This window comes from Ahaetulla prasina, chromosome 2 (assembly GCF_028640845.1).
Source record: "Ahaetulla prasina isolate Xishuangbanna chromosome 2, ASM2864084v1, whole genome shotgun sequence".
Classification (NCBI taxonomy): domain Eukaryota; kingdom Metazoa; phylum Chordata; class Lepidosauria; order Squamata; family Colubridae; genus Ahaetulla; species Ahaetulla prasina.
Window position 1 is genome coordinate 244,643,821 of NC_080540.1, and position 287,968 is coordinate 244,931,788.

Here is a 287,968-nt window from a genome sequence, read left to right on the forward strand (position 1 = left end):
AGGCAATCTACTATGTAGCACCATTGGAAAGTTAAATAGATGTATTTTATACAAGGATCTATTTTAACATTTTGGCTGACATGTTCACAGAATAATTTAGAAGCTGAGATGCAACACTAGCTGTTGAATCCAATTGGATACAAGATTCGAGGTCAGCTGGCAGTGATTTCAAAGAGTCATAGGAGACACACTAGCATAAAGATTATTTTAAGGAATCTCACTGGCACTTTTGTGAGTCCATTTGAATTCTAAGTCATGGGCAGCTGCAACACATTTTATTAAGGATACATTATGTTCAGCAACACCACCAATTTTTTCTCTTAGTTCATACTGTGAGGCTTTCCCTAGCTGGTTTGTGCAGTTTTCAGGATTCTTTTCAGGGTTTAACACAATAATACTATCTGATGGTGTTGACATCAGACTGATGATTCATATCACAAAACTTTAATTCCTTTAAAATATCTTTTTCCAGGAGAGTGCAGAGACCATTTACATAGTTATGAAGTCAGAGATAAATACTAACAGGTACCACTGAATTATTACTCACTCTGAACTGTGATCCTGTCCATTTGGGGGCAAAAGTAAATCATGATCTAAATTCAGTAACAGATCCCCTCCCAGAGAATGGCTACACTGACATGATGTAAGACCTCAATAGTTTCCATGAACCTGAGATTGATGTTGGCATGAATTTTTGATAAGGTCACCATGCCAGCATGAATGAAAGGGGAAGGGGATAATACATAACGGGCAGTGAGGATAAGTTGAGCTCCTCAGACATGAGAAAAGCTAGCCCACCTAGGAAAAGAATCCAAAATCCAAGAAGACAACAGCAAACTATTATAGGATTGTCAAGAAAACTGTATAGACTTGGCTAAAATATTTGGACACAATCTGGATGCCAGGTGATGAAGATCAAAGGAACTGATTACTGGGAAAGACTTTGAACTTCAGAAATAGTACAAAACTAAATTAATTCCCACAGTGATGGTGTTATTGCAAATGTCAGGTCTTAATCTGGAGTTGAGAAATTCTAGGTTAATTGGGATTTATCTGAATAAAAGAGCAGGGATGAAGAGTATGTAAACAAGCATTCCATCATCAATGGATACCATGAAGTAAGCGATAAGATAAATTCAAATTGCTTCTTCAAAAAAGGCAACAGTTTAACAAGGCACAAGATGTTTGAAAGCCAATCAGATATAAGTTCTGCACAATTATTCCGTCCTGCAGATAAAACAAATCATCCATTTTGCCTACTGTTTCCTGCAGTATAATAAAGGTATAGTTTATAGTCCTATTTTCCTGTTTTTTTGTGGAAGGTCTACAACTTACACCCCCAATTAGGGCACAGATATGCCCTGGTAATGATTTTTTATGGCATGTTGTACCTCAACCCTAGCCTATATCTCAAGTACTTTAAAGTTGTTTTAGCTCTTCCTGTTTTAGAGTTTTATTTTCTTTTTTTTCCTAACACAAGTTTTTCTGGAGACACACTCTATAAGTTTTGGTTTCATCAACTCCAGAGGCAATTTCTGGGTATTGCCAGTCACCCCCCAGTCACCCCCCTCTGCTGCCAAATTTGTTACACCCCTGCAGTGCTAACTGAGGATGGGATTCTCCTGTATTAATAGTTTTCTCTACAACTTTCCTTAATATTTGTGACTTTCAGCTGGGCTTTTTTTTTGTGGGGGCCGGGAAGCACTAGACCTATATAGCAGGCACAAAGCAGCACTGCATGTGTGACTTGTTAGTCAGACAAAAATTTTAAATATCAACTCATATTTACTCATCCCTGTTTCTCCACAGACTATGAAGAATGAATGATAATTGTCTTTCCCATTAACAGATGAAGTTCAGGGAGCCATGAAAAGAAACTAAGTGAATCTATCAATTATTGGCTTTAATTTGTCCCAATTTGAAAAAGTAAGGAGTATCATTCACTGGCCTACTGAGATAGAAGCGGGACCAGTGATTATGGCAACTGCATGTATGCCGCTCACTACCAATTCAGAAATGTCGTACTGGTACTTTGGTTGACACTGGAATGGTAGTGGAGAATAATCCAGATCATGTATTAATTTGTGCCTTTTATAAATAATCAATGAATTAATGACAACAATTCTTTTGGAATCTATGGAGAATTCTTATTGTCAATGGTTGGCTGCTGCTAGTTCAGACGGGTTCACCTGAACTAGTAGTTACGAGCACTGGCTGGCCCCCCTCACCCACCCTGGCACTATCCGGTCCTAGATATGTCACTTTCTGGCTCACCTGCCCTGCCCAGCTGATTTGCATGCCTGTCCCATTCTACTAACGGTGGCTGACCTAGCAGTACAAGAAGCCCCCTCCCATTGAAAAAGCTTTGCATGCAAGTGAAGAAGTGAGCGTGCGCACGCACTCACATTTTCAGCGAACCAGATGTTAAACTATGTGCAGCCCATCTCTGATTATTATCTTCCTACATAGACACAAACACATCCAACCCCAACTGAAGGTCAGGGGCCAAGATCAACAAAGGAGGAAAAATCCCAGCTTAAAGATTTAGAATACAAAATACACTTTATTAATCTTTATGTCCTTAACCAAGGCACTCAGAAGCTGGGAAAGGAAAACCTGACAGAGCACCTGACAGGTCTTTGCAAAACCAACTCTAAGATGAGAAAAGGAGGAGGAAGATGACAAAAATATTTTCAGTTGCGGAGAAATTTTTCCCCTATTTTGAATTTCATTCCCCAACAGCTCTCCACTTTTTATTCGTTCAAATGAGTATAAAAACTGTTTGGGTAGGAATACATACGATTGCCTTGAAATTAAGTTACATATTTGGTATAATCCTTTCTTCTGATTTTAAGTTTAAGTTGTATAAAATTCCATTCATTTGTTTTGACCCTTTTTTGGCACTTGTTCCTTCTTTGCCCACTAAAAAGGTTATGCCCACTGTATTCACAAAGATATATTTGAATCAATGGTGGGTTTCAAAAATTTTTACTACCAGTTCTGTGGCTTGGTGGGCGTGACATGGTTTGGTGGGTGTGCCGGGGAAGGATACTGCAAAATCTTCATTCCCTCCCCAATCCAGGGGAAGGTTACTTTTGCTTCAGCCAATCAGGGCTCAGTGGCTTCTGTGTCAGGTGCGGACCAGAGTGTAGCCTGGACGTAGCTGTTACAGCAAAATCCCCATTTCCTCCCAATCAGCTGGGACTTGGGAGGCAGAGAATATACTGGTTCTCCGAACTACTCAAAATTTCTGCTACCGGTTCTCCAGAACTGGTTAGAACTTGCTGAAACCCACCTCTGATTTGAATGCATTTTACATGATAATATGTGCAATATTCATCTAACTGAGTTGTTGATTAATATTTTGTAACGCAGTTGTTCAATAATAAAAATTTGCAAAACCTGATGGGTGTAAGGGAAATAAACCCCTTTTCTTCAGTCAACTTGAAATGGGACACTGAAAAAGAACATAATATATTTCTTCATTTAATCTTAAAACAGCCTTTCTTGATCCTAAATCTTTCAAACATATTGACAATAACTCCCAGAGTTCCCAGTATAACCAAAGGTGGAGGTTTATGAAAATTGCAGTCATAAAAAAATCTGGAGAGTGCTAGTTGAGGACTGCTTTAGGTTTAAGATATGTTTGTGATTAAAAAATGAAAAGAAGGCTCCTTGGTTTGCTTTTTACCCATTTCCAGCACAAAATATGAGTGACTTTCAGTAAATATTATGTACCCTTGTAGCTAAACATTTGGAATAATATTTGAAAACTAAACTGTGGGATCTGGGATCACAAGCTTCCATAAACAGTATTGAAATAAGGAACATTAACCGGTGTTGCTATTGGATCTAATTCCATTGGGCTTTACGAAGAGAAGTTTAAATATGGCAGCTTTTGGAACTTGTGTGCATTCTTTAACTTATGTAATCAAGAGACTTTTTAAAAATGGAAACATTTATGCCGCAGATGATAATCCAACGCTGTAAAACAATTCTGAGCATGAATATAAATTTCTTTTATTCGATGGGTGGAGGTGGGGTTGGAGGGGTAGAATCTCCCTAACAAAAAGATCTACTGATTTCTATACATATTTTAGGCTGCAATGATTGTTTGTACAAAGACTTCCAAGTGCAGCCCATATGACCATTTAAGTGTGGCTTCTCTTTCCTTTAAAAATTGCACTAAGGGGGCAATGGAGTATAAATAACAGATGAAAAGGAACCTTTTTTCTTAGTAGACATTCTAGTTCAAGATTAGCACATCTCAGGACAAGTACAGAGTTGAACGGAGATTGAGTTGTCTGGTGCCTGTTTATCATCTGGACATTCTATCAATTCTTTGCTGCAATTCAAAAAGCACAGATAGTTCATGAAAGATGTTTGCAAATTTCATGCTTTTATTCTAAAGAGATGAAAGAAATGTGCCCCAGTTTTAATATGATATATGACTGTATTTGAATCACCCCCAAGAAAAGCATGAAATTTGTAAACATATTATTTGTAAACATATTATTTGTAAACATACTATGCCGCCTTCGGTATGACTGAGCATAGCTCATAAAATCATCTGCTACAATGTCCTTTCTGTCAATGACTACTTCAGCTTCAACCACAACAATACACGAGAACACAAGATACAAACTTAAAGTAAACCACTCCAATCTCAATTGCAGAAAATATGACTTCAGTAACAGAGTTGTTAATACCTGGAATGCACTACCAGACTGCATGGTCTCATCCCAAAATCCCCAAAACTTTAATCTAAGACTGTCTACTGTTGACCATTCCTAAGAAGTCTGTAAGGAGCGTGCATAAGAGCACCAGCATGACTACCATCCCTGTCCTAATGTTCCCTTTTAATTCTATTCATTTTATGTATTCAATTCATGCTTATATATATTATTTTATATGTATTTAATATGTATATTATTTAATATTTAATATGTATTTGACAAAATAAATAAATAAATAAATAAATAAATAAATAAATAAATAAATAAATAAATGAAACCAGCTCATCATGGAACAGTAATGTGATTTCTTCTTGAGCTTGACCAAATTGTACTAGCCTGCTGTGAAAATTACCGGTGATGTGCTTTATTTTTATTAGATTTATATCTTATATTAGATTTATTTTAACAAGTCAAGGCAGATACATTCCTCTTCTGTTTGAGGTGGTTGAGCTGAAGCGAACGACTGTCTCAAAATCAACCAGACATTTCCGGTGCCTAAGTGAGACTAGAATTCACAATCTCCCACTTTGTAGACCACTACCAAGTTAACCACTACACAAGATTGACTCAGTGTTATGCAAAGAATAAATACATTTCATCAGAGTACTTTCATATATATGAAATTGTGGCTCAGTGCTTCCGTATATATGATAAGAATTGCACAATGATGTTCTAAAATTTGTGATTATATTGTAAGCTTTCCAGAGTCATTTAGCAGTTTGGAAGCTCCTAAATCCAGGAAAGAAGTAACACAGAAATGATAAGAGATCATTATTATCATCTGCCCAATCCCTGATCTCGATGTATGGATCCAATAATTTAGCTGAGTTGGAGTTATGATGTTAATTAGGAATTGTAGTGCAATGCTACAGGTTTATAATATAATTCTTTTCTGATAATAGTTGTAAGAATGTAATTTTTTGGGATGAAAATAGAAAGTTACTTCAGTAAACTGACCTAATAAAAAAGACTAAATAAGGTGGAATATCATTAAAGTCATGAGAGACCCTTGACTTTTTACCACCCTTAGGCAGGGGTGAAATCCGGTAGTTCTGGAGAACCAGTAGCAAAAATTTTGAATAGTTTGGAGAACCGGTAGTGGAAATTTTGAGTAGTTTGGAGAACTGGCAAATACCACCTCTGGCTGGTCCCAGAGTGAGGTGGGAATGGAGATTTTGCAATATACTTCCCCTGCCATGCTGACCAAGCCATGCCCACCAAGCCACAACATGCCGACCAAGCCACGCCCACAGAACTGGTAGTAAAAAAAATGGATTTCACCACTGCCCATAGGCAACCTTGATCTTCTGTCTATGAAATATGCTATTTGAGGTCCTATAAGTGAGTATATAACATTCCTGGGGACTCAAAGCATTAGCTGCTTCCTCTTTTCCTGTCTCCTTCAGGTAACTCTAAAGCAGGGCTGTCAAATTCATGGCCCACGGGCCACATGCATCATGCGCCGGCCACGCCCACACCTGATTTAGCAAAGAGGAAAAAAGTTGTGATACTTCTTGTGACGATGTGAGTTTGACACCCCTGCTCTAAAGTAAGAGAAGAGAGATGCAAAACTGATGTTCATTTTTAAATGGAACATTTACTTTCTGATAAGGATGGACTAGAAGTAAGTCAAACATTCCTTATACATAATACTATTCAGATACGTAAAGGGAAACTGAAGCACAAAACATCACTTCATTCCAGAGGTACTAGGACTTGAAGACCGACTCTAGTTTCTCCTTGACAGGGAAGGACTCCCCTGGCAGAGGAAAAAAGTAAAGGAACACTTGATGATTAAACTATTTTGTTTGCTACCTGAAAATTATATAGACCCTGTTTTTCACTCTACCCATTGAAAACTGTTTTTGATCCACAAGCTATTCATACTGCTTGCTGTTACAAGCACATTATATTTCTTTTGTGGGTACTGTCATCCTGCTACCATTTTCATCTCTCATATTCTCAGAAACAATCTGAAGGCAATTTTTCTCTTAACTTGTAATGCTGAAAAAGAGGTGAAAATTATTGTTCTTCCTTGAACTTCTAAAGGTCCTACACTGACAAAGTTTGGAGAAGGGTGAGTGGGAGGGAGCGACGGAGGAAGGAAAAGAAACCCAATGGATTGGATTTTGTAGCCAGTTATTCTGAGCATATTTTATACATACTTGCTTGGATTGAGCTACTAAAGGAAAAACTGAAAAGCCATCAAGCTAGAATTCCACTTCCAGGACCTGAAGCTCAAAATGCAGGAGGGGGGGGAGGGGATAAGGAAAGAATTCCCTCTAATGTAAACTTCAAGCATCCTCTCTCTCCAGTGACAAAAATCTTGTTTGGCAGTAGTTTCAATTATCCTCAAGACAAATCAACTCTTCAACAGTGTTGTCATGGAAATGCAAAGTTTTGGAAGGCATTTCAAACTAGCTCAGAATCCTTAGGTAGAAGGGTCCATAGTTCTTCCTGAGATCATAGCTTTGTAATTCATTTACTTAAAAACTTTTTTTGTCCACAGAGAATTCTAATATCAGGAGATCAAATTCCAATTTTTCAATTTTCTTTGTAATTAAACAAAATATGATGCTTCTACCTAATATTAATTCTTCAGCATGCAAACACTTTTCCTAGAGAGATTCTGCCCTAAGAGGTCCCACCTGCAGTTTCCCTTACAATTCAGACAGTGGCCTAATACGGCTGAGTTTATACAATACACTATTTCAAAATGAGGTTGGCTTGTGTAGTATGATGACTACTTTATGGTTCAGTGTACTTCATGAACCCAGACAATTGAGTTAATTTGACAAATAATGGTTAAAAAACATGATTTACCATATTTGGGACAATATAGTTCATGTCATTCACATAAAGCAGTATTAGTGACTGGGTTGAATCTAATATGGTTGCTTTCATAACAAAGGACGGTGTCCAGTGATACCAGAATCCCTGACCTGCACTTGTTTTAACAGCTGCTGCAAGCAATGATATCCAGGACCTTCTCTTTCCTTAATTAGGAATACAAATTAAGAGAGACCCACTATTACCCTCCAGGCATTTCTGGAGGATGGGGACTTTCCTTTCTTTGCTCATAAAGGAATTAGTACCTCTGATGGTCTAACATCTGAGTATCAGCGATTGCACTTGGGGGCAACTAGAAGTCAAAATACAGAGAAAAGCCACTGATTTACACAAGAAAGAAAAGGAAAGGGACCCAGTCCAGACAGAGATTATCTTCTGTTTTCTTCTTACAGTGATAGGCACTGTTATGACTTGGCATCAGAGACTCTTTTCTTTGTTGATTCAGATAATCCTGACTGGTTTTCTGGCTATTGGCACCCGTTTGTCTATTTTGCCTTCATGTCAACAGACCTGCCAGACAAGATTGTTCTTGGAGGATTGTTCTTTCCAGTTTGCCCTTGGGCATAACTCTCTCTAAGAGCAATGGGCCTCATTAGCCCAGAAGGCCTCATCTAAACCGCAGCAACCTCTGAGCTGCTTTGCTTCAGGGTCATGATTTAATGAGAGCTTTGTTCATCCAAGAAGTCTCTCAAACTTCAAGGCTAATTGTTGAAAGAAAAGCTTTGATATCTAGTTGCATTGTAGAATTCGCCCCACAGCCTAAGACTAGATGACCATGCTCTCTCATATATAGCTATACTGACCCCTAGGGGCTTAACTGATCAGTAGATCTCTTTGGGATCCAGAATGTATATATATATATAGCCTGTGACTGGCTAAAACCAGACAAAATATGTCCTTTCTCATTTCTGAAAGACTTTCTTTGTGTAAAAGACCAAAGGGGTTCCTATATATCTGCAGAATAGTTTCCTTCCCAAAGGAAGAAGAGTTATTGTATCTACAAAGTGATAAAGCTATTCCAGTAGTTCTGTAATATGTAATCTAATTTCATTGAATTTCTGAAGTTACAGAGTTCACATGATGTTTAGAAATGAAAAGAAAAAGCTTTAGAAAGATTGATCCATTCTAGTTTAACACGATCTGATAAGCTCCTTAAGGTCTTTCCCACCTATTTCCTTGTTCAACAATGCAACCAATTGAACAAGGATGTTTTCTGTCCTTTTGACAACCTAAAATATTTAATCTCTTTGTCTGCCTTAGTTTGCATCCCAAATGCAATGTCTCTTCATAGAAACATAGTTTATCTGAGTGGGGAAGTTGCTCCGTTCCATAATGGTTCTTCACAATTGCCCCTCCAAAGGTTGCATATTAAAAAAACCCAACCATTAATTTATTACATGGCCATGTACACCTGACAAAGGAATAAAAAGCAAATATTTGGTTCTGTTGCCCCCTTATAAGCAGGCCTTCTGCAGCTTAACTCGTCTCCTATGGAGGTAATCCATGGTTAATAGCCACTTGTTTAGCAGTTGTTCAGATTTAAAACAGGGCTAAACAAGTGGGATGCGGTAGCTCAGTGGCTAAGATGCTGAGCTTGTCGATCAAAAGGTCAGCAGTTCAGTGGTTCGAATCCCGAGTACCGCGGAACAGGGTGAGCTCCTGTTACTTGTCCCAGCTTCTGCCAACCTAGCAGTTCGAAAGCACGTAAAAAATGCAAGTAGAAAAATAGGGACCATCTTTGGTGGGAAAGTAACAGCGTTCCGTGCACCTTGGCATTTAGTCATGCCAGCCACATGACCATGGAGACGTCTTCGGACAGCGCTGGCTCTTCAGCTTTGGAACGGAGATGAGCACCACACCCTAGAGTCAGGAATGACTATGACATATGTGCGAGGGGAACCTTTACCTTTAAAGAAGTGGTAGTTATCACTAGTCCTTGTACTCCCAATGGTTGCAGTATCCCCACAATCACATGATTGTGATTTGGGTGTTTGATGCCTGGTTCACAGTTATAATGTCCCAACATCCTGCAGTCACATGATCACCATTTAAGAACTTCACTGCTCACTTCCAACAAGTAAAGTCAATGGTAAAATCAGAAAAGGTCACAAATGTGATGTTATGTTTAATGATGGCATCATAGTTGCTTAACTACGGGAACCAGATGTGCAGAACTGTTGTCACCAATTGGTGCACTCATGTGGCATCATGCTTTATGAGCACATCACTTAGTGATAGGAATTCCAAACCGAATTATTATTATTAAGCAAGAACTACCTGTATGTGTAAAGTAGTGCAGAAAATAAAACAGAATGCATTCCAATGGGAGAATGGAAGCTCTTGATTAATTTTCAATTAGAAATGATTAAACCATCCTGTTGCTTTTACTTTCTACTATCAATTATAACCCATTGATAGTAGACATTGGCTACTTTCTTCCACATGAGAGCAGCTAATCTCAGAGGGACCAGATATATTCAACACTTAAAATGTTAACCACGTGGATTTTTTTCTTTCCTCCATTTAGCAAGAGAAGCCTTCCTGGTTCCCTCCACCCCAGATTTTTATTTTTATTTTTTTACAAACATATCAATATATGAACAGTGTGGCACTGGAGTGTCTTACATTTTAGTACAAATAAAATAATATTCTTCATATTATCTACAGTTGACAATCTTATATACTTTGATAATAGTACACATACTTTGTTGATTATTTAATTATTCAATATTTCAATATGTTATTTTTATGCCAATCACCATATTCTAAATGTCACTCCTTTTACTAGAAATAAAATATATGCGAGGGGAATATGTGCGAGGGGAACCTTTACCTTTTTATAATGTAATGAATATAGAAGTTAGCTAGCAATATATAAAATGTATATGTATATAGTTTGCTTAAAAGATTAAATGGATGTTATCACATATGCCAGTATCGGAAAGCTGCAAAAATGTAACAGTGATTTTAACAATGTAAATGCTAAATAAAAACTATTTTTTTTAAAATGTATTTTCCACTAACCTCCCTCTTTCTAATATCCATCCCCACTCTAATTTTTAAATTATACCACTGTTATATTTAAAAATATTCCCTTTCTATCCACATTTTAATACAAATAAAATAATATTCATCATATTTACTATGTTTGACAAGCTTATAGAGTTCTGACAATAATACACATATTTTTGCTATAATCTTATTTAATTATTCAATATTTCAATATGTTATTTTCATGCCCATCACCATATTATTCAAACATATTCAATACTACCATCACTGAAATTCTAAGTTCCCTTCTTGTTACTACTTCACCTTGTTATGTAAAAATGTGTATTCCTGGAAGCCTTCCTGGTTGAACTTCACCCTAGCATGCTGGAGTTAAAATATTGGCAGCTCTGGAAAAATGTCTTTTCAAAGAAGAAAATGTATAGAGGGTGTGAGAAAGAGAAGAAAGGAACTCATAGCTGTGAAGATTTAATAACACATAGTGGAAAAAAATAGCACTAAGCTCCATTTCCTTTGGACCACACCTGAACAAGACAAAGTTTACTGCCCTTCATCTAAGTCTATTTACACACACGGTAAACACTGGAGTCAAGATGGTTAAAAGCTGCATACCGCATTTAACTCCTAAACGCAGCCATCCCTATTCCTGCATTTATGGCTACAATAGAATTACCAGACAATCAGGAAATCCTTAGGTGGAGAATGGGAAATCCTATTGTTCTGAATTAATTTAGTAGAGAACTCCATTGTGGAAAATTAGTGTCAACTGCGAATTTCAGAAAAGCCCACATGCTAAGTTGAAATGGATATTGTACTATTAGGAAGCTTCTATTGTTGCTGTTTGATATAATTTTTGTCCTGCAGAGACTTTTTTCCCCTTACATTTCCATCTAACGTTTCTAAAAATACAACTTTCTGTCCTTTCATAAAGATGCTTATTTACATTTTAGTATTAAAAATTGTTGTTCTACAGCAATTATTGCTGGAATAAACAGACCCAATTTTTTTCTTTTCCCAAAATAGTGATTGCTCATAGTCTACCACTAGGCTTGAAGTCCTTGAAACACGCATATCAGTGATGAAATCCAAATTTTTTTACCACCAGTTCTGTGGGTAGACATGGCAGGGAAGGATACTGCAAAATCTCCATTCCCACCCCACTCCAGGAGAAAGTTACTGGAAAATCTCCATTCCCACCCCACTCTCGGGCCAGTCAGAGGTGGTATTTGCCAGTTCTCCAAACTACTCAAAATTTCGGCTACCGGTTCTCTGAATTGCTCAAAACGTCTGCTACTGGTTTTCCAGAACCTGTCAGAACCTGCTGGATTTCACCCCTGATGCACATGCAATAATGAAATGAGTATCAGTAGAATTAAAGCAAAGTATGGCATACTAGGCAACAAGATAATAAGTATTTATCAAATGTTTCTCACATTAAAGTAGTATTAGTAATTGTGGTTCTCATTTTGAGCTCCTTAAGACTGGACAGTATAAAATAAAAAAGATCCTCATAAATGACGTTCATGATATTCCCAAGATACTCAGGATAGTACTACACTGAAACAGAAACGAAAGGAAAGATTTAGGAGTTGGGGGAGAGGCACCAAAATAAAATAAAAAACAAACAAACAATGAGGTGCTATGTCTCTAAAAGTTATGCAGTAAAAAGTTCTTAGTTACAACTTAAATCTGGAATCTTTCTTAAGAATCTTGTAAGAAATAATACAATACCCAAGAGTTCTTCTTCTCATTGTGAATAAACTACAAACTTTAATAAAAGAAGGATTGCTATTTAACAGAATTGCATTGCAGCACTTTGATGAGACTAAACTAAAACTGTACCACTATATCCCAAAATCAATTGATGTCCATTTAACTCAGCTAATTTTTACCATAATTTTTTTTAAAAAGATCTTGTGGTTTGCAATTCTTGAGTTGCAACATTGTAGCACTTTCAGATAATCTGACTTTCATCTTGGTATGTCTGAGTTATGAAGCATAGCATAATATTCTTATTGTACTTTTCTTTGATGCATGACCAAGCAATTACAATGGTTACAGTAAGTGATAAGTGCCATATATGAATGGAAACAATCCACTCAAATCGAGCGACCCAGAGGGGGATTTTATGTCAGCTGACATCTCTGCAAACAATTTTTTTCCCCCATTAGATCATGTCTTGAGCTATAGTTAGTTGAGATCAATCAATCAGAATAGAGCTGGAAGGGTCTTCTTAAAAAGCTTCAGTGATGAAGCACCTACAACTTCTGACAGCAAGTTGTTCCACTGCTTAATTGTCCTTACTGTTAGGAAGTTATTTTATTTTATTTATTTTTTATTTTTATTTATTTATTTGTCATAACAGCATACATAAGCATAAGCATGAAGCAACAGTAGGATAGGAATGATAGGCACGTTTGTGCTCTTATGCACACCCCTTATGCACACCCCTCTTAGGAAAGGGGTGAGGTCAATAGTAGACAGTTTTTGGTTGAAGCTTTGGGGACTCTGAGAAGAGACCACAGAGTCAGGTAGTGTATTCCAAGCATTAACAACTCTGTTACTGAAGTCATATTTTCTGCAATCAAGACTGGAGCGGTTAACATTAAGTTTAAATCTATTGTTTGCTCTTGTATTGTTGTGATTGAAGCTGAAGTAGTCTTCAACAGGAAGGACATTGCAATAGGTGATTCTGTGAGTTAAACACAGGTCCTGTCGGAGGTGTCAGAGTTCTAAGTTTTCTAAACCCAGGATTTCAAGTCTGGTGGCATAAGGTATTTTGTTGTATTCAGAGGAGTGGAGAACTCTTCTTGTAAAATATTTCTGGACACGTTCAATTATGTTGATGTCTGAAATGTGGTATGGGTTCCAGACAGGCGAGCTGTATTCAAGAATTGGTCTAGCAAATGTTTTGTAAGGTCTGGTTAGTAGTATAGTGTTTCTGGAGAAGAAGCTACTTCAGATTAGGTTTACAACTCTTAATGCCTTTTTTGTGATGTAGTTGCAGTGGGATTTGGCACTTAGGTCATTGTATATGAAGACTCTTATAAGTTATATAAGTTATAAGTCATTTAAGATATGAAGACTCATATTAAGTTGCACAGACTTAACCCCAATTACACCATAAATTGTCTCATACGCCGCCTTCTAAATGTTGTCGAGTTCTAGATTTTCACTGATTTTTTGTCTGCAATAAATTCCATGAAATAATGTACTAAAAGTAGGGCAAAATACTAAACGCTACTTATTAGAATAGAATAGAATAGAATAGAATAGAATAGAATAGAATAGAATAGAATAGTATTCTTTATTGGCCAACACAAGGAATTTGTCTTGGTTTATACGGTCTTGGCGTACATAAAAGAAAAGATACATTCATTATGAGTCATAAGGTACAACACTTAATAATAGTCATAGGGAAACAGTCAATATAAAATTTAAGGATACCAGCAACAAAGTTACAATCATACAGTCATAAGTGGAGAAGATGGGTGATAGGAACAATGAGAAGATTAATAGTAATGCAGACTTAGTGAATAGTTTGACAGTGTTGAGGGAATTATTTGTTTAGCAGACTGATGGCATTCAGGAAAAAACTATCCTTGTGTCTAGTTGTTCTGGTGTGCAGTGCTCTATAGCATCGTTTTGAGGGTAGGAGTTGAAACAGTTTATGTCCAAGATGTGAGGGGTCTTTAGATATGCCCCCCTATCCCCCAAATCTATATCTTCCTTTTGATTAGAAGAGGAAAGAATGCTATCAATAACCTTTATTTTGAAATGCAAAAACACATTTTACCATGCACAGAATAGAGACACCACAGCTGCATGGTAAGACATTTCTTACCAAAAGATGATGCCTACTTCCACATCATTTTCCCTTAAAGGGTCAACTGTTGAAAGAAGTTCACTTTTCATTTCACCCAATGTCATTAAGAATTGAAGGCATATAATATCTCCCTAAAAGAAAGTGGAATTGGCAAAATTAGATCTTTGGGTTTAACTCCAATCAACAATCATTGAAGTCAGAATGCCAGTTTAAAATGGCCTTTTCTAATGGGAAGAGTGATTGCCAAAGCCATTTCTGGAGCAAATATATACGTGAGCCTAAACTTTGCCATTATAATGACCCAAATATTCTGCATATTGTTTTAATATCCATTTATCCAAGGACATCACTCTTTTTATTTCCAATTGTTAAATTCCCCTCTCATTTTGGATAATAATAATAATAATAATAATAATAATAATAATAATAATAATAATAATAATAATAATAATAATAATAATAATAATAATAATAATTTAATTTGTATACCGCCCTTCTCCCGAAGGACTCAGGGCGGTGAACAGGCAGATAAAATACAAATACACACAATAATTAAAAAACATCCCGTAAAAAACTAATTTAAATGCCCAAATGTTAAAAAACCCATAAAATCACAAAATTTTAAAAACCCATCCAATAAAGATAAAAATCAGGCTAGTCCAGCCATACGAAATAAATAAGTTTTAAGTTCGCGGCAAAAGGTCCTAAGGTCAGGTAATTGTCGAAGTCCGAGGGGAAGTTCGTTCCACAGGGTCGGAGCCCCCACAGAGAAGGCCCTCCCCCTGTTTGGCTGACGGCACCCTGAGGAGTCCCTCTCTGTGGGAACGTACCGGACGATGGGAGATAGAGGCCAGCAGTAGACGGTCCCGTAGATAGCCCGGTCCTAAGCCATGGAGCGCTTTAAAGGTGGTAACCAATACCTTGAAGCGTACCTGGAAAACAACAGGTAGCCAGTGCAGTCTGCGCAGGATAGGTGTTATGTGGGAGCTCCGAGCCGCTCCCTCAATAACCCACACAGCCGCATTCTGAACTAGCTGAAGTCTCCGGGTGCTCTTCAAGGGGAGCCCCATGTAGAGAGCATTGCAGTAGTAGAGGTTATGATCCCTCTATCCCAGGAGAAGATACCCTATTGAGGTCAGAAGAACTTAATTTTGGAGAATAGTTGCAGTGAGCAAGACAAAGGGGAACTGGCGATTTTCATGCATTTATTTATTAACTTAATTTATACACTGCAGTAATGAAAAACAGACTCCTTGAATTTTCATCCCCCCCCCCCCATGGAAGACATGGTAGCATGTAACTATATTTACAGTTTCATTATCTTTTAATGATGATGAGCTTGTAGTTTTGCTGGAGTGAAATATTATAAAAATTATATTTTTAACAATTAAAAATAATACCTTTATCAGTGAGATTTACTCTTCAGACTCCCAGGTGAACATACCTTCTCTCTAAACTTTGCTGAGATAATAAAAAAGGCTTTTAAAAAATATGTAGCTTCAGAGACAAATATTACCTACTTTTCTTTATTCAGGCCTGGGAAACACATATTCAACCAGAGTAAGAAGTGGCTCTTAAGGCCATATAATCCTATGAAACTGTCATATTTCAGATAAAGTCAATGACTCACACAGTCCAATGTTTTCTTGGTAGTATTGCTTTCTGTCAAGACTCTTACTTATTACTGCTACTTGATCCTTTTACCAGCATAAAACATCTGGCATCAATTGTAATAGTTTCTATTCTCAGTAGACAAACCTGTTTTATTGCTATCACTTTGTTATTACAGATTACAATTCAGGAATTTTGGAGAACCGTCTGCCTTGCTCAGTTCAGGCAGCTTTTTTTCAGTTGCATCAATTAATGCAACTGATCTTGGAATTAGTAAGTCCTATCCTTAGGTTCTACCTAAGTTAGGCAGGGTCAGAAGTGGGTAGGTTGGACAATAAAGTTAAAAAAAAATCACGACAAAGGCAAACTTTATCCATTCTAGTGACAGAAAATCATGTCACCAGAAGTCAAGCTTGACTTGAAGGAAGTCAAATCAATTTTTAATAATGCTTTTTATTACATCAGTTATGTTTTATAATGACATATATTATATATAATTATTATATTATTATATAATGGTGGACCCAGAAGCTTTATATGGTGCTACGTGCCGGCCATATTACCTGCCACGGAGATGCACACACTTCGTTGATTGTTAGGGCTTTCCCTCCTTGACCATGTCAGCTATGACACACTTCATAAGCAAATGGGCACCATGTCAATATCAGAGAAAATGTGGGATAAATGCCTACAGTGATACATGTTCTGTGAGCGGCACCCACCTCATTGTCTACATCGTCTTCCACTTCAATATAGATAGAGAGCGCCCATGTGGAAGCCAAAGCAAAGATGGCAAGCTACAATAAACACGGACATGAAAAATGGCCAGCTGGACCCGGATGATGCATTTGATTGCACAAGATGGCAGTTGGACATCTGAAAAGTGGACCCCACAGCCACAGGAAAAACACTAGGATGATGATGATGATGATTAGATGATGATTTATAATTTATAATGAAGTGGGCTATCATCACATAAATTATCTGGCAGGACCGAAATAATTCAGGCTTTTGGTCTCCTTTGAATGTCCAACTGCCTTTCACAAGCAGGCTAAGTAGAGTCACCAATCTCATCACATGAAATTGCATCTCATTATTTCTCTCATCTCCCTCCCGGGATATGATAGAGAATGAATGTCCCCTTCTGAACTGAAACTCATTGTTCATATCTGCTATAATACTGCCCTGCAGCATAGAAGAGTTGGCTGAATGCAACAGACCCAACGCAGCAATCCTAGAAGAAAAATAGAGAAGAAAACAACTACAAAGAAGTAGTTTCAGTCTTATGTACAATTACAACTTTACCTTTTATTCTATGGTTGTAACACAACTCTCTTTTTTTCTATAACCTATCCTGTTGAATCATCGAAACCATAAATCCTAAGGTCAATTTTTCTGTTTTATGCAAAAAGTCCATAAGGAATTTCCAGTCAGCCATGTATGCAGCTATTGTCTTTCCTCTGATCAAAGAAGTAAATTTAGCCGTCTCAGCAAGTTCCATCATCTTCACCAATCAGTCTCCATTGTGAGCAAGGCCAAATTTTTCCATCTGTGTGCATACAATATTAATTTTGCTGCAGTTATCATGCACAAAAACAAAGCTTTATGATTTTTAAAATGTTTGTCCTTCTGTCCTAAAAGAAAATAATTATATTAATTAGTCTCAATTTTAGATTAATCTTAAAAATCACCTGAATTATTGTGTGTGTTTGAGACAAAGATCTTCTAGGTTTTTTCCATGAGCCCCAAGCATGATAAAATGTCCTTTCTTCTTGTTCATATTTCCAACATAAATTTGAAGTTATAATTTCAATATTCTTTTCTTTTTCTTTCTGAAATGCATATGCTAGCCACTTCTTTGGTTGATTTGCAAACTCATTATTTTTTCCACAAAATTCAACTTCATTTGCATTTCTCTTACTTTTAAAGGTGACTTGTTATAAAAGTTTAATTTGTTGAGAAATACTTACCTTCTCTGGACATTGTTTAAATTCTTCTTCTTTTCTCTTTATTTTATTCAAAATAGCATCAACTGTGGTTTCATTAGGCCTGAAATAACAATAATATTAATAATACCTGAAGGAGGGTGCAAAGTTTGCATGAATCACCCCTCAAAAGCTTCTTCAGGAAACAACACAGTCCGCTGACATCTAAGAATAGAGAAGCAATCAACCTTTTACAGTGCTTTGCTTCTCTGTGCTCTGCTCCCCCACACTCTGCTCATATTCCTTTGGCAATTCTAAGGGTGAAAAAAGGTCTCCATTTTGGATTTTGCCAATGCTGTAGGACCATCATGGTGAACCTATAGTACGCGTGCCACAACTGACATGTGGAGCCCTTTCTACAGGCACGCAAACCGTCACCCAGGTCAGCTCCACCACGCATGCACATGTGCCTCCCACTGGTCAGCTGATTTTTGGGATGTGCGGGAGGGTGGGGCACATATGGGAGATGCGTAAACATGCATGGGGGTCATGCATGCATGCATGGGGCATGGGGGAGCATGGGGGAGTGTGGCACGCCCCCCTGCAGCCCATTTTTGGGCCCAGGAGGCTTCAGGGAGGTTTACTAGGCCCAAAACGGGGGGCAGAGGGTGTCATGTGTGCATGTTTGGGGGTAGGAGAGTGTGGGAGGTCACGTGCACATGCATGGGGGGGCAGGGGGAACAGGGGGTGTGCACACATGCAGGGCTGCATTGCATGTGCCAAAAATGTGCATGCTTTCGGCACATGATGAGAAAAAGATTAGCCATCACTGCTATAGGATGCTTGAAGGAGACTATAGAGCAACACTCATTTTAGAATTCTCTGGAAATCCCTTCCACTTTCTAGATACTGAAGATGCTATACACTTAAAAAAGCTTCCATCATGCTGCATTTTGGAGCTTTCCTTAGAATCTTTGTCCAACTTTTGCAAATGAAGGAAGGAGCCCAGAGGATATTCGGTAGAAGATGATGGGGTGCCTAGAAGACAGCATGCAATGTTACATTAAGGCAAATCACATCTCCTCTTTGTCTTGATTAAAAGAACTAGGATCATTTTCCCAATGAAAAAATCTTCCCTGTGATAAATTTAAGCTGCCTCACATATGCATAACTGCAACTTAGAGGATATATTGTAAAAAAAATGTTTCAATGGTGATATATTCTCTGTTTAGGCTCCCTAGCTGCTTTAAACATCAATTATACAGGATTTCTAAACCTTTAAAGCTGCTACCCAGAACTGATTCATTACCTTTTACAAAATAATGTAATAGATGTTATCATAAAACACTCAACTTCCCCGTGATCAGCTGTAGCAAGCAGACAATAAAATACTTTTATTCCCCTGGTTAGAAGTGGCTTACCATTATCAATTACTGCTACTTGTGCTTAACCTTTGTCTTAGCTGTTGAAATATTCTGTGCAATTGTAGCCAAAACAAACAAATCGACTAGAGGACAATCTTTTCCATAGTAGCTTAATCTCTTTTTATTATATCCAACTTATTTCCTTTTGCCTGACAAGCACACCATCAAAGAAACTATAAAATGTAATGACCATCTTTAAAATAGAATAAACTTGATACTGAGCAAGAATTTCCCAACACAAATGGATTTAAAAAAATCAATTCTACTGTGTTTCTGTATTTTAATTTCAGCTAACTAGACCCAAGAAGTCTGGGATTATATAACTGGGCTTGCTATGGAGATTTTTGTTTCCATGCCAGTGAGATACATAGTCATAATTTATGATTTATATTGATATATTGATCATCAATTGTGTTGTAAATGTTGTACCTTGACGAACGTATCTTTTCTTTTATGTACACTGAGAGCATATGCACCAAGACAAATTCCTTGTGTGTCCAATCACACTTGGCCAATAAAATTCTATTCTATTCTATTCTATTCTATAACACCATCTTCAGTGCCAATAATGTGATTAATGTAGTAATTGTGGGAGCTGAAGAGAATCAAGAAAGATTATTTGAAATATACGATGTCTAGAGTGGTATGACTTTGAAGAATGTACTCAACAGCTGTTGTGGAAACACCAGCTTAGCCCTGAAAGATATGAGGGAGTGAGAAAGAAACTCAAGATTGCCCACCTTGATGCTCTTTTGGTATAAGAAATTGTGGTGAGAGAAACATTACTTTCAAGATTCTGCTAATATATCCGGCAATAAGAGAGTTCCATTAGTCCCCACTTGGCTTATCTCAAAGGGCTGATACCATGTATTGTGCCCTATCAATGCTCAACTTTTTATTTGGTTCCTGACAATAGCTTCACTTCAATTCCTAATATATGAATAAAACAGCCAAAGTCATCACTATAGCTTTTTCCAATATAGCTACCCATGAATCATTGAACTGACAGAAAACTCTACTGATATTATATCTGATAAGCCCACTGGCAAACTCAATTCTGCCAAAAGAATGTGTGTGTTGAGTACCAGGATTGTCGATTTTCTCCAGTTCTGTTGCTCTTCCTTCCCATCAAACATCACTAATTGTCAAGAACTATCAATAATTCTTCTTAATGTGCCCTAGGGCTGGGATTGAGGAAGAAGGCAAGTTTTAGTAGATGACTAGACCAGAGGGTTTAGCCATCTTTCAAAATTCACTATAATTTGGCACAAATATTTTGAAAAAGAAAACAACAGCCAATGACTTAATAATCAGTCATCAACACCCCAATCAACATCTAAAAAGCCACATGAAACAGATATCATATAAATCCAGAATAGCCCAAATCACACACTCAGTTAGAGAGAAGTTCCTTTAGGATGGGCTCCAGCATGAGTCCAAAAGCTCGGAAGACTTCTGATCCCGATGACCAATCTAGATTGGATCTTGCAACATTATCCTGGGACACATATATTCGCCTTCATTCATCACCTATTTTGAGTTGGTATTTTCAAAATGATCAGCTGACATCAGCTGGTGATCAGGCTCCTCTTGGACAGAGGTTTAACAGTATAGTATTTTAGAAGAGGGATATCTCCTTGACCACATCAATTGTACTATAACCAAACAGACATGTGGATAATAGCAGAACTGCACTATGAAAGAACTCTTTCCAGTCCCACAGGTCAGTTACTATTCAGATTGAATCAGATCCCCAAGTGAAGGTTCAGCTCATAGAGACAATGGGAGAACTGGTTTTAAAACTGGACTCTACTACCCAAACAGAATTGCCCTTAGAGACAATGCTCTGGGATTTAAGATCAAGGGTGTGCTAGTGTAAAATGTTCAAAATGTGCCAGGTTGAACCCAGCCCCAGGAAACACCTGACCACAATGCTAACCAAATGGTTGATGAAGCACATCTTGTACTCACTATGAAAATGTTTCAGTTAGTTGTCAACTTCAAAGTGAAAGTCCTGGAGCTGCCGAGGAAAGCTTTAAATGTTCTGGCATAAAAGTAGTCTTTCTGCTTTGAGTCAACTCTGTCCCATCCTCGGTTCAGGGTGTATAAAATTGCCAACAATTCTCATCTAACACTTTAGAGACACTTTAGATGACCTGCTGGATGTGGCCAGCTGTGTTTCAGCATTGGGAGTTGTAAACATATTCACACTTCTCTAGTCACTAGTCACTCTCTGCTGCAGCCATTTCTCTTTCAGCATTTAACTTCTCGATAAGCACTTGGTTTCCCAATTTCTTTTCCTATTTTTGATACTAATTTCTCTCCAAATTTCTGTTAAGGGAAAGGAAAGCAGAACAGACCTCCAATGTGTGTAAGAAGCAAGGTCACTGTTTACTTTAGCTCAAAGACCCCAGTAGATAGCTTTAAATAAATATTAATAACTTTAGATAAATATTAATATTTACTTGATTATTTACTGTTTTTTTAAAACATACCATCAGAGTTACCAGGCCTATTTTATATTGCAATACCCAGAAAATAGTAAAAGTTAGCAATGTGGGCTTTTGTTGTTTATTTGTTAGTTGCAGACACTTTAATCAGAGGGACCCAATTTAAATCCTCATTCACCATATGGTGACATTATATGAGATAACTGATGCTCAGTCAAATCCACTGCGTAGCATTCTCGTGAAGATCAAAAATATGTTTGGCAGCATCGTATTCATAATCATTCAGTTATTTCAGAAAAAGTTGAAATGCTGCCATCCCTTTCACATCCCACTGCAGTGGTAAAATGTAAAATTTGTTACTACCGGTTATGTGGGCGTGGTGTGGTGGGGAGTGGTAAAGTGACTGGGTGGGTGTGGCCACCTTTTTTTTTTTACTTTTAAAAGTATTTTTTCTACAACCTCTTCAGCCGAAGAGGTTGTAAAAAAATGCTTTTAAAAGGTTCTGATGATCCCAGCTGAGTTGCCTGATTGTCAGAGGCTTTTGTTTTCTTTTAAAAGCATTTTTTTTGCCTTTAAAAAGACAAAAAACCTCTGAAGATCAGGCAACTCAGCCGAGATCGTCAGAACTTTTTAAAAGCATTTTTTACAACCTCTTCAGCCAAAGAGGTTGTAGAAAAAATGCTTTTAAAAGGCTCTAATGATCCCAGCTGAGCCGCATGATCATCAGAAGCTTTTTTTTTACCTTTAGAAGCATTTTTTCAGCCGAAGAAAAAATGTTTTTAAAAGTAAAAAGAAAACCCTCTGATGATAGCCGTGGATAGCTCAGGCTGTTAGGAGCCTGTTATTAGAACACAATAGCCTGCAATTACTGCAGGTTCAAGCCCGGCCCAAGGTTGACTCAGCCTTCCATCCTTTATAAGGTAGGTAAAATGAGGACCCAGATTGTTGGGGGGGCAATAAGTTGACTTTGTAAATATACAAATAGAATGAGACTATTGCCTGTAAGCCGCCCTGAGTCTTCAGAAAAGGGCGGGATATAAATGTAAATAAATTTAAAAAAATGATCGCGCGGCTCAGCTGGGCATGGGGGGGGGCAGGGATTTTTCCTACCGGTTCTCTGAGCCATGCACTGCCACCACTACCGGATCAGGCGATCCAGTCTGAACCGGGACCATTTCACCCCTGCCCCACTGGCACAGAAATTAAAGATTTTTGGAATTTTTTGGGAGGTCCTCCTTGACTATGAAGCATCAGACATGTGTGCTCTGGATCTGGACTTAGGGCACTTATATCTTTAAGAGATGCTCCTACCTTTCCCCAGAGCCAAATGGTTAGTCTCTCTCGTGTAGAATCCTCTCACTACTTTACTGCCTCACTATGTGGGAATGGAGAAAATCAGAAAAGAGAGACAGAAAGAAACGGCCTTATGTGATGAGGTATAAATAAACTACATAAATCTTTAAGTGATAGTCAACTTCACTGAGAAAACTCTATATTCCAGGGTAAAAAAAAATACATTGTAAGCCCTGTTTTATGATGAGTTTACTAATTTCATAAACCTTTCTAGATAAATGCTTGTCATTCACCAACTAAAGGTCTCAGGCCTTGACCCCCTCCTGTTTTCAAATGATTTTACATCATTTTGTATGTCTCATAAATTCTTTAGAAGAAAAGTTTGCTTTCTGCTAAATTTCTGTGTGAGAGAATGGATTGTTTTCATCAAACTACCAATGCAATTGAATTCCCATTTAATTTAATGCATTCACTTCTCTGATAGCAGGAAGAAGAAATTCCACTAACTGCAATAATGCTATCAGATCTGAACCATAAAGTCCAGACAATCATTAAATAGCATTGATATACTTTTTCTGCCTTTCTTTGCTACTGTCTACTGATTATCTGGATTGCAGCCCAGATCTAATACTAAACTATGAAACTATAGATCTGCCTACTGGAAAGTAAGAGCCTTACTTACATAAGTATAAACAGGACCTTAGCATAAGTCTGAATGGATTGTACAAAAATGAAGAATTTTTCTTTCTTTCTTTTCCTTCCTTCCTTCCTTTTCACATTGTTTGGGAATCAAAGGGGGGTGGACACAATGATTTCTGTGTGAAAAGCCTTTGAATAAGAACATTGAGTTTTTTGTACTTTAGATATTGCCTAATTGCTGCTTTCCTTAAAGAAAGCACTTTTTAGTTGTATCATTTAGTTATATCAGTTGTGTTATGTGCTGGGAAAGCATAGATAACTTTCTTGGATTCATGCTGGCTCCCAATGCTTGCCTTGGATTTAGGTTGGCTTCCTATGCTTACCATCCTGTAAGGATTCCTTTGAGTAAGAAACTCCACCTGCTTACTTAAACCCTTGTCATTACCCCTTTCAGTGTTAGCCGTAAAATTACTAGGGGGAACAGACAAGATTCAGAGCACATTGTCATGCAATTACAATGGGACTAAGAGGAATTTTAATATAAAGTAAGGGTAGATCATCAGAATGACTTTCTGCATATATTTTCCATTGCATGAGTGAGTTATGGATGAACACAGATGGCAAATGCTACATTAATATTCTCAGCTGGCCATTGGGATATGATTCTATAATGGAATGAATAGAAATTGCTGAATAGAAAAAGGATGGAAATCATAATGTCGGCTGAAATGCACTGAGAGGGCTAGGAAAGAATAAACAGAGACAAGAATGGTATTTTTGGAGTAAACTGGAAGACCTGAATCATTTTTACAGTATATGTAACTGATAACTGATATGTATGTAATACATTAAAAGGGAGTATAAATGCATATTATAACTGCCCAAATGAATATCACAATCTAATTGACTGGGTGTTGACTATAATGATTCAGGTTGCAATCAAGGACCTAAGAGTTTTGATGGTAATGCTATATAATGTAAGCTGTTCCAAATAGGATTTTTTTTTTCAAAATTAGGGGAGTTTAGTGCATTAAATTTAAAATATGACAATATACCAAGATTAAAATTTCAATAGGTATTAGTACTGTTTCCCCTCCCTCATAATTTGTAAATCTCAATATTTTGTTATTTTCTCTTGTTTTTTCATTAAACTGACTAATTCCAGGTATTGCCACATAAATGAACAGACTTCCTTTTTTTCTATACCTTTAGGAGTAGTCTGATCTCATAGGTTCCAATTACTTTTCAGTTTGAATTTTGAAATTTCAGAAAATTTTGATCTCTTCATTTTGCAAAACTTCAGACAATAAGTAAGTAAGTAAGTAAGTAAGTAAGTAAATCTATATATATAAAAGCGAAGCAGACTTGAAATTTGCCACGTATGTTCCTCTTGGGTTCTAGGTGCTCACTAAGAAAGGATTTTTCGAAATGACCATCAGAGCATTAGCATTTCCTATATTATTATTAACATGCTCTAATGCTAAGGAGTTCTACTCCCCCTCCTCACCTGAAAAGAAATATGTTCCAAATGCAAAACACAAGCAGAGGAGAGGAGTTTCACTTTCAGTTTTACTTTCACAGCAGGAAGCAGCTTTAATACAGAACACTTGAGCTAAGCCATGGCCAGGCTCCTTCCTGTCTCCTTCTGGCTCACACAGCAAATACTGTTTCACTTTCCAAACAGCCCTCTGATGCTAAGGAGTTCTACTCCCCCTCCCCACCTGAAAATAAATCTGTTCCACACTCTGATGCTAAGAGTTCTACTCCTCCTCCCCACCTGAAAATAAATCTGTTCAAAATGCAAAACATAAGCAGAGGAAAGGAGTTTCACTTTCAGCTTTACTTTCACAGTAGCAAGCAGCTTTACTACAGAACAGTTGAGCCAAGCCATGCCCAGCATCCTTCCTGTCCCCTTCTTGCTCACACAGCAAATACTGTTTGAGTTTCCAAACACCCCTCAACTCTCCCACACACTGACAGGATGCTAGCTAGATGAATACCGATGGATGCTGCGGACTGGGACATTCTACTCCCCCTCCCCCTCTGTTCCAACTGCCAGTTGCATTATATTAACACACTCACATGCTACGGAGTTACACATTCTATATTAAGTTTCAGGCTGTAAGTGTCCATTTATCAAGCCCAAGCACATAGTTTCATAGCATGGGCATCCAGCTAGTAAATAAATAAATCCACATCATTTGGTCATATTAAATATACTAATCCAGCAAGACGCTCAGTTCTTTACTTTCTAGTAATTCCTCTATTTCTATAGAAATACATGAAATCTATAAACACGATTACAAATATATGAGATGGTTATGCATAAAGGAGGAAACAAAATAAAATAAAATATTTTATAAAATAAAAAATAAAATATGAGGAAGTTCCACATAAAGTAACCAGAATATCTAACCACTTTCCTTAGGAGCTTTGAGTGCATTTTGCCTGTCCCATATGAATATTCTCCTGAAAAGAAAAGGCAGAGAAAGGGAACAATTTTGCATCTGTTTAGCTTCACCTTCCAAATTGTAAAAAAAGAGAAACAGCTTTTCTGTTGCCAAAATCCTGAACTTTTCTTTGTTCCCTCTCACAGCTATTCTGTAATTTGTGGCAGTTGCTGACTCAGTCAGCCACCGGTATCAACAACCGGCACCATGCCTTACTAAGCAATAAATAAAACAAATGCCCTGGACTGTTGGCCTGGCTGGTGACAGGCTGGCTGCTTGGCTGACTGACTGACATATCAAACAAACAAAGACCAGTGTTACTGTCTAGAATCTGCCTCTTACGTGTCTGGAGTAAAATCTCTGTATCTTCCTGACCTATTTTTAAAAAGTACTGGAAAAGAGAGCTGGAAAAGGAAAACATTTAGAATAAAAATATGTATGTTCCAGATGATATTTATGCTAGACATTGCAGTTCTTCCAAATGCTATACACTTTCTGATCTCAGGGCTGTAGTCACCACTTTGGTCAATTTTAGAACCTAGAAAGATGAATTCCTGTACTGTTTTGATGGTCTCATTGTCCATCAGAGCATGAATAATGGGACATGGTGACATCTGGGCCTGGACATCTATCCGAACCGGATAGAACTGGCTGAATATCAGCAATGATCTGCACTCTAACCTGTGTGTTCTCTGCAATTGTCATGCTTCTGTTTATTCATTAATCTCTATGAACTGTCATAATTTGTGGGGGCTCCCACCCTCTGGAATGAACTCCCCCCAGGACTTCGTCAACTTCCTGACCTTCGAACCTTCCACCGCGAGCTTAAAACACATCTATTTATTTGTGCAGGACTGGATTAGAATTTTAATCTTAAATTTAATTTTAATGAGGTTTTATTATTTTAATTGTAATTTTAAATATTGGCCTATTTAAATAAGTTTTTTAATTAGTGTTTTATCTTGTATTATATTTGTATTTTTATCGGGCTGTGAACCGCCCTGAGTCCTTCGGGAGATAGGGCGGTATAAAAATTTGATTAAATAAAATAAATAAATAAAAATAATTTATATTAAAAGGATTCCTTATAATATTTCAATTCTTTTTAACCCTATTGGGAGAAAACACTTTTTTCTAGATGTTAAAACAGTAATTTTTTTCTTTAAAAGCATTCATTATTTAAGAAAGAAATATTTCCCCAAAAATAAGACATGCCCTGATAATAAACCCAATCGGGCTTTTGAGTGCATGGCAATAAGGCCAAGCGCTTATTTCATGGTTCAAAAAAAAAAAAAAAAAAAAAAGACAGGGTCTTATTTTCAGGGAAACACGGTAATAAAAAAATAAATATACGATACCAACTTGTCTGTTTGCTTTCCTGCTTTCCTGGAATTTTCAGCCTTCTTCCAAAAGCATTTATTATTCTTTGGGAGGCGAAGGAAAGAATTATGTGCTATTTCAGACTGTTCTGTTAGATTGTGCTGTTCCTTTACACTTCATTAAGAACATTAGTGTTGTGTCTTATTTCTTGGCAAGACACATATTTAGCAAGCTTCGTTTACTTTTGCCTGCAAGAAACCAACTTGTTTTTTTTGTGTGTGTGTGCATATTTTGTCCCTGTTCATGCCAAAACATGACCAGAAAATTATCGTTATTAAGGCTGTGCACACTCCAAAAATGATCCAGAAAACATGCTTTGGAACTTGCAGGAATAAAAATAGTATCTGTGATGAATCTTAAATTATACAGAACTACACAATTCCAAGTCCTGTAGGATAAAGTTCAAAGCAAAGGGGAGTTCATTCAAGAAATTACTTTTTGATTATGCTTTAAAGCAGGGGTGTCCAAACTTGGCAACTTTAAGACTTGTGGACTTCAACTCCCAGAATTCCTCAGCCAGCTCTGCTTTGCTGGCTGAGGAATTCTGGGAGTTGAAGTCCACAAGTCTTAAAGTTGCCAAGTTTGGACACCTCTGCTTTAAAGAAACTGGTGGAAATCACTTAAATGTTGGGTTTGGAGATCACTGAAGTAATAAGCCAACTTGTAACAACAGACCCATCTTTACACGAAGGACATTTTCTTTCCTTGGGGTAATTTATTCAAAATAGACAAACAAGCGTGACAGCTGAAAATGCAGGGATGTTTACCTTTATTTAGAAGACTGTGGATAAAATAAACTCAAATAAGAATTGGATTTTGCAACCACAAAATATTTAAAATGTCTTGTGTTGTCTTGGCTAAAATCGAGCTTTTAAAATCCCTTCATGTATAAGTAAAAAAGTTGATTAAAAATACACATGCTTCATTTTTAATTAAAATATTTTTTTACTCTTGTCGAGCAATGCTAGAACAATTAATTTAAGCAAATAGCCATAATGATAAACATTTTCACACAAAAAAACCCATTACTAAAGGATGCACTTTTCTCAAAATATTTCTGTTGGAGTGAAATGGCTGCTCTGATGAATATGACATATAGTTGTGGTGATTTGGTGTTTGCAGACACTTAACCCTGATTTATGATCGGGTTCAAATTATCATATTTAGAACACATTATTGTGGCAATGCTGAGACGAATGGGAGGAAAGAGGAAAAAAAGATGACCTACAGCAGTGATGGCTAAACTTTTTGCCATTGTGTGCCAGAAGGGGGGGATCGCGCATGTGTGTGCCCACACCCATAATTCTATGCATCCCGCCCCCATGCATGCACGCGTGAGTTCCCCGGTTCCCCTGCTCCTGGCACGTGATGTCCTGGTAGGCCCATTTTTCTCTCTCACCTGGCTCACCTGGCCTTTCTAGGAGTCTGGGGAGGGTGAAAATGGCCTTCCCCACCGGGGATCCTCCGGAGGCCAAAAACAGCCTGCTTGCCAACTTCCGGTGGGACCGGAAAGCCCATTTTTCTATCTCACTTGGCTCCAGAGCCTCTCAAGGAGTCTGGGGAGGGAGAAAATGGCCTTCCTCACCACCCTGGATGTCCTCCGGATGCCAGAAACGACCTGTTTGCCAACTTCCGGTGGGCCCAGAAGGCCTGAAAATCAACTGGCTGGCAAGTGCATGCACGCTGGAGCTGAGCTCGCATGCCCACTGATATGGCTACGTGTGCAACCTGTGACATGCATGCCATAGGTTCACTATCATGGACCTACAGCATGATGGATGGGTGTTGGCAGGTACTTTATGGCACATAATCAAATATAACTACATCAATACCTCAATACTATACTCTCAGGTGAACTATCGCTGCAAATTAGCTTGTCCTGGTGCTCTGAGCATAGTGACAGCCTGAAGAATAGAAGAGCTGAATAGTATATCCAAAAATTTACCAAAAGCTTTTCAGATTGCTCTCACATGCCTAATGCTGCAGTCTGAAACAGCCTTACCTGGAAAAAGGCCAACTGCCTTTGGTAGTTTTCATCTGAGATTGGGTACACAGAGATTATTATACTCTCCCTGTTAAATCTCAGCAGGATCATAGGCTTGAAGGGTATTTGATTAGATAAATACAAGCTGCATGAGTGGCTTGATATTTTTCAAAACAGATTTATGAGCAAGGCAAAGATTCTGACTGTGTTATCCAGAGTCAACTAATGTTTATTTTATTTATTTATTTATTTATTTTATTTTATTAGATTTTTATACCGCCCTTCTCCCGAAGGACTCAGGGCGGTTAACAGCCATATAAAACCATAATAATAAATATAATAAAACAATAATTAAAAAACCTATCAAATACGGCCCTATATTAAAATACATATAAAACAATAAAACCAATTGAATTAAAACCCCAATAACAAGAATTAAAATTCTAAAATCCTATGCCAGTCCTGCTTGACGAAATAAATATGTCTTCAGCTCACGGCGAAAGGTCCGAAGGTCGGGAAGTTGACGGAGTCCCGGGGGGAGTTCGTTCCAGAGGGTAGGAGCCCCCACAGAAAAGGCCCTTCCCCTGTGGGTCGCCAGCCGGCATTGCTTGGCCGATGGGACCCTGAGGAGTCCCTCCCTGTGAGAGCGCACGGGACGATGGGAGGCAAACGGCGGCAGAAGGCGGTCCCGTAGATATCCCGGTCCTAAGCCATGTCAATGTGTGACTTTTGTCAGCAGTGCCTGTTTAAAGACAGAAATATTGACTATCCTTTTTCAAAGCAAGGCTGGGGATTGTTTGGAGTGGCACTATTTCTTAGTGTGCTAAGCAAATTGTTGATTTTAGCTATCTTCCCTTCCAATTATGCAACATATCCATTAATATGGGCTTTGTGGCTTTAAAAGTCCACTTAGAATGTCTTATTTTAAGAAATATGTCCTGTTGATTCTTAAATGTATACAGCATAGGAGTAGGGAATCTGAAGTCCTCCAAATGTTGCTCAATTCAACATTGGAGGCAGTGGTGGGTTTCAAATTTTTTTTACTACCAGTTCTGTGGGTGTGGCAGGGGAAGGATACTGTAAAATCTCCATTCCCACCCTACTCCAGGGGAAAGATTCTGCAAAATCTCCATTTCCACCCCACTCCAGGGGAAGGATACTGTAAAATCCCCATTTCCTCCTGATCAGCTGGGACTTGGGAGCCAGAGAATAGATGGGAGTGGGGCCAGTCAGAATTTTTACTACCGGTTCTTCGTACTACTCAAAATTTCTGCTACTGGTTCTCCAGAACTGATCAGAACTTTCTAAAACCCACCTCTGATTGGAGGGCTCCACTATCCCCCAGCATTAGACTAATTAACTGAGATTAAAGTTAAAATGATAAAAGACCACAGGTTCCTCATTTTTACTTTATAGAATTATAGGCACTATCTTTCTTTCAAATGAGTATGAAAAGGTACCTGGGATCTCAACTGCCTCTTGAAAACTGACGTCCCAAAAATTCCTGATATCTGTAGCAGATTCTATAAACCTGCTGCATTTCAGCTAAGATTTAGCAAAATCTTCCTATTTGTGAAGAAAGAGATATATTTGCTGCCTTGACAGCTTTATAAAAAAAATAATAAAAGCAGGATATAAATAAATATGGGGAATATGGGGAAATCAATGGAATTATCCAGAAATATGAATCAAACAAACACCGCAAGGTGGCAAACATATCCAACACATCTTCTCCTCCTATTTTCCCCACAACAACAACAACCCTCTGAGGTGGATTGGGCTGAGAGAATGATCTAAAGTCATTCAACCTGTTATCCTGAGCAGCCTTAATTTCATGCACATGTTTGATTAAACTTGCAAAATTTATAAATCCTGTCAAATTATAAATGTCAGTACATTAAATCAAATATCCAAGGCATGAAATTACATAAATCATTCACCTTTAATGAAATGTACAAGTAGATTGGTCAGAGACATGAAATATTTTTGATCCTGGATTGTAGGAACTGAAATCCAAAATATTTCTATGTTGTCAAAATAAAGAAAGGAAACTCAGCAAGGCACTATCAACAATATTGTTCTGCTATTACATTTTATAATAAGTGTGCTCTTCAAAGCAGATATATGATAGATAGTATATTAACTCTATTTAATAGTGCTAAACATTACAAACCAAACTTTAAAAGTACCTAGGAATTCTCCATATTTTTAACAGGCAAAATCAATTGTGAAATCTCACTTGATTGTGAGATCAACAAAAGATGTTAAAAAGATGTTTTAAAAAATGGTAGCTGATTTTTCTGCAGAAAATCCCAAACTGTACCTATATAATACCTTTATTGAGCTCAACCAAAATGAACAAAATGATAAGTTTTCAAGTTCTTCAAACGATTTCATGAGGGGGCATATTACCAATCCAAGAATTGGGAAAGGTAGAATCAAAGAAAAATGTCTGATTTTTGTGTTGTAAGTCTGAGACCAGGAGTTTCATGAGCTATAGTTCAACATTATTCACTCTTGTGCTAGCTCTTGTTCAATGCCCCTTTGTCCTTACAAAATAAACAGTGCTTGGGAAGAATCAGCAAAACACTAGTTTCAATTGGAGGTTCACACATAAAAATAGGCTCAATGGCAAGAGATAAACAAATATCAGAATGAAATGAAAGGTATAAAGTAATGCTTTGTAAACAGTAATGTAATTTTAAGGAAATTAATGCCAATAGGATCCAATCTGATGCCAGAAAAAAGCTCAGTCATTTCTAGATAAATACATTGAATGCAAATATTACAGCAAGTTCAAACAAAGAACTTAATTTATCTAGCAGATTGTCATTCAATTTATTATAAAGTTTGCTTGGAATGGCTGCCACAACTTGATGGACTAATGAGGAACAGTGGCCAACTTGGCATTTACAAGATGCAGAAGAATTCACAAGAAGCACGAAAACCCATAGTAAATCTTGGTTAACAGTTTAAAATTAGCTTTAGATAGGGAACGTTCTTTCCATAAATATGGGGAGAGAGGGGGAGGCAAAACCAAATGTAAGGATCACTCAGGATCTCAGTGATACCGAGTAGGGAGGGTTCTATTGCTCTTTTGCATTGCTCTTAATGGAAAGTCAACCCCCACAATGTATGTTTCAGATTGCTGTAATCTAAGGTTAGGAATGGGTAACTTGTGCCCAAAACCACCTGTGGACCTCCTGCCATCTCCTTGAAACTCCTTTTTTGATTCCCCTGAAACAGTCTTCCATCATTGAATGATGGGAACTGATGAAAGCTGTAATGGAATAATCTCTAAAATAGGGATATAGTGCCAAGATTAAAAAACAAAAGTAACCCCAGCCACATGAGTGATGTGGTCTCCATCCCATTGCAATTGTGAACCCTTCCCATTGGATGGTATGGATATATCAAAGGGGATTGAAGAGACACATCAGTTATCCTGTTCACTTATACACATAAAAGAATTTAACTGCAAGACCTTACTTCAGGTCTGTACAATTAGAAGCAAACAGGCTGCATGTTCAAGACAACACAAGACAACAAAGTCCCATTTCCTAGGGAACATGCCTACAAAGGTCCCAAAAGTAAGGATCCAAGCATGGAAAGCAAAGCATAATTGGGTCACAATCCAGAGATCCAAAAGCCCAAATATAGGTTTGAGTTAGAGGATAGAGGATAGAGTTTTCATAGGCAATGAGTCCAATCCTAAAGTCATACAAAATTGAGAAGTTATAATCCTACAAAATGTTCCAAAAGGTATGCCACAGAAATGGGTATCTGACAAAAACAATAACAATTGAACTGTAAGAATGAGAAAGAAGCTTACCAATCCAGGTGAAATAATGGTAACCACCTTGGAAGACAGGAGGGAGAACCACAGTCTGGAAAACCAGTGTGCAAAAAGTATCATAGCCCACCAAGCAGTAAGAACAAGGGTGTCAAATTCAAGGCCCCAGGGCCACATCCGGCCCAGGGATACTTAGATCTGGTCTGTGGGGCCACCCTGGAAACAGCAAAGAACTGGCCTTCGGTGCTTCTGCCAGAAAAAAATGGGCTCCGGAGCTCTGTTTTCAGCTACCACGGCATCCTGCAACCCTCTGCCAGTGAAGACAGGAGGGCCGTGTGCAGTTCTCCCAAGCTCCATTTTCACTGGCAGAGCATTGCAGGAGGCCGTGGCAACTGAAAATGGAGCTCAGGAGCCTGTTTTCGCTGGCAGAGTGCTTGGGCCATCACAGGCACCCCTGACAGGAGTGATGTTGAGCTGCCATGCCCACCCTGGTCCCTCAAGGTCAAACACAACCCTGATGCGGCCTCAATGAAATCGAATTTGACACCCCTGGGTCAGAAGGAAGATGGTGTGGGAAACATTTCAGAGGGGACTCTCCCTAGTTTTCCACAGAGTAAAAAGAAAGATGAGAAGAAATATTTTCAATCTTGCAAGATTCTGTAAATGTAATCTTACAATACAGTTACAGCTAGGTCTTCTGGTTGCATTTCTTGTCTGAACTATCTCACAGAGTTAATAATAGAAACAAAAATTTAAACAAGAAAGGGGGGAATAAATGCCCTGGGTTTGATTGAAGATTGGCTTTAGTTTAAATCCAACAAAAGGTGGGCAGAGAACTATTGATTAATAGGCAAAGAAATTCCATTAAGATGATGGAAGTTACCTTCATTATTCAGAACAGGATTGAAATGCCTTGAAAATGGATTTCCTGAGGAAACTGTTGTTGTTTTTTACCCCAAAGGACCTTATCCTTAACAATGACAAACTCTAATCTTTTGTTTTAGTTTTTTTCCCAAAAGAATCAGTTTCTCTCTGTTGTCCTGCCTTTGAAATTCTGCCAACAGATTCATTATGGTTACAGGAAAAAGAAGAAACCACAAGTTCTTTGTCCAAAAATACCTGGGCACATATCTGTGAAAAAATATGGCACTCTCCCCAAATCACTTTGGGGAGGTTACTTCAGCCCACAAGACACTCTTTCACTTACTTCACAGTGGCTATTTCTGCTCTGATAAATAACAGGTTTCCCCTCTGGAAATTGTTACATGAAAAGAGACTCTATGCACTTGATAAAAAGAAGAAATAAGGAACTCAATATCCATTCATCATTGAAACCTTTCCTGCACATACTAAGGTCTGAATGTTCACATTTCATGCCAACACTTAAAAGCAAGTAACAAAAACTTGCTCACAATGAAAAAGTCATTGACTGAGATTGTCATTGGCAGCTATTGAAATTGAATATGTAAATAAATAGTTTACAGCAAATAGGTAATGCGTTACTGTGCTCTAAATGACCATAAGAAAGGCTGAGCGCCAAAGAATTAAGGCCTTTGAACTATGGTTTCTGGAGAAGACTCCTGTGAGTCCCTTGGACTGCAAGGCGAACAAACAAGTCAGTCCTAGAGGAGATCAACCCTGACTGCTCTTTAGAAGGCCAGATCCTGAAGATGAAACTGAAATACTTTGGCCATACAACACAGTCTAGTTCAGATATATGTACATGACAAAAGAAACAAATCTTGTGAGTTTACCAGACGGATGACATAGAGAACAAAGCTGTTACAGAATTTGATAGTCGTGCTAGAAATACTTCGAAACCTCCTCCCAGGGGGAGCAATAGAAACAGACCATGAAGTGGGCGTGTGGGATCTCTAACAATGCTTTAAGCACATACTGGATATCTTCAAAAACCAAGCATTAGGGCCATCTTTGGCTCAACCTAGGAATGTTAATAGATAAAGTGCTCCATTTTAGCAAAGGCATTTGCAATAAATTATGAGAGTGATGGTAGTGTCTGGGAAGACCATATTGTTATAAAAAAAAATCTACTGTGTTGCAATCACATTTTAATGTGTTTTGTAAGGATCTTAACTAGATGATTTGAGTGGTGCCATGTTGTGTCTTGTCCGCTCTCACCGCAGCCGGGGTCTGCTTATCTGCTCCCGAACACGGAGGAATGTATGCCTCCCGGCCCCAGTTCTGGCTCCATGCCCAGACAAGCTGCAGAGGAGGGGGCACCTCCCGGTCCCAGCCCTGGCTCCATGCCCAAGCAGGCTGCAGAGGAGGGAGCATCCCCCGGCCCCAGCCCTGGCTCCATGCCCAGGCAAACGGAGCAGCTAGACCCCTCCCCCTCCTCCATAGCATGTGAGCCTGAGGAAAGTTTACTTCCAACAACAGCTGATTGGAATGACCCTCGCATCAGAAGATTGGATAGGCGGAGGCAACAGAAGGAAGGGAGGGGCAGGCCTTAATGAGTGCTGAGTCATGGAGCCACACCCCATGGCCTATATAAAGGATCTGTTTTCTGGCAGTCTCTGAGTCAGGCAAAGTCGAACTTATCTTGCTGAAGTCACTTACTGGTCTCCTGCCTGCTCTGAGGACTTTGCTAGGACTTTGGGCAGAGCTGCAGAGGCAAGCCTGATTCGGATTTCCCTGACCCGGCCGTCAGCGGAGGAGTGGGACACAACATGCCATCTAGTATTTACTTAAAGTGTGATGTGAATTTCTCATTATTATCTACTCCAATGCTAAGCACGTTTTACCCTTGGAATTGTCTTCTTTTTCTGCAGATTATGGTACAATTTGGAATACATGCAACTGAATGTTCTTGCATGAAAAATAATGTTCTTATACTCAGCATATAACAGATGAGGCTGGTATAGAATTTCAGAATATTGAATAGGGGCACTCAAAACTTTGAACAGATAATTCAGTTTGAAGGAGATTCAGTTCAATGACCTCCATGAATTAATTCTTTGAATTGATTCAGGACACTGAATAAATTGTGCCCCATCATATGCTTTCATAGAGATTCAGAAGCAGTTCAGAGATTTAATGAGATTCTGGTGCTTTCTAGGACAGTTTAATGCTATAATTCAAAGGGGATTCAGCTATTCAAACTAAATTTACAAATCAACTCTTGACTGAAATTTTGAAAACCTAAATTGAAGTGGAATCTTATATTTACACATCCTGAACTAATATATTTCTGGAGTCATTTTAGAACTCAACAATAGTTTTCCAAAAATAAGTAGGCAGCCTCCTATGTCTCAAAACTGCTTTTCTCGGAAATTCCAGCCAGCATCAACTTATGGCAGTCCAGAAATCTACAGGAAGACCATATGGGGGAAAGCAGACCTCAAATTCTTTAAATAAAAAGGAAGAGAATATTTGTGAGTAAATCAGAGCACTGCTACTTACTTTTTAAGGTAGCATTTGTTACATATGTAAATAGCGAGTGAATCCAGGGATGTAGGCTTCACTCAGGTCTTGCTTTAGCTGGACATTTGCATGCCCGCTGCTGATTGGTGGATTCAAATGGGGCTTCCGTTGATTGGTGGATTAAAATGGAGGGAAAAGTAAAGCGTTGTCGTGGCTGAATCGGTGGGACAGCTTCCTTTAAAAGGGAACACTGCTGGTTAAGCCTTTGCAGACGTCACTTACTTAAATAAAGACCTGAAGTTACTGTCTGCCTCTTCATTGCCTCCCACGATCTAACAGCATTGATCATCCAGCAGTTCAGAGGTGGGTTTCAGCAGGTTCTGACCAGTTCTGGAGAACCAATAGCAGAAATTTTGAATAGTTCGGAGAACCGGTAGTAAAAATTCTGACTGGCTCCTCCCCCATCTATTCTCTGCCTTCCAAGTCCCAGCTGATTGGGAGGAAATGGGGATTTTGCAATAACCTTCCCCTGGATTGGGGTGAGAATCGAGATTTTATAGTATCCTTCCCCTGCCATGCCCACCAAGCCACGCCCACCAAGCTGCCCCCACAGAACCGATAGTAAAAATTTTGAAACCCACCACTGCAGCAGTTGCAGGAGAAAAATGTTTGTCTGCGTGGCTGTTTCTATTTCGACAAATAATATACATGTAAGTTAAGTTTTTCAGTTGTGAAACCTAATCATTAAAGTGTGAAAAGCATCCTCAATTTTGCAACAGTGAGTGGAGAAATAGAGTGGTGTCCTGTTTCATAAGTGCTGCGAACAGTAAGCAAATTCACACACCAGACTTAAGCTACTGTATATTTTTTTGCACCTCTGTTATTTATGGTGACAAATTGCTTGGAAAAAATACATTTGCTTAGAATACCTCAAGCTTAAAATAAACGTATCCTGCAAAGTGTAATAGAAGTTTTTTTAAAAAATGTTATTTTAAGCTTCTTATGGTAGGGAGCTATCTTATACACTCTTGGGGGGTAAATAAACAAATATTTTCTGGTAGGGTGTTGCCTACAGGTTTTTATTCCAAACTGCAGGTCACGAAAATAAATATTTTATTAACCCCCGAACAGCAAATAATCACCTGTAATCAGGTTACTTAATCGAGCCTCCAATACAGATACAATCGAAGGCCATTATCGCACAAAAATCTAGGATAATGTGTTACTCCTGGAGGAAGAAATATTAAGGAGTTATATTTGAAAAGCTGTCCCTAAAAATCTAAGCCCCAGCAAAAAAACCAAAAAAAAACCAACTACTTCAGAGAAAACAAAACCATTTCAAACAGGTTCTGAAAGAACAGCTTTGGCTTAGAAATCTGTCTAAATTTTAGGCATGATTTCCGGTTAGTGAAAACCACTTGGCAGGATGAAGAGCTGCCTCAAGAAGAGGTAGCAGGCTCAATTTTATGAGCAATTTTCCAGCTGTCATGGGATGGCCTTGGCTACGGAGGAACTTCCAGGCTCCGCTAGTTCCATGCTTTGAAATTCCCTGCTCTCTTTTCAGATTCAAGCAACTGATCCTTCTCTTCAGAGCAGCCAAGATTGCAAGTAGATGTGATGGTAATGATACATTCATAGAAGACTGCACTCAAATACAAGTCTTATTTGTTTCTCAATCAGCATGCTGTGTGAAGTCAGTCTCTTGTGAGTTTCAACCTGTGCTTTACAAGCAGGTGTTATGGTTATTTTGGCTTGTGAGTGAGTGGCCTAACATTACATGGGAATCCAGTTAACGGTGTTATATGTATGGTATCAATAAGAAACAGCAGTTAAGCAAACCAAATTGTAGATTGATGCACAAACACAGCCTCTTAAAAATTGGGCAATATAAATATTATGTAAAGATATTTGTAACAATAGCCTTACAGCAAGTTTATAAAAAAAATAACTGATAGGATTGCATTTTTTTTTAAAAAAAAGCTTATGATTTGGAGCATGGAGATCACTTTTTTTGTGGGAGCATTAAGAGATGATTTAAAACACTAGATAACAATAAAAAATAACCAAAGTAACAGACAACCTCTTAGAGAATGAGAGACAGTTTAGTGTTGTAGTTAAATTGCCACAGGCTAGAAGTCCTAATCTGTCCTTAGGCACAAAAGCATCTGGGTGAATTTGGGCCTGCCCTTCTCCTTCAGCTATATGGAGAAATCTTCCTTTTGAGTAAATATGACATATTAAAAATATTTTTATTAAAATCTTTTAAACTTAAATTGTTTAAAATTTCCACATGCACTTCAGGACATCTGGCCAAACTGCTCTCTGTTCATCATTTTCACTTACCCCAAAGGCATCCTTGGGAAGGGTCAAAATAGTTAAGATGGCAGCTGTAACTATAGAATCAATTGTGACTCATGTAAAAAATGGGTAGAGCTTTGGTTGCACAGTGGCAGATGCTATCTTTGAGATGCCCCTGAATTTTTTTCAGCAATATCAGATATGAAGTCATATAAATGTCATTAATTTTACTTGTTTAAAATATTTATATAGCCACTGATCTTATAATCAACTCTGGAAAGCTCCCAACTGAGTTAAAACAACATAAAAGGCATATTATGGCAGTCTGCTTGGGCTATCACACCTCCAGCTCTCTATTAAGGTTCATGTATATCTTGCAGATGCACTCTGTGAAATTTTGTGTGAAGCAACATTATTTCTATCTGACACTTGAAAGAACTCAAGGACTATGATCTTGAAACATCAAAATGATGTGTTAAAGTAAGGACTTAGGGGGTTGATACCCATTTGGTTTCTTAAACCAGAGAAATAAAAATGTAGGGCCCATGAACTACGGTATCTGAGATAGAATAAAATGGCTGTCAGGCAAGTGAACATCTGTTATTAGGACTGATTAAGAGCCACACAGAGATTTTGTTTATTGATGATGCTGGCAGCTCAGTCAACTTGAAGAGTTAATTGTATAGATGCAAATTAATTTGTCTGTAAACACTGGACTTTTGAAAATGTAGATTTGTTCTTCTCTTTCCAACATTTAGTTATTTGTATTAGAGTGGATTCTGCTTCATGGAAGCTTTGACAACAACTGTTTTTCTGGAGCCACATACTTGTGGTATTTGTTTAACAAAAATACAACAATCTGAATTTATTTCTGAGTGAGTTTGGTCAATGTAGGTTTCACATTCCATTAAGCCAGATTCTTGAACATTTTTAACTCACTGTTTAGAAAGAAGATATTATAATATCCTTAATGGTAAAACATACTTTTTCAAAAATGATAGTAAAAAGTTCTTAATCCATGGTTGTACTGGGTGATTTATGCAAAAAACATTTATCTGTTTCATTTTCCCAGTCCAGTCTTTATTTGTCTTGTGCATAGGACTTAGAATGCTATTAAATTGCCTGTGATGTTATTCATTAATATATTCTCATTTAATTAGCCTAGGATTCGCTATGACAATTGTCAAATCTTGGAAAATATAAGCTGTTAATAGCAGCTTTCCATCTCTTAATTTTTTAAAAAGTTATAGCAGGAAGTCAAGCAAGAAGAAACAAAATATTGAATTAATAGTTATATATTTTTAGTTACAGTGGTCCCCACTTTTTGTCAAGGAACTCATAGTAATAGGCAGAACTCTCTTTCCTCTTATATTTTGCTCTTTAAAAGCCCTATCACACAACATTAAAAACTATTAGGGCATTTAAGATGTTGCTAAATTACAAATTTGATCTCTCACCCTTGGCTATGCTCTCCTAGGGATGATGCAAACCAGTACTGCCTCACCTTGCCCATGCCAGAATACCATGCTGGTCCAACGCCATGTAATATAATCTTCAGATTGCATGGGGCATGTGATCATTTGTGAATGTCTCATAGCGCTACCCCCTCTCTGCTCATGCTGTGCTGAATGAATATAAATGTGCTATGTTCTCATTTATCATACCTGTGGTGCATGTTAAATCTGAAACATCTGGAGAGCATGAAGTGAAAGACATCTCCATTAGTTCTTAAATTGCCGAGACTTTTTTTGTTGTTTGTAGAACTCATGTAGGAACCAATCCTCTTAGGTTTAACTGAACCTTTCGGTTGCACCTCACTATAGCAAATCTTTGTTGTTTTCATGCGTAAGGTCCAGACATTGTCTGCATTGTTCTTGGAAGAAAGTCAAAAGTAAAGGGCAAATTTTATCAAGATTACAAAGGAGAAAAATGACTTTCTAGAAATGTTCCCAAGCCTTGAAGTTTCTTTAAAATGTATTCAAACTAGTTTTCCAAACCTGCTGATCTGGACAATGCGCTACTCTTTATCTCAGTGATACTGCTTATAGCTCAGAAATATTTTACCTAGCCCAATTTTAAACATTAACACAAAAAAATAATTTACCTAACCTGTCCGGAAAGGCCTTCAATTTGCTCTGTGCATCCAGGGTCCCCAGAATCTTTGGGTCCAACAATGGGGTACATGGTGTTGCATTTGATTCCTTCTTCTTTTTTAAGGTTGCATTTGAATTCTGATAGGGTGTTCAAGGGACAAAATGAAGCCTTGTAAAAGGTTGAAACATCCATTTCACTCCTTAAAATTTCTGAGCTTCTATCAGAATTTTTCTGAAAATAAAGAGGCAAAAATTTATCTTATGAATAAGGAATTATATCAGACCATTGACAGTGTGATCAGGTAGGAAATATGGTATAGAACCTATACCTATTCAAACCAGATACATTATGCAACAACCTAGCTTTATGGAGAAGACTCTAATGCTGGGAAAGGTGGAAGGAAAGAGAAGAGGAAGATGAGCAGCAAAATGGTTGGACTCAGTTCAGTTCAGCATTAGAAGACCTGATAGAACAGGTTAAGGAGAGATCATCATGGGGAAAAAAAAATCTAAAAAATCAACTTGTACGTGTCCCTACAAGTTGATAACAACTTGTTGGCACATAATCAACCAATCAAATAGAGGCCTGACGAAATGAGCCTAGCCATAGATATTTTTGGATTGTGGCCTCGATATTGTACACGAAGTTTGTTTTTGTCCTTAAGGTAATGGAAATTCTATATCCATGAATAAAGACATTTTGCTGCCTGAAGCAAATGAACTGTTGCTTAATCACCTAATAATAAGCCATTATTATTCTCCCTGAAAATGATAACAAAGTAATGGCTTAACAATTCTCATGATAACTCAAATCTACCAAAGGTGACCATCTCATTCTACCTAATGGTAAGGATACTCATGAATCCCTCTCTGTTTGTCCAAATCATATACAAAGTCTCCATACAATTCTTCATTGAAAGAAGGGGCCACATCCTTAATGGGAAAACATAAATTTTTAGAGATGACAGCAAAAAGCTTTATTTTAATACGATAGCAAGAAGCTCTACATCTAACCTTTCCAAGCGCATTCTCCCACCCTCTCCTGACCATTTTTTTCAGTTTTATGTTTGTCAGACAAAAAAAAAATCTACCTCATTAAAATGATAGTAGATTTTGTTTCAAGGCATTAAATGAAAGAGCAAGTTGAACAAAGGGCCATGTTTGGATGAAGAAAATCCACGTTCCAGAAATCTGGTTCTATTTTGATACACTGACATTGCGCCAGAAGGGCAATAAGCTATAGTAACCTCCTCCCACTCTTCTGTCTCTCTGAAAACCTATTCTGAGTGCTTTAAGTAAAGCTGTTGTTGCTGTCTTCCTGCCTTATCTTCATTATCGTTAACATCCCCCCACTCTGATAGCATTTGCCAACATTCTTGGCTACTCCTATGCAGATCATAGGATCCTAGAATTACGCCAAGATGCTAAAGAGGTAGCTTATATGAATAGATTTTTTTGCCATGACCACGCTCACTTTCATGCCTGTTACTAAAACCCTAGGCTTTTCGTTGTTCATTTAGTTGTCACACAAAGAGTATACTTACATATAAATATACTGCTTAGATATAAATAACACCAGAAGCTGTCACTGAAATTGTGCAAGGTAAAATTCAGTGTTGTTTGGTAAAAGTTTCCAACTGCCCCAAAAATAATGATGATGGTGATTTTAATAATAGTCAGTATGAAAAAGTGTATATCAGCAAAATTACAACTCTACCTATAGATGAAGAACATAACATTCTTCTTATTTAGGTACTAGGTCGTTTCTATCCCATGTTAAAAAGGAAAAGGTAACCACAATCACGTTATTTCTCTGGTGGGTTTCAAATTTTTTTACTACCGGTTCTGTGGATGTGGCTTGGTGGGTGTGGTAGGGGAAGGATACTGTAAAATCTCCATTCCCAGCCCACTCCAGGGGAAGGATATTGTAAAATCTCCATTCCCACACCACTACAGGGGAAGGTTACTGCAAAAATCCTCATTTCTTCCCGATAAGCTGGGACATTGGAGCCAGAGAATAGATGGGGGAGGGGCCAGTCAGAATTTTTACTTCTGGTTCTCCGAACTACTCAAAATTTCCACTACTGGTTCTCCAGAACTGGTCAGAACCTGCTGAAACCCACCTCTGCTCTGTACTATCAAATGTCTATATTCCCATTTTCTTAAAAAAAAGTCCAATCTGCTTTTTTGCCTCAGTTGCACTAGCTCTTTATTCAAAGGAGTTCTATCATGTGTTTGGCATAAATTATGTTAGCAGTTTTTCAAAGAGGTCCAGAGAATAAGACTGCAAATAGAGCATGTTCCAAAATTCTTTGAGTCTCCAGGCAAGCCCTGGGTTTTCTTTTAAGATAAAGTGGTGGCTATGACTTCTGTTCTTTTTCATATGAAGTGATGGCTTCTGTTCTTTTTCATATTAATAGTTGAACCTGGCAGCCTAATTTCAAAGCCATTTGTTTTCCTCAGATTTATTTTTTAGAAAAAGCCCCCTACCTTTCAATCAGAGGTAGAAGCAACTGGTTCACCATGCTCAGAAACTAAGCATGGTCAGACCTGGTTAGTCCTCATATGAGAAACCTTCAGGGAGTATCAGGCCTGTAGGCTAAACTAATAAATCAAAACACATCCCATTAAGAAAGCAATAGTGAACCATTTCCTTACTGCTGCCAACAAAATGAAGTCATCGAAAGAGATGTGAGAAAGTATCTATGGTAGGCTTGATCTTCCAGAATATGTAAATGTACCACAGCCACTTTTTCTTGCAGAAATAGAGAGATGGACAGACACAAGGCACATCCGCCCTGCATTCTTAAGATTCTCCTGTCCCATGCTGATGGTGACTGAACTCTAAGCCGGTTTAAGAAAAATCTGTCCGGATTGGAATCTTTTAAGAAGAACCTGTCAAAAGTAGAGGAATGACCTTGAAAGACAAGGCAAGGAAGGAATGATGAGATAAAAGGCAGCTTAGCACAAAGCAGGAATGTCGGTGGAGCAAGAGGCTCAGGAAAAAAAAAACCCTTTCTCTAAAGAGGAGGGTGGGGAGAAGTATATTCAGACTTGCAAGTTTCTGTTACTGCGACCTTACAATAAAGTAGAATTAGCTCTAGTCAAGTTCATTGCCTGGTCTAAGTCATAAAGCTGATAGGCTGCATTGTTAATTACACTGGTGCCCTGATAGACAATTCCCCTGATAACATACCTGCAGAACTTTTTGAATGAGGAGAGAATTGCCAATTGTTTTCCTTCTACAGGTATATATACACAAAAATGTATACAAAGTATTTTTTATTGATAAGTTAGTTTTATTTTATAGACAAACATACAGTACATAATCAATCATTCAGTGTATCTTCTGAGTACGTCTTTTGTGTCTTCCTACTCCTCCACTATTTACCGTATCTTAATATTATCATTTCATTTATTATAACATTTCTCCCACATTTCTTACTTTTCTATTAATACATTTATCGATCTTCTTTCTCTTCTTTCTTCTTCAATCATATTATTACAACATTATCCTATATATATCTCTTCTCTAACCACTGATAAAATTGCCCCCATATCTTAAAATATTCCGATTCCTTTCTTTCTTTAATTGTCAAAGTGAATCTATTCATTTCTGCTCAGTCCAATATTTTCTTAATTACTTCTCCCTCTGTAGGGATTTTCTCTGCTTTCCATCTTTGCGCAAATACTATCCTCGCTGCAGTTATGACATGGAAAAATGTATACAAAGTATGTGTGTGTGTGTGTGTGTGTATTTAATGTATCAAAAAGCATATATATGTGTAGGTACAACAAACAGATTTAAAATATTTTTTTTTTAAAAAACTCCCTCTTTCATTTCCCCAGTTTTGACCCAATAGTTTCTGCTGCAAATACTGTTACATGAATATTTCAGGACTCTAGTGGTTATAACATTTGCTTGACAATGCATGAAGAATGTCAGCAATTTAAAACCTTGTAATATTCGGAATGTACAACTAGAACGATACAAACTGTTCAAAAGAAACAGACCTAACAAAATAGGAGGCGGAGTTGCATTAGATGCAAGAGATCACTACACCTTTATGCACAAATGCATAAAACTAAGGATAAAAGTTTTCTAGAATGCATATGGGGGGAAAAAGAATGACATTGCCATATACAGACCAGCCAATCAAGCAATAGATTAAATTTTTGCTAATGTATTATCACATTATTAATGAGGGACTTTAACTATCCTGACATCAACTGGAAGACAAGCTCTGCACAAGTGGGATATTGAACAGGTTTCAGATTAACCTAGCTGACACTTTTGAAACTTAGCTCAATAGCAGCAACTGGGAGAGGGATCTTGAAATCCTAAGTGGACAGTCACTTACATATGATCAAGCAGTGTGCTGCAGCCACCAAAAAAGCCAGTGCAGTCCTAGATTGCATTAACAGAGAATAGAATCAAGATCACATGAAGTGTTAGTACCACTTTATAAGACCACATACTTGGAGTACTGCACCCAGTTTTGGTCACCACATAAAAAAGATGTTGAGACTCTGGAAAGAGTGCAGAGTGGAGCAACAAAGATGATTAGGGAGCTGGAGGCTAAAACATGAAGAATGGTTGCAGTAATTGGGTAGATATAATCTAGTGAAAAGGAGGACTCCGGGCAACATGATAGTAGTGTTCCAATATTTGAGAGGCTACCACAAAGAAGAGGAGGTCAACCTATTTTCCAAAGCACCTGAAGGCAGGGCAAGAACCAATGGATGGAAACTAATCAAAGATAGAAGCAACCTAGAACTAAGGAGAAATTTTCTGACAGTGAGAACAATTAACCAGTGGAATGGCTTGCCTTCAGAAGTTATGTGTGCTTCATCACTAGAGTCTTTTAAAAAGAGACTGGGCTGCCATTTGTTTGAAATTAAATAGGGTCTCCCGCTTGAGCTAGGGGTTGGACTAGAAGACCTCCAAGGTCCCTTCCAACTCTGCTTTGCTGTTATTTGTTTCTTTCTCTGAGCTGCCCACTTTACTTCTTTTCCTTTTTTCTACTAAGAACAACCCCCCAAAACAGACCAAAAAATGGTGGAAAGTGATCTAATTAGGAGAAATGTCTTAGATTTTAGTAACATTAAAATACAAGACTTATGTCTGGATGGTTCCTTATCTCATTCTATGAACAGAATGGCCAGTTAAAATTCAAGGGCTACGTAAATGAAAGCTCACCAAACCAGTGAGCAGCTTAACAGTCACATCTCAGCTGAGCAAGATTGCAGTAGTCTACAGCTGAGATTGGCCCAGTGCAGCCGAGAAGAGTTATGCACAGGAAAATCTGCCAATTAGAGAGACTCATTCATCCATGTATTCATTTGCAGACTCTGAGATATCAGAGTGGTTTACAGTAAAACATAAAATCAAGTGTAAAGGTTTTAAAATGAATAAAAAGTAAGAAAAGATTAAAATTACAACTGGTGATTTAATAGTCTTAGAAATGGGTATCTTAAGGACCTTTTATAAACTGAACAACAATATTATGTTGGAATAGCCAAAACAACCTAATGCCAGAAATTATTTTAGATACACATTTTTATTTCAGCTAAAAAAATCTAAAGTTTTCCCATTGTTTCAAGATATACACATTGCTATCTCTGCTGTTCCATAACTTAATATAACTGGCTGAGGGACAGAAAGGCTGCATATATGGTAGATAAAAATTATCAACATTATGTATAGTTTTTATTTATTTTATTTATTTAAAACATTTACATAGTCATCTTATAACCAACTCTGGGCAGCTCCAATCAAAAGTAAAAACAACATATAAACAATAATACTGTACCATTGATTGCTCACACTATGCAGCAAAGGTGGGTTTCAGCAGGTTCTGACCAGTGGTGGGATTCAAGTAATTTAACAACCGGTTCTCTGCCCTGATGATTTCTTCCAACAACCAGTTCACCAAACTGCTCAGAAAGTTAACAACCGGTTCTCCCAAAGTGGTGCGAACTAGCTGAATCCCATCACTGGTTCTGACCAGAACTGGTAGCGGAAATTTTGTGTAGTACCGGAGAACCGGTAGTAAAAATTCTGACTGGCCCCACCCCCATCTATTCTCTGCCTCCCAGGTCCCAGCTGATTGGGAGGAAATGGGGATTTTGCAGTAACCTTCCCCTGGATTGGGGAGGGAATGGAGATTTTACAGTATCTTTCCCCTGCCAAGCCCACTAAGTCATGCCCACCAAGCCATGCCATGCCACGCCCACCAAGCCACACCCACAGAACCAGTAGTAAAAAATTTTGAAACCCACCACTGCTATGTAGCAAAGCACAGTCATAGATCCAAATACGGTAGCTGAAAAGAAAGGTTAAATATATCTTGTCTTTCTGTGCTCAATTCATTGGAGATCTGGCATGAAAGAAAGGAAAAATTATGCTCTCCTTTTTTCTGTGAAGGGGATGAAAAGGAATTTATTTAAAGGGTAATAATGTTGCAATGTTTGGAAAGGGGCCGTAATAGCTCAGGCTGTTAGTAGCCTGTTATTAGAACACAGTAGCCTGCAATTACTGCAGGTTCAAGCCCGGCCCGAGGTTGACTCACCTTCCATCCTTTATAAGGTAGGTAAAATGAGGACCCAGATTGTTGGGGGGGACAATAAGTTGACTTTGTAAATATACAAATAGAATGAGACTATTGCCTTATACACTGTAAGCCGCCCTGAGTCTTCGGAGAAGGGCGGGATATAAATGTAAATAAAAAATAATAATAATAATGGCTTGATTTACTTTTTTTCTTCATATTTGGCCAGAAATAGCTCTAATATAAAAATGTAGTACTCAGAAGCACAAACGTGAGATGAGAAATCTATCATCAAATTTATAGGATCCTGCCATAACATTATCACCACCATCTTGTTTCCCCCCCCACTTAATTTTCATCATGATTATTGTTACTAATAGAACTTTAAAAGATTTTACCCCCAGTGACAAACTACTTATTCCAGTAGAGCAGGGGTTCCCAACCTTTTCTATATCCTGCACCCCTAGAACGCTTCTGATATATTCTCGCACCCCTTACAAAAGTAAATAATTATATGCTTATAATTATGCATATGCACTATAATTTTGCAACTTCTAAAGCCTAGTTTTCACACCCCTTGGAATATCGTCTCGCACCCCTGGTTGGGAGTCCTGCAGTAGAGGACTTCAAACTTTCTGCATCCATAAACAGAGAAGAATACGTGCATGTATTTATTATACCTACAAAAGTGAGAGAGACGGGGCTGATTGCAAAAGACGACAGAGCTCCATCATCCCTTTAATTGGTACAAAGAAGAATGATTTTGCTATGTAGTCTTTTAAATAGGGTGTGCTTAATTTTCCATATGCAGGCTGTCTGCCTTTAACACACGTGTGATGCCTTTTTGCTGAACTTCATACAGGCAAACTAAAGAAAAAACGTCATTCCCTTCTTACATACATATGTGCATAAAAATTCAGCTCCTTTCTTTCTTCTATGCCCATGATGGCGGACCTATGGCACACGTGCCACAGGTGGCATGCGGACCCATATCGGAAGGCATGTAAGCTCAGCTCCAGCGTGCATGCACACGTCGGCCAGCTGATTTTCGGGCCTTCTGGGCCCACCAGAAATAGGGAAACAGGCTGTTTCAGGTCTCCGGAGGCCTTCTGGGGGTGTGGGGTTTGGAAGGCTGTTTTTGCCCTCCCCAGGCTCCTAGAGAGGCTCTGGAGCCTGGAGAGAGCAAAAAATGGACCTACCGGGCCCACCGGGCCATCACATGTCAAAAGTGGTGGGAAGGGAGGGTGGTACGCAAATGCGCAGGGGGCATAGAATTATGGGTGTGGACACTTGCTCGCGTATTCTCCCCTACACTCCCCCCGCTTTTGGCATGCAATGGCAAAAAAGGTTAGCCACCACTGTTCTATGCTATGTGTGCTGATTCTACCTCCCAATTATATCTCTTCTGGCAGTCCTTTTACCTTTGTAGGGTGCTCACTAGGCATGAGAAAACATCCTGGTGTCTAAATATTGTGTTGTTTTGCATATCTTGCCTTGGGATGAGCTATTCTATTGTGCCCACTTCCTACAGATTTATAAACAAGGGAAGAACTTCACAATAGAATCTTTCAGTTGAGCTCTGATGTCTATCAGTCCCAGCCTGGCAAGAACCGTCCAGGTTGAACCAAGGAATTACTCTGATGTGGCACATCCCCTACAGAGAGCTGTACACTGAGTTCCGTGCACCTGCCATGTGATCGAGACAAGAAGGCTATAGCCCTGGGAATCTTGTGACACAGTGTTCCAGGAAGCAGCCTTTGTTTGCCCACACTGTGTCTCTTTCATTTTATAATATGTGCATTCCACAATGCCTATTGTCTCCTTTCATGTCGAATGCTGTCACATGAGCAATTTGAGTGACACCAAAATGCTTCTGAGGCAAAGCCAAGTGGCCCTGTGGCTCCAGCTTGAAATGTTATAATTCATTAACACTCTGCATGCTTGACAAATGTCTCTTTTCAGAGCCAGTCACCCACATACATTTTTAAAGTTTTCAGTTACAGGGAAGCACCAAACAATAAAGCCAGCACAAACAAGTTTTTCTCTCACAAGCTGCCCAAAAAGAATGATTAATTTATGAAGTTGTGGGAGCAACATCTCACGCGGCACAAAAGGCAGTGAAGTGCCTAATCAGATTATCTGAATTTCTGAATGCTGAAAGCTTGGGCAAGAGTCATTCCTTATGACTTGATAATTGTTAGATATATTGTTAATTGCTAGGTAGACGACTGTGTGTTTATTTCTTTTTATTGATAGATTTTTACCCTGCCTATAATATTTTTTTTATAAATAAGGTAGCAAATATACCTAATACCTCTTCCTCCTCCTATTTTATTCACAACCAACTTGTGAGGTAAGTTGGATTGATAGAAAGTGACTGGCCCAAATTTACATTGCCAATTTTTATGCCTAAAGTGGGACTAGAACTCACAGTCTCGCAGTTTCTAGCCTGGTGTCTTCACTACTATACCAAACTTTTTTTATAATTTATGGAAAACCATTCTCTACACCTTGGTAGGATTATTCTTGTCATATAATGAATGCACAGTTTTTACTTATCTGTGGTGCAAGACATGATCATATTCCTGTGTTTGTTTCATGGAACATGACTGATGGAGTGTCCTTGACATGTACATGAGATTCTCTGTGATATCATCAGTGATGAGGGCATAATTTTTCGTTCACAAAAGTGCCACCATCTGTTTTAATAGTTTAGAAAAATTGACTGCCATTCTACCATTAATTTAGCCCTTTAGGAACAAATACGAAAACATAAAACAATTAAACCTAATAAATGTTTTTAGTATTGTTACTTTCTTATCTTGAAAGCTACGGTGTGTTCAAGAGTTCAATAAAGACATTGTCTTTTTACACTACAAGAAGGATATTTCTGCATTCCTTGGTTGGGAATTGGATACTGAATGAGATGTAAAGATTCTTTCCGATTATTAATTTATTTGTTTATTTCATGATCCATTTAAAACTAGCTTAAAATGCACTGATTGATCTGAATTATTGTGAATAACTGTAGATCTCTTCAAGCATTAAGATGCCATGAATCCATGTTTATATATTTGCAAGTCTTAACCTTGCAGAAAAGCATCAGCCAATCAGTGCTTCCTTTCTCTGCTAAGGCAGGGCATAGAGAATTGTCAGCCAATCGGTGCTTCTTTGCTTTCCTTTCAAACTGGTCAATGAAAAAGCACTTCATACCACTTCTCAGGAGAGGGAGAGAGGGAGGGAGGGGGAGAGAGGGAGAAGGAGAGAGAGAGATAGAGAGAGACCTGTTTTCCTTCTCCATAGAAATCACTAGCATTCTGCCTATCTTGTACTCTTTCTGTGCATATATTTGTGAATATTTTACTATGCTTATTATGCTTTGCATTAAAAATGCAGTGGTATTTTAAAAGGAGGACACAAACCCGTTAAAAATATCAACAAATATATTAAAACACATCCAGCAGTCCCTGTTGGCAAACTTATATGGGCATCCAAATATCTAACACTGCACAATAAATTCTTTTCCTAATCATTCAGGCATGCTGCTAGGAGGGGAAGTGAGGGACTAGGAAGCAGAACGAGAGCACAGATTGTCCCTTCAGTCACAAAGCAGTGATATGTTGCCATTTCTGATATGGCGTTGGAATAGACTCATCAAATTGTTCATCATTGCAAGCCTCATTACAGCATCATGTGATTAATGGGAGGCTCATCACATCTCATTACAGGAACCATTCCTCAGCACGACAGGCTTACAATATGAAATACTGTCACAAATTCCATGCAGAGGTACAAAGATTGCCTGCAAATGTATTGCCCTGGTACTGTAGCATGTCATATTTTTAAAAGCATATTTTAGATGTAGAATTTAGAGACCATCTCACTTACAGAGCAACTCACAATGGCACTGGAATGGCAATCGAGAGTTATAAAACACAAATAGAAAAAAATTCCTAAGGGAAACGATAAAGGATTTAGGTTTAATAAAATTGTGGTGTAAAAACCAGGGGTGGGCTTCAAAAATTTTAGCAAGGGGTTCTCTGCCCGGTTGCTGGGTGGGCGTGGCCATGGTGGTTGTGACTTAGTTGGCCTCCTGCACCACGGTGGGAGGCGGCGTTTTTGCCCTCCCTGGGCTTTCTTCGAGCCTCTGGGAGGGCGAAAATGGTTTCCCCAGGCTCTGGAGGCCCTCTGGAGGCTGGAAACAGGCCCGTTTCCAGCCTTCCCAATCTTCCAGTAGGCCCATTTTTCACCCTCCCCGTCTCCACGCACACCCTGCACTTACCTACATCAAAACAGGCCTCATGGGGACTCCTGGGAAGGGCGGGGCAGGGTGGGCGGGTCCAGCCAGGAGTGGGATTTGGGGGTCCTCCAAACTGCTAAGATCTAGAGGTTCTCCCAAACCCCTGAGAACCCCCAGCAGCCCACCCCTGGTAAAAAACTATGTTACATTTCTACACAATTAAGCACAAGCTCAGTCAGATATATTTGGCTTATTTATTGTACTAAACCATAATGTGGTTTATTTTTGGTCTTTTGCAATATGCAAACAAAACAAAACAAAACAAAACAAAAGTGTATTCACCATGGTGTATCTCTTAGCATTATGTGTAAAACAGGCCATCCTTAGCATTTTGTATCAGCCATTGAAATCAATACTAGGGAGTATCAGAGGGATTGCGACTTCAAGTGAGACCTGAAATGGATGAACCAAATTGGGAGGCAGGGATGCTAGAAGATAAAAGTGAAGCTAAACCACTAGGTATAAGCATTATTGTTTGGAAGGAATTGTTGGTGTAAGGCAGTTGCCCTAAATTTAGGAAAAATCATATCAGACTTCACTGTTTTGTGTCCTGAGGAATTCAGATGTTACTCTGATGTCGTAGTTGCATCACCCAATGACACCAAATATTGGAGAAAAACACTTAATGTATCATTCTGCTAACAACTTTAGACATAAATCAAAAGGACAGTTCTACATGAACCAGCTTCTGAATTATTCTTGGCCTGGGATCCTTCCATGCGCTTGATGGTCTTTTGCTACATAGAGTAAGAGAATGATTGGCAAGGAAGAACAGTGACACCCAGTGGCCAAAGACATTTATGTCTGTAACATGAGTCTTATTCTCAATTAAGTCAAAATCATTCAGTAAAGAAAATAGTTACACCAAGAATTTAAAACACTCTTTTTTCTATAATATTTAACTGATGCCTTAAAAACAGCTACATTAAACTAATATGGAAAATTTAAATGAAATATTTTAAAAAGCCAATGCTGTGTACTATTGTGTACTGTTCTATATCATTATTTGATTTCTTGTACCTGAAAAGAAATCATGGCAGCCCACAACCAGGGGTGAAATGCTCCTGGTTTGGACTGGATCAGCCAATCTGGTAGCAATTGTTAAGTTCGGGCAGTAACGAGGCTGGAGACCAGGGTAGTGACAACAGCTCTTTAATAAATGGTGAACCCAGCAACCGGGCTGGGGAAAAACCTCTCCTTATATACAGTTTAGCCGGCGGCTTCAACCAATCAGCAACGTGCTTGTTTCCCGCCAAAACGTTTAAAGATACATTACACTCCTTCCCTCCCAGAAAACTCTTTACCCGTATTTACATGATATTTACATATTATTTTTCAACGTAATCACGCCAATAGTCTGGGCGTCTCCTGACTCTTTCGGACCTGCGCAGTTCATTCCCTGGGAGTGGATCGAGCTGACCGGAGGGGCTGTTTGCTCCTCTCAGCTCTTCCTCTAGGCCATCCGGCCCTGGATTATTTGCAGAGTCATCCCTGCTGTTTTCTAATGGAACCTGTTGGCGTCGCTGGACCTCCGGGAACTCAGATAAGTCCTGCGACTTTCCCGGGTTTGAGTCAGCTGTGGATTCAAACATTGTATAGTCAGGGCCTGTTTCGTCTAATTCGGATTGTTCGGCTATGCGTTTTCTTATTTGGTCTATGTGGCGCCTCCCACCAAGTATGATTTTGGACCTGTTATGTTTAGGATTTTTCCTGCTACCCAGGTCGGGCCTTCACCATAGTTGTGTGCCCACACTCGGTCGCCTATGTCCATCCCTCTTGTTTTTTCGAGTCCCCCCTTGTAACCCTCCGGTGTATAGTTTGGATTTAAACGGTCTAGTGGGCACCTGAGCTTTCGGCCCATTAATAATTCTGCTGGGCTTCTGCCGGTTGTGACACAGGGGGTTCTGTGTTGGACGGCCAGGAAAACATCGATTTTTGTTTGCCAGTCGCCTGGCTTGAGTCTGGACAATGCCTCCTTTGCGCTCCGGACGAACGCTCTGCAAGGCCATTCGTCGCAGGGTGGAAAGGCGCCGAGAGGGCATGCCGGATGCCCTCTTCTGCCAAGTACTCCTCAAACTGGGTTGCCGTGAATTGCGGGCGTTATCGGATACTAACGTGTCGGGCAACCCATGGGTTACAAATAGGTGCCGTGGGACTGAGATCACGGCCTCGGCTGTCATGGATCTCATGAGAATGATTTCCAGCCATTTGGAGTAGGCATCGACTACTACCAGAAGGTTTGGCCGTGGAAGGGCGGCAAAATCAATGTGGATTCTAGACCAGGGCCCTTGGGGTCTCTCCCATTCCCGAACCGGGGCCGTTGGGGGTAGCGGTCTGGACTCCTGGCAGGCCTGGCATTTCCCTACCCTTTCAGCAATTTCCGAGTCCATTAAGGGCCACCACACATAGCTTCTCGCTAGACCCTTCATCCTTACGATCCCTGGGTGACCCTCGTGGAGGAGATCCAACACCCTTTTCCTCAATTTCTCTGGGATCACCACTCGATCCCCCCATAGCAGGCAACCCCCTTGAGCCGAAAGTTCCCCACGTTTCTTTACAAACTCTTTAAAACGCTCGCCCGGCGCAGCGGGCCACCCTCTTTGTACCCAACCAAGTACAGTTCTCAAAATAATGTCCCGGTATGACGCCCGAGCCACCTCCTTAGACGTGACTGGGCCAGAGTCCAGAGAGTCAATTAACAGTATGGGCGTCCCCGGAGTGGGGTCCTCGATCGCCCCTGGCAGTGGGCATCTGCTTAATGCGTCCGCATGCCCCAACTCTTTTCCTGGCCGATGCCGCAGTTTATAGGAGTAGGCGGCTAAAAAGATAGTCCATCGGGTCAATCGGGGTGAAAGTGCCACAGGCGTTGGGCGGTCGCCAGCCAGTAACCCTAACAGTGGTCTGTGGTCTGTAACAATTTCAAAGTCTCTACCAAAAACGTATTCGTGAAACTTTTTTACCCCTGACACTATAGCTAGAGCTTCCTTATCCAACTGACTATAGTTCCTCTCTGTCGAGGACATCGTTCTGGAGTAGAAGGCTATTGGGGCTTCTGTGCCATTTGGAAGCCTGTGGCTGAGCACAGCACCCACCCGTAAGGGAAGCATCGCAAACTAATACCAATGGCATTGTGCTATGATACTGAATCAGTAAGCTATCGCTCGAGTAGGTTTTTACTGCTTGAAAGCCCTAGCTTCCGACTTTCCCCAAGACCAAACAGTATTCTTTCCCAGTAACTTATGTAGCGGCTCGGCAACGGTTGCCTTATTTTTAAAAGACCGCGTAAAAGTTCACTAGACCCAGGAATGCCTGTAGCTCTGTTTTGTTTTTGGGCGCTGGAGCCTTTCTTATTGCCTTGACCTTGCTCTCAGTGGGTGGATTCCTTCCTTGTCTATTCTGTAGCCCAAGAACTCTACGGATTCTACCCCTATTTGGCATTTGTTCACTTTAACCTTTAGACCGGCTGACGGAAAATGCCCAGAACTTTTCTCAAACGCTCCCCCAATTCTTCTAAATTTTCGGCTGATACCAATACATCATCAAAATAGGGGACTACCCCCGGGAGCCCTTGCAGAAGTCGCTCCATTAAATTTTGAAATAGACCAGGTGCCACACTCACCCCAAACTGTAACCGGGTACACTTGAAAGCACCTCTGTGAGTCACAATTGGCTGGGCTTCGCTGTGTTGGCGTCTACAGGCAGTTGTTGATAGGCTTGGGCCAAATCTAATTTGGCAAAACGTGCCCTTGCCCCAGCGAGTGCAGCAAGTGTTGCACCACGGGACCGGTAAGCGCTTTTGCAAGGCTTTGTTTAACGTTGCCTTGTAGTCAGCGCAGATTTTAACTGACCCATCTGGTTTCACTGGGGTGACGATTGGCGTCTCCCACTTTGCGTGATCGACTGGCACCAGTATCCCCTGACTGATGAGCTTGTCTATCTCCTGTCAATCTTGGGTTTCAGGGCAAAGGACCTCCTTGCTTTTAACCGTATGGGGGCTACCTGGGGTCTAAATTGAAGGAAATAGGGGTCCCTTGTACTTGCCCAGGCAGTCCTTGAAAACATCTTGAATTCGTCCATGAGTGTGTCCTTTAGGTTAAAGTCATTTCTGTAGATGCCAGTCACTCCCATGCCCAACGCACGGAACCAGTCTAGTCCCAACAAGCTTGGCAGGGTCCCCTCGACTATCGTGATGGGCAGGGTCTTCTTGTGTGGTCCGTACTCGGCGGACGGAGGTTGTCCCTCGAACAGGGATGCGATTCCTTGGTAGTCTTGAACTTTAGCCGCTGTGTTTGCAGTTTGCGTTTGGCGATTTTCGGCAAAGCTTTATAAAAGTGTCCCAGGACATGATTGTGATCGCTGACCCTGTGTCCACTTCTAGTCGGCACGGCACTCCTTCGATTTTCGGTTTTGTGAAGATTTTCTTCTCTACGCGGGTTGCTGCACGACCTACTATCACGGTCGTTCGATTTGAATTTGCGCCCTTTTTGTTTTGACCAATCATGGGTCGCCTAGCCGATCCCACGCTCTGATTGGTTGGTTTGAATTTTCGGCGGGAAGGTTGGGGTGCTCGACAGACTTGAGCCAGGTGCCCCTTCTTCTCGCACCGCCGACATGTAGCGTCCTTGAACTTGCATTGTTGACGCTGGTGTTGCCCTCCGCAACTTCCGCATTCATCCCGGTCTTCTTTGCCCCTTCTCCCGGTGTGGCAAACTCCTTCCTCATCCTCGCCGTCTGATTCGGTCTGGATTTCTTCGTTGTGGACCGGGGTTGATTTCATGCTCGCCGTTGGCGTGAGCGGCTTTTGTAGGGTTTCTGCCGCTTGGGTGGACATCTCAAGAGCTCTGGGTTCGTCCAGGCGTTTGCCAGCGTTAGATTGCTTTTTGATAGCAGCCGCCTCCGCAAACGAATGTCTCTGACCCCACGGATGAGTTGCTCTAACAGCTCCTCATCCAAGTCTCGGTACCCACAATCCTTGGAGGCTTTCCTCAGGGCGGCCATGTAATCGCTGATGGATTCGCCCTCTTGCTGTCTGCGCTCTCCAAATTCAAAACGCCGTACATATTTGGACGGTGTTGGCGCGAAATGGTTCTTCAATAGATTTTGCAGAGTTTGCCACGATACCGATTGTACCGGCGTTGGCTCTGCCAGGGCTTCCGCGATGTCGATGACCTCGGGACCGCAGTGGCTCAGGAAATACGCCCTTTTGCGGTTGTCTGGAACTCCTTGCAGTTCGTTTGCCTCGAGGAAACTCTCGAAACGGGTCATGTACGTTCCCCATTTCTCCCTGGATGGGTCAAACGGCGCGGGCGGAGTGTAGCTGGCCATCGCTGCGTTTCCGCCCTGAGTTTGCTGGGTTCGGTTCTTCCGTGCGTTCAGCTCGTTCCTGGTGCTCTTAGCCTCGAGATCCCACCTTCGTCGCCAGTGTTAAGTTCGGGCAGTAACGAGGCTGGAGACCAGGGTAGTGACAACAGCTCTTTAATATATGGTGAACCCAGCAACCGGGCTGGGGAAAAACCTCTCCTTATATACAGTTTAGCCGGCGGCTTCAACCAATCAGCAACGTGCTTGTTTCCCGCCAAAACGTTTAAAGATACATTACAGCAATGGAAGTGGGTGGTTCGGAGAACCAGTAGCAAAAAACTCTGCCTCCCCCCACCCATGCCTGCCTGGTTGCCCGCTTGCCCACTTGCTGGCTTGCCGATTCTTTTAAAAAATGCTTTTAAAAGTAAAAAAAAAAGGCTCTGACGATCGTGCGGCTCAGTTGTGATCGTCAGAGCCTTTTTTTACCTTTTAAAAGCATTTTTTTTACAACCTATTCGAACAAATAGGTTGTAAAAAATGCTTTTAAAAGGTTAAAAATGGTTCTGATGATCACAGCTGAGCCGCGCGATCGTCAGAGCTTTTTTTTAAACTTTTAAAAGCATTTTTTTTACAACCTATTTGGCCAGAAAAAAAATATCACGTGCTACAGCTGATCACACCCCCCCCACGCTGTTCTACTTACCCCATGCCTCCTTTTGGCGCACACGCATTTGGTGCGTGGTGCACACTGTGTGTGCGCAGCATGCATGTGCAGCCAGTGAACCAGTAGTAAACCGGTTCAGATTTCACCATTGCCTACAACACCCCATTTTTAGCTGCACAATTCCAAAAGCCTGGGATAGAAATGAGAATGATAGGTTCCTGAGAAGTAAAGTGATCCCATTTTCACCTTTCACCATTTCCCTGTTTTCAAAAAGGTGCAAATCGATGCCGCCACAATTTAGCTATTTTTCTGCCAAATTACTGCAATACTGAATTGAGAAGCTCTTTTTTTGGGTGGGGGTTTAGTTATTCTCTGCCATGTTTCTTGAACTTTCCTTAAGGAGTCGTGGCTTAATATAAAGAATCTACTAAAATTTGAATACTTTGGGAAATTTCTTTTAATGAAGAGTGCAGGTGACACTATAAGAAAGAAAATTTAAAGTTCAGAGACACTTAAATTCCATGGTCCAATGTTATTACTTCATGCAAAGAGCTCCAAAGATATTTTGTTAAGAGTTAAACGCATAAATAACACAAAGGTATATTTAAAATATTGTAATATATTTATTGTGTCTATCTTTGTATAATAAATTCAAGGTCGAGGCAGTTTAAATTGAAGATGTAAGAAGAAAATTTTTAAAAAGCAAAGGTATAAATAAATAGCTGTTTGTGTGGAAAAAAACAGATTAAAAAAAGGTAGAACAATGGCATTATCAACAAAAGATTGATTTGAAAGAAACATTGATTTCTCTCTCACTATTTTATAACAGTAGGATCAATATTATAATGCCAATTGTTCTTTATAATTAAAACTGCAATAATTTTTAAACAATTTACTTTTACTTCTGTAAGCCACCCACGGTTGGGCAGCATATAAATTTTCTTAATAAATGTGTAAAATATTAAAATAAACTTTTGGCTCAAAATTCAATAGTTACTGATCTACTAACACTCCCCATTTTACTGTCTTTTCTCAAGATTCTAGATAATCAGTTTAATATGGTGTGTAGTGTGTCTGTGCAGCAAAGGGAAATGCCTCTCTCTTGAGTTTTGAGAGATTGGAGATATTTTGCCTCCTGCCGTGTTTGCTTTTGAGGGTTTCTTTCAGTAAAGAAAGGCAGACAGTTTAACATTTGGGTTAAAAATATAATCTTTGCCCTATGCCCAAGCTAATGAAAATGTCAGTTGTAACTGGGCCTGCCTCTTCTCGGGACAAATTCTATTACTACCTCATCATCTCAAGCGTTTAATTCCATTAGAAATATTCAATCTATGGTTAGGGATATCTGCAACAAGCTGAAATATGCTTCATGATTTAACAATCCAGCTGAGCCTCTTAAGTTACATCACAATGTAAATTCAAAAATGGCAGAGTGTGCATTACAGTTTTGTCATTTCCCTTCTCCAAGAAGCCTTTCACTGCTATAATGTTGTTGTTACCACATGCCTGCTGTTACCACATGCCTCCCACCAACACGTACGCTCTCACAGAGAGGGACTTCTCAGGGTGCCGTCCGCCAAGCAATGTCGGCTGGCGGCCCCCAGGGGAAGATCCTTCTCTGTGGGGGCTCCCACACTCTGGAACGAACTTCCCCCGGGTTTACGCCAAATACCTGACCTTCGGACCTTTCGCCGCGAACTGAAGACACATCTTTTCATTTGCGCGGGGCTGGCTTAAAATTTTATGGATTTTATAATTTTCTATTATGAATTTTAAATGGGGTTTTAGTTTTTCTATACATTTTAAATTTTTAGGCTAATTATAATAAGTTTTTTAATTTTGTATTTTATACTGTATATTGTCTTGTTTGTTTTTATTCTGCCTGTACACCGCCCTGAGTCCTTCGGGAGAAGGGCGGTATAAAAATCAAATAAATAAATAAATAAATAAATAAATAATAATGAAGGAACCATTTAGGGTAGCTGATGGTTTTTAAAAAACCTACTTAAACATTTGCAGTCTTCACCTTCTTCTGCAAGACTTTTCTAAATTTACAGACTGAACTGTTTATTATATTGGAGGTTGTTTCTTTTTTAAAAAAAAAATTCTTTGCCTTTCACATAGTGGAAGAATTCTTCTAAGTGTATATTACTTTTGACAGTAGAGAAGATATTATTTTTGAATGTATTCTCAAATATGAAAAGACCCTCCCTGCACTCAAAGTTCCTGGAAAATCAAAGATAGTAAGTGGCCCTGATAGCCTTTCTGCTTGATACATCAGTGTGTGTGTGTGTGTGTGTGTGTGTGTGTGTGTGTGTGTGTGTTGGGGGGGAGGTGGTTGTTTGTAGGACAATGATCTGTTTTCCATCTTTATTTCCCACCACACCTGTAGCTTAAATAGAAAGAAATACAACAATACTACATTCACTGTTACACAGTTTTCCAGGATATTACACAGCAGGAGCTCATAAACGGATAAGTGAAAATAGGAAGTGATGCCACCTGATCTCTCTCCTCTCCATTCATATTTGTGAGGTAGGAGGGAAAGATTGTAGTGGTGACTTTATCCCCCTTTGCAATGGAACTTCGTATGGAAACAAACAAAATGTTAAAAAGTTATGACATTTATGTAGTTACTTACCAAGCACATCTAATTTATATTAAAGTAACCAAAATATCTTTACAATCCCCAAGGCACGTCACAACTTTTGAGCACCCCCTGATATTTGGAAATTGAAAGCTGAAAAATTTGATGTGCCTATTGGCTGGGATGGCTGATTTGGATGCATGTTTCCAGACTGTGTTCCTTGTGGGGTGAAAATGGACTGACCAACACAGCAATGGGTTGGGTGGATCATCTGTCTATTACCCACAGAGAGCTTACCTCTGCATGAAAGTGAATGTCTGCATTCTCTTCCGTGGTATAAAAAATGGGAAACTTTTAGAACAATTGCATTTGAAGAAGAAACAATTCAAGCCAGCAAGAAATATCAAGGGATATAGACCAATGGTGGGATTCAAGTAATTTAACAACCGGTTCTCTGCCCTAATGAATTCTTCCAAAAACCAGTCTGCCAGACTGCTCAGAAAGTTAACAACCGGTTCTCCCAAAGTGGTGCGAACTGGCTGAATCCCACCACTGATATAGACTACAACCACTGGGTTTATTAGAATAGTCTTTTTTTATCCTGGGACCCTGAGTTGGAGTCAGTAGAAATGTGATTCAAATGGAACTCATTCTTTAGCATCACCCAGCCTACAATCATGAGGGACAGTGTCCCTCTTCATCTGTGGCTCTATCTGCTACTCTAAGAGATAGCTGGTGTCAGATAATTCCTTCTGTCTTCTTTCCAGGGACTCATGAATGGAATACTTGCTCTTTGGCTCTCCTCCTGGTAGGCTATGGTTAATAGGCATCAAGCTTTACCTCTCATTTATTTCCTTAAATAAATTTCTGTGTTTTGTTTTTTTTACAGAGCTATAAAACTTGTTTCACTAATCATTAGACAGGCCAGACTTATGCTCTTAGACATTCTCATATCTGCTTGCAAAAACACTTCCCTTCCATTAAGGAATGGAAATTCTGGCGTGTATTTGTAGCAAGATAACTGCTGGGTTTCTAGGCAGAAAGAAAAGAAATGGTTCATCAGCTCTACCTATTTTGGGCAGAATGCTCTATTTGTTTCCATTCCAAAGTTTCACCCTATGTGCCCTAGAGATTATTCCTGTACAAAGCCTCAAAGAGGAACTTTGCTTTGATGAAGGTTTCAGTGAATGCCCTTCTGTCGGGCTTTAGAAGAAAAAGGCCGTATACTGCTTCTAAGTGCTGTGTTGGAGGTGGCCTTCACTGTCTTTTTGGCTCTTGGAGAAAAGATTTTCATGGAAACATAGCAGCCCATGGAGCATGTTATGGCTTTTGACTGGAGCTGTGGCAGCATAACTCCTCATTTCTGCACCCTGGCTTGAAGAAAAGCTGACCCATGATCTGTACTTTGCTCTATGGGCAAAGAGGCCCAATTTTACATAAGTCTATGATCTACGGACAATATGATACCATCATGCATCAGCAGTGCCTCTTATCTATTACTGCCTACCTATCGAATAGCTGAACCATTAGTGGTGCTATGTTGTGATTGGGAGCACTTTGTTTGACATGAGTTCTTGGGTTGAGACTTCTGAAATAGGATCTGAAGGATATGGGAAGAAGTGGTCCCTAAACTTAAAAGCAACATTTCCTTTGGAACTAGCAGTTAGCATTACACACACACATGGACAATAAATGAATGACCTTATTCTGGCCCTATTTGGGAAAGTCTGTATTGTCTATAAAAGTCAGTATGTTCTATTGTCTAAATGGAATGATCCAAGTATTGGGTAAGTCTGTCATCAGCCAAGCCATCTTTATCCAGATAAGATTGCAGTTAAACCTCAAGCTTATTAAAGCCTTTAATGACAGTGTTGAATCAACAAGTCTCTCTAGATTATAAATCCAACCCTTTAAGGGAGTGAGATTCTATAGAAATATATACATGACTAACTGACTAACCTTACCTGTCTTTTACCTGGATTAAGCCTCAGTTTATCATCCCTATCTGTCCATTGCCAAATCAAAGCAATGGGTGGGGACAGCCTCATCTCCTCTGTTGTCATCTCTACACCAAGCTCAGGTCAAATCTCCAGATGACCTCTTCCAGGTACTGCAAATGTTAAACAGCTGCAAGACTTAAAAGAATTCAATGGATTTCTAAAGCAGAAATGCAAAAGAGACAAGCATCATTTTTTTCAAGAAACAAACCTATAAGACATCAGTAGTATTGAGAAAGATTTATGAGTTTTGGGTTCAAAAACTAATTTCAAGGACAAGACATCAGTTCTATAATGCATCATTTGGAAACATCTAAAACTTGATTGAAATAAATCTAGTTTATCCATTTAATTCAGTAGGGACTAGAGTTGTTTTAACATCACTTTATCAACTATCTTTTCCAAGAACAACATGTTAGCAATTTGGCTGTTATTATTAATGCCCACATCTCTAGCTATCTTTATGAGTGGTTAAGTTATGGTTTCTTTTAAAGAGCCTAGAATCACTCCTTCTTCGGACAATGAATTTATAGCTTCCTGACATAGGATGAACTCCCAGTTTTAATGAGCAATGAAAGCAAAGGTTGAGTTCATAAGTAATTCAGCCAAGGTCTCTCCCCTTATTCTCAGATCCAGTAAGTGAATGTTATCCAGATCAGGAGTCTCCAGTCTTGGCCACTTTAAGATTTGTGGACTTCAACTCCTAGAGTTCCTCAGCCAGCTTTGCTATTCTATGCTGGGAGTTGAAGTCCACAAGTCTTAAAGTGACCAAGGTTGGAGACCCCTGATCCAGATAATAGGACTCTTGTAGGTGATCTCTGAGAAATGTTCAAACCAGACTGAGAATCCTTTTCTTCCCTGCCTTTAATCTGCCTCCACTGATTTTTCTAAATTATGAAAGATTGTATGTATAATATTCCTGGCACAGGGGCCTGTGAATGAAGATAACCCAAGACAAAAAAGAATTATATCTCCTATTTTTTTATTATATTTATTCCTCTGCATACAGACCCAATATTACACATGGTCTTTTTATAGTCATGGACCAACCTGTCAATTGAAACAACACATTAAGATTACTTATTAGTTTTTCAAACTATTAGAATTTTCTGCCTGAATTTTATTTATTAATTAATCTAAGTAGCGGTAACAGCAGAAGTCAAGATTGGAACATGTGAGCCAAGAAAAAAACCACATACTTTATGAGTAAAACGCTTTTTTCTTATCCATAATCTGGAATGTGACAAACCAAATCTATTGGGATATCCAAGATTTATGAGTTTTGGGTTCAAAAACTAATTTCAAGGACAAGACATCAGTAGTATTGAGAAAGATTTATGAGTTTTGGGTTCAAAAACTAATTTCAAGGACAAGACATCAGTAGTATTGAGAAAGATTTATGAGTTTTGGGTTCAAAAACTAATTTCAAGGACAAGACATCAGTAGTATTGAGAAAGATTTATGAGTTTTGGGTTCAAAAACTAATTTCAAGGACAAGACATCAGTAGTATTGAGAAAGATTTATGAGTTTTGGGTTCAAAAACTAATTTCAAGGACAAGACATCAGTAGTATTGAGAAAGATTTATGAGTTTTGGGTTCAAAAACTAATTTCAAGGACAAGACATCAGTAGTATTGAGAAAGATTTATGAGTTTTGGGTTCAAAAACTAATTTCAAGGACAAGACATCAGTAGTATTGAGAAAGATTTATGAGTTTTGGGTTCAAAAACTAATTTCAAGGACAAGACATCAGTAGTATTGAGAAAGATTTATGAGTTTTGGGTTCAAAAACTAATTTCAAGGACAAGACATCAGTAGTATTGAGAAAGATTTATGAGTTTTGGGTTCAAAAACTAATTTCAAGGACAAGACATCAGTAGTATTGAGAAAGATTTATGAGTTTTGGGTTCAAAAACTAATTTCAAGGACAAGACATCAGTAGTATTGAGAAAGATTTATGAGTTTTGGGTTCAAAAACTAATTTCAAGGACAAGACATCAGTAGTATTGAGAAAGATTTATGAGTTTTGGGTTCAAAAACTAATTTCAAGGACAAGACATCAGTAGTATTGAGAAAGATTTATGAGTTTTGGGTTCAAAAACTAATTTCAAGGACAAGACATCAGTAGTATTGAGAAAGATTTATGAGTTTTGGGTTCAAAAACTAATTTCAAGGACAAGACATCAGTAGTATTGAGAAAGATTTATGAGTTTTGGGTTCAAAAACTAATTTCAAGGACAAGACATCAGTAGTATTGAGAAAGATTTATGAGTTTTGGGTTCAAAAACTAATTTCAAGGACAAGACATCAGTAGTATTGAGAAAGATTTATGAGTTTTGGGTTCAAAAACTAATTTCAAGGACAAGACATCAGTAGTATTGAGAAAGATTTATGAGTTTTGGGTTCAAAAACTAATTTCAAGGACAAGACATCAGTAGTATTGAGAAAGATTTATGAGTTTTGGGTTCAAAAACTAATTTCAAGGACAAGACATCAGTAGTATTGAGAAAGATTTATGAGTTTTGGGTTCAAAAACTAATTTCAAGGACAAGACATCAGTAGTATTGAGAAAGATTTATGAGTTTTGGGTTCAAAAACTAATTTCAAGGACAAGACATCAGTAGTATTGAGAAAGATTTATGAGTTTTGGGTTCAAAAACTAATTTCAAGGACAAGACATCAGTAGTATTGAGAAAGATTTATGAGTTTTGGGTTCAAAAACTAATTTCAAGGACAAGACATCAGTAGTATTGAGAAAGATTTATGAGTTTTGGGTTCAAAAACTAATTTCAAGGACAAGACATCAGTAGTATTGAGAAAGATTTATGAGTTTTGGGTTCAAAAACTAATTTCAAGGACAAGACATCAGTAGTATTGAGAAAGATTTATGAGTTTTGGGTTCAAAAACTAATTTCAAGGACAAGACATCAGTAGTATTGAGAAAGATTTATGAGTTTTGGGTTCAAAAACTAATTTCAAGGACAAGACATCAGTAGTATTGAGAAAGATTTATGAGTTTTGGGTTCAAAAACTAATTTCAAGGACAAGACATCAGTTCTATAATGCATCATTTGGAAACATCTAAAACTTGATTGAAATAAATCTAGTTTATCCATTTAATTCAGTAGGGACTAGAGTTGTTTTAACATCACTTTATCAACTATCTTTTCCAAGAACAACATGTTAGCAATTTGGCTGTTGTTATTAATGCCCACATCTCTAGCTATCTTTATGAGTGGTTAAGTTATGGTTTCTTTTAAAGAGCCTAGAATCACTCCTTCTTTGGACAATGAATTTATAGCTTCCTGACATAGGATGAACTCCCAGTTTTAATGAGCAATGAAAGCAAAGGTTGAGTTCATAAGTAATTCAGCCAAGGTCTCTCCCCTTATTCTCAGATCCAGTAAGTGAATGTTATCCAGATCAGGAGTCTCCAGCCTTGGCCACTTTAAGATTTGTGGACTTCAACTCCTAGAGTTCCTCAGCCAGCTTTGCTATTCTATGCTGGGAGTTGAAGTCCACAAGTCTTAAAGTGACCAAGGTTGGAGACCCCTGATCCAGATAATAGGACTCTTGTAGGTGATCTCTGAGAAATGTTCAAACCAGACTGAGAATCCTTTTCTTCCCTGCCTTTAATCTGCCTCCACTGATTTTTCTAAATTATGATTGTATGTATAATATTCCTGGCACAGGGGCCTGTGAATGAAGATAACCCAAGACAAAAAAGAATTATATCTCCTATTTTTTTTTATTATATTTATTCCTCTGCATACAGACCCAATATTACACATGGTCTTTTTATAGTCATGGACCAACCTGTCAATTGAAACAACACATTAAGATTACTTATTAGTTTTTCAAACTATTAGAATTTTCTGCCTGAATTTTATTTATTAATTAATCTAAGTAGCGGTAACAGCAGAAGTCAAGATTGGAACATGTGAGCCAAGAAAAAAACCACATACTTTATGAGTAAAACGCTTTTTTCTTATCCATAATCTGGAATGTGACAAACCAAATCTATTGGGATATCCAACATATAAAAGTATTCTTTGCATCATACTATAAAAGATGGACTATTAGTGAAGTAGGATGAATTGTCATTTGGGATTGTAGTTCAATAGAATAAAGGCAGATAATTCTCAAAAAAGTCATGTCACAAACAAACCTTTATTTAGCTAATCAAGTTCCTGCTTTGGAAGCAGATTGTGCTGGGAAGATTTCACTTCTTTCTCTAGTTCAGTTACAGAATTTTTTTGAGGCGTAGAATACAAAAATACATAAAGTAGCAAGTAGAATCTTTGAGATGGCAGAAAACAATCCTAGTATAACATTTCCTGGCATATTCCTCTTGGCAATCCCTATTCTACCATAAGCACAATGAGCTGATGGAGTGCTATCCTTATTTAGTGTGCAAAGTACACTAAAGCATAGTACACAAAATCATCCACTACAACGTACTACCTGTCAATGACTACTTTAGCTTCAACTGCAGTAATACACAAGCACAAAATAGATACAAACTCAAGGTAAACCGCTCCAAAGTCGATTGCAGAAAATACGACTTCAGCAATAGAGTGGTCAATGCCTGGAATGCACTACCTGACTCTGTGGTTTCTTCCCCAAACCCCCAAAACTTTAACCTTAAACTATCTATTGTTGACCTCATCCCATTCCTAAGTGGTCTGTAAGGGGCATGCATAAGCGCACCAGCGTGCCTTCCGTCCCTGTCCTACTGTCCCCATTTATTTGTACCCATTTCCTGTATTAATATTCATGTTTATACTTATTCCTGTTATCTCATACATGTTTGAGAAAATCAATCAATCAATCAATCAATCAATCAATCAATCACAGTAAGGACAAGGAGTTGTGAATCCCTCTGGTTTTTTCTCTCTAAATATTTTCAGCTAGAGAGAAAATATATACCACCCATTCTTGTTAACATGGTAAAAAAAGGACCCAGATTATTGGAGGCAACATGCTGACTCTGCAAATCACTTAGAGAGTGCTGTAAAGCCCTATGAAGAGTTATATTGCTATTGCTATGGGGTGGAGATAGAGTAATGGTAAATGCTAGATCTATGCACCTGTCAAAATTTACTCTGGTTTTGTACAAATGTATGAATGCATTCAGAAATCAGCTGACAGGTGGCCTTTTTTGAATACAGGTTTAGCACTATTCCAGAAGAGCATTTAACACAAAGTCCAGAGCAGCCCAAACAACAACTAAAAGGGACAGGAAGAGTTAAACAGCAGAGGAGAGGCAGACTTTATTTCTCCTGTTTTACTATGCAGATCCCCTGTCACTTCTGTTCAGGTTGATCCATGTGTCTGAGCTGGGGATTATTCAGGATACTTAAAATGCAAGATGACAGCCTATTACAGGTAATCCTTGATTTACTGGTCACTTAGCTCCATTACAGTTGCAAATCGAGGTTTACCTGTATGAAGGACTGCTGATGTCCAAAGCAAAATAGTTCTAGGAGACAATACCCAAGAACTACAGGTGAAGGGCCATGCCCACATCAGCCTAAAGTTGCTAGCAGATGCTAAAATGATCAAATTCCATAGGGATCACTTGACTGTGACATCAGAAGGTAGCTTGGTGAAATGTATCGAACTAGACACATGGTGAAATTTGTGTTGGTATAAGAGGGAAAGTCTAATATGGATACCATTAAGAACGATTTAAGGCAGCCTCAGGCATGGGCCCTGGACCAAGTGGGAGTAACGTGATGAGGACATTGGTTAAAAAAAGTGGCTGCCAGAGCATGGTTGTGCTACATAGGTAGCCTTGACTTACAACCATTCATTTAATGAACATTCAAAGTTACAATAGCACTAAAATAAGTGACTTATGACCGTTTTTCCCCACTTAACAACTGTTGCAGCATCCCTGTGGTCACATGATCAAAATTCGGACAACTGGCATGTATTTACAATGGTTGTAGTGTCCTGGGGTCATGTGATCACTTTCTGTGAACTTCTGACCAGCAGAATCAATTAGCAACTGTGTTACTAATTGAACCACTGCAGCGATTCACTTACCAGCTGTGGAAAGAATGGCCATAAAATGGGGCAAAACTCATTTAACAACTATTTTGCTGAGCCATGGAAATTTTGGGCTCAATTGTGGTCATAAGTTGTGAGCTACCTGTAGTTAAATGTACTGTAAGTAAAGAACTCAAAGCTCACCATGTTTGACAAATGCCTGAAAACAAAGCACTACTGTAGACTAGGAACCAAGATGCAGTGTATGTTACTGAAAGAGGAAATAAAATTTGAACATTGTGCTATAAAAGTTTATTACATTGAAGAGGGGAGGCAAAACCCCTTTGCAATGTTTTATTGCTTTTATTGCTCAGGAAATTGCTTATGATTCTGCTGAAAGAATCTAACTCTAAATATAATTTTCACCAAATCTGCAATCTGAATTCATACGGATTTGATCTAAATTCTCCTTCTGTTTCAACATAAGCTTGCAAATTAGATTTAACTGTCCAGGGAGACTAGATTAAGTGTATGCTTTGTTTTATATTGGGGAAGTAGAAAGGAGAGAATATGTATTTCATTAAATTGATGAAAAAGCAATTAAAGGGTTCTTAGCATTGGTGCTAAGCAGAAGTACTGATAGTATTTATTATGTGGTGACAGGCAGTTATGAAATGCATCACATTCTTCATCTTTTAGATAAAAGGGGATCATTTTAATGGTTTTTGTTTCATTGCTTAACCATAATTGAATTTTTCCTCTTAGTTTTATAGTTTCCCCCTTTTGACTTCTATGAAACTTCCTTTCTTTTCTCTTTTATTCATTTTTTTATTTTGCATGCTGTTTTTAACAGTAAATCCATTTGTGTTTCTCTCACAGCATGAAGTCACTGGGGAAATAAGCCTTCCATTCACGTAGGAAGTGCTGGACAATTGGAGGCACTGACTGAACATTGTACGTAATTAGATTATACATATTTGGAAACCGCAAATGCCTCTCTGCCTTAAACACAAACATTTTGAGGCACCAATATTTAGGGAAAAAATGCTTTTTGCAGTATTTATCACCATGCTATTCTTTCCGCAAAAAAAAAGTTTTCATGTGTTAATTTGTAGGATATCAGATGGTTATTCAAAACACAGGAACAAGGTGGTGTTGCTTCTTTAAGTTCACAATCTTAGCAAATACGATTTCTTTCCAAATGGGTAGATCCATCCATCCATACAAAAGAACTGAGATTTGAAAAGTCTGCATTTGAATCCTTGAATAACAAACCTATGTTTGTGATGGTATATTAGGATTGAACCCGAGATAGATTTCAGCAGGTTCTGACCAGTTCTGGAGAACTGGTAGCGGAAATTTTGAGTAGTTTGGAGAACTGGTAGTAAAAATTCTGACTGGCCCTACCCCCATCTATTCTCTGCCTCCCATGTCCCAGCTGATTGGGAGGAAATGGAAATTTTACAGTACCCTTCCCCTGCCACGCCCACCAAGCCACACTCACAGAACCGGTAGTAAACATTTTTGAAACCCATCACTGGATTGAATAGAGGGTGGGGAGGGTGTGATTGGGCTTCTGCTAGTATTCTTTAACAGCCTCATGGCTAGCAATATAATTGTGTTGGATCCGATGATGGAAGAGACGGACACAGCTCTTTCAGTAACAACAGCTCTTTATTAGTAGACCAGTACAACCCAATAGTGTGCTAGTCTGGCAGTGTCCTCTTTATATAGAGGGCTGCCAGACAGCTTAGCCAATGAGCTTCAAGTATTTTCCCGCCTTTTTGGAGGACCTGAGTGAAAACTACAGCACACACCTTATATAGTATATAACAAATTGTCTCTTGTCTAGCAAGTGAAAGGGCATTAATTCAGTCAATGAAAATACCTAAGATTCATAAGAGCTTATTGTGAGAGAAAACAGGCAGATTTCTTTGTTCCTGTAATAGCACTTTAGGAACCCATTTTGTCAAAGGCTTCCCACACCATGAAGTGGCCATACAGATTTTTCTATCCCAGATCTGGTAACTCTGTACTTCCAAAATTATTGTCTTGATTAACAACAATTGATCAACATGATAAAACTGGTAAAATTGAACGGAATCATCGCTTACAGAAATGTCTCACCCAGAGCTCTGAATGTTGACTACAGAATGAAAATAGATGTTATCTCTCCTTCCAAACCTCAGAGTGATACGCAGGAGCAGCTCAAACTGGAATTCTTCTTGCCACAGCATCTCCATTGCATTGGGATCAGCTGCCTCAGCTGCTAGTGGGGAAAATTCTTTGAAGTTAAACCAGAACTGGAAGCAGACACCATGTGCTTGTTTTAAGATGGGAGGAAGTATCTGCTAGGCCATTATAAAGAGTTAGGCTACCAATAGAAGCCTCTGTCCTGGTTACCATAAACATTGGGTAGGTGTGTCATAAAGTTGTATCTTCTAAAGCAGGGGTCTCCAACCTTGGCAACTTTAAGACTTGTGGACTTTGATTCCCAGAGTTCCTCAGCCAACTCTAAAGACTATATTATGTATTACAAGAAAACTAAAAGTACTTTTTTTTTTTTTTTGCAATTTCTGGTTCATATGTTAAAATGAGGGAAGGGGTGATAACATCTGTGAATACTACTTTGCCCAACAGAGCTAAGAACTCTGAACTAACCTCATTGACTAAATTCACAAAATGTGTTAAGCTTAAATATTGTGTGCTAGTTTATGGCTCAATGTGGGCTACCCACCCAGCCACGGTGGATTTAGTGTACTGTAAAGATCTAGGCAATTGTTTGGTAGTGTTGGGCTTTGGGTTCAGTAACCATTGTGTAGAGAACAGATTTCTTGATGTTTTGCTGGCAACTGTGGCTGGCATCTTCAGAGGTGAAGTGGTCTGCTAAGAAGTGGTCTGCTACCTATCTACCCACAGCCTGACTAGGTGGCTCAGCAGCTAAGACACTGAGCTTGTCGATCAGAAAGGTCGGCAGTTCAGCAGTTCAAATCCCTAGTATAGGTCTCCTGTGTGAGCAAGGGGTTGGACTAGATGACCTCCAAGGTCCCTTCCAACTCTGTTACTGTTACTGAAGATCATTGGCAATTGAGCAGTGACTGACTGGGCTCCCAGCTTTGTAGTCAGTATCGGTATATTGTAGACGGTTTTGCTAATTCAGTATGTGTTGATTTAACTCCCCCCTCGATTAGCTGTTGTGCAAGCACATTCTTAAACTATTTTTTAAGATATAGCTTTCCTAGCCCAGAATAAAGACTGCTTTGTATAGGTTGCCTATTCATATTCCAATTTTTAAAAGCTCACAAATCTAGACCTGAATCTTTGTAGTTCTTTTTAAATAGCTACAGCTATTTTTAAAATGTCATCTGCTAAATTGGAAGTGGTGTTTAATAAACCAGCTTAAAAAACATTAATCAAGAAAAAATTTTCTGGACATTGCTGAACAGATTAAACCAAATGAAGTAATTCTACTAGCTTGGATAAAATATACTCAAATCTCTCTCACGTTGAACTTGATTTCTGGTGCCTTTCAGGTAGCTATATTGGTAATAAAATGGTGTGATTGTTTTTTCCAGCATGTTTTTTTAAAAAAATTTCCATTGGTCTAAATTAGGGGTCCCCAATTCCCAGTCCATGGACTGGCACCGGACCTCTGCCAGAAATGGGGCCACGCAAATAAGTGAAACCCCATCCACATGATGCAGGCAGCACACGAAACCACACTCCCTCTGGTCCACAGAAAAACCTCTCTCCACAGAACTGGTCCCTGATGCTCAAAAAGCTGGGGGCCACTGGTCTAAATAACTGATGGTATCCTGTCCAAGTACTAGCCAAATATTAGGTTTTTTTTTAGGTTAGCTAAATTAAACCTGAGACTGATCCTAAATCCTAAATACTGAGAGCCAAATTATGTTGAAATCTATCATCAATATGTTTCTGTAACAAAACTACGGTGTATTGATGCAAGCATTGTTAAAGGGATCCGGAATGCTAATTATTATTATTTTTAATGCAATCACATGACAATCTGGGTTGCTGGAAATAGAATCCAGTGTAAGTAGAAAAATAGCTTTCTGATTAGAGAATGGTGTTATTTTCTGATACATAGTTTCCTAATCTCCACCATGCCTATGTCAGCCTATGGACTAATGTGTCCTCATCATAATGTGGATGTTGATTATTCACAAAGCAAGTTTTGGAAAAACGTATTTGCATTTTTGCTGCTGGCTGCCAGCTGTAGAAAAAAAGAGGAAGCTTTGAAATGACTGGAGGAATCTTTATTAGGCAAACAAACACAATAGATCCCTATTGCTATAATTCCTAGATTATTCTAGTAATCAACCTGTTTTGTACACAATTTTGTGATCATGAACTAAACATTCTAGAGTCCATTTACTGCTCAAGAATTAGCTGAAAATTTGCTGCTAAAAATTTCTAATTGCCACTTAATCCCAACATTCAGTTTATAGCTTTTAGAATTTCAATGATTGATGTAATGTGATTCCAATTATAACTGGTTTTGTTGACATTCTTTGTAGAAAACCACTCTTGTGTAGTAGTTACTGATCTCTAGAGATCACATTTGGAAGTCACAGGGAGATGTGAGGGGAAGGAGGGAAGTAAATTCCCTCATTTCCATTAATAGAAGAAGCTCAACAAATCAAAGAGAAGTTTGATTTCATCCTGATCATACTCTGGCATTCGAAGAAATAAGGTGCCCTTTGCAATAAATTAACATTTTTAGGAAAAAGCTCTGAAAAGTTAAAGAGTGATGTTGCTTTCATATTAAAAATATATATTCTCAGATAAAATAAATAAGAGATCAGAGATCAAGGACACTGAGTTATGGACAAGGATTGCAATTATAGCTCTCTTGGTAAAGCATCATTTTAATGTTTTGGCCATCTATGAGTGGACTCATCTGTCTGTGCAGTTTGGCTGCCAGTGGGAGTAGAAAGGCAGAAGGCACTGATTGGTGCAGAGTAGTTCCACCTCTGGGCTTCCTCCAAAATTTGAATGCCACTGTTGACTCAGATAACTCAGCACAAAAAGATGTTTTCACACTTTTTAAATGAACATAGGAAGAGAGAGAAAGAAACAGATTTACCAGAAATCTATCAATGACCTATTAAAAGATAGTTATTTTATGCGCTAGAAAAATGAAATGCCAGACTAGATTCATGTGCAGTTTTTTAAAAAAGAAAAACAATATTGTTTATCCTCTAGATTAGTTTATTTCTGTGTATATTTTAATTCTCCACAGGGTATTTTTATTTTAACGCAATCATGCAGTTAATAGAAAGAATTCCAGGAGATCAATTGTCAACCTGAACTTCATTAAGAATGTAAATAGTAATATAATAGTAAATCCACTGCAAACTAAATTTAAAGAAAGAAAAGAGAATGCAGAGAAGGGGCAAAAGTGCAAGGGAAAAAAGAAAAATGAGAAAAAAGGAAGATTAACATAAAGAAAAAAAGAAATAGTGACTTTCAACCCCCATCCCAATAAGCATAAACAAATGTGGTAATTCCTCACCCTCTATAAAATTACATTTATTTCTTCATACCATATCCCATCTTGTTTAAGTGCTATAAACACCTCTCTGAAACATCATATTTTCAGTCATGATGTCAGCAGAAAGTCCATAAAGAGTTGCCAGAAGTAACAACAAATCTTGTTTTAACCTTTATCAACTAAACCAACCTTATATTCTTTCCTTTTACTTCTAAAATCTTAATGTTTAATACATCCAAATATTGTTGTAGGATTTGATTTCTTTTTGTTTTTTTAGCTTTTTTTATATATTCTATAGGAAAAAAATTATCCAGGTTATTTTCTTGGTTTGTCCTTTTCTAAGTCATTCTCTTGGGCTGTCAATTGTTGATCATCATTACTGACATTGTTGATACTGTGGCTACCACTTCATTCCATACTTCAAAAATCTCCTTCAGTATTTTTATTGTCATAATGTTTTGCATCATCTTATATGCCTGTATATCTTTTCTCTCCCTAAAATATTTAGTCTTCTAGTGTCTAGTTTTAAAAATCCTGAAATTGCTTATCTGTGTTGTGCTTTGTAAAAAACAAAATAATATTTATTTCTTATGAGAAGTTATTTGTACTTTATAATTAATTGCAAAATATTATTCTAAAAGTTTCAATATTCCAATTTTATGTGGAGACTTAGTCCATTTATAACTTTTTAAGATCAAAATCTTATTTAATTTTTGCTGGTTTTCTCAGATTCTTTTAATTTTTAAACTTACAAATATTTTTTTCTTTCATTCACGATTGATTTGTTTAAAAGTTGTTCAAGTTTCCCATAACTTGAAAGTAGTTACTGACCGATTTTTAAAAGGATTAAAAAGGATTTGTGAACGTAGTGTCCTTTAAAAGTCTCCACTGCAGTTGTGAGCAAGGTGACTAATCCCATCGAATCTCAGTGCTGAAACCCACAAAAAACTCCTGGCCATGTAATCTCCTTGTGAGGAGCAGCTGTCCAAATCATATGTGAGCAATCTCCTTTCTTCTCCTTATCAGGAAAGGTCCCAAGGAACAACTCTACACCAATTCCTTGGTTTTTGCCATGCTCATCAGCTCTGCTTTCTATATATATAGAAATCTTCCAAATCAAAATTTAAATTTTGTGAGGTTATGAGATCAGAAATCCCTAAAAAAAAATATTTTAAATTTAGCCATAGCAGGACAACAAAACAAAATAAGCCTAACAGGATGAGAAAATTTCATTTGTTGTAACACCCCATGACAATAAAATAGCAAGAATCTTTACTTATCTATTAGTCAGTCAGTCAGTTAGTTGACTGAGTGATTGTGATTGACTGAAAGTCTGGCAGTGAGTTCCACAGTTAAAACTGCATTTCATCCTGCATTCTTAGTCCAAGTATAATTCAAAGGAAACAGAAGGGATTGAAGAAAATAAGCTTAAATTCCAACAGCTTAAAACAATAAGAATTAATAGCATATAATTCTACTGTCTTAACCAGGAAGCTGTCACAATGGCATTCCTGGAATATTCATTTTTTTATTGCATTTTGAAAGAAGAGAAAAGAAAAAAAAATCCTGGCTGCTATTTTTAAAATGTTAAGGATTTATCAAGAGAGTTGACTCAAATTTTACAACTATTTGGAACTGAAAATAGTTTTTCAAAATGATAAAACCCTTAGATACAAGCCAGAGTTTATTAATATTAACTACGCATTCCATCTCTTTAAATGGAATTTAAAGAAATCTCTTTTCTAAAGTGGCACATAGGGAAAACCCACTGCATCTGTTCCTGCCAATTATCATTCAGTTTAAGAAAGAAAGATTGTAATTAGTAATCCCACTGAAAAGAAAAGAATTTTGAGAAGACATTCTTGAGTATATGGAGAGGCTGGCCACCACCATCATGAGTACTTCCTGGAGACACGCTGGAAAAAAGGAAAACCAAATGTAAACCAAACTAAGTCTCAGAATCAAAGAGGCACCAGAGCCTGAATGGGTGATCAACATGTCCAGCCATCCTCTATTCACTGCAGAACGCAGCATTCTACAGAAAGGCCTCAAAACCTAGCACTGATGACGTTACCTAGTTTGGGTAATGAAACATCTGCAAGAAAACAACCAAGCTCAGAGAGCATCAAGGACCCCCTCATTTCAACCCTGAGCTACAAATATTCTCCTTTAAAGGTGCAATCGGTCAATTGATTGTTACCTAATAAATCAAGTAGGAGATATCAAAAGAATCTTACTCCCACATCTGAGGATTACCATACAGAAAATAACAACTGCCAAACGTTTCCATCGTGCCAAACCTATTGCAACAGTATCACTCAAAAGGCAGGTTACTCGAATCCTCCCATGACGCCAACTGATCTTTATCATGCCAGTAGGGATCCTTGTTTTTCTGTTGTTCCCTGGTTGGAAGCTTTGCAACCTGATACAAAAATTAGGGGTTTTTTGGGGGGGGGCTTCCTTGAAGAACATTGTAACAGTAATTTCAGCTGCGATATCAATCTGTAAACCTTTAGATGTACTGTGAGAAACAGCCTGGCCACCTACGGTTCATGTGTCTTCTAGAAAGAAAAATGCTAGGAGTCCAAATTAGGCTTTGGGGCTTGGCAAAGGTCCTCCTTTTCTTTGAAATGTGACTCATCTGTGAAAGGTGGCATCAGCATATGCCACAAGGGAACAGGAAGCTAGAGAAGAACCTTTAATTGCATTGCATCGCGCAAAACAGCTGAGAGTCAGGAGGCCGATCCAACAATCAACTTGTGCTAATTAGGCTGTGTTGAAGCTGAAATGGGCTGTTTCTTCTTGTTAATTACTGCAAGGAGGTAAATTGCTGGGAGGCAGAGGCCAAAGGGTGGGGGCCAGTGGGTGGGAGGGGCTACATTCGGTGTATAAGATGCACCCAAATTTTCAGCCCCTTTTAGGGGGGAAAAAGGTGTGTCTTATACTCTGAAAAATATGGTAAAACGAATTATCATGGATCAAATTGGATGAGACTTGATTTGAAAACAAAGCAATGCAAGATAATTTTTCTGTTTGCCCTATTTATGAAAGCAAAAAAAATCATGCCTTTTGCGGTTGTGTTATGTCCAGTTGTAAATAACTCTGATCTGCTATTGACATTGTCAGCCTTTTATAATTCGATCTGTGTTGCAAAGAACAGGAATGAAGACAGCAAGATTTATTCCTGTTCTTTCTACCCTTACTTAATTTTTTATTAAGTTCGGCTGCTTGGCATTCTCTACATTCTCTATTCTTGATGGTAGACTGAAGTTGTTAGAAGAAAGATATAAAACCAACATAATGAGCTGTTAAAACTTTCTAATAACAAATAGATTCAGATGGAAGGCTGGGACTCCTATTACATATCTCTTGGAAGGATAAATAGTGCAGGACATGAGATGACAAAGCTGGCATTACTGCATTGTGGAATTTGTAACTCATCTGAATCATTAAACATTTCTGAGTGCAAAGAATTCCCGAGGGACGTGTGACTCCAAAAAGATTGGCAATGTCCTCAGACCTACATCTCAGCCAGCTAATGCAAAAGTGCCATCTATCAAAATTAAACAACAGTGAACACTGGCTATGCAGTTGGTATGGAAGGGCAGACATAGGCAGCATTTTTCAGATCAAGGAATATATCTGGACTTTTGAAGGTTGTCCCGGACACCCTCACTGGTTGCCAGAATGGGTGTGGGGCTTAGTCTTATTTGAAAATGGCCACTTGTAAAGTACTCATTTACCAGAAATTGAATTAGCAAAGATATTCCCTTTAAGCTCATAGAACCTCTTTCTTTTCTGAGTGAATGACGCATACAGTATGGCCAAAGAAAGCATTGGTCTGTAGATATCCACCATTTATATTTTCTAAGAGAAATAGAAAACACACAGGGTATTCTTGCAGACAAAGAATGGCACTTGCTTTACAGATGCCAGCTCCTCTTTTTCTCTATATAGTCTTTATATCAGGGCTGTCAAACTCACATTGTCATGTTGTCATCGTGTGATCTATCGTGACTTCCCCCCCTTCACTAAAACAGGGATGGGCGTGGCTAGCTTGTGATGCATCCGGCCCATGGGCCACGAGTTTGACACCCTTGCTCTATATGTATCAATGTCTGTATTTTTATTCAAAGCAACCTACAGAATACATTCTGGTGAGTCAAGAATGCCATCAAGGGTAACTCTCATAGGCTCAGTGAAGTTCCAGGCACACTATTGCCTATCCCGTCATAGAGCTTGCCTGGGGCTATTGTGTCAGGCCCTTTTAGAATAAGCTCAGGATGGTTATGTATTTATTTTATTTTATTTACATAGTTATTGAAATCATTTATATAGCCGTTCACCTTGTATAGAACACTGGGCAGTACCCTTTTCTGAAAACAAACAACCGTTGTTACAGCATATGAAATGAGTATTATTCTTATTCTGAAAGATTGACAGTATGATGGGGAGGCAAATACAAATATCAGGGCCGAATTCTATCAGGTTTCCCCAAAAGAATTACGGTTTCACTTGCAGCTGACTGCTGTTAGTTTTTATGCCTCCAAAATAGTATTGAGTACTGTACACCAAATGTGAATTTTGTATCATAGACCCCCAACAGCTGGATTTCTAAAGGGCATCATGGGTACGTTTCCTTGCTTTAGTATCAGACTCCATCTCCATCCCACCTCCCAAAATTTCTGAGTGCCTAAGCAAAGTAGGAGTCTAGACTTTTAACGACTAACATGTTTGTAGTAGAAATCAAAGCATGTTCCACTGTTTGTTTCCTTCTCACTCAAAAATCTTTATATAACAAGAAAAGAACAGGGAAAGAAGAGAAAATGTTTAACTTCACATGATGGCTTGACATGACCATTAATGTAAATAGGTCGTAAAACAATAATTATTTACACAAATTACTATGTCAGTGCAAGCAACATCTTCTGTTAGTACAGCGCAGAGTTGGAACAGATGCAGGCAATGTGACCGTTTATTTAAGAGCAGCTGTACAAAAAGTTTATATAAAAAGGAGCTAAGACCCAATTCCCTTCCGTAACCATGGAGCATAAAATAAAACTTGGCTTCATGTTAAGTATGTGTAGATTATGTCATATTTACATCTGATTACCTGCAGCTTCCAAGTGTGGGTAGATAAATTTCAGCTTACTGTAAGCTTATGCCATATTTGCATCTGTTTACTTGCAGCTTTCAAAGTGAGCCTTTTGTTGCAAAACAGGTGATGCATTGTTGTCCCATCAAGCTGAAAGGATTGCCAAGGCTGACATCAAAGTTTGCCCGAAACAGGCGCATGCCCAGCGTAGGCCTACTTCCTGCTAAGGCTTTCTGCTGTCCCTTGGAGCCTCATAGTACTCCTATTGCTCTTTTCTGCTGCTTATTTTTATCTTTCCTGAAGAAGTAAGGAAGCAGCTCTGAAGGTGAGAAGATGAATCAAAACCTTCATAGACCCTGAAGTTGACTTCTGCTGATTCTCTCAGTTCTCTTGGCACTGTTACAAAAGTTCAGTTAGTCCCCAACTTACAACAGTTCAATTAGTGACCGTTCAAAGTTACAACAGCACTGGAAAAAGTGACTTATGACCGCTTTTCACTCTTATCACCATTGCAGCATCCCCATGATCACGTGATCTAAATTCAGATGCTTGGCAACTGGTTCACATTTATGACGGTTGCAATGTCCCGGGGTCATGTGATCACCTTTTTCAAACTTCTGACAAGCAAAGTCAATGGGGAAGCAGATTCATTTGGCAACCGTGTTACTAACCTAACAAATGCAATGATTCACTTAACCACTGTGGCAAGAAAGGTCGTAAAAACTCACTTAACAAACATTTCACTTAGCGACATAAATTTTGGGCTCAATTGTGGTCGTAACTGGAGGACTATCTACAGTTAACTTTGGCTTCTTCTGGGATAAGGTCTTTTTTCCCCCAATTATCCAGTCTAGCAATGGAGCTTGGACTTCCATGGAGTCATGGAAGCTAACTCTGATTCATTTGTATGATCAGACAAGGCTGACTAGATTCTTAAATCTGCCAATAGATAGATTTCAGGTTAGATCAGCATTCGTCCCAAAATAAATCATGCCACCAGATAAGTTGCTTATTTTGTGAACAGGATTGAAGTCTTACATGGCACTGATATGAATTGAAGTTCTTATAAATCAAATAGTTTGACACAAAAACAAATCAGAACTTATGTCCGTCATCCTTTTCCAGCTGGGCAATATTTTTATTTATTTATTTATTTTTGTCACAACATTATATCAAAAGGATTATATAGTATATGAACATATGTATGAGTAAATATTAGGAGGTATAAGCATCAATATATATATAGGAATCACTTGGCCAATAAAATTCTATTCTATTCTATTCTATTCTATAATAAACCCAGGCATTTTTTTTTCATCAAATGCTCACTATGTTTCCCATCTATTCATCCAATTTTAGCTTATTTTGCCTGTGTGAGAACAAGAAATTTTTCTAAGTAGCTACATTTCTGGCTCTAAGCTAAAACATAATCAAATTGTCCTTTTTCCAGCCCCTCCAGCCCATCTGTCCAGGTGGCAGTTGGCATAGTCCTGTAAGGGTCTAAGAGGATTCGAAAACACCGGACAATAAGAACACCAAGGAAAATAAACAATAAAAGCACAAAGGCAAAGGTAGTTTTCTGTTCCAAGGTAATGCCAATTTCAGAAGGGAAGTTTCCAGAGGAAAAGAAATTGGAAGTAAAAGGCTCTCCATCCATTCTTCAGAAATCTTAAAACAGGAGTTCTGCAAGTTTCCTTTCATTCTTGAGGCACAAAAGCCAGAACTGGGATCACCTTGAAGTCCATTGTCCTCTGCAATCAAAATGATGGGAAACAGACGTTACAACTGGGATTGTTTCAAAATATTTGTGAGACTTCAACCCCATCCTTATGGTTGCCATTTTGACATTTTAGGCTTTCTCTAAAATAACCCATCTGTGCTGAGTATAAAGAATGTAATGAGCTTTCTTTAGTAAAAGAGAAGACCAATGGCTTTTAATATCTGGCTATTAATATCAATATTACTGGACACTTATTAAAAAGGGCTCAAAGAGAATTCAACTAACAAATAATGCTTTGGAAGAAGAAATAATAATTAACTAAACTGAAGATTATCCAAACAATTAAATAAAGAGGGGGAAAGTGGTTACACTGTTCCTAGAAAATCTATCACATCTCTATCTATCTATCTATCTATCTATCTATCTATCTATCTATCTATCTATCTATCTATCATCTCATGTTTTCAAAGGAGGTAATCATGTTTCCTGACTACACACTGGCTTGCAACCAAACATTTTTATTTGTCTTAGAACATGTTTGTGGTGCCCAGAGCCATGTTTTGAGATAAAGAAGAAAATAGAAGTATTTGTTAATTATTTAACTTTTTTTTTTAAAAAAAGTAAAAAGATAGTTCTAGAAGTATCAGAAACTTTTCCTCCGTCATATATATTTTGATAAAACAAAGCTAAAAACCCCAAGTTGTAGCAACAGAGTTGTTGGGATAAAACACAACAAAAGATAAGGAAGTAATTAGAGGAGAATAATTGGGCCAATCCTAAATCAGAACAAGTACAGTTGAGTAATATATTAAATGAGTTTTTGTATGATGTTATATAACAGATTGGCATTATGACTTTCACACACCTGTGCAAGAAGATTGGCAACAAAAGTTCACTGTGCTGAAAGGTTTGTAGACAAATTGTTCTTCTCAACTAACTTATGACCAGCTTCTTTTGCAATGTTTGTTTATTCTTTAATGGTTGCCAACTGAGGAACTGTGTAGTGTCCTTGGGAGACTTCATTTCAAGGAAGCCAAAATAAACAATGGGCACTCCTCACTTTGTTCTTACATTTTACTACAGCAGAAACAACAGCAGGTTATTTGACATCTCCTGGGCGTTCAATTTATCCTCCCCCAACCTTTTTTTTGTGTAAAATTGTGTAAAATTTTTTGTGTAAAATTGCTTCAGGGACCTTATACCTGCCAGCAGCATTTTTGTTTTTGATTCAATCATTTAGTGGCTTTTCATATTTTTGTGGCCCAGTGGGTATCAGGATTGTCTATCACTTATAATTTCTTTGTAATGATGTCTTTGAAATCATAAATATTGCAAGGAGTTTATGATCTGAGCTGCAGCTAGAACCAGAACCTGTTCTGTCTTTCTTTGAGGAGCTTCTCAGTTTGTTCGCAGAGTGTATGGCCAATTTGATTTTGATATTGTCCAACCAATGTTATCCAAGTATTTGCCTGCTCTATTTTGCACACGGGGGCCAAATTTTCCCATTATTCCACATGTTACTTTGTTTCTATCTTTAGCATACCAGTGTCCAAAATTAGCATGGCATCTTCAGGGTGGGGGGAGCAGGGTTGTCATCCAGTTATTGCAGATCATCATAGAATTGTTCAACTTATACTCCCTCTGCATCTGTACTAGGAGCAGTGGTGGGATTCAGCCAGTTCGCACCACTTCGGGAGAACTGGTTGTCAACTTTCTGAGCAGTTTGGCAAACTGGTTGTTGTAAGACATAACATAACATAATAACAGAGTTGGAAGGGACCTTGGAGGTCTTGTAATCCAACCCCCTGCCCAGGCAGGAAACCCTCCACCATTTCAGACAAATGGCTATCCAACATTTTCCTAAAAATTTCCAGTGTTGGAGCATTGAAGAAATCAATTAGGGCAGAGAACCAGTTGTTAAATTACTTGAATCCCACCACTGACTAGAAGCATAGATTTGAATCACTATAATATTGATTGGTTTGCCTTGGATTTGAACTGAGATCATTCTATCTTTTTGAGATTGTATCTGTGCCCTGATTGCGATGCTATTTAATAATAATAACTCCTCCGTTTCTTCTCTGATTTTCCTGGCAACAGTAGATCTGATGCTCCTCTAAAATGAAGTGACAGGTTTCAGTACATTTCCATTCACTGATTTCCAGAATGTGAAAGCTCAGTCTTGATGCTTCTGCTCTGACAACTTCTAATTTGCCCTGATTTATGATTCTGACTTTTCTCATACCAATGAAATATGTATTTTTGCAGCATCCAACTTTCCTCTTGCCTGCAGTCAGTATGCAGGGGCAAAACATCATTTTTGCTTTAATCTAGCCACATCAAGCACCACTGCTGTTCCCATTACTTCACGGGATATTTTCAGTCTCAGAACTCATTTTCCAATATCATGTTGATAGTTATATTTTACTTATGAATGTTCATTTGGTTTTCTTGGAAGAATGTTGCAGCGGGCTGCCAATTCCTTCTCCAATGAGTTTTATTTTGATCTCAGTTTTGAACGATTCATCATTTATAGCCTTTCTAGAAATTTATTTATTTATTTATTTATTTATTTATTTATTTATTTATTAGATTTTTATATTCTCCCGAAGGACTCAGGGCGGTGTACAGCCAATTATAAAAACAATAACAATATACAATTAAAACAAAGAATTAAAAAACATATTCTATAGTCGGCCGAAATTTAAAATAATTAAATTTAAAACCCTTAAAATTCATAAAAATTACAACCCCAGTTAAAAGTAATATACACTATATCTTATGTACACTATAAGATAACAATCCATGAAGGGGAACAGCCAGTGGTGGGATTCCAGTAATTTAACAACCGCTTCTCTGCCCTAATGATTTATTCCAACAACCAGTTTGCCAAACTGCTCAGAAAGTTAACAACCGGTTTTCCCGAAGTGGTGCGAACTGGCTGAATCCCACCACTGGGAACAGCCCTTTAATCTCCAGATAAGACAGTCCTTGTTAAGTTTGGGCAATGAAGAGGCAGGAGACGATGCAAGTGACAACAGCTCTTTAGTTTATTGTGAAACCCAGCAAAAGACAACAGGCAAACACCTCTCTTTATATAGTATTTGGCTGAGGCACCAGCCAATCAGCAATGTGTATTTTCCCGCCCAAATTTCTCTCCTAAATTTCAACTACATTACAGTCCTTCTGCTCAAAACTAGTAGTGTTTAATCTTGGGGCCATATTGACTAAATTGCAGTACAAATCAGAGGAAAAAGTTGTATGTCCCTCCTCCAGCACTATAGTGCGTAAGAAGAGAGGAATTGATAGGAAACCTACTTTAACACCAAAGCAAGTCTTAAGGGTTATATTATTGACACTCAACAAATGCTAAAAACATCTCAATCACTTTTTAAAGTGTTTTTGTAATATTATTTTACAGAAATTGTTAAGTGTAACCAGTTGGCAAATTTCTGCTGCAAATATTTCCATTTATTGTAACAAAAATAAACCAGGGACAACCTTCCTCCATTAAATGACTTCCTAATCTACTGGACTACAATTCCCTTCTTGACCTGAAGGTACCAGTGAAAAAAGGTACAGATAAGGAAAACAATTTCCCAATTGATAATTTTGAGAAAGAATTGTGTGAAATGCTAGAGAAGGTTTAACAACCTTCTCTGCCCCACTGCACACAATGATGTATTGTTTGTTAATCATTTCTTCAGATAAATCCACAAAGCAAAAATTTCAAGAGGGAACATGTGAGCAGTAACAGAAGACACATAATTCATTCATGGATGTTTTGCAAAGCTGGATAATACTACAAACTATAAAACTAGTCTATGGTTCCGGGATAGCGCAGGCAATAGAGAAGCCTGTTATTAGAACACAAAGCCTGCAATTACTGCAGGTTCGAGCCCGGCCCAAGGTTGACTCAGCCTTCCACCCTTTATAAGGTAGGTAAAATGAGGACCCAGATTGTTGGGGGGGCAATAAGTTGACTTTGTAAAAAATATACAAATAGAATGAGACTATTGCCTTATACATTGTAAGCCGCCCTGAGTCTTCGGAGAAGGGCGGGGTATAAATGTAAACAAAAACAAAAAAATTTAATTTCAACAGAATTCAAAAGAAATAGTAACAGTGGCATATAACTATGTCAGATAAATAAGTACTGAATGACTTTTACAGTACAATTCTCTATGATATATTTTATTGTTACAAAATCTATTCAAAGTCATTGAATCCCAATGTAGGGAAGCTGGAATATTACAGTGCCTTAACTTTGAACATTTATCTGAAAACCTATCACAAAGAATTCACTGGATTTACAATTAGTAAGGGAGGGAGGCAACTGTCATAAAAGGTGATGAGTCTGTTATCTAAGCAACCACGGATGGCTCTCAACTACACAAATCCTTCACTTTGAAAGCTAAATAGTTAGGGTTAAGATTAGAAACAGCAAAAATACAGAAACTTCTCAGCAAATGTGAAATGACCATCCAAACAATAGGGACAACCCAGCAATATTTCTTCAACCTTAGCAATATTTCTTCTGAGCTATACCAGTGGTGGGATTCGATTTTTTTTTTTTTACTACCGGTTCTGTGGGCACAGCTTGGTGGGCATGGCATGGCTTGGTGGGCATGGCAGGGGAAGAATACTGTAAAATCTCCATTCCCACCCCACTCCAGGGGAGGATACTGTAAAATCTCTGTTCCCTCCACACTCCAGGGGAAGATTACTGCAAAATCCCCATTTCCTCCTGATCAGCTGAGGCTCGGGAGGCAGAGAATAGATGGGGGTGGGGCCAGTCAGAGGTGGTATTTACCGGTTCTCCGAACTACTCAAAATTTCCGCTACCGGTTCTCCAGAACTGGTCAGAACCTGCTGAATACCACTTCTGAGCTGTACTTTTATGTGCATACACCATGAACCCTGTGCACACGTAAAGCACAATAGGCCCACACAAACCAGTATTGCAAAGAAATGTTAATTGTTTCATCTTTATTGAGAAATAAATTAAGAAACTGAATGATTCCTACTCCCAGGAACCTTGCTTGCACTACATGAGAACTTCCCACTGGTTCCTTCGTCCCTTTATCTCAGTGTCCTGTTCCTGCCCTTGCATTCCTGCCAAAAGTCTGTGAGATTCCTGGCACCTTCAGTGGGACTGGCTGGTAGAATGGGAACATCAGCAGAAGCTAAATGGCTTGTAGTGTTGCTCGTCAAACTGGGAGGAGACAGATCAGACTTGGTCCCATGGGGGCCGTACCAAAAGAGCTATCTTTTATTGCATCCATGCAATTGTCTTAGTACATTAAAATAAATTTTTGGGAAAAAATATTTTTTCAGTATCTGCCAAATTTCATTAGCTTCAGTATCTGCCAGAGGTCTTGGGGGATTATAGTGAAAACGTAGGAAGGTGTATGAAAATTTGAGTTCTTGAAGCATCATTTGTTGAGTAAATCTCATATAGTTGGTATACAAAGGGTAAGAAATTAGAAAAAAAACTTTCACAGGAAGCTTCGTGTGGTATGCGGCTTGAAAGCTTTCTTGTAGTGTCGTGTATATTACTAAGTTGTATAATTATTTTCATCAAAATTAAGGAAAGTATTTAAAAGTCTGTTTTAATTATATGACATGTACTTGAATATCATTGTCTCAAGGTGGATATTGGAAATCCAGTTGAGAAGAAAAGAAAACTCTTGTATATACAACCTAACAAGAATCAGAAGGAATGTTGCTCTCCAAGTTTCCTGTGACTCATCTAATAGTAGAAATAATCCATCATTAACACAAATACAGTACATCTAAATATTTATAGTTGCCATAACACTGAACTGCCAGCATGAAACATTTTATTTCATAAACATTTCAATTTTCAGGATTGTGACGGTTGTTTCTGTTGCAGCTCAGGCTTCTGCTCTATTAATCCTCAAGAATCCTCAAGAATTCTAGATTTTAGTTTTTGTTTATGTCTATCTCTGCCAGACAAGAGCTGAGAAGAGGCACAGCATGATCAAGAAACAGTAAAGAGTCAGACAGTTATTCAGTTGGGGAAGTAGTAACTCAGTAATTCAGTCAATACTGTATAGTAACCTTTTGAAATGTAACCACATACAATAAGAAGGTTAAGGGAGAGGCAGGAAGAAGTCTACCCCATATTTCTGGATACACTTCCTTTCCCCTCATTTCAGACTGGTTATAAGTATTTCCATAAACATTTTTCCCCCCAAAATACTTTCCTTTGTGGCCAGCTCACTGCTTCTATGCCATGAATAGATTCTCCTAGAAGAGCCACATCAGTTGGGTTGAAATATAGTACAGAGTCTTGGTGATTTTCTTGATGCCAAGCAATGTAGTCAAAAACAGCACTTGTAATTGCTTATGAAACTCAATAGGAAGCACACGTATAACAAGCTAATATGTCAGGTGAAACAGATTGACATTAGTAATATTGCTATTATTGTAAAAAAAAATACAGTAACTTCTACACTGTTTTAGATTATAGTTTGGATTTGCAATTTAGTGTTATACGTGTCACAAATAGATCTTTAAAACTGATCGTGTTTGTTCCTGCAACACAACTCAGCAACAGAAGCACACCTGAGATAATTTACTACAAGAAGATGCTGAAGAAATGACAGAGAGGAGCTTGGGATAGACATTTTCTGTATAAAATCCAGGAGAATATATCTTGTCAAATGGTCTTTTTATACTGTTTTGGCAGAGTCTGCTGGTGTCTAATTATAGGCTTTTGAGACCAACAGAGTAATTAGACTTGTTCCTAATTTAAAGACAAAGCTGGGAGGTCACCAACATGTTCAATGCCATCTCATGGCTGCTTTCATGAGTAACCTTTCCTTATGTGTAACCTAGAAATAATGCATGGGTGCCTAATCAATGGTTTTGAAGTCAGCAAAGTTATTAAAGTACACTTAAGAAGTTCTCAATGTTGATTTTGAAAATGATAATAGTTGCTCTTTTATAGTTCCTTATTTGATCTCATACTTGATATGGTAAAATAATATGCAATGGGAAATTATGAATTGCATTACGGAGTGTGAACATTTAAAGAATGTATTGTTAATGTTTTAGGCTAAGATGCAAACAGAATCAATGTCAAAACGCTTGATTCAATGTTGCTATTGCATTTTCAGCATTTTTTAAAAAACCCACACAAAAAGTAATACCTTTTCATTATTTTTGCTCAATTATATCCTATAATCATTTAAATCTTATATGTTATGTGGAACTATGAATGGATTTGAAATGAACATAATGAAGAGGCACGGGAAAGAAGAGAATCCATTAAAAATCTGGATCACTAATATTTATGTACTACTGTTTAGCCTTGCAAGTTTGTCCAGACAAGAAGCACACCCAGAAGAACCAACACTACTTTATTGTAAGGTTGTCTTAATAGAACTTAATACATTAACAGTTCTTGATGTATTAACAGTTCTTAATGTATTAATAGTTCTTGGACCAACACTCTTCATATTATACATTAATGATCTCTGTGACCATATTACAAGTAATTGTGTTCTCTTTGCTGACGATGTCAAACTATTTAACACCACCAACAATACAGCTACCCTTCAAAAAGACATTGACCTTGTATCTGAATGGTCTAAAACTTGGCAACTCCAAATCTCAACCAGCAAATGCTCAGTCTTACATATTGGAAAAAAGAACCTAAACACTAAGTACAAGCTTGATGGACGTTACCTTACAGATGACCCCCACCCTGTTAAAGATCTTGGAGTTTTCATATCCAATGATCTAAGTGCCAAAGCCCACTGCAACTACATCGCAAAAAAGGCTTTAAGAGTTGTAAACCTAATCTTGCGTAGCTTCTTCTCCAAAAACACCACACTACTAATCAGAGCATATAAAACATTTGCTAGACCAATTCTTGAATACAGCTTGCCTGGCTGGAACCCATACCACATTTCTGACATCAATACAATTGAACATGTCCAGAAATATTTTAAAAGAAGAGTTCTCCACTCTTATGAATACAACAAAATACCGTATGCCACCAGACTTGAAATCCTGGGTTCAGAAAATTTAGAGCTATGCCGCCTTTGACATGACCTGAGTTTAACTCATAGAATCATCTATTACAATCTCCTTCCTATTGAAGATTACTTCAGCTTCAATTGCAACAATACACGAGCACACAATAGATTTAAGCTTAATGTTAACCGCACCAATCTTGATTGCATAAAATATGACTTCAGTAACAGAGTTGTTAATACTTGGAATACACTACCTGACTCTGTGGTCTCTTCCCAAAATCCCCAAAGCTTCAACCAAAAACTGTCTACTATTGACCTCACCCCATTCCTAAGAGGTCTGTAAGGGGCGTGCATAGAAGCACAAGCATGCCTACCGTTCCTGTCCTATCGTTTCCTTTCATTATATCCAATTAATAGAAATATTACATACTCATGCTTATATATATGCTTATATATTCTATAGTTATTTCATGCTTAGGCTTATATATACTGTGTGACAAAATAAATAAATAAATAAAATTAAAAAAATAAAACCTCGCAAGTCTGAAAGTATATTTCCCTCCCTCCCCATTATTGTCCAATAAACTAGGGAAAGTGATTGCCGAATATTTGCCACGTCCACGTTCCTGCTGCTACATTCTTCCCCCGTCTCTTGAGGTCAATCTCACATACCATAATATACCAACATGCCAAATATGTTTCTTCTTACTTGGATTTCTAAACGCTATACATCATAGTAGACCCACACCTCTACTTCCCGTATAGCAGCATTTTATTTTTGGTTTGGCAAGATATTACATAGGATTTAGACATAATGGAATGGTTTGGTCAACTGTATTGGTCTCTGATTCAGCATGCCTTGGGAAACTTTCAAAGTTTGGGTTGAGCCATCTGGTGACCTCTTTTTCAGCAGTCTGTCATTTAGGCAAATTAATAGCATTTAGTCACATCAAAAAAAGGACTGTCCTATTATAACCCGTACACTATTATGTCTTGCCATTGCCACAAAAAGTTAAAATTTGCTAGAGTTTGGGCAAAAGGCAGATTACTAGACCAATTTATTGATGCTATAAAGAGTATTTATTAGAGCTTTCACTGAAAGCGTAGCCTGAGACACCTTACTGCAGGATAAATAAAGAAAATGCAGCATTTTAAGAACACCTGCTTTGGAATAGGAGCAGTTTTGGGTATAACAAAAGATTTCTAATTGGATTTAAGATAGTAGTGTTTTTTTTCCCCTGGTTCTTTTTCCAACTAAGTAAAATGTCTCTTAGCCCCCTCTAACTTAAAACAGGAAACCTTAGGAACACCCTAGAATGTGTGAACAGACTTGTGAACTTGATTCTGTTACTAACCATAATTCCTGGGCTAAGCATATATTTCAATGCTTTTTGGACCTTAATTCTTAACATATCTTGACCACAATTTTGCATTTACAATTGCAAAATTGATGAGTCCTGTTTTAAATAAAAAGTTAATTTTAATGGATTGGCCAGATTTTTCCTTACCAAATTTCTACATCAATAAACAAATTATTGTACTTGACAATAATAATAAGCATCAGTAGCAATGTGTTACTAGCATAACACAATGAAGCAGGTGTGCAGCGAACAGTTATGCACATATAAAAATGAAATTAACCAATACCTTTTTCTATCTTCATTAAATGTAAGCTCAAAAACCTAATTCGAACTGAATGTTCTTGATTATGGTAGATTCTATGAATACCAGCTTCTACTTATGTTATCTCAATGATTAGGGAATGCTATCATTTCCAGATGCTAGATAGACACTGGTAAAATTTATATTAGCATCAAGTTACTAGCAATAACATTTGTTGCTACATGGTGCTTCATAGCACTTTCTAAGTAATTTACAGAGTCAACATAAATTCTAGTTATTCATCAATGAAGCATTGTTGTATTTGATTTTCTGATTTATTTTGTGATAATAACATTCAGTATACTGACAGGAGCATTATGCGCCTTTGTTCTTTTTTTATTGTATAACTTTTATTAAAACTTTTAAACAAAAAGATAACAGCTAATACAAATTAACAGAAAGCAAGCAAGAAAAAAAGAAATTAAAAAATCAAATGATGCAAAAAAGAAAAAATTAAGGCAGAATAGAAAAGAAAAAATCCTGTACAGAGCTGGCTTCCAATATTCTTCACAACAGTTATACGTACAAATATATATTTAACCTCTCTCTCTCTCTGAGATTACATCATATCACTCTTCTTTCTGTAATTTGTCCTGTCTAATCATCAAAACCAAAATCACAAGTTCATTTTTTTTAATTTTATGCAAAAAGTCCATAAAAGATTTCCAATTAGCAATAAATTCAGATAATGTCTTTTCGCTGATCATAGAATTTAATTTTGTTTTGTTTTTTTTAATTAAAAAATCCTTCCTTCTTCAATGCAAGCATTGAAGCAAGCACAGTTGAGACGATATAATTAAACACCCTAAACTTATTAAAAATTCACCCAGGAGAAACTTTCATTTAAGTCCATTTTTTATACTAAATTTTGGGTAATTTTCTACTGTTGAAAATACTCTTAAGTATTGGACAATATAAACCAAAGAATTACAACAAATCACTCTCTATTGCTCTTGTACAAACACTGAATTTTTCCGTCCGAGTCGAGTATGGTCCACATAAAAGACCCTGCCCATCACGATCGTCGAAGGAACTCTGCCCAGTCTGTTGGGACTAGACTGGTTTCGTGCCCTGGGCATGGGAGTGACTGGCATCTACAGAAGTGACTGTAACCTGAAAGACATTCTCTTTAACGAGTTCGAAGATGTCTTCAAGGACTGCCTGGGCAAGTACAAGGGACCCCTATTTCCTTCAACTTAGACCCCAGGTAGCCCCCATTAGGCTTAAGGCGAGGAGAGTCCTTTGCCCTAAAACCAAAATTGATAAGGAGCTGGATAAGCTCATTAATCAGGGATTTTGGTGCCAGTCGATCACGCAGTGGGAGACGCCAATCGTCACCCCATAAAACCGGACGGGTCAATTAGAATTTGCGCTGACTACAAGGCGACGCTTAACAAAGCCTTACAGAAAAGCGCTTACCGGTTCCGTGGTGCAACACTTATTGCACTCTTTGGGGCAAGGGCAAGTCTTTGCAAAGTTAGACTTGGCCCAAGCCTACCAACAACTGCCAGTAGACGCCCGCACAGCCAAGCCCAAACGACAGACGCACAGGGGGCCTTCAAGTGCACCGATTGCAATTTGGGGTCAGTGTGGCACCAGGGCTGTTCCAAAACCTGATGGAACGACTACTGCAGGGGCTCCCAGGGTAGTTCCTTACTTGATGATGTCCTAATTTCAGGGAAAACATGGAGGAACTGGGGAGCGGTTAAGAAAGGTCTTGAGCATTTTCCGGACAGCGGGTTAAAAGTCAAGACAAACAAATGCCAGATAGGGGTCGAATCGTCGATTTCTTGGGCTACCGGATAGACAAGAAAGGAATTCACCCTACTGAGAGCAAGGTTAAGGCAATTAGAAGGCTCCAGCGCCCAAAAACAAAGCAGAGCTGCAGGCATTCCTAGGATTGGTTAATTTTACGCGGTCTTTTAAAGAACAAAGCAACTGCTATGGAACCGCTGCATAGGCTCTTAGGAAAAATACTGTTTGGTCTTGGGAAAGTCAGAAAATAGGGCTTTTGAAGCAGTAAAGAACCTGCTCTCAAGTGATAGCCTGCTCATCCAATATCACGACTCATTACCCCTAGTGTTGGTTTGCGACGCCTCCCTTATGGGGTGGGGCTGTACTCAGCCATAGACTTCCAAACGGCACAGAAGCCCCTATAGCGTTCTATTCGAGAACAATGTCCTCCCCAGAGAGGAACTACAGCCAGCTAGACAAAGAAGCACTAGCCATTGTGTCAGGGGTCAAGAAATTCCACGAGTATGTATTTGGGCGGAATTTCGAAATCGTGACTGACCACAGACCGCTACTAGGAATACTGGCTGGCGATCACCAACGCCTGTGGCACTTTCGCCACGATTGACCCGATGGACTATATTCTTAGCCGCTTATTCGTACAAGCTGCAACATCGACCAGGAAAAGAAGTGGGGCATGCAGACGCGTTAAGCCGATGCCCACTACCAGGGGCGATCAAGACCCCACCCAGGGACACCCATCCTACTTATTGACTCATTGACTCTGGCCCAGTCACATCTAAGGAAGTGGCTCGGCATCATACCGACATTGTGTTAAGGACTGTACCGGTTGGGTACAGAGAGGGTGGCCGCTGCGCCGGGCGAAAGGTTCAAAGAATTTGTTAAAAACGAGATGAGCTCTCAGCTCAAGGGGTGCCTGTTATGGGGTGATCGTGTAATAATTCCTGAAAAGTTAAGGGGAAAGGTATTGGACCTCCTCCACGAGGGTCACCCAGGGATCGTAAGGATGAAGGGGTTAGCCAGAAGCTATGTATGGTGGCCACTCATGGACGCAGAGATTGCTGAGAGGGTAGGGAAATGCCAGGCTTGCCAAGAGTCCAGACCTCTACCCCAACGGCCCCAGTCAGAGAATGGGAAAAGCCCCAAGGGCCCTGGTCAAGAATCCACATTGATTTTGCTGGCCCTTTTCACGGCCAAACATTCCTAATAGTTGTGGATGCATTTTCTAAATGGTTGGAGGTCATACTCATGAAATCCACTACGGCCGAAGCAGTAATCGCAACCCTGCGCCACCTATTCGCAACTCACGGATTGCCGGACACTCTGGTGTCCGACAATGGGCCCCACCACGGCAGCCCAGTTTGAAGAATACCTGGCAGAGGAAGGCATCCGACATGCCCTCTCGGCGCCTTTCCACCCTGCGACGAATGGCCTTGCAGAGCGTTCCGTCCGAGCGCTAAGGAGGCATTGTCCAGGCTCAAGCCAGGTGACTGGCAAACAAAATAAAATAAAATAAAATAAAATAAAATAAAATAAAATAAAATAAAATAAAATAGAATAAAATAGAATAGAATAAAATAAAATAAAATAAAATTAAATAAAATAAAATAAAATAAAATAAAATAAAATAAAATAAAATAAAATAAAATAAAATAAAATAAAATAAAATAAAATAAAATAAAATAAAATAAAATAAAATAAAATAAAATAAAATAAAATAAAATAAAATAAAATAAAATAAAATAAAATAAAATAAAATAAAATAAAATAAAATAAAATAAAATAAAATAAAATAAAATAAAATAAAATAAAATAAAATAAAATAAAATAAAATAAAATAAAATAAAATAAAATAAAATAAAATAAAATAAAATAAAATAAAATAAAATAAAATAAAATAAAATAAAATAAAATAAAATAAAATAAAATAAAATAAAATAAAATAAAATAAAATAAAATAAAATAAAATAAAATAAAATAAAATAAAATAAAATAAAATAAAATAAAATAAAATAAAATAAAATAAAATAAAATAAAATAAAATAAAATAAAATAAAATAAAATAAAATAAAATAAAATAAAATAAAATAAAATAAAATAAAATAAAATAAAATAAAATAAAATAAAATAAAATAAAATAAAATAAAATAAAATAAAATAAAATAAAATAAAATAAAATAAAATAAAATAAAATAAAATAAAATAAAATAAAATAAAATAAAATAAAATAAAATAAAATAAAATAAAATAAAATAAAATAAAATAAAATAAAATAAAATAAAATAAAATAAAATAAAATAAAATAAAATAAAATAAAATAAAATAAAATAAAATAAAATAAAATAAAATAAAATAAAATAAAATAAAATAAAATAAAATAAAATAAAATAAAATAAAATAAAATAAAATAAAATAAAATAAAATAAAATAAAATAAAATAAAATAAAATAAAATAAAATAAAATAAAATAAAATAAAATAAAATAAAATAAAATAAAACATTTTAGACAAGAGACACAATATATCTAATTCTTTAAAATAACCTCTCTATACTTTTACAGATTTGCTGGAGTAAAGGTTGGGCCCCACCACGGCAGCCCAGTTTGAAGAATACCTGGCAGAGGAAGGCATCCGACATGCCCTCTCTGCGCCTTTCCACCCTGCGACGAATGGCCTTGCAGAGCGTTCCGTCCGAGCGCTAAGGAGGCATTGTCCAGGCTCAAGCCAGGTGACTGGCAAACAAAATAGACTTTTCCTAGCCATCCAGCACAGAACCCCAAGCACGGCCACCGGAAAAGCCCAGCCGAATTGCTAATGGGACGGAAACTCCGTGCCCACTTGACCGCTTGAACCCCATTACACACCAGAGGGTTACAAGGAAAACTAGAAAAGACCAGGAAATGAGCATAGGCGACCGGTGTGGGCTCGAAACTATGGGGACGGCCCTAGTTGGCTCACAGGACAAATAATTAAAGTAACTGGCCCAAAATCATCGTGGTAGAGCTACCCGACAACAGAGTGTGGAGGCGCCACATAGATCAGTTAAGGAAACGAATAACTGACCAAACTGAACCAAACGAAACATATCATGATCAATACCAATTTGATTCCACAGCCAACAATGACCCGGGAGGCGCAAGACTTAGCTGAGGTCCCAGAGTTCCAGCGACGCCATCAGGTTCCCGAGGGAAGCAGCAGGAAATTGAAGTAATCCAAGGCCCGATGGCCAAGAAAAGAGTCGGCCAATAATCCGGAGCCCGCTGGCCCAGAGAAAGAGCTGGGAGGAGAAAACAGCCCCTCCGACCAGCTCAAAACACCACCCAGAACTGAACCGCGAGGTCAGAAAGGACTAGGAGACGCCCAGGTTATTTGCGTGATTACGTTGAAAAATAATATGTAAATATATGTAAATAGAGGCAAAGTGTTTTCTGGGAGGGAGGAGTGTTAGGTTCTATCACAGCACACTTTTCAGAAGATAAAAACATTTTTAGACAAGAGACACAATATATCTAATTCTTTTAAAATAACCTCTCTATACTTTTACAGATTTGCTGGAGTAAAGGTTGCAGCATCTTGAAAATGCACACTAAAGTATTCTCCAATTGAAGTAATAACACATACATTGGCAGCATTACTGTAGAGACAGCATCAAAGCAAGGTTTCTTTGCCTGCTCATGAATGCAAACAAGTGGAAATGTTTAGCTGCTGACTGAGCCTTCTAAGAGACATGGTGGGGAGCAGCTTGCTCACCTAGCATGCTTTGTGGAAAAACTCCACTTGAATGTGTTGTAAACCCTCCTTAGCAACAGCTGTGCTATTTCGATAAAAAATATGCCTGGGCCAAGTTCTGAAGGTAGGCTTTGATTTGACAAAGTTTCAATCAACACCCCCCATCCCCCTCAAAGCAGATTAATGAACTGAAGCCAAATCCCATATTAATACTGCAATTTGAATCAAGTAGTTGCAAAGCCCTTCTCAACACTGCAGATTCAATCGCTTTTATTATCATACCAGTGATGGGTTGTCTTCGGTTCGGTCCGGTTCTATAGAACCAGGAGTAAAATCGGCGGGAGGCTCCACCCACCTACCATGACGTCATCACAGGTGATCTGCACATGTGCAGAAGCGCAAGTGCGCGCTCCCATTGCGAACCAGTAGTAAAGGTAAGTAGAACCCACCCCTGTACCATACATAAAGAAAAGGGGGACGTTGATTGGTGTGATTAATCATTAAACTCTCTGAGAGGCAGAGAGATTTTGGGGTGGCAAAGCTGACACTGTTTGGATTTCATTCACTTTTTCTGCTCTTAGCTTTAACTTTGTTCTTTGTTGTTCTAATGGAATGCTGAATCTGTCAATGCAAGCGGGAATTCAGTTCAGCTCTCGGCTTTCTAAATATGGGTTTAGGACTGATCCCCTTGTTAAACTCTGCTCATTTAAATTACTGAACCTGGAAGTGGAAGTGTAACAGCCACTTTCTTTGTGCTTGCCATTTCCCTTGTGCCAGTATATTTCTGATATTGTTCTGTATATGTATGGGAGCCAGCTTCTGTTCTTTCTGCAAATCAACTCTGTTAAGTTCGGGCAATGACGAGGCAGGAGACGATACAAGTATTTATTTATTTATTTATTTATTTATTTATTTATTTATTTATTTATTTATTTATTTATTTATTTATTTATTTATTTATTTATTTATTTATTTATTTATTTATTTATTTATTTATTTATTTATTTATTTATTTATTTATTTATTTATTTATTTATTTATTTATTTATTTATTTATTTATTTATTTATTTATTTATTTATTTATTTATTTATTTATTTATTTATTTATTTATTTATTTATTTATTTATTTATTTATTTATTTATTTATTTATTTATTTATTTATTTATTTATTTATTTATTTATTTATTTATTTATTTATTTATTTATTTATTTATTTATTTATTTATTTATTTATTTATTTATTTATTTATTTATTTATTTATTTATTTATTTATTTATTTATTTATTTATTTATTTATTTATTTATTTATTTATTTATTTATTTATTTATTTATTTATTTATTTATTTATTTATTTATTTATTTATTTATTTATTTATTTATTTATTTATTTATTTATTTATTTATTTATTTATTTATTTATTTATTTATTTATTTATTTATTTATTTATTTATTTATTTATTTATTTATTTATTTATTTATTTATTTATTTATTTATTTATTTATTTATTTATTTATTTATTTATTTATTTATTTATTTATTTATTTATTTATTTATTTATTTATTTATTTATTTATTTATTTATTTATTTATTTATTTATTTATTTATTTATTTATTTATTTATTTATTTATTTATTTATTTATTTATTTATTTATTTATTTATTTATTTATTTATTTATTTATTTATTTATTTATTTATTTATTTATTTATTTATTTATTTATTTATTTATTTATTTATTTATTTATTTATTTATTTATTTATTTATTTATTTATTTATTTATTTATTTATTTATTTATTTATTTATTTATTTATTTATTTATTTATTTATTTATTTATTTATTTATTTATTTATTTATTTATTTATTTATTTATTTATTTATTTATTTATTTATTTATTTATTTATTTATTTATTTATTTATTTATTTATTTATTTATTTATTTATTTATTTATTTATTTATTTATTTATTTATTTATTTATTTATTTATTTATTTATTTATTTATTTATTTATTTATTTATTTATTTATTTATTTATTTATTTATTTATTTATTTATTTATTTATTTATTTATTTATTTATTTATTTATTTATTTATTTATTTATTTATTTATTTATTTATTTATTTATTTATTTATTTATTTATTTATTTATTTATTTATTTATTTATTTATTTATTTATTTATTTATTTATTTATTTATTTATTTATTTATTTATTTATTTATTTATTTATTTATTTATTTATTTATTTATTTATTTATTTATTTATTTATTTATTTATTTATTTATTTATTTATTTATTTATTTATTTATTTATTTATTTATTTATTTATTTATTTATTTATTTATTTATTTATTTATTTATTTATTTATTTATTTATTTATTTATTTATTTATTTATTTATTTATTTATTTATTTATTTATTTATTTATTTATTTATTTATTTATTTATTTATTTATTTATTTATTTATTTATTTATTTATTTATTTATTTATTTATTTATTTATTTATTTATTTATTTATTTATTTATTTATTTATTTATTTATTTATTTATTTATTTATTTATTTATTTATTTATTTATTTATTTATTTATTTATTTATTTATTTATTTATTTATTTATTTATTTATTTATTTATTTATTTATTTATTTATTTATTTATTTATTTATTTATTTATTTATTTATTTATTTATTTATTTATTTATTTATTTATTTATTTATTTATTTATTTATTTATTTATTTATTTATTTGTTTGTTTGTTTATTTATTTATTTAATTTTTTAAAAAGAAAGTGTTGGCAGACACCCCTCTGACATTTTCTGCCAAGTCCTTGTGCAATGCCTTTCACTAATTTATAATGGAAAAACTATAATATGGATTTTGTTAAAGAGAAGAAAAATGGGGGAGGGCGAGCTGCAAAATAGAAAAGAGGCCATTTTACACCAAGGAAACTCTATCCTGGTCGGCAGATGCTCTCTAAGATCTCGATTGGTTTAATACTTGCCCCACAATTAAATCCAGGAATCGGGTTTGAAAAGAAAAGCTAGAGGAGGCTAAGAAGCCAGAAACATCTCGGGGGTATCTACATTGTGCCTTATGCTGCCTCTGCCCCATATATGAGCCAGTTGGACTCTAAACTGCTTAAGAAAATTCCTTCTGGGCTGGAAATGCAGCAACATGACAGGTGTTCAGTCCAGACTGCCAGGTGCTGCTCTCTCTCCAATTGGACAGTTCTGCTGCTGCTGTGTCCTCCCAACTTTCTGTGCCAGAAAAGGATTGCCAATCATCCTCTCTTTCTTTAATGAGTAGTAGTATGGGAGTTTTTAAATACATTTACATAATCATCCTCAGGAAATATGCATTCTTATCCCCAGATTAAGCTGATTTCCAGGCAGGCACAGGGAGCAGAGGTATAACATTCTCTCTCCTTACTGATTATCAGAAATAATCTCTTCAAAAGCCTAAAAAAACCCGCAACCCTACACAAGCACATAATTGCAGTCACAGGAAAATAAATGAATAGAGGGGAAAAAAATTGGACTTGGAGAAAAGAGAAGTGGCAGGAATAGCCAACACCCCAAAAGATAGGCTCAAAATCCAGGTGGATCATGACAGCCTGGGACGCTGCTCCCTATCTAACAAAATGAAATGCAAGGTAAAGTATGGTTTTACAATTAGGCAAGAAAAAACAAATGTACAGGTACAGATTAGGTAAAATGTGGATCAATAGCAGTAACTGTGAAAGGGATCTTGGAGTCCTAGTGGACAATCACTTTAAATATGAGCCAGCAGTGTGCAGCAGCAGCCAAAAAAGCCAATGCAATCTTAGACTGCATTAAGAGAGCGATAGAATCAAGATGACATGATGTACTAGTACCACTTTATAAAGCCTTAGAAAGACCACACATGGAATACTGCATCCAGTTTTTGTCACCATATTATATAAAAGATATTCAGATCCTGGAAAGAGTACAGAAAAGAGCAACAAAGAAGATTAGAGGATTGGGGGATAAAACATATGAAGAAAGGGTGCAGGAGTTGTGTAAGTCTAGTCTAGTGGGGGAAAAAAAGGACTAGGGGGTGACATGGTAGCAGTGCTCTAATATTTGAGGGGCTACCACAAAAAAGAGTCAGGGGATCAACCTATTTGCCAAAGCACCAGAAGGCAAGACAAAAAACAATGGATGGAAAGTAATCAAGGAGAGAAGCAGTCTAGAACCAAGGAGAAATTTTTAATAGTGAGAACAATTAACCAGTGGAACAGCTTGCCTTCAGAACATTTGTGGGTGCTTCATCACTGGAGGCTTTTAAGAAGAGACTGGACAGACACCTGCCTGAAATGGTATAGGGTCTCCTGCTTGAGCAGGAGGATGGACTAGAAGACCTCCAAGGTCCCTTCCAACTCTTCTGTTACTCTGACTAAAGCAATTGGTTTATACAGGTAGTTCTTGGTTAACAATATTGAATTTTCATCACTAAGCACAACATCACATGACCACATTGCTTAGCAATGGCATTGCTAGAATTTACTGTTGCCATCGTTAAGTGAGGATGGTGTTTCATTAAGTGAGACTTATTGGTTTTCAAGCAGGCTGGTAGGCATGTAAGTGGATGCTGCTAGGTAGATAGGAGTCCACGGGGGCATCCACGGCACATCACCAACATGTAGGGCTAGGGTTGGCTGCTGATAGGTAGGGAAGAGTACGAGCAACTTACTGGGGTAACTTGTGAGCTTCCCTCCCAGCTTTCCCACTGACAACTTGCAGGAAGCTTGCAGGGAAGGTTGCAAATGGTAATTATATGATTGTGGGACACTGCAACTTTCATATTACAAGTTGGTTGTCAAGCATCCAGATCACAATCACATAACTGCAGAGGAGGTAAAACTTCAAGGACAGGTGAAAAGGACCATTTGTTAAGTGTTATTACAGCTCCAAATGTTCATTGAACAAGTGGTTGTTAAACAAGGACTATTAGTAAGTATATACAATGCTGGCTGTAATGTATCTTTAAATATTTTGGCGGGAAACAAGCACGTTGCTGATTGGTTGAAGCCGCCGGTTAGACTATATAAGGAGAGGTTTTTCCCCAGCCTGGTTGCTGGGTTCACCATATATTAAAGAGCTGTTGTCACTACCCTGGTCTCCAGCCTCGTTACTTCCCGAACTTAACACTGGCGACGAGGATGGGATTTCGAGGCTAAGAGCACCAGGAGCAGGCTGAGCACGGAAGAACCGAACCCAGCAAACTCAGGGCAGAAGCCGATGGCCAGCTACACTCCGCCCGCGCCGTTTGACCCATCCAGGGAGAAATGGGGAACGTACATGACCCGTTTCGAGAGCTTCCTCGAGGCAAACGAACTGCAAGGAGTTCCAGACAACCGCAAAAGGGCGTATTTCCTGAGCCACTGCGGTCCCGAAGTCATCGACATCGCGGAAGCCCTGGCAGAGCCAACGCCGTACAATCGGTATCGTGGCAAACTCTGCAAAATCTATTGAAGAACCATTTCGCCAACACCGTCCAAATATGTACGGCGTTTTGAATTTGGAGAGCGAGACAGCAAGAGGCGAATCCATCAGCGATTACATGGCCGCCCTGAGAAAAGCCTCCAAGGATTGTGGGTACGAGACTTGGATGAGGAGCTGTTAGAGCAACTCATCCGTGGGGTCAGAGACATTCGCTTATGGAGGCGGCTGCTATCAAAAAGCAATCTAACGCTGGCAAACGCCTGGACGGCCAGAGCTCATGAGATGTCCACCCAAGCGGCGGAAACCCTACAAAAGCCACTCACGCCAATGGCGAGCGCGAAATCAACCCCGGTCACAACGAAGAAATCCAGACCGAATCAGACGGCGAGGATGAGGAAGGAGTTTGCCTCACTGGGAGAAGGGGCAAAGAAGACCGGGATGAATGCGGAAGTTGCGGAGGGCAACACCAGCGTCAACGATGCAAGTTCAAGGACGCTACATGTCGGCGGTGCGAGAAGAAGGGCACCTGGCTCAAGTCTGTCGAGCACCCCAACCTTCCCGCCAAAATTCAAACCAACCAATCAGGCGCGGGATCGGCAAGGCGACCCGTGATTGGTCAAAACAAAAGGCGAATTCAAATCGAGCGACCGTGATAATAGGCCGCAGCAACCCGCCGAGAAGAAAATCTTCACAAAACCGAAAATCGAAGGAGTGCCGTGCCGACTAGAAGTGGACACAGGGTCAGCGATCACAATCATGTCCTGGGACACTTTTGCGAAAGCTTTGCCGAAAATCGCCAAACGCAAACTGCAAACACAGCGGCTAAGAGTTCACGACTACCAAGGGAATCGCATCCCTGTTCGAGGGACCACCTCCGTCCGCCGAGTACGGTCCACACAAGAAGACCCTGCCCATCACGATAGTCGAAGGGACCCTGCCAAGTTTGTTGGGACTAGACTGGTTCCGTGCATTGGGCATGGGAGTGACTGGCATCTACAGAAGTGACTTTAACCTAAAAGACACACTCATGGACGAATTCGAAGATGTGTTCAAGGACTGCCTGGGCAAGTACAAGGGACCCCTATTTCCTTCAATTTAGACCCCAGGTAGCCCCCATACGGTTAAAAGCAAGGAGGTCCTTTGCCCTTAAACCCAAGATTGACAGGAGATAGACAAGCTCATCAGTCAGGGGATACTGGTGCCAGTCGATCATGCAAAGTGGGAGACGCCAATCGTCACCCCAGTGAAACCAGATGGGTCAGTTAGAATCTGCGCTGACTACAAGGCAACGTTAAACAAAGCCTTGCAAAAAAGCGCTTACCCGGTCCCCGTGGTGCAACACTTGCTGCACTCGCTGGGGCAAGGGCACGTTTTTGCCAAATTAGATTTGGCCCAAGCCTATCAACAACTGCCCGTAGACGCCAACACAGCCGAAGCCCAGACAATTGTGACTCACAGAGGTGCTTTCAAGTGTACCCGGTTACAGTTTGGGGTGAGTGTGGCTCCTGGTCTATTTCAAAATTTAATGGAGCGACTTCTGCAAGGGCTCCCGGGGGTAGTCCCCTATTTCGATGATGTATTGGTATCAGCCGAAAATTTAGAAGAATTGGGGGAGCGTTTGAGAAAAGTTCTGGGCATTTTCCGGTCAGCCGGTCTAAAGGTTAAAGTGAACAAATGCCAAATAGGGGTAGAATCCGTAGAGTTCTTGGGCTACAGAATAGACAAGGAAGGAATCCACCCCACTGAGAGCAAGGTCAAGGCAATAAGAAAGGCTCCAGCGCCCAAAAACAAAACAGAGCTACAGGCATTCCTGGGTCTAGTGAACTTTTACGCGGTCTTTTTGAAAAATAAGGCAACCGTCGCCGAGCCGCTACATAAGTTACTGGGAAAGAATACTGCTTGGTCTTGGGGAAAGACGGAAGCTAGGGCTTTCGAAGCAGTAAAAACCTACTCTCGGCGATAGCTTACTGATTCAGTATCATAGCACAATGCCATTGGTATTAGTTTGCGATGCTTCCCTTACGGGTGGGGCTGTGCTCAGCCACAGGCTCCCAAATGGCACAGAAGCCCCAATAGCCTTCTATTCCAGAACGATGTCCTTGACAGAGAGGAACTATAGTCAGTTGGATAAGGAAGCTCTAGCTATAGTGTCAGGGGTAAAAAAGTTTCACGAATATGTTTTGGTAGAGACTTTGAAATTGTTACAGACCATAGACCACTGTTAGGGTTACTGGCTGGCGATCGCCCAACGCCTGTGGCACTTTCGCCCGATTGACCCGATGGACTATCTTTTGGCCGCCTACTCCTACAAACTGCAGCATCGACCAGGAAAAGAGTTGGGGCATGCAGACGCATTAAGCAGATGCCCACTACCAGGGGCGATCGAGACCCCACTCCGGGACGCCCATACTGTTAATTGACTCTCTGGACTCTGGCCCAGTCACATCTAAGGAGGTGGCTCGGGTGTCATACCGGGACATTATTTTGAGAACTGTACTTGGTTGGGTACAAGAGGGTGGCCGCTGCGCCGGCGAGCGTTTTAAAGAGTTTGTAAAGAAACGTGGGGAACTTTCGGCTCAAGGGGGGTGCCTGCTATGGGGGGATCGAGTGGTGATCCCAGAGAAATTGAGGAAAAGGGTGTTGGATCTCCTCCACGAGGGTCACCCAGGGATCGTAAGGATGAAGGGTCTAGCGAGAAGCTATGTGTGGTGGCCCTTAATGGACTCGGAAATTGCTGAAAGGGTAGGGAAATGCCAGGCCTGCCAAGAGTCCAGACCGCTACCCCCAACGGCCCCGGTTCGGGAATGGGAGAGACCCCAAGGGCCCTGGTCGAGAATCCACATTGATTTTGCCGGCCCCTTCCACGGCCAAACCTTCCTGGTAGTAGTCGATGCCTACTCCAAATGGCTGGAAATCATTCTCATGAGATCCATGACAGCCGAGGCCGTGATCTCAGTCCTACGGCACCTATTTGTAACCCATGGGTTGCCCGACACACTAGTTTCCGATAACGGCCCGCAATTCACGGCAACCCAGTTTGAGGAGTACTTGGCAGAAGAGGGCATCCGACATGCCCTCTCGGCGCCTTTCCACCCTGCGACGAATGGCCTTGCAGAGCGTTCCGTCCGGGCGCAAAGAGGCATTGTCCAGAATCAAGCCAGGCGACTGGCAAACAAAAATCGATGTTTTCCTGGCCGTCCAACATAGAACCCCCTGTGTCACAACCGGCAGAAGCCCAGCAGAATTATTAATGGGCCGAAAGCTCAGGTGCCCACTAGACCGTTTAAATCCAAACTATACACGGAGGGTTACAAGGGGACTTGAAAAACAAGAGGATGGAAATAGGCGACCAAGTGTGGGCACACAACTATGGTGAAGGCCCAATCTGGGTAGCAGGACAAATCCTAAACATAACAGGTCCAAAATCATACTTGGTGGAGTTAAAAGGCGGCCGGTATGGAGGCGCCACATAGACCAAATAAGAAAGCATAGCCGAACAATCCGAATTAGATGAAACAGGCCCTGACTATACAATGTTTGAATCCACAGCTGACTCAAACCCGGAAAATCGCAGGACTTATCTGAGTTCCGGAGGTCCAGCGACGCCAACAGGTTCCATTAGAAAACAGCAGGGACGACTCTGCAAATAATCCAGGGCGGATGGCCTAGAGGAGGAGCTGAGAGGAGCAAACAGCCCCTCCGGTCAGCTCAACCCACTCCCAGGAATGAACTGCGAGGTCCGAAAGAGTCAGGAGGCGCCCAGTCTATTTGCGTGATTACGTTGAAAAATAATATGTAAATATCATGTAAATAGAATAGAATAGAATAGAATAGAATAGAATAGAATAGAATAGAATAGAATAGAATAGAATAGAATAGAATAGAATAGAATAGAATAGAATAGAATAGAATAGAATAGAATAGAATAGAATAGAATAGAATAGAATAGAATAGAATAGAATAGAATAGAATAGAATAGAATAGAATAGAATAGAATAGAATAGAATAGAATAGAATAGAATAGAATAGAATAGAATAGAATAGAATAGAATAGAATAGAATAGAGAAAGTAGAATAGAATAGAATAGAATAGAATAGAATAGAATAGAATAGAAAAGAATAGAATAGAATAGAATAGAATAGAGTAGAATAGAATAGAATAGAATAGAATAGAATAGAATAGAATAGAATAGAATAGAATAGAATAGAATAGAGTAGAATAGAATAGAATAGAATAGAATAGAATAGAATAGAATAGAATAGAATAGAATAGAATAGAATAGAATAGAATAGAATAGAATAGAATAGAATAGAATAGAATAGAATAGAATAGAATAGAATAGAATAGGATAGGATAGGATAGAATAGAATAGAATAGAATAGAATAGAATAGAATAGAATAGAATAGAATAGAATTTACTGTTGCCATCGTTAAGTGAGGATGGTGTTTCATTAAGTGAGACTTATTGGTTTTCAAGCAGGCTGGTAGGCATGTAAGTGGATGCTGCTAGGTAGATAGGAGTCCACGGGGGCATCCACGGCACATCACCAACATGTAGGGCTAGGGTTGGCTGCTGATAGGTAGGGAAGAGTACGAGCAACTTACTGGGGTAACTTGTGAGGTTCCCTCCCAGCTTTCCCACTGACAACTTGCAGGAAGCTTGCAGGAAGCTTGCAGGAAGCTTGCAGGAAGCTTGCAGGAAGCTTGCAGGAAGCTTGCAGGAAGCTTGCAGGAAGCTTGCAGGAAGCTTGCAGGAAGCTTGCAGGAAGCTTGCAGGAAGCTTGCAGGAAGCTTGCAGGAAGCTTGCAGGAAGCTTGCAGGAAGCTTGCAGGAAGCTTGCAGGAAGCTTGCAGGAAGCTTGCAGGAAGCTTGCAGGAAGCTTGCAGGAAGCTTGCAGGAAGCTTGCAGGAAGCTTGCAGGAAGCTTGCAGGAAGCTTGCAGGAAGCTTGCAGGAAGCTTGCAGGAAGCTTGCAGGAAGCTTGCAGGAAGCTTGCAGGAAGCTTGCAGGAAGCTTGCAGGAAGCTTGCAGGAAGCTTGCAGGAAGCTTGCAGGAAGCTTGCAGGAAGCTTGCAGGAAGCTTGCAGGAAGCTTGCAGGAAGCTTGCAGGAAGCTTGCAGGAAGCTTGCAGGAAGCTTGCAGGAAGCTTGCAGGGAAGGTTGCAAATGGTAATTATATGGGACACTGCAACTTTCATATTACAAGTTGGTTGTCAAGCATCCAGATCACAATCACATAACTGCAGAGGAGGTAAAACTTCAAGGACAGGTGAAAAGGACCATTTGTTAAGTGTTATTACAGCTCCAAATGTTCATTGAACAAGTGGTTGTTAAACAAGGACTATTAGTAAGTATATACAATGCTGGCCATCACTAAAAATAGGACAGAAGACAAACAGAATGACAGACTGCCTTGTAGTCCAGGCAGTGGCAGTGAACCCAATTACCGTATTTTTCAGAGTATAAGACACACTGGAGTATAAGACGCACCTTAGTTTTTGGGGAGAAAAATAAGAAAAAAGCTGATTGGCAGGTGGATCAGCCTCCCGGAATACTCCCAATCAGCTGTTCCCAGAGATGAATTTTAGCAACAGGTTCCTTGATTGTGAGCTCTGTGCCTTGCTTTTTTTTGGCTTTTTTTTTCTGCCTCTTAAAGTCTGTTTCAGAAAACATTTTTCTGCCTCTGAAAGCCTCCAAAACAGAACTTCAGAAAAAAAAAGGCTCTGAAGCTCTGTTTGGGAGCTTCTTTTCTGAAGTTTGGAGGCTTCTTTTCTGAAGCTTCTTTCGGCCTCTGAAACCTCCGTTTGAGAAGCTGGGTGGGGCTACATTCGGAGTATAAGATACACTCAGATTTTCAGCCTCTTTTTTTGGGGGAAAAGGTCCGTCTTATACTCCAAAAATACAGTATGTCTTTGTCAATTGCAGAATGCCTACTCAGTGAAATCCTATATAAGATTATTTGCAAGATAATTTTAATCTTGCTATGCTTTGATGTCAGCGTCATCAGCATTATACACTTCCTCTTTCTAAACAGTGATCCCAAAGTAACACTTTCTTCTACTTGTTTATGTTGCTTCCTGCTCCGCATCTCAGCTTTCTCAAGTTGCTTTCAAACATAGTGCAAAGAAGGCCAAAGGCCAACCAGTCAGTGGGCCAAGTAAGCACCAAGAAAGCTAAATACCAGTTTACTTTGGCTTCTCTAAGTTCTTACTAAACAAGTCATTCTGAATTACCAATCTTGGGCCTGGTTTGAATTAGTAGATCAGTAAAAATGGCTTGTGAAACCTTTCTTGAACCTATAAAGAAGGTCAAGACTGTGGGTGTGTTTGTATGATTCTGAATCACAGCTAGCCAAGGGTATATTAAACTCAAATGTTGTGCAAACCCAGTTCTTGGCTCAATGTGTTGGGTAATGCAAAAATTTGCATTTCTTGATAAAACCACAGTTAAATAATGTGAGCAAAGCAAGTAAACTTCTTACAGTATAGCAATGAAGCACAACAACCTATGCAAATATTCCTTTTGGTGAAGTATATAAATTTTAAAAGGAAACTGGACAACCCTAGTACTTTGGTCATTTTTCTTTCAACATTTATTTTAGGCTTGTGCCATTTCTCGTTCCCTCACATTCCTCAAGTGAGCCGTGGTGAAACCTCTTCCTTTTTTTTGGCTGACCTACAGAACTGCCTGCCACTTTGATTGGGGGAAGAGGAACAAAGGAAGCAGCAGACCACAAGAAAAACTGCTCCCCCTTCTGGCATGTCCCCAATGGCCTCCTCCATTGGGAGGAAGAGAACTCATCCAAACCCAGTGCATTTCTGCCAGCCCTGCCTCACTAGCCAGCATCTAATTCAGTCAAATATGGCTCTCCCCAAAATGACCAATACAGCCTAGCCTACATTGCTAGCAGACTGGTGGGGGGGGAATCTATTGCCATTCTGGTTTGACTCCATTCTTTGAGACCATTTCCATTTGGTGCTGATTGGGAGCCAGAGATCTGTCCCTCGGCCCCTACTTTGGGTAGGTGCTTACTCCACTTTTGCCATTCCTATTTTAACATTTACATGAAAGCATTGAGATCGTAATCACCACAGGATGAGATATTATCAGTATCAGGGGTGGGTTCTACTTACTTTTACCACCGGTTCGCATGCCGGATCAGTGGGCGGAGCCTCCGTCCGGTTCGGTGATGTCCGGGTTGGTGGGTGGACCCTTCCGCTGGTTTTACATCAGTTCTTGCAAACTGGTCCAAACCGTGGGCAAGCCACCACTGATCAGTATGTTGATGATACTTAGTTATACATCTTTGCCCGTGGTGAGTTAAGTGATGTCATGATGACCCTTTCATGGTGCCTGGAGGTTGTTGATGTGAACTAAACAACAACTTATGAACCTGCTGCCTGATAGGGAGCAACAGGTTAAAACCGAACCCTGGAAGACAGGGTGGCTGGGAATCCTTGGTTTTTGCAGAACTGTTGTAGAGGTTATGGGGGTTCTCTAGAAACTACACTGCTCCAGAGAAATCCGGTGCATGATTTGGGGGCTTTCCTGGACTTGTGACTCCAGATTGAGGACCAAGCAGTAGTAATGGTCGAGAGGGCCTTTGCACAACTGTGTTTTCTGCGTAAGTTACACCCTAGACCAACAGGCCCTTGTCACAGTCACACACACCCTGGGCCCATTTGGACTATTACTATATAACGTGCTTTACATGGGTTGCCTTTGAACAGCATCCAAAAGCTTCAGTTGGCTCAAAATACAGCAGACCACATGGTTTTGTGCAAGTCCAAATTTGCCTATGCAACTTCTTTTGTAAGAGCTGCACTGGTTGCTGATTTGCTTCCGGGTGCAACCCAAGGTGCCGGTTACCACCTTTAAAGCCCCTACAGGGCAACCTACCTTTCTCTGATTACATCTACCCATCCCACAGAGTAGGTAAGGCAGGGCATATTGCAAGTCCCAAAGAAGAACATCTGGTGGGGTCTAGGAACAAGGACTTTTCTACGTGGCTCCCTCCCTTTGGAATATCATCCTCCCAAAGACATCTCCCACCTTGTTGCTTTTCTGCAAGATCTTGAAGACATGTTTTTCTTATCAGGTTTGGGGACCCCATTCAGAATTGAACAAGTGGCTTGTTTGATTCTGTTGCCATTGCCACAGGGTGGGGGAGGGGGGATTTAAATTGTGAATATTTAACTGTAGATTTTTAATGTTATATGCCACCCAGAACCACTTTGTGTGAATTCGGCAGCTATATAAATTTGTTTAATAAAACAAATCCCTATTTTAGTTTATATTATTACCATCCAATGTTTATTCAGATTTGCTCACTTACTATTTTTGGCCTAGTTCTTTTGGCTGCTTTTATGTTCTGCCAGTTTTACCACTGCTGACTTTAAAAGTTCTTTATTGTTTACTTCAAGCGCATCTCTTCTTTTCCTCAGTATTCTTCTGACTAATCTTCGCCAAGTCTTTTCTATCAAGTTCTATGTTTTCCACTGATTCTGTATCTATCATAGTACTCGCTGTACTATAGAGCCAATTTTCTTTTTTCTTATAGAAGCCGAGCTTCATGAATTCTAATAGCTTTGTTCTCTGAATAACTGGATATTTATGGACATCCCCCCTCTCATCCTCCCAGTTTCCCCAGTCGTCATCAAAATCTTTGATTTAGCTGTGTTATTCATGAGAATGCACACACTAAAATGAAAGGTATGCTTTATACAGAATTCTGTACTGAATAACAGTCAAAAGAATGACAAACATGAAAAAAAAGATATGTTCTATTGCTTGCAATTCCATATACTTTAGAAAATAATAAGAAAAAAACCCGTTCAAAGTATTACATTGCATTGTATTATATTATATTATTATATATGAGATACGAACAGGACCTACCTTAGACAAAATGTTATTAAATTCATCATCCCAAAGCTTCCCTTTACATACATTGGTGCAAAGAGCCATTCAGAAAGCAGACCTTCTCCTGCCTGCCACCTCTTCCACCAGAATCTGATGTCTGTTCAGGCTGCTTATATATCTGGATTCCCACCCACTGCAGGCACTTGGCATCTTATCCTACTTGACAACCATGGTAGCATGATTGGCCCCTATATTTTTAATTCTATCTCACTTTAATTCTTTTTCACTTCATCTTCGTAGCCAGATTAATATTATCCTTTCGGGAAAGCCTCAAGATGAAAAATATTGCCATATTTGTCATCATTAATTCAAGGCTAATCCAAGATATTGAAGCATGGTGCTCACCACTATCTATGTCAAATTGTGTTCTATCTTTCTGGGGTCAACTAAAAGATCTTACACCCTAGTCAGAAAATCCCACAAATGTAAAATCTCTCTCATTCTGACTATCTAGTTGTCATCATCTTATTTTAAAGATAACAAATCACTGCTGGGTGTTTTCACCCACTTCACTTTGCCAGATGGCATTCTGGTAAAGTCTTTTGAATGTTTGTGTTGCATTTATTGGCGATCGCAAGCAGTCAACAGCAAAGTTGAATTCTAATGCTGATCTGTGGGAAAGCATAAAAGCTTCAAGAAGAGCCGTTAAGTTCACAATATGCTGAAAGAGAATCAGAAATGTACTTTGCAAATCAAGCAGACAGTTGGGATTGATTGGCCACGTAAAGTACAAAACTGTTGGGTGTTGTGAACGATAGCCATTAAAACAATGTAAGACAGTTGTTTGGACTATGAAGGGGCAGCAAGGTTTTAATTATATTATTATGATAATCATTATTATTATATTTGAATGGCATATAAAAGGAGATTCCAACATAAATTAACTGGCTTTGGCCTAGTTTAGGGAAATGTGACAGCTCTTACAGTCTATAGGCACTTAGAGAATCCCTAGAGTGAATAGAAGAGGATTCTTTAAGAATCTGAGAAGTAAAATGGGACTTTAAAATTATTAAATTAAGTTATTAAATTAATTTAATAATTAAACCATGTAGAAAGTGATGTCCATTGAGGATTTCCAGTGAAGACTGCAAACTCTCAGAGATAGCTGTGCATCTCCTATGTCACAATGCTGAAAAGTATTGAGTTCTAGATGCTGGTCAGAGTTCTCACCTCACCATTTTCCCATATCTTTTTTTCCTCTCCTCTTTTTTCAGACTGGCTTTCTACTTCAGCTTCCTTTGAAGCTTATGAAACTGCTGCCTGAAACGGAATGGTCCAGGCCGAGCAAAGATCACCAGGTATATATACAGCTATGTCTCACATGACAATCTTCTTTTTTATGCAATTCGAGGCAGGAAGAATAAATAGGTGGCTTGCTAAGCCTCTAATGAATGGCTATACATGGTGCTAGGCTATGATTAGATCAGGTGGTCACAGGCTGGATCTAGAAATAGACTTATCATTTCAGGGCTGTGGCATTTGCCTGTACCTTTGAATATAAAAAGTGCCCGATAATTTAGCTGGATATTCTCAGATCAAGATACTGATTTCAAGCACGATTGCTTGGGTCTGTTTGTTACCACTGTGAGAAACCAGGAATTTGATGTGAGTTAGTGGAAGAAATGGAAGAAACCCGGAAAGAAATGAATAAATTAATATTGCTTTCAGAGCGTTTTGCATCAAAGTCAGCTGAATATTGTGGCATCTTATAAATGTTTTATTCTACACACTTTTTTGGATCACTTTTTATTTCATGAGCTACATGGAGTATATCAGGAGCACTGAAAGCAAAAAGAAACCAATGACATCACACCTCTAAAGACATGTTGAAATTGTGGAATGACATCATCATGACTATACTCTCATAGACTGGACATTTATGGCTGCCCATCTCAGTCAATGACTCTGGGTTGCTTACAATGGAATAGAAACCGAAAATAGAAATCGAAAACGATAGAATGAGTGAAAGCGTTAAAAAACATCCAACTCCAGTTACGCAACGGCAAGATATTTAGCAATATAATCAGAAAAACTTGGAATAGTCAGCATCCCAAGCTCGGAATCATAGCCAGGTTTTTAAGGTCTTATGAAAGGCTAATAGGGTTGGGCCCAGTCTGAGCCTCAAAGAGAGAATGTCCCACAGAACAGAGGCCACTGCTAAAAAGCGCGTCTTCTGGTCCCCACCAGCCAAGATTCTTTGTCTGATGGGATCTGTAGCAAGCCCATTTTGCTTGACATAGTTGAATGGGTACAGACTCTTGGAAAAAAGTGATTCCTCAAGTATTCTGGTCCCAAGCCATGTAAGGCTTATTTATTATCGGTGTGTTTCTGGATTCAATTCAAGGTGCTGGTAGTTACCTATGAAGCAGGGGTGACAAACTCACTCCATCATGGAGGCGTCGTATTGGGACTTTTTTTTCTCCTTCGTTAAACCAAGAGTGGATGTGGCCAGTGCATGACACATCCGGCTCGCGGGCCAGGAGTTTGACAGCCCTGCTATAAAGCCTCATATAGGTAACCACCAGCACCTTGAATTGAACCCAGAAGCACACTGATAATGATAATACTGTCTTTAAGTCATGTTTTACAACTGGATGAATTGCATCAGGAAGCCTTTCAGATAATTTGTTTTCCTCCATGAATGTTCAGAAGACATCCTTGACTTGCCAAAGCTTCTCCTAGGAGATCAGGATCCATGACAACAATTAAGATCAGGGTATCAGAAAAATTGGTGGGTGCTAATAAAGAGGCAGAGGACTCTCCTTGAGCTTCTTCTTTAGACTAGAAGCCTTTGGATGAACAATTCTGCACTGAGTAATGTGTGTAGTGAGGGTAGAGCAGGGCAAGCAAGCAAATCTGGCTATAATTCAAAATCTAAAAATAAGGGGCTAGGGAAAAATATAAGACATTATATAAATAGCTTTTGTTACCTCTGTTAAAAACCCCTTAGCTTTCTAAAATACTGTAAATAACATAACATAGCATAATAACAGAGTTGGAAGGGACCTTGGAGGTCTTCTAGTCCAACCTCCTGCCGAGGCAGGAAACACTACACCATTTCAGACAAATGGCTATCCAACATTTTCTTAAAAATTTCCAGTGTTGGTGCATTCACAACTTCTGCAGGCAAGTTGTTCCACTTATTGATTGTTCTAACTGTCAGGAAATTTCTCCTTAGTTCTAAGTTGCTTCTGTCCTTGATTAGTTTCCACCCATTGGTTCTTGTTCTACCCTCAGGTGCTTTGGAGAATAGTTTGACTCCCTCTTCTTTGTGGCAACCCCTGAGATATTGGAACACTGCTATCATGTCTCCCCTAGTCCTTCTTTTCATTAAACTAGACATACTGAGTTCTTGCAACCGTTCTTCATAAGTTTTAGCCTCCAGTCCCCTAATCATCTTTGTTGCTCTTCTCTGCACTCTTTCTAGAGTCTCAGCATCTTTTTTACATCGTGGCAACCAAAACTGAATGCAACATTCCAAGTGTGGGCTTACCAAGGCGTTATAAAATGGCATTAACACTTTACGTGATCTTGATTCTATCCCTCTGTTTATGCAGGCCAGAACTGTGTTGGCTTTTTTGGCAGCTGCTGCCCACTGTTGGCTCATATCTAAATGGTTGTCCACTAGGACTCCAAGATCCCTCTCACAGTTACTACTATTGAGCAAGGTACCACATATACAGTACCTGTGCATTTTTTTTTTGCCTAAATGTATAACCTTACTTTTTTCACTGTTGAATTTCATTTTGTTAGATAGCACCCAATGTTCAAGTCTGACAAGATCCTTCTATATCTTGAGCCTATCTTCTGGAGTGTTGGCTATTCCTGCCAGCTTGGTATCATCTGCAAATTTGATGAGTTCCCCATCTATCCCCTTGTCCAAGTCATTGATGAAGATGTTGAAGAGTACTGGGCCTAAAACAGAGCCTTGGAGTACTCCACTGTATACTTCCCTCCATGTGGATGTTGTTCCATTGAGGACTACTCGTTGAGTGCGGTTGGTCAGCCAGTTATGAATCCATCTGTGCTGTCTAACCCACTCTACTTTATCAAGTAGTAGGTTATGGTCTACTTTATCAAATGCTTTACTGAAGTCCAAGTAAATTATATTGACAGCATTCCTCTGGTCCACTCATTTTGTCATTTTGTCAAAGAATGCAATGAGATTAGTCTGGCATGATCTGTTTTTGACAAATCCATGTTGGCTTTTGGTTATTACTTTGTTTGCTTCTAGGTGTTCAATGATTCGTTGCTTGATTATCTTTTCCAGAATCTTCCCTGGTATTGAGGTCAGGCTGATAGGTCTATAGTTTCCTGGATCTGTTTTTTTTTTCCTTTTTTGAAGATAGGAACTACATCAGCTCTTTTCCAGTCCTCTGGCAGTTCCCTTGTGTTCCAGGATCTTTGAAAGATATAGTTCAGTGGTTCTGAGATCTCATCTGCCAGTTCCTTCAGAACCTTGCAACCTCATCCGGTCCTGGTGATTTGAACTCGTCTAGGATAGACAGGTGTTCACTAGGATAGATAGGTTGGATTGTTTTTTCCTTTTGTGTAAAGATAATGCAAAAAATGAGTTAAGTAGATCTGCTTTCTCCTTGTTGCTTGTCACCTTCTTGCCACTTTCTCCCAGCAATGGGCCAATTGTTTCCTTGACTTTTTTCTTGTTTTTAACATGTTGGAAGAAGCTTTTTTTTGGTTATTTTTTACTTTTGTTGCTAGCCTTTGTTCGTTGTGAGCCTTAGCTTTCCTCACTTCCTCACTTCAACTTTACAGGCTCGGGCTATTTGCTGATATTCTTCCTTAGTTATTTGGCCCTCTTTCCACTTTTTATACTGTCCTTTTTGTCTTTCAATTTGTCAGATAGTTCTTTATGCATCCATGCTGGTTTCTTTTGAGATTTATTATTTTTCTTCTTCATTCGTATTATGCTAGACTTGGTTTTTATAATCTCACTTTTCAAAATTTCCCAAGCTTCCTGAGTTGTTTTCCCCTTGAGGATTCTTATCCATGGAATCCTTCTCAAGCTCTCTCTAAGTTTATTGAAATCAGCTCTCTTAAAGTCCAAGACTCTAGTTTGACTTTGTTCTACTACTTGTATTTGCTTAATGTTGAATTCCAGTATTGCATGATCACTTGCCCCCAAGGTTCCTGTAGCTTCAACACCTTCTATCATTTCATCTCTGTTAGTGAGAATTAAGTCCAATATGGCTGATCCTCTTGTCGCCTTCTCTACTTTTTGTGAAACGAAGTTGTCTGCTAGATTTGTTAGAAACCCATTGGAACTTCCACTTGGTGCAGAGTTTGTCTCCCAGTTGATGTCAGGGTAATTAAAATCCCCCATTAGTACTGTGATGTGCTTCCTACTTACCTTAGTTAGCTGACTAGCAAAAAGTTCATCTACTTCCTCTGTTTGGTTGGGTGGTCTATAGTATAGACCTATGGCAATATCATTTCCCCCCCACTTTAATATTGACCCAAATGCATTCAAGATAATTTTCATCATTGTTGTGCTCTACTTCTGTAGAGATGTAGTTATTTCTTATATAGAGTGCAACTCCACCTCCTCTTTTATTTGGTCTATTTCTTTTAAATAATTTATATTCCTCTAGCTGTATGTTCCATTTGTCGGTTTCATCCCACTAAGTTTCCGTAATGGCAACAATATCATATCTGCCCTCATTTACTTGAATTTCTAATTCATCCTGTTTATTCCTCATGCTCTCTGTGCATTGGTGTATAGACATTTGAGTCCATTTGGATTGACTTTGTGTTTACTGTCTACATAACCTGTGTTGTGCCTGATTGCCCCAACTTTCTTGCCACCTGTTTGACTAGTGCATATGGTATGGCACTCACTATTAAATGCTTGGTTTTGCTTGATAGCAGGACTGATAATCTTACCCACACAGACATCTATGTTACATGCACTGATAAATAAATAAATAAATAAAGTTAAGCCTGAAACTTTCAGTTACCAGATCTGAGCTGCCAAACAGGTTCCGTTGGTAACCTGGGGATTTTTTTAGGCCAGATCTGGTAACCCTATTAAAGCCAAAGATAAAGGTGAATGGGAAGACCATTAAAATAGAAAATTGTGAATTTGATTGTTGTTTTAGTTCTTGGACTGTTCACAAGAAACTGCCTACCAGACAGTCGGGCAACAGTATAAGGACATAGTTGTCAGACTTCACTGCAGAACTAGTGAAGTGTCTGTTTTGTGATGGCATGAAGGAACCAATCTAAAGAAACATAAACATACCAGCAACATGCCTTTCATTGGCATCAACATCAATTGAAAGTATTCCCCTACCCATATATTTTTTTCCAGGACAATGCTGGCATCCGTTTATGATTGTTGTTGTTGTTGTTAGTTGCGAAGTCGTGTCCGACCCATCCCGACCCTATGGACAATGTTCCTCCAGGCCTTCCTATCCTCTACCATCCTCTGGAGTCGATTTAAGCTCACACCTACTGCTTCAGTGACTCCATCCAGCCACCTCATTCTCTGTCGTCCCCTTCTTCTTTTGCCCTCAATCTTTCCCAGCATTAGGCTCTTCTCCAGTGAGTCCTTCCTTCTCATTAGGTGGCGAAAGTATTTGAATTTCATCTTCAGGATCTGGCCTTCTAAAGAGCAGCCAGGGTTGATCTCCTCTAGAACTGACTTGTTTGTTCGCCTTGCAGTCCAAGGGACTCGCAGGAGTCTTCTCCAGCACCAGAGTTCAAAGGCCTCAATTCTTTAGCAAAGCTCAGCCTTTCTTATTTATTTATTTATTTATTTATTTATTTATTTATTTATTTATTTATTTATTTATTTATTTATTTATTTATTTATTTATTTATTTATTTATTTATTATAAACTCACCCTAAAGATTATTTCACAAAGCCCAAACACAATAGAGGTAAAGAAATGAAACTTATTTCCCCTCCCAAATTGTTTCTCCTGCAATAATAGGCAGTAACGTTTCTTTTTCATACCCCACATAAAAGAGATGACAAAACGGAGCAGATAAGAAAAATTTCTCATATATGTCTCTAAGAATGTACATATGTGGGAAACAATAAATCAATTACGGAAAACTTATGCACATGGACTTCAAAGGTTTGTGGGAGGAGAGTCTATCATTGCCAAAAATCCTACATCTTTTTAGTCATTTCAACCTTTTCATGAAGGGAACTGTCGTTCACAAAAGCAAATGCCTTTTAATCAAACTCAATAAATGCTGTAATTCCTTCTAATTTAGAGCTTCCAAAGTGATTACAGTGTATCTTCTGAGTTAGTATTATATTTCATGTGGCAGGTTTGCGATCAGAAAAGCAAATAAATAAAAATGTATTGGTGTAACTGGGTAGGATTTTTTAATATTAAATTGAATGAAAATATACAAAATTGGGTAACTGATTCAGGGCATATTCATTTCAAAATTTGTGGTAAGACTGCCCTCTCCTGGACCTTTGAGATAGTGGCAAGGGCTTAATTTTGTCATTTGCATTTGGTGAATAACATTTTTGGATTTCAGAGAGCTGTTCCTACATTTCTTTTAATTATGAAACTTAATTTTAAGTAACCTGTAAAGGCCGTAAGATAATTGCTAACTACATAATGTTGGGAATTCTAATGGACTAAATAATTAGAACTGCAGAAAAACAATTGCTATCAACCTGCCTTCCATTGAGGACCTGTATACTGCACGAATCAAAAAGAGGGCTGTGAAAATATTTACAGATCTCTTACATCCAGGACATAAAACTGTTTCCACTCCTACCCTCAAAACGACGCTATAGAGCACTGCACACCAGAACAACTAGACACAAGAACACTTTTTTCCCGAACGCCATTACTCTGCTAAACATATAATTCCCTCAACACTGTCAAACTATTTACTAAATCTGCACTACTATTAATCTTCTCATCGTTCCCATCTCCCATCTCCTTCCACTTATGACTGTAACTTTGTTGCTTGTATCCTTATGATTTATACTGACATTGATTGTTTCCTGATTGCTTATTTGTAGCCTATCACTATCATTAAGTGTTGTATCATTAAGTGTTACATTTGTACCCTATGGCTATCATTAAGTATTATAAGTGTTGTACCTTGATGAAGGTATCTTTTCTTTTATGTACACTGAGAGCATATGCACCAAGACAAATTCCTTGTTTGTTCAATCACACTTGGCCAATAAAATTCAATTCTATTCTATTCTATTCTATTCTATTCTATTCTATTCTATTCTATTCTATTCTATTCTATTCTATTCTAATGTGTTTTCTTCTTGTGAAAAGTAAACAAGAATGTAAATGAATACAGTAACAATGAATGGATAATATTTTTATTTAATACAGCATCTGGATTTCTTTGCTTTCTTTGTATGAAACATAGATTAAACAGAAATTCATAATCAGACTTCATCAGTCAATATGTTTGTTTTGCATCCATACTTCTAAATTCCTTGCATTCTTTAGCGCTGCTCTTTAACATATAAGTCTATTTGTCCATTGGAGTATGAACCCAACACTGATAATATGCAATCTGATTGTTTATTGCAATAAGATTTAAATTAAAAATATATGCTTTATGTCAATGTATGTTATGTTTGATTGTTCTTTTTTGTTAAAAAAAATAAAAATATTATATATATATAGATAAAAAAAGATTTAAATAAAAAACAGATGCCCTTCCAAAGTAGGAATTTCTTCTACTTACCATAATTCCACATTATATATTTTCAGGGCCTCTTCTGCTACCAGAGATAACAGGAAAGAAACTTGAAAAACAGTATCTATTTTTTAATCTTCTCTTGATGAGGTCCTGTACAATTAGAACTGCTGTTTTCATTCTCTGGTTCTCTGCTAAGATTCCTGGTAGAGGTAAAGGATGGTGAAATAGACAATAGACAAGCTACACAATTATTTTAACCACATGTGTCAGGTCTAAAGTATTATTATTCCCTCCCCTTACTGAATTCTTGTGTAGGACTTGGGAATCTGCAACCACTTCAGAGACCACATACTTAATGTCTCACATTTCTGTAGGTAAATATCTGCATGCTGGATATGTGGAGAATCTTTAGTACCACTTAATAACAAAGAGGAATGTCAAACACTAAATGTGAAGTCAATTTTATAGAAAGGTTGTTCTTCAACTAGCAATGACATACCACTATTTCCCCTTCAATTTAAAACATAAAAAGACAATAAATACTCCTTTACACAATAACATACTGAAAACTATTAAAATTATGATAACAATATAACAACAAACTATCCTAGGAGCTTAAATATGAACTGCACATTTTCTTTTTTTTCAGAAACAGTTAAATCTGGTGTGTTATAAGCCAAGATGTTATCAGTTTGAAATTGGAAATCCCACAATATTTTAACCTGCTCATTTTTTTTTACTACTTTTCAACTATATGAAAATTATTCCCGCCAATTGAAACGGAGATAAAGAAAAAAATGATTTTACAATTTTAGACTATCTCCTATAGTATCCTTTTATTTAAATAAACATTTACAATTCTTTAACAATTAACACAAAGACAGGAATTTTGGAATAGGGAGCCTGGCCAGTACCAATGGAGACAATGTGCATACAGTTGAGTACCCTGTTACATTTGAGAGCCCAGATTTTATTTCCTTTATATATCTTTTACTGGCATTTTCCATTACATTCTTTCTTAATATGAGACAAAATGAAATTCAGGAACTCTTTAGACACTAAGCCAATTTGTTTTACTCTTAAATTGCTGATAAATTAAGACTGAAGTCCGGTTCAAAAAAAGATAGTCTTTATTTGTAAGCTTTTTATACCGTGACACAAAAGCCAATGGAGCTATTTCAGACACTATTCCAATCTTATCCTTCGGTAAGACATTTGAACTGTTTAAATTGCAAAACTCTGTTCTTTTGTCCTTCAGGTTTGCATCTTCCAAGTATATTATGTGTTTTAGTATACAAAGACATTGCCTACCAAATCTAAATCAGGTTGTGGCAGCACCTTTTGATGGAGAATGCCTTTGAAGTAAAACATGTTTTAGTTTCAATCCAGGTTTATCTTCTGGAATATCTAGAAAGATTTTTTTTTCCAATGCTACCATTATGTTAGATCTGAGCCACTAATATTTTTAAAAAATTTAATAGCCCTAGGGCATATGGCTTACCAATTTTAGGAATTGATTGGTAAGAAATAGAAAATTGGAAACTGCAAATTGAAAAAATCCAACAATTATATTTAATACATATATAAGGAATAATCTGTTACTGTTAGGGCTAAAAATGATATAGTAACGGATAGCTACATTGCACAAAACAATTCTAGACTGAGAGCTGATTATTTGCCAATTTTTTTACCTTTTATGTGAAAATTTTGCTATCGGCAGATTAGACCATAAGAAAAATGCCCTTGAAACAGAGATATTACATTTTTAATTAAAGAATCAATCACACTAAGTTCTCTCCAGTTCAATATTTTTCTTATAAATAAACCCTTGCCCTAATATTAAAGCTGTCTTTTAAAAATCTTAATATTGCTGCAGTATACACACTGGTAAATTCCAACTTTTAAGTCTGTTGGGAAATTGATGTAAAATAATATTTTTCTTCATAAAAGCAGAACCTCTAAATTTCATGAAGCTGGAAATAAGGGGATTTGACAGGGTTATAAAATATAATATTTCACCACTGTTGTTCTAAACCACTAGAAAACACAGCTACATTATTTTAAAATACAAGTTAATGAAATGTGGGCTACGCATGCCAAGTTTTCCACAATGCAAAAGTCCAGCTTAAGCATATTTTCCCTATTCCTTTCCTATCATAAAAAAGGTACTTTTTCAACAAGTATACAAAAATTGGTTCAATTAATTTCAGATGAAGAATACTCTTCTTTGTTGATCAATTGAAACCTTTTCTCATTCAGAGTGTACATATGTTATATCTGGGTTCTCTCATCCAGTCCTTGAAGACATTTTGGTAAAAATAAAACCTTTAACTTATATGTTTATGCAATGCTTATAGCTATATGTATTTGTTATATATTACTCACATATAACAAATACTGTAGTTAGAATAGCCACTATTGAACCAATAAGAAGGTACGACAAATCCCATTTCATGATACAGGTCTCCAGACAGATTCATTCAATCTTCAATCTTCACTGATTCACTCCTATTCAAAACTATTCCTGTTCTGTATTATATTTCCATTACCAGCAATGTGATAAATATGAGACTATTGCCTTATACACTGTAAGCCGCCCTGAGTCTTCGGAGACGGGCGGGATATAAATGTAAACAAAAAAAACAAAAAAAATATCTTGGAGGTTTGTCCAATCAGTCCAGGATTGTGGTGAGTATACTCTGAGTATCTCCTTATACCATCTTTGCCATTGAAAAAGTGGTATCAGTTTCTTTTTTACAACCCCTACCCATAATTAGTAATCCTGGCTACTTGGCTAAGTGAATATTTGGCAGATTATGCTGTCTTGATTGTATGTCAACGTTTATGAGCGGTGTCGGGGCCTAGTAGTGAAGACGTTTGCCTCCCACTCAAAAGTTTGAGAGTTCAATCCTATTGTAGCAGCAAATGTTTCCCTCTCATGGCGCAAAGAGAAAATATCTACTGCAAACTTCATGTAGGCTTCAGGAAGGGCATCCAGCCAGTAAACATTCAGCTTCATTCAGTCACCCCGACACTACCCTGAATAAAGGGTTTACAGGGTCATAAAAAGAAAAAATGTATGTCAACATATATAAGTTGAGATAGTAAAAGATGGCTGCTTCTTTTGAGCAGTAGAGTTCTCACAAGCATTGTTCCATAAGCTTGGATGTTGAACCAATGCATCACAATGTAAATGTTCGGCGCTTTTTAAAAAAAAATATTGATGGAAAATCTGACATGACCTTCCAAGCTTGATGTCTATTCATCAGTAGTGAGTGTATAGAAACTGTAGTTTGATTCTCCTCCTTTATGTACAGCAAACGTTTACTGGATGCAGGTAGGAAAACAGAAGAAGAATAACCAGACTCCACTTTTCAAGATAACTTGATTATGTTCATCAAGGGTTATTCACTGTTTTCATCTTTGTCTGAAGATGCAGGGCTATCCCGAGGAGGCAGCAGGTCATAATGGCAAGGGATGTGGCTGTTTTTTGGTAAATCATAAAGATCTTGGCTGATGGGTCCATTATTACTTAAATTGCCTTGGACAACACTAACTGTTGGTTCTGCAATTGAAAAAAAAAGTATGCGTTATTACTCTGATATTGTAAGTGAGAAAGAATCCTAAAATTTAATCAAAATTAATGAATTCACTCATTTAGGACTGTCCATGCTTTAAACAGGACTCTCAAAGGGAGGAAGCTGCTGATAGCAAGTAGCTTTGCCAGAAAAGGAGACATCCCCATTTGCTTGCCACCCAAAGCTTTTAAACTCCTTTGGCACAATTTCCCTTAATTGCCTCATGCAATAGTAAATATACATGAAGCCAATGTCACCCAGAGACTTCTATGTTTCACAGTTGTTAGGGTGCAAAGACAATGCGCAATTAAGGAAAGTGTGAGGAGATATATACACTATCTAACACACACATACATGTTAAAGGTGGGATAAAACACACACACACACATGTTAAAGGTGGGATAAAAATCTAACCAACCAATCAATCAATCATAGAAAAGGTGTTTTATTTCCAGGAGTATGTGTGGTGAAAAGTATTTGGGTCATATTGGTAATGAAACTCATAAAACTTAAATCTTTGGGGAAAAGCTAATTTAAAAATAGGTAATAAAATGTTCTGTTGGAAACTTGGAGTAGAAGCTTTTGTGACTTTAGTAAAGATAAAGGTTCCCCTTGCACATATATGCTAGTCATTCCCAACTCTAGGAGGCGGTGCTCATCTCCGTTTCAAAGCCGAAGAGCCAGAGCTGTCTGAAGACGTCTCCGTGGTCATGTGGTTGGCATGACTAAATGCCAAAGGCACTGTTACTTTCCCACCAAAGGTGGTTCCTATTTTTCTACCTGCATTTTTATGTGCTTTCGAACTGCTAGGTTGGCAGAAGCTGGGACAAGTAAAGGGAGCTCACCCCGTTATGCAGCACTAGGGATTCGAACTGCTGAATTGCTGACCTTTCGATCGACAAGATCAGCTTCTTAGCCACTGAGCCACCATGTCCCTTTTTTGTGACTTTAAACTATTTATTATATAATGGTTGTTTTAGGATTTAACTTGAGTTCAAATTAAATTTGGTCTTCTAGTTCACAATTTCAACTTAAGCATGTCCTAATGGATCCATGTAGACCAGATACTTTGGCTATTTCAAAGGCATCCAAGACACTCAATTATTTGAATGAATCCATGGCAGAAGTAAAATATCTCTATTTAAAGTTTAAGTATATTTTTAAAATGGAATTTCTGAGATATTCAAAACATGGACTTGAGAATAAAAATCTTTGTTAATGCCCTATCAAGGGCTTCATGTCCTTACAAACTTTAAAATGTATCAATGTATTTGAGATTGATTCATCAAAAACTTGTATTATGACCTCATTGGACTCCCCAAAGAATGTGCTTGAAAGGATAATCAACTTTCTTTGTTGGAGGTATAAAACAATTTGAAGAATCACTGATTCATAGTGTGGAGTTATATGATCATCTGGTATCTTTTTGGAATAATATTTTAATGTATGTGAAAAGTGGAATGGTATTTTAATATACATAAAAGTACATTAATGTACATGTCATTATGTAAAATGGCTACACAATGTGATATAAAATAAAATAATGCAATAAAATAATAAGATAATAAAATAATAAATAAAATACAATATAAAAAGCAGATTTATGAAAAAATCTTAATATGTTAATGTGATGTTGAAATCAATATGAAAGCTTTGGAATTATATAAGTTATTTGACTGTCCAACTTTGAACTCGATGATGTAGCAGCAGCGAATCTCACTACTTATTCATTCTCATGGTTCTGAAATTCCTCTTTATTTAGAATTTGGATTTCTGTTGCTAAAGCTGCCATCCATTGATTCTTGTCCTATGCTTGAACGCTATAGAATTGCTGCATTTGTTTCGACAAAAGTCTTTCTGTTGGGCATCTTCATCTTTCATTACCCTCGAGGAGTAGTGAGTTCCATTTACCTTTGCTACTGGTTCAGAAATGTGAGTGTGTGCTTGTGCTCTCTCACTTTGCTTATATGTGACGCTTCTGCGCATATGCAGAGTGCCGGTGATGACCACTGCCACTACCGGTTCACCTGAACCGGAGCGAACCGGTAGAAACCCACCGCTGCCCTGGAGCTTCCAGATAGACTGCCCTATCTCCTTCTTGGCTCTATGTTATTTCCCGTGAACACAGACTTCCCAGAGTAACTAATCCCACTTTCTGCCTCAAGCTGTTTAATGTCCACCTGTGACAGCCAAACAAGATAAATGAAGCTTAGACTCCAATCTTAAACTTAATTCAAATCCAACTTCAGTGCTTCCCCATTAACAATAACTGGAAAGCACAACATATCAGCTGTTGTTTTCCCATGTCGCTTATATATTTATTTAATCAATTTTACCGTGCTTTCCATGACAAGAAATCTGAAGCTGAGCTGAATTTTCAGGAATTGTAGTTGAATTATATAACAGGATGACACATGTCAAATTGAACACAAACTTTTTTTAAAGATCTGCCAATATCATCTTTATTTCTTTGCAAAATTGGAATTTTTGGCCATAGTTGCCTCTTATGAGAAATAAGTCCTGCCAAGTTTTCAGATGTTAACATCCAACAATTTTATACTGTTTTTCAGAAACTACCAAATAACCAAAATGAAATTGTGAAAAAGTTCTTCACTTTCACAGTATTTTTATTTAATAAATGTATGCTTATTGGCATAATAAATTTTAGTTTCTTCATTTTGGACCCACTAGCACTTTTTTAATCAATTATATGAAAAAGCTTTAACTTTGTGGCTCTTCCACTAATGAATTAGTCCTCATGTAGCACTTAAATAATTTCTGCTTAAAATAATGTTTTTCCCCTTTTCCCAGGCTCTTTTGATAATGGCATTCATTTCAAAATAGCAATTTATCATGACAACACAAGATAGAAGGGAGCCTCCTAGCAGACCATCCTAATGCCTTCTAATTTAAGATTTTTTTTAATCAAGCTGTTCATTACCATTATTTATTTATTTATTTATTTGGTACTAGCTGAATACCCGTGCTCTGCTATGAAACTATGTGATCAGGCTTGATAAATCAACACTTACAGCTCGAAAATTAATGAGTAGTTACAATCGGTCTATCCTATCCCCTTCTCTCCCTCAGCCTTGCCCCACAGAATCCTTCCCTATCCTATCCCCTTCTCTCCCTCAGCCTTGCCCCACAGAATCCTTCCCTATCCTATCCCCTTCTCTCCCTTAGGCTTTCTAGCACCTTTTCTCCCTCAGGCTTGCCCCACAGAAGCCTGTCCTATGCTATCCCATTCTCTCCAGAATTATTTTCAAGTTGGGAGGGGGAGTAGAACGTCTAACTAATTAGCATCAGAGCGTGTTATAATAATATAGGAAATACTAATACTTTGATGGTAATTTTGAAAAATCCTTTCTTAGTGAGTACCTAGAAGCCAAGAGGAACATACATGGCAAATTTCAAGTTTGTAGGCTTTAAGGTTCTGGAGATTTTGTGATTACGGCATGAGTGATTTTTGCTTTTATATATAGAGATTTAAATAGATGGTAGAGTCATAAAAACTGACAGACTGCTGATGTGGAAGCAAAAACGAGAAAAACAGAACAAAGGTTACTGTCACATAAGTGGTAAATTTCTAAAATTGGCACTTACCAACTTCATATACATTTTTGTTAGATGAAACAGAGTTATTAATTTCCGCATAGGCAGAATCCCTGTGTGCTGGTGATTTCATTTCAACATATCCACATTCTGAATTTTTTGGCATAAGTGCTGGTGGATCTTTAATAGTAGCATATGGATTTTCAGAGCTACTTAAGGAACAGTTACTTAAATTATATTCAGAATTCTTTATTAGATCTAAGAAAACACACAAATGATAATTTAACAGGACTATAGAATGACAACGAATAACAAATTAGAATTACTCTTTGAAATGTTTTGGTTATTTGTCAAGCTTCTATTTCTAGTGCAACTTATACAGCAATAACAGTGAAACAAATCAGTAAATTAGTTCATGCTAAGCCAATGATTTCTTCTGCATTGTTTCAACTATTCACCGTGAATTTAATGAAAATGAAAGTCCTTGGAATAGTAGCCGATTATGAACTTGATATAAACCGGTATCATTGTTTAGGCTGCATCTACATAAATATAGTTTCTGAATCATGGGGATTAGAATTTCCACTTCAGTATTGCATGAGTTCTGGACACATTTCTAACACTCAAATAAAATTGAAGAGGTTCAGAGAATAAGGAAGAAAAATTAAACCTTAGGAAGAGAGATTGAAGGAGCTCAGAATGTTTAGCCTCAGCGTAGGTTAGGTGGTAATGATGGGATTCATCCAGTTCGCACCACTTCGGGAGAACCGGTTGTTAACTTTCTGAGCAGTTTGGCAACTGGTTGTTGGAAGAAATCATTAGGGCAGAGAACCGGTTGTTAAATGACTTGAATCCCACCACTGAAAAAATGTAACCAAAGACATGTGGGCTAACGTTCATTGGGAGTAGAGGTAGTGCAGCTGTATATGGAAATAGTTTAATAAGGATTTCTTGACTGAGCAGAAGGTAATCCTAATAACCAAAAAGTTTCTAACTCTGTATAATAAAATGATGAGTGGAAAGATGCTCAAAGGGCCTAAGGGAAAAATCTATTTTTGTCTTCTTTTTCTTTAAGTTCAGGAGTAATGCAACATATTAAAAAATCTTTACGTAGTATCAAAACATACAGACACAATTTACGGATACAATTGAGCCCAACATTTCTATTGCTAAGCAAGATAGTTGAGATAATGAGTTCTGCCCCATTTTAAGATCTTTCTTGCCACAGCTGTTAAGTGAATCACTGCAGTTGTTAAGTTTGTAACACAGTTGTTAAGTGAATCTGGGTTCCCTATTAACTTTGCTTGTCAGAAGATCACAAAAAGTGATCACATGAACCAGGACACTGCAACCTTCATAAATATGAGTCAGTTGCCAAATTTTGATCACGTGACCATGGGGATGTTGCAACCGTCATTAAGTGTGAAAAAGAGTCATAAGTTACTTTTTTCAATGTTGTAAACTTTAGTCACTAAATGAGAGGTTTTAAGTTGAGGGCAACCTGTGTTTCTGAGGTTCACAAATTAACATATTCTCAGTATTAATTTATAGTTCCTACATATTTTTATGGGTCAAATCCAGAATAGGATCAGGTCCAGAGTTTCCTAACTTCAAGAAATCTGCCATATGCTGATGCATTTTCTTTTGGGGAAATTTCAGACTCACCTTTCAAGGATTTCCCCAAAAGGTTTCTGTCAGCTCCAAAAACTCCTGTAAATAATGGATAAGAAGAAAATTTAAATATATTAGTCTCTTCTGCTGGGAATAGTTGTATTTATTGCTCTAATTGTTCCTAATTTCTATAGTATCAGGTTCAGAACTGTCTGTTTTTATGTTCCTACCTAATTCATTGTGGTAGCCTCCATGCTTCCAATCAGCTGGCAATGTCCCTGTGTAATCCATGATGGGGGCTCGCTTCTGAGGATCCATGTTTTTAAGATTCACAAACAATTGGTTCTTGTTTGACTGTTTCAAATTAAAAAGAAGGCAAATAATGATATATTTCATTGTATAGAAGCAGTGGTGGCATTCAAATAATTTAACAACTGGTTCACCCAGGGTCAGGTTGACTGTTGTGGGAGGCGTGGCCCGTTCCTATCCACCAGCTATGCTGCACATGCGGGATGAGCCTTTTGCCAAAAGGCTGTTTCTGAAGGTGCTTGTCTGCATGTTGGTCTCACGGCTGTTTCAGCCTTCTGGATGGAGCTATTTTAAGAGGCAAGGTTTCCGAGGAACAACGAGGGGGGTTACCACAGAGACAAGGAGTTGATGCTCCCAAGAGCTCACGTGGGAAGGTGAAGAATTGAGTGTAGTGGAGGGATGGATTCCCCCTTCCTATGGAGCTGGGTGCAGGGGGTGTTAGTCAGTCTGAGGGCAAAATTGAGACGGGCGAGGAATTAAGTTGGCAGCACAGTTGAAACTGGGCCCAATGTAGGGGAAAGTGCGGGGTTAGTTTGCCCAGGTAAATTATTACCCACCCGCCCACCGCTATCAAAGTGGATCCTGGGTGCTGTGCTGCAGTGCAATGAAGCGGCCAGCACAAGGGAAAGTGGAGGAGCAGAGAGAAGAAAGAGGGAAATCGGCTTTCTCCTTCCCTCGCGCCAGCCACTCCGTTGCCCATTTCTCCATTGCAGCACCCTCAATCCACTCTGATAGTGGTGGTGGTGGGGGAATTGAACAACAGGTTCACCTGAACCAGTGTCAACCAGCTGAATACCATCACTGTATAGAAGGCAACTTAAAGTGTGGTGTTTCACAAGTATAGTCTTTTTTGAGACAGGCAGTTCACACATCAATTTAGCACAAAGTATGCAGCCTTTTTATTTTCTTACCTTTGACAGAGTCATCCTATTCATGTTGTTGGCATTTGCTGTATTTGAGCATTGTGTTAGAGTGTGATAGCTGGGGTTGGAGAAGTAATGACTATTAGTGCTTCCACCATTATTATGAGGAATGGTTTCTGAAAAGAAAAAAAAGTAGATCTTTATCACTAACTATCCTTGGCTTTTATATCGTAATTCTTAAGAACTATGAAAGAAGCTCTCCTAGAATTAAAGCGCAGATTAAGGATGGTTTATATCATTGCTCTGCAATACTTTTTCATTCCTAAATTCATCTTCTAAATTTAGTCTCTTCCACAATTATTATGATTCTTTAAAAAAATATACTAAACGGTCATTTAATATTTCACAGCTTCATGAAAATAAAATGCCTGTCTGTCTCTGCACTCTAAAAATTATTTAATAATTCAAATTATTGCTGGCCTTTCATCAGTTTTTATGTGGATGTTTCAAATGCAGTTTATTACCAAAATGAAATATAATTGTTTTTCCGCCTCTATAAAGGTCAAAGCAGATATAATACTGCTCAATTCATGTAATTTGCAATGTAATACATCCATTCCTTTCCCACACCCACATATCAATTTCTTTTTAAATAATAGGTAATAAGTTCATTAGCAGGAGCAATGACTGTTGATCTGTTTGGTTTCCCCATATATTATTATATATATATTATATATTATTGAAATATCTGTCTATAAATTGTCCTGATAAAGCAAAACAGGTAAATAAATTTTTCCAAATATTGGATTCCCATCATTGTTTAATAGTAGCTATTCTTGCTTTGGCAGATGAGACCTGGAATTCAACAATTGCTGGGTTAAAAACAAGACATTACATTGGGGGATTGTAATGACTACAGCTAAGCAATGTGTAGGAAATTAGTGGTTAACAAGTAGGAGATGCTAAATAATTTCAACTATAAAATACTATACTGAGGATATAAGAAAAAATTCTAGATTTTCATTTTTCTTCATAGCACTGTGGTCTATGCCATGGGTGTCAAAGTTGATCATGTCATGTGATTTCACATGACAAATCATGACATTTTTTTTGCCTCTGCAGAGGTGGGGTGGGCATGGTCTGCGTATGATGCGTGTGATGCATCTGGCCCATGGGCCATCAATTTGATACTCCTGATTTATGCAGTCACTAGGAGTCGAAAACACCTTAATGGCACATAATCAACTAATCAATCAAAGCAAAATCTAGAATTTGCTAATGATGTACAAAGCCCTTAACAACTGAAACAATTTTTAAAAATTTCCTTGCTAAAATTATGTCTAACAGACATATGTCTATGTGGATTCTCAGTCATCCTGCTCATGGTTGTCCCAAAGGTGCTTTTTCAAGAGGCACCTGGACTTTCTGGGTTTTTTTCTTTGAAAACGTTTCACTTCGTATCCAAGAAGCTTCTTCAGCTCGGAAACTCAGAGCTGAAGAAGCTTCTTGAACGATAAGCGAAACATCTTCAGAGAAAAACCAGAAAGTCTATATGTCTAACAGAGGTAGAATTAATGCTTGCAGTTCTGTATTCCTACCTGAAATGGTATAATCTGCATTGATAACTCTCATGGCAGGTGTATAGGTAACTGCTGGCATATTTGTTTCTTTCCCTTTCTGCTTTTGTCTATAAATAATGAACAATGCAAGCAGAAAAAGGACAACAAGGACAAGAATTATGATTCCAGCAATGGCTCCAATTTGGTAAGAATCAGATGGAATGGCAGCGCTAGTACGGCTTAAACTGTTCAGGTTTCCTACAATGATCACCCCTGCTGCAAAAACAAGAAAAGAAAACAAATGAGAAAGCCAGTCATAAACATATAAAAGAAGTCCTATGTGCATATTTTAATTCTGATTGCCTAAATGGAACAATATACAGTATACTAGAAGCATTTGACATGTTTTGAAGTGAAAATATTGTTTAATCTCAACTCTGTTCTAATCTACTGGCAACTTTTTGACACAGTTGCAACATCCTTCCCCTCCCCCCATCTCTATTATTACTATTAGGAAATGGGTACAATTCCTGTAAGGTTAGAAATAAATTTTAGAATGGCCATTCTAAGGTGAAAACAGGGCATTTGGGATCATCACATTTCAAAATGTTTGAAAATGTCTAATATATATTAATTTATAAATGGTTTAAGTATGCTTGAAAACGTGCTAGACTAGAAGATAAGGTGCCTGGTACTCAGACTTTTTAAAAAAAACCTATGCTTTCACATAAAAATTACATTGCATTATTGAGTTATATATTTAAAAAGAGTTGCTTAAAAATCACTCCACACAGAGTAGTATGGTAGTTAAAGCCCTGGGATAGAATTGGACTCAAATTTCCAATCAGCAATAAAGCTCTGTCAGAGACTTTAGAACGATCCACTATCTAACTGTTCTGATCTGACATTGACCCAAATCAGTTTTTTTTTCCAAAAAAATTCAGTCAGCCAGAAATGGAACATGTCCATACACTGCTAGAACTTGGTAACCTAATTATTGCTGATTAATCTCTACATCAGGGATGTCAAACTCAATTTCATTGAGGGGACGATCAACATTGTGGTTGTCCTCCAAGGGTCAGGGATGAGAGACGAGGCCAGGGTGGTCGCAGCCAACTGGGCACGGCCCAGGGGCATGGCCAGCTTGATTTCACACACACACACACACACACACACACACACACGAAAAGCTGGAAGCACTGGTACGGGTGCAGTGCTAATCTGCAACCTCGTGGCATCCATGCCAGGATGGGTGGGCTGGGCCAAGGTGACACTGACCCGCCGCCTCCTATGTGCACACGTACACACTGGGCTGGGCTGGGCTGGGCCAAAGCAATGTGGCCTGGCTCCTTACAGTTTCCAGGATGGCCGTGCAGGCCAGCTCTGACCACATCACATCATCACACTCAAGGGCCTTGAGTTTGACACCCCTGCTCTACACCAACAGGTTTTTGCACCATCCAGAGTGTCTGCACAACCCTTACCACTATGGCTAACATATATCTTCCTCTGCTCAAATTCAGCCATTTTGGAGGCAGTGAGTTTGTGAAAGGAAAGGGAAGTAGCAAGGAAGGAAGGAAGGAAGGAAGGAAGGAAGGAAGGAAGGAAGGAAGGAAGGAAGGAAGGAAGGAAGGAAGGAGGGATATGGCTTGAAGGTGCTTGCCTAACACCTTTGTCTCTTCTTTTCTGCCCATCTCCTGTTGGGGATCTGCAATCAAACTTGTCACACTATGTCTTGGCCAGTGGAAAATCTGATTGGCAGACATGGAAATGTTACTTAGATCAAATAGGTAGATGTTTAATTTTTAATCCCAAACCAATTTAGTTCAGATGAAATCCTCCTAATATAAAACAGTTTTCTTTTGATGAAACATACATTAGATTGTGCATTAAATCTGATCCTTATGATTTATACTGATATTGTTTCCTGATTGCTTATTTGCAGCCTATGACTATTGTTGTATCATTAAGTGTTAAATTTGTACCCTATGACTATCATTAAGTGTTGTAAGTGTTGTACCTTGATGAAGGTATCTTTTCTTTTATGTACACTGAGAGCATAGCACCAAGACAAATTCCTTGTGTGTCCAATCGCACTTGACCAATAAAAATTCTATTCTATTCTATCTATTCTATCTTAATCATGTTTAGGAAGAGGTCAGTGCCATATAAAAGATAAGGAATTGTGTCTGATTATGCATATATCGAGTAGGAGTGAGATCCTAATAAACTTCACATATTTTGAAATTAAAACTCTCAGCATTCTTTATCGTTGTCTAGTATTCTAATCCAAAAACTGAAATAGCAAAAGCACCCGCATAAATATACTCTGGGAGGCAGTCATGTCACCTTTTTAATGAGTAATTTTTAGAAAATATTACCTTGGTCACATCTTGCTCCTTTCCAGCCAGGGCTACAGTAACAGGTTCCAGTGATATGGTCACAAGTTGCGTTGTTCAGGCAATCGCATATTTGCCGACAACCATAACCATAAGTACCTGGGGGACACTCTTTAGAAAGCAAGAAAAAGCACATCGAGTTTTTACTTTATTCTAGTTTGCAGTCAGATTCATAAACCAGTCATAAGTGACTATGAGCAGTTTAGAGTAAAACTGGGACTTCCAAATTCTTAGTAATGGAGAATGAAGATTTGCTACCTTAATGGGTATCTGTTGATCAGCAGGACAGGAAATATTCTATTTCCCATGTAATATGTTTCTCCCCACCGTTTATGAAAAGCAGGCCTTAAATGAATTGAGTGTATGCAGGAAGACGTAGAAAGTAAAGCCTATTTCATGATAGGAAGTCTTCCTGTGAAACAAAGTCACGTATGTATGTTTACAGTGCTGTAGCCAGATTAGTTTAAAAGCCTTTCTTGAATCTCTATGAATAATTTTTTATTGCCTGGAAAGCCTGCAGATGCAATCAGTCACCACCAGATGGCGAAGTTTCACAAGAAGACTTTATATCTAAGCCATAACCTGATGTGCTGAAAGATGATTATAAATACAATCAAATACAATTTGAAATAAATGCATGTACAACGTAGTATTCACTCAATAGAAGATAGCGTTGTCACCAATTTTCTAAAGAAGCTCCACAGAAAATCAGGTTGCTAAAAATAGCTGGGAAACCATTTGTTACAATAGAAATCAAACTCCCCAAATAAAATACATTGTGATGTTTTACATATATTATAAAAATATTTTTGTTAGCAATTGCATTAATTGAAGTTGAAATGTAGTTTCCTGGGTATTAACTGTAAACATTTTCTTTACAAAAAGCAAAGTTTAAGGGAAAAATACTAGTAAAATGTTTCTCATATGCCAAAGCCAACTATAATATTCAGAACATATGCCAGTTTTTAGAGGAAAAGAAAAAGAAAATTATAGATTATTTTTAAATGGATGAAATATTATTGAAAATAACTTCTGCTAGAATGCAAATCTCCATCTTAATTCCCCTATTGACATTACATTCTATTGATTTTCATGGAATGTGGATGCCGGTAACGTTGCTTAGAATTTCATTTTAAGGAGCTAACTCCGCACTCTTAATGACACCAAATTCAGTGAAAATCATGATTTAAGATCAAACTTTAAATAATCTCACTTTGGATTGAATTCAGGATGCATACACTACAGTTCATAATGTATTAAGTATAATTGTCTTTGTCTTTTCCAGTTAGTTACCTGTGTAAAATGTTATTATAGTCATCCTAATCTAAATAAGAAAAAAAGAGCTTAGTAAATTTTAATTATACATACATCGTCTCTTAACAATGTGTAGGAAAAGTTTCCAACTCACTTTGTTCACAGTATTTTCCCATGAATCCTGTGCGACATGTACACTGGCCTGAGATATGATCACAGTCAGCTCCATTCTCACACTGGCAGATTGAAGCACAGTCTTTCCCAAAAAAACCCAGTGGACATCCTTGAAAAAGAAAGTAAGAAAACAAAATGAAGCAGTTTATGTTCAATAACTGCCACTCTGAAGCAAATAACCTATGTCTAAAAATACACAATTCATAATCCAAAGAAAAGACAAAACATTTTTATCTTTAAAAGTAATTGATTTCAATTTCAATAATTGAAATAATGCTTCTCTAATAAAAATTTGGGGACGTGGTGGTTCAGTGGATAAGACGGTGAGTATGTTGATCGAAAGGTTGGCAGTTCAGCGGTTTGAATCCCGAGTGCTGCGTAACAGGGTGAGTTCCCGTTACTTGTCCCAGCTTCTGCCAATCTAGCAGTTCGAAAGCATGTAAAAAATGCAAGTAGGAAAATAGGGACCACCTTTTGTGGGAAGGTAACAGCATTCTGTGCACCTTTGGCGTTTAGTCATGCTGGCCACGTGACCACGGAGACGTCTTCGGACAGCGCTGGCACTTTGGCTTTGAAATGAAGATGAGCACCGCCCCCTAGAGTCGGGAACAACTAGCACATCCGTGCGAGGGGAATCTTTACCTTACCTTTAATAAAAATTCCTGAACTTCCTTAGTAGGATCTTAGTCAGGTATAGTTCTAAATAAGTTGTTCAAGCTATGTTCTAAATCTCATGACTTCATTACTCTGAATGAAATCCAATAGATTTTCAAGAGAGAAAACTATTTTGCATCAGAGCAGAAAAGAACAGAAGCTTGAATAGTAAGGATTCCGATAGCCCGGAGTAACAGTATGACTCTGTATTTTTTTCCTAAAATTATGTAATTTTGGTGCAATATAAATGTTGTATCATTATTATAATTGTAGGAGATGAATATTCCGAAGCCACACACCCCTCCCCATCCTTCCAAATCAATAATTGTTTGAGAACTAATTGCTAATATTAGTAAAAAAAAATAGTAGGAGGGCTACACATTCTTTCCTGAAAAAAAAAGTTATGTGAATATCAAAAAGTATAGCTGCAGACCTTCCTGTAATTCTTAAAAGCAGCCTCACTTTCTTCCTGCTTCCCTGTAATCCACTCATTCAAGTCAATTGTGACCAGTGGTGAAATCCAAATTATTTTACTACTGGTTCTGTGGGCATGGCTTGGTGGGCATGGCAGGGGAAGGATACTGCAAAATCTCCATTCCCTCCCCACTCTGGGGCCAACCAGAGCTGATATTTGCCGGTTCTCCGAACAGCTCAAAATTTCTGCTACCAATTCTCCAGAACCTGTCAGAACCTGCTGGATTTCACCTGATTGTGACTCTTAAACCATTGACACTTTGAGTTGGGAAGGAAGGGATCCAACTGCTTAAATGAATAGAAAGGTGCCATATTCATGCAAGTCTGATGAATTTGTAATCATTTTTGAAACATGCACAGCTGTTGGAATTCTGATTTTTCATTCTGTTTTATAAACTATACAATACCATTTCTCACTTTCTGACTTATGAATAATATTACTAGAAGGCATTAAGAATTCCTAAAAAAAAAACCAGAAAACAGACAAATTATTTTGTCACCCAACAGCAGCTCCACTCATTTTTAATTTTGATATTACTGTGTCTGCATTTATCAAGGTAAATATGTTTAACTCACTTTGTGTGCAATAGAGACCAGTCCATCCCGGGGTACATTTACACTCTCCATCATAAGCACTACAGTGAGCACCATTGTGGCAATTGCATGTATGAATACAGTTTGGGCCCCAGTGAGAAGGAGGGCAAGCTGAAACAAAACAAATCCGTTAGCCTTATTGCCATACGAAAATATGCAGAATAAATATAATATGAATTTTGAGAGAATGCGCATAGCAAAATTATCCAATTTTTAAAGAAAATGTTTAAAAATATAACAAGTAGGACTACAACGAGACTATCAAAATTTTGGTTTGCTTGGGTTTTTTTTATGTCCTCTGTATTGAACAATTTGCTGTGGAGAAGCCAATGATGAGTAAGGGTTGCCAAGTCATACATATATTTTTTTAAAAAATCAGAGTTTTATGGAAATAATTCCAAAGGCTTTTTAAAGTAATGGGGATACTTCTTTTTTTAAATATTATTCCTTTCACAGGAATAATGACATAAAATAGATTTTCCTGGTTTAAAAGTCAGGCTTAACACATGTCTCCTTTTGTTCAATTGGGAAATTTACTTCTTTTCGCCAATTTATCAGTTGCTCATTGGTAAGGAAACAAGAACCATTATCATTTATCAACAGTAGCTGGAGGCTGAGGTTGACGACAATCCAGAACTGGACCCAGGTGAGAAACAACTGACTTGGAAGAAAAAGGATGCAACACTATTAAGTCCTGTTCTCTTAAATAACTTTCCCAATGCCTCCACTACCATATTCCTGGAATCTAATCTAACTCCCAGTCCCTCCACCCCATTTGGCCTGTTCCATTCATCTATTCCATTAGCACTGACCACCATACGCAGAATACATCTGAACATAGGTACAGAAGATCCACTCAGTTGTACTAACCCTTGGCCACTTTGAACATGAGCTTCTGCCAATTCTGTTGCAAAGACCATGTGACATTTCTTCCTGCAGACAGCCAGGAAGATGCTGCTTGTGCACATTGCTTTCCTCAGTCTGTACTACCCTTGAAGAGTGTCAGCAAGCAAACACTTTTCTCCCGAAATTTTTCTCTTAAAAAATCCTCCAATTCCATTAATTTCATATGCATATATAAGAAATGAGCTAAGCCTACAATTAATCAGTGAGATAGGTAAGTAACCCATGAACATTTCTTCTAAGCCTTCCAATTATTTTTGCTAATAGAGGACAGAAGTCCTCATTTAGTAGGTCACTAAATGAGCCTGTTATCAGTGAAATAGGCAACAGTAACTCTCCCCCACTTCTGTACTATTTGCCTTAAGTATATGACTTCTATATTAGTTTCTTCTGTGCCCACTAATTTTGTCAGCCAACTTCTCTCAGGAACATTTCATCACCAAAAGCTCGTATCTGACACCCCTCCCTGCCAAAATCCCCCTCTTTAAATGAAGGGATTCTAATTCTCAAAAATATTGACAGCAATATTATGGAAATTTCTGTATACACCACGTGCTGGCTGAGAAATTCTGAGCGTTGAAATCCACAAGTCTTAAAGTTGCCAAGGTTGGAGATCCCTGCTCTACAGAGTGTTTTCTTATCCTACTAGTTGTTACTGTATCTATTTCTCTCTTGGGGAGGCAGTCACTTGGAACTAAACTTCATTCATTTCAAGTTGTAGACTGTTTCTCCCTAGCTTTGCTGTCTACTGACAATTTCTTTTTACTGGCCCCTGATGATTCAGTTCTCCTTTTAGCTGTGCCTTGCTGCTGAACTTTTGCTAAATTAAGTCTTAAATTTTCTTTCAATGAAGTCGAAGTTCACTGAAAGATGAACTTAAACTGTCTGTAGATGATACAGCGGTTCAGTCTCTTGAGGTCTAGAATAGGTCTCCACCCGCCTGAGGTTTTGGGCACAACAAACAAGTTAGAGTAGAATCCTTGCCCTTGTTGTCCCGCCAGTACCGGCTGAATCGTTCTAATCGTGAGCAGATGAGTGATGGCTGCCTCCATAATTGCCCTTTTTGAAGGGTCCCGCGATACTGGGCAGCTAATGAAAAACCTCGGGGGGTGGGAGGTAGAGAGGATCTCTAGAGGGAGACCAGATCTTATCGTCACCCTAACCCAATCATCCAATGTTATCTCTCCCCATCGGTCAGCAAAGATCTTTAAACAGCCACTGATGGGAGAAAGGACTGTGCAGTTACTTGTAACGCTGGAAGGCACGACTTCCTCCCCCTCTAAAGGGCCGTCTGGCTGCGAAGGGTCTACCTCTAGTTGCCCTGTCCTGCTGGAATCTTAAGCGTTGGGAAAAAGATCCCTGTGGCTGGGCCGGACTGGCCCCTATCTCCAACCCCCTAAAGGTCTGTCTACGGTAAAAAGGGTAGAAACAATAATCACCCCTACATTGGTGGAAGGCAAAATCTTGTGCTTATTCCTTGCCTCTACCAATAATGGGCCCAGCGCCTCCCCAAACAACTTTCCCTCTGTAAATGGTGCAGAAGCCAACCTCCATTAATGGTGGGCCTCTGCCTGCCATTGTCTAAGCCACAGTAGACCCTGGCCGCCATTGACGATGCCATGGCCTTAGCGGCAAACCTGGCCAAATTCAATGTGGCGTCAGCAGAAAATTGGACCGCTACGATCTTATTGATGTCCTGTTGCATTCGGACATCTGATGCTGGCACCCTCTCCTGCAATTGGCACAGCCAGACTAATGTGGCCCTGTTAAAAAAGGAAGCCGTGGTAGCCGATCTAATAGCCCAGGCATTCCCCTAGTGGGGTCTCTGCAATGAGTGTTCTGTGCGTTTGTCATCTGGCCACAGACCTTCCTCCGGATATCTAGGAAGAGTAGAAGCCGAAACCAGAGCTGCCACTGGTGGATCCACCTGAGGCATTTGTAACACGGATGCCATGTCCTGGGCCACATTAAAGTAACGGCTGTCCAGAGCTGAAGGCAGAGGAGTGGTGCCCGGAGCAGACCAATGTCTTTTAACCACATCTATAAATAGGCGTGGGACTGGAACTGTGTCCACTGCCCTGCCAGGTTCTGAAAAAAGTGGGTCGGCTGAGTCTTGACCATCCTTATCGATATCACCCTCTGACTGCAGCCCCAGATGAGCCGCATTGGTTGCCTTAAATAGGAGAGATTTAAAAACACTTGGAGGAAACAGCCATGGGGAGGCAGGCTGTTCAGGTGTGAGATCTTCGTCATCCGAAAGGTTGAATTCTCGCTGTGCCTCCTCCCCTGATACAGATGGCAAACTTGTCAGAGATGGAGCAGGCGAAGCCGGGGCCGTGACCTGGAATGAATTCTTCCTCATCTGCACCCCCTAGGCTGTTGGGATAAGCTGAAATCTCTGAATAAGCCCTTGCTGGCTACTGGCCAGATTCAGCTAAGCTGCTTCGGATAGTCTCCATAATAAAATCTTTTATACTGGCAGACAGGTGATTGTCCCTGCCCTCATCTGGGTGCCCCTCTGTAGTCACTGAAGCAACTTTGGCAGAAGTGGTTGCTATAGGGACTTCATCGTCAAAGTGAAATTCATTGGCAGAAGAGCCCCATAGGTTCACATCAGAAAAATGTATAGGAAAACTCTGCAGGGACACTTGGTCAAGAGACCCTTCTAATGACAAATCTCTGCTGGGATGATCCTTGTGAGCAGAGGGCTCAGAGGTTCTCCTTCCGTCGCGAGCTTAAAACACATTTATTCATCTGTGCAGGACTGGACTAGATTTTAAATTTATAGGGGTTTTAAATTGGTTTTAATATTTATATTATTTTTTTAATAATTTGGCTTTTAGAATAAGTTTTTTAATGGTTATTTTAATTTGTACATAAATGTTTTTATTTGCCTGTGAACCGCCCTGAATCCTTCGGGAGATAGGGCGGTATACAAATACGAATAAATAAATAAATAAATAAATAAATAAATAAATAAATAAATAAATAAATAAATAAATTGTACGGTAAGTGGGAGAGGCAGATATGGCGGAGGGGGGGGGCGTATCGAGTGTTGGGAGCACGTGCTTGATGTTTGACGGCGATCACGTGCTCCGGCCCCTCAGTCCCTACCCGTTCCTCAGGCGGCCATGATCCTCAGAGCCTGGATCTTTGGTTGATGTTATGTAATGCCCGGTCCGTGGCTAATAAAGCCCCCCTGATTTGCGATCTTATTCAGGGGGAGTCCGCGGACCTTATGGGCATTACGGAGACCTGGTTGGGTCCGGAGGGGGGGGTTCCCCTCATTGAGTTGTGCCCTCCAGGTTTCCGAGCATTTCATCAGCCGAGGGCCCAAGGTAGGGGTGGGGGGGTGGCGGTTGTCATTAAGGAAGATCTAGAACCGAGGGAGGCCACTGTTCCTCAGATTGCCGGTTGTGAATCCCTCTATGTGAGGTGGGGCCATAGGAATCAGTTGGGCTTGTTGATCGCGTACCTGGCTCCTTGCTGCGTGACAGCTGCCCTGCCCGAGCTGTTGGAGGTACTTGCCTCTGTGGCGGTTGAGACCCCCAGACTTATAGTCATGGGGGATTTCAACTTGCCATCGGCTGGCTTGCTATCGACTGCAGCTCGGGAGTTCCAGGCTTCCATGACGGCCTTGGACCTGATTCGGGTAAATGATGGCCCCACGCACATGGGGGGGGGCACACTGGACCTGATTTATATCTCTGGTCAGTGGTTAAATGATCTGGAATTAGATGATTTAGTAACAGAACCGATGTCATGGTCCGATCATTTTCTCCTTCGACTAGACTTCCGAACCGCCATCCACCATTGCAGGGAGACAGAACCTATACGGTGGTTCCGTCCCAGGCGCCTGATGGACCCTGAGAGGTTCCGGACGGAGCTTGGGCCATTCCCTGAGGATCTGGCCCATGGCACGACTGAGGAACTAGTTGCGGCCTGGGAGTGGGCCGCGGCTGGGGCCTTGGACCGTGTCGTGCCTTTGTGACCTCTGACCTGGCGCAGATCTCGTTTGGCCCCTTGGTTCTCCGAGGGGCTGAGGGAGATGAAACACCAGAGAAGACGTCTAGAGAGCACCTGGAGGTCCAGCCGTTCCGAAGCTGATCAGACACTAGTTAGGTCCTATTCTAGGACCTACCTAGTGGCAATGAGGGAGGCGAGGCTCTCATATGCCTCCACCCTCATTGCGTCGGCAGATAACCGCCCGGCCGCCCTGTTTCAGGTGACCCGCTCCCTCCTTCATCAGGAGGTGCGGGATGACCCGTTGCAGGGACGTGCTGAGAAGTTTAGTGGTTATCTATACGATAAAATCGCTCAGCTCCGGGATGGTCTGGACCGAAATTGGGATGATCCAAGCGGGGGAGAGGAGGCACGTCTTGTCAAGTCTGTTTGGGATGAGTTTGACCCTGTGGCTCCCGAGGACGTGGACAGGTTGTTGGGGAGACTTCACGCCACTACATGTTTACTGGACCCGTGTCCTTCCTGGTTGGTACTGGCCACTCAGGAGGTGACACGAGGCTGGCTCCAGGAGATTATCAACGCTTCTTTGTTGGAAGGGGTTTTCCCTGCCGCCTTGAAAGAGGCGGTGGTGAGACCCCTCCTCAAGAAGCCCTCCCTGGACCCAGCTATTTTGGGTAATTATCGTCCAGTCTCCAACCTTCGCTTTGTTGCGAAGGTTGTAGAGAGTGCTGTGGCGCGACAGCTACCCCAATACCTGGATAAAGCCGTCTATCTAGACCCGTTCCAGTCCGGCTTCCGACCCGGGTACAGGTCACATTGGTGGATGATCTCTGGAGGGCCAGGGACAGGGGTTATTCCTCTGCCCTGGTCCTATTAGATCTCTCAGCGGCTTTTGATACCATCGACCATGGTATCCTGCTGCGCCGGTTGGGGGGATTGGGAGTGGGAGGCACCGTGTATCGGTGGTTCTCCTCCTATCTCTCTGACCGGTCGCAGACGGTGTTGACAGGGGGGCAGAGGTCGACCGCGTGGGACCTCACTTGTGGGGTGCCGCAGGGGTCGATCCTCTCACCCCTTCTGTTCAACATCTATATGAAGCCGTTGGGTGAGATCATCAGTGGCTTTGGGGTGAGATACCAGCTGTACGCTGATGACACCCAGCTGTACTTCTCCACCCCAGGCCATCCCAATGAAGCTGTTGAAGTGCTGTCCCGGTGTGTGGAAGCCGTATGGGTCTGGATGGGGAGAAACAGGCTCAAGCTTAATCCCTCCAAGACGGAGTGGCTGTGGATGCCGGCACCCCGATTCAGTCAGCTGCAGCCGCAGCTGACTGTTGGAGGCGAGTTATTGGCCCCAAAGGATAGGGTGCGCAACTTAGGTGTCCTCCTGGATGAACAGCTGTCGTTTGAAGATCATTTGACAGCCGTCTCCAGGGGGGCCTTCCACCAGGTTCACCTGGTTCGGCAGTTGCGCCCCTTCCTTGATCGGGATGCCTTGTGCACAGTCACTCATGCGCTCGTTACCTCTCGCTTGGATTATTGTAATGCTCTCTACATGGGGCTCCCCTTGAAGTGCACTTGGAGGCTTCAGTTAGTTCAGAATGCAGCTGCGCGGGTGATAGAAGGAGCGCCGCGTAGCTCCCATATAACACCGCTCCTGCGCAGACTGCACTGGCTACCTGTGGCCTTTCGAGTGCACTTTAAGGTGTTGGTTACTACCTTTAAAGCGCTCCATGGCTTAGGGCCTGGGTACTTACGGGACCGCCTGCTGTTACCACATGCCTCCCACCGACCTGTACGCTCTCACAGAGAGGGACTTCTCAGGGTGCCGTCTGCCAAGCAATGTCGGCTGGCGGCCCCCAGGGGAAGGTCCTTCTCTGTGGGGGCTCCCACCCTCTGGAACGAACTTCCCCCGGGTTTACGCCAAATACCTGACCTTCGGACATTCCGTTGCGAACTGAAGACACATCTTTTCATTCGCGCGGGGCTGGCTTAAATTGATTTTAACAAATTTTAACTTCTTAGAAATTAATTTTAAATGGGGTTTTTAGCTTATTATATATTTTACTTCTCAGGCTAATTTTAAAATAAGTTTTTTAACTGCATTTTAAATTTGTATATTGTACCGTCTGTTTTATTCTTGCCTGTACACCGCCCTGAGTCCTTTGGGAGAAGGGCGGTATAGAAATCAAATAAATAAATAAATAAATAAATAAATTGTAGGAGAAACCGTCTTTTTGCCTGCTCTATTACCAGCCTTTGGCAGAGCCTACCTCTCATCCTTTTTGGATGCCACAGAGGTCTTAACATGCTTATCATGCCTGCAGTCCTTATTAGAGGACAAAGTCTGGTCTCTGGTCTTAGTGGATGCCAAACCAGGTAAATCAGAAGGGACTGATCCAGCCCCTGTCATATCATCAGCCCTGGCTTTCTTGCCATGCTTAGATTTCAATAGGGCTTTAGGCATGCTGGTCAGCTCAAACTGTTGCCAACAGAGAAATTTCTTTCAAAAAGAAAGCGCAGAAGCACTCAAAGACCAACAATCGCTGGGCAATAACAGAGGGGCACAGGTAAAGGACAGTTGTTCATCAGTGTGGCTGTCAAAAAAGGCACGAACTTGCCTCCCTGTCTGCGGCTCTAGCCCTCAGCGATATTTCAAACAGCGCCTGAGAAGCTTAAAAGCCCCTAATGCGCTGTGCTGCAGTTTCCAGGGAGCTCCAGTGCAGCCTCGAGGCAGGCAAGGCGTTTTGGGAGCGCACAGCTCCGCTAATTGAGCTTTAAAAAGGTCAGACGGCCGTGAGCTGTCAAAAATGGCTACCCAACTCACACCGGTTCAGCGCAGCAGCTGTCAAAGAAAATGGCTTCCCTGCTGTTCCTGGGAGCAGGGACTTCCACTCCTCGACCCCCTGCTTTAGTGGGGAGTGCTGGACTCCACTCTCAGCCTGTCCGGAGTGCCTGCTACTCAACAGGAGGCTTTTCTTCGATCTGACAGCAAGCTGTCAAAGATCACCACAGGGTGGTGAAGCTCTCACCGGGGAAAAAAGTAACAGAAATTCAGCGCTTTCTCTTTCTATCAGGGAAAGTGCTAATACTCTCAATATACAACTAAAAAACTTGAATGCTCACTCAAAAAGTAATATTCAGGCAATATTTGAAGGGAGACCACCTTGACACGTGTGTCCAGGTTGAATGGACTGAGTCAAAGGCTGGGGAACCCTAGCAACAGAGGCAGAGCTTAACGACTTTGCAGACTCAGTCCTCCAGCTGAACACACAAAGTCAACCCATCCTGGATGCTGTCTCCACCTTGAGGGAGAACGTAAAGTTGTCAAGGTTGGAGATCCCTGCTCTAATGGACAACCATCTTGTTCGCTGAACATTCTGGTCTTTCTCTGAATTTTACTTATTAGTTAGAAGCTGGTCAGTAGGTGGAGAACACACAAAGGTACATTTTTTTTCAGAAAACGTGTGAGTCTACATATAAGAAAAAACTTGTATCTTGGAGAAACTTGATTTTTCTCCAAAACACTAGGCATGAAGGAGAAAAAACCCACACTGTTTTAGTCTGTTACAGCTGTGCTTGTCTTTATACACTTATCAAGGACGGTCTCATATTTTCCTGGCTCTTCTTTGTGATAGTTTCCATGGATAAAATACAGGAATGTTTTTATTTATTTGTACAGCAAATACTTAAGAGCTACTGAATTATTTATAGAGTTTATATGGGTGGCGATGTTGTAAAGTTTGAATTTTTCAAACGCGGCAAATGCACATGGCATCTATTTCAGGCACTATTAGATATGTAAATAGAATGAGATAAATTAGCCATGCTGCTTTAATCATTTTATTTGTGTAGGAAAAGTTTTTATGAACTAAACTGTAATGAAATATGCCCCAAATAGAAACTTCCCAAAGAAGGAAATGCTAGTACTTACGCTGGGAGCAATCACTACCAATCCAGCCAGGGTAACATTGGCAAGACTTGTCAATTGGATTACAAGTTCCATTATTTGTGCATGTGCAAACCCCTGCACAGTTCTTTCCAAATCTTCCGCTGGGACAAACTATACAAATAAAATACAAAGGTCATGAATATTTATGTTTTTATACTTCTGCCTTGGTGGCACAGTGGTTACAATGCAGTATTGCAACTAACACTGCCCACAGACTGCAGTTTGATCCTGACAGGCTCAAGGTTGACTCAGCCTTCCATCTTTCTGAGGTCGGTAAAATGAGGAACCAGATTTTGGGGGCAATATGCTGATGTTCAAAACCACCCAGAGAATTCTCTAAAGCACTATGGGGCATATATAATAGCCATCATTATTGCTATTGCTATTTTTTATTTTTTAGATACTTCTATACTAATAGTCAGATGTCAATATTGTTTTTTTTCCTATAACCTTTGTTTTTTCCATCCATTTCTCTGGTTTCCTTCTCTTTATCTCTGTAGACTTCTCACATTCTCTCATTATCCAGGACTTCTGTTTATATCTTCATTCTTTTTACCTGCTTGTTTTGCTGTGGTATATTCACCAAGGCCCTTTCCTTTTAGTCCTTGTTCTCATTTAGTACTCAATAGTCTTATTTCAGTAAGTAAAAATACCATATATGGAAAACTATTTCCATGACTTATTTTTTGTTAGCACAAGTTAGCCAAAAAGTAAAAGGGTCTGGAAGCATTTTTTTCTGACTAACAATCAACTTTCATGAGCTGCAGTTCACTCCATCGTATGATAGTTCGGAAAGAATTTTACCAGACTCCACATCATGATGATGATGATGATGTTGATGATGATGATGATGATGTTGATTGCCACAGGGTGAACCATGGTTTTTAAAGGATAAAGGGAAAGGGAAAGGTTCCCCTCGCACATACATGCTAGTCATTGCTGACTCTAGGGGACGGTGCTCATCTCCGTTTCAAAGCCGAAGAGCCAGCACTGTCCGAAGACGTCTCCGTGGTCATGTGGCCGGCATGACTCAACACTAAAGGCGCACAGAACGTTGTTACCGTCCCACCAGAGGTGGTCCCTATTTTTTCTACTTGCATTTTTACGTGCTTTCGAAACTGCTAGGTTGGCAGAAGCTGGGACAAGTAACGGGAGCTCACCCCGTTACACGGCAGCACTAGGGATTCGAACCGCTGAGTTGCTGACCTTTCAATCAACAAGCTCAACGTCCTAGCCCCTGAGCCACTGCATCCCCCTTTTAAAGGATACTTATATGTATTTAGATATAAATTTTATATATAACATAGAAGATGATGCTTGAAAATGCAGAACCACCATTTGGATCTAATTTTTTGACTGTAAATAATAGGCTTCTATGTATCATTTACTGAATGAGGCTAAGCTGCTCAGTAAAGCAACTCTTACAATGATTTGTACAAGCCAAATAAATGTGTTATAAAGACAAAACTGCAAACAGTTGTTGGCATTATTTGGTGATCCTACCTTCATTACAGAGAGCGCCAGTAAAACCAGGTAAACAGTCACATAGTCCTGTCACATGATGGCATGGGCCACTGCTGTGAACACACTGGGGGCAGGCCTGGTTACAACGATGTCCATAAAATCCGGGAGAACAAACTGAAAGAAGAACGATGCTATCATATTCACCTTCCACACATACTTATCTAATCTAAAAGAACTGAGCTGAATTCATTTGGAGAGATTTAGAAATACTGGAGAAGTTCTAATTTATGTAGATTTGTTTCATACAATTTCATACAAAGTTGAATCGCCATATTATATTTATTCTGACATTATGGACCTATGTTTTTTTGTCTTGGCAACATTATGAAAATAATATACTACTGCTTCTTTCAGGAGTTGTTTTCAACTTCCAGTGATTTTCCTTCAAGGTAATAACTATTCAAGATTTAAAGGCAGCTTAATACACAATGAATTTTACCTAAAATTGCTGTTATTTTTATTATAGTGTCACTGTATATAAAACCGTTATGCTCATAATTAAATGTTTCCTTGTCATAATTGTCACTACAGTTGGATAGTTTAAATATTTTTCTCAGTGCAAGAGCAAGTGCAGACAGCTGCATGCTGCTGTTCGTGTTTGTTCCATTCATGATTTAAAGAAAAAAATTATATTCACTCTTATGCCAGTCCTTTTTTCAGAGTGAAGGAGATGCCCATTTGGATTGACTGGGGAAAAAATAAATTGTTGGGTAGAATTTATTTCTTTATAAATAAATTCTTTTTATTTATTAGAATTTATTAGAAATTTCTTTCTAATATTCTGGCATTCCTTTAAAGGACCAATCAATATATTAACAAATGTTTCAAGTTAAAGGTAAAGGTAAAGGTTCCCCTTGCACATATATGCTAGTCATTCCCAACTCTAGGGGACGGTGCTCATCTCCGTTTCAAAGACGAAGAGCCAGCGCTGTCTGAAGACGTCTCCATGGTCATGTGACCAGAATTACTAAATGCCAAAGGAGCATAGAATGCTGTCACCTTCCCATCAAAGGTGGTCTCTATTTTTCTACTTGCATTTTTTACATGCTTTCAAGCTGCTAGGTTGGCAGGGGCTGGGACAAGTAATGGGAGTTCACCTGTTACATGGCACTAGGGATTCAAGCGGCTGAACTGCTGACCTTTTAATCGACAAGCTCAGCGTCTTAGCCACTGAGCCACTGCTCAGTTATTAAACAGCAATTAACATTTACAAGGCTAACTTTTGCCTTTATATTTTTAGAATTGTCTAGAAGTCAACCAAATGTTTGAAATAGGTTCCTTAAGAAAGAAAAACAAAGCATTCCAGTCACATCAAATTTTCACTAAAAAAATGCCCATCCATAATTTTTCCCTTCTCTCTTCATGCAAGTTAGCTACAGTTGTATAAACATCATTAGTGCAACTATCCTTTTAAATGAAATATTGTCCCGAATATACTAAGAAGTTATCCTGTCTCATATGTAATAAAAAGAGTCTCCAGGCTATGTCTATGTTATAATGCCATTACATCGTTTAATTTATAGCGCTTCAGCATTAACTGAATGATTAAATCTGAAAGTCATTAGAGATGGTAACAATTGTTGTTAGTCTTGCAAACTATTCATGAGGACGGCTCCCATGCAGCTGCAGTTCAATTCAATGGGGTTGATGTGGGAGTAAATTTGATGGATTAAACATCTCATAGATAAAGGGATGGTTTAACATCAACCACTCAGATTGTTTTGTTAATTAAGAAGTACCAGTTTCTGTAGCTTAGACTACTACATAAATTATCATGTCATGAGTCAGATTCCAATTTATAATAACATAAAACGTTTAGAAGAATTAAAATGATAATATAATAATGTCATATTTTTCCAGCATTCAGAGTGAGGATATAAATATCCTCTCACAATGTATGATAGCATGATAATATAAAGATATAATAGATTACAGAAGATGTCCATTCTTTAGTAAGGTTTTATGGATACTTTCAGAAAAAGTTTATGATTAAAGTTAAAAAAAAATATAAGTTGGGAGGAGAGAGCATAGAGACATCAGAATTAGAGCAGAGAACAGTAACTAGATAGAATGGGAAATAGATAATTAAATGTAAATCAACACAACTATATTATATTACATACATAATATTACTGTATATTATATATTATATTAATGCAACTATATAAATATATTAAGAAATAACCCCGAAGGTGTGGTTTTAAAATAGGATTTATTGCCATTATTTTGTTTCAATTGGTTCTTCTTAAACAGTATCCTCTTCCATTTCCATTATTGGGATTGCTTTTAAGTATATAATTATTACTTTTTTTCTACTTTAGTTTTTTATCATATATTTAAACCTTTTGCTTCAAGTTGTTTTTAATAAGTAAAGAAATTAATTATAAATGTAGGCAATCAATAAGCAAACAACTTTTTCCTGTTTATCTCTTCTAGGTGGATTCTACTTTATTTATTACTAGCTGATAACCCGGTGTTGCCCGGGTATTTATGTAACCCAATCCTTACAGGCTTTTAAAAGTATATGTACAGTATACACATTATAAAGTAAACTCATACACAAACTCACCGTAAGTCTTTGGGCCCCACCCCCTGTCCATCGAGCTGCCCACGGCCAGCGGTAACCACCATCTGGTGTCCGGCAGCATTGGGGCTGCGTATGGCTGGCCGCCATGGTAACAGACTGGGCCAACACCCGTCTGGCGGCAACAGTCCTCCTTGCCATCTGGAATGGCCCAGCGGGTGGCGCATAGCTGCTGCAGAAGGCTGATGGGGCTGATCAGCTGGGCGGCGCAGCCGCTATATTTACCCCAAGGGGTGTTAGGGGTGTCTTACCCCCACAGTATTTTTTTCCAGAACGCTTAAGGCGTTCCAAAGTTATGCTGGAACACACACACACACACACACACACACACACACACACACACACACACAGCCATTTATAGATATATTATAGATTGATTAAATAATATTTATATGCTTTATTTATATTATTTATTAAATTTATATACCAAATGTATATTTAGTATACATTTTACTAAAAAATTTTAAATAAAAATCAATCAATTTTTTATTGATTTCTTTTTTAAAAAAATAAATTAAGTTTTTTTAATTGGCTTAAAGATTTTGTATCTTTTTTGTTAGCTATTTTAAAATAAAAATGTGGAAGATTTTGGACCCAGATTGTTGGGGACAATATGCTGACATTGTAAGCTGCTCAGGGAGTGGTCCCTGGTACCCAAAAGGTTGGGACCACTGCTGTAAAGCACTATATGTCTAAGTGCTATTGTTATTACTCCTGCTAATGCAAGTAGCTACAAAAATATGCAATTTATCAGGGAGTAAATAACTCATAATTGTTATAAACCCCCAGGATGGAGCTACCAAATAAACACATTTTTTTCCATCAGCTTTCCTATGGGTATTGTACTATTCTGAATAATTTATCCAATTTAACAGAAGGCAATTAATGTACTTCCTCCAGGTGTGTGTGTGTGTGTGTGTATAATACATAACTATACTCCTTTTTAACATTGGTTTATTTATATGATATATTTCCATATGAAAAAGTAGTTAGATTACTAACTCAGCATATCATTTTACAAGAATGTTTTTCTATCATAAAATAGCTAGCTTATATGTTAGTATTATAATCATAATGAACTAGGAACGGGAAACTTACTTCTTTGACATGTAGCACCTCTGTAACCAGGTGCACATTCACAGATTCCTTCATCTGGAGAACATGATGCTCCATTTTTACAGTAACAGGACAATGAACAGTTTGGACCCCAATGTCCTTCAGCACATACACTGTCACAATGTATACCTGAAAACAATCAATATATACAGTTATCAATAACAATATTAGAAGATCAACAAAACTACCAGAAATAAAACAGTGAATGAAACATAATGTAAGTCTGAAGTTTCAGCATGATTTCCATAGACTTCAATGCACCTACTAATCATTTGTCTGAAATGATGGAGGGTTTCCTGCCTGGGCAGGGGTTGGACTAGAAGACCTCCAAGGTCTCTTCCAACTTTGTTGTTGTTGTTGTTGTTGTTGTTGTTGTTGTTGTTGTTGTTATTATTATTATTATTATTATTATTATTATTATTATTATTATATCAAGTTATGTGCTAGACCAGTGGTCTCCAATCTTGGCCACTTTAACTTGAAGTTAAGTTGGAGTTAAGTTGGAGACCCCTGTGCTAGACTCTATGCCCCATATGACTATTTCTTTCTATCTAACGGCCAGCTAGCAAATTGCAAAGCAAATAATGCTAATCTGACCAAAAAGGAGCATTGATGTAGAGATTATTTATGTATATCTGATTATTTACTGTATTTTAAGACACAACAAGTAACTATTGGGTCCCTGTGATTAAACAAAGCTTCTTGTTAAAACAGGGACAGAATGAGCTCAAAGTAGGGAGAAAGGGGGAGAATTGCTATAAGAAATAAGAATCCAAAATTATTGGGTGACCAAAATAGATAGTGATGTGCTATTTAGTTGATGCCAATGATGGAATCAATTGGGTTTCAGATCAAGACCGACTTATTTTCAACAGTAGTTGAAATTGCTTGTATCTGCAATTTATGAATATGTTGTCTTAAAGCATTATATAATCACAATATATTGTGATTGTATTATCTTTTGAATAGCTTAAATATCCCAGTTTAATCTATTAGAAGGGCAAAAATTAAATAATTTTAAATGTTATTTATTTAAAAATATATACATTGGGAACACAAAAAACGTAAACAAATAAAAGTTCACTTGATTGTGCAAAACAAGTCAATGGAACTACATTGACTTGTTTTCTTTTACAGTTAACAGATATTTTTATTTTTATTTTAATTCTCTTTCCTTTTCTTTTTTCCTAGTAGAGTAAAACTAAGAAAAAAAATCTCCTTTCAGCAATCCATATATTAACTCTTATGGGGGTTGGGAACAGAATCCTGTTAGGAAAATATCTTTCTTGGTTAGAATAAAGGGGAATGTAGGTTAAACCTATTATGACCCAGGTCTTTTTATCAAATTTGCTAGAGAAATAATGACAGAAATAACTGTGGTGGAAAATGAATCACATTGAAATTTGACAAGAACTCAGAAACTAATTTTATACAGGATACTGAACAAGTATAAAGGGGCTATTTTTCCCGATTGAATGAAAATTTGAATGGACTTTGAATTGACTGTCAAGACATAAAAGAAGTTGCACCATCAACCTCTTGCAAGCTGATTCTTGTCTAGATAGCTCAGTTTTCTGAATCAAGTCACAAAGAACCGTAACTTATTTTTCAATAGCTTAAAACAGACATTTTCTACTAGAATTCAGCCACCTATATTTGCAAATAAATTAAATTCCTTGTTGAATCTACACTGGGTGTCATTAGATTCACTGAAAGCTATGCAAACATCATACCTTAAAAAATTGACTGTGCTGGTACATTTTAAAAATATTAAACTTGGACGTAGAAATTAATGTACATGAGTTTGAAATAAGCAATTTAAGAGGATATTTTTCTACTGGGACCAAACAAAAAAAAAGAGATTTATTTCAGAGATTGTTTTCTCACTCTTTATGTTTTCATCCAATGTATTTTATCCAATATAAATATTCTCTTATTTCCCATCTCCCAAAATAAATCACTATTAAATGTAACAAAATTTATTTTTGAGTAGACAGGTTAATTTGATTTATTCTGTCAATAAATTAAATAATTTAGTTTTGGTTAATACACAATATGGTATGAATACGTTTTAAATACATTATTTGTTAGTTTAATAATCTATGGAAATAAGAGAAATTAAAGTGAAATAGCATTTACGATTACACTTGTTTATAATCCTAAATTACTGTTTAGCAAAATAAATATTATCTACAGATGGTTTTAAATTAGTGTGTTCTTCTTTTCTCCTTTTGTGGCCCAACAGTGAGAATGAGACTGGGAACCTCTATTTTTATTTTGCCTAAAATCTAAACTGTGGTTGACATTAACAACGAATTGTTATAAACAAATCAGCTTGTTTTTAATGTGATTTCTTTTAAATAAAAATCTTATATGGCTAGAAATCACAAGGTTGCATAAATGGATGCAAAAACTTCTCTGATCATCCTTATAGCTCAGTGCAATCTTACCTGTTAAACTGTTCTTACTATAATATGACTGTATATCTGACTGGTAATGAAAATGTATTATTTTGGTACACATGCAGAGCAATTATTTCCCTGATGAATTGTGTTCTTACATATGCCTTTATTAATACGTGTGTTTAACTAAACACTGCTAAAAGAATTAGGAACACAAACAGGAAAAGGAACATATTTGTCCACATTCTTGTTTTGAAGGCCACACGTCAGCAAGCAACTCTGTCTTAATGTTTAGATATTTCAGCCCCCAGATCAGGGGTCTCCAACCTTGGTCCCTTTAAGATTTGTGGACTTCAACTCCCAGAGTCCCTCAGCCAGCTTTGCTTTGCTGGCTGAGGGACTCTGGGAGTTGAAGTCCACAAGTCTTAAAGGGACCAAGGTTGGAGACCCCTGCCCTAGATGACTGCATGACTACTTGGCATAGAAAGCTTTTACACTAAAAATTACACAGATGCCTTTTTTTTTTTTTTTTGGATAAACCTTGAATATTTACTGCAAAATGCATTTTCCGAAAACAAAAGAATTAATAGCAAATAAGTCCATTAATTTCATTCCTGATGAACAGATCGGCCAGGAAATTTTTTGCCAGGAAAATGGACAAAGGCCTCTTTTATAGCCTTTGCAAGTTGCTAGGCAATAGCAAAATGGTCATGATAAACTTCAGCTAAGCAGCTCTGAAGAAATCCTCGAACTCGGAGAACTATGCCAAGAGCTTCACTTTTAAATTAGCATTCCTGTAGCACATACAATGGTGTGAATGAAGGGAATGGTTACTTGGATAATATTATTTATCCCGCTATAAAATTTGTAGTCTACATGTAGTCTATATAAAAAAAATATTTCATATATCTTAGCAATAATAGTAATATGGAACACTGTGGTAACATTGACATGTGGAAAACCAAATCTCTGTCCTGTGTTGTTGGGATCTAGTAAATGATCCATGCTGACAGCTGCTGGAATGCATATTGAATGATATTTTATATATTTGCTCATGTTTCAAAGGTACAAACAAGTCAAAGGAAGGCCCTCTTCACAAGCAGTAAATACTGGGATTGTGCAATACTTTGGATTCAAAGGCAAGAACATGCTTTGCAGTGTGCAGGATTGCAAATGTGGCATCTGTCTACATTTCCTTTAACCAAACATATTTTTTTCCAGGACTACAAGGAAGAGCCTACACTAAAACAATAGACAAATATCTATTTTTCTAAAGCAAACTGTGAAAATAATTGCTCTGTCAAAAGGAATAGAAATGTTAAAATTAGAAAAAAGAAAACCTATATTGAGTTTGATAGATTGACTGACCCACACTCAGGATTGTTAAGTGATTAGGGACTAGGATTGGAGCTGTTACATCAAAATGCTGGAACTTCCATCATGTCCTATTTATCTATACTATACTATATTATCATTAGATTTTGATCGTACTTTTAGCAAAATTGACCCTGCTCTTAGCAGGGAATTCCACATGTATCATGGGTATGACTAAGACTAAAAACCTAGCCATCAGTTTAGCTATATCACTAAAAGGATTGGATAAATGTCTTGATTGCACAAAGCCATGATTGGTGAGAGAAGTCAATATTTATGATCTGTTCTTAATAGAATATTAAGAAATATTAATAGAATATTAAGAACCGTGATAATAGAATATTGAATTGAATGTAAAAAGAATAAATAATAAAGAGCATGAATTCATTAATGAAATGAAATAAAAGAATAACTATGTTGTGTGTCTGTGAAAATAAGAAAAAGGCAAAGGAGTATCATTGTAAGATGATATTGTGTAGTGGAATTGAGGAATATATGAAGAGAAGTAAAAGTATAGATTAAATCATGAATGGAGACAAATAATATGGTATATAACAGAAAATATGAAACTGTGTTGTTTAGTAGTGTTTCATATGCAGATGAAAGTTAAGAATCCATAGCTCATTATAATTGTAGGTGTTCTGTTGAATTTGGGAAATTGTCCAATATTCTAAATGAATATTATTTGAGGAGAAATGATTCTGCTAAGTGACAGGAACAGATTGATGGGAACAAGAAGAGAGTGAGCAGAAAAAATGATAGGACCTTGTTTCATTGACATGGTTTACATCGGGGTGCTTAAATCTGGTCCGCAGGGCCAGCCTGAAAATAGCAAAGGACCAGCCCATAGTGCCTCTGTCAGCCAAAATGGGGCACGGGGGCTGTGTGAGGCCCACCATGCTCCATTTTGGCCAGCCAAGTGCTGCAGGAGGCTGGCCAGGCCAAAACTGGGACCGGGGGGGGGGGGCTCGTGTGGCCCCTGCACCCTGTTTTGGCCAGCCAAGTGTGGCAGGAGCCTGTCCAGGCCAAAAACGGGGCACCCTGTTTTGGCCGGCCAAGTACTGCAGGAGGCCATCTAGCCCGAAAACAGGGGGGGCACATGCCCCATTTTGTTCAGCAGGATGCTGCAGAAGGTATCTGCCCCATCTTCCCCCACTCCACTCCCTGGCCAGCACACGGAGGAGAAATACAATGCTGATCCAGACCTCGAAGAAATCCAGTTTGACACCCCTGGTTTACATTGATAGATGAGAAAATGAATGTAAATCTAAAAGCATATTTAATTTGATTGTTTTTGATGAAAAATTGATAATTACTGAAAGATATGTGAGTGATAAATGTCTGAATGTGGAACAGGCTATATTCTGATAGTGTCAAGAGAGGATATCTGGAAGTGAACATGAAATAAAAGGAAAGACAAAAGAAAGCAGAATGACTGTAGAACAGGAGTCAAAGTATACAAAGGTATTAGAAAAAAGAGAAATTTCCCAACAGTATTAATTAAAAAATGAACAAACAGAAAGAAGATGTGGAAGCTTCTCTGATGTGAAATATATCAATGAGAAGTATAAAAAATATTTCTAGATTGGGTGAATAGTGAGGGGAAAGAGACTATGAGCAATAGTACATAAAAGAGAATAATTGTGAAATTAAATTAAATAAAAATTATATAGATAAATATTTGCAAAGATACACATAAATAAAATTAAAAGAAACATGAAAAAGAACGGTTTTGGTTTAAATAAAAACTTGTTTGGGAAATGGATGAAGGTGGCTAAATAGACAGTCTTCAGCAAAATGAATGGAATTGAAAGATAATAAAATGAAAGAAAGAAAAAAAACATCTATTCATGTGAACAAAATAATGAAATGACACATTTACATTAATTAAGAGACCCAGTAAATGGAAAGCATATTTTCAGAAACAGCTCTATAGGATACCATCAGAAGAGTTGTCAAAATTAACTTTGTAGATATAATACTGATTTTTTTTCTGCTAGCGAGATTTCTAGTTATGATAAAGTTCAGTATGAGCCTTTTTTTTCTATCTTGTTAAATACTCTAACCATGCAATTAAATCAAGATATTTAACTCTAGTAATTTTTTCTGTCAAGAGGGTGATAGAAATATATTTTAAAATACTTGCTAATAAAAATAGAGTGGTCCAGTTTTAGTAACATGGTATATAGTAGAACCTCTGGTCACAAACACTTCTGACCACGACCAAGTGTTCTGACCAAAAAATTCACACACACCCCAAAAAAAATTTGTGACCGATTTCCCTTTCCACGCCAAGGTTTTTTTTGTGAACGCCAAATTTCCAAAATTAGGTGCGGGCCACGACCAAATCGGGTTGCGACTAAAGTTATGGAATGAATTATGGTTGTGACCAGACGTTCTACTATACTATGAATCTTAAATGTCTAGAGTAAACAAGCTTAGAATAGATCTAAGAATCACAATTTGGAAGCAACCCTATCACAATAGCTATAATATAACATTTGTCCATATGCTTTTTTTTCTGATTAATCTGAGTTTTTTTCTGATCAACTTGCCATACCTTTCTAGTTTGACTCTAGGTACCAGAGGCATAGTCCCCAGAATACAATATAACAGAGGCTGGAGATTCTGGAGAATGCAATGACATCTTTAATTTGGGTTTCCAGGTTGTACTGAGATGGATGTCCTTGAAACACAAACAATACCCTTACCAGTCAATGAAGATTCTCAGTCATCCAAGTAGAATTATCTGAAAGTTGACTGCCTGTATTTTTTTTTATTTGGTTTGACATGTTTCATTGCCCATCCAAACCGTTTTGCAGTCTGAACAAGTTAGGGGAACCTGAGTTGGCAGACAGTTGTTAGAATGTGCCAACTCCTAAAATTATTGGGGCTATTGCCACATCAGGGTTTCTTCCCCAAAGTGCATGACAATATGCTGATGAAGATTGTCAATCATTCAGGTAGCACTGTGTAAAAATTGAGTCACGGCAACTGGACTTATTTTGTGTTGGTTTGAGATGTTGGGGAATGAAATGTCTCAAACCAGCAAAAAACAAGTTCAGTTGCCTTGACTTAATTTTTAGACAGTGCTACTTGGATGATTGACAATCTTCAGATAATACTCTACCAGGATATTTTTAATATTTTGTATTCTTACAAGAATGGAAGCAATGAAATTTCAAAACTCCAGCCACTGCAGTATGCAGTAGCCTATTAATACAGATGCTCATCTGTATACTATTCAGAAACATATGAAGTAATTTACAACATTTTGTATATGCCTTTCAAATATTACATTGTTGCAAAGAAAAAAGTTTTGTCTGTGACTTATATTATGGAGAAAAAATAGGTTTTGAAAGCTAGGAGTCGAAAGCAACTTGATGGCACAAAATCAATCAAAGGGATTCTGTCATGATAGGTTAAAGGCCTACAATTACTTAGATAAATTTATTCCATTCCAGAGAATTACTCTTATCTCCAGATGTTCATTTTCTGAGAAAGGTTTATGCCAGGGGTCTCCAATCTTGGCAACTTTAAGCCTGGCGGACTTCAACTCCCAGAATCGATTCTGGGAGTTGAAGTCCGCCAGGCTTAAAGTTGCCAAGGTTGGAGACCCCTGGTTTATGCAATTAATCTGAATTGCACCACATATATTTGGACTCATTGTGATTAAAAGATAATCTATCCTAAAACTTTCATATATTGATCAAAATGCTATTAATTTACCCAAGGGTAGCTAAGCCGAATCAAAATTTGGATGGCACTGTCCTATTGTTGCAACAATTTCAAATTTACCTGACCACCCTGGGAGGCAACGGCAATAACCTGTTACTGGATGACATCCATCTGCATGACTGCAGTCACAGCGCTCTGAACAGTCCAGGCCATACATGCCATCCTGCCAGGAAGAAAATGAAATGATGTGAAATTTATTTTAGTGCAGTTAACATGCAAGCCTTACATTATTGACCTAATAAGAGATTCGATTTGTGAATGAAACATATTTCTTTCTTCATTCATTCCCAAATAGCGTTAACACCGAGCTCATGAATGAGGTGTTCTGCATCAGGGGTCACCAACCTTTCGGACCTCAGGGACCACTAAATTCATAATTTTAAATCATGCAGACCACTAATATGATCTGCCTAATGACCGGCTGGATGGGGGTGGCTAGGTTGTCATGTGACTGGGTGGGTGTGGCCAACCTGATGTCACTCACGTGGAGGGGCGCCTTACCAGCCTCTATTCGCCCCTCCCCTCCCAGCCACTCCTTGCCTCCCTGGGCTCCTTAGGGCCCCAACAGGAAGCAGTTGTTGGAGCTAAGCAGCTACCATGAGAAAGTGTTGGCAAAACAGCTGGCTCAGTTCAAATTGGATCTGACCAAGAAGGAGGCTCAGCAGAAGCACCTCACTGAGGTCCACGAGCATAGGCTTTCCAAGCAGAAGAAAGACCTGCAGGAGTGCAAGGCCAGGTACCAGCACCTGGAGGCTCAGCGGGCTGAGATGGCCAGCCAGTTCCAGGCCATGAGACAGTCCCACTGGAACAAGGCCCTCTGGTTCTTCGCCACCAGCGGCACTTCATTCTAGCTTCCTTCCAGTAGGAATTTCTGCCCCCCTCCAACCCACACAAAAAGATCCCAAAGGGAGAGACTCTCTAACAACCATTCATTGCATGTATCCAGCCCAGGGACCATAGTTTGAGGACCCCTGATTTAGTGCAATATAAAAAATGCAAATAATTTTTCTGGGGACCACCAAAATTTTCTCACGGACCACCAATTGGTGACCACTGTTCTACATTGTTTATACTTCAAGGTGAGTGTAGGAAGACATGGAAAAATTACTTCAAACTGGAATATCAAAGAACAAATTTGAAGTATCAATATGATGATAGACTAAGGATGAATCAAAAGCTGTGCCCTGAAGATATGTCCTCTAAAAGGGATGGGATAACATCCTTATGCCATAGTTAATAGGTTATATGGACAAACTGTTAGTTTACATACTGCAATATCTCTGATAATATGGACATGTTTTAGTTAAAAATACAGCATCTAATATTGTAATATTCAACACATTTATCAAGGCATTGTATTATTACAATCTCCAAATGAAGTTTTGAGTGGAATCTGCTATATTACCTGACAGGGGTATTCACATTTTTCTCCTCTCCAACCTGGAGCACAGGTGCAGGTTCCATCCAGAATATTGCATGCTCCTCCATTAAGGCACTGACATGTTAAATTACAGCCAAGACCCCATGTCCCACTAGGACAATTTATAGAGCAGTCCACTCCGTGCCAACCTGACACAGTAAAAAGAAAATGCCTCTTTTCAGTATAAAGTTCTAGGATCTTATTTGATAAGAACAGCTGAGAACTGATAAGGACTTTTTTCAGGTTTTGAATAAGAATATATATTTTTACATATATTATTCACTTGGCAGAATTATAGGAGGATGGCTGTGTTGGTCTATGGCTGCAAAAAAATCAGGAGTCAAGCAGCATCTTTTCCACCTAGCCATTGTTATTAAAATCCATAAGCTTTTGTGAGCTGCAACTACATAAGTTGCAACTGACTTCACAAGATGCAGGTATTGATATTACAAATGTCATTAAGCAATTTAAAGCAAGAAGTTGTAAAAATATTGTTGTTGATGAGCAATAGCTCTACAAATGAAAGTTAAAGAAATGTCTAAAACTTAGAAGATGAATATTTTTTAGAAGACTAAAGGCAGATATACTTTTGAAAGGGGATAGAATACAAATGATGGAAGGAATTGTTTGTTTCCTTTTCACTCTTCCTTAATTCTTTGGAACTGAGGTCTGCTAATTTGTACAGCTGAATAAAGTTCCAATCAATGGAATCATACCTTTAAACTGAACCTTGAACTGAAAAACCTAAAGGAATTACCAAACTGAATTAAATGCCATCCGCTCAGAATCCTGGGAATAGGGTACTACATTGCATATTCCTTTTACTTGGTGGAATGCAGCAATAGTCTATTGACCTAATATAGTATGAGTTCCTTTTAGGTAAAACTGGTCTTTATTTATGCTTGCACCAGAGTGGCCAAAATATATCAACAACTGAATGCTATTATCCTAATAATTAACAGAGAATTTGCAGCTGGCGTGCATAAAATTGCAATTGATTTCAACTTATTCCATCTCTATCTTTTACTAAACAGAAGAGTTATACAAAGGCTTCAACTGACCAAAGCTATGATGGACAATATCTATGCATCCATTTAGGTGATAAACATGGTAAGCAGTAAAAAGAGTGAACTGAAATAAAATGAAAAATGCAAAAGTAAATGGAAATGTTATCTGTGCATTTACAACTGAAAAAAAGAGAAACAATTTAATCATTCTGGATAAAATTCTGATCTTGAGCATTGATGAATACATGCACAAAGTGAAGATATGGGTTTAGTTATGAACAAAATTGATAGCACATATGCCAGAAAGTAAAGATTGGTATCATTTAGGTTGTTATATGGCATGTAGGTAGGAATCTATAGGTGAGTAATACTTGTGATATTTCACAGTGACTGGTGGCAATAAAAAAACAGAGATTAGTTTGAGAAAAATTGTGAAACTTGTGATCAAGGGGTTATACTCGGGGGGTCTTCTTTTGTGAAACACAGGAAGTGTGCATTCTTTATTGCCGAGCTTGCCTCATCAAGTAGCTTCCCTTAAGATCCAAATAGTTCTGATTGTGTTAGTCTTCCAGAAAGATCAAATTACTTCTGAGGCATTGGGGCTGATGTGTTAATAGAACATTGCAGCATTGTTGTTTTTATACTTTTTTTATTGTGAGATACCTGGAATCATGGATGGATACAGTATATATTCAATAAATTAATAAGATTCTATTAGACATCATGAATATAGGAGTAGGGAATGGAATAAAATGGCAAAATACAGAAAAAGTGGTTGGGTCATTCATAGATGAGTGATAATCAGTGGTGGTATTCAGCTGGTTCTATCCGGTTAGGAAAAACTAGTAGTGGCGGCTGCAGGAGGCTCTGCCTCCCACCCGCCCGGACGTCATCACATCCCATTTTTGACGTGCTGCACATGCACGGAAGGCTCTGCACATGCGCCAAGGTGGCACGTGCATGCAAAGCAAGTGTGCACGCTCACATTTGTGAACCAGTAGCAAAGTTAGTGAATATCACCCCTGGTTAGTATTTAAAAATATGCTTGTTTCAAATATGTACTTTAAGCTTAAATCTATTCATACATTTACAAAAATAGGGAATGGATCAACAGCATAAATGATTTAAATGTTTACTAAGAAAGACTTGGGAAAAAATAGCCAAGTATATAGAAGTGATGAGGTGTTCTAAATCTGGGATTATTTGGCAGTGTCAAGAATGGATGTTATGGAAGAAGTGGACATCAAAGAAATGATGAAAAGAGGAATGGAAATAGAATAACTGATATGCATGAGAAAAATGTATGCCAGGATGATGCAAACAGTAGAAACTATATCGAGAGAAAGCTAATTGCAAAATAGGTAGCCAAAGAGATTAAGGAATAAATATTATTAAAAGGCAGAGAAAACACACAGGGATCTTGACGAACATTTTTTAAAAAAGATTTTGGAATGATCAAGAGGAAGGAACCTGCAGTGGAATGCACAGAATTAAAATGTGAAAGTTAATTTTGAGAGTGCCGGAAGTAGCAGCACGGTGTAGTTTATGGTCGTCATTCCTTTAAAAGTATTTAATATATTATATATAACTTCTGAAGGCAAGTCGTTCCAGAACAATTAATAAGTGGAACGACTTGCCTGCAGAAGTTGTGAATGCTCCAACACTGGAAATTTTTAAGAAAATGTTGGATAACCATCTGACTGAGATGGTTTCCTGCCTGGGCAGGGGGTTGGACTAGAAGGCCTCCAAGGTCCCTTCCAACTCTGTTGTTACGTTATGTTAATATGTTTTATTAAAATGTTTAATATGAATTTCATAGTACCAAAATGTAAGTTAGGTCACTTACCAGCTTTGCAGACACAGGAACCATCCACTGGGGAACAAACAGCCTCATTTTTACAGTTACATATAGATGAACAGTTTATTCCGTATGTTCCAACAGGACAAGGAATAGAACAATCAGAACCCTAGACCGCATTTGAGAAAAGATAAGAAAAATGCAATGTTAAGGAAAATGATTTAATTAGATCTTTAAATGAAAAAATATATATAACCATATCAGTGTAATGTGTTCCCTAGTTGGGTAATGAAACATCTGAAAGATGATAGTACTTAGTTGGGTAATGAAATGGCTGCAAGCAATCACCACCAAGGCTCAGAGATAGATAGATAGATAGATAGATAGATAGATAGATAGATAGATAGATAGATAGATAGATAGATAGATAGGAAGGAAGGAAGGAAGGAAGGAAGGAAGGAAGGAAGGAAGAAGAAGAAGAAGAAGAAGGAAGGAAGGAAGACAAAAAGATAGATAGATAGATAGATAGAAAGGTAGGTAGGTAGGAAGGAAGGAAGGAAGGAAGGAAGGAAGGAAGGAAGATAGATAGATAGATAGATAGATAGATAGATAGATAGATAGATAGATAGATAGATAGATAGATAGATAGATAGATAGGAAGGAGAGGAAGGAAGGAAGGAAGGAAGGAAGGAAGGAAGGAAGGAAGGAAGGAAGGAAGGAAGGAAGGAAGGAAGGAAGGAAGGAAGGAAGGAAGAATTTTTTCTTGGCCTAGTGTGATTGGACACACAAGGAATTTGTCTTTGGTGCATATGCTCTCAGTGTACATAAAAAGAGAAGATACAGATAAAGATAAAAAGAGAACATCAAGAATTCCACAATTCAACCCTGAGCTCCATATATTCTCTTTTATTGAAACGAAGATGCCTTAGCTGCACTCCTGTGTGTTTTGAAGCACCTCTTCTGATGGAATGTCATAATCCCAGGAGGGACTATAGAAGTTGCTTCTATCTTCAAAGGCAGACAACCAATGAAATAACAATCAGAACTATTTACCTTAAATCCTGGAGCACAAATGCATTTTCCAGTCACACTGTCACAGTCAGCACCATTTCGGCAATTGCAGATTTGTTGACAAGATTCACCATAGAATCCTGGGGAACAGCTTTCATTACAAGAGAGACCAGACCAGCCAGGCTTGCAAAAGCACTCTCCAGACATTGGGTGGCAGCTGCCAAAAAGGAATGATGGATAAAGCATTTGGAGAGAATATGATACCAAGAGCCCAATGAAGAAAAATGGACGCATTATATAAAGGATTTCACACAAAGAAGTTATTTAGAAAAATGCCCTGATTTGGGCACAAGGAGTGGGTGGAATTAGAGGACCGTGCAGTCTAATATTAATTTACTACAGTATTAATACTCTACTAATAATAATAGCACTGACATATTTTATGTTTTAAAACAAAATCAGTGCTGAGAAAATCTACTGCTTAGATATTATTATAAATACATTTATGATTAAGTTTTCGGATGAAATATGGCAGGTATTAGCCAAATATGTACAGGGAATCCTCAATTTATGATGACAGTTGAGCCCAAAATTTATGTTGCTAAGTGAAACATTTGTTAAGTGAGTTTGCCCCATTTTACAACTTTTCCTGCCAGAGTTGTTAAGTGAATCATTGCATTTATTAAGTTAATAGCATGGTTATTAGGTGAATCTGGCCTCCCTATTGACTTTGCTTGTCAGAAGGTTGCAAAAACTGATCGCATGACCCTGGGACACTGCAACAATCATAAATATGAACCAGTTGCCAAAGATCTGAATTTTGATCATGTGACCATGGGGATGTTGCAGTGGTCGTAAATGTGAAAAATGATCATAAGTCACTTTTTTCAGTGCCATTGTAACTTTGAACAGTCACTAAATATTCTGTTGTAAGTCGAGGACTACTTATAGTTATATCCTATAAAATCAAATGCAAACTCACTGATTCAATATTTCATTACCTTGGAATGGGCTACCATGAAGATTAGGAACATAATGTTGTATTCTGATTGTTTAAAATAATAATAAAAATGAAACCCTATTGAAATACATTATTAGATTATCTTTATGAGTGACCTCTCCCCAATATTCAGGAAAATTAGTGTTTAAGTTAAATGTATGTATGTATTTCTATCCCACCTTTCTTTGAAACAACAATTATAGAACTCCCTTGTTCATGTTTTCCCCACAAAAATCCATGTGAGGCATGTGACGAGCCTGAAGTTTCTCAGGATGCTTCCAAAGTTAAGGATGGATTTCAAAATTGGTTTCCTGAACCTGGGCCAACCTTTTATTAACTATACCATACAGTAGATTTCTTAAGAAAAATAATAGCTTCAAGGAATGTATTCTTGTCAAGACTGCAATAAACAAGGTTTAATCACCCACTTTATGCTAGCTGCAACCTTGTAACTATTCTCCAAAATTTATTCATTTTCCATAAAATCTAAACCAAATTCTAATTAACAGATACATAATTTGACCTTGCACGAACCTATGAGCTTTCATTTAAATTCCAGTAGGTGTTTAGTATGCAAGTTTTATATTTTTTTTACTTAGAAGCAGTGCCAAATTGCTTTACAGGGGAAAGGTCAAGGGCACTCTTATAGCCTTCAAGAATGTTGATATTTTAACTTCCATACCTGGTGTCGGGCCATCTGTTCCTACCTGAAAACAGCAGTTTTATTCAATGTGCAACCACACAGCTGTTATTTTGCAACAAATGGAACCATCAGCTGTGCTAAAATGTATGTGCCAAGACAGTAAACACAAGGACAGTTCTGTGGTCCTCTGGCAGGAAAAGCACTTAGCTTAACTCTCACCAAAGGGAAGCCTTAATATCCAGATCAATTATATTTACAATAGGCAGCCTGTTTAAAGATGACTGATCACTGATTGAAGTAATATTCCCTAAGGGATTCCGAAAGGGGGGGAAATGTACTCAAGTCAAGACATATTAAATGAACGATGTCTTTTCTGTGTGTTTTTTTAAATGCCTCTTTTCAATGCCCCTAACTCATTTTGCCAGTGTAATTCTTTACAGTGAGCTGTTCTTTATCCCTATTATTGAACTGCAGTCAATCAATCCCCAAGATATCACTTTTCTTATGAAAGAAACACATCTGTTTGTGTGTAAAACATGTTGTCAAACAAACATATAGAAAATCAAAAGGGCATGGTTTCTCTTCTTCGTCTGTGTTTCAAATGTTTTAGAAGAAAAGGCCAAATTATAATTTATTGCTATTGTTATTATTTAAAATACATTTGTATCAACTGTCATTGTGGCCTTGTGGCATATTAGACACACATTATGCAAACCCAATGAAGCAATCCAGCTCCCAAAACCTTCATCTAATCTCAGTTGGGGAATGTTGCTCTCGTTCATATTTTGTAGAGAAGTTATATCTCTAATAATTAGTATCTATTGACAAAGTGTATTTTAGGTTCCAGTCAGAAATTTAAGCAAATTCTGACTACTAGTTGGGACAATAATACTTCACTAATAGAATAGGATTTTGCCACTTATTCTCTTTTTAGTCATGCTCTAACCCAGAGGAATTCAACTGGGTCAAGGCCAGATATTTCCCAAGCACCATTTCAACACAAGAGATGATGTCACTGACCCAGGACTAAAACCTATGTGTCACTTCGGTAAATGTTAGGTTGCTCCCAGGCAGAAGTGCTTTGAAAAACTCTTCCCTGGAGCCAGCACTTAAAGGTGCTTTTAACAGGGAATTGGCTCTTAAGGAGCTTGATTCAATCACCCTTTATCTTCTCTTTCTGAAGAAAAAAAGCAGAGGATGCTTGGAAGTGTTTTCAAGAGTAGCCCACATGGGCTTCAGAATCATGCTTTTTATTCTTAATATTTTTTTTTATTTTTGCTTTAAAAATAAGGAAAACATCTGTATTATTTTAGATTAATGAGACATTATATGGTAACACCTGACAGAACTTTGGAAATAAATCATAATGAATTATTGTACTTCAGGAAGTTATTATAGAATAGGATAGAATAGAATAGAATAGAATAGAATAGAATAGAATAGAATAGAATAGAATAGAATAGAATAGAATAGAATTTTTTATTGGCCAAGTGTGACTGGACACACATGGAATTTGTCTTGGTGCATATGGCCTCAATGTACATAAAAGAAAAGATACCTTCATCAAGAATCATAAGGTACAACACCTAATGATAGTCATAGGGTACAAATAAGCAATCAGGAAACAATCAATATCAATATAAATCGTAAGGATACAAACAACAAAGTTACAGTCATACAGTCATAAGTGGAAGGAGATGGGTGATGGGAACAATGAGAAGATTAATAGTAGTGCATATTTAGTTAATATTTTCACAACCCTCTTTTTGACACGTGAAGTATACAGGTCATCAATGGAAGGCAGGTTGGTAGCAATTGCTTTTTCTGTTTTTTTCTGTTTTTTCTAATTATCTTCTGAAGTCTGTGTTGCAGAACCAAACCAGACAGTTATAGAGGTTCAGATGACAGACTCAATAATTCTTCTGTAGAACTGTATCAGCAGCTCCTTTGGCAATTGGAGCTTTCTGAGTTGGCGCAAAAAGAACATTCTTTATTGTGTTTTTCTGATGACATTTTTGATGTTAGCTGTCCATTTTAGATCTTGTGATATGGTAGAACCTAGAAATTTGAAGGTCTCTACTGTTGATACTTTGTTGTCTAGTATTGTAAGAGGTGGAAGTATGGAAGGGTTTCTCCTAAAGTCTACCACCATTTCTACAGTTTTGAGTGTGTTCAGTTCCAGATTATTCCAGTTGCACAACAAGGCTAGTTGTTCAACCTTCCGTCTGTATGAGGATTCAGCATTGTCTTGAATGAGACCGATCACTGTTGTGTCATCTGCGAACTTCAGTAGTTTAACAGATGGATCGTTACAGATGCAGTCATTGGTATACAGAGAGAAGTGAAGTGAGGAGAGCACATGGGGGGGGGGATAATCACATCAAATACCTGTGCTAATTGTACAGGTATCTGATGTGATTCTACTTAGCTTTACCTGCTGATTCCTGTTTGTTAGGAAGCTTATGATCCACATACAAGTATGTTCAGGTACCTGTAGCTGGTTTAGCTTAGTTAGAACAGTGTCTGAAATGATGGTATTGAATGCTGACTAAAGTCTACAAAGAGGACCCTTGTGTAAGTCTTTGGAGATTCAAGATGTTGTAGGATGTAGTACAGAGCCATATTAACAGCATCATCTGTTGATCTATTTGCTTGGTATGCAAATTGCAAGGGATCTAACAGCGGATCCGTGATGGTTTACAAGTTGGACAGCACTAGCCTTTCAAAAGTTTTCATGACTACAGATGTTAGAGCAACTGGTCTGTAATCATTCAATTCCTTGATGGTGGGCTTCTTCGGCACTGGGATGATAGTAGAGCATTTGAAGCAAGAAGGAACATAGCACATCTCTAGTAATTTATTGAAGATATGGGTGAAGATGGGGGCCAATTGGTCAGCACAGACTTTTAAGCAAGAAGGAGTTATCTTGTCTGGGCCTGGAGTTTTTCCTGGCTTTTGTCTGTGAAATAGGTCTTGCAATTCCTTTTCTGTGATCACTAGGGGTTGTGAACCCAATGGGATGGGGTCAGTTGTAGGTGGCTTGACTGTTGTTGGTGTGTCTGAGATGGGGGTTGTAGAGATAGGTGGCTGTAGTTTCCTTTCAAACCTGCAGTAAAAAAATTCCTTCAGCCTGGGAAGGAGGTTTGCCATAGCCATTGATATTTTTAAGAGTTTTCCACATGTTTGCTGCTTCATTTGTTGAGAACTGATTCTTTAGCTTTTCAGAGTAGCCTCTTTTTGCTGCTCTGATCTCCCTTGTTAATACATTTCTGGCCTGATTGTATAGCATTTTATCACCTTTCTGTAAGTTTCCCCTTTGGAACCACATAGCTGCTTCAGTTCAGTTGTGAACGAAGGTTTGTTGTCACTGTATATTCACAAGTTCCTGGTCGGTACACATAGGTCTTCATAAAAGCTGACATATGATGTTACAGTATCTGTGAGTTCATCCAAGTCTGCAGAGGTATCTTCAAAAATATTCCAATCAGTGCAGTCAAAGCAAGCCTATAGCTTTAATGTTGCCTCCTCAGTTCAAGTTTTCACTGATTTAATTGTTGATTTTGTGGTTTTAAGTCTTTGCCTGTAAGCAGGTACAAGGTGAATCATGCAATGATCAGAGTGTCCTACAGCTGCTCATGGTAACCATGGGCAATATCATAGCATAAAATCAATAAAGGAACAGCACGTGTAATCATTTTAGAATACTGCTTTCTACCTCATTTTCTCTTCATGTTTTGTGTGTGTGTGTACATGTGTGAGGGAGAGAGAGCAATGGAATCCACATGCAATGGAACTGAGGCCAAATCACATTAATATTTGTATACCTATTTTCCTAGTATACGATAAGTATGTGGTGCACACATATACACTGATTGAGTTCAAAATTATACATCAAAATCCACGATTAAATATAGGAAATTAAAATACTTGAATGCTTTTAGGGTAGTTACTTTAACTGGCGGTGCTTAGGTTGCACAGAGTTTGAAGAATGATATAAATACATAACTCTTTTTAGAACAAATCTTGGGAAAGTAGATTACATGAAGACAAAGTGCAGCTATATTTAATCAATTATTGATAGAGAAATGTGAAATGCACAGACTGTCAGGGCATTAGTGTTTACATTTCTCCAGGTATAGCCACAATACACTCATGCTGATCAGTTTTTTGAAATATTTTCACATCCTAGGCCTAACGTTGGTGTGTTTACTTTGTTGATATATATAAGAAAAAAGCCTCCTTGATTATAAAAATCAGAATTTGAGTATCATAACTTTAACTTTAATATATCTGCAGTATTAATTTTTGGCATTGATTCTGACATTTTTGCTGTTTGTGCTCGCATGCACATACAAACATAAACACATACAATTTTTCCACTTACACTATTAGCTAAATATCTGTAATATCAATTAAAGTTCACCCTTCTGTGTTCTAAAATAACAATGCAATGCTGCTATACTTGTATTACTGAAAAATCCATTCAATTTGTTACAGACAGGAAGAAATGTTTAAAAAACACTTTCTAAAAGAAATGCTTCTATTTGAATCAGAATATTTTTAGCTTGACTTCCCCACAAGCTTTCCTTCAGTGGTATAAATGAACAGCTGTGTTGAATATGAATCAACTTAATCCTTGAAATATCAGAAATGCTATATAAGGTTGTGCCATACATTCTTGTCAATTTAAAATGTCTACTACAAATTTAGTTATTTTCTAAGTTAATGTCTACATTAATTGCAGGATATTTGATAAACATTCCAGCCCACCCAGCCGAAGAACCAAGACACAGAACAAAACAACGGCATCGCCCTCCTCCCGTACATCAAAGGCACTACAGATAAAATCAGCAAAATTCTCCACAAACACAACATCAAGACAGCCTTCTGCACAGACCAAAAAATAGCCAACATCTTAAGAAACCCCAAAGACAAGGTCCATCTAGAAAACCAAGGAGTCTATGAAATACCATGCAAAGTCTGCCCAGCCACATACATTGGACAAATTAATAGGAGAATAAATGCACGCATCGCAGAACACAAGAACGCTGTCAGAAAAGAAGAAAAAAAACTCCTTCCTTTTCCAGCACCTTAAAACCACAGGACATGAAATTGATTTTGAAGGAACCAAATTAATTTCCAAAACTGAACACTATAACAAAAGAATAATTATGGAAGCCATCGAAATAGAGAAACATCCCCACACCTCCCGTCTACCAGACATCTGGAAACTGGCCTTAGTCAACAAACGAGTCCCAGCCATGAAAATTGACACCGGATCCAGGATAACATGCAACGCCACCACCGATCATCCTCACCAGATTCAAACCCAAACCCATCCCACAGACGAAACATAACCACCATCCAGAAGCCAGACCATGCTGGCACCACTGGCTGCTGTGCCCCACTACGATCCCCATGCAAAGCAAGCTGACACATGCCAGGAACACATGACAGGACCTCGGACTCAGAGCCAGGCCAGGGCCTAGGATGCTGCATCACAGCCATCTGCTCAAAACATCACATCACAGAACTCCAGACGCCACAATACCAAAGCTCAGGAACAAAAGACTAGGACCACACCCACACAGGATGCTGCGTGGCAGCCGACCAATCTGCAAACACCCACTCCATCTACCAATCAAGATGCAACCACACAGCCAACCAAACTGCTCACAGCAACCTCCCCACCAGTATTTATAGAGAGACGGCAGCTCCGACCACGCTTTGCTCACAGAAGCATGAAGCTGAAAGTACCAGCCTGAAGATAATGAGTGAGACCTTGTCGAAATGTCGCCAAGATACTCTCAACCTTACACGGGAAAAGACCCAAATATGCCAAGACCTGCATATATATATATATATATATATATATATATATATATATATATATATATATATATATTATACATACATACATACATACATACATACGGGGATATATATATATATATTATACATACATACATACATACATACATACATACATACATATATATATATATATATATTTGTTTTCTGAGGTTTTCACGGTGTTTGTATATAGGTCTTTGGTTGTTCGGTTTTCTCCGTGTAAAATTGGAAGTGTCTTGGCGACGTTTCAAGAAGTCTCATTCGTCATCTTCAGGCTTCAGCTTCGTGCTTCTGGGAGCAATGTGATCGCAGCTATTTCTTCCTTTAACTGCTAGTGGGGGTTTGAACTGATTGGGTGGGAGCTTGGCTGTGCTCTGATTGGATGGGGGTTTTTCTGTGCTCTGATTGGCTGGGGGTGTGTCCTGTGTTGGTGGGGGGTTGGTTGTGCTCAGTCTAATCTGTGCTGCAGGGGGATTTGAGCTGGTGAGCTGCACTGCTGCTGTTTGGCTTCGTGTTCGTGGTCGTGCTACATCTTCGTAGTGGGTGTCAGTCTGCTGCATGTATGGATTGGAGGGGTTTGAAGTGGCTAATGTTGCAGCTTAGACTGAGCACAACCAAGCCCCCACCAACACAGGACACACCCCCAGCCAATCAGAGCACAGAAAAACCCCCAGCCAATCAGAGCACAGCCAAGCTCCCACCCAATCAGTTCAAACCCCCAGTAGCAGTTAAAAGGAAGAAATAGCTGCGATCACACATTGCTCCCAGAAGCACGGCTGAAGCCTGAAGATGACGAATGAGACTTCTTGAAACGCCGCCAAGACACTTCCAATTTTACACGGAGAAAGACCTATATATATATATATATATATATATATATATATATATATATATATATATATATATATATATATATATATATATATATATATATATATATATATATATATATATATATGATACCAGTGGTGGATTTCAAAAAAATTTACTACCGGTTCTGTGGGTGTGGCTTGGTGGGCACAGCATGGCTTGGTGATGTGGCTTGGTAGATGTGGCAGGGGAAAGATACTGTAAAATCTCCATTACCTCCCCAATCCAGGGGAAGGTTACTGCAAGATCCCTATTTTCTTCCGATCAACTGGGACTTGGGAGGCAGAGGATAGATGGGGGTGGGGACAGTCAGAATTTTTACTACCAGTTCTCCAAACTACTCAAAATTTCCACTACCAGTTCTCCAGAACTGGTCAGAACCTGCTGAAACCCACCTCTGTATGATACGTACATTCTTACGTACGTATATACATACATACATATATATATAATATCTATGATACATATATGATATATGTATCATATGGGCATCACAATTTGACCAGGATAAAGCAATAGATGCAATTTATATAGACTTCAGTAGTACATGACTAAAATCTTATAGCATTTCTGGATCCCTGAATAAGTGGATAGCTGTGTTCCAATCAAATAGGCAACAAGTAGTCAAAATAGGGAATGCCCTATCAAACCCTGCACCTGTTAACAGCAGAAGCGTTTTAGGACCCACACTCTTTATATTTTACATAAATGACCTTTTTGACCATATTATAAGCAACAGCGTTCTCTTTGCTGATGATGTAAAACTATTCAACACCATGACAATACTGCTACCCTACAAAAAGACCTTAACTATCTATCAGAATGGTCAAACAATTGGCAACTCCAAATCTCAACCAACAAATGCTCTGTCTTACACATTGGCAAAAAAAATCAAAACACAAAATACAAGCTGGGCGAATACAACTACGTCAAGGACCTTGGAGTACTCATCTCAAATGATCTAAATGTCAGAGCTCACTGTAACAGCATTGCCAAAAAGGCATTAAAAGTTGTTAACCTAATCTTGCATAGATTCTTCTCTGGTGATATTGTACTACTAACTAGAGCATACAAAACAATTTTCGAATACAGCTCATCTGTCTGGAACCCGCACTGCATATCGGACATTAATACAATTGAGAGAGTCCAGAGATGTTTCACGAGAAGAGTTCTCTACTCCTCTACCTGCAATAGAATACCTTATGCCACCAGACTTGAAATTTCAGGCTTAAACAACTTAGAACTAAGCCGCCTTCATTCTGACCTAAGTGTAGTACATAAAATTATCTGCTACAATGTCCTACCTGTCAATGACTACTTCAGCTTCAACCACAACAATACACTAGCAAACAATAGACTTCAGTAACAGAGCGGTCAATGCCTGGAATGCACTACCTGACTCTGTGGTTTCTTCCCCAAACCCCCAAATCTTTAACCTTAGACTGTCTACTGTTGACCTCACCCCATTCCTAAGAGGTCTGTAAGGGGCATGCATAAGCACACCAATGTGCCTACCATCCCTGTCCTAATGTCCCCTTTTATTCGTATCCATTTCATGAATTCATAGTTATGTCTATACTTATATCTGTTATTTAATATATGCTTGATGAAATAAATAAATAAATAAATAAATAAAATAAACAATTGTGTTGGGCTCAGTTGTGGTCGTAGATTGAGGACAACCTGTAATAGCTTCCAAAGCTCTGTCAGGAAAAGCAAATAAACTGTGGCTTTGTTTTTATTAGTAGGCCATGAAAAATGAAACCTACATTCTTAACACGGTATCGTTTTCCTACAAGAAACACATAGCAAAAATCAAGATTTTTTTTTTTTAGGTATTAGCATTTATAGATTTTAATCCTTGTGAACAGCTTTAACTACAATATCGGGATATCTGAAAAATGAATCCTTCCTAGATTTTTATACAGTATTTCCTGTCATATTCTCAGTAGTGATTCATGGTGATATGTTATTGCTGTGGCAATATAAGTTTGCCTGCATTAGTGATTTGTCACAATAGTTTAGCGATACTATAAGAGCATTATTAAAAAAAACTACTAAAAAATTTGCCCAAGACTAATTGGCAAACAAAAGTTGATTCCACACGGATATAACAGAAATATCTAAAGTACCTCTGAGTATTTGGCAAATGACAGGGACACCTTTTGTCGCATTTAAGACCATAGACTATTTCAGCACATAGCCTTGTTTCACAGTGTACTCCGGTATATCCTGGCTCACAAAGACATTCTCCGCTAATATGGTAGCATTTTCCACCATTCATGCATTGGCAGATCTCTGCACACTGTATTCCAAAAGTTCCAATTGGGCATTCATCTTGACACCTAGTGAGAAAACCAGGAAGAAAAATTTTCACTTTCTATAAAAATGTTTTAAAATATACATTTAATTCTTCTCAGGTAACAGCACAATATATATAACAGATGCAAATTCAACCATGCATACAGATACAATTTCATGCAATACAAATCCCCTTTTTAATTGTGTTCTGGATAACAATTAAAGCAAACTGTGCTCTTATGTCTTAAGCAGCATCATATGTACCACTTAGCAGAAATATTATGAGATATTACAAAAAGAAGACATAGTTAGAGGGCTGTATAAGTCTAAGTGCTATTGCTATCCCCAACTTGAGTCTGAGCCTGGTGCCAAAGCCAATGATGGACACCAGACACGAGGTGCAGGTTTTCTGATTGTTTTTTATTGGAGTACTCCAAGTAAAAGGGCTCCTGGCCAAAATGCCAACCGCCAAAAACAAAGGATTAAGAAAGTTTTATACATTTTCATTAAAAGAGAAGGCAAGACAAGGGGAGATAATGAGAAATATCATCTAATAAACATTTTAGTAATAATTCTACAATTTGTTCTATTTATTTATTTATTTTGTCAAATACATATTAAATAATATATATATATATAAGTATAAGCATGAATTAAATACATAAAATGAATACTACTAAAGGGAACATTAGGACAGGGACGGTAGGCACGCTGGTGCTCTTATGCACGCTATTGGTCTCTAGCTGCCCCTATTCCTAAGCCTTGGCTAATGAATGCCCCAAGAGTTATCTAATACATATTTAATTGGCTGCAAGTCATCTCTATTCCTAATTTTTAGATGAGGTTGTTTAACTGTTGTTACTTTTATTAGCTTTCTAACCAGAATTGTTACAAGATTTACACATGCATATTTCCTGTAGATAAACATTCTTTGTTCTTGCCAGACATAATCCGCAGTTATAGGCTTCCTGATTTACTTTCAAGTGTGTATCATGACTTGGCTTTATTTTAGCATACAGCTCATCACTATTGTTTTCCTTTCAAAAATTGTTCCTCCTGACTGGCCATTATGAAGGACACCAGTAAAGTAATTCTGAATATCTCATTTCTATATAAAATGCAGTGAATGATATTGCTGTTGCTAATATTGAGCTAGGCAGGTATTGCTCTACATAGAAAAATAGTCTGAATATATGTAAGAAGAACTTTTTAAAATTTCATATAAAATAGGCAGTTTCTGATTGCTCTCGTGAAGGACATTTTCCTTTGTCAATTTTCTACACTATACTTCCAAACATCTAACAGAATTTTTGATGGATGAAACAGAAATTTGCTATGATATTTAAGCAAATGCTTATTCCACAAAGTGCCATTTGATTTATTATGTGAGAATTTATTCACTTAAGTGTCCATCTCTAAATCACACCCAGTAGGACAAACTAGATAACATGATATTTCCTGTGAAAGTTGAAAGAGGAACACCCCAGACATCTGTGTGCCATTAGATGTTGCTCTTTATAACATAAAATACGTTATGTAGAGATAATTGAAGGTTAGGAAAAGAGGCCAGGGTTATAGCCAGCTGGCTACACATTCCTTTCAAACAACACACATAGTATGCAATGTATTTTAGAAAATACAAAAAGTTCTTTTAATTCAATAGCTAAAAAAGAATCCAGTGTAAAGTTATTCTGCACCAATCCTATAAACATAAGAAGTAAGACAGAAAATTAGTTTCTAGCATAAAGTTCACTTAAAAACTTCTGGGACAAAATTTTCTCCTCTTCCCTTCTGAAAACGATTCTTGTTATCATATCAAGAAGATTAAATATAGGAAAAAATGAGACAATAAGCCCCTAACATCTACAGGAATGAAAGAGTTTTATTGTTGTGCCCCATAGGAACTGGTGGAAGAAAATGTGCTTACAACTTTGCTCAGAACCAAGGGAGCCTTCACATGACTGATGTCATCACATAAACCACTCACTGATTAAAGAACATTAAAATAGGAATAAATGTAAAAAAAATGAAATGGGGCAGTGCTTTTTAATTTTCTCCTATTATAAATTGCAGTGAAGTGATCAAACTATTCAGAATGAGGGGAAAAAAGACCAAAAATGAAAATAGTTTTTTTAAAAATACTCTGTTTTCCCCAAAATGAGACATCCCCTGATAATAAGCCCAATCGGGCTTTTGAACGCATTGCAATAAAGCCAAGCGCTTATTTCAGGGTTCAAAAAAATATAAGACATAACATAACAACAGAGTTGGAAGGGATCTTGGAGGCCTTCTAGTCCAACCCCCTGCCTAGGCAGGAACCCTACACCATCTCAGTCAGATGGTTATCCAACATTTTCTTAAAAATTTCCAGTGTTGGAGCATTCACAACTTCTGCAGGCAAGTCGTTCCACTTATTAATTGTTCTAACTGTCAGGAAATTTCTCCTTAGTTCTAAGTTGCTTCTTTCTTTGATCAGTTTCCACCCATTGCTTCTTGTTCTACCCTCAGGTGCTTTGGAGAACAGCCCGACTCCCTCTTCTTTGTGGCAACCCCTGAGATATTGGAACACAGCTATCATGTCTCCCCTAGTCCTTCTTTTTATTAAACTAGACATACCCAGTTCCTGCAACCGTTCTTCATATGTTTTAGCCTCCAGTCCCCTAATCATCTTTGTTGCTCTTCTCTGCACTCTTTCTAGAGTCTAAACATCTTTTTTACATCGTGGAGACCAAAACTGGATGCAATATTCCAAGTGTGGCCTTACCAAGGCATTATAAAGTGGCACTAACACTTCACGTGATCTTGATTTTATCCCTCTGTTTATGCAGCCCAGAACTGTGTTGGCTTTTTTAGCAGCTGCTGCACACTGCTGGCTCATATCTAAATGGTTATCCACTAGGACTCCAAGATCCCTCTCACAGGTACTACTATTGAGCAAGGTACCACATATACGGTACTGGTGCATTTTGGTTTTTTTGCCTAAATGTAGAATCTTACTTTTTTCACTGTTGAATTTCATTTTGTTAGATAGCGCCCAATGTTCAAGTTTGTCAAGATCTTTCTGTAATTTGAGCCTATCTTCTGGAGTGTTGGCTATTCCTGCCAGCTTGGTGTCATCTGCAAATTTGATGAGATCCCCATCTATCCCCTCATCCAAGTCATTGATGAAGATGCTGAAGAGTACTGGGCCTAAAACAGAGCCTTGGGGTACTCCACTGCATACTTCCCTCCATGTGGATGTAGTTCCATTGAGGACTACACGTTGAGTGCGGTTGGTCAGCCAGTTACGAATCCATCTGGTGGTGGTGCTGTCTAACCCACATTTTTCTACTTTATCTAGTAGTAGGTTATGGTCTACTTTATCAAATGCTTTACTGAAGTCCAAGTAAATTATATCGACAGCATTCCTCTGGTCTACTAATTTTGTCATTTTGTCAAAGAATGCGATAAGATTAGTCTGGCATGATCTGTTTTTGACAAACCCATGTTGGCTTTTGGTTATTACTTTGTTTGCTTCTAGGTGTTTGGTGATTTGTTGCTTGATTATCTTTTCTAGAATCTTCCCCGGTATTGAGGTCAGGCTGATAGGTCTGTAGTTTCCTGGGTCTGTTTTTTTTCCTTTTTTGAAGATGGGAACTACATCAGCTCTTTTCCAGTCCTCTGGCAGCTCCCCTGTGCTCCAGGATCTTTGAAAGATATAGTTCAGTGGTTCTGAGATCACGTCTGCCAGTTCCTTCAGAACCTTGGGGTGTAATCCATCCGGTCCTGGTGATTTGAACTCATCTAGGGTAGACAGGTGTTCACTTACCATTTTCTTCCCTATTTTAACTTGTGTTTCTAATCTGTTTTTTGTAGTGCTGTTTTTGATAGGTTGGATTGTTTTTTCCTTTTGTGTAAAGACAGATGCAAAATATGAGTTAAGTAGATCTGCTTTCTCCCTGTTGCTTGTCATCTTCTTGCCACTTTCTCCCAGCAATGGGCCAATTGTTTCCTTGACTTTTTTCTTGTTTTTAACATGTTGGAAGAAGCTTTTTTTGTTATTTTTTACTTTTGTCGCTAGCCTTTGTTCATTGTGAGCCTTAGCTTTCCTCACTTCATCTTTACAGGCTCGGGCTATTTGCTGATATTCTGCCTTAGTTATTTGCCCCTCTTTCCACTTATTTTCAGGGAAACAGGGCAGAGATGGGTTTCAGCAGGTTCTGACCAGTTCTGGAGAACTGGTAGTGGAAATTTTGAGTAGTTCGGAGAATCAGTAAATACCACCTCTGACTGGCCCCACCCACATCTATTTTCTGCCTCCCAAGTCCCACCTGATCAGGAGGAAATGGGGATTTTGCAGTATCCTTCACCTGGAGTGGGGTGGGAATGGAGATTTTACAGTATCTTTCCCCTGCCATGTCCACCAAGCCACACCCACCAAGCCATGCCACGCCCACCAAGCCACACCCACAGAACCGGTAGTAAAAAAAATTGAAACCCACCACTGAAACACAGGTATGATAAATGAAAATATAGCTAAAGAAAATCACTTAGCTATATACTGTAATTGAATTTCAATTAGTTTCTAAAGTAAAATTGAACCAGCTTGGTTTTTGCTTATTTTTGACTGGAACAGTAATCAAGTTTGCATTATATAGTAAATTCATTCAACTTTCCTCTTTTCCACAATCATAATGATTGAGTGCTTCTTACCGTTCTCCTGTATACCCTGAACTGCAATGACATTGACCAGTGGCTAAATCACATGTTCCTCCATTGTGGCACTGACATTCTTGGGAACAATTATTTCCATAACGTCCTTCTGGGCAAGGCTGACCACAGACTGTGCCCTGTTTGAAAACAGAACTTCACATTTATTCATGGGGCTGCAGTATGAGATTGCATGAAATGTAAAAATGCCAATAATAATAATAATTTAGTTTTGCAATACTATATACTGTATGTTTTCTCGTGAGTATTAGTTTGTTAATTTGTTGGAATGTTTATGCTGCAAAAGAAAGCTAATCCAAGATGTCAATCCTATATAACGGTAATAGATTCAAAAAAAATCATTCCCCCTTTTTTCCTGCATTTAACCTAGAATTAAAACTTCTAAAACAGGGGTGTCAAACTCAAGGCACAGGGGCTGGATCCGGCCCATGGGGTGCTTAGATCTGGCCCACAGGTCCACCCTGGAAACAGCAAAGGACCTCCCCATGGTGCCTCCGCCAGCAAAAATGGAGCTGGCAGAGGGTTGCAGGAGGCCGTTGCAGCCAAAAATGGAGCTCACAAGGTCTGCAGCAGTCCTCCCAAACTTTGTTTTCACCGGCAGAGGGTTGCAGGAAATCATCACAACCAAAAACGGAGCTCGGGAGTCCATTTATACTGGCAGTGAGCTCAGGCCGCCACAGGCTCCCCCAACGCAAGTGACATTGAGCTGGCCATGCCCACCCTGGCCCCGAGGTCAAGCAGAACCATGATGCAGCCCTCAGTGAAATTGAGTTTGACACCCCTCTCCTAAAACATACCCATGAAATTTCAGAGTCAAAAGCGATGAGATTTTATAGAAATTATAGCTACCATCCATCCAGGAGGGCAGGCACATTCTCCCGTTACATGATGACAAACTCCTCCATTCTGGCATGGGCATCTTTCTTCACATTGTGGCCCATGTTTGTGAGGTGGACAAAGATCCTCACAGCTAAAAATAAGGCAAACACACATTCACAGAGAGAAAGTGTTTAATTAAAGTATTTCTCTTAATTAGAAGAGGAATGGTGAGATATTTATGTTTCTAATAGGGTTAGAGGTTTTAATCTGCAAAACTAAGGAAAAAGTATATAAATAATTTCTTTACTTAAGAAAGTATTTCTATTTATAAATGCCAATACTTTTTTTCTTATTTTATCAATTTAAAAACAGCAAAAATATTTCTCTACTTTATAGGAATTTCTAATCTAGGTAAAGAAGCTATAATGTTAAAAGTTTCTATGTATTTGCTGTTTAAAAATATCCTTTATCTATTTTTGATTCAATATTTTTCAAATTGTCTCCTGAATCCTGCTCTATTTTGTGGCAAAATACTAGGTTTGATTTAGAGATTGTATATTGTTGCTATGTGTGGTGCACAATTACCTAGTCAATATTCTTATACTGCTTATATTCATGGCAAATAATGAGTTTATGCCTTGAGCAATCAAATATATTTATTATATTCTCCCTGATCTTCGGACCTTTAAGCGCGAGCTTAAAACTTACTTCTTTCATCAAGCAGGGCTGGCCTAATGATAAATTTTAATTGAGGATTTTTAGTGGGGGTTTAATGGGGTTTATTCTATTTTTATAATTTTATACACTAATTTTAATATTCAGCTTATTGAATTAGATTTTTAATGATATATTGTATTTTAAATTTTTTGGTATTTGTGTTTTTTATTTATGCTGTAACTCGCCCTGAGTCCTCGGAGAAGGGCGGTATAAAAATGTGAATAATAAATAAATAAATAAATAAATAATTATACAAAGTTAAAATAAGTTATATACAAAAGTAGTTTATAGTCCTGCTTTCTCTATTCATAATTAACTATTCCTTTTTTTAGAAAATTGATCACTACCCCTGTTTTTGCCTCTACAGGAAGTTGTATTCAGATGAGTTGCTGAAATGTTCATTCTTTGGATTGCTTTGGGAAAAGATGCTGCCTTCTCTATATTCTGGTCTATGATTTAGACAATTTCAAAGCAACTTTTGGCATGAACAGGCTGCTAATGAATTCATTGTAGCTTTATCTCATCTTTTCCCAAATCAACTCCAAGCAACTTTGCTGTCGGATCTATTTAGTTGTGATAGGATGGTAAGAGGAATGTAATTGTGACTGCTATTGATTCTAAGTCATAATGGAGTGAGAATTTGAACTTGCATTTTCTTGGTGCAAATACACACAGTTACCAGAGTTTTCTTTCTTGAGAGTCTTTCTCATATTTACTCCCATAATCTATTGTTACAAAAATATCCTGAGAACATTCATTCTGGCTTTTATAAATCAGAGTCCACTGTGTCGGATGCATGAAATGGTATCCTCCCACATTTGATCCAATGGGAATCTGGACCATGAACTATTCAGCTGCAGTATATTGGTTAGTCTTGAAGGTTCAACTAGAACCTATTTAAACTGTTTCTACCCTGCCAAAGGATAAAAACCATTCCAACATATTAAAAAAGGAATCAAGCATTAATAAAAGCAACATAAGAATACATTATATACATTCAATATTCCTCAAAATATTAAAATATAGTTCATTTTGTCATATTTCTGTTGCTTTTTAGTTATCCACGAGTTGGCAATATTGAATTTGGAACTAAGAGGCCATTTCAAATCCCAATAGAACTATTCACACAGTGCAAATTATTTTTTTATCTTCACCAGAAGAATAATCATAGCATGAAGACGATATTGCCATCTTCCGTGTAAAAGAAAAAAATAATTTTTATTTTATTTATTTTATTTATTTAGAACTTTATTATTTATTTATTTATTTATTTATTTATTTATTTATTTATTTATTTATTTATCTATTTATTTAGAACTCCGCCGCCTTCGACAGGACCTGTGTTTAATTCATAGAATCATCTATTGCAATGTCCTTCCTGTTGAAGACTACTTCAGCTTCAATCACAACAATACAAAAGCAAACAATAGATTTAAACTTAATGTTAACTGCTTCAATCTTGATTGAAGAAAATATGACTTCTGTAACAGAGCTGTTAATGCTTTGAACACACTACCTGACTCTGTGGTCTCTTCCCAAAATCCCCAAAGCTTTAACCAAAAACTGTCTACTATTGACCTCACCCCATTCCTAAGAGGTCTGTAAGGGGTGTGCATAAGAGCACAAACGTGCCTTACCGTTCCGGTCCTATTGTTTTCTTTCATTATATCCGATTAATATAGTTATTACATACTTATGCTTATATATATGCTTATATATTATATAGTTATTTTCATGCTTATGCTTATATATACTGTTGTGACAAAATAAATAAATAAAATAAATAAAAATTGTGAAATTCACTAATATTCCACACATAACCAATACATCAATCGCGTACAAAGCTCCAGTATATCCAGGGGGACATCTGCATTCTCCAGTGATGTTATCACAGGTGGCTCCATGCTGACACTGGCATTTTTGGTGGCAATCATTTCCATATGTGTCTTGGTCACAGTGTTCCTCACAGCGCCATCCCTTGAATCCTGCAGTGCAGTGGCAGGCTCCAGTGATGGGATTACACAAAGCTCCATTTTTACACTGGCAGCGACTACTGCAGTGAGGTCCCCAATGGTAACTATCACATGCTGCACAGAAAACAGAAAGCAAGATTATAGGGGCTGCCTTATCAAGAACTTCTCCCTGCTATTTAATTAATTATGCTACTGGCAAAGTGAATTGCTCAATTTTCATCTTAAAATTAAGTGAGAGAAAACATATCATTATATGGTATTTATAATTATAATAATATATTACGGTATTAAATATAATTTGCCTTGATATAATTATATTATTACACATAATGTATTTACATATTATATTTATAGAATTATAAATTATATCTTAAAAAGCAAAAGCAGTCTTACCAGTTGTATTACAACAAAACATATGACGAGAAATGTTAAAGGATTGTTTGTAAGCAAATGTAAGATGAAGTTTTAAGCAGAAATACGTAGGCACATCTTGAAATCTGTTTCCTTCCTGACTTTCTTTATGGATTTTTATTTTTATTTATTTTTTACTATCTGATGTGGATCAGCAATGCCTCAGTTACTCTCTGAAAATTTGAGTTAATCGTTCTTTCTAACCTACCTCCATGAATGGAGTTATAATAAAAAAATATGCCTCTAGTGCTTATGGAAAATGCAGAATCTAAGAAAATAATATTTTTTTTTAAAAAAAACATATAGTTATACTACTATGAATTAGCAGTCCAAACAGTACCAGTTATGGACATTTGTTATATGTAGACCTTGAAAAAGGGCTCAAGAGCTGCCAATTGTAAAGTTTAATAAGATAAATCCTTGTAAACACATTCTTTTTCAAGTTTCACAGAGAAAATGTTATGGAAGATTTTTTTTAATGATAAAACTGTAAATAACCTCTAAAAAGTTCATATGAAGTTCACTGAGAATTCACTATACATACGCTTACAGCATCTGCTTTCATTTTCATGCTGAACTGAAAATAAAATAGCAATATTCTTGCTAATAATTGTCACTGGACCACTTTAGTGATTATTAGTCCAATAGCTTTCTCCTGAGGCAAAACAGACCTATTTTTTCAGACCTTAGAGGAGACAAAAACAACTCATGGTGTCTCCTCAGACCGATCATTATTCTAGCGTAAAGCTAGATTCTTCAGACTGCACAAATAACAATAGTGGGTTCTATTTTTTTCCATTAATGTGTCTTATACATTACTTAGATATGACAGCTTTGTCTTGGACACAATTGTCAAATGATGTTGTGATTTTTAATACACAATAAAACATAGTTGAAACTAGGGGAAAAAACCCTCCACTCAACACAGCATGTAATTTTTTATTACTCTATACTCATTGCTATGCGTCCTTCTTTAGGGACGTAGTAGCTCAGTGGCTAAGACACTGAGCTTGTCGATCAAAAGGTCGGCAGTTCAGCAATTCGAATCCCTTGTGCCGCATAACAGGGTGAGCTCCCGTTACTTATCCCAGCTTCTGCCAACCTAGCAGTTCGAAAGCACATAAAAATGCAAGTAAAAAATAGGGACCACCTTTGGTGGGAAGGTAATAGCATTCCGTGCACCTTTGGCATTTAGTCATGCCGGCCACATGACCATGGAGACATCTTCGGACAGCGCTGGCTCTTCGGTTTTGAAACAGAGATGAGCACCATCCCCTAGAGTTGGGAACGACTAGTACATATTTGCGAGGGAAACCTTTACCTTTATCTTTTATGCTTCTTTACCAGTCTAGTAAAGTTTACTGCTAAACTACTACCTTGTGTTTATAGTACACAATATGCTCTTCCAAATTGTGTTTTGTGTGTGTGTCTGTCTGTCTGTCTGTCTGTCTGTCATCTGCGGTAGTCCTTGATGTACCACCACAACTGAGCCCAAAATTTTTGTTGTTAAGTGAGACATTCATTACATGAGTTTTGCCCCATTTTACGACCTTTCTTGTCTCAGTTGTTAAGTGAATCACCGCAGTTGATAAATTAGTAACCCAGTTGTTAGTGAATCTGGCTTCCAGTTGACTTTGCTTACCATAAGGTTGCAAAAGGGGATCACATGATGTTGGGACACAGCAACGGTCATAAGTATGAACCAGTTGCCAAGCATCTGAATTTTGATCACATGATCATGGGGATGCTGCAAAGTTTGTAACTGTGAAAAATCGTCATGGCATTTTTTTCAGTGTGGTTGTAACTTTGAACAGTCATTAAACAAATTGTTGTAAGTCAAGGACTACCTGTATAATGTAAATATAATGTAATATAATATAATATATTGTTTTCTGAGGTTTTCGCGGGTATTTGTATGTAGGTCTTTGGTTATTCAGGTTTTCTCCCGCGTAAAATTGGAAGTGTCTTGGCGACGTTTCAACGAAATCCCATTCATCATCTTCTGGCTAGGTGTTTACAGCTTCGTGCTTCTAGGAGAAATTTCTTCTAGAAGCAGCCTGACAATTCAAACATCGCCAAGACACTTCCAAAAAAGACCTACATATATATATGTATATAATGTATAATGTAAAAATATAATGTATTTGTATAATGTAAAAATATAATGAGTCCCTAGGGAGATAGGGCGGTATACAAATACGAAAAATAAAAAAATAAAAAAATAATGTAAATGCTTCTGTGGGCTAGAAAAAAGTATGTTCATGTGTAATTGTAGTGGAACATCCAAGTCTACAGGATATACTGTATAAATTTAATTATAATAATAATTTTAAAAATAAAGTCTACAGGACAGAAACCCAGATATGTTAAACTTCCTACCAGAAGCCTTCTGGGTCTTCACATCCTGGACCTATTCTGGGATAGCACTTTAATAATTCCTGTTGTCACCCACTAATCTTCCCAGCAATGCCTTATATGATAGCAATCTGCAGAAAGATTGGGGATGTAGCATACATATCAGAAGTTTCCCTAAATTCTTGGATTATAAATGCAAGAAGGGAGAGATGTATTTTCAGACTTACAATACTCTGTACATAAAGATAGAATACAATAAAGATACTCCTTCTTGTTTGAATATCTTGAATGGCTGACAAGGTCTGAGATGAAAAGATGTGAATTTCTTCAGGTTTTCAAATCCAGATAAAACAATAATGGTTTGAATAAATACCAAGGTAGACTAGCACTTCAGGATCATTAGGATCCTACATATTGGAATTGAATTGGAAACTAGTCAAGGAGAGAAGCAATTTGGAATTAAGGAGAAACTTCCAAACAGAGGAGAGCTTGCCCTCAGAAGTTGGGGGTGCTTCATCACTGGAGGTTTTTAAGAAGAGACTGGACAGTCACTTGTCTGAAATGGTATAATGTCTCCTGCTTGAGCAAGGGATTGGACTAGAAGACCTCCAAGGTCCCTTCCAGCTCTAGTCTGATTGATTAATTTATATTATAGTGGCTGAATATCCAGGTATTTACAAAAGCAATACTTTTTTCTTTCACCAAGCAGGGCGGCCTAAAATTTTAATTGTAGGTTTGTTACTGGGGTTTTTAAGGAGTTTAATTTATTTAAAATTTTATATATCTATTTTAATTATTCAGCGTATTGAATTAGATTTTTAATGAATATTGTATTTTAAAAATTTTTGGTATTTATGTTTTATCTTGCTGTACACCGCCCTGAGTCCTCGGAGAAGGGCGGTATAAAAATGTAAATAATAAATAAATAAATAAATAAATAAATAAATAAAATTTGATAAAGTCAGTGTTCTAGCTAGAAATTAGATTTTAGATCACATGACTAAAGAAAGTAAATAAGATGACAATGTTTAATAATTGAGTGTTAATTGGGAAGAACAGATTATTAATTTGTCTTCATACATTTATTTATATAGATTATCTATAAATTTGGTATAGTGATTAAGGCATCAGACTAGATACTGTGAATTCTAATCCGCTTTAGCCACAAAGCCAGCTAGGTAACCTTGGGTCAGTCACTTTCTCTCAGCTCTAGAAAAGAGACAATGGCAAACCACTTCTGGAAAACCTTACTAAGAAAACTGCAGGGACTTGTCCAGGCAGTCTCCAAGATTCAGATATGATTGAATGGGGGGGGGAGGGGAGCTTAACTACTTAGAACCACAAATTCACTTATCTTTGTTTTTTAAAAATGCTAACAAAAACAAAACAACATATTACTGTAAAATACAAATTGTGGTGGTTTCCCCCTTAATTATATATCTTTGTGGCTGTATGATGAATAATAGAAATACTACGAAGACCTCATAATTCACATTTTTCTTGAACGTTCATTTCATTTCAAATGACTATTATTTTAGAACTCTATAATACATATTGGGAAGATCATAAACAATATGTAACACCAAACATTTTCCTGTATCTCAAGTGAAAAACTTACACTGGGGGTTATAATATACATTAAATAAATAAAATTAAATTCATAGGTTTCTCAAAATATGTATTTACTATCAACAACAAAAAAAGTATAAAACGTCATGTACTTCAATGATAAATGCAACTGTTTTTTTAAAAAAAGCTTTGGGAACAAATATTTTTCAAGGTATAAACATAATTGGAATATCAAAATTATTATTGGGACTCTGGTACATTTAAAGATTCATATTAGATCATTTCACACTATAATTAAATTTCGATACCTGTGTTTCCCCAGAAATAAGACCCTGTTTTATATTTTTCTGAACCCTGAAATAAGCGCTTGGCCTTATTTGGCAATGTGCTCAAAAGCCCAATTGGGCTTATTATCAGGGGATGCCTTATTTTGGGGAAAACAGGGTACATATTATTGGTTGTTTAAGATCCACTTTTTTTGTAAATTACATTCATAAATTTGCAAATTGAAATGCAACTTTGTGATTTTGTACACTGCAGTATAAAATTGAAGACATCTACATAGATTTCTAATAGTTTTAAAATATATTTTTGAGTTAATAGTAAATAAATCAACAATCTAATCTATGGAATGATTATTCTAGATTTTTCATTCCACCTACAGTTTTCTTTTTAAAATATCTTTTGAAAAATAGGGAAGAAAATAAACTTCCATGGATCCCAAAATTGATGGAAGAGAATATTTGTAAGAACAGTTGCAATATTTGAATCCAAGAATATTCCTTCTGATTATAACAGAATTGCATGCAGTTCTGTTTTCTTCTACAAAACAGCATAAAAATAATCATAGAATACCTGATGGTTGCAAAGAACAATTCAAGCAAAATAACTAGCCAAAACTATACACTTGGATCTACCCTATGATTTTCCATCAACTTATTATTTGTGATTGATTATTTCAGATGTTTTGAAAATTATTCAGAATATGAGCTTATGTACTCGCAATTCTATTTTTTTCTTCAGAGTGTTCTTTTCATCTTGCAGTCCAGACTATACACCAAGCAAATAGTAGCATTTTATGCCTGAATGCAGCAACATCAGACACTGTTACAAAGCCGATGGCTTTCTCAACAGGAACATATGGCTTTGAAAGCTGTACCATCTGAAAAGCTGGACTAAGACAAATTTGAAGCCTTTGAACTGAGGTGATGAAGAAAATTGTTAAGCGTACTTCAAATCAGAGCAGGACAAATGTTTTATTTGTAAACAGATTGCTCTCTGAATTTACTAATAATGAAGCTAAAGCTTACAATTGCTGAGGGCATAACTCAAAAATAAGAGTTCTCAGAGAAGATCCTGATGCCTGGAAAAATTGAAGGCAATGAAAAAATGTCAAAGACAATGTGGATAGATACTATTACTGATGTCACAAGCATGGGAGTTTACAGGAATTCAAAGAAGCAGTTATTGATACACAATCCAGCAAGTCACAAAGAGGCAGGAGTGATTAAATAACTCGAAAACAACAAGCCTAGTGTTCCTTTAAATTGAGTGACCTGACTTCAAATCCGTACTCTATTACAAAGCTCATTTGTGACTTTCATTCAGCTATTGGGCTGGTTCCAGAGTCAGTCTTTGAAATACATGTAAGTTAAACTTGTCCTGACTAACTTGAGCTATTAATTTCTGTGGGAAAAGGATGACTAATCCAGGCTGAGGTAACCCTGGTTAAACTCAGAAACAATAACTGTGATCATATGGTCATATGTGTTAAATTTTTTAACTATTACATAGAAACTGCATTTAAAATTTTGATTACAGAAGCAATTTTTCAGGAGGTTACCACTGTATTGGGTAATACCACTGTATTGGGCCGCGGTGTGGCTCAGGCTGTAAGATAGCCTGTTATTAAACACAGCTGCTTGCAATTACTGCAGGCTCGAGTCCCACCAGGCCCAAGGTTGACTCAGCCTTCCATCCTTTATAAGGTAGGTAAAATGAGGACCCAGATTGTTGGGGGGGCAATAAGTTGACTTTGTATATAAATATACAAATAGAATGAGACTATTGCCTTACACCAGTGATTCCCAAACTGTGAGCCGCGGCTCCCCAGGGAGCCGCGCCACCGCCACAAGGGAGCCGCGAAGAAGCAGCGTCCGCTCCACACGCGGTGCCGCGAGATCCCAGACGCACAAAGCCGGACACGGCCGCAGCGACCGGGACTCGCACACCGCAACTCGGGACAACTCCAAAAGCCAAGGGACCCCCGCGCAGCTGCACCCACACCCAGCGGGCAGGCCACAGCAGGCAGGAAGGCGGCAGGCGCCGGCGGCGGACCAAAGGAGAAGCGCGAGCTCCGGCCCGCCCGCCCGCCTGAACCACAGCGCCCGCCCAGACCCGCCGCCTGGCGAAACAGCGCACCTCCCTCAGTCTGCCCGCGGCGCCACTGGCCTCCCAGACCACCCGACACGCTGCCCAACACGGCGCGGCCACCACGCTCGGCGGCATCGGAAAGAGGGCTGCGCGAAAATAGCAAAACCACCCGTTAGTTCCTCCCAGGTGAGCCAGGCTGGAGGCGAGAACAGCCACCTCCTCCACAAGGCGGAGACCCGAGGGAACAAGGGGATCGCGAGAGGCCAAACTCCGAGACCGAAGCAGGGACCCCCACGCCTGGGAAAGTTCCACAGAGGCCGCTCCCATCAAAGGAGACGGCGCGTCCATCAGCAAAACATGAGTATGCCAAACACTTTGTAGAAACAGACTTTTTGATTAAACTCACATACCTATGTGATATCTTTGAAAAGTTGAATGTGTTGAATCTCTCTTTACAAGGAGGCAATATGCACATTTTAAAGTTAACAGAAAAGATTTCAGCTTTCAGAAAAAAAAATCAGAAAAAAAAGACAAAAATTTAAAAAAAATTGGATGTACCTATTAAGGGAGCCGCGGAAAAAATCCGAAGTGTTATGGGAGCCGCAAACCGAAAAAGATTGGGAACCTCTGCCTTACACAATGTAAGCCGCCCTGAGTCTTCGGAGAAGGGCGGGATATAAATGTAAAATTAAAAAAAATAATTATATTGTTCAAGAAAACTACTGACCTGCCTCCACACTCAATATCTAAAAACACATTTTCAATATTAAATTATGTATAGCTCTGAATGTGTATCAATACATTACATATTTATTTATTTATTTATTTATTTATTGTTTAAATTTATATACCGCCCTATCTCCCAAAGGACTCAGGGCGGTTTACAGGCATTTAAAAAACAGGTAAATACAATCTAAAAACAGTTAAAAAACTTATTCTAAAAGCCTAAATTAAAAATATGAAAATAAAACCCAATTTAAAAACCGTAAATTAAAATCTAGCTCAGTCCTGCGCAATTAAATAAGTATGTTTTAAGGTCGCGGCGGAAGGTCCGAAGGTCCGGAAGCTGACGAAGTCCTGGGGGTAGTTCGTTCCAGAGGGTGGGAGCCCCCACAGAGAAGGCCCTTCCCCTGGGCGTCGCCAGACGACATTGCCTCGCTGACGGCACCCTGAGGAGTCCCTCTCTATGAGAGCGCACGGGTCGGTGAGAGGTATTTGGTAGCAGTAGGCGGTCCCGTAGATAACCCGGCCCTATGCCATGGAGCGCTTTAAAGGTGGTCACCAAAACCTTGAGCGCACCGGAAGGCCACAGGTAGCCAGTGCAGTCTGCGCAGGATGGGTGTTATCACGGGAGCCACGAGGGCTCCCTCTATCACCAGCAGCCGCATTCTGGACTAACTGTAGCCTCCGGATGCCCTTCAAGGAGCCCCATGTGAGAGCATTGCAGTAATCCAGGCGAGGCGTCACGAGTGCGTGAGTGACCGTGCATAGGGCATCCCGGTCCAGAAAGGGGCGCAACTGGCGCACCAGGCGAACCTGGTAGAACGCTCTCCTGGAGACGGCCGTCAAATGATCTTCTAGAGACAGCCGTTCATCCAGGAGGACGCCTAAGTTGCGCACCCTCTCCATCGGGGCCAATGACTCGCCACCGATGGTCAGCCGCGGATTTAGCTGACTGTACCGGGATGCCGGCATCCATAGCCACTCTGTCTTGGAGGGATTGAGCTTGAGCCACATATATAACCACATTGAGGGAGTGTGGCAGTGATGAAATCCAAATTTCTTTACTACCAGTTCGGTGGGCGTGGCTTGGTGGGCGTGGTGGGCGTGGTGAGGCTCGGTGGGCATGGCTTGGTGGGCATGGCAGGGGAAAGATACTGCAAAATCCCCATTCCCTCCCCACTCCTGGGGGAAGGATATTGCAAAATCTCTATTTCCACCCACTCTGGAGCCAGCCAGAGGTGGTATTTGCCGGGTCTCTGAACTACTCAAAATTTCTGCTACCGGTTGTCCGAACTACTCAAAATTTCTGCTACCGGTTCTCCAGAACCAGTAAGAACCTGCTGGATTTCACCCCTGGAATGTGGAGAACGTAAGTGGCTTGAAGTTCTTTTCTAGATTGCATGGAATAGTGTGAGCAAATTTGATTGGCTATAATTGACAAAATCTGCCCAAAAAGACTGGTATTATCTTTACCAGTTCTAAGGACTATATAGTCTATAATTTCTCAATCTGACTAAAAATATTATTTGAAAGCTTTAACTGACCAAGGGCATGATGAGCAGCAAAGTGTCTATGATGATCATAGCATGCTACTTAGAATGTAAGATAAGAAAATATATAAGAGCATGAATTAACAAATGAAGTGCATGAAAGAGCTACAATATGTTGTGGATCTATGAAATTAAGCCAAAGAGAAATAATGTAATAAATCTGAATGAAGGTGGCATGAGCTAGTGGAGTGAATGAATACATAGAAGAAAGTGAAAGTGTTGATTAATTTTGAAAGAAAGGACTAAAACATACATTCTAAAAATATGTCATGAAACAAGTTTTCTATATTCTTGTAGGTATTTCAAGGTAGGTATCATGAGTTTATCCTCCTTTTTCATATCTTTTTCCTTCACAAAATATCCATTTAGAAGAAAAAAAATCGAATGGCTGCTTTATGCCTTTTGACCAGTAAAATCAATTTGTTTTTCATTAGTTCCCCAAATTTTCATTCTGCTCAGTCCTACTAATTTCCTCATAGTTTTCAAAGGATGTGTTATGTTTATAAAAGAAATATGCATGGATTGTGGGTTGTGTAGAAGAAGCAAACAGCTCTATTTTTATCTTTATGTGAAAGAGACAAGTGGTTTTATTGTTTGGGTATGTGGGTATGGATTTGGCTCTTGTTCAGTCTCAGAATTCATGCAAATTTTAAATACAATGCAAAAAAAATCTGTAGATGGACTGAAAAACAACATTAGCAGCAGGACTAGCCTTAATATTCAACTAAATACTTGCGCATTCTCTACCCATAATAGAAAGAATATAGTAAAATGAATGTGATATATTATTGAAAAGAAATGGGTGATTGGATAATTTAGATGTATTACTGTATATACCATGGTAACATTTGTTTGTAAAATAGCACTGGAATGATTGACAGAAACTTATGTCATAAAAAATTAGCTATTTTTTTTAGGATGCTGTTGGATTCTTCAATCACTGTTGCTATTTTAGTTACAAGATATAGATCTCATGTTATGTTTCATATGTATTCAAGCAATTTATATTCACATTGTTGTATGTATAATTCCTTCCATATCTAGTTTCCTCTAAAATCCTTTGTTCCTATTTTATTTTATTACATTGTAGGGTTTTTTCCCCATTTAACATATTCATCATTCTAATTTATTTATTTTTAAGCAATGAAGACAAAGAAATGAAGAAGCACTACTGATGTACATTACAGTGGTTTTTTCCCCCCATAATATTCATAAGCAGATTGTAACATGCAATACTGAAGAACATTTAGGAAGACAGCAAAATTGTTTAATCATGTACTTAAAACAGGAAATGTGGTGTGGGAAGAGAATCATGATGACAGCAAATTTAGAAAACACAAACTGAGTGTGGTTTACCATTGAGCTGCATTTTGTGGTGACTTTTGGATGTTATTGTTATCTGTTGTGATTCACATACCACTGACCATGAGTATGGAACTGTATTATTAGCATCAATGATGTCTTTTAACAGTGAGATAAAATCTAATTCTGGTTGGCTACCCATGTTTAAAAACTCTTCTATGCAGAGGTTTCTATGCAGATAGCAGCTTCATTTCCTACTTCCCTGTATCCTTTCAGGATCCCTTTGCAAATATACAAACACCCTGAAGGCAAGTTACTACTAGTTTGTTTTTTTATTTTTTGTTGTTGTTGTTGATTATGGCTTGCTTACATAAATGCCAACGGTCCTACTCTTCTACCTAAATAGGATGCCATTTAATGTAAGTTACCCTATTTAAAAAGTATAATTCCAACCACACCATCTTCATCGTCATTCCTAGTCATTTTAGTTAGTCATTTTTCCTAGTTTTGTTAGGTCATTCCCAAGTGTTCCTGTTTGTCCATGAAGTCTCTTCTGAAGTCTATGACTTTAAATCAGTGAATAAGATGGTAATCTATCTCCATTTTCAGTGGATCAATTTTCAGTGGATCAATTTTCTAGATTTGATGACAAACCTGGTGCCAAACATTTAAGGAAGATCTTAAGTTTATTAATGACCCTTGGAATGATGCCAAAGATGCTGCAAATCATTGAAACTGATGGAAAACACTTGCTTTGCACAGGACCTAATGATGAAGATGAGGATTTTGGATATTGACACCCCTATTGTACAATATTTCACTCTTTCTATCTTTCTTTTAAGTTCTTTGAATCCGTTACTATCTGTCCATTGGTGTCCTTTAGTAATCCAATTCAAGATTGGAACCTCCTTCTGAATACAGGGACCTTTTGGAAGATTTTCCTTGTCTTTTCATGTCTGTTTCCATCTTCAGTGTCTTTACAGATGTCACTAAAAAAGTAACTCCATTTCTTTTTTGTTTTTCATGTCTGAGTAGTAAACAAAGTGATCTACTTACTGAAAATGTCTAATCCTGGTCTAACCAATTTATTAATACCTAAGATGTCAATTATTATCATTTATAATTTAATTAACATCTTTACCTTCTACTGTATGTAGTAAATGAAATGGAAAAATATGTCCGTAAATGAAATGGGATTAAATAACATAGTCATATCAACTTTAGTTGCTATTTTCCAAATATTTTCCAAATATTACTTGGAAAATTATTTTATTATTTTACTCACATTTGGGCAGTTGTATTTTTGAACAATAGCTGAGACAACACTTATTTCTTTCTACTGGGGTTTCCATCATGTTATATTATCAAAATTTAATGCACAAGCAGAAGTTGTGTACTTTAATGTAATTTTGGTACTATAGTGGTTGGCTGCCACTATATCTCAAACTGATCTCAGCCAGTTCTATTCAAAAGTAACATCATATGCAACAGAGAAACTTGGCAGATTAAGATTACTAATTTCGGTGATAAGCATGTGTAGCCAAATTCATTCATCTCACTTTCTAAACATACCATGATGTTCTTATTCATAATTTTACAGTCATCTCCATTATTCAAAATAGGTTCAGAGCCAGGTCTGTGAAAGAGGCATGAAGTATAGTAATAGCAGATTTTAATTACCCCAACATATGTTGGAATATAAACTCTGCCAAGCATAGTCCTTTCAGGAAATTCCCACGTTTTTTTCTCCTTCAGAGAGGAGAGGAAGACAGTTGTTGGAAGTTCTTTAAAAAGAAGATTCTAAAAGCATGATTGCAAAAAGTTCCAAAGAAGAATAAAAATAGAAGACAGTGGAAGAAAACAATATGCCGTAGAGAAAGAAAAAAAAACAACTATTGAGAATCTGAAGGGAAAAAATGAACCTGTGTAGGACATAGCCTACAGGTTGTTCAGAGTTAATTCCATGGTATCATCAAAGCTAAAGCTCAGAATAAGATGAGGCTGGTTGGCAAATATGCTTAAAAAGAGCTTCTTATAAGAAGTGGAATCCAGCCTATGAGTCTCTTAATAAAGGTAACATTCATTCTTTAAAGAATGAAAACAAAGAAAGGCAGAACTACTTATTTCCTAGTCTGATTCTAGATGGAATAAGTTCTGCCAGTCAGCTATGAGCAATAGGATGAAGTTTATATATTATATAATCTTTTTGTATGATACTTATATATATTTTTATATATATTTTTGTATGATACTTATATATATTGTTGTGACAAATAAATAAATAAATAAAATAAAGGACAATGACTGAACTGCACAGGACTGAAATTCAAGGTAAATCAAAACATGTTACAGAATTGTTGGAGTTGAAACATTCTGACTGGATGTCTAAGCATTCTTGAGAACAAGTCTGACCCAAGCAAGGATTAGTGAAGCAGAGTTTACTACTATAGCAGAAAAGAGGTTTATCTATAGGGAATACATTATAAACCTGGGAAGAAAGACCTCTTGCAGACAACAAATCAGGCTCAGTGCTAATCGAAGAGGGGACAAAGTAAACACTTACCTGTTGCCATCTTCTGGTCATAGATAATGAGATGTTAAAGATACAATGACACTAGATTTGGACCCTCAACTCCCTTTGACATTAGCTCATAAACAGATCCACAATTTCATCAATTCTTGAAGGTTCCTAATGAGTTTATTTGCCATCTTCTTCTCGTGATGAAATATTTTAGTGAAACATAAGGAAATTCTAGGCACTCAGATATTAGACTTTACCTATCTCTATCATGTACTTCCTGTCAATAAATCTCCTTTCAGTTATAGTTATAAAAGCTGATTCACTAATCATTGCTCAGGATAGCATCCTGTTCTCAGAAACAACCATGTGCACGCACAGAAGACTTCAACTTTAAACAGAAATAACTCTAAAGAAATGGAAATCTCCAGAGCCAGATTAATTTTATAAAATACAGAAGATGGTCTGGGCAAATCTTAATTTTCCATTTTTAAGGATAAAACACCAGACAACTGGAGGCAGAAAAATATTACCCTTAAGTTCTAATGCAGAGGAATAGAGAAGCAATGAAACAGACACCAGAACAGTTTCTAGAATAGTAAACTGAGTAATAAGCATCTTGAAAGCAATGCAATAATTAGGCATGGATTAGGCAACAAAAAAGTCTTGCCAGATCCATCTTATCTCAATTTTTGATTGGATGATTTTCTTAACAGATTGTGGGAATGCTGTAGATGGAATTCCAGCAAAGCATTTGACAAACTAACCATGGCATTCTAATTAACAAGCTAGTTAAGTGCTGGCTGGATGGCATGACAACTAAGTGAAAACACAGCTGGATAGCAAATTGTACTCAAAGTGTAGTCATTAAAATCTCTTCAGCAGACTGGTGAAGAAAATCTAATACTACCACAAGGGTGATGTAGTCTTCTCTATTTTTTAATGAATAACTTGAATGAGAATATGGGAGGAATGATTGTCATACTTGCAGTTGACTTAAAATTGGATGGTAGCTCATACTTTAGAAGTCAAAAAGAAAATTCAAAATGTTCAGGTTGAAGGAAAGGACTGATTCTCATTTCAGCTTGGTTCAATGAACATATCCAAGTGGAAATATCTATCAGGGATGTATTAATTTATATTATTGCATTGAACTGAGCTTGATTTCTATGAATTTATACATTTGGCTCGGTTGGAAGCAACTTTGAAATTGACCTCACCCCATTGACCTCACCCCATTGAAATCCTGCCGTGTTTTGAATTATTTGGATTTTTCATTTCTTCAAAAATAGCTTCATATACAACGTGGATATAATGAAGATATACAAGCAACTATGTGATTTTTTTAAAGTGGCATATAAATTCTCATCTAAATAAAGTACTAAAGAAATCCAATCATTATTTGAGTATCCAGGACCATGGCTGAATCCAAAAATGTTGCTAAATTCTGAAGTCATAGGACAAATTCTATGCCATCTAAAACAGCCCAAATATCCCCACACAAGAAGTATTTGTCTGAATATTCCCACACAAGAAGCATTTCTGACTCATCTCACAATTTATCTTTCTAATTCCAAGTAAATATAAAATAGCATGAAGATTAAACCCGGAGGGAGACCCATGAACAATAACCAGCTGAAAGATTGCATTACTGTCCTTAGAAAAGGACAAGGGTTATGCCAGAATAATATGAACAATCTACTGCAAGATGGCATGAAACACCAGTAACAGAATTAAGAGGGAATATTTCTCAAACCCAGGTCTGATTCTTATTGTATAAGTCCAGAAAATGGCCTAATATTCAGCTGATGCTTTAATACGACTTCTATAATGATTCAGTTAAAAAAAATAGTTTAGTTTTCCTTTTCTTTGATTCCCTGATTATTCTGCTTCTGGTTTGAGAAAATGTAATTGTCTACTTTGGTTGAGTTCAGTCTTTCAGTGGTTGATTAAAAACGAAATGCTTCTCTGAGAATCTGGCAGAGGTTGTACCTCGTGTGAATATCCCACAGAAATTGTGCCAAAAACTACTGTTTCTACTCTCTTCTGCATCTGCCAGGTCCTGTGAGAAAAATAATTGGCAGTATGGAACTTTACAAGACCTTTACAGACATTCTTGATGGTAAATGACACTGCAGGGAAGCATGAAGATTGTGTCTGAAAATTTCCATAATAAACATGCACCCTGAAAGTAAAAAAGACATGGAGTTTTGTTTTGTTTCTGTTTTGTTATCTGTCACGCCTGGAGACTTAACAAGAAATATCAGCTCAGTTCCTGAGTACATGCTTTGCATTCAGAAGATCACACATTCAATCCGGGGCATAGTGTTAGGAAAAAGAGGATTTGACACCCTAGAAAGCTATCATCAGTCAATATAAATCATAAATAAGCTATTCTATATACATGGGAACCAGGGGTCCAACTGAAGGGTTTTTTTTAAATCTCTAAAGTCAAGATTTTAACATGAAAATATACTGAGATCTTATAGGATCCCATGAGATGCAATCATTTTATATCAGAACTTATATGATTTGTGATCTTGCCAGTTTTCAGATGTTTAACGTAAAATGGCATAATGGTATCAGGATGCCAAAAATGGATTGCTGACTCCTGCTATAGATTATGATTTTTATTTTCATAAAGCAGTTACCTATTTTTTACATTTTATCTTTATCAAACATCTTCACTATTACTATGTTCCAGGAAACTAGAATTATATTGTTTTTAGGAAGCTGGATCATTAAACATCTTTTGAAATTCCTTGAAATTTCAGAATACAACATAGAGCTAACTGATCAAGGCTATAAAATTTTTTTTTCATTAAATAGGAGCAGACAGACACAGGGTAATGCTCCCTCTTTGCTGCTATTATCCTGATTTTTAAAATCTAGTAGCCCTAATACCATAAAGTTTGTTCACTTGCCTGAATTCAGTAAAAACAAGATATTCTCATTTGAAGTAGATTTAAGTACATTATTTTTTACACTTACAAGTGTCCTGACTAAACTATTTTTTATGATATATACAAATATATATTCTATATTTGAGAAAAAGGAAGAAGGAAGGTTGAGAAGAGATGTTATATGCCATCTCTGGAGTAAGTAATAGAATATGTGTCTCATTTATGGTTTCATACATAGCATTAACAAGTATTACCTTGTGGCAGTAAGGAGAGTCAAAGTGACAGCAGTTCTCTGCTGTTATAGAGCTATAAAGATTGCTGCTGCACAGCTCTGTTTCAGATGTCACAAAACCTCTTGTGTAGAGGAGAACTTCAAGAACCTCTTGTAGGAACGTTCCGAAGAATTTGCCCAACATCTGTTGTATAAAATCATTTGGATTCGCTAGCAGCTGGATGCCAGACTTGTTGTATAGTAAATCCAGAAGAGATACATGAGATAAAGTCTTTTTTGGTGATCATGGAATGATTTGAACATAAACTATTCCACACAAAACATTTGTCCCAACAGGTTTCAACTGAATACTGGGAAGACTGGATGGTTTTGAGTTTTGGATCCTACTGGTTTTAGGATTATGCCATCTTTAATGCTGGATGGGGTGGCACTGCCCAACCAGCCCTAGCATTGTGTCATGTGTCAGTTCCTAGATCAGGAGGGACTGCTCAGTCATTAATGTCCTTGGACTACTGTATTGGACTACTTTAATGCACTCTACATGGGACTGCCCTGAGGAGTATCCAGAAGTTTCAGTTGGTAAGAGGAAAGGTGCAGTGGCTCAGTGGCTTAATGATGCTGGAGATGCTTCAAGTCTTAGCACTGTGGGGCGGAATGAGCTCCCATCAGTCGCCTCAGCTTCTACCCACCTAGCAGTCTGAAAGCATGTTATACGCAAGTAGATAAATAGGTACCACTTTGGTGGGAAGACAAGCTGGTGCTTCATGCGGATAGTCAGAATGCTGGACCTTCTCAGAGGTGACACCTGTTTGTAAAGTGGCTTAAGTGGAGGAAGAAGACCCCAGATGATGCTATAAGATGCTGTTCATCTTTCTTTCTGGTGTGAAGCTAGGTCATCCTCTGTGGTGTACCATAGATAGTGCATGACTATGAACAGAATGGGCTAGCAGTCTCAAGCAGCCAAAACCTACTATGTGTTAGTCTCCTAGTTGTAGTCTCCTGATTATTGTAACATTGCCATATCCTAAATAAATAAATAAACTGGTGCAGAATGCAGCAATACAAGTTGCTAGCTTCTAAATGTAAAGATAAAAGTTCCCATCCACATATGCACTAGTCGTTCCTGACTCTAAGGGGCAGTCCTCATCTCCGTTTCAAAGCCGAAGAGTCAGCGCTGTCCGAAGACGTCTCTGTGGTCATGACTAAACACCAGACACACAAAACGTTCTTACCTTCCCACCAAAGGTGGTCCCTATTTTTCTACTTGCATTTTTTATGTATTTTCGAACTGCTAGGTTGGCAGAAGCTGGGCACTTACCCCGTTACTCCATTATGTGGCACTAGGGATGCTAGCTTCTAGAAGAGCACATATTACACTTCTGTTCTACAAGCTGCATTGATTGCCAGTCTGCCTCTGCATCTAATTCAAGGTGCTGTTTGTTTTAGCATCCTAAAATCTAGATGGACTACCTGTCTTTAAATAAGAGATAATAATCTTGTATTTGATTCAATATACTTCAGTTTGTCATGGCTATGAGGTCCAAGCTGCATCTGGTCATTGTCATCCATTTAGAATTACCCAGGGAACATGTGTAGCTTAAGGAATGCAGGTTATTATTTCTCCCACTCCACTGCACTGGTTACCAGTACTTAGTAATATCATACTTCTCCACATTAGATGACAACAAGCTTTCATTCAGCTATTGCCAAGTATGCTGAACAATAGGCCCTCCCTATTCACCAGGATAATACACAGCCCATCACAAGATTGAAATCCTGTAGGCCAGCTTGGAAAACAGATATTCCCTTAACATTTACCAGAAAATACCTGGAGTAAGGAATGGTCCAAGGTTACTTCTTGTCACCTGACCATTAGTGATCCCTTTACCAAATAATTTGATTTTTACCTGCCTTGCTTTGTCTGGTTGAAATTGAATAGAATTAGGTGTGATACTTAAAGAAGTGCCTCTGCCCTATATCAGTGGGGATGGAAAGATTCCCCTTGTTGAGATTGTAGTGCTGATATGCAAACTGTTGCACGTATTGTGCAAGATTGCTCACAACATACATTCTTTGGTTCTCTAGAAGATCTGTATGAAGCAATGCCACAAGCAATCTCCTGGATAGCTGAATTGGACATCCAATTATGCCATACAACTGCCATAGAAGTTTTACTTATAATTATGTGGATTGTGTAGATATGTTTGCTTCTTTTCTGTCATGTTCTCATCATACAGTAAATAATAATAATAATCTTGTATTACTTCTGCTGATGAACAGTCTCTAATCACATTTATTAAGATTATAATTATCATATAATTGTTTTTATTGTGGCTTCCTTTCACCATAAATTCTGAAACTGACATAGCAATCAATGTTCCAATTGCTTTAGAAAAAATTTTCTTAATGCAATTCTGACAAAACTGTAAACTGATATCCAAATTCCAAGGGATGGCTTTTTTTTCTTTTTAATCTCAAATGATATTGATCTAATATATACAGGGAATAAAGTTTTAATAACTTGATTTTATTTCAGAATATATTTTGTATCTTTGTATACTTTGTATACTTTGTATCCGATTGGTCTAAAACTTGGCAACTCCAAATCTCAACCAGCAAATGCTCAGTTCTACATATTGGAAAAAAGAACCTAAACACTAAGTACAAACTTGATGGACATTACCTTACAGATGACCCTCACTCTGTTAAAGACCTTGGAGTTTTCATATCAAATGATCTAAGTGCCAAAGCCCACTGCAACTACATAGCAAAAAAGGCTCTAAGAGTTGTAAACCTAATCTTGCGTAGCTTCTTTTCCAAAAACACTACACTACTAACCAGAGCATATAAAACATTTGCTAGACCAATTCTTGAATACAGCTCGCCTGTCTAGAACCCATACCACATTTCTGACATCAATGCAATTGAACGTGTCCAGAAATATTTTACAAGAAGAGTTCTCCGCTCCTCTGAAAACAACAAAATACCTTATACCACCAGACTTGAAATCCTGGGTTTAGAAAACTTAGAACTCCGCCGACTCCAACAAGACCTGTATTTAACTCATAGAATCATCTATTGCAATGTCCTTCCTGTTGAAGACTACTTCAGCTTCAATCGCAATAATACAAGCGCAAACAATAGATTTAAACTTAATGTTAATCGCTTCAATCTTGATTGCAGAAAATATGACTTCTGTAACAGAGTTATTAATACTTGGTACAAACTACCTGACTCTGTGGTCTCTTCTCAAAATCCCAAAAGCTTTAACCAAAAACTGCCTACTATTGACCTCACCCCATTCCTAAGAGGACTATAAGGGGCGTGCATAAGAGCACAAAAGTGCCTACCGTTCCTGTCCTATTGTTTCCGTTCATTATATCAAATTAATATAGTTATTGCATACTTCTGCTCATATATATGCTTATATGATATGTAGTTATTTTATGTTGATGCTTGTGTATACTGTTGTGACTATATATATATATATATATATATATATATATATATATATATATATATATATATATATATATATATATATATTTGTTTTCTGAGGTTTTCGCAGGTGTTTGTATGTAGGTCTTTGGTTATTCGGTTTTCTCCGTGTAAAATTGAAGTGTCTTGGCGACGTTTCGACGAAGTCTCATTCGTCATCTTCAGGCTTCAGCTTGCTTCTGGGAGCAATGTGTGATTGCAGCTGTTTCTTCCTTTTAACTGCTAGTGGGGTTTGAACTGATTGGGTGGGAGCTTGGCTGTGCTCTGATTGGATGGGGTTTTTTTGGTGCTCTGATTGGCTGGGGGTGTGTCCTGTTTGGGTGGGGGCTTGGTTGTGCTCAGATTAATCTGAGTTGCAGGGGGATTTGAGCTGGTGAGCTGCACTGCTGCTGTTTGGCTTCGTGTTCGTGGTTGTGCTACATCTTCGTAGTGGGTGTCAGTTTGCTGCATGTATGGATTGGAGGGGTTTGAAATGGCTAATGTTGCAGCTGCGGTCTGGCTTCTGGTCCTTGGTCGTGCTTCCTGATCAGTGTGGGTTTGGGTCTGCTTTCTGGGTGGATGTGTCATGGTGACATCCTGTTTATATATATATATAAATTTATATATATATATAAAAACTGCTTTGCTGAACAGGAAGTATTTGTAGAGATATATTCTTTCATATTAGTAATTTTTGTTTTCAATAACAAAGCACTCTTTTTCAACTGTTTTCATAAAACACATTTCAGGCACTAGAAATATCTTTAATTTTTTGATGGGCCAAAGACAAGCAGAATAGAAGCATAAAATAACATGTTTTTACCATGCTACGTTTGGGGTTTTACCATGCTACATTTGAGGAACATACATTCAGATTTTTTTTCTTAATGTTTTGTTCGAAAGAATGTTTAAACTTGTAATATGTGCTTATTAAATCATTAAAACTAATGTTCACTGATTCTATGACTAATTATTTCAAAAGGGAGCAATGCAAGAAATTCGATGTTTGGGAGTGGTTTGAGTGTACCCTCAGGGTAAGATATAAAAGAGCTCTGTTTAGAAACAGCATGAAAGGCAAGATGCAGTGAAATAGTGGCTGATCTTAGAAAGAGTAGAAAAGAAGGGGCAAAGGGGAAAACAAATCAAAAGTTACTTGAGAAGTTAGGAAACTATGGCACATCACTTGGCTCTTCTAGAGACAAAAACAAAGCTTTAGTATTACATTAAAGTGGGTCCGAAGTCATTATGAAAGGAAGAATGACATTATCAGTGCTATCTCAACCATTCAGTGGAGTGAAGCGATTCATTCTGATGGCAGATCCTGGGAAGCATCAGCAAGGTGCTTGAAGGGGAAAAACATCTATGTTCCTTTAGCCATTCTGAAGGCATCCCATCAGCAGCATTGGCAAAAAAATTCAGTGTTCAGTATCATTTGTTTATGTACGTGCAATAGAAAGGGGCTGTAGCAAGCTCTGGAGTAACCTAGTTGTGAAATCTGTAAGAACTATTCATGTAATGTTTGGTAATCTGATCTGGGAAATAAGTCCAGGTAAAAAAGATTGTTCTTCCTGGCAACAGTACCTAAAATTCTTCTGAATGTTAAAGTTGCATCTTTTCAATGCAGCAATATTATTATCTCTTTTATTCATTAAACACGAAACTCAGTCAACTGAACATTCAAAAATGCATCACAAATACCATTGACTGGTGCTAATAGTTGATATGGGTTGCTGCCAGTGTCCTAGGTATCAGCCAAGTACCTTCTTAAGATGTAGCACCGTTTTTTGCAGTTCCACTGGTGTTATTGCAGAAAGCTGCAGTTTCTTGATGTATTTTATAAAAGTCGTGGACATTGTACCAAGTGCCCCAATGATAATGGGTATCACTGTTACATGTTTCATCCATAATCGCATCGTTTCAATGGCCAGGTTGCAATATTTTGTGATTTTTTTTCCAGTTCTTTTTCTTCGACTCTGGCGTCTCCTGGTACTGCGATATCAATAAATTGTACGTTCTGGTTTTCGACAACTGTGATATGATGATGTTGTATTCCAAATGATGATCTGTCTGTATTCGAAAGTCCCACAAGATCTTCACTTTCTCATTTTCGATAACTTTTTCCACTTTATGTTCCCATGACTTTTTGGATACAGGTAAGTCGTATTTTTTACATAATGACCAGTGGATTAATTTAGCAACTCAGTCATGTCTAGCTTTGTAATCAGTTTGTGCGACTCTGCTGCGTTCACATATTAAATGTGAAACAGTTTCAACTTTGTAACTGCAAAGTCGGCAGTTTGGATTGTCAATGGTTTTTTGTATCTTCGCTTTCATGGCATTAGTTTGTAGTGCTTGTTCTTGAGCAGCCAGTATTAAACCTTCCGTTTCTTTCTTGATAGTTCCCATTTTAAGCAATGCCCATGTCAAGTTGTTATCACATTTTCCTTCAATGTTTTTCAAGTTTCTGTCCATGCAAAGCTTTGGTTTTCCATTCATTTAATCTGCCATTCAACTGTGTTTCCTTATATTCTGTCTTTGTTTCTGTTGTTTTAATAACAACAACAACAACAACAACAACAACAACAACAACAACAACAACAACAATAATAATAATAATAATAATAATAATAATAATAATAATAATAATAATAATTTAATTTGTATAGGACTCAGGGCGGTTCACAGCCAATGTTCTCTGTTTTCACAGCTTGCAGCAATTTTTCTGTACTTTGATTCACATATTCATTCAAACTTCGTTTTTCTTCTTCTACAGTTTGATGGATTTGCAATAGCCCTCTTGCCCCTATTCTTCTTGGCAGGTACAACCTGTCAATGTCATTTTGTGGATGTAAAGCATGATACATATTCAAAAGTTGGCGTGTTTTTCAGTCCATGTTTTCCAGTTCAGCCAAAGTCCAGTTGATGATTCCAGCTGGGTAGCGTATCACTGGAACTGCCCATGTATTTTAATTATGTTTTAATTTTAATTATGTTTCCAGCAATCAGCTTTGAATTTAATATTTTGCAGACCCTTGTGATCAGGGATGAAATCTAAAAATTTTCCCTACCGGTTCTGTGGGCGTGGCTTAATTGGTGGGCGTGGCTTGGTGGTCAGATGGCTGGGTGGGCATGGCCAATAACAATAAATTAAATAAATAAATAAACGGGTCTGGATGGGGAGAAACAGACTCAAGCTCAATCCCTCCAAGACGGAGTGGCTGTGGATGCCGGCACCCCGGTACAGTCAGCTGCAGCTGCAGCTGGCCATGGGGGGCGAGTTATTGGCCCCAACGGAGAGGGTGCGCAACTTGGGTGTCCTCTTGGATGGGCGACTGTCGTTCGACGATCATTTGGCAGCCGTCTCCAAGAGGGCCTTCCACCAAGTACGCTTGGTGCGCCAGTTGCGCCCCTTTCTTGACCGGGATGCCTTATGCACGGTCACTCATGCCCTTGTCACTTCCCGCTTGGACTATTGCAATGCTCTCTACATGGGGCTGCCCTTGAAGTGCACCCGGAGGCTGCAGTTAGTCCAGAATGCAGCTGCGCGGGTAATAGTGGGAGCAACTCGTTGCTCCCATGTAACACCAATCCTGTGCAGTTTGCACTGGCTTCCTGTGGTCTTTCAGGTGCGCTTCAAGATTCTGGTTACCACCTTTAAAGCGCTCCATGGCTTAGGACCCGGGTACTTACGGGACCGCCTGCTGTTACCTTTTGCCTCCCACCGACCCGTACGCTCACACAGAGAGGGCCTTCTCAGGGTGCCATCCGCCAAGCAATGTCGGCTGGCGGCCCCCAGGGGAAGGGCCTTCTCTGTTGGAGCTCCTACGCTCTGGAATGAACTTCCCCCGGGTTTACGTCAAGTGCCTGACCTTCGGACTTTTCGCCATGAGCTGAAAACGCACCTATTTATTCAAGCGGGACTGGATTGAAATTTTATTGGGGTTACTTATATTTTAAGATTTTAAATTATTTTAATATTTCGGCCACATTATAATATGTTTTTTAATTTCTTTTAATGTTTATATAGTATTTTTACTTGGCTGTACACCGCCCGAGTCCTTCGGGAGAAGGGCGGTATAAAAATCAAAATAAATAAATAAATAAATAAATAAATAAATAAATAATAAATAAATAAATAAATAATAAAAATAATAAACAAAGTATAAAAAAACAATAAGAGGTACCAAAAACCAACTTTCACACTTTACACACACACAACACAACACAACACAACTGACTCACACACAATGTAAAAGCAGCTGCACTTCACACTTCACATAGCCACAAAAAGCTCAAAACCAACTTTCACACTTTACACACACACACACACAAAATGCCACATACAGCTTTCTGAGATTTTATGTGTTTGTGTAGTTAGAGTGAAACACAACAGAAACACACCAAATCTCAGAAAGCTGCACAAATATTTTATTTTATTATTTTATTTTATTTTATTTTATTTTATTGTGGACTTCAATTCCCAGAGTTCCTCAGCTAGCAAAGCCAGACAGCATTAATCACTCAGTGATGAAATAGATTAGCTAAATTTAGATTAGTTCTGTCTGGTGCTGAAAGCGAAACTGGGGCTTTCCAGCTGCGAGAAAAGCCATGAGGTCGATCAGTAATCAGGTAAGTGCCTTAGACTCTTTTAAAAGGAGGTTTTCTACATGTTTTCTACAGAAAACATGTTTTTTAAGGTTCTGCTGATGAGGAACTCAGGTGAGATCCCCAGAGTAGCCTTTAAATTTTTTTTTTTAAAGTTTAAAGGCTGTGCCGATCTCAGCTGAGGGGCGGGATCCTCAAAGGCTTTTTTTTACTTTTAAAGGCATGCTGAAGCAAAACCTTCTTTTAAAAGTAAAAAAAAAAACTCTGCTGATGGTATGGCTCAGCAGCGGCAGGGGGGGCAGGGCCAGGGATTTTTGCTACCGGTCCTCCGAACCAGCAGCCGCCATTGCTACCGGATCGCGTGAGCCGGTCTGATCTGGGAGCATTTCACCCCTGCTTGTGATGTATTCCTTTTGTGTTGACTCTTTGACTTTTCCATTGAAGATGTTATCTGTTTCCAATATACCTAGGTATTTGTAACCATCATCCTTTGCTAATGTTTCCATTTCGAAGTTCTTTTCTTTCTATTTTTTCCATTTTTCCTGATTGCATGGATAATATAGCACATTTTTCAAGTCCAAAGTTAATTCTGATGTTGCTGCTGAACAGTTGAACAATGTTGAGTATTGATTTAAGTTCAGTGGGGCTTTTCGCATACATTTTTAAGTCATCCATATATAGTAGATGATTTATCTTGCCATGTTGGCTTGAGATTTGGTATTACAGTTTTGTGTTTCGTAGGATTATTGTCAGTGGAATTAATGCGATGTTGAACAGTAGTGGTGAAAGGGAGTCCCCTTTCTATATTTATTTCTATTTGCTAATATTCTGCCTTATGTGGTCCTCTTTCCACTTTTTATACTTGTCCTTTTTGTCATTCAATTTGTCATTCAATTTATGCAACTATGCTGGTTTCTTTTGAGAGCTGTTATTTTTCTTCTTCATTGGTATTGTTTGGTATATATGTTGGTATTACATAACAATTCATTTCATTTTCCAGAAGATAATTTCAAGATGGCATTCGGAAATCTCAAGGCAGTAGGAAAGCAGCAAAAGTATGTGCAATGAAATAGATTTTATTCAAAAATCCAGGAATTGAGTTAAAGATTATACATTCCATCTTAGTTTGGCTTCTATGCAACCATCATATAATGGCTGAGTTTTAACTACTACAATATAGCATTATTTGCTTATTTGTAATATTACCCTCCCTGGGTAATATCAATATCTAGTTTTACCTTAGCAAGTAAGTAACCTTAAAATAACAACTAGCAAGTAAGACAACATAAAGGAATCACCTGAGTCTTTTTTCTGGACTTACATTTTAGTTGTTATAAAATACATATCTGCCCGTTAATAATCAAAATTGAAAGGGACCAAAATTTGTCAAGTATAATGTATTTATGTTTCCCAAGTTAATGTGCAACACTAAATCTAGGTTTGACATTAAGGAGAATTTTCTGAACATTACTTAGACATGAAAATACAGAGAAAGTATACAAATCTAAACTTATCAGATTATTACTTCTATTCAGCTCAGAAATCATGTTGAAATATAAATTTGATATTGTCTGTGTCACATTTTCACACTTTTATATTTGATAATAAAAGAAATTAGTCCTGCACATGGCAACCTGAATGAAATATAGGATAGGAAACTGATAAACAAATGGGTCAGTTCAAACCAGGAGTGAAATTCAGTAGGTTCTGACAGGTTCTGGAGAACCGGTAGTGGAAATTTTGAGTAGTTCAGAGAACTGGAAAATACTACCCCTGGTTGGCCCTAGAGTGGGGTAGGAATGGAGATTTTGCAGTATCCTTCCCCTGCCATGCCCACAAAGCCACACCATGCCCACAAAGCCACACCCACAGAACCGGTAGTAAAAAAAAATTAATTCCATCACTGGTTCAAACTTAGCAGACTTAAATAATAACAAACTCCAGCAGTTGCCATTTGCCCTACAAGGGATAAAAGACTAGTGATATTTACAACAAACCAGCACTTTCGTGCAGCTGTTGTTTTTTTTTAAAAAAAATTGAAAATCGAATAAGGGATTGACCCCAAGCTAACCACTGTTTCACAATACTAAGTTCAAAGTTAAGTCATCCTCCCATTATATATTAAATTACATACCAGACACAAGTCTCTAACCCTTGCCCTCTTGTCTGCCCTTTACTCACTTAGTTCTGTTATACCGGAACACACTTTCAAGAGGACAAAGTACTGTAATGCTCCTTTCAGTTGCTACTGTAACTTCACTGACTCCATAATTCTCGCACTGAATTGAGCACATCTGCCACTTTGTTCAGAGGTTTTATCCATATATGGTTACTATCAAATGAAAAGATTAGACTAGCATATTCTTCTGATTAAGGTCCACTGAATTCACTTAGGTTATTGTCTGAGTAAATTGCATAGAATTGCTGTTACATCAAGAAAATGGTTCAAGAAAAGGAATCCTACACCACTGCTGACATTTTAGTAAAATTGAATGCATTAACAGACATGATTACGTGAATTTGGCTCTAACTAGCTTACAAACAATTCAGAAGTGACAATACTAAATTCTTACTGAGAAAAATGTAGTTATTTAAAATCCATTCATAAAATGGATGACCTATGCTGAATAGTAACAGGATGTAAAGGGCTATTTCAAAATTGTGTTTTGAATACTGTTTCCTTCTACCAGCCTATATACTTCCTACATACAGACGTAATAAGTCCTGCTATGTGGTCAACATGGGTACTTCATTCCATTGGTGGATTCCACTCTGGAGTAACATATATGGATATAACATTTAACTGTAATGATTTTATAATTAATAATGATGTGTTATTTATGATAGGTAAAAGATTCAATTTGAAAAAAAGCTATGGCACTAGCTGATTTTGAACCCTTTTAATAATAGGAATATATATGAATTTATGAACTAACCAAATTTTGATGAAAAAGTATAACAACAAGGACGGAAACAATTTCATTTCAAACTGGGTTATATTTCTTAGAACAATTAGTCCAATTATGTTCAGGCCTGTTTTGTTTGCAGATCGCAACGTATCATTTTCCTATTTTTTAATCAAAGAATAGTCTGAACATTAAATCTACAACATGAATAAAATTCAGATATTTATCGAAATGTCCCAGCACTTTCTCTTGTTATCTCTCATTTGGTTTTTTGAGTGAAATATCTTGTTCTACTCAAGAAAAACTATGATCGAGGAAGTCATACGTATCCTACAATGTAGCAGTAACAAACTGAAGTGATATAAAATTATGCAAGCTAAATTTGCCCTTTCATTTTGGAATGACTAAAGAAAATAAAATTTGGAGCAATACAATATAATTAAAAAACCCTTTCATTTCCCCTTTTGTCTGCTGTGATTAAATGGGTGCATACCAAACAGCTTACAAAATCCTGCTTTAACAGCAGGTGAATAAAGCAGTATATTCTATTCTGAAATGCCCTACAAAAATATTTTTTGGGGAAAAAACCATTCTTTAGCATTTCAAGTCAGTTATAATTAGTATGCAAAATTTTTTTATAAGGGATCACTAACATCCCAGGGGTTTCTCAGTTTATTATTCACTCATTCAGAAACAACATGTCTTCCACATAATCCTGTTGTGTAATCCTGCCCTGCTGAACCTGGCACCAAGGGGAAATGGAAAGGAAAGGTAGGAGCCATAAAATAACCTTAAATCCAGCATAAATGATAAGGGAAGCATATAAAAAGTCAGTCTCCAGATAGAGTCATAAAATAATGCATTTTTAATTTTAGACTGAGTGGATCAGACAGTGAAGAAGATTCTTGGATGAGAATCATCTTTTTTTTAAAAAAACATCTTTTTTTTAAAAAACCAGTAAATCCAGGAGCCTCTTGAAAAAGCACCTATGGGACAACCATGACCTGGATGACTGAGAATCTCCATAGACATGTCTGATCTCAATTTGTTCTATTTCATTCAACACACTGTTTCATCCAGGCCGTATTTTCTGGTGCCTTAGAGTTACTTCTTTTAAGAATGTTGCTATTGTCACCATCCTTGGAGAACATTTTCCCTTCTGAAGACTGTATAAACAGGTCCAAGAAGTTTTCTTGTCAATATTTCAAATATAGTTTCCCAATATCTTCTTGCTAGGGCTGAGAGAGAATGGCTGGCCCGAAGCCATTCTTCTGGCTTTTCTGTCTAAAAGAAAACTTGAACTTCCTGTTCCTAGTTCAGCACCTTTTGTGTATGTGCTTCAAGTCAGTATTAACTTTTGGCAATTGCCTGGACAAGTTCCTGCAGTCTTCTTAGCAAGATTTTAGAAATTGCTTGCCATTGCTGTCTTCCTAGGACTGATAGAAAGTGACTGGCCCAAGGCCATCCATCTGGCTTTGTGCCATAGGTAGGACTAGAACTCAAAGTCCCCTGTTTCTAACCTGGTCCTTTTAACCACTACACTAAACAATACCTTTTACACTTCACCATGCTGGCCTTCCTTTAAGGACAAAAAAAGCATTAGTCATGAAGTCAATTCCACCTTAGTGAGGACTATTTTAACAAGTGGTACAGCTTGAAAAATCCTGACTTAATGACTGGTATTCCTCCTCTTCTAGCTCTCTGATTCCTGAAAACTATATATCAAACAACTAGGCCACACTATTGCCACATCAATCTGACAACCTTTCAGGTCTAAATAAAGAAAAATAACTTTTATCAGAAAACCTGAAACCTGGGCATGGAAATTGGTTTAAGTCTATTACCTGCTGATATTCTGTTAGAATTTTGGTAGGACATAATGGAATTATTTAATCATTTTCCCCCCTGTGATTTAGATGCTCTCTCCATTTAATTTGCTAAACAATATGCTACATAATAGAAAAGCAATGTTGGTATTTAATAAATTGAAAATAAGACAGACTGAATCACATGTGGAGCATTCTATCCCTTTGGAAGTGATATCTCAAATGCGGAAGAACTATAGCACAACAGTGTTTTAATCTCCCTGCAAAGGAGAGCAACAGAACAGACAAAATAGAAGACTGACAGGAGCAGATGCAGACTTACCACTTGAACAGTTGGGTCCACCCCAGCCAGGCTCACACTGACAGGTGTTTGGAGCAATGCAACGGCCATGAATGCATTTATCAGTACAGTGAGCTGTCAAAAAAACAGGGTGAGTGAAACAGATAATGAAAAATCAGAAAGAATAAAAACAATGAAGGGGCAGGTTGCAGAAAAGCAACAGTGAAGGTTGCTTTTCTGCAACCTGGCCATTTCTAGTTTTCTCTTAAAATTAAAAGGCTAAGTTGTTCCATTCTTGTTTGAATTTGTCCTCTATATGTCATTATTCTTTCATCCATCTATATGCATTTATTTACTAGTTGTCCTCATTTGCTACAATTAAAACAAAAAGACAAAAAGAAAAGGAAATAAAGTAATATTTTAACCCTTGTAAATAGAGATTCCAGTGATGAAAATAAGGAACAGTGGTATTAAGTAATATTAGCATTTTGCATAGGAAGGTTTTATAAAATTTAAATTTCATATTTATTAAATATCATTCATACATAGCTTTCTAATCAAGCACTAAATTCATAATCATGACTTTAAAGATTACCGTTTCTAATATAAAAATGCATTCAAAGAAATGTCTCCTTTCATCTTTTCTTTATTTTATATCTTGCTAAATTAATGCAAAACAATACCTTGGTAACTAAAACAGAAACTTCTGAAAATTGTTGTGTTTTAGATGATGTTAGATCAATGTCTGCAAACAGTCAATGCGAACAGCTTCCTGCCCCCTCCCTTTTCTATTTTTATTATCATCTCTTTTATTCTTTGATTATTTATCTGAAATAATATAAATATATATTAATAATGTTTCTTATGGGAATATGAAACTACAGTGGTATATTTTAGTCGTCCTGCCCTAAGATGCATTTAAAAAGAGCACTGCTGCCAAGAGATAAATCATAGATTAGAAACAATTAGACTATGGCTGGTTGCTTAACAATTGTTCCCAGTCCCAACAGCTTTGGAGCAGATACCTTACACCAGAGGTGGGGAACTACGCCCCTATTATGATTTGTGGACTTCAACTCCCAGAATTCCTGAGCCAGCATGGCTGGCTCAGGAATTCTGGGAATTGAAGTGCACAAGTCATAATGGGGCCATAGTTCCCCACCTCTGCCTTACAGTCTATAAAGCATTCCCAACTATGTAAAATGACAAACCTGTTCCCCTGGTCACATGATTCCATTTCAGGACCTTGAAAATCTGTTTGCATTTACAACTGGCTGCCAAATGCCCTGCTATCATGTGATCACCATTTGCTATCTTCTCTATTAGCTTCCCCAGAAAGTCAATGAGGAAGCCAGCAGGGAAGGTTGCAAGCAGAGGGATGCAAGCAGAGGGATGTTGGATTTGAGGGCGGTTGCCCTAGCGTACCAAGGGATTTCTCCTCCCCTCCATGCAGGGAGCAGAAATCCTCCCATGCATTGCAGAAACAAGATCTCAAATCTGGCAAAAAGGCCAGCATTCTAAGCCTTCCAGAACTATAGTGTTCGCTAGTGTTTTTCCAGATTGGAGGTCCATTCCTCCAGCATGCCAAGAAATTTTTAAGGGACTGGACTTCCACTCAGACAAAATCACTATCAAATGGTCTCCCTGCCATTCTACTTAACAGCCACAACTGGGAGAGCCAGGATTGTGATCATTGAACAAAGCAGTCACGTTTCACTTAACAGCTATTTCGTGCAATTATCAAGTTTCCAGGCCCAAATGGAGAACTACCTATATAAGGATATTTATAATGAGGCTGCATTGAAAGAAAAAAATTTGAAGATAAAAATGTGTTTTTATCATAATTTTCCAACACTTTTAAGAATAAATATAAAATATGTTACTGTGTTTTCCTAAAAATAAGACCCTGTCTTATATTCTTTTGAACCCCCAAATAAGCGCTTGGCCTTATTTTCAGGGAGGTCTTATTATTTTGGGGCGCATGGAGCAAGATGGGTCTCCTCTTGCCGTCTTACCTGATTTCCAGCTCTGCGTTTAAATATTTTCGGGGAGGGCTTATTTTCAAGGGGAGGCTTATTTTAGTGCATGCGCTCAAAAGCCCGACTGGGCTTATAGGGGATGTCTTATTTTCAGAGAAACAGGGTAGAAGGATGTTAGTCATTTTTAAAGAGTAATATCTAAGGTCTTAAGAAAATATAACATGAGACCACTAATTTGCTAAATTTGAAGTTATGAAAAAAACCTTCTAAGTAGTCACTGTTGTCCAATAATACATATCTGTCTCTCTTATTTCAGACAGATGCCTAGTCTCTATAGATTAATAATAGTTAATAATGTGCAGAGTAACAAATAAGCATATGTTGTTCTTTTCTGTTGTAAGATTTCTAGAACAAGATTCATAATGGGGGGGGGAAGTTATGGTATATTTGCATTTTAGAAGCAAGGACTTATAAAATGGCTGCTGTTTAGGACACAGCTAATAGAAAATAGCCATGAGATTGCTAACTTAACTACTGTCTAATGTCTCAAGATTTTCCACTATTGCAGTCTTCTGTAGAACAAACTTTATCTGACAAGATAAGATGGTATCAAAAGATATTGGTTTCACAGTCCAATATCACTTAGAAAACGATGTTTCATTAGATCTACAAAAGAAGCTGGTTGAGGTTTTAAAATTTAAAGGGGGAATACAAATGACAAACCAAAAAAGTAAAATGAATATTTTTTTCCTATAGGATTGATAAAGAGGATGGATAAAGGAGGCTTGTTAAAGCCTTGAAGAAGTCTGTGAAAAATGACAAAGAAGAAATTCAGAGAAATCAAATCTTATGACAATATTTGAATGAAATAAAGCTTAGGCCAGGAATGTCTAAGACCAGGAATGGCAGTCCACGGGCCAGATGCAGCTCATACAGGCTACACCCACCTTGGCTCCGCAAGGGCAAAAAACATCCCGATATGTCATCATACAATGTGTGATGCGATTGGGTTTGACACCCCTGCCTTAGACTGATAGAAGTAAAAGGAAGGAATATAATGATGGTTTATTCAATCAAAGTTAAAATAAGATGTGTTGTTATCGTAGTTCTGGCAGTCCTTTATGGACTTTCTGCTGACATCACAACTTAAAATACGTTGTTTTAGGGAGTTGTTTATAGATAAAGAGAGGTGATATAGAGTGAAATGATAAATGTTTGTAACCTTAATGAAGTTGAAGAATCACTATATTTGTTTATACTTGTGGGGAAAAAATCACGTCTAAATACATATTTTTTTCTTTCTTTATTATATTCTTATTTTTCTCTTTCTTCTCTCTTTTTCTTTTTCTTTGCACTTTTTATTCCTTATTTCTATACTTTCTTCTTCAAGTTTAATTAGTATTATATTTTACTATTACAATCTAAATATATTCAAAAAAAGAGTTGATCTGTGGAATCACTTCTGGCCATGTGAAGTAGTAGGGGCAGTAATAAAAATCCCATGTGTGCCCAAGAAATAAACTGATCTTTTTTATTATTAAAAAAAATACAAACAGATGGAACTGTTATGGAAATTATTGTTTGGGAATAATAACTTTCTATCATACCCTTCTCACAGTCAGTGTTTGTGGAATCTGTCATTTTCTTGCATACAAAGAGACTATGGTTTTGTTTTTAATTGCTATGCTGTTCTATGACTAAACTAAAGTATATTCTGTCCTTCCTTTCTTCATTCATTCATTTAGTTCTAATTTGCTTAAGAAAAACACTATCCATTTTTAATCTTATAGTAGTATCTTCCTGACTGACTGACAGCTGAAGAAATAATCAGTGACTCTTCTAATTCTGGCACCAGAGATGCTAGACAAGAAGTCAAAACTGCCAACTGGAGCTGTCAATCCAAATTATGTACACATTAACATTGCACTTCACTTTGAAGGGAAAAGACTTCAGGGAGGTGATTTAAATCATAAAGAGGTATATTAAATCTCTAAAATGCTGACAAATGGGGTGCAAGTTCTCAAAATGCCTCATAAGAAGGTCTATCCAGGCAAATCAGGTTTGTTTCTTCACAATAAATTATCTGCATGGCACAAATCACCAAGTTCTATATACTTAAATTGTGTGCATTGAGACTCCAAGGCATGTGAAAGAGCTGCTGTTGTGTTTATGCATATATCAGTATTCTTTTTATTAACTATATGTTAATCTATAACTACTAACAAGCCATTTCACAATGTCTAGGCTGTGTATGGTAACAAAAATAGTCCTAATCTTAATTTGAATCTTTTTAATGATGGCTGTTTGGATAGTTTTTCAACTGGAACTACCATCTGCAATAAAATAAGAAAAATCACTATTTTAAAAAGAAAATTAATGGCAGGGGCAAAGGACATTGTATGCAAACATATGTTTCTATTGATCAGCAGGATTGTTTCAATGCACACTGTACACACATGAAATGGTATAGGGTTTCCTGCCCGAGTAGGGGGTTGGACTAGAAGACCTCCAAGGTCCCTTCCAACTCTATTATTCTGTTATGTTAGTCCTTTGCCAAATTGATAACTACTATATTCATTAAGAGGGTGGCTCGGGGGCTAGGATGTTGAGCTTGTCGATCGAAAGGTCGGCAGCTCAGCGGTTTGAATCCTAGTGCAGCCATGTAACGGGGTGAGCTCCCGTTACTTGTCCCAGCTTCTGCCAACCTAGCAGTTTCGAAAGCACGTAAAAATGCAAGTAGAAAAAATAGGGACCACCTTTGGTGGGAAGGTAACAGCGTTCCGTGCGCCTTTGGCGTTGAGTCATGCCGGCCACATGACCACGGAGACGTCTTCAGACAAGGCTGGCTCTTCTGCTTTGAAACGGAGATGAGCACTGCCCCCTAGAGTCGGCAACGACTAGCACATATGTGCGAGGGGAACCTTTACCTTTACCTTTATATTCACTAAGACCTTTCGCCCAATCAATTTGTGTCAAAGAATCATCCTATACCTGTAAACCACCATACTCATCCCACTGCTTTTCTAAAGACATTTTGTTTCTTGGGGAACTTTCATTAGCATTCACATTAACATATTATCAAGAACTGGATATTCTTATGAAAATAATTTTACTTACGAATGCACATTTCCCTGCTTTCATAAAATCCAGGGCAACACTGAGATTTCCGTCTATACATAGTCTTTTCTCCATGCCTATAAGCAGTTCGATAGCTGATTCTGTTAAAATATGGACATGTAAAATTTGTGAACAACTATTTCAAAAGATTCAGCTATGGCTATTTAAGGATAAATTGGATTGTTCTATAAATCAGCTACATCCCTTACAAAGAAAAATAAACAACATTACCTGCAAACTCCATTATCTGCAAATGGAGATCCTTTTCAAGATCTATGACAAATACTTCAGAATTCCAGCTGATGCTAAATGGATTTGTAAACTACATTTGCTATTAAATATTTTAGCTAATGAATTGGTACACATTGAAACCAATGTTTAATTTTGAAATGCACAAAACCATTGTCAGATGGTTTTATTTCTGTTTCCAAAATATTTCTGAAATTTCAGAAAAATATTTCTGAAATTTCTGTTCTCCAATAATAATAATAATATATCTAAATATATCATTTTACTGAATTATCTTTTTAGAGAAAGAGAAGATCTTTGCAAGTCATACGGTCCTCTTTAATCTAGTAATGCATTTCAAAATTCAGGATAATATTTTCAAAGCTATCTCACAGAAGATAATTTATACATGTAAATATCAGTGGCATTGTACATGTAAATATCCATATCATCTCATTTTGCAAATGCTATCAATGTGCCACTACGCTTCAGTATGTTTTCTACTGTTTCTAACATGCATCAACTATTAAGTACTTATAAAACATCACTTTAAAAGGGTAATCCAAATAGAGTTACTAAAAAATCACCTGTGTCGTGTACACTTAAACCAGTTCAGTATGTCTGTACAGCTGGTATAGTAAATCTGATCAAAAGGATGGGGATAGGATTCCTGCACTGTAACAGAATAACTGCACAGGAAAAAAAAAGGAATAAAATTATTAAACATGCGCTTCATTAGAATAATTAAGTGACGAAATTTCAATAGGATGGAAATAAAGATGAGAGTGAAAATAATTACATAATTACATAATAAGATAATTACACTCCCTACTGCAGAAGCCCTGAGATTAAACCTAAAAATGAATAACAATGGGGGCATTGCATCCTTCTTTTGAGTGGGGGTGGTAAGTATCTTTTAGGGGCTCTGTTGTAACTTTGAATGTCCATTAGGTGACTGTTTGTAAACTAAGGACTATCTGTATTGTCAACATGAGACAAGCTTAATTCAAGTAGTCTATCTTTTCAAGCTTATCTAAACAATGTATTTTTAAAAAATAAATAAATAAATATAAAATGTCTTACAAATCTAATAAGAACCTACTGTTTATGAGAATCCAAGAAAGTTCAGCCCATTCCATGTCAATTTAGACAATGGAAGTCCCAAACACAAGGATGCAGATTGCAGCCTTTAGTTAGGAATTCTGCTTATTAAATTCAGATTCAAGATTATTTCTATATACTTAGTACATATACTCTTCCACACCCTTGAATATGGGCAGTCACATGAAAGATTGCTATACTTAGAAGAAACCACTAGCCAGGTTCACAGTTTTCATTTCTTTTCCTTCAAGTAGATTAGAATGTATATTAGAAAAAGAAGACATATTCTGTTGATTCTGCTTTCTCCACTTATGAGCCCAAGGACATCCTCAGAAAATTTAGAAGAGAAATAAATTATTGATCACATCAAAACTACAAACAACACACACAGTATGCATTAGTACAGGAAATATTTGATTTAATTTTTAGATTATTGAATACTATAAAATAATAACATATATTATTTTATGGGCATACAATGAAATGATTAATATTATGGTTGGGCACACAGTTAGCCAGATGTTTAGACTGTTTGGGGCAGTTTTGTCTAGCTATTAAGCCTTTCCTAAAGACCTGGGATAAGCAGATGTTGTCATTCAATGATATTAAAGGATGCAAGGATGATATTACAGAATGCAAGCAGTTCCAAGTAGAGCTGCCTTTTGCAATTAAGTAATGATATCATGATAGTGATTTTGTCAATGTGAATAGGGTTCAAGTGGTGCTCTAGATGTTTTGGGACTGCATTCAAGATGCCATTTATTATTGGTACTACCTTTGCTTTAATTTGCCACAGTTGTTCTACCTTTGCAGGACCTTGTATTCAGACTTGTTATGCTTCTTATCAACAATTGTTAAGTTTGGGGTGATTTGCAGCAGGTGTTTGTCCCATAGTACTTTAGTTTCTTCATTTTCTATTACTTTGTCTACTTTATGGTCCGGCAATTCTTGCTTGCAAGCAAATGATATTTCTTGCAGATATTCCAAAGTACCATTAGTCAGTCTGTGCAATTTTCTTGGGGCAGTTAATCTTGGTAAATAGAGTCTGCCTACTTCGTAGATGAGGGACATCATTCATTGCTGATATTTTTGTTTTATACCCGTATCTTGTTTTAGTAGTATTATGCCATTCATAAAAATACATGTACACACCCATGGCTTGGTTTTATATTTTTTAATATAATCATTTCATAATGTCACACATGTCTTGTTGTTTGCCTGTAATACACATTTTACATAGACATTGATTAAAATAACAATGCTAGAAAAAATTACAGAACTATTGATTAAAAGTAATGTTACCTCTCCCAGTGGCTACACACATTTGGATCCTCAAGATTTAGACATATAGTTGACACTATCCAATGGTTTAAAAGCATGAGTGTGAAATAAACAAAGGTGTCCAAATAAAGAACCATCTTTTCAACAAAATGCCTGTAAAAAGAGAAAAGAAAAGGATTGCTAATATTAATGGCCAGGTACTATGCAAGCTATTATAAAGTCATATACTTTGGGTAAACAACTAAAGCCAATCCTGCTATGCAATAGAATGAGAAAACCTGCTTCATGCAGCATCTTAAGGAAATAATAGAAAGCAAGTGATTGTGAATGGTGTAACACAACTTCCCATGCTCAAATGCATTAAATTTCAGCCTCATGCTTCTTCTTAAACTGTATGTTAGTTTGGCACCTGTTTTAGTGACATGCAAGAGTTCAGAAATTAACATTACATCCTTTATTGCCGGTCTATACCAAGCAGCTTCAATTTGAACTATAACTTTGTTTATTTACAGTAACAAACTATGACAACTGCTCAGTCCTTAATCTGCTTTTCTTAATCAAAATTTCACCCTCCAGCTAAGTTCCAGATATTTTGGGAAGTGGTAGTCAGCTCATCCCACATCTGTTGGCTTCAGATTTATTAATTAAATATAACAATAGATAAATAACCCAGCCCTAAGGTGAGTTAAGGGGGAAATGGGAGAGTACAGTAAGTTTGGAGGGAATAAAAAGAGTGCTAAATCAGAAACCTATTAAGAAATCAATTTTGAGTGTAGTAGAGAAGTCAGTATATTCCAATATCTACAATGTACGTCAGGCATATTGTTTGCTTCTGTTTTCAGTTTCTCAGTACTTAAATTTTGTGACTTTATTTGTACCCTCATGTGTATTAATGTTTTAAAGCAGAGGTCCCCAACTGGTCCGTGGATCAACACAGCTCCGTGGCATGCCAACAACTGGGCTGTGCAAACAAGCAAAGCCCCATCCACAGGATGCAGGCAGCATGCGAAACCATGCCCCCTCTGATCCATGGAAAAGCCTTTCTCCACGGAACCGGTCCCTGGTGCCCAAAAGATTGGGGGCAGCAAGGAAAACCGTAATTTGTGAATTCAGACATAAATTGTGCTGATATTACTGATTGGCTGATTTTTTTTCAGTTTCTCACAAAATATTATCTTACTAACTGTGTAAATTCATGTATAATGACATTATATTGGAAAGTGGCAGTGATTGGACATTATATTGGAAAGCCAAACTAAATATAATGGCATGAACAACCAGATGTTCTTAGCAGAATTGTTTTAATGACAGAGAATGCAAGCCTTGATTAATCAATTTAAAGAGCAAAAGGACTCGTTTTAAAGAGCAGAAAAGGACTTACATTCAATATTAAAATGCATTGATAAAAAACAACATAGTAGTATAGGATAAAGGTAACAAGAGAAGAGACTACAGTTAAGCATGCTTTCTCCTAGCTTTAAGCATGTCTATATCCCCTTATCAACATCAACATTTTAAAAGTATATAATTTTTTCAATAGTGAGTCAGTTACATCAAAAATAAATTAAAAATTGTACCCACTTGTGCATTTTGATTTCAGTATTTTGGTATCAGCAGCATTTCACTTATTAAGAAGGTAATTGTATTTTTTAAAAATGTCAATAGTTTTCCTTCTGAATATATTTAACAATAACAGAAAATCAATGTAAAAAAGTTTTGAGCTATTTGCATGAACCCCCTAGTGTAAAACATGATTGCATCCTAGATCTTTTGCCTAATTATTAAGAAAAATCAAAACAGAAAATCAGTTCAGCTGATTAGCATTGCTAAAGTGGTCATATGAGCAATAAAATGTAGAAGGTATATTTAACTCTTACTATTTCCAATGCTAAGGCACACATTTTAAAATGTGAAAGAAAATATGTTAAGAGAATGAAGACTATTTGATAAATGCGTCAAATATTTTATATATTTCAGTCCTGCAACACTGAGAACATATCCTCTAAAGAAGACTTACATTTAAAATGCTGGTGATGTATATAACAAAGATACCTAATAACTACTATTCAGGCCATACTCGGCTTAGTGTTGGGTGATAGAATAACTCAATACTAAATTATGTAATGAGAACGTTTCAGAGCAATCAAGAAATGCAGCTATTCCTTATTAAACAGTGATAATTAGGACTGGCAACATCATCACTAAGCAACAGACTAAAAAAATCAGGCTATCACATGACTGCACCAATTTACAAAAGTAGTTGCGGCAGTGGGTTAAGCAAACCTTGCATAGTTCTTTAGTGCAATGTTACATGAGCACCATTTGTGACCACCTGCCAGATTCTTCATTACTTTTGTTTGTCAGAAGCTAGCTAAAGTCACAAATGGCAATCATGTGACCGTGGGCCTCTGCAACCATTTGCCAGTTGCCAAGCGCCTGAATCTGGATACACTGTTGTGGATGCAACTGTGAGGACAAGTCTTGAGTCTTGTTGTTATGTGCTGTTGTAATTTCAAACTTTTGCTGTTGTTAAATCAGTGCTGACGTTAATTATAATAGGAAAAATTAAAAGAAACTGGTGAATTAGATAATAAATCTTTTTTTAAAAATCAAAATCTTTGTGAAGATACTATAAGTTTGAACTGAGGAGGCACTCAATGCACTCCTTGCATTGAGAAACAAGAAAAGAAGAATGTTTAGGAAATATTTTACATTGAATGACCCCAGATTGGCATCTTCTCCATCAAATCTTTTGATAGGAAATTCAGAAGTTAATTCCTTGTTATGAGCAATAATGTGAGTATATTTTTATTAACATAAGCAAAAAGGAATTTTAATTTTTAAAACAATGATCCTTACAAAATATTTGAAATCTGATTATATTTTCCTTTAGAAAGTAGATAGAATTGATAAAGGATATTCTACACAAAGAGTTTTCATATATTTTACAAAAACTATTATTCTTTCTAGTATGACCTAATTAGCTACTGATTGGTTTAATTGTCATTAAATAAACAAAATTTTAGTGAAATATTAACTTAATGAGCCACTTTATTAAACTTATGTATCCTCCATAGTAAAAATTAAGAGAGAATATTCTACAGCTCAGTTGCAACCTGAGTTGTGAGGTTTTACAATGATTTATTGGAGTGTGTATTACTCTGTGCCAAAAAAATAAGGAGATGATACGTAAGTAGACTGTCCATCCAACTGGTAATTTCTCTCACACAGCATCTTCTATTAGTTTTTAAAATTAGTCTGTTATAAAATAGTTGTGTACACTGGTTATTTGGTACTTTTTGTTGCTGAGTATCCGAATCTTTTATTTTCAGAAGCCAAAATCAATGATCTGTGTTTTAACTAAGTTCTTTTAGCTCAGCTACATCAAGCAGAATAGAGAGAAATCAATGGGAAAAATATGACAGAGTTTCACTCAAATCATAATAATTTTTAACTCTCTTACTTTTTTTATTGTATGCAAACTGATAAAGAAGAGTGCAAATAAAATGATGGAGGGGAAAAAATCTAGTGTCTTCTTTATTAACTTTTCCTATTTTTAAAAAAATATTTATATGTAAATAAAGCCCTCTCTTCAAATTTTGTACTAAGTTTAACTGACAGGTACATTTTGGAAACAGTTGTAATCTGTCTGCTGAAATAAAGATTAAAAGATCAAGTTTCCCTTAACTTCCAAACTGGTCAAACCACAGCTGGTGCATCAGATTTTGAGCAACTGTTCAATGTATATACAACAAGGCTTCTGTTTTACTATTGGGTTTGTTCAGGTCATCTGCATGTGGCATGGATTAAAGTAGCCATAAAGCTTTTTTTAAAAATACAAATTAGGCTAAACAGTGAGATTATAGACCAAATTCTTCTGATACTGGTAAATTTTGCCTTCTAATATGTTCTTTAGAGGGATTAAATTCACATGGCAAAACTGTATGGACGTACATTTTTGCAACAGTATTGAAAGAATGAAAAAGTTGTGATTTATCCCATGCATCATTAAACTGAATGTAAAAAAAAAAAAGGCAAAGGGAATAGAAAATAATATTTGGAGGGAAATCTATTGGAATATCAAGCAAATATGTTTTCAGCAGGAACAATTCATTTCTTTACACCAAAAAATCTTCCTTATATAAAAAATTAACTAACAAATCATCTCTTTTATTAATGCAATTGATTCTTTATCTTCAAAATTGGGAATCAGAATTTTATTGATAAAAATCAACTAACCTATTTCATTATTTTTAAATAATACATAAATTAATAAATAAATTTAAATTATTTTTATAAATTAAAAGAAACATGCAAATTAATAATACCAAATAATGAAAACCTCTTTTCATAGGAAAAATCATATTAAGTTATGTAATTAGAGAAACACAAGAGTAAATAAAATTTGTTTGTTTTTTTCATTTTCACAAAGTAAGCTATGCCTAACCATACACATAAAACATTTTGCGATAGCGAAATCAGGACCGGCTATATCAATGCAGCTTATTAGTAAACAAGTCCTGTAAACAAGGACTGAACTATCAATGATTTTGTAGTCATTATTCCACTTAGAAAAAGTATCTTATGTATTCTTACTACAGAATAAATCCCAAACAACTTAGATGTTTTATTTTATTTATTTATTTATTTTGTCAAGCATGTATTTTATGACAGAGACAAGTGTAAACATAATTATAAATCATGAAAAGGATACGAATAAAAGAAAACATTAGGACAGGGACGGTAAGGCACATTGGTGTGCTTATGCATGCCCCTTATGTGAATATGTTAAAAAGCAAAGACTTCATTACTGCCCAGAGAGATTTTATTTCTTCTCTCCTTGGCACTCAAACAGGCCTCTCCAGGGTTTGATCTCCAGTGTATGGGCATATGCAGGAATAAAGAAAATACTTACATTATATTTTCCAGTTGCATTCAGTTAAACAACTTCCTCACCAATTGAACAGGATTTCTCTAACAAGAGTTTAGGGCTGATATAACTATTCTTTTTGATATAATAGAAATCAGTTGAGATTAAAACAATTCAAGTGTATTTAATATATTACACCTTTTGAACCAATGGCACCGAATATTTCAACTTCAGATTTTAACCACAGGGCATGATAATGTTCTAGGCACAGCATTAGCCATTCTGAACCAGTCTTATCACACAGAATTGGAAAATCAATTCTGATTCATTTTAATCCAATTGTACCATTTAAAAATGTAGTAGTCCTTAACTTGCCACCATTCATTTAATGACCATTCAAAGTTACAACAGCCCTGAAAAAAGTGACTTATGACTAGTTTTCACGTTTAATGGCTGTTGCAGCTTTCCCAGAGTCATGTGATTAAACTTTGGATGCTTGGCAACCAGCATGTAGTTACAAGGGTTGCACCATTCCAATGTCCTGGGCTTGTCATTTGCAACCTTCCTAGGGTGCTTCTGGCAAGCAAAGTCAAAGGAGGAAGCCAGATTTGCTTAACAACCACATGATTCACTTAACAACTTCACTGATTCACTTAACAAAAAAGCAAGAAGAACAAAAGAAGCAGGACATGATTCATTTAACAACTGTCTTGTTTAGCAAGGAAAATTTTGGGCTCAATTGTGGTCATAAGTTGAGGACTGCCTGTACATAAATCTGTCCTTAAGCATTTGATTAATAACAAACAAATAGAACAGAACGGAACAGAACAGAACAGAATAGAATAGAATTTTTTTATTGGCCAAGTGTAATTGGACACACAAGGAATATGTCTTGGTGCATATGCTTTTATTGTACATATAAGAAAAGATATGTTCATCAAGAATCATAATAAATGATGAATTGCGCAGAAATGGACAAACTAACTTTGAGTCTGAAGGATAAGGAGACATCAGTATTTTATGGTATATGGGATGGTGGTATGGATGGATGGAAAGGAGATAGGAATATTTAGTTACTAAACATAATCAATAGATAAAATAAGAACACAAATATGTATAATTTAATGTTTGTCATTATTGCATGGATTATTATTAGATGAAAAACACCACAAATAAGCTGTTAAATGATATAAGCCTTTTTTTTCCTTTTTTTTATGCTTTTAATGTAAAAAAGTTTAATAAAGTTTAATAAAAAATAAAAAAAAAGAATCATAATAAATGAAATGAAACTGAGCGGCTACATATGAGTTTATACAGCCAGCAGCCCTTTGCTAAATACTTCCAATTTAACCAAAATAAGGTAAAAGATCAAGTTCACTAATCCGTAAGCTGAACCTAGTGCTTGTATATTTATTACCATTACTGCAGAGTTATTCTTCTGATCTGAAAATGAAATCACAGACAATAACGTCTTCTTGTAAATTTTTAAAAACATAATTCCTTACTTTCTTTAATATATGCTCACTAAGAACTATAATAACCAAATTCCTTTCCTTTTTTTTAAAAAAAAACTTTTTAAATAAAAGCAAATAAAAATTCAAGGAAGTTAGTTTATTCTAAATGTCTCCATAATCCAAACAGGATTTAAGGTGGTATATAACTATCTGAATAATTACAGCATTAGAATGATAATGTTAAATGATACAAATAATCATCAAGAAGATAAAATACAGATGCAATAAACAATGCTTAGGAAATGCAAGCTTTGAAAATTTATACAGCTGGTTAAAAACAAGTTATTTCCCCTTTTCTATCCGAATCTCAGTCATTACTCATTCTTTTCCTTATTCTTTGAAATCATTCTTCTCCTATGACATCTGTCCATTTTTTCACCTGCTTTTTACTCAAGTATATTATACAAAATGCACAATTTGAAATAACTTCCTATACCTAAATTCATTTGGAATTTGCTTCCTATACCTAAATTCACTTGGAATATTAGCCCTCGCTGTTGTTCTTATAGCCTAAAGCTAGAGTCCTGCCATCTTGTCCTACTTAATTATTAAATTGTTTACTAAATGTATTTACTGCATATATTGCCACCCAACTCACACACTGACTCCAGGCAGCTTACAACATTAAAATTCCACAATTTAAAAATCCTATATACCTCACTAACCCACCATCCATTCTCCTGGCAACAAGCACAATCACACAAACCACTTGATTAGTTCTATTAACATGGAGTCCCCAGATCCACGGACAGAACCAGGTCTTCAGGGCCTTCTAAACAGTGTCAAAGTTGGCACCAATCTTATATCTGGAGGAATGATATTCCAAAGGGAGGGAACCATCATACAGCAGGATCCCACTAGATCAGACATGTCCAAAGTCTGGCCCAAGGGCCAATTGTGGTCCGTGTTCAAATTTCAAGTGGCCCGCAGCCTCTTTTCCCCACCGGCTCAGCCTGTCACTTATCTCCGCCGGCCGGTGTTTTTCCCTTCACCACACAGTGGTTCCCACAACTGTTCCCTGCTGCTTCCTGCTCCACAGCCATCTTGCTCCGCAGAGCATCTCAGGCATATTTTTCACCAGAAGATGGCAGTAGACCTGAGTCAGCATTCTCACCGCGTGACCCTTGCAAGCTTGTGTGCCCATTTCTAAAATGGTGACTGTAATTAAAAAAAAGAAAGTTGACAGCAAGGGCCGCTGCTTCCAGAACAAGTGGAAATTGGAGTACTTTTTCACTGAAATACAAAACAACTGTGTCTGCCTAATTTGCCAAGAGACTGTGGCTGTTTTCAAGGAATTTAATATCAAGAGGCACTACCAGACAAAACATGCTAACTACAACAAGCTAACTGGGAACGAACGCAGTGAAAAATGGAAGGAACTGGAAACTGCTTTAATGGCACAGCAGTGCTTTTTCACAAGAGCCCGTGAGTCAAATGAAAATGCCACAATGGCGAGCTGCGAGGTGGCAACACTAATTGCCAAGCACTGCAAACCTTTTACTGAGGGTGAATTTATTAAAGACTGCGTGATGATGCAGTCATATATAATGCAGTCGAGATCTCAGTATCACCCTTCACATTAGTGCAGTTAAGTTATTTGTTTAGCCTTTCATAAAATAGTTCATTTGCATTTAATGTTAATGGTTCAAAGAATGTCAGGCTGAATGATCGGCCCACACACATTTTCACCTCACCAAATCTGGCCCTCCTTGCAAAAAGTTTGGACGCCCCTGCAGTAGATGTACTTTCCTAAAAGATGAGATCAGTAACATACCTTGTCTTCCAGCTTAGTGGGCTGGGTAGACGTAACTAAGGAAGTTGTGAATTTAGCAGAAGCATCCTAACAAACAGGATGCTTGACCAGGGCTTCTGATTCCTGATGATAATCTTGCCAGGATTCTTTGCCCCAAGGGTGTGTGGGTGTTTGGGTGTGTGATATAAATGTCTTGTATTTAAGTGATCTATTATGGAAGCAGCATTTAAACTAGAAAATAACTGTCGTGATTATTTTTGAATTACAATTCTACAGCTACTCTGTGCTACATTAGAAAATCCTAAATTTTATTTTCTTATTTTAAAACATATTAATATTGCAATAGAAGATAATATATGTAACTTGGGGTTCATCTGTAGAGTCCTTCATGCTTCTAAGCTTGGTTGTTTTCTTGCAAATGTTTCATTACCCAACTAGATAACAACATCTAGCCAGGTAATAAAACATCTGCAAAGCCAAACTCACCAAACTCAGAGGCCACCAAAAACTCCATGTATTAATATTGATTATTTAATATAGAAATTGTAAATTTTTGGACAGAGAAAAAGATACAGTAATTAAATTCTGCTAAAACAATGCACTGCAGTTTAAGATATATTTCACTGAGAGCTCATGCAAGCCTTCCAGGCATAATTTACAAAGTATTTTTGAACAGCATATGGTCTACTACTCACTTTCCCACCCACCATGTCTGGTATGGCTGAAAATCCCAAAGGATTATTTTTATATTTAAATAAAGGTTCTTCTTGTCAAAATTGCTTTCTACAAATAGTAACCAGTCTGTCTAGCCTTTATTAACTTAACCTATTCAGCTGTGTTGTCACTTTTCCTAGAAGGCTTGGTGTAGTTGGTAGTTGTAGTTGGTATATTACTGTATTCTGTCAGTAATAGACAAATTCCATTTCTGGATTAGGCATAGATGTGTTAATTGTTTCTTCAGCTTCTTCCTTGCTTAGTGCTAAAAATAATCAGAAAGTTATATTTTACAAAAAAATCCTATGGATTCTATTGCAATATTGCAGATCTATAAATACTAGTTATTTATAGGTATACTGTTATTTATGTTTTAGGTATACTGTTAATACCAAATAGTTTATTATTTAGATGGTATATTATTTCTAGATTGAAATAATAAAATGGAAATATTGTTTAATTGCATGTTATGATAGTTTATTTATTGTAGGAGATGACCAGGCTGAGCCGGAAGGAGTGGTCAAATGTGTCATAAGTCACAAGTCCCTGCACGCCTGCAAGAGACCTAAGTTTAGCCCACCCTGAATGTCTATTTTATCTCCCACTCAATTCCCTTGACTGTTAGTTGGTCAAATTCTTTTAGACAGCTTAAGCTGCAATAAATCTTTATACTCATTTGAACTGCCTGAATTTCCTGATTTCCCCAGCACTTGACATTTATTATTATAGTTTATGACAATTGTAATTAAAAATTAAGTCAGACAAATGGTTAACACAGTGAACAGACTATAAGATGCTAGAAACTTGGCATTCAGATAAATCAGCCATCAATAGATACATAGACATAAATCACATTTACACATCATTCAAAAGAGACTATTATTATTATTATTTATTTATTATTATTATTATTATTATTATTATTATTATTATTATTATTATTATTATTATTATTATTATTATTATTTATTCGATTTTTATACCGCCCTTCTCCCGAAGGACTCAGGGCAGTGTACAGCCAAGGTAAAACAGACAATACAATATACAATTAAAATACAAATTAAAAAACTTATTTTATGATTGGCCTAAAAAACTTTAAAATATATAAAACTAAAAACCCCTTAAAATTAATAATGGAAAATTTAAAATCAATAAAATTTAAGCCAGCCCCGTGCGAATGAAAAGATGTGTCTTCAGTTCGCGGCGGAAGGTCCGAAGGTCAGGTATTTGGCGTAACCCGGGGGGAAGTTCGTTCCAGAGTGTGGGAGCCCCCACAGAGAAGGACCTTCCCCTGGGGGCCGCCAGCCGACATTGCTTGGCGGACGGCACCCTGAGAAGTCCCTCTCTGTGAGAGCGTACGGGTCGGTGGGAGGCATGAGGTAACAGCAGGCGGTCCCGTAACTACCCAGGCCCTAAGCCATGGAGCGCTTTAAAGATAGTAACCAAAACCTTAAAGTGCACCCGAAAGGCCACAGGTAGCCAGTGCAGTCTGCGCAGGAGCGGTGTTACGTGGGAGCTACGCGAAGCTCCCTCTATCACCCGCGCAGCTGCATTCTGGACTAACTGAAGCCTCCGAGTGCACCTCAAGGGGAGCCCCATGTAGAGAGCATTACAATAATCCAAGCGAGAGGTAACGAGCGCATGAGTGACTGTGCACAAGGCATCCCGATCAAGGAAGGGGCGCAACTGCCGAACCAGGCGAACCTGGTGGAAGGCCCTCCTGGAGACGGCCGTCAAATGATCTTCAAACGACAGCCGTTCATCCAGGAGAACGCCCAAGTTGCGCACCCTCTCCTTTGGGGCCAATAACTCGCCTCCAACAGTCAGCTGCGGCTGCAGCTGACTGAATCGGGGTGCCAGCATCCACAGCCACTCCGTCTTGGAGGGATTAAGCTTGAGCCTGTTTCTCCCCATCCAGACCCGTACGGCTTCCAAACACCGGGACAGCACTTCAACAGCTTCATTGGGGTGGCCCGGGGTGGAAAAGTACAGCTGAGTGTCATCAGCGTACAGCTGGTATCTCACCCCAAAGCCACTGATGATCTCACCCAACGGCTTCATATAGATGTTGAACAGAAGGGGTGAGAGGATCGACCCCTGCGGCACCCCACAAGTGAGGCACCTCGCGGTCGACCTCTGCCCCTCTGTCAACACCGTCTGCGACTGGTCAGAGAGATAGGAGGAGAACCACCGATAAACGGTGCCTCCCACTCCCAATCCCCCCAACCGGCGCAGCAAGATACCATGGTCGATGGTATCAAAAGCCACTGAGAGGTCAATAGGACCAGGACAGAGGAGTAACCCCTGTCCCTGGCCCTCCAGAGATCATCCACCAATGCGACCAAAGCTGTCTCCGTGCTGTATCCGGGTCAGAAGCCGGACTGGAATGGGTCTAGATAGACAGCTTCATCCAGGTATTGGGGTAGCTGTCGCGCCACGGCACTCTCTACAACCTTCGCAACGAAGCGAAGGTTGGAGACCGGACGATAATTACCCAAAATAGCTGGGTCCAGGGAGGGCTTCTTGAGGAGGGGTCTCACCACCGCCTCTTTCAAGGCGGCAGGGAAAACCCCTTTCAACAAAGAAGCGTTGATAATCCCCTGGAGCCAGCCTCGTGTCACCTCCTGAGTGGCCAGTACCAGCCAGGAAGGACACGGGTCCAGTAAACATGTAGTGGCGTGAAGCCTCCCCAACAACCTGTCCACGTCCTCAGGAGCCACAGGGTCAAACTCATCCCAAACAGACTCGACAAGACGTGCCTCCTCTCTCTCACTTGGATCATCCCAATTTCGGTCCAGACCATCCCGGAGCTGAGCAATTTTATCGTATAGATAACCACTAAACTCCTCGGCACGTCCCTGCAAAGGGTCATCCCGCACCTCCTGATGAAGGAGAGAGCGGGTCACCCGAAACAGGGCGGCCGGGTGGTTATCTGCCGACACAATGAGGGTGGAGGCGTAGGAGCGCCTCGCCTCCCTCATTGCCACTAGGTAGGTCCTAGAATAGGACCTAACTAGTGTCCGATCAGCTTCGGAATGACTGGACCTCCAGGTGCTCTCTAGGCGTCTTCTCTGGCGTTTCATCTCCCTCAGCCCCTCGGAGAACCAAGGGGCCAGACGAGACCTGTGCCGGGTCAGAGGCCAAAAAGGCACGACACGGTCCAAGGCCCCAGCCACGGCCTGTTCCCAGGCCGCAACTAGTTCCTCAGTCGAGCCGTGGGCCAGATCCTCAGGAAATGGCCCAAGCTCCGTCAGGAACCTCTCAGGGTCCATCAGGCGCCTGGGACGGAACCAACGTGTAGGTTCAGTCTCCCTGCGATGGTGGGTGGCAGTTCGGAGGTCTAGGCGAAGGAGAAAATGATCTGTCCATGACAACGGTTCTGTTACTAAATCATCTAATTCCAGATCATTTAACCACTGTCCAGAGATATAAATTAGATCCAGCGTGCCTCCTCCCATGTGTGTAGGGCCATCATTTACTCGAATCAGGTCCAAGGCCGTCATGGAAGCCTGGAACTCCCGAGCTGCAGCTGATGGCAGGTTGAAATCCCCCATAACCATAAGTCTGGGGGTCTCAACCGCCACACCGGCAAGTACCTCCAACAGCTCGGGCAGGGCTGTGTTCACGCAGCAAGGAGCCAGGTATGCGATCAAGAAGCCCAACTGATTCCTATGGCCCCACCTCACATAGTGGGATTCACAGCCGGCAATCTGAGGAACAGTGGCCTCCCTCGGCTCTAGATCCTCCTTAATGACAACCGCCACCCCCCCCACCCCTACCTTGGGCCCTCGGTTGATGAAATGCTCGGAAACCTGGAAGGCACAGCTCAACAAGGGGAACCCCCCCCTCTGGGCCCAACCAGGTCTCCGAAATGCCCATAAGGTCCGCGGACTCCCCCTGAATAAGATCACAAATCAGGGGAGCTTTATTAACCACGGACCGGGCATCACATAACATCAACCGAAGATCCAAGCTCTGAGGATCATGGCCGCCCGAGGAACAGGTAGGGACTGAGGGCCAGAGCACGTGATCGCTTTCAAACAGCGAGTACGTGCTCCCAACACTCGATACGCCCCCCCCTCCGCCATATCTGCCTCTCCCACTTACCGTACAGATTGAACAACCCTCTAATCCTGGAACAAACCCCTCCCCCCCGCCTTCAGACCAGATACCCTGATGCCGCGAACCAGCACAGGGGCTGGATTTCTCCCCGACGGGTTCTTTCCCCCACCCATCATATCCCTCCCCCCCTTTAAAAAACCCTTATTTACAAATTTATTTAAAAATCCCCACAAATTCTTCTTGGCCGCATGCCACCTCTCTGGGTCCCAAGACCCTTCGTTAAGGTAAGCCCTCGATAACTTGGAGGGCCATTCCTGCGAGGCGGGGGAACCTCGCAGTCGTAATAGTTCGGCAGACGAGTATCTCATGGAGGGGTAGTCGATAAAACGGCGAAAGAGTGTCCATCCCTAATCGGCAAAGATGTTCCAGTCGTTCCGATAGTTCACCAAGACCCGATATTGAACGGTCAACCATATGGGCCATAGTCCGTAGAAATCCAAAGGGTCCAGCACAACCAAAGGATCCGTAGGTCCGGTCCAAATCCAATGACCTCCCTCTTGGAAGCTGGTATGACAGTATTCCCTCGGTTGATCCCTCGGCTGCTAAGATGGAAAATCGGCAGTCGGATAAAAAGGTCTCTCACTTGGATTCCCAGCATAGCACCATCACGGGACAGAACCCGTGCGGTACGGTGATTGGGGCGACATTTGCCAGTGCCGTCAATGCCGTCAATACCGCCACCATTAAACCGCAGTTTATACCGCTGGGCCCAATATGGGACCAGCGTGCCGTGGTTGAAAATGTCCAGGCCAGGCCGCCTATCAGTTGCTGATGGAGAGAGCGACCGAGAAAACATGCCACTGATGGTAATTGCGGCACGGCAGGCCACGGCCAAAAGTCAGCTGCGGGGAGGGAGGGGGGCGATATTCAAGCAATGTTCAGGCCCATGGGGGGGGGAGATGTCCAGGCCCATGAGGGTACCGCCCGACGGCCCAACATACCGCCGCTGATGTTACCTGCGGCCCAACACACAGCACATCGATGTTCTCCAGACACAGCCATTGATATTCTCCATGGCCAAAACGGCCGAAAAACAGCTGAAACAGGCTGGGGCATCTCCTCACACCACCCCAACATGGCTGCCACCATCCGCTGCTCAATCAGAAACTCCGGCTCCATACTCAGCGGCCGAGAGCCCAATGAGGTCAAAAGACCTCGCCCTCGACCACCGAGAAGATCACAAATCAGGGGCCGGAGGCCAAGCAGTCCGGCGGTTGACAGAACGGCCGACATTCCGGTGTTCTTCCAAAAAACAGCTGAGTCACGGGCGTCTCCCACCCCCCCCAACATGGCCGCCGCCATCCGCTGCTCATCCGGCTCCAAACTCAGCAGCCGAGAGCCCAATGAGATCCAAAAACCTCGCTCTCGGCAGCCGAGAAGCTCACAAACCAGGAGCCGGAACCCAAGCAGCCCAGCAGCCGGCAGAACGGCATCGCGGCCCGAGGCCACCCAGCCGCCGTCTCCGCGAGGATCAAAACGCCGCCGCCATAATGCGCATGCGCAGAAGAAGCGCATAAAATAAAAAAGCTACAAAAGAGTGGACTTCCGGCTGATGTCGCAGTGAGACTGGACGTGAGGAGCAGATCTCTGCACTCTCACGCTGCGCTCTCCCTGTTGGAGGGCTCCAAAAGGAGCTAAAGCTACCCTGTAGGGATGGTAAAGTAAAGAGGGGTGTCCTGCAGGTCACGGAGAGCTGCAACTGTCCTGCTTGACCCAGGGCTTCTTCTCTCTCATCCACAACAAGGAGAAGAGGCAGCCATCATGGCTGCCATGAAGTTGGGACAGCTGAGGCAACAAAGAAATGTGCAGGAGCAGTGTAGATAAACAGTGACTGGAGTTGGGTGAGAAGATTCCTTTTTTATTTAGACCCTAACTTTAAAAGGAAAAAAGAAGAAGAAAATCCAGGAAAAGAGACTCTTAGAACTATTTGTGATGACCCGGGGCATGGCACAAAGGCAACACAGCTAGAGAGCCGGTATGAATCCCTTTATTGACACCAACTTTGCCCCCAACATCCTATTTACTCTCCGGCCTGGAGAAAATCTCTCCCACAAACCTGCAGCAGCTTCTGGCTGCAGATACTCCAGTCCAAACACTGTAAGCAATATGATTGCAATCAGTCACTCCATCAGAGCAAGATAATGAGTCTCAGAAGCAATAATTCCACCAAGACAAGATAAGCATACAGAAGCATGTCACTAATTCAAACAGTCAGGAGGAATGCCAGGGATGCAGAACACAACTCTCAACATTAGATGAATTCAGCATTTGTTTCCGACAAATGCCCCTCACAATTCCCTCTCCTTTAAACTCCATCCCCAGGTGTGCCTTGTGAAGGGAATCAGGGCCCTTTCCATGCAACCCATGTTGCTCTATTCTGTGTTCTTCCCTGTGCACCTTAGGATGAGGAGGGGGTGGGCCTTGGTCTTCATCTGAATCCCCTCTTCCTTGTTCTATCTCTCTCCTGATCTGCCCAGCCTGACTTTGCCCTTTCCCAGTTTCCTCCACAGTCAACGGAGTCACTCTCCTGCTCTCTGTCAGCTGTTCATCTTCCATCTCAGATTCAGACTCTGACAGGGGCATGACACTATTTCTTAAAATGATGAATAACCATAGAGAGAAAAATCCTAGACCCAAAAGAAAGGAACTAAGGGGAGAAAAACTAAAGACCTTTTAAAACATAGAAAATTAGACTTTTAACTGGTAGGCGTTGTTCTGGAAAGGCAGTATAAAATGATGGAACTATCTACTTGAATAGCTGGGTTTGTTCTCATAAATTGAATTAAATTTGGATTAATCAATTTGTCAGACTCAAAACGATGCTGAAACCTAAGCTGAGGGTGCCATTTATGATTACTGAATTCTATTGTGAGAATAAGGAAGACCTTTAAGTAAAGTAAAGTGACTTTTGCTTTTTGGAAAGCTGCCTGGATCACTTAAATGGAACAGATTAATAATCCTGAGATGTAAAGAACTGTGATTATTATTGAACTTTCTGAGGAGCAACATTAGACCTGAATATATTGTTTTTGGACTATTGAGTAAGAGCGGGACTTACCAAAATAAGACAAGATCAGGGGGAAATGAGTGAGATTTCAAAAGAAATAGTGTTGATGTTTCAAAGCATTAGGGATGCTATGACAAAGAATCACAGAGAGATGAAGAACCTAGTGCAAGGCATAAATAGGAAAGTAGAAAATATCCTATAACTGATAATGAATGAAGATCAAAGAATCCAGGAAAGAGAGGAGACAACAGAAAGAATGGAGGAAAAGATAGAACAGACAAATCAGCAAATAAAGCAAGGAGATAAGAAGGAGAAGACGATAAAGATAATAATGACTGATGAAATAAACCAAGGGAAAAGTATTTTAAGAGATTTAAAAATGGAATCAGATAAGCGGGAAGATACTTTTGAAAGGGAGATGGGGCTTGGGTGGGCACTCTAGAGACCTGGCAGCTTAGGGGAATAGAGATGAGTGAAATATTCAGACTGAATGGTGAAGACACAGATGTTGATAGAGATCTAAGAGAGGAGTATGGGAGGCAAGCTAAAAAATGAATAAGAATTGAAGTATTAAAATGGGTAAGAGACGATGGATAGAAAGGAAATATTTTTTCTTTTCTCTTTTTCTAATATAATGATGGCCTGATTAAAAACTGGAATAGAGGTAGAAATAAGAATGCACACTTTTATATAAAGCAATAGTTAGATGGAAAGATTGGAGGTTGAAAGATGGTATTATTATGTATGTTTAAATAATATGATGATTGGTACTAGAATGATGTATTGAAACGTTGAATAACCAAATAATGAAGGATTATGTCTTAATACAAACATGTGTATTAACACTAACGGTGGCCTGACTAGAAGCTAGAATAGAGGTAGAAATAAGAAATAGGGGGAATATTAGCATATATAATTTTTATATAATAGAATATAAGCAATAACTAAATCGAAAGATTAGAGGCTGAAACATGATATTACTATGTATACTTAAATAATATCATTGGCATTAAAATGGAACACTGAAATATTGAATGACTAAAACTGAACACCCTTTGAATGGTGTGGGAGTAGGAATGGATTTCCAGAGAGAAAAAAATGTAGACTACAGGAACCAGGAGCAGTACCCAGGTGACCCTGTGGACCAGATAAACCTCCAAGGTCTTCAACAACCCTCTAAAAGAATGCAAATGACTAGCTATCTGCAAGGAATATAAATCCTTCCATTCCCCACTATCCTGTCAGAGCTGAAGAAGCTTCTTGGTGGAGAAGCAAAATGTCTTCAAAGAAAAATAAGAACTCCACTTGCCTCCAGAAAAAGCACCTCTGCTTCCAGATTGAAAAAAATCACTGTTATCTAGTTTAAAATATTCAGCCAATGAAGATGATATCAAATTAAAACATTTCTATGTACACTGAGAGCATATGCACCAAGACAAATTCCTTGTGTGTCCAATCACATTTGGCCAATAAAAAATCCTATTCTATTCTATTTTATTCTATTCTATTCTATTCTATTCTATTCTATTCTATTCTATTCTATTCTATTCTATTCTAATCTAATCTAATAAGTAGCGTTTAGTATTTTGCCCTACTTTCAGTACATTATTTCAAAAATAGGGGCCTCTATTTTTAAAAAATGTAGACCGGTGCCTCCCAAGTTTTGTATACTTTATTATTTTTATTATTTATTATTATTGACCATGCCCATTCAGTCACCTGACCACCAAGCCACACCCACCAATTAAGCCACACCCACAGAACCGGTAGAGAAAATTTTTAGATTTCACCCCTGGGTTGGTGGATATGTGGGGGGTGTCATTTTGTAGTATAAAATACAAGGGGAAATGAAAGAAATGACAGTTTCTTACCTCTAATTAACTGGGATTGTAAGAGTAGCTGTGGGGGGTGGGGAACCCCATGTATTGTCCATTTTAGAATGTTTGTTGATTCTAAAATCCAAAATGCTCTACTTTTATATTTGCAAAACAAAGCAAATATTGCAAAATAACTGTAAAAGAAATACACCCAAGCAGATTCTAGTTGAAAGTTGTAGCTGTTTGCAAGGAAAAGTGAATAATCCCAGATACTTTCTAACTTTAATTCTGCTAAGTTTTCCATGAATTTAGGCAGACTGAAACTGCAGTTCAACATGCATAATGGTTTCTTTGTCTAGCTGTCATATGAATAGCATTGTTATCTTTATTGTTACATAAGGTTAAAATGGAAAAGATGCTTTCTTTTAAACTACCAGCTTTCCATAGTTGCAGAGCTGTTAAACTGATTAAGTAGTAAATAGTTTTCCTACTGTTCATTATATCAAAATTTTAAGGCATGACTTATTTTTAGTTATATAACAGTCATACCAATTTTCTGGTGTCAGGATTATTTGCCAGGAATTAATATCACAGTATAATTTAATATCAGTGTGATATATCTAAGGGTTTCCTACAGCGCAGTTGTCCCTAAAGATCACTAAATTCTTCATCCTTGTTCACAATCACCAGTTGCCTCACTGCTGAATGAAAGAACTTAACATATGTGAACCCCATCATCTTAGAAGACCAAATGACAATAAAAATGAGTAAGCAAACAACTGTCTTCATCCTGTGATCTGTCTTACAGGATGTTGCTGAAAAAAATCAAAACAAAAAGGGCAATCTTTATTTAGTTAAAATGTTTTTACTGTCTTTCAACCAATAGATCATCTCTTTGTGTAAAGATGTGGATTTTAAGGAGGGAAAGACAAAGATTCTTAAGGATGTATGTGCACATCATGTTCATGACATCATGTATAAAAAAAACTTCTAATAGGTTAAATTTAGAATATTTATAGCCACATACAGAAGCAATCCATGATATCTTGCTGTTGGAAGCAAAACAAAGATGCACACTTTGGGGAAATAACAAGATGAACTGCCCAGAGCCTGTATTATTTATTATTTATTATTATTTATTTATTATTTAGATTTTTATGCCGCCCTTCTCCCGAAGGACTCAGGGCGGTGTATTGGTTAGGTGGAATGTCATTAGGTTTAATTACAGTGAAATGAATAAAAAAAGCAAATTCCATGTACTGAAAGCTAGTTGAAAGTCTTTTTCTTACTTGTTTCCACATGTCTGAAGGCAATATTGAGATAGATATAGGAAGAGCACTTAAAGCTTTCCAGAATTTGCTGCATAAGATTTTGCCTAATAGTATGGCTGGTTCTGTCCAAAATGTTCAAAATCTTTCATAACAGCTAAAAGGCCGGAATTTTAACCTTATCATTTAATTGATATATTAAAATCAAGTTGGTAATATGTAGGAAGTTATTAAGTACTATTTGCTCTGATGGACTCGGTCTACTATTTCTATTGTAGTATGCATATAGAAATAGCAATGACACATAGACCTATATACCATCCCCTAGTGCTTTACAGCACTTTCTGGGCAGTTTACAGAGTCAGCAAATTGCTCCCAACAGTCTGGGTTCTCATTTTACCAACCTTGGAAGGATGGAAAGCTGAGTCAACCTTGAGCCAGTCAGCACTGAACTCCAGACTATGGATAGAGTCAGCCTGCAATACTACATTCTAACCACTATGCCACCATGGTGTATGATATGTTTATCAAAAATTCAGGCCTTTTAGCTGTTATGAAAGATTTTGAACATTTTGTTCAAAATACCCCTGGGATCTGAGCCCTGGGCCTTGAGTTTGACACTCCTGATTTAAGGAATTAGGCCCTGAAAGGTAGTCTGGAAAATTGTAATAATCGTCCAGTCTTCATAACCTACAACCTAGTTTGTAGATCCAAGCCCATGTAAATGATTTTCCTCTTACATTGAAGACTAAATAACAGTATTGTGCAGGAGCACAAGTTTCTTTGGAATCATGTTATTTATATTTAACTATAACCAATGAGACTTGAACATCATTATGAATTAATAAAGATGAGCTAAGTCTTTTTCTTACATAAAAGAAAAAGCTGTTAAAAACAAGATCTGTTTGACCTCATGTCCTAATGCTTCAAACTTTGATTGGTTTGCTTACTTACAATTTGAATCTCTGCTTTTACTTTGAATATGCTCCTCGGCTAATCCTTTACTGGCATTGTTTTCTATATAAAATATCTGATGCATGCAATAAACTTTGACTCTCTTGGTATAACTATACTGACCTTGGTCTAATTGACTGTAATTCCCTATTTGAATAATTTCAAAATAAAACAGTTCACTTGGTGTCAAGCTTTATAGGCTTCTGGAGTTCTTAGATTTGTTTCATTTTTCTTGAAACTGTTCCAATGCATTGTGAAACCAATTAATACATTTTATTTAAAAAGTCAAGATATATTGTTTGGCTTAGCTAAAAAAAAGTCCCATGGCTAGCACATTAAATGTTTATCTACCCATAAAATAATTTTACAACAACCTTTTTCAATTTAAAGTGATTTTTAACATTGATCAGTATAAAGTAGTTATTTTTCCTTCAACAGCATAGACATTGAAGTAGAAAAATGTAATAAATATTTATTTTTCTGCCTTACTGCCTTTCCACTGTAAAAAAGGATGTTATTTTCTTTTTCTTACCTATAATGTTGAAACAAACAGCACTAAAATTCCAATCAGTGAGTATTTGTTTATCAAATAATATTAATATTTAGCATATAACAAAAATGCAAAATATTATTTTTCAGGAGCAAGCTGGAATACATGTCAAAAAATGCACATATTTTTAAACACGCACAGTGCATGTAATATATTCATTATTCAATTATCAAGGTTCTTCATTACAGTTGACTGCCATTCTTAACTTGGCCCTAAAATGTAAATAAACTATTCAGCAGCATGCTAGTTACTCACTTTACTGTTGTGCTAAACCCATTTCCTTACATCCCATACTGCATGCACATCATGAAGAACACACATTGTTAATTATGTATGCTCTCATTTTGAATAGTGTTACTGGGCATTCAGGAATGTTTACAGAGAAAAATGAAGTCTGAAGCCAGTTTTCAGTTTCAGCCTTGCATCACATATGGAGCTCAATCAATGGGCACATTCTTTTGAAGTACAAAACAGTGGTTTAGCTGGTTAGAAAACTTCCACTTTTACAGATCTGTTATTAAGCTTCCCAACTGCTAAAAATTTACTCTCAAAGCGCTAGTCTTGTATCTCGCTTAACCAATATTGAGGAAATAAGCAATTGTGATAGTTTTGAAACTGGAAAAGAAAAGGGGTGAAATTGTATTTTATCTGTTTCATACATTTGTTAACCACCTAATGACCTAGATTCTCTTATAAGTTAAAAAATATAAAACACAAAGAGTAAGTAAGTTATGGTAAAATGAGTGATACAAAACAGATAAAACCAGCAAATATACAATTCCAACATAGAACGAAAGTAAGTTAGAAAACTGAAAAATCATGCGTGTTTGAAGGATGTCACACCAGAGGCAATATAATATCTCTAAAGACAATTGATACAATTTAAAATATTTAAATCCTATTTGTTTGTGTAACAAGTATTATAAAAATTAAAAGTATGACAAAAAAAGTTCAATCATAAAAAAAACAAAGTATACTGTGCACCTACTAACCCTAATCCTATTAATACTATCACAGAGCATAGTAATACTTTTTTTTAATTTATTTATTTATTTTGTCACACAGTATATATGAACGTAAGCATGAAATAACTATACTGTATATAGGTATATATCTAAGTATGAGTATGTAATAACTAAATTAATTGAATATAAAGAAAGGAAACAATAGGACAGGAACGGTAGGCACTCTTGTGCTCTTATGCACGCCCCTTATAGACCTATAAGAAATGGGGTGAGGTCAATAGTAGACAGTTTTTGGTTGAAGGTTTGGGGATTTTGGGAAGAGACCACAGAGTCAGGTAGTGTATTCCTTCTTGAATAATAATAATAAAATAATAAAATTAATAATAAAATTTTATAATAAAATAATAAATTTATAATAAAATAATAAAATTTTATGTTATTTTATTATTTTATTAAATTTTATTTTATTTTATTTTTATTAAAAATAATAAATTAAAATTTTATTATTTTATTTTTATTTTTATTTAATATTTAATATAATATTATATTTAATATAAATATAAAATAAATAAATAAAACATAAAAATTATTTAAAAATAAATTTATTATCCTAAATTTTATTATTGGGATGAATGAAATATGAAAACAATGCTACCTACCTATCATTAATACAAATTACCATATCGAAGGAAATAAAAGGATTACTTTTGTTTTATTATTTTATTCTTTCTGTGAATTCCTCTATGCTCATGAAGGCCTCATTATCATTTACTTGCTAGAACAAAAAGTAACCCTGCTGTTACTCTGGTGTTCCAATAGATGGGATCACTGATCCTCCTCCTCTCAAAAATAGCCAAGAAACTATTTCTAGGAGTTCATTACTGATGTTTATTTATTTTATTTATTTATTTGTCAAGCATATATAAGATAACAGGTAAAAGTATAAACATAATTTGAATACATGAAAAGAGTAAGTAAAAAGGAATATTAGGACAGGAGTGGTAGGCACGCTGATGCACTTATCCACGCAGAACAATTTAAGAAAACAAGATACATCTTCTCTTTTTGTAGATGCGCCGGTGAGAAAGATGAATCAGAGAACATTCTATTATATCCATGTTGAATACCATTCTTGTGAACTGTTGTTTATTTATCCTGTTTATATTATTAGCTATAGCTATCATAACTACAATATTGTGAACTGAACTTTTAGCCAAGCACTTCTCTATTCTATCTCCACTATTTCTCCCACCCAATTAATAGTCACTATTTGAGCTCACTCATATTTTATTGGCCTATTTCAGTCACCCGAGAGATTTCTCTAAACATTTTGTTGTTACAATGCACTTCTGCTAATACTCCTTGTACCTGAAGATTGCAGAATAGAAGCCATTAACAGCTCTAATACAATAAATACTATAGGACTTAATCATGTCTGAGACAAGTAAACAACACCAGAGGCTTTTGTAACTGCGCAAATCCGAGACCTACAAAAGATTCTCTTTTACGGCAGGATGGGAAAGTGTTATGGAATGTCAAACCATCAAATCTAATTAACTGGTTTATTGATACTGGTCAAGTGTTTGAAGACTAGTGAGCCTGCCAAGCTCTTGTTGGGGAGAATCAAATTACAGACAGCTAGCCTTTAATTTGTAAAACAAGACATTCTGTCAGTCAGTCTATCCTTGCTATTTTTGTTGTCCATACAGATCACAAAAAGGACAGCTTTGTAAACAAGACAGTGTACCGTCACTCAGTATAAAAAACACTGTACAGACTTTGTATGCTGCATTGTCCTTCAGAGCTACTTTACATATTCAAATTAGTGACAGTGACACTGGTAACAATAAAAAAATAGATTGATGCACATGGACATTGTTTAGTTTAAATTTCATGATCGAATGATGGAAAAACTCTGCATTAAACTAATCAAATGACAAATTATTAATGAAACAAAGGGTGCTGACCCTTTATTTCCTGGAAAATAAAATTCTTACTGAATGGAAGAAAAAACTGCATGAACTTCTGGAGGGAGGCATAAAAGGAAAGGTACTACAGTGCCTCTCTTTTTTTCTCTCAAAACAAAGTTATATTAAGAAAAGAAAAGTCTCATAAGAAGATAGTGAAAATTGGAAAGCTAGAGATAAATTGGTACAATGTGGGCAAGTTAACCTAGAATAGCTGAAAGAATAATCACATCCATTATTTGGGGATATTTATGGGACCAGCTTTGATGGGCAAAACTGCTTCATGATGAATCAAATAAAACAAGAAAAATGCTAAAAAGTTACAATATTTATGTAGTTGTTTACCAAGCACATCTAAATAATATTAAAGTAACCAAAATATCTTTACAATCCCCAAGACATGTCACAACTTCTGAGTACCCCAAAGTTCGGAAATCAAAATTGAAAGTTGACAAAGTTGACAAGCCCTAGAATCATTTTGGGCATTTTGGACTTACAAAGGTATCCTTCCCCAGTCCATCTCCATCTCCAAAAATATCACGCCAAAAGGCAACAATTTCTTGTTACCACTTGGAAGATCACAACTTTTACACAACAATGGCACAGGTGTATCGATGTATGTATGTGTGACTCCCCATCTTTCCCTGCAACCCGCAGAAAATCAGTGTCAGAAAACACGAAGAGGAGGGGGTGTTAAGTTGTTCAGAGCCTTTTCTTCACCCTTCCTTCCGCACGTTCACCTAACAGAGATTTCGCGTGTACAGCCAACTAACCCCCACCCACCATCCAGACATACTCGGGGCGTCCCACAATCACCTGAACAGTTTTAAGTTCTCTAACACGCTCTAACACCCGTCTGGCCACGCTTCGGGGGAGGGGGACATCCTCCGTTTTTGAAGTGTAGATCTCTTAGGTTATCTAGATATTCTTTTACATCCGACGACTTTACGAACTCTTAACGGGGCGAACTAAATCGCTGCCTCCACACCGCGAAGTCCTCGGCGCCCCCCCCCCCCCGCCTCCTTCCCCGCCCGAAAAAGTCCTCGACAAATCGCAACCCCGAAATAAGGCACCTGCCCCTCTCCCGCTTCTTAACATCCCTCACCTTCTAAGCTGAGCTGTCGGGGCGGCGAACGGGGATAGGGGAGGGTATCTTTCCGGGAAGATCTTCAGCCGTGCCCGCCGACTTAAATTTTCCTCCTTTCCTACCGCGCTTCCTTGGAAAGCGCCATCGTTTGCTCTGGTTCGTCCGAGCTGAAGCCAGCAGTCTCTCAAAGTTGGCCCGAGTCGAAATGCCGGCGAAGCTCCTAAAATGAGACTGCTGAGCTGCTCCCGTCCCACGGAGTTCTTCTGCCCCCGCTCTGTGGGACAAAGCGCAGAGGACTAGGGGTGGGGGGAATGGATCGCCCGCCAAGCAGCGCCTCCTGCTGCCTTTGTGCCTCAGAAGCGCTTCTTCTCGGGGATTCGCTGCAAGGCGTTCTTCAGCCACGCAGCCAGGCCGGCCAGTAAAGCGCAAACGTAGTTGACAGCAACGGCTCTGAGGAAACTTGGAGCGGCGAAACTCCGGCTCAGAGATGGTTTGTGAGGAGGGAGTGGGCGGCTGCGGATTCCTCGGCCGGGCTAGCAAACAGGTGCCCGCCGCCCAAAAGCGTGAAGCAAAGGGACATTTCATTCTCCTCCCAATCCAAGCAGAGACGCACGAGCCGAGCGGAATGATTCCGTTCTGCACGATTTGAGGTCGCACCAAGAAAGAAAAGAAAAAGAAGGAAGGAAGGAAGGAAGGAAGGAAGGAAGGAAGGAAGGAAGGAAGGAAGGAAGGAAGGAACCCCACAAACAAAACTGTATAAAATATAGCAATTCAGTTCAAAATTGTATAAAAATTAGCAATTCAAGCATCTTCTGTCTACTTATACATACTTGTTGGCTGGTGTTATTTATGGATACCAAAAAATAAATCCATGTAATTTATTAAATTTTACAATAAAGGGTATAATTCTTCTCTCAGAGACACAACGCCAAGCATTATGGCATTTGTTCCAGAACAGCTATGGGAAGCACTGGGTCCTGCTTAGACAACAATCAGTTTGGTGTGGTAGTTACCGATCTAAACACCAGAGACTGTGAGGCAACCACCAAGAATATTCCAAGCGATCAGGTTGTGTTCCCAGGACTTTATGTTCAGCTACCTTGGTTTTAGATCCATGACCCACCTGGCTGGCTAAGGCTACCTGGAGATGACATATGATAAGTTTTGGATACAGCCCGGATAACCAACTTAAGATGCAACTTTAGTCAATTTGATGGGACTTGCATGGAAGTCCAAAATCCATTTTTGAAGTGAACTGGAATGATTTTATCCACAAGATGCCTGCTATACTCCTCATTATGTTTTTGAAAGTGGCTCTCAGCGCTAATTTCGCAGGAAGAAATAAAGTCTCCTGGCTGTGTCTTAATATGGACTCTAAACTGTGTTCAGCTCTATGATGGATTCATTCTATGTTGCCCCTATGTCATCAGCCCTTCACAGTAGAAAAGATCAGGAAACAGACTCCATAGAAAGTCTATGCAACTATGTTATAATAAATCTTGTAAGCCTGATTGTAGTTTAACTTTCTTCCCCCCTACACTACAGTGTAAGAAAAAGTGAGTCTCTTCTGAATATTATCTTGTTTCCCATGACCTAAGGAATGCTTCAGATAAGAGTTATTTAGTGACTCTTACCTATTTCTAAAAAATCACCTTCCTGATGCTATAAGGCTCTTTTGGCATCTCTTATCTTCATCTCCCTAAGCACCTTCATAAATTGAGGGGAGACCTGGGATCGATCGATCTATCTATCTATCTATCTATCTATCTATCTATCTATCTATCTATCTATCTATCTATCTATTTATTTTCATCAAGCATGTATTTTATGACAGATACAGATGTAAACATAATTATAAATACATGAAAAGGATATGAATAAAAGAAAACATTAGGACAGGATGGTAGGCATGCTGGTACGCTTATGCACACCTCTTACAGACCTTTACCATGAATTTGTATCTATTGTGTGCTCTTGTATTGTTTTTGTTAAAGCTGAAGTACTCATTGGCTGGTAGGACATTGTAGCAGATCATTTTATGTACTATGCATAGGTCAGACTGAAGACGGCGAAGTTCTAAGTTGTCTAAGCTCAAAATTTCAAGTCTGGTGGCACAAGGTATTTTGTTGCAAGCAGAGGAGTGGAGGACTCTTGTGAAATATCTCTGGACTTGTTCGATTGTATTACTGTCTGATATGCAGTGCAGGTTCCAGACAGATGAGCTGTATTCAAGAATTGGTCTGGCAAAAGTTTTGTATGCCCTAGTTTGCAGTTCAATATTATGGAGAAGAAGCTACACAAGATTAGGCATCTAATCTCTTAATGCTTTTTTAGCAATGCTGTTACAGTGAGCTCTGCACTTAGATCATTTGAGATGAGTACTCCAAGGTCTTTGACAGAGTGAGGGTCGTCTGTTAGGTTGCATCCGTCCAGCTTGTATTTTGTGTTCTGATTTTTTTTGCCAATGTGTAAAACAGAGCATTTGTTGGTTGAGATTTGGAGTTGCCAATTGTTTGACCATTCTGACACAGAGTCAAGGTCTTTTTGTAGAGTAGCAGCATTGTCAGTCGTGTTGAATAGTTTAACATCATCTGCAAAGAGAACACAGTTACTTATAATATGATCGCAAAGATCATTTATATAAAATATAAAGAGTGTGGGTTCCAAAACGCTGCCTTGGGGGACACCGCTATTAACAGGTGCAGGGTTAAATAAGGTGTTCCCTGTTTTGACTACCTGCTGCCTGTTTAATCGGAACGCAGCTATCCACTTGTGCAGAAATCCGGAAATGCCATAAGATTTTTGTTTTAGAAGTAGCTTGTTGTGTACCACTGAGTCGAAGACTTTACAGAAGTCTATATAAATTGCATCTATTGATTTACCCTGGTCGAGTTTTGAAGTCCATATGTTTTTCAGTGTAATAGTTGCAGATTGTAGGACACTTTTTTTCTAAAGCCAAATTGCTTGTTAGAGAGTAGGTTGTTAGTCTCTAAGTAGAGGGTAATGGATTGGTTTATAATTGATTCCATGACTTTGCAGGTGACACAACATAATGAGATTGATCTGTAATTATTAACTAGGCTGGGGTCATCTCTTTTGAAGATAGGGATGACCATGGCTAGTGACCATAAGTTTGGTAAGGAGCTGATTCTGAAAGATATTTCATAGATTATGCTAAGTGGTTTTGGTATGGTGGTTGAGAGCTTCTTTAGGAAGTAGGCACATAATCCATCAGGGCCAATCGATAGAGATGGTTTTAGGTTGCGTAGTGCCTTTTCAATAGCATCTTCTGTGAAATCGACATGTAGTAAATTGTTGTGAGTAGTTGTGGTACGATTGGGAAATGAGGAGCATGAGCCATTGCTGTTTACAAAGACTGAACTGAAGAATGTCTTGAAGAGGTTGGCCTTAACAGTTTCATCATTACAGTCTTTCCCATTTGGTCCTTTTAGTGGTGGTATGGATGTTGAGTCTGTTGTGCCTCGCTCGCCCCCCCCCCCCAGCCAGGCCCCTCTCATCTCCTGCTATCTCAGCCAGAGACTGATACTGTAGAAGAATGTCCTGGCATGCCTCCAGCCCCAGCCCTGGCACCATGCCCAGACAAACCGAGCAAACAAACCTCCCTCCGATAGCATGTGCGCCTGAAGCCAGCCACGAGCTGGGATTACCGGCAGCTGGGGACAAAACGATGCAATGGATAGATCCACACTTCCGGAGAATGGAGAGGCGACGTCAACAAAAGGAAGGGAGGGGCAGGCCTGGATAAGTGCTGAGTCATGGAGCCACACCCCATGGCATATATAAAGGATCTGCTTTCTGGCATTCTTTGAGTCAGGCAAAGTCTAACTTGGATTGCTGAAGTCACATCCTGGTCTCCTGCCTGCCCTGAGAACTCTGACAGAACTTTGGCAAAGCTGCAGAGGCTTCGCAGCCTCGCTTGATACGGACTTCCCCGACCCGGCCGTCAGAGGAGGAGTGGGACACGACAGAGTCTTTAAGTTTGTTGTTTACAAAATTGTAGAAGGCCCAGGTGGATTTAGCATGTATTAGGTTCTCCTCTTGTTTGCTGTGATAACTGATGCATTCTGCCTTTATCTGCAAGCATACGGTTTTGTAGCAACTTTTGAAGTTAGCTACATAGCCAGTTTTGTTTTTGCGCCAAAAAGGTGTTTGTTTGTTTTTGTCTGAAGCTTCCTTGTTGTTATGAGTAATTTATTTTTCCTAGGTTTGGGGGTTATTAGTGGTACATGTAGTTTGATTGTTCTTTTGATTTCTTGCAAAAAAATGTTATAATGGTCTTCGGCAGTGATGAAGCCAGTGCATAGAGTTTTCCAATCAAGAGATGAAAGGTCATCAGTTATAAGAGCATAGTTGGCTTTTCTAAAGTTATGCTTTGGGATTCTGTCATTATGATTGTCTGTGTGAGGATGTAAGTTGAGATAAAAGTCTATCATCTATGGCCACTGTTGGAAAAGGGTTCTTTTATTTGTAGTCCATAAATTGAATTTAAATTGTTGCAGAAGATGAGATCAAGGCAGTTGTTGAGTCTAGTATTATTAGTTACTAGCTGATCTAGTCCCAGATTAGTTACAACATTGTACAGGGTTGCATGTATGGGTTCAATTGTACATTCATTTAGGGTCAAATTAATAACAACAGGTTCCCTCTGGAATCCTATTGACAATGGATATCTTGTTAAGAGATCTGAAAGGCCTGGTTGGAGACAGATAATCCTGGAGAAGGTCTATTAGCTGCTATCATGTAGTTACTAGGTGTCAGTACTTATTTGATGTGAGATAATCAATTCTTGAAGAAATACACATAGATGCATTCAACCTGTTTACAACTTTCAATGCATAGCAGAAGTCCCCAACCCATAACTTCACTGATATGGAACAATCCTCACTGCTCACATAGTTGCGAAGACAACTATGCGAGCAGTGAGGATTGTTCCATATTTGCTGTGTCAAATAAAAAGTGTGTACCTTTTTTTCCATAAACACGAAAGCGATTATTCAAAAAATTGTTTCCCTTTGATTGTGTGTGGAGGCTGTGATCTATATTAAAAAGAAAACATTCTATGTATCACAAACATATGTCTAAATATACATCTAAAAGGCAATGTGTTTGCAAAAAAATGAAAGCTCATTGCTTTGCAAAAATGTTTTAGTAGCCCAGTATACAGAGAAATACAACCATGACTATATACAATTAGTAATGAACTTTCAAGTTGTGAAATTTTGCCAATACAAATAAATATGCATATATATTCCGGTATGCCAGAAACCAATTCTCTCCCACCCTCTCCTGACACACACACACACACACACACACACACACACACACACACACACACCCCACACACACCTCCAAAGACCCTCTGGGCTGGAGTTTTTTTATTTTTATTTTTTATTTATTTATTTTGTCAAACACAACAGTATATATAAGTATAAGCATGAAATAACCATACAAATTGGATACAATCAAGGGGAACATTAGGATAGGAACGGTAGGCACACTGGTGCTCTTATGCACGCCCCTTAGGAGGAGCGTGCATAAGAGCGTGCAACATAGGAGTTGCAGATAGGAGCAGCACAATTGTTACCCCACACAAGCAATAGTATTACAGCAAACCCTGACAGATTCAGCAAACCCTGGGCTGCAGTGGGAGAAATGGGAATGAACCAGTTTCCAGTGCACTTATGTGGCATGCCACATGCCAACCCCCTCCTGCTACCACTCAAAGCCCTCTGGATCACTACCCATGCAAAGTAAGAACTGCACTGCACTGTGCATATTTTTTTTATGCTTGTTGGACTTGCAAACAAAACAGACTTAGGAACAGTCTCTTAGAATGCAATCCATTTGTAAATAGGGGACTGTCTTTACATTGAAACTGACACAATATGAATACAATGGGAATTCACTGAGATTCTTTCTTGAATAGATATATTTAAGATTGTACTGGTCTGAACACATGTAGAGATGTATTTGAAAACAGAGCCATCTGCTGTTTATAATAGTCTCCTGCCAGTTGCAGCCTTATTTTCTTGTCCATTGTAGTAACAAAGAATGGCACAAATTCATTACTTTAAACTAATTACTAAATCTAATTAGAATATTGGCTAATGATTTATAGGCAGTCCTTAATCTATGATCATTTGATCAAGAACTGTTCTAAGCACTGAACACACTCATACAGTCTCACATGCCCATCCAAGCCCCTCTCACACCTTTGTAATCCTCCCCATGCCTTGTCATGCCATGCTGCTTGTGCAGCCTTTCTGAACCTCTTCATCCTTCCGCATCCTCAGGCACTCTCTTCAGCTTTTCTCCACATCTTTGCACTCACATCCTTCCTCACCTAGCAGCAGCCACCTAGGGTATCTGCAAGCCTGCAACTTGTAATTTCCTGCTAGCATATCCCACTGATATTGTTTTTGGGAAGCCAGCAGAATGTTGCCTTGCCTAATAACCATAGGATTCATGTAACGAAGCAACCAGGACCAAAGGCATAGTTGTCGCTAAGTGATATAATCATGTTTTATAATTGCCTCACTTAGTGTGGAAAATTCCAGTTCCTATTGCTATCGTAAGTCTCGAATGACCTGCAGTTTCTAAAATACAGGAGAGGGAGGGAGGGAGGGAGAGAATATGAGAATATTAAATGTTACCAGGGCTTAGAGAATATTGTTATTTGTATCTGTAGGCAAATACAACAGTGCAATGGTTATGACTGAAAAGATGCAGATTCTAATCCATTCTTAAACCATGGGAATTTATTTGTTTGACAAACGGTTGTTTTTCCGGAGATAAAATGGATACCCTCATGTAAGATGCCTTAAATTCTTAAAAGAGAGGTGATATATAAATCCAACAGTTTTTTCTATAAAAATTCATATGAAAGCATTATTTGAGTAACATAACTATATAGCTATGTTCTATAAACATAGAAATACATGTTTTATAAAGAACATGTTATGCTACTGTGGTGTCAAGAGATTATGTACAATGACTACTTCTGCCAAATAAATTTTCCAGATCAAATTTAAAATCCTAACAATTAAGGAAATACACATAACCTATTTCAACTTCATATCCTGCTTCGTATCAGAATGATTTGGAAAGTCCCACAATATTGTGGTTTTGAGTTTATTTTTTTGACCCTGTCTTTCGTCTAAGTTGCTTAAGTTGAAATAAATGTTCTTTTAACTCAAAATGTAAAACATGTATCTGGGCTGCAAATCACTTGTTTCTTTATTGGCAAAATACTGATTGTAAATGTGAATGGCTCTGAATTAGTGTTTTGAAATATGAGTTCAGTTGATGCAGTCTGACTTTAGTTTCATTTGTAATAATGTTTACTTATGTAAACTATATTTAAATAATATTTTAAAAAGCAGTCCAGTAGATTACTTCTTTTTTCTTAAATACTCATATTGTTCACAAAATCAGTTAAAACAATTTCGTTTAAAAAAACACAGTAAAACCCATATTCAGTTGTGTGAAAATGAACTATTCTGAAAGAAGGGAGTGTATGCATCAGTATGATCCAAAGTAATAATCTTTCACCTTGCCCATATTATGAGTACATGGAAGAAAATGACATTTTTGATATATAATGCTGAATATTCATTTAACGATGCAAATAAAAAGAGAATGCAGTAATTATTTTTATAATGAAACATCAAGGTTTATGTTTGTTTTGTTATTGAACTGCCAACTTGTGATTATTTTGGAACTATTTTTGAAGGGGAGTTTTGGTTAGCTTTTGATATCTTACTTTTTTATGTTATTTTATAGTTGTGAGCCACCTAGAGTCCATTTTGAATAAAACAAACAAACAATGGTGGAGTAAACTATATACAGATAGTCCTCCAATTACAACAATTCATTTAGTGACTATTCAAAGTTATAATGGCACTGAAAAAAGTCACATGACTATTTTTTACACTTATGACCGATGCAACATCCCCAAGGTCACCTGATTAAAATTCAGATGCTTGGCAACTGACTCATAGTTATGACGGTTGCAGTGTCCTGGAGTCATGTTTTTACCTTTTGTGACCTTCTGACAAGCAAAGTCAATGGGGAAGTCAGATTCACTTAACAACCATGTTAATAACTTAACATCTGCAGTGCTTCACTTAACAACTGTGGCAAGCAAGGTTGTAAAATGTAGCAAAACTCACTTAACAAATGTCTCAGTTAGCAACATAAATTTTGGGCTCAGTTGTGATCATATTTGAAAGCATTACCAGAGCATTTTACCTATGTTTTTAATTGTTTTACTAGCCAGATAAAAATAGGGAACTGGGAATGGAGAATTAATGCTTTTAACGTTAAAGCATTTCTGATTTAACTTGGTACAGTTTAGGAGTGTACATTCCAAATATTCTTGGTCATATTTTGACCAAGCAGCACATTTCAAATATTCTTGGTTATACTTTGGAAAAAACAAAGCAAAAAACATGGAAGAGATGGAGTATTATGAATTGGCACCCATTATAAATATATCTTTTATTAGCTTTTAGTTCCTTATTGTCCTATTCTGAAATTGAGGACAAATGTGGGCCCAACACAAGTAGTAATTAACTTCTTGTTTCAAAACCTGGGATTAGAATATAGGCTTTAATGCTTTCACATCCATTATTCCTCATATTCCATTCCTTTTGATGCCTTAAAAAAAATAAAATAGAATTTTGGCATCAACCCAGCTTTCTTTCATCTCTGTATGAGCTCATACATGATTTGCTTTTGGAGATGATGCCAGTTTTCCATATATCAAACAGAGTCAGGCTTTGTGGCATTTCTGTTGATCTTTTTTCAACTGCGGATACCAATTTGTGTGTCAAAACTGAAATATTTCAGCAGAGGGCAGTCTAATATAACTTTGCGATAGCTTTCTTAATATTTTAAAAAAATTAAGGCTATACTTTTTTTTTCACTGAAATATCATATGTCAAGATTTTCAAACAAATAATATATTAAAATAAAGAATGGTTAGGTTAAAATCATAGAATAGCAAATTCCACAAAATATGTTTTTTTTAAAAATAGCAACAGCAATGAGTTATTAAGAATATTGAAATAAGGGATTATTTTAAAACATTATTCATTTCTCTTAGATTTAATATATCAGTGTTAAACAATAAGATAAATAAGAGGGCACACCCCCATAGTATATTTGATCAATGTCTGAACTGAAATGTTTAAAAGGAAGAGTTAATATATAGCCCAGACTATGACAGTGTTTGTTTGTGTATGTTTGCATGTGTTACTTATAATGAGTGCTGAAAATCCATTTTACAAAGCTTTGGGGTGGTTTTTTTTTGTTAAAAAAGAAGATAATAGACCCAGAAACTCTTCATTTAAAAATTCACATTCTCTTTTAACTTTTCTCCAAAAGTCTTCTAGCGATGATCTTAAAAAAACAAGCAAACCCATATTTTATTTTGAGACCAGGAAAGAAATTTGCTATCAAGCCATTCATGAATAAGATAGTGGTGTAAGTACTGTACAAGTAGTCCTCGATGTATGACCACAATTGAATCCCAAATGTTTGCTGCTAAGTGAAACATTTGGCACATGAATCTTGCCCCACTTTACAACCTTGCTTGCCACAGTTGTTAAGTGAATCACTGCAGTTGTTAAATTAATACCAAGATTGTTAAGTGAATCTGGCTTCCTCATTGACTTTACTTGTCAGAAGGTCACAAAAGGTCAGCATATGACAAACCTGTTACCTCATTATCTGACACACCTAATTGAGGCCTATTTTTTTTTAAAGTCCAAAAGTAAATAACATTATTTTTAAAATTAGGATCGTTCAAGGAAACCAAATAAAGACTGAGGTGTGACATTACATGGAAAAGTTCACCAGACACAATGATAAAATCAAACTGGTTATACAGATAAATAAATAAATATAAAAGTCATTCTCAATTGAATGTTGGACAAATCGGCAGAAATAGACTTCCAATGGTGAGACTGACATCCTGCTGAAGTGCAAGATCACATTTCTGAGGAAATAGCATCTGGATCTAGGTCAGCTAAATCTTCTCAGAAGAGAGATTTTGAGTTCATCCATGTGATTCCAGATAGCCACTCTTCATAAGTAAATTGTTAAATACTGCTGTTATGTCAGTGACTTATGAGTTGTGTGGCTGGTAGTTGGGCTTCATCAAACTCACCCCCATAATGCAGTGTTCTATGGACATTAAGCTCAACCAAGCCTTATATCTTAACTACCTGCCTACTTTTTAGAATGTGATTCCTGGTATTCTTTGAGACTTGATACTGGTGCTTACATGAGAAGTCCATGAAGTTCTTCAGGCACCATTTTTGGATGTAGTATGCCAATTCTGTTTTCCTATGACTGAAAAGAAATGATTGGCCCTCAGGTCAGCATCTAGCTGTTTTTCACACTTAAGGCAGGACTAGAACTCAGATTCTCTACTGCTAGTCCAACTCTCTGACCACTAGACCACGTTTGATGGTGGCACTGTCTTTCTTTCTTTATCCCTATCCAACCCTTCTCCCCCAACCTTTTCTTAATATTTTATCTCCCAAAATTTCCAGAATGCTGAGAATTCCTGCAATGATTGAAGGCTAGATAAGTAGACAGGCCACATGTTTGTGAACAGTGAAAAAGAAAGCGTACATGATAACTTCCTAAATTCCTATACAAAGAAAGAGAGTTAGGATATATGTTTCTGGATATTTTTATTAATTAACAAGTAATAGCAATAGAAAATGAATGACAAAAGCCCAAGTGGTTTATTTGGGGTGGGGGGAGGTTCTGTATAACAGACCTTCCTGCCATGTAGATTATTTGATGTCGTTTTATCATTTCTATAAAAGATGATGGGATTTTAATGTTCAGATCATCAAAAATATTTTTGCCTATTCAGTGTTATTCCATCATTATAGTTTTCTGGTTTTTTTGTTTGTTTGTTTATTATTTGTTTCATGAGAGACATGATAGTTCTTCCTTGAAAATGCCTTTCAATGAACTCATCAGAATAATCCCGAGTAGAAAACAATTTTTGTGGTTAGGGAGGTAAAATGCTTGACATTCCATGTACAATGCCAGTGAACAAAAACATTCCACCTTCTAAGGCCATCAAAGTGGGGGAAGGGGGGGATAAGATAATAGGTTATCTGCATTTTAGAAATATTTTCTCGACCTTTCTTCCAGAGGAATAAAAATGTACTTTTGTGATAATTTCCCTGCTATTGAAGAAGATAAGTTCTCCTAATGAAAGGTAACACATACATAAACCCACCACACAAGAGCTACAAAATCACCAATTATCTAAATAGGATTAGATCTAGCCTAGCATTTTAGAAGATCCAAACTCTTAATTTATGTCTTAGTAAAACAAAAGATAAGCAATTTACATAAGAGTTTCTCCAGTTTCAAAAAACAGCATATTCTACCATCTGGGAACTGGAATTGAAAAGAGAAGAAAAGATAAACAGCTTCAACATAGCAAGTGGTTAATGGGTTTGAGTTAAATGGTATTGCTTTAGTGTTTTGAGGCAAGGCCTCAATGTAGAAAAACAAGTCAATCTACATTACCTCCACTTTAAATCATTGTGATGGGTTGCTTCATTTATTCTGATTACTTTATTTTGCTGGAAATGCCTTCTGCATATCTGCAAGGGTATATCGAAGGTTGTTATGAAGCAACTAGCTTGATGCAACAGGTTAATTCTGATGTGGCTTCTTGGAACTTCATCAAAGAGCATTTTACTGAATTCTTGATCAAAATTACCTGTTGCTTTGAAATTTTGCAATACGCCAAGTGGTTAAGGTAGATCCAGCCCACTTAACAGCAGGTTGGTATATGTGGATACTGGAATTTCTGATTCCAATCAAAATTGTAACTACTTTCTCGGTCCAGAAGTCACTATGCTGCATACATCCATTGGAAAAAAGTCTCAAGTGGAGGATGTTTCAGTCTCTAACTGAAAGAATACATGGAGCTCAGGGCTGAAATGAAGGGTCCTTGGTACTTTCTGAGTTGGTTGTATTCTTGGAAAACCCCACTCCTTACTAGCACAGATGATATTACGGTTCTTACTTATGTAGTTTGAATAATAACATGTCTGCAAGAAAACAAACAAGGTCAGAGAGCACCAAGGACCCTTCATGTCCAAATGAGCAGCTGGTTTTAGAAAGCACCAGTAGGAATCTGGTGGATCTATTACTTTTAAAAGGTCCAGGTCCAGTAATCAATTCAAGAATTGAAAGGACAATGGTGGAGGTTCAACATCAGAAAACTTAGAAGGCTCTCCTGCAGAAAAAGTCTCATTGGGAGTAATGATCTGCTAAAGAAGTTGCAAGTTCTTGCTTGAAAGTAGTAGTGGAGGTATGGTGGGGGGGAGTTGTTGTTGTTTGCTTATAGTTTATGATGTCAGAATAGAAAGAATTGTAGGGTTGGGTGAGAATTGCACACAGCGCATGCATGTGAGTGGCCTGGCATAAATATAAACAGGGAAGGCTGTGCTACAGCTCAGCACAAGCACAACTAGGGCACTGCAAAATGCAGGCAGAGGATACCATGGGTGGATTCATGATGCAAGAATGAAACCCCTGGAGTTCTTTGGAGAAAAAAAATGGGAGTGGGAGTGACTTATAGGAGAGATTTGTGACCTTCTCTGTTGACTTTCCCCTTGACTCTGATTGCCAGAAGCTGGCAGAGACTATATGGGCATGGGACACTACAACTGTTTTAAGTTGCCAAGTGCACAAATCATGATCATGTGACAGCCAGAACTTCATGGAATGATCATAAATGCCACTTGTTCAGTGATGTTGTAACTTCCAACGGTCACGTAATGATTGGTCATTAATTGAGGACAACATGTAACTATGACTGGGAACAGAGACAAAAAGATGCAGGCTAAGGATCAAAAGTTGACAAACCAATTGTCATGTCTATATCACTTGCATGGAGAATGGCTCAAATGAAATAACTTTATCACGGCCACAAACCATTGTAAAAAAAACAAAAAACAGAAAAAGAAAAAAGTAGTAAAGTAATAAATGTCATCTTCATGTACTGTGAAGCACAAGCACTTACTACCCAGATATATATTAGTTTGTTATCATTTGAAGAGAAAGAGAGAGAGTTGTCATCTGAGAGTATTTTAAATAAAAAAGACCTTAGCCCTCTGGGTATTCTGTTAACATCAAGGATATAAGGCAGAGATGAATGCCTGTATAGAATTGACAGTAAAGAAAGACATGATGAATTCATACAATGCAATGGCACCATAAAAAGCATATTTTTTCCACTTGCAGACTTCTCTTGAATCTCTCTTCAGTTACTGAAGTAGGAAGAACATTAAAATGGGCCAAGGTTAATTTAGGAACTGAATATGACTTCAGCATTCAGCTGATTTCAATTTTCAAAAGGCAACTGGCAATATGTCTCTTAGCAGAGAGACCTGTTTATTTTGGCTTTTGCACCATCATCTAAACTCAGGACATGATTTTCTCATGTCCCAGAAACAATATTACCTCACTGGAGTTAATACACTGCATGTTGTGTCAAGTAATATTTTTTCCAGCTGGAATTAAACATATCGGCATTAAAGAGACTGAACCAAACTGACCCAAGTATAATTTTAGACAATATTCTAAGCTGGAGTCACCTCTAATTTTGATGACTTCTGACTGCTTAGTGCCATGTTTGAAACAAAGCAAGCAAAATCAAAATATATTAAAATTTCATTGTTCATAAAATCATAGAGTTGAAAGGGACTAAAGAGATGTTCTAGTCTGGCCCCCTCGCCAGCGCAGGAATCCCTATATCATCCTGGACAAATGGCTGCCCAGTCTTTTCTTCAAAACATCCAGTGATGAGACAACTTCAGGAAGCAGGCTATTCTATTCTATTCTATTCTATTCTATTCTATTCTATTCTATTCTATTCTATTCTATTCTCTGCTTCATTGCGCTCACATTCATGAAATTCTTCTTTAGTTCCAATTTGGATTTCATACTGTAGATGCTCCTGCTCATATATAGGACGAAGAAAAGAAAAACAATAGGACAGGAATGTAGGCACATTTGTGCGCTTATGCACGCCCCTTATGTATTGGAAGACTGCTATTGTGTCTCCTTTTAGTCATTTTTTTCTTTAAGCTAATCAGGCCAAGTACCTTTAATTGCTCTTTGTAGGATTTAGTCTCCAAGCTCCTGACCATCTTTACTGCTCTTCTCTGCGTTCTTTTCAGTTCCTCAGAAGCTTTTTTGAATTGTGGTGACTAGAACTGGGCACAGCATTCCGGAGGTGGTGTGATTTGTGCAGCTGTTGTGACCGAGGCCCAAGTAGTGATTACCAAATACAATTCAGTCCTGAACAAAGTTTGTTTATTAAAACAGCTGAGAATTAATTTATTCTCAGATTAGTCCAAAACAAATTCTTTATAAATAGTCCTTCAGCCTTATCATCAACCTTTGGCAACCTGCCAAAGGCACTTCTTGGCAAAAAGAGCTGAATTTGGCATTTTCTTAGCTAAGCACTGTAATATCATTGCTTGATCTCTCCAAGATGTCTGACTCCTGAAATATAAAATTGGTTTTTTACAACTTCAATATTTTTCCTTGCAATATGGCTGCCCAACTTACTAATTGAGTGAATTAGGTAATAGGCAATGTACATGATCATCACTGAGTCTTGCTGGTTACTTCTCTCCTGAAGGTTGGAATAATTACGGTCAAGCCACAGTCTTGGGGGAATTGAAATCATGTAATAACTGCAGAAAGAAAAACCAGAAAAAAGCCCTCCATTCCAAATTCATTTTTAGGTTTTCTACAGTAAAAAAGTCCAGTCTGGGGCCATGATAGGTTTTAGATAATTAATTATAGCTATTATCCTCAAGCATGTAACCTGTGGTCAGTGTGGGAAAATAGTGGCATTTGCTTTCAGAGGACAAACTCATCATTAGATGACCTCAGTAGAACAATCATGCAGCTGAAAAAAACACTCCCTGGAGAATTTCTGCTCATTTGGAATGTCTCTTTGCAATAACCTAGTTCAATGGATATATTTGGAAAAATAGAAAAAACTATGAAGATCATGACTTCTGTTTTACAATGCTTGTTTATACCCCCTACCTATCCCCCCCAAAACACCACCAATGAATCCTGTCATATTTCTCCTGGCACTTCTTGGCATGCTACACCAATAAGCCAATTTTGGCTTAGTAAACCACAAGAAAAATTGCTGTATGTAGCCGCTTCTTTTTTATCAAGTCTTGTTTTATTTTTTATTTCCTTTTTCTGCTTGAACAATTAAGTAAATTAACACAGCAGAAGCTGTAGTAATACAATGTCTATGGTTAATGTAATCATCTACTCAATTAACCCATTTTTTTGGCTTCAAATAGAACAAAAAAATGAAATTGTATTATGTTTGGACACCTTGTTATTCAGCCAGGATGAACAAATCCAAAAATATGCTTTGCATCCAAATGAACCATGATTCGCAACCAATCTCAAAATTGAATTAAAAGTGGTTTACAGTCTTACTTGTTTGGATGCAATAAAACATAATTCTCAACCCAAATATAACACAGGCTTGTTTGCTGATTGTGACAGCATCAGAGCACAACAGAAACAACATACTTTGTAGCTTTAGAAAGCTAGATATTAGTCTCTCCAGACATTGTCAGTGTTTCATTGTTATTAGGAAAGGTACAGGAATTTCTTTTCTATTCAGTGCCCCAAAGCACACATTTTGCGCAGCCAAATCTATCATTGTGGTAGATTTGCTGAATACAACAATATTGTATTAGAGATGAACAGGTTAGAATGCTGACCTAATAGTAAGAGAATTACCAGTAAATCTTTCAATGTGCAACCTAGGGATTACATAGAAGCAGGTACTTTATTATTTCAATAGTCAAGAGGATTTAATTAATCCCATTTAAAGATTTGGTATCTTTTTTTGTTAGCTATTTTAAAATAAAAAGTGACTAGGGACTATTCTATTTGAACTATAAAGTTAAATTAACCCCGTGATTAATCCCTTGCACAAAGAAGAAAAAAGAAGTGTGCATTAGATATGCCACAGCATGTTCTTCTAGTATTAACAATCTGGAGATTTCTAGCTGGTACTAAAAAAAAAAAAAGTAAAGTGCTACAATATTCCTGTTAGTGTGAACTGGCAGAAACTCTCTAATTATGTGAAATTATTTGTCATCACCAAGCTATTTACACTGAAAGCCAGATGGTACATCATGGTCATTGAAGATGTTATTTAAATCTTGTGTTCAGATTTTCTTCTGCAAAACAAACACAAGCCAGATGCTTTTATTACCCCTGCCATGAAGCTACTACTTTTGTATAAAGCCCCTTTGGTGCAGAGGGGCCTGTCTATGCAATCATTAGTTGACCTATCCATGCTTCTTTGGTGGCCACATGTTCTTTCAACATATGGTTTGTCTTGGTAACTTTCTTATCTATTACGTCACTCCTTCTGTACATATAAAACACTAAAGATCCAGATAAAAGTACAATATGTCCCCAAGACAAGATATTTGTATCCATGCAATCTGAATTCTGATTCAACGAATGTTACAACTACTTAATTACAATAAATTATGATATTTCTATTTTTATTATTAGATTTATATCTTACTTTATTTTGTTCCACTCAAGAGAGCATGCATGGTATTCCTGCCTGTGATTTTCCCACAACAATAATCCTGTGAGTTGAATTGGACCAAGAGGGTGTGACTGACCCAAAGTTACCCAGCCAGCTTTTGTGCCTAAGGGGAGCCTAGAATTCACTGTTTTCCAGTTCCAGTCCAGCTCCTTAACTACTACACTAAACTGGTCTTCAAAATGCTTTTTACAAAATATACTCAACTGTGTACTTTCAAGAAGCCTTCAAGAAACAATCTGCAGTTACTTGCTGTACTTGAGGCTTATGGCCCCACAAGACCAGAACATGGTGCTTCAGAGAAAGAAGTGAAGATTTCATGAGTCATGATCTGAGAGGCAGGAGAGAACACCCAGCCAAACTGAGGGAGGACTGCCTTCAAGACAATCCATCATTTCAACAAGGTGTTTTCAGAGAAATGGAACATTTTAAATCTTCAGAACTTGTACTGAGAACCAAGGGGAAAACTGCCATTGGAGGGAGCAGAAATTTCCATTTTCCTGATGGTGACCAAGGCATATGAAGAACATGAAGATAGGAAGATTACTATCATGGGGGGGGAAAGAGTATCTAGAAATCTCTAATGTTTGGCTATACAGGCCCATATAGGAAAAATCAGTTGGAGGCCCAGTTAGGATTTAGAAAATACCACTGTATTTGAAAAGTACCAGTTCTGGTCCCACAAGTGGGTAAAATTGCAGGTACAAATAGGTTTGTAACAGAATTAAGGCAGAAAGCCAGGAATTGTGGATTTAGGGATACAGAAAATATGATCCTGTGTTATTAATTTGTGTTTCAGATACCAGAAAGAAAGAAAAACTTCTTGAAAATTTCAATCTCTCATCAATCATATTATAGTTAACTGCATAACAAAAGCTTTAATATTGGCTCAGCTATGAATACATGCTGAGAGAAAACCTCCTTCTAAGGATATCATCAGAATTGTGAATTGAGCTACTAGAAACCACAAGAAAGTCATGCAAAGGTTAAATCATATGTGTACAAATGCACCAGACCAAAGCATACCTATCTTATACTGTTATATGTAAGTAGTATAAGGCCTAAATCATTTCACCAAACTGTGGAAGAGAAAGCTGCCCATCTTTGCCAGAAGAACTGCACATTGTTTGTTTATGGGTATAGTAGTTTGATGACACCAAATACTCTTAACATTGTAGGCCAGTGATACCTACTTTCAATATCTTAAAATTAAATGTTAATGTCTTTCAAACCAAACAGTTGTGATGAGGTGACATGACAGAGATTACTGATTGTCAAACCATCACAAGCAGTTACTAAGGCACTGCTAGTTGCTTTCAGGAGAACATGTGTGAAGCCAAAATGAGAGAGATAACCTGGCATCAGAAGGGCATGAGGTTTTTTATGATCAGTAGTATTACTTTATGGTCAGTGATATTACTTGCTGAATCTCATAGGAACGATACTCATTGTGCTATTCAAATTTCCAGAAAGTAAACTAGACATATTTCAAATCCCCACCTTCAGTATCATCTTAATTTTGCATGAAAGTCTTAAGTCCCATGCATTCTAGAAAAAAAATGGTAGGAAGTTGAAAATATACCTACCTATCCAGAAAAAAAAGGACAAACCATATGGGTGTATAGTGTTGGTTAGCTACCTTCTTATCTCTTTGTTTTCTGATAATGGATGGTCTGTAACTGGTTATATACACATGGCTAAAGTTTGTGAGATAGCCCAATAAAATAGACATGAAATTCTAAACATAACTCTGAGAAAGGATTTTAGCAATAAAATAATAACTTCCTTTTATCAAAATATGAAACTTTTTACTGCTTTGTTATTCACATCCTTATAGTCAATAAATACGGACAAGGGCAGTTTATCTGAAACTGATGCAATGTCTTATCTATATAAGTAAGTCTAATTGTAATTTATAGTCAGTGCACTTTGAAAGTTAAACCTTTCTGAGAAGGCATATAAATGAACAGCACATATTCTGTGGCTCATTAAGTTCCATCCTTTGTTAATTAAAATGAAATATTAAGTCTGTAAAATTTGATGGCCATATTTTTGCATCTTTCATTGGTTACATTTCTAACTTTTTATCTTTTGCATATTTAAAAGAGAGAAAAAAATTCAACTATACAAGAGAGCTTGATTCCAAGTATACATATGGTCAAGCTGAATTTTCATTCTTTTCTTTTCAAGGAATATCAATCTTGATTTATCATTTCTGGCAACCATGCTAATAATTTTGTCTTTACAAAATTGTCTTTAGTGATCTGTTGACCTACACCATCATCCTCATATTATATTTAAATCTTAATATTTTGAAGCAACTGGTTTGTGGAACATCTTTAAAAAGAAATTAAAAGTCTGGTTAATGGCCAGGTGGCAAGCTGGTTAGGAGATTCTGGGCATTGAAATCCATAATTTTAAAAGTTGCGAAGGTTGAGAAACATTGGCCTAGAATAAATTAAAGCATAGCAGGCAAAGTGAAAAGTAACGCTTAAGCTACAAAAAAAAAGGCAACAGTTTTAATTAGGAGCAGGTAAACATGAACAGAAATTGTATTTGCAGTGAGCTGAGGTGAGCAGAAAATAATGCCATTCATTCTTGTTCTCCATAAATTGTTGAGGCAGTCTAACTATGTGGATATGCTTTTTACTTATTCAGTCTAAGGCTGGAATAGAACTCACATCCCTCCCAGCTAACAATTGAGCATCTTTTACCACTACACCAAACTGGCTCTAATGCCTTCAAAAGCACACACTGAGATGGATTGAATGGGACCTAAAGCCTGTTCTTAGTTTCATTCTACTGCCCTAGAAAACATGTAACTCTCACAATAGATGTTATTCTGTGCCGATTTGTTATCTAGAAAATGCTTCTGCCTACAAATTCCATCTTAAATCTGAAGCCAGAAGGAGATATTAAATCTTATCCACTTCCAGGAACCATCTGGTAACTTCTTTCTGGCAAACACATTTCCTAAGGCAAGAGCTTGAGGGAGATCTGCCTGTAAAAATCATCCAGAACATGCATATGTATCTTACAAAGACGTGCCTTCAGAGAATGCCTGCAATTTTAGTCTGGGTGGGTTTCATAGAAGTAAAAAAAAAAATCTATCTTCATGAAAAAAGAATTCCAGCCCTCAGGTTACCCTCTGCAAGGCTTGCTATAATCTAAAATAAATTTATTGCTTCATACAAGGGAAACCTAAAAGGGATTAACTCAGATTATAATAGAAAATGTGAATGAAAATGTTGTCAGTTCAGAACAGGCCTTGATTTCTGGAAAAGAAAGAAGAATGAAATGGTCATAAATGGTAGGGAAAATGGTACAGAAATCAAACATAAAAATTCAGCTGCTCTTTCACAGGCTATTGATGCCTATCAATCACATTTGATAGGGATTCCCTTGAAATGTGCCTTTCGGCAATTCTAGGATATTTTTGAATCGGGCTGCAGCCAGGCTTAGCTGAAGGCTAAGGCCAGAATATTTTATAATTCAAAAGTGTTATTACTCCAGATAATAAGGAATGGTTTTTTGATAATGTATATTTTATCTGTCTTGGAAAAAGCAGTGTTTTCTACTAAACCAAAGGATGAAACAATATGCACTACTACTTTGGCAGAAAATTTGGGATATTTTACAGTGATGTTTTGTATTGATTACATCATACTTCTATTCACACATTAATGAAACCAACTGAAAAATGCAATGCATGTGTGGTGACCTGTCAAAAATCATCAAGCACAATTCATGGGTGGCTACACTGAATATCAGTTGCAAAACACAGTTTTGTACTTGCGTGGCTAATTCTTCTGGTTTTGTTGACAGACAGGACTCCAATGATAAAGGGAAGTAAATGCTGTAAGGACTATATGCCAGGAAATGGATTCCAGCAGAATTTGGCAAACAGGAACTTCAGCGTGTCTGTGCTAAGGGTGGGAATCAAGCAGAACAAGCAAAGAAAGAACACACAAAAATGATGTAAGACATCACAGAGTTTAAGAAGCACAAAGGTCAGAACAGTATCAGCAATAACAATACAAATAAATCTGAGATGAAAGATAAGTGAAACTCCAAAGATGAATATATTCACAAAATTAGTATCTGAAGCTTACACTGAATATGAGAAGTCTCAAGAAGCAAAAACTGCAGAAATATTGTCACTCAGGCAGGCAGAAATATAATCAAGTAAACATTAGGCTGGATGAAACCCTGAAGGAAATGCTTCCTTGCCTGAATCAATATGGAAATAAACAGCTTCCTCTGTTGCTTTGCTCTGTAATGCAGCCTTCTGGGGATCCTGTAAGTTAATGCAGAAATTATCGCTACTTTATGGAGTCAGATGTAATTACTGTAGGAAAATTTCAAGTGAATCCTTCCTTGTAGTCATGCTTTTATTTATTAGTTTAATCATCTGTCACTTTCTATTTATTTGCTCAGAAACATTTTGCTCTCCCACTTCCTAAAATCAAACTGAGTTCATGCATTATGGTGTTAATATGCAAAAAAGAAATGCCTATGTGCTGTTCTGAAGACTCAAATGTGGCCAAATAGCTGTTATATTATTTAGAAGGCTGTGTAATTTGTACTTGCATTCCAGCTGTGCTTCACATTATCTTGAAGAACCAAGTATTTGCCAATGTTGCTGTAGCCTACAGCACAGCCTGCCGGCATGTTCCCATCCACAACTGTTCTTTGTTCATTTATAGGCTCACAGTTGTACAGAAACACCTCAAAGAAAACAGTGCCATAAAAATGTTCTTTTTACATCCATATGTGCTCAAAATCAAATAATTCATGCCCTCATTTTCCCTTAAGCAACTTCCAGATTAGGCTGGTATAGCATCATGCCATTGCTATTGCTTCGTTAATATAATTTCAGTGAAGGGGAGGAAATGATTTCCCTGATCATCCTTCTGTGTTTTTCAACTCCTTTACTATTTTTCTTTCTTTCCATATCATTATGGAGGAAGAATCAAAATAGCAGCATGGTGTCTTTTGACAGTAGCTCCAGGAGCTATCTTTCAGAAGAATCAGTGTTTGTATGATTAGTAAAGGATCTTAGTACACTGTTGCATTATGTTCTTTTGTTTTCCTTTTTGTTTAAGTCACATAGCAAGAAAAGCGAAAACACCCCTTCTTACTTCCAGGATCAACATGAAGAGACAACATGGAAGATAATGCATTGTCCTTTTTTTGTCAGTTGTGACAGTCACCAAAGATGGATTACAAGATACTAGTCCAAGCTCAGAATCAGGGACAAGGAGTATGAGCTATTAAAATACTTTGCAATATTTCAAACTGAAGCAGCTATGCCCTGTGAGACTTGAAAAAAAAAATTCTGAGGTTTAATAGTAGGGAACCTAACAAAACAGATGCTGTGTTTGGGACATGCTGCCAATAAGGACACTGGAGTGGAGAGTGAGTAGGTTTAGCAATGTTATCTGCTTGCTCCCAAAAGCAGTATCTCAATAAAGCTGGCTGGGGAATTCTGAGAGTTGAAGTCCACCCATCTTAAAATGGCCAAGGTTGAGAAACATTGCAGTATCTGATTAGTTCCCCTGCCTGCTTTCTCATTGATAAAATTATGATATGACTGCTTTAGTTTTGTTTGGCAAGCATTACAGTGAGTGTTGGTTGGGTGTTGGCAAATAGGGCAAGATTAGTAGAAGTGCTGCTGTGAGAAGGAAGAAAGAAGAATTCTAGTATAGCACCTCAAAAGTCTTCTGATGCAGAAGAGGAGAAGGCAAGACTAGGGATCATCTCAATGTTACAGGTTGGATTAGAATTGGGTACTGTATTAAAATTAATACAACTATAGACTTGTTAGATTGCAAGACCTGGATTTTAAAAAAAACCCGCATAGGGTCCTTTATCTAGTATTGGTTATTAATAAATATGAAGTTTCAAAACTACATCTTTGCAGATTGTTTGAATATAGCAGCACATATATCTACATATATGATGAAGAACAATGTCTTGTCTGGTAAGTTTATTCAGCACATTTCTCTTCCATTTTTCTGACTGGACAGGTGCAAAATGTTTGCATCAACTCAAATTTGCTCCCATTTCTAGAGATCTTTCTTGTTTTGCCAAGAGAATGGGCAGCTGGTCATTCCTTAAATTCTTCTATGCTTGATGTATTTCCTTGAGTAGGGAGCACCAGTGAAGCACTCAAGATGCAACTGCATTTGGCTCAAGAAAATGGATATGTAAAAGAGCAACAGCAGCTGCTGTGGGTCAGCCAATCTTTGGCAACAATTCCTCTGGTGATCTAAGCAACCATGGTCATTTATTTAACATACATCTTTAAATGTGTATGTACCGATGCACATATCATCAGGGTATTCCTTTTCAGAATAAGCAACATTATGCAAAGCATAGAAAAGAGAAAGAAGTAGTAAGCAAAAAAAATTTGAGAAGTAGCAGGAGATAAAAGTAAATCTAGTTTAAAATCACACCATTCACTACATCTTTATTTTTCTATTTCTGAAAACATTTCTACCACTTCCATTCACTGATTGGTGTTTCGCCGTTTGTTCTTTAAACTTGTTACTTCTCTTTTTTGATTATGTTGTCATTCCATTCAGCCAATTCAAAAGCTTATCTGACAAGTAGGAGTTTCTATTAGCTATTAGAAATATTAGCCTGTTGGAGTCCAACACATGGTCCAGATATAGTTCATCTTTTGTTTCAAGCTGCAGGTCCCCAAATTTGAGGCTATCATGAGGAACTTCCTCATGTAAGGGAACAGAACCAATTATTTTAGTGTCTGTGGGTTTGGGGAGTGGAAAGATCTGGGGGAGTGGGTGTAAAATAGAGAAGAATGTCTTTGTATTGGAATTCTGAATATCTAAATGTCCCATGGCGACAACAGGTGTATAGCCAGATTGCTGCTCATCAGCTGCACAGAAAATGAATGTTTCTACTCTGGGCAGTTGGTAGGAACTAGATCTATTAGAGATTTAGTTGTTTTGAAGTTTGTCACTGATGTTCTTCTCAAATAATCATAATCTAGTCTTAATAATATCAGTCTGTTCCAAGTCCAATAGATTGCTGATGGAAATTAATAAAAGAATAACAGAGTTGGAAGGGACCTTGAAGGTCTTCTATTCAAATGCCCTGCTCAAGCAGGAGATCTTATACCATTCTGTACAAATGGCTGTCCAATCTCCTCTTAAAAACCTCCAGTTATTGTGCACCGACAACATATGAAGGCAACCATTCAACTAATTAATTGTTCTGCCAGGAAATTTCTTTTTAGTTCTAGGCCGGATCCCTTTTTGATAAGTTTCCATCTGTTACTTATTGCCTTGTCCTCAGATGCTCTGGAGAATAGGTTGTCTTCCTCTTCACTGTGAGAGTCCCTGAAATATTTGAAGACTATCTTCAACGAGCTGCTTATTGCAGAATGCACAATCATTTCCTTAGACCAATGATGGCTAAACTTTTTGCTGCCGAGTGCCCACGTATACCACAATCCCCAAAATGCAATGTGAGCAAACACACACACACACACACCGTGCATGCACCCCGCACATGCACCCCCCCACACACACATGTGTCCCCCTTTTGGCTTCCAGGTTGGTGTTGGAGGCTTTCCAGGTCCAAAACAGGGTGGGTGGGGGACTTGTGATCTCCACAGTTTCTCCCCACATCGCGTCCTAGTTACCTCCTGCCTTCATGCCTTCCCTGCCTTCCAAAATCTCCACAGTTTCTGCCCCCATCGCATCCTAGCTGCCTCCTGCCTTCCCGGATCTTTGCAGTTTCTACCCGCATCGTGTCTTAGCTGCCTCCTGCCTTCCTGCCTTCTGTGCCTTCTCCTATCTTTGCTGCTTCTACCCCCATCACGTCCTAGAAGGCATGGAAGACAGGAGAAAGCTCCACTATTTGCCATTTCTACCCCTATCGCATGCTAACTGCCTCCTGCCTTCCGTGCCTTCTAGGACTCGATGGGGGTAGAAACTGCAAAGATCCGAGAAGACACGGAAGGCAGGAGGCAGTTAGGACACAGGGGTAGAAACTGCAAAGATTGGATCTTTCTACTGCCCTCCATGCCTTCTTGGATCTTTGCAGTTTCTACCCCCAGCGAGTCCTAGCTTTCTCCTGCCTTCCTGCCTGGGAGAGGCACTGCGGAGGGTGGAACCTGGAAATCAGGGAAGGCCCCGCCCCTGTGCATGCGCAGCAGAGACCTGAAGACCAGCCAAAGGGAGGTGCACATGTATGTGTGGTGAAGCTGGGCTGGGGCGACGGCTGGTGTGCCCACAGAAAGGGCTCTGCGTGCCATCTGTGGCATGCATGCCATAGGTTCGCCATCACAGCCTTAGACTTTTCTCTCTCGAGTAATGTTTTCTCTGTTGGTAAAACATTATTGGGATTATCTGAGTGTGAGTTGTTACAGATTACTGTACATTAAAGTTCCAGTGGCTATGTTGAATTGGCTATGTTGAATTGTGAGTGAGCTGGTTTACTCTAGGCAAAACACATGGATTGGAAAAATATGAAAAGTGGCTTTAGAAAATTTTATATTATAATTAGCATGCTGGGAACTGTAGGTTTCCCAAATGACAGTAAGACTTGCCAGCAACTGCCTCTAGGAGGAAGACATCTGTAGATGGTTTGATCTACATCAAATACCTTTGATGTATTTTTTTTTCTTTCCTTTTTTTTTTATGTACACTGAGAGCATATGCACCAAAACAAATTCCTTGTGTGTCCATCACTTGGCCAATAAAATTCTATTCTATTCTATTCTATTCTATTCTATTCTATTCTATTCTATTCTATTCTAATTTCGGAGTTGTTTTTTGCAGCCTAAAACCTGACTGAAGGACATAACAATGGCTTTCTAAAATCCCGATCAACTTGTTTACTCCACGATTTGTAATTTGCAGGATGATCTGATTAGTTGGTATATAGCATTTGCTTTTTACCACCCTTTCCTCCTTCAGCACTTGATTATTTAGAACCTGCCTCTCATTCTTCCTTATGAAATTGCTAACCTTCTCCATTCATTTCTTTTCTCAATTTAAATCTGAGAATAGGGTGGGTTTTTTTTTCTTTCCTCCACCATCTATAAATGGAGCGTGTATTGTGTTTAGGTTTTCGTTTTGACAGTCTGGAGATGTTTCTTTGGTTAACTCTCAACAAACTTTCAATTTAAAACAGTAAGACCCTTTTTAATAATTTAAACAATACAGTCAAAAGACAAACAGAGGTAGAAGCTAGCATTTTGTATTGACTCATCAGTAACTACATTACAATAACATGGTTAAAATCAACCTCAAATATAACAACTAGCAGGAGCATTAATTCATTAAGCCTATAACATACGCAGGAAATAACCAATGGCAAGTCTTATGTCCACGGGAGGCGTAGATTGACATAAAGCTGTTTCTGCACGCACAAGCAAACAGGCAGTTGCCATCAACCGTTTGATGGCAACTGCCTCAGCAAACCACAGGAATTCCAAAGGCACAGTAGAACTTTAAACACAGAGTTCTAGTCCACCTGGTGCCCCATAGATAGTAAGTGTCTCGGCCGAAGAAGGCATTATATGGCCATAATTTGCTGTTGTTGTTGGATTACTCAAAATGGCTTGGACCCATTTTGGAAGATGCTCCTTTATTTTGAAAGCTAAACACCTACCAGTTCTGCTGACGTAATTGTCTCCATAATTACAAACAAATTGGCAAACCCAATGAGTTTTGGTGCTGATAGGCTGCGCTTCCTTAATTAGGAGCAGTGATAGCCTCTGGATTTGATGTAATATATGAAGCTCAGCCAAAGCAAATGTTGCTTCAAAACTTTCAATTCTTAATAAACTTAATAAACTTTGAATTCCCAATGAATCTTTTGTTTTTAACTGTGGTGAGTAACTTAAAGATCAAGAGAGTAGTTTGTCTGGATATAATCTCAATCTTATTCCTTCTTCCAGGCATTTGCATCCCTTATCTCCATCCTGAATAAGAGGAAACAAATGGCTGCTGAACAAACAGCAGCAATCTGGAGGGCAAGGATGTCATTTCTTATGGAGGATGACAGTTCTATAAATCGCTGACTGCCTATCTCCATTTGTAAGTCCCATTCTGAAGACACATACTTGTCAAGTGGACAAGGACAGATGATGTTCCTTACAGGGAAGGGTTACTTGTGATATATGTGTCAGCCTTCCATTGTTTCATAGGGTGAAATGTAAAATTCGTTACTACTGGTTCTGTGGGCATAGCTGGGTGGGGGGTGATGTGACTGGCTGGGCGTGGCCAACTTTTTTTTTTTAACTTTTAAAAGCATTTTTTTACAACCTCTTTGGCTGAAGAGATTGTAAAAAAATGCTTTTAAAAGGCTCTGACGATCCCAGCTGAGTTGCTTGATCGTCAGATGCTTTTGTTTTCTTTTAAAAGCATTTTTTTTGCCTTTAAAAGAAAAAAAAAGCCTCTGCTTTTAAAAGGCTCTGACGATCCCAGCTGAGCCACACGATCATCAGAGCTTTTTTTTTTTAACTTTTAAAAGCATTTTTTCGGCCGAAGGAAAAAAAACCTCTGATGATCGCGCAGCTCAGCTGGGCAGGATTTTTGCTACCGATTCTCCGAACCACCTGCTGCCATCGCTACCGGATCAGGCGATCTGGTCCGAACTGGGAGCATTTCACCCCGGTACACACTGACTGCTGACAGGACAAATATTCTGTTTATTAAAAAGTTCCAACATTAGTAATGGAAGAGGTGAAGATGAATTAGAGTAAATAGTTTACCGATTATATAAAATTAAGGGCAACTTAAAGCAACTCATTATAGGTGTTGCTATCTCATCGCCACCTTGGGCGCCTCTGCACCCATCTGTTACTATTCATGAAAGATCTAAAAACAAAATATAAAAAGGAATGATAACCAGGTTGGTACAAAATCTGGTTGATTTGGCTAAAGTGACATGAAGTTAAATCTATTCATTACTATGAAAACTTCTCTGTCTTAATCTAAGCTTCTGAGAAATAGTCCAATATAATTATGTGTATGATACTGTCAACATTTTTCAAATTTGAAAACTTAGTGAATATCAAGATAAGATTCCCTTTATCAACCACATCTTCTCCTTTACTTTAGGCAGGTAGCAGCAACAATAGTTTGGCTTCTATGTATTTATTTATAAAATTTATAGGCCTCCCATTTTTTATTTGTTGCTCCACTTATTTCTTACTTCAGTTATCTAGAGGACTGAGATTTGAACAGGAATGGATGTTTTTAATACATATTGCTTTTTTTGAGCAAATTGTATATTTCAACTTCCAAAGAATACTTTAATAAGATAATATAAAGTCATCACAGTTTTTCTAAAGGCCCATTGATGAAGATGTAAGCAGGACTAGAGGCTGGGATCACAGAGTTCATTAAATCGTAAACCATAATTTAGAAACCACAATAATGAAGTTCATAAAACATGCTAAGCCAAATAAATTATATTATGATTTAGCCAAACCCAGATTCTGAGTTATGGTCATCATATGGGATTAATTATATTTATTACTATACATTTGCAGGATGTTCTTTTATTCATACAATCATACTGTATTATACTTATTTATGTTTTGAAGAACCTGATCTCACATAGCACATTTCAGTGTATTTTACCTATTTTTGCCTCTCCAACAAATAAAGGAATAGCTAGAACTTCAAAAGATAGAGAACAATTATTCTGCTGATAATAAGTCAATTTTGTTTCAAAGTGAAATATTCTTCTGCACCTGAATATCCACATAGACTTTCAGGGCCAGAGTTTAATTTCTGAGTTTGTTCTTGCTTTACAGTTACACCACAACTTTTTGCTTCATGTGGAACAGCTTTGGGAATATTTCAGTATGAAATGAAGAATTTTGGCCTCAACATGAATACAAAATTTTATTATCATATCCTGGAGTATTGAAGTTTTATTGCTTTTTAAGCTGCTCATTTTACAATAGTCTAATTACATTTTTAACTAAATAATGTGGCTCCTCTTGAGAGATGCAATTAAAAGTAATAGTGCTATATGTTTAAAATATTAAGGGAAGGAAACAGAAAAGATTTCTTAAGTAAATTGTTGAGTACACGTACAAACCTATTCAGAATCATAAATCTGTGTAATTATTCACATGAAACATTGGGGGAAGGGTGATTAAGCATGCACAGAACTCCAGAGGCTTCCACAGGGGAGTTTAAGTGGCCATATGCAGATAGTCCTTGACTTACGACCACAATTGAGCTCCAAATTTATGTTGTTAAGTGAGTCATTGGTTAAATGAGTTTTGCCCCATTTTATGACCTTTCTTGCCACAGTTATTAATATATTAGTTATATATATATTAATTATATATATTATATATTATATATATATTATATATATATATATATTAATAATAATTATATATATTAATAATTATATATATTAATATATTAGTTATATATATTAGTATAATTACTTATACAGTTGATAAGTTAGTAACCCGGTTGCTAAGTGAATTTGGCTTCCCCATTAACTTTGCTTGTCAGAAGGTCGCAAAAGATGATCACATGACTTTGGAACACTGGAACCGTCATAAATCACATGATCATGGAGATGCTGCAAAAATCGTAACTGTGAAAATCGGTCATAAGTTATATTTTCAATGCCATTATAACTTTGAACGCTCACTAAACAAACTATTGAAAATTGAGGACAACCTGTAGTGAATGCATTCTTCTTTTCAAATTCCAGTTGTTTTGAACATGCACGGAAAGGATTGGAAGTTGTGTGGCATCACACAATGCCACCATCATTTTTTTAAAAAGCTTCAGCTTCTGCAGTTGCCTCTACATAAGTCCCTGTCCTTTTCACTTGAAGTGGGAACCTGCAGATGGATTTCTGTATGTGCGTTTATCTGAATACATGAAGCAGCATTATAGCAGGTGCTTTAGCTGGAACAAAATGCAGTTTTGGGTACCCAAACAATAGCGGAGGTAACACCTCCTCTGTGCAAGTTGTATTGTGTGCCAGTCTGCTTCCGGATTCAATTCAAAGTGTTGGTTATGATTTCTAAAACTCTGTATGTTATGTGACCAGGTTACCTATGGAACTGTCTTTATCCTATTATATTAGGCTAGCCACCCGGTCCATATATTGTAGACCTCATCAAAGAATTCCAACAGCAAGAGAATCTATTCTGCTATTGTCCCCACCCAGGGGTAGGTTCTACTTACCTTTACTACCAGTTTGCATTGTGCCTGCCCGCCCACATTCACTCCGCATGCGCAGATCACATTTGATGATGTTCAGGTCAGTGGGCAGAGCCTCCCGCCGGTTTTACTACCGGTTCTATAGAAACGGTCTGAACTGGGGCCAAGCCACCACTGTCCCCACCATGTGGGGGACAACATGGTCCTAAAATGAGGTGGGCCCCAAACTCCTGGCCTTCTGGAAAATTGTGGAAACACAGTTCTTTGGCTTTGCTTGAGGTACACAGAGGTACACATACTAATGGGGCAGTTTAGAGCCCTGAAAGCCCTTCTTTCACCTTTTAATTAATTTTAACATTGTTTGCCTCTTTTTAAGTTTCCTATACTTTTTAATATTTTATGAACATTACATATGAAGAACAGTTGCAGAAATTGGGTATGTCTAGTGTAGTTTAATATAAAGAAGGAACAGGAGTGACACGATAGCAGTGTTCCATTATCTAAGGGGCTGCCACAAAGAAGAGACGATCAACTTATTCTCCACGGCACCCAAAGGCAGGATAAGAAGCAATGGATGGAAACGAATCAAGGAAAGAAGCAACCAAGCACTAAGGAGACATTTCTTGACAATTAGAACAATTAATCAGTGGAACGACTTGTCTCCAGAAGTTGTGAGTTCTCCAACACTGGAGGTTTTTAAGAAGAGATTGGACATTTAAGAAGAAATTTGTCTGAAATGGTATAGGGTTCCTGCTAGGTATAGGGTTTGGACTAGAAGATCTCCAAGGTCCCTTCCAACTCTGTTATTCTGTTATTTGTGCATTATCAGAGTGAGGGAAATAGTGGTTTTAAAATGTGACAGATAGACGGACGGATGGACGGATGATAGATGAAAAAAATCTCTCTCAAAGCAGTAAAAGTAGGGATGAAAGAGAAAGAATGAGCTGTTCTTATTTCTTATTATCTCAGGAACATCTAAAAGGCTATCCCACAGCAAAATAAACATATTTTAATTAATAAATACTATTAAGAATATATTAGTAGTTTTTTTTTTAATTAAAGACAGTTTCCAAGAGTTACCCTCTTACTAACAGCATGGAAGTCCATAGACAAAAGCCATCTAGATGCCTCATTTTGCTTAGCCAGAAAAAGGTGGAAAAATAGAGAATCTATTGTATAGCATTGTTTAGCAACCTTTTCATTCCGGAGACTCCCTTTAAGTCTCAAGAGTACCATGACCTGTGAGGTTTTTAGCAATCGCACTTAATGACTTGCTGTAAATTTTCAGTTTTCTTACATAAGATTTAAGACATTTGTAGCTAATTTGGACATCTGAAGCTGCTGTTTTGCGGGGAAACTGGGGACCTCATGCTTCTGATCCTTTTCCATTCTTCTGCTTATCCGCACTTTCATGCACATGGACAATTGCAGTTATATTGTTCAAAAAAAAAAAAAGGGAGGGGAAATGTGGTTTAATAATAGAAACGATCCCATAAAGGACATCTTACCAATTTAGAAACCAACCATTTTGTATCCAAAGGCTAAAATTAGAAAAGGCGGACCAGTTATCATTGTGGTTGTCTACAAGTGATATGCTGAGAAAAAACATCTTGGGAACTAGAAGTTCTTAGAGTGCTATTTCTAGCTCCACTTCTTTTGGTTGTGATTTAGCCAATGTTTCAGACTCATCCTGTCTTTCAATCTCAAAGTGAGCAAGGGCTCCCAGAGCATGTGGAGACTTATAAGTGGGATCCAGAGGTGGTATTCAGCCAGTTCTGACAGGTTCTGGAGAACCGGTAGTGGAAATTTTGAGTAGTTGGGAGAACCGGTAAAAACCACCTCTGGTTGGCCCCGCCCCCATCTATTCTCTACCTCCTGAGTCCCAACTGATCTGAGTCCCAGCTGATCAGCTGGGTCTTCTTTTGTTGCCCTGCACAGGAGAACGGAACTGGAAAGCACGTTAGTGTGGTGGGGAAGGAATGGAGATTTACAGTATTCTTCCCCTGGAATGGGGTGGAAATGGGGATTTTACAGTATCCTTCCCCTGCCATGCCCACCAAGCCACGCCCACCAAGCCATGCTCACAGAACTGGTAGTAAAAAAATGTTGACTATCACCACTGGTGGGATCACGCGTGTTCTGCTTGCCTAAGATATCTCATACTGTCATGTGTGCAGCTCTGCCATTCACATATAAAGCGAGAGAAAAAATGCAATTATTATTAGATTTTTATCCTGTGTTTACTATTTTATAAGTAACTCAAGGAGGCAAATATACATAATACTTCCTCCTCCTATTTTCTCTACAACACCAACCCTGTAATGTGAGTTAGACTGAGAAAGAGTGGTTGTCCCAAAGTCACCCAGCTGGCTTTCATGTCTAAGGCAGGAGTAAAATCACAATCTTCTGCTTTCTCGACCAGCATCTTCATCACTAGGCCAAATCAATTCTTGATCGCATCTATTCTTCTTTACATTCACAACTATTCTTCACATCAAACTTCCTTAACCAGGTTCTTTTCAAATGAGATTAGCAACAACAAGCCCCATCATCCTCCGCCAGCATGGTTTGGAATACACTGTTTACAGAAGGTGGATATTGCAGTTTCAGAAATGTGGAAAGCACTGGAATTACTTTCAAAGAAGCTTGTGGATGAAGGCAATGAGACTTAGGTATTATTTTAACCTGATTTTTTCTGTTTTCTCCTAAATTTAAGTTTTCTTCTGAGCCTCGTATAGAGATATTGCTTAATCAATACAATGTAGCTGCGCTTTCTTGCTTGCTATTTTTTTCCTGCTTTGAATACACAAGACAACAAAGATTTTGCTTCCTGAACACTTTTGGGTGTATCGTATAGATTTTTGGCTGCTTGTTATGAAAAGAAGCTGTAATTTAACTTATCACGTACCATTTTATAGAAATCTTCTATTTTTACCCAATGGCAATCTATACTCTTCAGTACCTCTGGTTATGCTGCACACATTAAAGAAACATACAAAAACATGGAAGTGTTGTTCATAGAGTACACCAAGTACAACTGGAATATTTGTGGAGATCAGTGGTGAAATCCAAAATTTTTTACTACCGTTTCTGTGGGCGTGGCTTAGTGGGTGTGGCTTGGTGGGCATGGCAGGGGAAGGATACTGCAAAATCTCCATTCCCACCCCACTCCAGGAGAAGGATACTGCAAAATCCCCATTCCTTCTCCACTCCTAGGGGAAGGATATTGCAAAATCTCCACTCCCACCCCACTCTGGGGCCAGCCAGAGGCTGTATTTGCTGGTTCTCTGAACTACTGAAAATTTCTGCTACCAGTTCTCCGAACTGCTCCAAATTTCCGCTACTAGTTCTCCAGAACCTGTCAGAACCTGCTGGATTTAATTCCTAGCAGAGATCTTTAGAGTAGTAGCTCTGCTTCTTGAAATGCAGCTATACCAAATATAGCTCAGATATACCAAGTACTGTTGTTATATATGCAAATGGTTGAGTCATGCAAGAGTCACATTAAATTAAAAAAAAAATGGCCATGTCAAAATAATTTGGTTCCAGGACAGAATAACCTGGCAAATGAACCACTTGTTGATTTTGCCTTTGTTTCACATAAAACTGAGATCGATGAAAAATTTTGATGAAAGCATAAAACTAGACAAATGGCAGAAATTGTGGAATAAAAAGTTGACTTTGTATATAATATACAAATGGATGAAGTCTATTGCTTAACATAGTGTAAGCCACCCTGAGTCTTCGGAGAAGGGCGGGATATAAATTCAAATAAAAAAAAATTGACTATGTCAACTTAAAGAAAATTTGTGTTATATAGATGGCATTTTGCACCAACAAGACTGGCAAAAATGTATAAGAATAGATTTGCTAAATATTGGAAATGCAATCAAATACCTGGTTCGTATTACTATATGTGGTGGACATGTCCAAAATCCCAAAAATATTGGTTGAAAATACATACTTGGTTGGAAAAAATGATAAAACAGCATATAGATATGAAACGAGAAATATTTTTATTGGGCATTCTGCCAGAAAAATATGACAAAGGGTCTATATACTTGATTTTACATGTATTAGCTGCAGCTAGAATTGTATATGCTCAACAATGGAAGTTTGGCAAGATCCTGAGAGATGAAAGTGTAATTAAGAAAATATTAGAATGTGCAGAAATGGATAGATTAACGCTTACTATGAAGGACAAAGAAGAAACTGAATACTTTTTGACATGGGACTTATTTTATCAATAGTTAGACAATAAAAACAGAAGTTAGAAATGCAGGGACATAAAAAGGATAAATGGAAATTTTATAAAATAGACAAACTAAATATTATTACTATTATAGTATTAATGTTATTGTGATGAATACTATTGTAAAAATTTTGATTACAATTCCTAAAAACCAGTGTACCCAGAAAACACACTGTTTGAATGGAATTTTTATATGTTATAAAAAGTATAATTTACTTTAATTTATAAAGTAAATTAAACATGGGGAGGGGAGAAAATTTTTGATGAAAGCAATGGAAAAGGAATATGAATGATTTTCATTATCCGAGACAGATGTTTCCAAGAATAACCGATTGCCAAGATTAATGAAGGCACTTTTGCTGGTCCAGATCACATATGTCATCAGTGACAAGCAATGGAAAGATCTGTTAGTTGGGTCAGAGAAAATTGCCTGAAAAACATTCAAAGATGTTGTTGAGAATTTTCTTAGCAACAACACACCACTAAACTACATCCAATTAGTTGGCAAACTGCTTACAGCAGGCAAGACTATGAAGTGCAACACATCATTGAAGATTCCTTTTCTGGATTCACATTTGGACTCCTTTCCCAAAAATCTAAGTGCAATCAGTAACAAACATGGTGAAAGACTTCACCAGAACTTTGCCAAAATCGAAAAATGGTATCAGGGCAACTAAAATCCATTAATGCTAGCTGACTATTGTTGGACATTGCTGCGAGATGCATCGAATACTGAGCATGAATGAAAATCAGCAGCAAAACACTTTTAGCCCTGTTGAAATCATGCAATGTGTTGGAAACATTATATACGTTACTACATTAAAAGTTAATTTCATACTTCTCAAGATTCCTACATGAAACAGTCATCCTGAAATTATACTTGTATTCAGTTTGAAGGGGTCAATTATTATCACCAGGTTTTCCAGGAAGCAAACTTTTTGAAGAAAAAAAATGTTGTCCAGTGATACAAATGGAACAGGGAACCTGATAGTTGTTCCCCAACAGATCTCTTCAACTTAATTTCATTTGTTTTAATAAAGACACTCCCCAAGTCAGGACTTGCTAAAAAATAATGAATCATAATTATAGCATTACAATAACACACGTTTTCACTTTTACAAACTACTTGTACTGTGAAGATGATGGAACTTGCTGAGACGGCTAACGTGACTTCTTTGATCAGAGAAAAGACAATACTTGCATTTACTTTTGATTGGAAATTCCTTGTAGACTTTATGCTTGTTTCTTTTTGATGTTTCTTTTTTTTAATTTTCTTGAACTTTAGATTTCTCGATGATTTTTTTCCTTCTGCTTTTCTTTTTCTTACTTTTTCTTAGTTTTATCTTCCTGTTCAAAAACATCTTTAATAAAAACTTATCTATAAAATAGCCTCTTACACTTAATTATCTGTACTTGTGAAATCCAGAGTTCAGAAACTTGATTTTTCACATTCTCTGTCAGCCCCTTTTAAATAATTGCATTAGATCTTCTGTTTAAAAAAATAGTTTGGTTTAGAAGTTGCAAATGAATCAGAAGACCCAGCTGATTTCAACCTTCATAGCATTTCTCAAGAGATATAGCACTTTGCCTTTTAATTAATTTTGCTTGCTATGGAAGCAGGATGCAGACATATTTTGGGGGAAAGAAAATTACATGATTTGCTATGATCCTCCTTGGAGATTATGACATGAAGAGCCAAGTTGGAACCTGAATAAAGAATGGATGCATCTGGGTAGGATGTTTAAAAAGTAGAGTAAAGAGAAAGGGTAAGAAAAGATTTATGTGTAGAACTATGATTTTCTATAGATGGTCTGTTTAAATGCATAAATAAGCAATAGTAGCAAAGATAGCAAAGAGGTTACCCTGGGGACATTATTACTTTGGTTATTTTTTCTTTACCTTTTCTTTATACCTCCCTTGTGAGGTTTCTTAAAATTTAATTGTACTCTTTAAATAGATTTTGCTGGAAAAAATTGCCCGGATTCTCATCACTTTTTCTTCCTTCTCAGTCACCTAAGCCATTTCATCAGAGTACAGTTTGCAATGTCCCCAGTACTTTTATGAAGACTCTGCATAATCTGGTCAAGCACACAAAGAATACATTGGAGAATAGTTCTTTGAGCATGACCCAAACACCCAATAGACATGTGAATACAAGGAAGTGCAAAGAAGGGGTCACAGGCAATTACTCAATTTTGCTCATTCCTGGGCAATAACAGGAAGTCTCCTCCTTGTGGGTATGGTAGTTAATGCTTTAGCTTTTGGGAAGTTCTGCTTTTTGCAATAGTGGTTATCTTTGGCCTTGGTGCAGTCCGGTCACTGCAGTCCGGTCACTGCAAGGGCATTTTGACTACTTCTGTATGTGTAGGTGACTTCCTCAGTAGTAACAAAAAGAGGCAACATGGCTAAGTAAAGTTTTGTTCCAGATTTAACCATATAGGTATGTCTTCCACAAGTGTATATATACAAGCATGCATATGCATTATGTATGTTCCAAATTTCTTAAGTGGCTGAACTTTTAATAAAGGTTCTAAAAAATTCCCAGATAAACTAGGCTCGGTTTCCTTAGTCTGGATAAGATGACTACAAGTAGAAAGGGGGATTTTCTAGTTCTGCAGACTAGTGCTTAGATTTGAAAAATGCCCAACTGCCCAGAAGACAAAGAAACAGAGGTAAGTTGTGATAAATGGTTTGTTAACACCAAGCTTTTGCAAAGTTTTGGAGACTAATTTAGGGGGGGAAAAAATCTATTTAATTCACGCAATTCAAAAATTGTCCACCCTAAGTTACTCCAAACTGGTGTAAAATTCCTCTCATAAATCATGCTATCCCAGAATCCTCCATTACTTTCAAAATATGACCCTGTCCATTTAGTTCTGGTAATCAGGAAACAGTCTTCCATCTTAGTTTGTTTCTGTGGCATTGTTTTCCACAGATTTCTAGAAACTGAAAAGTTTATATTAAATATTTCAATCCTCAACATGATACAATCTCTTCCTAGCTATAGCCAAAGATTATAAATCCATGATCCTGATGTTATCTTGGACTCAATTAAAATGTCATTGACTTGCGTTGGCTTCTTTGAAAAATGATCAGATTGGAACATCTTTAATTCTTGTCCATTTTTCATGATGATACAACACTGGCTCATTTTCATTGCATGCAGTTTGGCCTTTGGTGGTACATGTTTTGGCAGTCTCTGTGATACATCATTCTCTTTTTTCTGCTTCTGAGAATGCAAATGCCTGCAATTATGATGGCATAGATTGCCTTCAGGAATAGTCATCTCATAAAAACTCTTGTCACAAACCCAGGTGATGCCTATTGGGATAGTTTTATCTATAGATTGTATCTTATATAGCAGAACTCTGTATAATTGAGATTGGAGGTCTCTGAATGGTCATATGTTAAACATTGCATCATTATTTTGAACTTAGGAGTCTTTTGATGAAAAATGGAGAGAGGGAGGTGATCTTCCTATGTTCTCCTGATGTCTGTCTCTCACCTTGCCTATGTTGTAAAACGAGTCTCTGAGTTTAAACAACAAGGAAACTTCTTATGTTTCTGCCTTTTCAAGTATAGTTTAGATAAAAGTTACATTTTCTACCTTCATGTGTTTATCATTAATTTTTCTTCAAAAACAATGAATGTTTGCTAGCATTCATTGACAGTTGGGTCAAGTTCAGCTTCTGCAACCAAGACAAATATATTATGAATATTTTTCTTCTTTAGTAAAGCCTTTGCTATTTATTTATTTTACAGGCCTTAAAGGTCACTCCAATCGCAACCAGTACTAAGCAGCAGAATAACAATTTCTACAACTATCTCTGTCAACAATCTTGATGGAGATATGCAGGAACTCTTCTCAAGGCAAAATTGGCTGAAGCATTTTTCAAGTCCAGAACGAGATAGTAGTTGGAACCAGGCCTAGGGCAACCAACACACCACAGGCAATTTGCCTCAGCCGCCTCACTCTGGCCAACTTGTTGGGGGACAATTCACTGTGGGATAATTCAACCAGGATAGTCCCTCAGGAGAGGGACAAGTGAATTGCAGTGAGCTTTATCTTGCTTTAGGTTTGACTCTTCTCAAGTCAGAAGTCCTCAAGGCTGGAATGAACTGCAATTCTGCTTGTCCCTTTCTTGAGTTTTAGTTATCTCACGTTGAATTTGTCCTGCAGCAAGTTGGCTGTGGTGAGTTAGCCACAGTGAGACTGCTGGGGAGAGTCAGATGGGGTGAGTTGGCCGTGGCAAGTTGTCCCATTCCGTTTGGAAGCAGTTTAGGAAGAGACCTCCCTAATTCACAGGATCATAAGAAGAAAGAGGAGCACAATTAGACTCATAACATTCTGTTATTTTAATTTATTTCAATATGAGTAGTTTTAGCTCTGTGGAATCAATTTCCTGGTCTGGTTCCTATCTAGTGGAGCTGGCTGACACAGAATCAGTTTATTTATTTATTTATTTATTTATTTATTTAATCAAATTTTTATACCGCCCTATCTCCCAAAGGACTCAGGGCAGTTTACAGCCCGATAAAAAATACAAATATAATACAAAATAAAACACTAATTAAAAAACTTATTTAAATAGGCCAAAATTTAAAATTACAATTAAGATGATAAAACCCCATTAAAATTAAATTTAAAAATTAAAATTCTAGTCCAGTCCTGCACAGATAAATAGATGTGTTTTAAGCTCGCGGCGGAAGGTTCGAAGGTCAGGAAGTTGACGGAGTCCTGGGGGAAGTTCATTCCAGAGGGTGGGAGCCCCCACAGAGAAGGCCCTTCCCCTGGGTGTTGCCAGTTGGCACTGCCTGGCAGACGGCACCCTAAGGAGTCCCTCCCTGTGAGAGCGCACAGGTCGGTGGGAGGCAATCGGTGGCAGCAGACGGTCCCGTAAATAGCCCGGCCCTAAGCCATGGAGCGCTTTGAAGATAGTTACCAAAACCTTGAAGGGACTGTTATCAAACCCTTGAAGGGACACAGTTGGGACTGTGGCAGTTTCAAAATGTTATAAAACCAATATAAATAAGGTTGTCTGTGTGATTGCCTACAAATTCATGAGCAGATCCAGGTTATCTGCAACAGGGAGAAAGCAGATCTACTTAACTCATATTTTGCATCTGTCTTTACACAAAAGGAAAAAACAATCCAACCTATCAAAAAAAAAGCACCACAAAAACAGATTAAGAACACAAGTTAAAATAGGGGAAAAAATGGTAAGTGAACATCTGTCTACCCTAGACGAGTTCAAATCACCAGGACCGGATGGATTACACCCCAGGGTTCTGAAGGAACTGGCAGACGAAATCTCAGAACCACTGAACTATATCTTTCAAAGATCCTGGAGCACAGGGAACTGCCAGAGGACTGGAAAAGAGCTGATGTAGTTCCCATCTTCAAAAAAAGAAAAAAAAACAGATCCAGGAAACTACAGACCTGTCAGCCTAACCTCAATACCAGGGAAGATTCTGGAAAACATAACCAAGCAACGAATCACCGAACACCTAGAAGCAAACAAAGTAATAACCAAAAGCCAACATGTGTTTGTCAAAAACAGATCATGCCAGACTAATCTTATTGCATTCTTTGACAAAGTGACAAAATTAGTGGACCAGAGGAATGCTGTTGATATAATTTACTTGGACTTCAGCAAAGCATTTGATAAAGTAGACCATAACCTACTACTAGATAAAGTAGAAAAATGTGGGTTAGACAGCACAACCACCAGATGGATTCGTAACTGGCTGACCAACCGCACTCAACATGTAGTCCTCAACGGAACTACATCCACATGGAGGGAAGTATGCAGTGGAGTACCCCAAGGCGCTGTTTTAGGCCCAGTACTCTTCAACATCTTCATCAATGACTTGGACGAGGGGATAGATGGGGAACTCATCAAATTTGCAGATGACACCAAGCTGGCAGGAATAGCCAACACTCCAGAAGATAGGCTTAAGATACAGAAAGATCTTGACATTGGGCGCTATCTAACAAAATGAAATTCAACAGTGAAAAAAGTAAGGTTCTACATTTAGGCCAAAAAAACCAAAATGCACAGGTACCGGATATGTGGTACCTTGCTCAATAGTAGTAACTGTGAGAGGGATCTTGGAGTCCTAGTGGACAACCATTTAGATATGAGCCAGCAGTGTGCAGCAGCTGCCAAAAAACCCAACACAGTTCTGGGCTGCATAAACAGAGGGATAGAATCAAGATCACGTAAAGTGTTAATGCCATTTTAAAACGCCTTGGTAAGCCCACACTTGGAATGTTGCATTCAGTTTTGGTTGCCATGATGTAAAAAAGATGTTGAGGCTCTAGAAAGAGTGCAGAGAAGAGCAACAAAGATGATTAGGGGACTGGAGGCTAAAACATATGAAGAACGGTTGCAGGAACTCGGTATGTCTAGTTTAATGAAAAGAAGGACTAGGGGAGACATGATAGCAGTGTTCCAATATCTCAGGGGTTGCCACAAAGAAGAGGGAGTCAAACTATTCTCCAAAGCACCTGAGGGTAGAACAAGAAGCAATGGGTGGAAACTAATCAAGGAGAGATGCAACTTAGAACTAAGGAGAAATTTCCTGACAGTTAGAACAATTAATCAGTGGAACAACTTGCCTGCAGAAGTTGTGAATGCTCCAACACTGGAAATTTTTAAGAAAATGTTGGATAACCATTTGTCTGAAATGGTGTAGGGTTTCCTGCCTGGGCAGGGGGTTGGACTAGAAGACCTCCAAGGTCCCTTCCAACTCTGTTGTTGTTGTTGTTGTTGTTGTTGTTGTTGTTGTTGTTATTATTATTATTATTATTATTATTATTATTATTATTATTATTATTATTATTATTATCATCATCATCTACAGGTAGCAGTTTTGGCCCTATGCCCATCAGGCCTTCTATTGCTTTGGTTCTGCAATCCTGAACTGAGTTATTTTGATAAGCCAAAAGAGGCAGATAAGAGTCAGACCTTGGGGGGGGTCACAGTTTTATGTAGCAACTTTACTGCTTTGACAGCTGACTATTGTTCCATTGCTCTGGGTAGAGAAGGAAAGTGATCAGAATATGAAGAAAATATTCTGAATTCAATTCACATGAATCACAGTATTCAAATAACTGTGTCAAAACCTTTCCAGTATTCCGAAAGGTTTGGCTTCACTTTCTGGATTTCCTCTCAGATTTCTATCTTCTGAAGGCCATAAATACAGTTGAAATAGTAATCTTCAAAGGTAAAATATTGCTTTTCTTTAAATGTAGCTCTATCCGCTTTAGAAGTGAATTTAAGTCAATCTTCTTCCATGACCTTGTACAAAATTTGGTTAGCTTTTGATCCTGTCAAAAGCAACTGTTGAGAGATGACACGCTTCCATAACTCTTAGCCTTGTGCAGCAAGGCTAAAATAAGAACAGTCTAGTCAAAGTATATTAGGCCATGCTGGACATAACCTTCTTCCTTTAACAGTACTTCTGCCCTCACAAACACATGGTTTTTATTTACAAACCACCCTTCCAAAATGACATGGTTAATTATTTGGAGCTGTGCAAATTCATTTCTTCTAACTTTGTTATCTAAATTCAGAGGAAATACACCATGTTGATTGCCTAATGACTTCATCTCTTAGACAGCTTTTTCCACACTACATAGGCAGACAAGTTTGTTGTTTTTGTCAGCAGGGAAACTTCCTGGGCAGTATCTGATCTGAACTTATCATGGTTCTAAGCCTGTTCAATGCATGTTCCAATCATTTGGGTGTTCTAAAGAATAGGTTTGTTACTGTTTCCAGTCATTTGTGATCAAAAACTACCATTACCACTTGACCATCAGCAAAATATTGGAAAGAATTTATTCAAACATCACAGATGGTAGTTCTTTTACTATTGATGCAAACCCCTGTTGAGCTACTGAAAGACTCTGCTTGCATTGTCAGTTGGTTGCTCCTGTGAAACCTCCCCAATTCTTTTTCAGAAGAAACGCATTGTAAAATCATCTGCTCCCCAGTTGGCAGTATTTTATGGCACATGCTTTGGAGATTAATTGCTTTCATCTTTCAAATGCTTTTTCCTGGAGTACCAACTAGTACCTTCTACATTCTTGTTAATACCGCTATGGTACTAGCTGAATTGCTAAATCTGCACAAATTTTAGCTAGGAAGTTTATTGTTTCCATGAAACAGTGAATTCTGGTCACATCCTTGGTCGCAGCCTGTTCCAAATTGCCTCTTCATTCTGAGATGAGCCTTTAACCTTGACCTGAAAGTTCATGCTCTACATATGACACCTTTCCCTGGTTGAATTTAATTTTGCCTGGATTGAATTTGATATCCTTTTCTTTCTACCACTGGAAGGAAGACTGTAACTTACCAATTGGGAGCTTTCTACATTATTTTGTCCTTCTCCTATAATCAGAATGTCATCAACAATTAGCTTCAAACTGGACTATTAATGCTTGGCTTAATTTCAGTTGAAATATTTCATGCAGCAGAGATGATCAGATACAGACATCTATAATGGTCAAAATGTGAAAGATGTAGAAAATATAGTCAGATTTGCTCAACTTTTCATTAATATAGCTTCAAATTTTGAAATCTACCCAGTGGCTCCATTGCTTGTTATTGATCTTACCATCCCAGGAATATTGAAGGAATATTGATAGAGAAGCATGCATGAGTTTTCCCTTGGGTGTTGTGACTCAAATGATTGGAGTCCTGTTTAGAGGGAGGTCTTGGTTGTATTAAGGGTTTTGTATTGGAATTTAATCTGAAATTGTTTTGTTTCCTTAATTTAAGCCATCCAGTATCACAGTGCTCAAGTTATCTATATAAATGCTTTAAATAAAATAAAATATTGGGAAATCGGTAAGGAAAATAGTTAATATTATTTCCTAGGATTTATACTTTATTCAGTTCATTCTAGCTGTCCTCCAGATATCTAGCCATGCATTCTCCTGCATCATATAAAACAGGAATATGTGGCTATGAAGGTGGTAGCCTCTTAATGCCTTAACTCAAAACATGTATTTCCTACAAAGGCCACAAAAGAAATGGAGCTCAGACAGCCCCACAGAGTATATTCATGCTGCCTCCCACATATATTTTCAACTATGAAGCTGAATGACTGCACATCCCTAAAGTGGATTTTGCACTGCAAAAAGAAAGCAACATCCTATGTCTGGGAACAGGACCAAGTTCATTTACATCAGGAAAAAATCAGCTATAATTTATTACGACTGTCCCTGGGGAACTAAAAATATGTATCAATTTCAGTGTGGCACTAAAAATAGTCCTCTTCTATAGTAATATGATGTCATGCCATCATATTGCTGAGGACTTAAAACCATATTTTTTTAATTACATTTTGTCTAAGACACAATATGTAGATTTACCCACAACGTTAAGCTACTTAGATTGGATCCGCATATATTGGAACCGCATGGTTTCTGTTTATTTGTCATGATGGTTGTTGTTTGCTTCACCACCTTGCCTTATATTTTTAAAAAGTAAGATAAAATAGAATGATATCTTTAACACCATCGAACAACATCTGCACCCCCAAGGTCCTTGGGAAGTACTCACTAGATGCATAAAAAAGCCAAATCTAGTCTAAACAGCTGGCTGGCTGTGTGACCAATCATAATGAATTTATTAGTTTATAAATTTATTCTTATGCCCAATGTCACAAAGACATGATTAACAATGCATGATATTCTAACCTCAGAAGGGTAATTAAAAGAAATAGTAGACTCTTCCAAGGATTTTCTAGTAAAAGGTAGTATCGTGGTTGTCATCAGATTGATTGAATTTTTTATACTTCCTAGTTCATCCAACCATACAATATTAGGTCTTTTGACAAGGATGCTTAGAAATATAGAAAGGCGGGTGCCTTGAATCTTACTAACCAAAGTCCAAAATTACAGAACTCAATAAACCTTTTACAGTACTAATTCCTGATGGGTTCTTGGTGCTCTCTGAGATTTTTTTCTTGCAGACGTTTCATTACTCAAACTAGGTAATATTATCAGTTAGTAAAAAATGGGATTTGCTTTCAGTTTATATGCTAGTGGCTTGCAATGTTGATAGGAGTGGTTTTGGAGGTTTTTTGGATGGATTGTTTACTGTTAGCTTGCTTCGCAATTCATTGATTGAGGTATTGTTTACTTGATTGTTGGTCGGATGCTAATTTTAAAGTTAATCGCTGCACAGCCATGGTGTCCAGGGAAGGTTTAAATGAGAAAATCCTTATTATTAACGGGCCGCGGTGTGGCTCAGGCTGTAAGAAACCTGTTATTAAACACAGCTGCTTGCAATTATTGCAGGCTCGAGTCCCACCAGGCCCAAGGTTGACTCAGTCTTCCATCCTTTATAAGGTAGGTAAAATGAGGACCCAGATTGTTGGAGGGGCAATAAGTTGACTTTGTATATAAATATACAAATAGGATGAGACTATTGCCTTACACAATGTAAGCCGCCCTGAGTCTTCGAAGAAGGGCGGGATATAAATGTAAATTTTAAAAAAAAATTAAACCATTGAAGCCAAATAACTCTCTATAAAAGGGAGAAAAGAAAGGATAGATAAGAAAGCTATAATGGGAAACTTATAATTCCCCTCCGCTCAAAACAAAACATGATCAGCGTAAGATTCTGTAGAGATTTTCCAGATCATGGTTGTCCAAAAAGTGCTTTTTCAGGAGGCAACTGGACTTTCTTATTTTTTTCTTTTGAAGACATTTCGCTGCTGATCCAAGAAGC

At 37.9% G+C, this 287,968-nt stretch overlaps 2 protein-coding genes and 2 long non-coding RNA genes across 7 annotated transcripts; 1 reads left to right on the forward strand and 3 right to left on the reverse strand.

Annotated features, from left to right (window-relative positions):
* Positions 1 to 17,431: 17,431 nt before the first annotated feature.
* LOC131190129 (uncharacterized) lies at positions 17,432 to 27,644 on the reverse strand. Its single transcript, XR_009153231.1, has 3 exons — positions 27,576 to 27,644; positions 18,003 to 18,081; positions 17,432 to 17,666 (listed from the first exon to the last, which is right to left on the reverse strand). It is a non-coding gene; the product is annotated as an uncharacterized LOC131190129 (long non-coding RNA).
* Positions 27,645 to 80,445: 52,801 nt separating this feature from the next.
* CTXN3 (cortexin 3) lies at positions 80,446 to 110,495 on the reverse strand. The gene is made up of 2 exons (XM_058170213.1): positions 110,397 to 110,495; positions 80,446 to 80,900 (listed from the first exon to the last, which is right to left on the reverse strand). The coding sequence occupies exon 2, from the start codon at positions 80,804 to 80,806 to the stop codon at positions 80,564 to 80,566; it is 243 nt and encodes an 80-aa protein (XP_058026196.1). The 5' UTR covers positions 80,807 to 80,900; positions 110,397 to 110,495; the 3' UTR covers positions 80,446 to 80,563.
* Positions 110,496 to 118,791: 8,296 nt separating this feature from the next.
* MEGF10 (multiple EGF like domains 10) lies at positions 118,792 to 243,452 on the reverse strand. Of its 4 annotated transcripts, none has more exons than XM_058166469.1 (25): positions 243,125 to 243,452; positions 218,540 to 218,671; positions 216,724 to 216,825; positions 215,909 to 216,009; positions 210,855 to 210,947; positions 181,650 to 181,896; positions 179,123 to 179,243; positions 178,256 to 178,392; positions 173,395 to 173,607; positions 162,939 to 163,113; positions 161,934 to 162,054; positions 159,066 to 159,229; positions 157,721 to 157,823; positions 150,129 to 150,275; positions 146,426 to 146,560; positions 144,905 to 145,033; positions 136,088 to 136,216; positions 134,364 to 134,492; positions 132,938 to 133,066; positions 130,596 to 130,829; positions 129,046 to 129,173; positions 128,056 to 128,179; positions 127,880 to 127,924; positions 126,266 to 126,472; positions 118,792 to 122,646 (listed from the first exon to the last, which is right to left on the reverse strand). In XM_058166469.1, exons 2-25 carry the CDS (start codon positions 218,653 to 218,655, stop codon positions 122,486 to 122,488), a joined length of 3,390 nt encoding a protein of 1,129 aa, XP_058022452.1. In that variant the 5' UTR covers positions 218,656 to 218,671; positions 243,125 to 243,452; the 3' UTR covers positions 118,792 to 122,485. The 4 variants fall into 4 exon arrangements, with proteins under 4 accessions (XP_058022452.1, XP_058022453.1, XP_058022451.1 ...); XM_058166470.1 differs by having other exon boundaries at positions 130,596 to 130,832; positions 157,751 to 157,823; positions 243,125 to 243,451; XM_058166468.1 differs by having other exon boundaries at positions 130,596 to 130,832; positions 243,125 to 243,450.
* On the forward strand, positions 202,922 to 220,030 carry LOC131189888 (uncharacterized). The gene is made up of 4 exons (XR_009153146.1): positions 202,922 to 203,348; positions 206,801 to 206,855; positions 213,548 to 214,850; positions 219,425 to 220,030. It is a non-coding gene; the product is annotated as an uncharacterized LOC131189888 (long non-coding RNA).
* Positions 243,453 to 287,968: the final 44,516 nt, after the last annotated feature.

Bases quoted from the DNA above. Each gene is read 5' to 3' on its own strand.
- CTXN3 (XM_058170213.1), bottom strand. From the start codon at position 80,806: ATGGATGGAGAGCCTTTTACTTCCAATTTCTTTTCCTCTGGAAACTTC.
- MEGF10 (XM_058166468.1), bottom strand. From the start codon at position 218,655: ATGGTTCTTTATTTGGACACCTTTGTTTATTTCACACTCATGCTTTTA. The intron at 216,826-218,539 runs GTAACATTACTT...TTTCCTGTGCAG, and splicing joins GTGTGTAGCCACTGGGAGAG to TTATTCTGTTACAGTGCAGG. The intron at 163,114-173,394 runs GTACTTTAGATA...CCTTTTTGGCAG, and splicing joins CATTTGCCAAATACTCAGAG to CTGCCACCCAATGTCTGGAG.